The 273,805-nt window shown below is 34.4% G+C and overlaps 42 protein-coding genes, 3 long non-coding RNA genes and 1 other non-coding gene across 78 annotated transcripts; 24 read left to right on the top strand and 22 right to left on the bottom strand.

Moving 5' to 3' along the window:
• Nucleotides 1-6,363: 6,363 nt before the first annotated feature.
• On the bottom strand, nt 6,364-8,323 carry LOC111014931 (2,3-bisphosphoglycerate-independent phosphoglycerate mutase). Its single transcript, XM_022289802.2, has 2 exons — nt 8,013-8,323; nt 6,364-6,772 (listed from the first exon to the last, which is right to left on the bottom strand). Exons 1-2 carry the CDS (start codon nt 8,215-8,217, stop codon nt 6,501-6,503), a joined length of 477 nt encoding a protein of 158 aa, XP_022145494.1. The 5' UTR covers nt 8,218-8,323; the 3' UTR covers nt 6,364-6,500.
• A 5,144-nt stretch (nt 8,324-13,467) lies between these two features.
• LOC111015153 (protein REVEILLE 8) lies at nt 13,468-17,784 on the top strand. Of its 2 annotated transcripts, none has more exons than XM_088123823.1 (9): nt 13,468-13,791; nt 14,459-14,516; nt 14,605-14,728; nt 14,815-14,973; nt 15,092-15,181; nt 15,293-15,402; nt 15,656-15,715; nt 16,813-17,356; nt 17,469-17,784. In XM_088123823.1, the coding sequence occupies exons 1-8, from the start codon at nt 13,622-13,624 to the stop codon at nt 16,906-16,908; spliced, it is 867 nt and encodes a 288-aa protein (XP_087979949.1). In that variant the 5' UTR covers nt 13,468-13,621; the 3' UTR covers nt 16,909-17,356; nt 17,469-17,784. The 2 variants fall into 2 exon arrangements, with proteins under 2 accessions (XP_087979949.1, XP_087979948.1); XM_088123822.1 differs by having other exon boundaries at nt 13,469-13,791; nt 15,077-15,181.
• A 1,431-nt stretch (nt 17,785-19,215) lies between these two features.
• Nucleotides 19,216-21,574, top strand: LOC111015034 (large ribosomal subunit protein uL4). The gene is made up of 2 exons (XM_022289941.2): nt 19,216-20,386; nt 21,204-21,574. The coding sequence occupies exons 1-2, from the start codon at nt 19,280-19,282 to the stop codon at nt 21,315-21,317; spliced, it is 1,221 nt and encodes a 406-aa protein (XP_022145633.1). The 5' UTR covers nt 19,216-19,279; the 3' UTR covers nt 21,318-21,574.
• A 3,630-nt stretch (nt 21,575-25,204) lies between these two features.
• LOC111014967 (APETALA2-like protein 3) lies at nt 25,205-29,004 on the top strand. Its single transcript, XM_022289849.2, has 10 exons — nt 25,205-26,255; nt 26,357-26,382; nt 26,491-26,521; nt 26,602-26,689; nt 26,793-26,938; nt 27,090-27,134; nt 27,216-27,319; nt 27,461-27,600; nt 27,678-27,794; nt 28,515-29,004. Exons 1-10 carry the CDS (start codon nt 25,699-25,701, stop codon nt 28,776-28,778), a joined length of 1,518 nt encoding a protein of 505 aa, XP_022145541.1. The 5' UTR covers nt 25,205-25,698; the 3' UTR covers nt 28,779-29,004.
• Nucleotides 29,005-30,207: 1,203 nt separating this feature from the next.
• LOC111014968 (uncharacterized) lies at nt 30,208-32,475 on the top strand. Of its 2 annotated transcripts, none has more exons than XR_002601958.2 (2): nt 30,208-31,125; nt 32,142-32,475. It is a non-coding gene; the product is annotated as an uncharacterized LOC111014968 (long non-coding RNA). The 2 variants fall into 2 exon arrangements; XR_015790717.1 differs by having other exon boundaries at nt 32,112-32,475.
• A 2,933-nt stretch (nt 32,476-35,408) lies between these two features.
• Nucleotides 35,409-44,492, top strand: LOC111014981 (Leucine-rich repeat protein kinase family protein). 3 transcript variants are annotated; one of them, XM_022289866.2, is made up of 15 exons: nt 35,409-35,740; nt 36,413-36,944; nt 37,159-37,664; nt 37,797-37,926; nt 38,024-38,095; nt 38,216-38,284; nt 38,361-38,432; nt 38,607-38,675; nt 39,241-39,392; nt 39,478-39,719; nt 42,690-42,816; nt 42,893-42,961; nt 43,055-43,241; nt 43,485-43,620; nt 43,880-44,492. In XM_022289866.2, exons 1-15 carry the CDS (start codon nt 35,674-35,676, stop codon nt 44,210-44,212), a joined length of 2,763 nt encoding a protein of 920 aa, XP_022145558.1. In that variant the 5' UTR covers nt 35,409-35,673; the 3' UTR covers nt 44,213-44,492. The 3 variants fall into 3 exon arrangements, with proteins under 3 accessions (XP_022145558.1, XP_022145557.1, XP_022145560.1); XM_022289865.2 differs by having other exon boundaries at nt 39,475-39,719; XM_022289868.2 differs by lacking the exon at nt 38,607-38,675 and having other exon boundaries at nt 39,475-39,719.
• A 2,792-nt stretch (nt 44,493-47,284) lies between these two features.
• LOC111015011 (nuclear transcription factor Y subunit B-8) lies at nt 47,285-51,104 on the top strand. Of its 6 annotated transcripts, XR_015790944.1 has the most exons (8): nt 47,287-47,454; nt 47,648-47,875; nt 47,998-48,127; nt 48,496-48,573; nt 48,655-48,708; nt 50,169-50,429; nt 50,549-50,604; nt 50,886-51,104. XR_015790944.1 is itself a non-coding variant. In XM_088124337.1 (6 exons), exons 2-6 carry the CDS (start codon nt 47,661-47,663, stop codon nt 50,552-50,554), a joined length of 483 nt encoding a protein of 160 aa, XP_087980463.1. In that variant the 5' UTR covers nt 47,285-47,454; nt 47,648-47,660; the 3' UTR covers nt 50,555-50,839. The 6 variants fall into 6 exon arrangements, 3 of the variants coding, with proteins under 3 accessions (XP_087980463.1, XP_087980462.1, XP_087980461.1); XR_015790946.1 differs by lacking the exon at nt 50,169-50,429 and having other exon boundaries at nt 47,285-47,454; XR_015790943.1 differs by lacking the exon at nt 50,886-51,104 and having other exon boundaries at nt 50,549-50,839.
• Nucleotides 51,105-55,267: 4,163 nt separating this feature from the next.
• On the top strand, nt 55,268-64,105 carry UPL4 (ubiquitin-protein ligase 4). The gene is made up of 17 exons (XM_022289870.2): nt 55,268-55,514; nt 56,104-56,779; nt 56,917-57,027; nt 57,164-57,280; nt 57,371-57,529; nt 57,667-57,831; nt 58,356-58,502; nt 58,581-58,702; nt 58,787-59,927; nt 60,389-61,579; nt 61,659-61,889; nt 61,972-62,076; nt 63,061-63,141; nt 63,224-63,292; nt 63,379-63,507; nt 63,598-63,681; nt 63,795-64,105. The coding sequence occupies exons 2-17, from the start codon at nt 56,147-56,149 to the stop codon at nt 63,858-63,860; spliced, it is 4,551 nt and encodes a 1,516-aa protein (XP_022145562.1). The 5' UTR covers nt 55,268-55,514; nt 56,104-56,146; the 3' UTR covers nt 63,861-64,105.
• Nucleotides 64,106-65,327: 1,222 nt separating this feature from the next.
• Nucleotides 65,328-68,006, top strand: HCF152 (Tetratricopeptide repeat (TPR)-like superfamily protein). Its single transcript, XM_022289908.2, has one exon. It carries the CDS (start codon nt 65,486-65,488, stop codon nt 67,697-67,699), a length of 2,214 nt encoding a protein of 737 aa, XP_022145600.2. The 5' UTR covers nt 65,328-65,485; the 3' UTR covers nt 67,700-68,006.
• Nucleotides 68,007-68,036: 30 nt separating this feature from the next.
• On the bottom strand, nt 68,037-74,368 carry MCM8 (minichromosome maintenance 8). 2 transcript variants are annotated; one of them, XM_088124080.1, is made up of 17 exons: nt 74,138-74,368; nt 73,527-73,670; nt 73,321-73,438; nt 73,013-73,235; nt 72,685-72,848; nt 71,887-72,150; nt 71,706-71,801; nt 71,449-71,601; nt 70,844-70,914; nt 70,647-70,765; nt 70,169-70,298; nt 69,668-69,719; nt 69,401-69,587; nt 69,116-69,290; nt 68,576-68,746; nt 68,379-68,492; nt 68,037-68,298 (listed from the first exon to the last, which is right to left on the bottom strand). In XM_088124080.1, the coding sequence occupies exons 1-17, from the start codon at nt 74,291-74,293 to the stop codon at nt 68,251-68,253; spliced, it is 2,385 nt and encodes a 794-aa protein (XP_087980206.1). In that variant the 5' UTR covers nt 74,294-74,368; the 3' UTR covers nt 68,037-68,250. The 2 variants fall into 2 exon arrangements, with proteins under 2 accessions (XP_087980206.1, XP_022145599.1); XM_022289907.2 differs by having other exon boundaries at nt 73,321-73,435; nt 74,138-74,367.
• A 683-nt stretch (nt 74,369-75,051) lies between these two features.
• LOC111015004 (PWWP domain-containing protein 5) lies at nt 75,052-78,679 on the top strand. The gene is given in 3 exon segments (XM_022289901.2): nt 75,052-77,488; nt 77,663-78,295; nt 78,297-78,679. Coding segments are annotated over 3 exon segments (2,961 nt in total). The 5' UTR covers nt 75,052-75,289; the 3' UTR covers nt 78,426-78,679.
• Nucleotides 78,680-79,397: 718 nt separating this feature from the next.
• LOC111015105 (uncharacterized) lies at nt 79,398-84,532 on the bottom strand. 2 transcript variants are annotated; one of them, XM_022290026.2, is made up of 8 exons: nt 84,247-84,532; nt 83,711-83,920; nt 83,354-83,620; nt 82,799-82,857; nt 82,318-82,413; nt 81,388-81,505; nt 80,709-81,298; nt 79,398-80,598 (listed from the first exon to the last, which is right to left on the bottom strand). In XM_022290026.2, the coding sequence occupies exons 1-8, from the start codon at nt 84,368-84,370 to the stop codon at nt 80,191-80,193; spliced, it is 1,872 nt and encodes a 623-aa protein (XP_022145718.1). In that variant the 5' UTR covers nt 84,371-84,532; the 3' UTR covers nt 79,398-80,190. The 2 variants fall into 2 exon arrangements, with proteins under 2 accessions (XP_022145718.1, XP_022145720.1); XM_022290028.2 differs by having other exon boundaries at nt 82,823-82,857; nt 84,247-84,531.
• LOC148211565 (uncharacterized) lies at nt 81,115-81,985 on the top strand. Its single transcript, XR_015790827.1, has 2 exons — nt 81,115-81,252; nt 81,394-81,985. It is a non-coding gene; the product is annotated as an uncharacterized LOC148211565 (long non-coding RNA).
• Nucleotides 84,533-85,784: 1,252 nt separating the features above from the next.
• Nucleotides 85,785-89,344, top strand: LOC111015130 (Plastid-lipid associated protein PAP / fibrillin family protein). Of its 2 annotated transcripts, none has more exons than XM_022290059.2 (9): nt 85,785-85,945; nt 86,510-86,658; nt 86,750-86,859; nt 86,975-87,109; nt 87,433-87,528; nt 87,941-88,021; nt 88,637-88,723; nt 88,808-88,863; nt 88,963-89,344. In XM_022290059.2, the coding sequence occupies exons 2-9, from the start codon at nt 86,625-86,627 to the stop codon at nt 89,087-89,089; spliced, it is 726 nt and encodes a 241-aa protein (XP_022145751.1). In that variant the 5' UTR covers nt 85,785-85,945; nt 86,510-86,624; the 3' UTR covers nt 89,090-89,344. The 2 variants fall into 2 exon arrangements, with proteins under 2 accessions (XP_022145751.1, XP_022145750.1); XM_022290058.2 differs by having other exon boundaries at nt 86,746-86,859.
• Nucleotides 89,345-89,753: 409 nt separating this feature from the next.
• On the bottom strand, nt 89,754-91,587 carry LOC111015149 (Ribosomal protein S12/S23 family protein). The gene is made up of 4 exons (XM_022290082.2): nt 91,429-91,587; nt 90,769-90,924; nt 90,219-90,345; nt 89,754-90,105 (listed from the first exon to the last, which is right to left on the bottom strand). The coding sequence occupies exons 1-4, from the start codon at nt 91,431-91,433 to the stop codon at nt 89,965-89,967; spliced, it is 429 nt and encodes a 142-aa protein (XP_022145774.2). The 5' UTR covers nt 91,434-91,587; the 3' UTR covers nt 89,754-89,964.
• Nucleotides 91,588-92,254: 667 nt separating this feature from the next.
• On the bottom strand, nt 92,255-96,630 carry LOC111015104 (interactor of constitutive active ROPs 2, chloroplastic). Its single transcript, XM_022290025.2, has 4 exons — nt 96,420-96,630; nt 95,254-95,348; nt 94,219-94,402; nt 92,255-94,090 (listed from the first exon to the last, which is right to left on the bottom strand). The coding sequence occupies exons 2-4, from the start codon at nt 95,271-95,273 to the stop codon at nt 92,438-92,440; spliced, it is 1,857 nt and encodes a 618-aa protein (XP_022145717.1). The 5' UTR covers nt 95,274-95,348; nt 96,420-96,630; the 3' UTR covers nt 92,255-92,437.
• Nucleotides 96,631-101,774: 5,144 nt separating this feature from the next.
• On the bottom strand, nt 101,775-102,428 carry LOC111015073 (low temperature-induced protein lt101.2). Its single transcript, XM_022289989.2, has 2 exons — nt 102,208-102,428; nt 101,775-102,127 (listed from the first exon to the last, which is right to left on the bottom strand). Exons 1-2 carry the CDS (start codon nt 102,313-102,315, stop codon nt 102,038-102,040), a joined length of 198 nt encoding a protein of 65 aa, XP_022145681.1. The 5' UTR covers nt 102,316-102,428; the 3' UTR covers nt 101,775-102,037.
• A 1,264-nt stretch (nt 102,429-103,692) lies between these two features.
• Nucleotides 103,693-106,542, bottom strand: LOC111014938 (ribonuclease MRP protein subunit POP4). 4 transcript variants are annotated; one of them, XR_002601956.2, is made up of 9 exons: nt 106,241-106,375; nt 105,815-106,067; nt 105,640-105,716; nt 105,250-105,497; nt 104,864-104,932; nt 104,639-104,697; nt 104,217-104,321; nt 104,009-104,110; nt 103,843-103,879 (listed from the first exon to the last, which is right to left on the bottom strand). XR_002601956.2 is itself a non-coding variant. In XM_022289809.2 (8 exons), exons 2-8 carry the CDS (start codon nt 106,038-106,040, stop codon nt 103,776-103,778), a joined length of 885 nt encoding a protein of 294 aa, XP_022145501.2. In that variant the 5' UTR covers nt 106,041-106,067; nt 106,197-106,542; the 3' UTR covers nt 103,693-103,775. The 4 variants fall into 4 exon arrangements, 2 of the variants coding, with proteins under 2 accessions (XP_022145501.2, XP_022145500.2); XM_022289809.2 differs by lacking the exon at nt 104,217-104,321 and having other exon boundaries at nt 103,693-103,879; nt 106,197-106,542; XM_022289808.2 differs by lacking the exon at nt 104,217-104,321 and having other exon boundaries at nt 103,693-103,879.
• A 2,398-nt stretch (nt 106,543-108,940) lies between these two features.
• LOC111015071 (alpha/beta-Hydrolases superfamily protein) lies at nt 108,941-113,177 on the top strand. Of its 4 annotated transcripts, none has more exons than XM_088123973.1 (8): nt 108,941-109,125; nt 109,201-109,243; nt 109,429-109,902; nt 110,213-110,404; nt 110,559-110,798; nt 111,343-111,560; nt 111,792-112,046; nt 112,698-113,177. In XM_088123973.1, the coding sequence occupies exons 3-8, from the start codon at nt 109,482-109,484 to the stop codon at nt 112,953-112,955; spliced, it is 1,584 nt and encodes a 527-aa protein (XP_087980099.1). In that variant the 5' UTR covers nt 108,941-109,125; nt 109,201-109,243; nt 109,429-109,481; the 3' UTR covers nt 112,956-113,177. The 4 variants fall into 4 exon arrangements, with proteins under 4 accessions (XP_087980099.1, XP_087980100.1, XP_087980097.1 ...); XM_088123974.1 differs by having other exon boundaries at nt 109,201-109,248; XM_088123971.1 differs by lacking the exon at nt 109,201-109,243.
• Nucleotides 113,178-114,207: 1,030 nt separating this feature from the next.
• Nucleotides 114,208-117,626, bottom strand: LOC111015059 (protein IQ-DOMAIN 2). Its single transcript, XM_022289972.2, has 5 exons — nt 116,664-117,626; nt 116,302-116,580; nt 115,924-116,145; nt 115,610-115,729; nt 114,208-115,226 (listed from the first exon to the last, which is right to left on the bottom strand). The coding sequence occupies exons 1-5, from the start codon at nt 116,742-116,744 to the stop codon at nt 114,432-114,434; spliced, it is 1,497 nt and encodes a 498-aa protein (XP_022145664.1). The 5' UTR covers nt 116,745-117,626; the 3' UTR covers nt 114,208-114,431.
• LOC148211564 (uncharacterized) lies at nt 115,089-118,687 on the top strand. Its single transcript, XR_015790815.1, has 5 exons — nt 115,089-115,254; nt 115,357-115,466; nt 115,960-116,125; nt 116,364-116,479; nt 118,598-118,687. It is a non-coding gene; the product is annotated as an uncharacterized LOC148211564 (long non-coding RNA).
• On the bottom strand, nt 118,232-121,643 carry IRX9 (Nucleotide-diphospho-sugar transferases superfamily protein). Of its 2 annotated transcripts, none has more exons than XM_088123976.1 (3): nt 120,943-121,643; nt 119,765-119,993; nt 118,232-118,736 (listed from the first exon to the last, which is right to left on the bottom strand). In XM_088123976.1, exons 1-3 carry the CDS (start codon nt 121,569-121,571, stop codon nt 118,554-118,556), a joined length of 1,041 nt encoding a protein of 346 aa, XP_087980102.1. In that variant the 5' UTR covers nt 121,572-121,643; the 3' UTR covers nt 118,232-118,553. The 2 variants fall into 2 exon arrangements, with proteins under 2 accessions (XP_087980102.1, XP_087980101.1); XM_088123975.1 differs by having other exon boundaries at nt 118,232-118,739; nt 120,943-121,640.
• A 1,186-nt stretch (nt 121,644-122,829) lies between these two features.
• On the top strand, nt 122,830-126,247 carry LOC111015138 (Tetratricopeptide repeat (TPR)-like superfamily protein). Of its 4 annotated transcripts, none has more exons than XM_022290069.2 (3): nt 122,830-123,223; nt 123,357-124,915; nt 125,195-126,247. In XM_022290069.2, exons 2-3 carry the CDS (start codon nt 123,650-123,652, stop codon nt 126,035-126,037), a joined length of 2,109 nt encoding a protein of 702 aa, XP_022145761.1. In that variant the 5' UTR covers nt 122,830-123,223; nt 123,357-123,649; the 3' UTR covers nt 126,038-126,247. The 4 variants fall into 4 exon arrangements, with proteins under 4 accessions (XP_022145761.1, XP_087979747.1, XP_022145763.1 ...); XM_088123621.1 differs by having other exon boundaries at nt 123,357-125,107; XM_022290071.2 differs by having other exon boundaries at nt 123,357-125,438; nt 125,543-125,843.
• A 426-nt stretch (nt 126,248-126,673) lies between these two features.
• On the bottom strand, nt 126,674-130,463 carry LOC111015125 (P-loop containing nucleoside triphosphate hydrolases superfamily protein). The gene is made up of 12 exons (XM_022290051.2): nt 130,189-130,463; nt 129,969-130,092; nt 129,751-129,878; nt 129,545-129,636; nt 129,209-129,305; nt 128,953-129,033; nt 128,647-128,879; nt 128,363-128,557; nt 128,177-128,267; nt 127,759-127,881; nt 127,244-127,394; nt 126,674-127,111 (listed from the first exon to the last, which is right to left on the bottom strand). The coding sequence occupies exons 1-12, from the start codon at nt 130,267-130,269 to the stop codon at nt 126,900-126,902; spliced, it is 1,608 nt and encodes a 535-aa protein (XP_022145743.1). The 5' UTR covers nt 130,270-130,463; the 3' UTR covers nt 126,674-126,899.
• An 879-nt stretch (nt 130,464-131,342) lies between these two features.
• On the bottom strand, nt 131,343-137,759 carry LOC111015036 (importin subunit alpha-9). Its single transcript, XM_022289944.2, has 11 exons — nt 137,528-137,759; nt 136,929-137,142; nt 135,849-136,002; nt 135,407-135,509; nt 134,658-134,842; nt 134,432-134,511; nt 133,914-134,064; nt 132,972-133,053; nt 132,782-132,840; nt 132,379-132,690; nt 131,343-131,859 (listed from the first exon to the last, which is right to left on the bottom strand). Exons 1-11 carry the CDS (start codon nt 137,577-137,579, stop codon nt 131,695-131,697), a joined length of 1,557 nt encoding a protein of 518 aa, XP_022145636.1. The 5' UTR covers nt 137,580-137,759; the 3' UTR covers nt 131,343-131,694.
• Nucleotides 137,760-140,360: 2,601 nt separating this feature from the next.
• Nucleotides 140,361-143,674, top strand: LPPGAMMA (Phosphatidic acid phosphatase (PAP2) family protein). 5 transcript variants are annotated; one of them, XM_022289969.2, is made up of 3 exons: nt 140,361-140,498; nt 140,600-141,399; nt 143,324-143,674. In XM_022289969.2, exon 2 carries the CDS (start codon nt 140,705-140,707, stop codon nt 141,371-141,373), a length of 669 nt encoding a protein of 222 aa, XP_022145661.1. In that variant the 5' UTR covers nt 140,361-140,498; nt 140,600-140,704; the 3' UTR covers nt 141,374-141,399; nt 143,324-143,674. The 5 variants fall into 5 exon arrangements, 3 of the variants coding, with proteins under 3 accessions (XP_022145661.1, XP_087980756.1, XP_022145660.1); XR_002601975.2 differs by adding an exon at nt 142,566-142,827 and having other exon boundaries at nt 140,382-141,399; XR_015791080.1 differs by adding an exon at nt 142,413-142,517 and having other exon boundaries at nt 140,382-141,399.
• A 1,202-nt stretch (nt 143,675-144,876) lies between these two features.
• On the top strand, nt 144,877-147,998 carry LOC111015109 (POLAR LOCALIZATION DURING ASYMMETRIC DIVISION AND protein). Its single transcript, XM_022290031.2, has 4 exons — nt 144,877-145,545; nt 146,584-147,032; nt 147,277-147,553; nt 147,683-147,998. The coding sequence occupies exons 1-4, from the start codon at nt 145,044-145,046 to the stop codon at nt 147,802-147,804; spliced, it is 1,350 nt and encodes a 449-aa protein (XP_022145723.1). The 5' UTR covers nt 144,877-145,043; the 3' UTR covers nt 147,805-147,998.
• A 3,162-nt stretch (nt 147,999-151,160) lies between these two features.
• On the top strand, nt 151,161-153,052 carry LOC111014948 (uncharacterized). Its single transcript, XM_022289827.2, has one exon. It carries the CDS (start codon nt 151,769-151,771, stop codon nt 152,786-152,788), a length of 1,020 nt encoding a protein of 339 aa, XP_022145519.1. The 5' UTR covers nt 151,161-151,768; the 3' UTR covers nt 152,789-153,052.
• Nucleotides 153,053-154,797: 1,745 nt separating this feature from the next.
• On the bottom strand, nt 154,798-156,171 carry LOC111014929 (DNA-binding protein S1FA). The gene is made up of 2 exons (XM_022289798.2): nt 155,992-156,171; nt 154,798-155,205 (listed from the first exon to the last, which is right to left on the bottom strand). Exons 1-2 carry the CDS (start codon nt 156,010-156,012, stop codon nt 154,990-154,992), a joined length of 237 nt encoding a protein of 78 aa, XP_022145490.1. The 5' UTR covers nt 156,013-156,171; the 3' UTR covers nt 154,798-154,989.
• Nucleotides 156,172-157,885: 1,714 nt separating this feature from the next.
• Nucleotides 157,886-162,282, bottom strand: LOC148211563 (L-type lectin-domain containing receptor kinase VIII.1-like). Of its 2 annotated transcripts, none has more exons than XM_088123656.1 (2): nt 159,929-162,282; nt 157,886-158,310 (listed from the first exon to the last, which is right to left on the bottom strand). In XM_088123656.1, exon 1 carries the CDS (start codon nt 162,144-162,146, stop codon nt 159,948-159,950), a length of 2,199 nt encoding a protein of 732 aa, XP_087979782.1. In that variant the 5' UTR covers nt 162,147-162,282; the 3' UTR covers nt 157,886-158,310; nt 159,929-159,947. The 2 variants fall into 2 exon arrangements, with proteins under 2 accessions (XP_087979782.1, XP_087979783.1); XM_088123657.1 differs by having other exon boundaries at nt 157,886-158,252.
• A 3,641-nt stretch (nt 162,283-165,923) lies between these two features.
• On the bottom strand, nt 165,924-168,384 carry LOC111014955 (peroxidase 21). The gene is made up of 5 exons (XM_022289834.2): nt 168,253-168,384; nt 168,008-168,156; nt 167,469-167,657; nt 167,216-167,381; nt 165,924-166,516 (listed from the first exon to the last, which is right to left on the bottom strand). Exons 1-5 carry the CDS (start codon nt 168,317-168,319, stop codon nt 166,116-166,118), a joined length of 972 nt encoding a protein of 323 aa, XP_022145526.1. The 5' UTR covers nt 168,320-168,384; the 3' UTR covers nt 165,924-166,115.
• Nucleotides 168,385-175,919: 7,535 nt separating this feature from the next.
• LOC111015056 (uncharacterized) lies at nt 175,920-177,527 on the bottom strand. The gene is made up of 3 exons (XM_022289967.2): nt 177,113-177,527; nt 176,887-176,974; nt 175,920-176,636 (listed from the first exon to the last, which is right to left on the bottom strand). The coding sequence occupies exons 1-3, from the start codon at nt 177,356-177,358 to the stop codon at nt 176,248-176,250; spliced, it is 723 nt and encodes a 240-aa protein (XP_022145659.2). The 5' UTR covers nt 177,359-177,527; the 3' UTR covers nt 175,920-176,247.
• A 2,399-nt stretch (nt 177,528-179,926) lies between these two features.
• TRNAP-AGG (transfer RNA proline (anticodon AGG)) lies at nt 179,927-179,998 on the top strand. Its single transcript has one exon. It is a non-coding gene; the product is annotated as a tRNA-Pro (tRNA).
• Nucleotides 179,999-180,158: 160 nt separating this feature from the next.
• Nucleotides 180,159-183,316, top strand: SYP71 (syntaxin of plants 71). 2 transcript variants are annotated; one of them, XM_022290000.2, is made up of 9 exons: nt 180,160-180,470; nt 180,659-180,784; nt 181,022-181,181; nt 181,299-181,384; nt 181,489-181,557; nt 181,640-181,684; nt 181,807-181,869; nt 182,034-182,110; nt 183,102-183,316. In XM_022290000.2, exons 1-9 carry the CDS (start codon nt 180,315-180,317, stop codon nt 183,115-183,117), a joined length of 798 nt encoding a protein of 265 aa, XP_022145692.1. In that variant the 5' UTR covers nt 180,160-180,314; the 3' UTR covers nt 183,118-183,316. The 2 variants fall into 2 exon arrangements, with proteins under 2 accessions (XP_087980670.1, XP_022145692.1); XM_088124544.1 differs by lacking the exon at nt 183,102-183,316 and having other exon boundaries at nt 180,159-180,470; nt 182,034-182,114.
• Nucleotides 183,317-191,274: 7,958 nt separating this feature from the next.
• LOC111015140 (uncharacterized) lies at nt 191,275-194,310 on the top strand. Of its 2 annotated transcripts, none has more exons than XM_022290073.2 (5): nt 191,275-191,851; nt 191,949-192,348; nt 192,748-193,562; nt 193,799-193,998; nt 194,099-194,310. In XM_022290073.2, exons 1-4 carry the CDS (start codon nt 191,713-191,715, stop codon nt 193,954-193,956), a joined length of 1,512 nt encoding a protein of 503 aa, XP_022145765.1. In that variant the 5' UTR covers nt 191,275-191,712; the 3' UTR covers nt 193,957-193,998; nt 194,099-194,310. The 2 variants fall into 2 exon arrangements, with proteins under 2 accessions (XP_022145765.1, XP_022145766.1); XM_022290074.2 differs by having other exon boundaries at nt 194,088-194,310.
• Nucleotides 194,311-196,970: 2,660 nt separating this feature from the next.
• Nucleotides 196,971-200,561, bottom strand: LOC111015132 (RING/U-box superfamily protein). 3 transcript variants are annotated; one of them, XM_088123600.1, is made up of 8 exons: nt 200,170-200,561; nt 199,360-199,857; nt 198,745-198,910; nt 198,269-198,566; nt 198,016-198,088; nt 197,752-197,842; nt 197,570-197,649; nt 196,971-197,478 (listed from the first exon to the last, which is right to left on the bottom strand). In XM_088123600.1, exons 2-8 carry the CDS (start codon nt 199,561-199,563, stop codon nt 197,146-197,148), a joined length of 1,245 nt encoding a protein of 414 aa, XP_087979726.1. In that variant the 5' UTR covers nt 199,564-199,857; nt 200,170-200,561; the 3' UTR covers nt 196,971-197,145. The 3 variants fall into 3 exon arrangements, with proteins under 3 accessions (XP_087979726.1, XP_087979725.1, XP_087979727.1); XM_088123599.1 differs by having other exon boundaries at nt 199,360-199,825; XM_088123601.1 differs by lacking the exon at nt 200,170-200,561 and having other exon boundaries at nt 198,745-198,927; nt 199,360-199,500.
• Nucleotides 200,562-207,724: 7,163 nt separating this feature from the next.
• On the bottom strand, nt 207,725-209,974 carry LOC148211562 (uncharacterized). Its single transcript, XM_088123779.1, has 4 exons — nt 209,604-209,974; nt 208,977-209,526; nt 208,380-208,913; nt 207,725-208,294 (listed from the first exon to the last, which is right to left on the bottom strand). Exons 1-2 carry the CDS (start codon nt 209,850-209,852, stop codon nt 209,245-209,247), a joined length of 531 nt encoding a protein of 176 aa, XP_087979905.1. The 5' UTR covers nt 209,853-209,974; the 3' UTR covers nt 207,725-208,294; nt 208,380-208,913; nt 208,977-209,244.
• Nucleotides 209,975-211,267: 1,293 nt separating this feature from the next.
• LOC111015031 (uncharacterized) lies at nt 211,268-213,338 on the top strand. The gene has a single exon (XM_088124588.1). The coding sequence runs from the start codon at nt 211,689-211,691 to the stop codon at nt 213,117-213,119; it is 1,431 nt and encodes a 476-aa protein (XP_087980714.1). The 5' UTR covers nt 211,268-211,688; the 3' UTR covers nt 213,120-213,338.
• Nucleotides 213,339-215,121: 1,783 nt separating this feature from the next.
• LOG2 (RING/U-box superfamily protein) lies at nt 215,122-218,487 on the bottom strand. The gene is made up of 3 exons (XM_022290085.2): nt 217,666-218,487; nt 215,921-216,419; nt 215,122-215,523 (listed from the first exon to the last, which is right to left on the bottom strand). Exons 1-3 carry the CDS (start codon nt 218,154-218,156, stop codon nt 215,407-215,409), a joined length of 1,107 nt encoding a protein of 368 aa, XP_022145777.2. The 5' UTR covers nt 218,157-218,487; the 3' UTR covers nt 215,122-215,406.
• Nucleotides 218,488-222,452: 3,965 nt separating this feature from the next.
• LOC148211561 (V-type proton ATPase subunit G1-like) lies at nt 222,453-224,751 on the bottom strand. The gene is made up of 4 exons (XM_088123780.1): nt 224,592-224,751; nt 223,326-223,416; nt 222,953-223,053; nt 222,453-222,826 (listed from the first exon to the last, which is right to left on the bottom strand). Exons 2-4 carry the CDS (start codon nt 223,408-223,410, stop codon nt 222,683-222,685), a joined length of 330 nt encoding a protein of 109 aa, XP_087979906.1. The 5' UTR covers nt 223,411-223,416; nt 224,592-224,751; the 3' UTR covers nt 222,453-222,682.
• Nucleotides 224,752-226,596: 1,845 nt separating this feature from the next.
• Nucleotides 226,597-232,214, bottom strand: LOC111014982 (aquaporin PIP2-3-like). The gene is made up of 4 exons (XM_022289869.2): nt 228,624-232,214; nt 227,577-227,872; nt 226,861-227,001; nt 226,597-226,787 (listed from the first exon to the last, which is right to left on the bottom strand). The coding sequence occupies exons 1-4, from the start codon at nt 228,931-228,933 to the stop codon at nt 226,662-226,664; spliced, it is 873 nt and encodes a 290-aa protein (XP_022145561.1). The 5' UTR covers nt 228,934-232,214; the 3' UTR covers nt 226,597-226,661.
• Nucleotides 232,215-234,739: 2,525 nt separating this feature from the next.
• LOC111015139 (large ribosomal subunit protein uL11) lies at nt 234,740-235,526 on the bottom strand. Its single transcript, XM_022290072.2, has one exon. It carries the CDS (start codon nt 235,429-235,431, stop codon nt 234,931-234,933), a length of 501 nt encoding a protein of 166 aa, XP_022145764.1. The 5' UTR covers nt 235,432-235,526; the 3' UTR covers nt 234,740-234,930.
• A 7,710-nt stretch (nt 235,527-243,236) lies between these two features.
• Nucleotides 243,237-244,054, top strand: LOC148211560 (protein S40-4-like). Its single transcript, XM_088123637.1, has one exon. The coding sequence runs from the start codon at nt 243,392-243,394 to the stop codon at nt 243,902-243,904; it is 513 nt and encodes a 170-aa protein (XP_087979763.1). The 5' UTR covers nt 243,237-243,391; the 3' UTR covers nt 243,905-244,054.
• Nucleotides 244,055-250,688: 6,634 nt separating this feature from the next.
• On the top strand, nt 250,689-252,957 carry LOC111014949 (acyl-CoA-binding domain protein). Of its 2 annotated transcripts, XM_022289828.2 has the most exons (5): nt 250,689-250,924; nt 251,105-251,216; nt 251,875-251,943; nt 252,144-252,271; nt 252,375-252,957. In XM_022289828.2, exons 1-4 carry the CDS (start codon nt 250,800-250,802, stop codon nt 252,222-252,224), a joined length of 387 nt encoding a protein of 128 aa, XP_022145520.1. In that variant the 5' UTR covers nt 250,689-250,799; the 3' UTR covers nt 252,225-252,271; nt 252,375-252,957. The 2 variants fall into 2 exon arrangements, with proteins under 2 accessions (XP_022145520.1, XP_087979829.1); XM_088123703.1 differs by lacking the exon at nt 252,144-252,271.
• A 1,917-nt stretch (nt 252,958-254,874) lies between these two features.
• On the top strand, nt 254,875-257,657 carry LOC111015142 (Phototropic-responsive NPH3 family protein). Its single transcript, XM_022290075.2, has 4 exons — nt 254,875-255,170; nt 255,291-255,360; nt 255,485-256,705; nt 256,995-257,657. The coding sequence occupies exons 1-4, from the start codon at nt 255,112-255,114 to the stop codon at nt 257,508-257,510; spliced, it is 1,866 nt and encodes a 621-aa protein (XP_022145767.1). The 5' UTR covers nt 254,875-255,111; the 3' UTR covers nt 257,511-257,657.
• Nucleotides 257,658-257,974: 317 nt separating this feature from the next.
• On the bottom strand, nt 257,975-262,342 carry LOG3 (lysine decarboxylase family protein). The gene is made up of 7 exons (XM_022289953.2): nt 261,898-262,342; nt 261,325-261,422; nt 261,161-261,191; nt 260,529-260,628; nt 259,172-259,242; nt 258,907-259,050; nt 257,975-258,321 (listed from the first exon to the last, which is right to left on the bottom strand). Exons 1-7 carry the CDS (start codon nt 262,018-262,020, stop codon nt 258,229-258,231), a joined length of 660 nt encoding a protein of 219 aa, XP_022145645.1. The 5' UTR covers nt 262,021-262,342; the 3' UTR covers nt 257,975-258,228.
• Nucleotides 262,343-273,805: the final 11,463 nt, after the last annotated feature.

Below are 273,805 nucleotides of genomic sequence, written 5' to 3'. Positions count from 1 at the left end.
TAATTTATTTTATTACCATTTTAGTTAATTATTAATTTTGAGAACGATCTTGATGGTATCATTTCCATCTCAATTGACTTTAATTTTTCGTGAGAATGACTTTTCTACATTTTTCTTCTTTCAATAAATTATTTGTAATTTAATATGTAATATATTAAAAAAAATTAAAACATTGGCCTTAGACCTTATATTATCTCAAGTCATCCACCATAATTGAAATTTCAAAAATTATGAATTTAAATGAAAAAATCTAACAAAACTAAGGATGAAAAGAACTGACCAATAACTGGACAAAAAAAATCAATACCCAAAGATGTTCCTTATAGGTCCTCTTCTCTATTCGAATTGGTTTAATCTATTTATCTAATTATATCATATTGTATGTTGCGTTTGAAATTTAAACTTGATTTCAAATTTTAAAATGTCGTTCATAAATTTATATATTTAGACATATATATACTTTCAATTACATTTTCTTTATTCTTCATTCTTTCTAACAAGAATTTTGTTTGGTATTCTCTTTCAATTTTATTTCCAATTCTTAGTAGCGTAAGATTTTGAGAGAGTAAGCACTTGTTTTCTTTATCTTTTTTTCTTCCATTTTTACTTTCATTCTTTTGGCCTTCTTTTTCGTGCTTTTTCTTATTTGTCAACAACAAAATGAGTGAATTTTTTCCCCATCTCAGCAAGGAGAAAGAAGAGAAAAAAAAAATATATTGCATTTCTTTTATTTATTTTTTATTTTTATTTTTACCATTTTAGTCGATTATTAATTTTTTTTTTCAACAAAATTTTAATGGTATCATTCCATATGAATTGCCTTAATTTCTTAATAGTGGCCAGAATTTCTCTATAATATTTTTTTTTTCTCTCAACAAGTTAAATTTGTAGTTTAACTTATAATATATCAAGTTTCTAACCAAAAAACAATCTTTTTTTTTCCTTAGACCTTATAATATTTTAAGGTTTTGAAGTTTTTAAAAAATATGAATTTAAATTTAAAAAATAATGACAAAAATAATGATGAAAAAAAAAGAAAAATAAATAAATACTCGAATTAGATTCTTATCTATTAGCTATATATGTATAGATATATGTATAGATAATAGAAGTGTGAGTGACATTTTAATTTTTAAATGGGATTTCAATATTGAAAATGACACTCACACTTCTATTATATATATATATATATATATATATATATATATATATATATCATTATCTTTGCTTTATTTTTCATACTTCGGATCGTGAGCAACTTTTCTTTCATTTTAGTAGACGTCTAGAGAGTGAGAATTTCCTTTCTTTCATTTTTTTTCTTTCATTCTTCTAGCTTCTTTTGTTTTTTTTTTTTCTTTCTTCTTCTCTTTATCATTGTTAAGGAATCATGTTTCCGGTTTATAATTAAAAATAAAAAATTCAAAAAGTAAAATTTTTGAAAACCAAGAAAGATGATAGGGATCTTTGAAAATGAGTGAACAAAATTTCCTTAAATTTTTTACGTAGTACATCGAGATGAGGAGGCAGAAAATTATATTCCTTCCTTCTCCTTTTAAGGTAGAGATAAATTAGGGCAATCCTCTAGGGTTCTCAATTTTTTTTATAAATATTAAGATTTTAATATTTATTATAAATTTTCTCCTAAAAAAATGTCTAGTGTAAATATAAATACTCCCGAAGTCAATTATTAATTAACCTTTAAATTTTCAAAAACTTTCAAATTCTCTTTTTTTTATTATTATTATTATTTTACTTTTTAGTCCATTATTAATTTTTTAGAACAGATTTGATGGTATCATCCCATCTGATTGGCCTCAATTTTTTAATATTGACAATAATTTCTTTGTAAGTTTCTTATTTAAAAAATAAATTGGTCTTAGATCCCATAATATCTCGAGTTGTTTGTTAATGACCATATGAAGTTTTTTTTTTTAATATGAATTTAAACTTAAAAAATAATTTTGCAAAACTAATGATGAAAAAAGAAAAATAAATAAATACCCTAATGAGATTCTTAAATGCCACCTCACACTTCTATATATATACATACTTCTTATTATCATTGTTTTATTCTTCATACTTCCGATTGTGAGCAACAATTTTCTTTGGTAGTTTCTTTAATTTTAGTAGACTTCTAGAGAGTGAGAATTTCTTTTCTTTCATTTTTTTCTTCTATTTTTACTTTCATTCTTCTTGCTTTCTTTTCTGCTTCTCTGTATTATTGGTAAGCAAATCATATTTTCTATTTTAAAATTAAAAAGAAAAAATTTTGAGAAAAGGAAGTTTTCAAAAATCAAGAAAGAAGATCAATGTTTTTTATTTTAAAATTAAAAAGAAAAAAGATTCAGAAATTGAAATTTTCGAAAATCAAGAATGGTGTTTTCTATTTTAAAATTAAAAAGAAAGAAAAATATTCAGAAAGTGGAATTTTGGGAAATCAAGAAAAAAGAGATCGATGTTTTTTATTAAATTAAAAGGAAAAAAAAGATTCAGAAAAAGAAGTTTTCGAAAATCAAAAACCATGTTTTCTATTTTAAAATAAAAAAAAAAGATTCCGAAAGTGGAATTTTGGAAAATCAAGAAAAAGATCGATGTTTTTATTTTAAAATTAAAAAGAAAAAAAAATTCAGAAAGTGGAATTTTCGAAATTCAAGAAAAAAGATCTTAAATTTCCTTAAATTTTTTTCATAGATCGGTAAGAAAAAGAAAGAACAAAATTGTATTCCTCCCTTAATGTCTTAATTATGTATCTTTTTAAATTTCCTTCATCGTGAATCGTCATCGTTGTCCTGCATGCCTTTCATGGCTCCACTAAAACCCATTTATAATTGTTTTTCTTTTCTTTTTTTTTTTTATTCATTTGCTTTCTGCTTTTAAATATCTGGTTTATAAATTTTAAACAAAGATTGTAATTAAATATCTGCTTCCTAACCAAATTTTAAAGAAACAGATCTTAAATGAGGATTATAATTATAATTTTTAATCTTAATTTTGTTCCTTTTTTTTCAATTTAGTTTCATCAATCCTTAGCGTATAACCATGAAGCTCCCAAGTTGTTACAAGTTCAATCCCAAAAATCAAGAAATCTTGGACTACTATCTTTTTCACAAGATTGTTGGAGAGTTCAAGACTCCGCTTCAGTTGCCCGTGATCGATCTTTATAGTCAAGAACCTTCCGAGATATGGGAAAATTTGGGATGTACTGATGGAGAAGACCTCTATGTTTTCACTAAGTTGAAAAGGAAGCGTACTCGCGTGATTAGAAAAGTCAGTGACTCTAATGCTGGCACTTGGAGTGCTGAAACAGCACCTACTAAAATATTTACTACCACCACTCCCGAGATCCTACTGGGTACTATGAAACGTTTTCATTACGAAAACGGTCAAGATTGTGGTCCATTTTCATGGATCATGTACGAGTATTCTCTCGATCCCTCCATTTTACCGTCAACCACCACAATTGATATAAAAGATTCCTACGTACTCTGCAAGATTAGAAAAAAGATGAAAAATGTTGAGGATTCTCGAGAGGAAGTTCCCACGAAACGACAAATTGTGTATGATGGTCCAGATCCCAAACGCAGAAAATTAGTACAAGTAATGCACAATGAATTTCAATTTTCGAATGATAAAGGACTTGGTGGTGTTGTGTGGTAAGATTTCATTTTTTCTTTTTTCTTAATTATTATATTAAATTATTTTATATTTTTTTTAGTAGGGATCGAACTCACAACCTCATGGTTTATACTTATGACTAATAATGACGACCTCTAACGTTTCTTTTTTTTTAATTTAATATCGATTGTCTAAATATTTTTAATTATCCCTCGAGTTTTAAGGGAGTCAGATAGGTGGTAATTTTTTTTTCATAATAAATGATGCTAATATGTTATTTTATAATTATTTCTTCCCACATAATATTTTATTAATTTTTCCTTAATAAATTGTTACTCTAAGCGAGAGTTTAATTTGTTTATAGTCCGACGATACAAATGGAATCGTCTCATCTAAACCTCGAAGAGTTTCAAAGGGAACTTATATCGATGGAAACTGTCGATAGGTAAGATTCTAATTTTGATAACCAATGAGTATTAAGGTATTGATATAATTTCTTCGTAGACATATATCGCACTGGTAAATTTATTATTCTTTTATAATTATTCTAATTATGATAATGAATTGGTATTAAGGTATCACTTTTAATATTTTATTTTTGTTCATAGGCCAACAACACAAATGGGATCTTTTATTCCAGACTTTGAAAACATACAATTTCCGAGAGAAGGTGAATTGTACAAGAATGTGGACAACCTTAATACTTAGTAAGTTCTAATTTTGATAATATCAACAATATCGAAACGTCTAATTATATTTTTTAATACAATACTATAGATTTGAATTTTTTTATTTTAATATTAAATAGTTTAAAAGTTCAATATTCATTTAATTGTGGATAATATTTGATTAATTTTTCTTTAATAGTGACTATATAAACAAGACTATTAACAGTATTTTAACTCTACAGTCCAACTGCACAAATGCAATTTTGTGATCCAAATTCCAACGATATGCTATCTACTCATTCATGGTAGGAGTTTAATTTTAAATGATAATGCATGTTTCTTTATGTATGCTTTTTAAAAATAATTCTATAAACAATATTTTAATTTTGTAGCCCAACGCAAGTGGAGTTATGTCATAAAAAATTGGACAATATGGAAGGTTGGTCTGATGCATGGTAAGATTTTATTAGATAATGAATTGTTTACGTTAGTTCATTCATCTGAATTGTAGGTATTGATTTATTTTTCTTTAATAATAATCATAAACGAGATTTAAATTTTTGTTAAAGTACAAAAACACAATACATGATCAAGATCCTTATGACAAGATTATGAGGCAACTCAAAGAATGCCACAATAATATGGATCCTACCAATATCTAAAAACATTATAGTACTTTTTTTAAGCCGTCAATTTTTTTTTTTTAACTTTTATCGTTAATAATTGAAATATGTGAATTTATTTTTATCAATAATGATCATAAATAAGGGTTTCACTTTTTTTCCTTATAGTACAAAAATACAAATGAAGTCACGGGATGAAGATGAGTATGAAGAGCTCATTAGGATACTTGATGCAAGCAATAACGTGGAACCTACCAATATTGAGAAAGATAATGATTTTGATAAAGAATGGTATAGAAATAGTCCTCTTAACTTTCTTATAAATGATATTCCAATTTTATAATTTTTTTTAACCTTTTATGGTTAATATCGAATATGTTGATTTATTTATTCTTAATAAGGACCATAAAAAAAATTTTAATTTTACGTACAGCATAATAACGAGATCACATGATCAAGATGAGGATGAAAATGCAGAATTTGCTGAAGAGATACGGAGAGAACTCGATCAATGCAATGATGTGGAACATGCCAATATAGGAGAAGATTATAGTTTTCAAAATGAATGGTGGGGAAAATCCGTTCATAGATGATATTCTACTGTGCTTTTACTTGTTAATAACATTCTTGTTCACAATTTTTGTAGTTTTCCATATGATATATTCATAATTTTTTATGTTGATATACTTTCTTCCCCCATAATTTTGCAGTTAGATTTAAAGACTTTGGCATCGCGCATTCAACTTGGAGTAGATAGGAATTTTTAATTTTTTTTAGTTTAGACAACGAGTGTAGATGACTTATATGCATTGAAGATAACTTACCTACATTGAACTTTATCTTATTTAATGAATATTATTGAGATGAGGTAGATGATGAGGGTGCTAAAGCTATGCTAACTTTGTTGGGATATCTGGGTGCATCTCCTGATTCCTTATCACCAATAATTTATTTTTGTGAAAAATAAAGAGCATTTGATATATTCTCATTTCGATTTTATCTGGGTGCTTTCATGACACTTCTAAAACATTCCATTGTTAGCCTAATTGAAATAATGTAATAACAAAATTTTACAAACCAATTCTTTTAGGCCATTTGACACCCATTTCTTTTTTCTTTTTTTTCCTATTTTTAAAAATTACTCTTATTTGCTCGTCATTTCTTCAATATGTAATTTTCACATTCTAGAAAACAAATTTGAACTCTTAGTCAAATTTAAAAAACAAAAAACAAAAACGAGTATTTGAAAACTAGTTTTTTTTTAAGACTTAGATTTTGAAAATATTTAAAATATATATATATATATATGCAAAAAAAAAAAAATACAGAGGTGAAAATATGTGTGTATGAAAGTATATTTGAGTGGGGATCCACTAATGATCGTTAGACCAAACAAGACCAAAGACACTTCATTCAGGATTAGATATGGACCAAATTTTCCACTAGAAAGCTCAGTATGCATAACAGAAACCCAAGATTCCATTGAATTTTCACACAAATTTTCACACCTTCCTCAACTGAATCCGTTTTTACGATCATCAACATTATCAGAAGAAGCTAGTTAGGACCAGAAAGTTTAAGACTCCAGCAAAAATCACTTATTAATTGGTGCAAGAATGGTATAAACCAACAAGAATGTGACTATTACAATTGCACCTGCAAGAGTAAACCTTGGACTAGTCCACAGCATCAGGTTTGACCTCTCTGTTCTTTTGATGGGATCTACTTCCTCAGACAATGGGTATTCCGACCTCCGCGGGTTCCAGCTTACGTATTTGTCTGGAGAGAAATCGGAGAAGATGGTCTTTTTCCCGCGCTTTCTGAACTTGGACCAAGCCTTGTCCCAATCGGTTGAGAACTTATCCCCTGATAGACATAATGGGCAATCAATGATGTAGAGTGTAAATTAGATATTTGATATGATTCAGCAAATTAGAGTAATTTAACTTCATGCCTTGCAATATGCGTATCACCCCTGCTGAAAAACTTCACAGGCAGTGGACTCATTGGCCCAAAAAATGTCTGGGCAAATGAAACATTTACTTTATGTTGTTCAAACGGTTGACATCCATGTCGAACATCAGCTTGATCCCACGACATTACATTTGGTATTGGAAAACTCAGATATTTAGCTTACAAATTAAAAACATCCAAGTTACTCCCAAAGATGTCCAACTGTAGGGGCTAGGGATGTTTGAAGAAACTCTCCAAGTCTTAAGCTCAAGTCTCCAAATCGAAAACTTAAAATAATCTAAATCCCTTTTTACTCTCAAAACTTATTGAAACTGATCTTGGAGTGGGCAGGGCCTTAAAGATTAAAATTTACAATATATATAATCAAAATTGGCAGTTGGGTCATCTGATTTCCCTTCTGGATCTAGTGCTTCTATAAGCTAACTGATGACATTAAGAACAAATGACACTTGATTCTAGATGCTAGACATGTAACTCCTGGTCATTGAATAGAATCACTCGTTCAAAATCGAGGGACAACAGAAATACTGTTGGAAATGATGTTAAAACACATTCAGGAGATTAAGCAGCTTCTCTAGAATTAGAGCAGGGCAAATCAGAAGTTATATTCCTTTATCCGAGTGATCAAGAACATTATCAAGCTAAAGCATAGTACTGCTTTGAAAAGCACTTTGATCAAGAGCATCCTCATGCTTGGCTTGATTGAGCAATTCAGGGATGGAAAATTATTCATCTCGCTATGCACATTATCAAGACATTCTCCAACCAGTGATTGCTTTCATCGCTGAAACACTCATTAAAAGAACTTCATCGGCGAGTAGACAAAACTTGAACTAAACAAAATACTAAACCTAGTTTTAAAAGAAACGGAAATCCAGATTTCAAACTACAACTCCAATGACAACAACAAAAACGACGGAAAATGTGGAAAACATTTCTTAGCACTAATTCACTTCGGAAAAAGCCTCTACGCTAGTACGCCATTTCGATTAGTTTATTAAGCATGGTTTCCAGTTGATCCTTGGCATCTCTCAACTTAAAATCCAAAATAGCTAGAGAGTTCATCAACGAAGGAGAAGTTAAAATCAAACCTAAAATCAGTAAAAGAGAGAAAGGGATACCGATGCCGTACGTGTCTGATCATCGTTATCGTCGTCTTTTGGTGGATCTTTAGGCCTCCTCCCCAAGCACAGCGGTACCACCGGCGAGCAGTTGTAAACAGAAGAAGAAGAAGATGACGACGACGATGGCGACGAAGATGATTTCTGTTTGTTTCTCGAGAAAAAGCTATGAGGTGCGATTATGGTTCCGATTCGAGCCTGAATATCCATTAACATCGCGGCAGAGATTCCAATTCCAGCTTGAAACGCAGAATTCAGACCCTGGTCTGCATCCACCGATCCGCCTGACTGGCCCCCCTCCCTCGTTCCTTCTGTTATCCCGCTGGGAGAACTTCAAGCCTCTAAATCTTCCACGTCATCCGAATCGTCGCCTATGTGGGCCCCGTGGAACCCACGTCAGCCATTTTGGGCCTTTCCTGAACGCGAGGATGAGTTGGGCCTGGCCGTTCGATTTCTCCTACTCTTGGCCCAGTTATAAATTGATTATTTAAATGTAAAACCAAGTAGTGTCTTCTTTTATTTCTGAAGAAAATTGTGGACTCACATAATTTACAAGTCATAATGGTTGGGAAAAACACTCCTGCTACTATGCTCACAATAGAATAGTTAACCGTTATGGTTATAGTAACTTTTTTTTCCTTTTCCAGAGTTATTCAGCAAGTCACAGTAAACTACGCAATAAAAAATCAGAGAAAGCACATAAACGATACAAGAGATTTATATTGATTGACCCAACTATGACTATGTGTAGTCTTCTACGAGGTGTGGGTTCTATTATATTTGGGATAGTACAATGAGGATACAATTTTCTCAGCAATAATCACTCTCTAGAGGACTCCACAAAAACCACCTAGATTCTAGGTACTGCACCAATAGAAACCTAGAAATACAATAATGAAGAATCTCACCAATACTTATAAGAACTAGTTGCCGGCAATATTCTACAACTCGGGATCTCATCTGTCTCTATGCTGCCAACACACTGCCTCAGAGCCACCTCTCAAATTGTGCAACACTCTCAGCTGCCACTCAATTGTGCAACCACACAACATAAAAGGAAAAAAAAACCTAATCGAAGCGAAGTATATAAAGAATTACATCGTAACATTGAGACATTGTCCATATGATGTCTCAACGCTACGACTTTTGTAGCGTTACATCCCCGCCCGCGTGCCTGTGTAATTCGAATTTTCTTCGAATTTTGACAGCATTAAGAGTGCACTCTCTTCAACCAGCATGGTTTCTACAGCATCCTCATTCCATTTTCATTCTTTTCTTCCTATCCTCCATTGATTTGGCCCCACCAATCCCAACAATAATATATATTGATAAATTATCACGAGACTTTAGCAGAAATATGCAAACAAGAAAGACACACGTTATTTGGAACATAAACAAGAAAGACAACAAAACACAGCACATAAACATGAAAAAAAAGAAAGTAAATAACAACCCATCTAGAAAAAGAAATCTCATATCCTATCAGATAGGATTAGACTTCTATTCACACTTTTAGTACACTAATGTCAACAAAGTATATATTTTCTACAAATTAATTTTGGAGGTTGGAAATCCACCACTAATTAGTTGGCCGCTGTAACTTCAATACTTGAGAAGTTTAACTAAATGCTAATGTGATGTTTGTTAACATTTAGGTTAATTCGTTGATTGATAAAATTTGTATAGCTTATTAAAGAGTTTACACCTCAATGGTCCCCCATATTTATCTTTTGAGTATTACTTCTCAATGTTCTGGCACCAACAATTCCCTACTTCCAAAGCATGTGATCTAATGAGCATTTTGACACGTGCACTTTATATTCATGTTGGAAATTATTTCGCTAAATTTTGTCATTTCAAATTCACACTACTATTGAAAAATTGACACCTCATTATTTAAAAAAATATATTTTTTAACATTTCTCTCTTTTACTTATCAAATATTTAATTGTGAGAACAAAATCAGTATGAGTCAACTATTTGTCATTCATGTTTGTTAAAAGGTATTTTTTAAATAAATAATGTCACCCACGTGTCAACCCCCTATTGGGCTACATGTCTTGGCAGCATGCAATTGAAGATGTGGAAGTATTATTGCTTTATCTAAAAAGTCAAATTGAAACTGTGGAAGTATTATTGCTTTATCTAAAAAGTCAAATTTTTAGCATGAACTCGACTATATGATGGACATGAATTTTCAAATATTGCAATAGAAATAAATAAAGATCAAAAAGAAAGAAAAAGACTTGATTAGAATATGATATTTTTAATCCTATCGAAATTTTAAGGGATCATTCAGTTCAACAGAAGAGTGAGATAATTTAGATTTCTCATGTCTTTAAAAAATTATATCAGGTAAGTTATGTCTTATTATCGTATACATGTTTGTTTTAAATGTACTGGAAACTCAAATTTTTAGATATTTATCGTACTTGACCTTTGTTTGTGATAATTGTATAGAGAAGTTTAAGAATGTTGAATAAATATGTTTGTCTTTTTTCATGGCCGGCCCATCAAAATGCAGTAAAATATATCGGTACAAATCAAAATTTTATATATTAATGTAAAAAAAAATTGATAAAGTTAGAATTAATTAACATTGGTAGGAAAAAAACAGGAAAATAGAAAAATGCATAAAACAATATTTAATTTAATAGATGGATATTTTAAAAATATTAACTACGTTAAACAACTTATTATTAATAATATGATTGTTGGCTTTTTAAAAGACACGATGTAAATATTGATTAATCTTGTATGTGGATGTCAAATTATAAGAGAAATATTGAACATAGTAGATAGATATTATATTAATTTATTATAAATCAATTTAACACTAGTAAAATGAATATTCCATTTATATATAGCGTACTCTATTTATTTGTTTTTTCTTTTTTCTTTAAGAGAATATATAACTTACTTTACATTATTTTTTTTCTTTCTTTATTTTTATTTTTTAAATTTTATCAAGCACTAAAGGCGGATATGACATTAATGCCCCCACCGCATTGCCTTCTTTGGCAAAACACGAGCCACTCGTGTCTCATTCTCCCGTCTCTGTTTCCTTCGCTTCTGTGCCGCGGCCCGCACGTTAATTGTCGTTTTTCGAGGAAAAAAATAAATATATTTATTTATTATTTTATATTAATCACATGTGGGAGTTAACCTTGCCACGTGTCGACAAAAGAAAGAGTGTGGAAAAGTTTGAGCGTTGATGACCGGGGTAGTTGGGCCCACCCAGCCCAAATGTGCACCACTAAAAACAAGTGGGCAAGAAGATAAATCTCGGCCGTCGGATCTTGTGGACACTATAACGTCCAGCGTGTAAATCCAATCCTATTCCTAACAAAAAGAAAAAGAAAAAATAAATTCGGTGTTTTTTTATTTTTTTTTATTGGCCTAACGACAGAAGTACGAGAACGAGAGGGAGACAGAGACGAGGAGGTGGAGTAATCAGGGATTCGTGGTCCGCAATTACTCGCGCGTAGCTATCCAAAATCTGTTATGGGCCCACTTTGTGTCCCGATTCCCGATTATTAGGCCACCTAAATTGTTGAAGAACGCCAAAACATCGGCGACAGTGTCTCCTCCCGTGTAGCTTCAGTTCAAGTCTATTGAACTTTATTATTATTATTTCTTAAAAAGAAACTAAAACCATTTTTTTGAATAGAAAAGTTTTTATTTGTTTGGAATATCGTTTTCGAGGGCCTTTTTTATTATTATTATTACTAATTTCTAAAAGGCTAAGTTTCATAATAGCTCGTTAAATTTTAAATTTGTTGAATTTGGTATCTAAGAGATCTATGTTTTATCGCATGTTTTATAAAGTTAATTAATTTATTAGATATATATTTAATTTTTGTATCTAATAAAATTCTAAATTTTCAGTTTTGTATGTAATAAGTCAATTATCAACTTGAACATATATTTCGATTGTAGATTCGAATCATCATCACACCTGTTAATATACTAAGATAAAATCTATAATTTAAAAATAAATGTTGTCAGAGTGAACACGGCTATCTAACCAAAAGATTGTGAGTTTGATCCTTCATCCCACATTGTATTCAAAAAATACAAATCAAATAGTGAATTGGATAAGAGACTAATAAAAAAACGATGATGAAATATAAAAATAAACATTATAAACAAATTTGATAACTGTAATTTTTTGAAACCGTTTTTTATATAGTCTAAAATTTATGATTGAATGGCTTGCCTGTGTTAAGGTAATTTGACTATAAATTACCTCATAAACATGTAATTTTTGTAGAACAATAACTTAAGAAAAGGTGAAAAAATACGTTAAAAGATTAAAAATAACAATAATAACTAGTAAACTGAAGGAAGACAATTAATAAACAAAATCTCATATAGTATTTATTTTTTCGGTTTTTTAATGATATATAATATTTTGTTTATTGTGTTGATCTTAATATTATATAAAATAAAAATTCTAAAGCCAACATAATCTCAATTCATTTATACATTACTCACCTCAAATAAATATCAAGCATGGATCAACTACCCAACGACAACGTAAACAAATAAGTGAATACAATAATCGCCTTTATATTTATGTAATTTTAAAATATTATTCGATATGTAATGGATATTATTTATGAAGTCATTAATTACATTTAATCAATTGTAAATATGACATTAATATAGATTATAAAAGTCAAAATTATACACAAAAGTTAATATGAACAAATCTCTCGTAAACTAAGAAGAACACAAAACATAAAGAAGGGAAGATGAATAAATGAGAGTAAAGAAAAAATGTGAAATTTATCTATTGACTTACATTGAGATGTGTTTTACTAAAACTTCGTATAAACAACCACTATTTATAAGATTTTAAAAATATAAGTTATAAGAGTTGATATAAATCGAAGACACGAGAATTATGACGATTAATAAGACGAGTTAATAAAAATGTGTAATTTATAATAATCATGAACATCCAATCAAATCAAATATATTGAAGGTAGTTTACATGAATAATTTATCGACATCTATATATATCAAAGACTGGTCAATCCAAGAGTATAGATATGTATATATCATCCTTATTAACTTATTTTATATTTTATTATATCAATATTTTATGGTGTGTCATTTTTTTTAGTACTCTAAATAGTCAAGAGAGGGAGAGCGTCTTCGTGAAACACACGAACAATTCAAGAAATCATTTTTTTCAATTCAAATTTTAGAATACAAGTCTTCCGAGCATGAATTGTTAGGGTGTGGACAACTTATAGGTCTTCGAGTAAGAATGAAGCCGTCAATAATTTTCATTCGTAATTTCTTCTTAATTTCATCGACAAAAAGCTGAATTTGATCCTCATGAATCTATCGTCTTATATCAGAATCCATAGAACACAAGAGTCAATTCTTTAAAAAAATAATAATAATAAATAAATAAACATTTAAAATGGATTATATACAACGACGAGGAAGGCAATGTACGGTAGGCGATTAAATCGTTTTAATCGAACGCTTCGTAGTGGCCAACCAAACGAAAGGTGTCAAATTTCGCTCCACAAGTTTTCTCACCTTGCCCGCCACTGCCTACCTTCCTCCGTCTCTGCTCCGATTCAGCCTTATCACGCTCTGAATGATTATCGATCAGATGAACTCCAACGCTTCCAATCCACAATCTTCCATGGCGGCGTCCACTGCTGCAGATTCCTCCGGCAAGAAGGTCCGGAAGCCCTACACCATTACCAAGTCCAGAGAAAGCTGGACCGAAGAAGAGCACGACAAATTCCTCGAAGCTCTTCAGCTGTGAGTTTCTTTAGCGTTACTTGTAGTTATCTATGAGATTTCTTCAACTGATATTCATCTCAATCTCTAATTCTACCTTCTGAAAGCAAATAACTAAGTCCTTCTTTGGAGATGATTACTTTTGTTATGAATTGCTTTATAACTTCCGGAGAAAGTTTCGTCTCCCGCATATTTTGTAATCTTCACGACTTTTTTTCTGGCTATGATGTTGAGGCTGCGTGGTTTTAGGATTTAAACTTCGAGTTATCTCAACTGTGATGGTGTAATTTTAGTGTTCTCGCTCTTCGTCATTCCATATCGCTTGATTATGTTTCATCCAGAATTTAGTCGTGGCGTCGTTATGAGCTATGATTTTATTGCTCTGTAATCCGAGGATTTTGTAGGTTAGTTATTAACTGACGTGAAATCAGAGTGCTGGAGCTATGAAAAGAATCAATTGGAAAAGAAAGAATCGGAATTGAGCTCAATTCAATAGAATCCCAAAAAACGAATAGGGAGAGGTCATTTTTTGAGGAGAAACTATGCACTTAATTTATAATTTCACCTCTGGTGGCAATTTTACGATTTGAGATTAGAAATTCGCTCATTTTTATCCAGTAACTGAAGAGAATTGGAGGAGAAGAAATTTACGAATTCAGCAATTTTAGAATCTATGTTAAATTTTCAGGTTTGATCGTGACTGGAAGAAAATTGAAGATTTTGTAGGTTCAAAGACTGTTATTCAGGTGAAAGACGGTCGATTTGGTTTGTTGGAGCTTTTGCTCTATGATTTCTTCCGACAACATGATCTTTACTCTACAGTCCATGCTGCAGATTCGAAGTCACGCCCAAAAATACTTTTTGAAAGTCCAAAAAAATGGAACGATGGCACATGTACCTCCACCACGCCCAAAACGCAAGGCTTCACATCCTTATCCACAGAAGGCATCCAAAAATGGTACGGCAGTATGATTCATAAATAAGCAAAACATATATTTCAAATCTTCTAATTTCTGATGCACTTATCTAACTCCTATTTGACAGTTTTGGTACCGTTGCAAGCATCAATGGCTTATCCTTCTTCAGTTAATACCCTAGCACCTGGATATTCTCCTTGGGACGACACTTCAATAATGATCAACCCTTCATCTAGCAAAATCATGCAACCACAAGATGAATTTACAAATCTTCATAGATCTGACGGTAGGCATATTTATTTCAATGTAGTAGTATTTCAATGTAGTAGACTGGCATTGTAAATTGGACGTCTTCAGCTCTTACCTTATCACCTGATGATACAATTCAGCTGATATTGCATCAGAAGGGACAGCGATGATCATTAGTAGCAGCTTCAATGGTATTGGGAGCCCTGATATGGCTAACCAGGGAAAACAAGCTCCTATGCTTCACGGTAACCTTCTAGCTTGATTATATAACGTTAACTCCGTGTAAAACCACGTGTGAGGGTGGGTGCTTTTAGGTAAAACGATGATCTAACTTCTGTTTATTCGGTATCCTGCAGGTCTACCAGATTTTGCTGAAGTTTATGGCTTCATTGGAAGCGTTTTCGACCCAGACAGTAAAGAACATGTGAATAAACTCAAGGAGATGGATCCCATCAACTTCGAAACAGTAAGTTTGAAAATCTGTCGTTGTTCCTTTGACTTGTACTTCCAAGTATAGTTAGTGTCTGTAATTGTAGATGAATAATCAGCTAGTTTAGACCGTCGTGCACAATTAGTCGATTATAAATCATAGTCTGCTTGTTTATTATGCTCAGTTACAAACCATGATGATCATTAGAGACTCCACATTAATGAGTGTAAAACACCCTTCTGGAAATTACCTCAAGCACTCGCTCATAACTACAGTTGGTGACTTGCAGGTTTTGTTGTTGATGAGAAACCTCACTTTTAACTTGTCCAGCCCCGACTTTGAACCACTCGTAAGTCTGGCATACTTCCATTCTCCAAGTATATATATGTCTGCATCTGTCTGTTCTGCCATGTACTTTTTAGTATCAGTTGCACATGTTTTTATATCTTGTGCCAGAAGCCTCTCTCCCTTAGCATGGTTGGTTATGAAAAACCTTGTGCTTTTTATATTTGATTAGAACGAAGTAGGAGTGTTAATGGGTTGGATTGAAATACTTTTCAAATCCAACCAAATTGTTAAGAGTTGTAAATTTATTCAACCTAAACAACTTTTATTAAATAATGAATCCAAACAACGCAAACCTTAAATATTTCGGTTGAGTTGATTCAGGTTATTTGGGTCACTCATTCAAAATAAAAATGTAAATGTTAATATCTTAAACATTTATTTACATATTTTTCTAACACTAAATCAAGATGAATGTTTATTTTTGTGGTGAAAAATTACACCCAAAAAACTTTAAAAGTTATTTTTAAAAGTTGGAGAATGAATAATCCATAAAGAATTATTGAATGAAATAAAATTAAAAATAAATATATCCGTATATATTTTATGGTCAACGAGAGAAATGATTTAAAAAAGTAATAATGAGTTCAGGTTGGTTCGGTTTAATTCAAATTTGTTTTAGGTGAACTCTTGAACCAATCCAATCCATAAAGTTTTCATTTATTAACAGTATTGATTGGGTTGATTGATTTTTCAAGTCATCGGATTTTTTGAGCACCCCTAGAGTGAAGTTCTATGACTTGAAATGCAATTATACATTCCCATTTTATTGATAGAGTGGACTGTGAAACCAGATTACTAGTTGCCGCTAGTTACCTTTGAATTCTACAAAATCTATTTTCTTGAGGGTTTTGATCCAAGCATTAAACATTATTCTGCTTTTCTGAAAATGCGTACTGAGCTCTTTTGCGCGTTATATTATATCGAAAAGACGATTCTTAGAAACTGACATTGTGTAATTCCCACATTGAAGGATAACATTCTGGAGACTCTGGTTGATAGTCCTTTTGGAATTGAATAGTAATGTGTTCTCCGCACATTGTTAAGCATTCGAAAAATGTTCTGATCGGTTTCTATGTTGTCTTAACTGATTTGTTTCAGAGGACAGTGTTGTCAACCTATGATGTCAATACTAAAACAGTGGCAGTCACAGCAGGAATGCCTACAAAGACGCATACAGATGACATATCCTGTTGAATAACGTAGTACCTAAAACTAGCTCATTACTCTGTATCACCTCTTATTTCATCTGCCTATTAATTTTCGAAGTCGGAGTGTTTGAAAGCCGCCCATACAACGGTAGCCAGGGCAGTTAGATCAGAAGATTGGGTTAAAATTCTCCGACTGATTCTTTTGAGGCTCTTTGAATTGGATCCTCATCTTGGCACCTCACCAAGGCTCCCACTTCACTGGTTTGGCCTATAACCAAATGTATATTTTGTAAGATCTGTTTGATGAAATTTTGTCTTTTGCTAATAAAATACAGCCCGTCTCTACGAGGGCACATATCGCTCGGATCGTTGAACTGGAATGTGGCTCGTTTGCAGAGTGGTAATGGCTGGATGCGCATTTTCTCGTGCTTGTATTGTTTCACCACCTCTTTTGTAGGTTGTTTTTTGCCAAGCAACCCGGAGGAAGGAAATTGGTTAGTATATATAATAGAAATGTGTTTCTTAATAATAATCTTCCTTCCCTTCTAGTTATTGTCTATTCGACGTTATACATCTGTTTAATTTACATTCGTTTTCATAACTCAGTTGGTAAGATATCTCATTTCATGACTAAAATGGAGATCGGGGCAGATCAAGATCATCTAAGAAATATAGATCTATGTCATGCGAGATCACTTCTTGGTATAAAAATATAGCTAATGAAGTGCCTTTTATATTTTATACTTTTTGTTTTCAATTTTTGAGCAACATGGAATCCATGTGGTAATTGTTCATGTTTCTCGTTCCTCGTTCCTCATTTGTAAGTAGGTACAAATTTTGGAAACAACAAAATCAAGTTTTTTTATTTATTGTTCTCGTTTTCATTTCTGGTCAAAACATTAATAAAAATATTATTTTATCATTTTTACTTGTAAATATTTTGCTTAAAAGTGTTTCAGTTGAATCATGTTCAAGTTGGATATTAGTTGACTCACTAGTTAATCGACTTCTATTTGATTTGTTGTATCAGTTTACCATAATAGTCATAGGTGATATTGTCAATGAGATGAACTGACATTATCTTGATCAACATGGTGCAATGTATCATCCCATCGTCGAGATGACATTTTATGACCAAAAATTTATATGATCAATATATCAATTAATTCATCGTGGCTCCAAAATTTAAAATTTGAGTTAATTTAATCAAACTATATTTTTGGTCTATATATTATAGGGAGGGTATTTTCAAATTTTATTATTTTTTAGTACAATATGTGGGGGTGGAAAATCAAACTCACAATCTCTTGTTAGAGATATATGTCAATTACTGTTGAGATATATCATTTTGACTTTTATTATTTTTTAGTTGTCTATAAGTCATCGTCTAGTTTGATTAAACTAGCTTTCTCTAATACATTACTTGATTTCAAAAAATATAATAATAAATAAATAAGTTGTAATATCGTGCAAATATATCTCAAATTTAGTTTAAATCCCATTGTTAACTAATAAGGTTCGTCCCAACACGAGTGTCAGTGTTAATTAGATTTTCCTCCAAAGTTGTTGTACTATTGATGTAAGTTTCAAAAGAAAAAAAAAATGGTTGAAATACTTTCAAATGCTATATTGAAAAAGTGTTGTCAAACCATTTTTTTTTTCTTTTTTGCATTTGTAAAAGTAGCAAAAGACTAATAGAAATTTTCAAAAGCAACCATTACTTTTAAATTTTGAATCAAAAGGTAAAACTTTAAAGCTTATCCCAGGAAAATTGAAGTCTAATATACTTTCAATGAACACGCAACCCAAACAATGATATATGTGATATAACATCCACAAAATTTTGTATTAATGTATTGGTGGTGATATTTATCAAACTCACAACCATACCTAATATAAATTTACAAAAGTAAATTTTAGCATAGATTAACTATATATATCATCTACTAAAAGTTTGAAAGCTTTGAGTCCTCACCCAACGTATTGCTGAACTAAAAATAATAATAATGATAAGTTACAAAGTCTAAGGATTGAAAATGAAACCATTAAAAAGAGAAAAAAAGAATGAAAAGAAAAATGAAAAGCTTCGATGAACAAGTTGTGTAGGATCAAGCAGGAAAATCACATGCCAGATCAAGCAGGCAAATCTTCAGGTTAGTCTCTTAATGGGCTGGATTTGAAGAGCCCATGGGCTAGCCCAATTTCAGATTACCTTTTAAAATTGGACTGGGCTTATAAAATCGGACTTCAGAGACGAACCATCACATGGGCTCCGGATCCTTGGCCCAAATTAAAAAAACCCTAATTCTGTTCCCAACCTCAACACGCACATATAAATTCACTCGATGATCCCTTCTCATTGTTTACTAAGAAGAAACCCTAGTTTTATTGCTCCGGCTCGCACTCCCCCGCCCAAAATGGCCGCCGCAGCCGCTCGTCCGCTCGTCGCCGTTCAATCTCTCGAAGGCGACATGGCCACAGATTCTGCGCCGACGGTGCATTTACCTGATGTGATGAAAGCTTCCATTCGTCCCGATATCGTTAACTTTGTTCATGCGAATATCTCGAAGAACAGCCGCCAACCCTATGCTGTGAGCAAGCGCGCAGGGCATCAAACTTCCGCCGAGTCATGGGGTACTGGACGAGCTGTGTCTCGTATCCCCCGTGTTCCTGGTGGCGGTACTCATCGTGCCGGTCAGGGTGCCTTCGGAAACATGTGTCGTGGTGGGCGTATGTTTGCTCCGACTAAGATCTGGCGCCGATGGCACAGAAAGATCAACGTGAATCAAAAGAGGTACGCTGTTGTTTCTGCCATTGCTGCATCTGCTATTCCTTCTTTGGTTATGGCCCGTGGGCACCGGATCGAGTCTGTTCCGGAAATGCCTCTTGTGATTAGCGACTCGGCTGAAGGAATCGAGAAGACCTCTGCTGCTATTAAGGTTTTGAAGCAGATCGGCGCATTCCCTGATGCAGAGAAGGCCAAGGATAGCCACGCCATTCGTCCGGGTAAGGGTAAGATGAGGAACCGTCGCTACATTTCGCGCAAGGGTCCGCTGATTGTTTATGGCACTGAAGGGGCTAAGCTAGTTAAGGCCTTCCGCAACATTCCTGGCATCGAAGTGGTGAATGTGGAGAGGCTTAATCTTCTGAAGCTCGCTCCTGGAGGTCACCTTGGGAGATTTGTCATCTGGACTAAGACTGCTTTTGAGAAGCTTGACTCCATTTATGGATCTTTTGAGAAACCATCTGAGAAGAAAAAGGGCTACGTGCTTCCGAGGTCCAAGATGGTTAACGCTGATTTGGCTAGGATCATCAATTCCGATGAAGTACAATCTGTTGTTAAGCCCATCAAGAAGGATGTGAAGAGACCTTCATTGAAGAAGAACCCTCTCAAGAACCTTAACTCCATGTTGAGGCTTAACCCATATGCTAAGACTGCAAGGAGGATGTCTTTATTGGCTGAGGCACAGCGCGTGAAAGCTAAGAAGGAAAAGCTTGACAAGAAGAGGAACATTATCCCCAAGGTATCTCTTAAATTTTATTTTCCGGATATATAATTTTTTGTTACTCTTTGGTTGTTTATCAACGAAATATGTTAAAGGTTTTTTATCGCTTCATATGATTTGCGGTTCTTTTGTGGAATTTGGAAATAATGCTATTCAAATGTTATGATGACAGTTCAAAATACGATTCTATATTCTGTCTGCAGTGAGATGATTAGATCATAGTATTGCACTAGGAACCGTAAATATTTGCAGCCATGCATTCTGCTGTCATTTGATTAAGATGTGGTGGAACTTGGAACCATATTGTTTTCTATACAAGGTTCTAGAATTTTGTTAGACCGTTTGTAGTATTGTATTCGTGTGCCGCTTTCAACTTGGTGGATGAGAATTTTCTGCTTTGCAAGGTTTTTGTTGTCACTTTATTCATTTAGATTTATACTTCACATTTTCATAATTTCACCTTTTCCACCCATATAATTGAGAACTCCTATTTTTGAATGATAGATAGCATCTGTTTCATACGACATTGATGAAGTATCTGTGAAATTTTGATCCATTCATTTCTTGGAACCTTGAATGTTATTAGAGTTAACTAGTTTCCACAGTTTACTTCCTGGTGTCATGAATCGCATTTCTATTTAATAGTCTGTATTTTAATTAAATCGGTTTTATAGTGTATGCTCATGCTTTCTTTATAGTTGAATATTACTCGCCAGTTTTAGGGCGTGTTCGAATATGTCATTTATCTTAGATGAATGTAGGATGAGTTTCTTGCTTTTTTCATGGTTTGATATTGAGACCGTTACTGACCCTTTTGTTCCCGTGTTGTTTTCAGGAGGATGCCTCAGCAATTAAGGCAGCAGGCAAAGCATGGTACCAGACAATGATTTCGGACAGCGATTACACCGAGTTTGAGAACTTCTCCAAGTGGCTCGGTGTCTCCCAGTGAACTCGTTTATCTTTGACAATTTCATAGACCTTAGTTTGTTAATTAAATTTTGTACGCTGCTGTTGGTGCCTTTTCCGTTTTGCGTCATGGAGGGAAGTAGGTGGGTTAACGACCCCAACAAAGGTAATAGTCCATATTATAAAGGTTGGGTTCTAGAGCTCCTCCTACTTCCTTGCCTCCTTTCTTGTCTTGGTGGAAGAGTATTTATTTTTGGAAATGAAATTGAACATCTGAAGAGCTTAGGAGGTTGCAGTTCAGTTTTTTGTTTTACACTGTCAACTTATATTTTAATTTTGAATATTTTGTTTACTATTTGATGATGATGATGCTTATAGGTCCTCCATTTTTGCAATGAATGTTCATCTTCATGTGATTTTAGGTATTTTCTAAGTGGGTTGTAGCATTTGCACAACATAGATTATTTCTCATATAATTTTAATCTATATTCCTATCCTCTGTTTCCTGGTTGGTTTGTTGGGTCATCCTGAAACTAAGCTTTTTTTTTCCACTGAAATGGATCACTATAGTTTTGAGGTTATCATCATGTGTTGTTTTGGTATTTGATTATTTTTGTTGACTTATTTACTGTTATATTGTCTATGTGCTTCTTGGTATGCCAAGAATGATGCAGATAAGTTTTTTGTTGTTGTTTGAGAGCGAGCGTGGAACTGGGCCTTCCTTTTACGGCCCATATTTCCAGTCCAGCCCATTATTTGTAAACAGGTGGGCTATCTTACGGCCCAGTGTTATGTTTCATGTCGCAGTCCTCTCCTGAAGTAGAACTGGGCCTGTCTGGTACGGTGCTCTCTATGCCGTACCCTTCGGCCTTCACTTGCATCTGTTTTTTTCCAAGGATTAAAAATACAATACAAAATTTATAGATATTCCTTTTAGTAGGTGAAATGAAATGAAATTGAAATATAAAGTTGACCATGAAACTGATATAATAACAAATCTGATGGTGTCGTTTTCAAAATTTCTAGAATTTCGAAAAGAAAAATAATCGCGGGGAAGAAATTGTAATTGTATTTATAATAGACTTTGTAGCATTTGTATTCTTTTTGTGCTTTTTAGGAAGATTTTGGGGAAAATTTAGGTGGAATGGTGGTAACTGTAGTGGGCGACTTATTGAAAATTTATATAATTTGATATGGCAGGTGGGAATGATGCACTAAATTAGGACAAGAATTGGGGGTACCTTTTTTTTTTTTAATTTAAATGAGAGTAAATGGAAAAGGTGGGATTTTTATTTCAATTGGTGCTTGAAATAAATGCCTAGGTATATCAATTTTCTATTATTGTTATTTATCGTTAACAAATTTAATTTATTAATATATTTTTCTAAATTTTGCTAATTTAATATTCCTCTTTAGGCCAGAGGAATTTGTAACGACTATTATTGAGGCCCCATCTTTCGGAAATTAACCATCTTTTTTTTATGAAGTTTTTCTGTTTTCGTAACATAGAAAATGCAAAATCTCACTTTCCGCTTTCTTTTTGTTTTTTTAACACAAATATTAATTTATCCGAAATATTGATTTAATTATAATAAATATTTTTCTCTTGTTAAAAATATTATAAGTTTTTTTAACTTCAAGAGTTGACGTCCTAATCAATGACAAAGTTATAATTTTTGTACCGCAAAAGCTATTGACATTAAATTCCAATGCACCGTACCGTACATATTCTGTATGCCTGACCATAAAAAACACATGGTTTTTTCTTTTAATTTTGTTGTTGTTGTTATTATTATTATGTTTTAGCTTATAATTTTATATTTAATATCCATTCTTGTCTTGGCATCAATTGTTTGCCGTGCTTTAGCTTTTTTCCTTTTTTCTTTTTTGATAAATTAGTTAGACATAAAGTGTTTGTCTTCCAATCTGATTATTTTTTTCAGAGTGATATTTATGACGGTATAACGTTTGATCTGGCGCCCAATTCTTGTTGTCTTATTTGTAGGTTTCTTTGTTAGACTATAGGATCCATCTTTTTTCTGCCATATACCTAATTTTTTTCCAAAAGTAAGTTAGTCGATTTACGGTGACTATAAATTTTAGATGTTTCATTTTGTTATGAATTATGTAATTAGAGATAAAAACACTTATCTATAATTAAACAAAATTTAATTGCAATTATATTTAGAGATTGTGTGAGAGACTTGATGCCCTTTTGGGGAAGGGTTTATGCAATGCAGGGAGAAAGTTTTCAAGCGTCTCTAAAAAGTGGATCTCTTTTTTCCTTAGGGATTTGCATAAAAGCGATTAATGATCATTAGTTTTCCATATTTAAATATATTATTTTGCGTAGTGGTAGAAAATGTTTGTGAAATGTGTTTGTACAACAAAATATGATCTCAGACCAATCAAGTTGAGGTGGACCGATTGAGCGAACGAATGAATCGGAGCTAGCTGAAAGAATGACTTGTACAAGATACCAAACACTCCGACGCTGAAGTCGGTAAAGAGATCGACTGTGATATTAAGACCGAGATAGAATCATATACCTGACTGCAGAGTGGGACCCCCAATTATAAAGCTTGGGTGTCTGATAGTACGTTCGACCGGCAGTTGAGCATGTCGAATTTCTGCTATTCCTATCGAAGATGGTCGTGTTGGTTGTGCAGAGTTTGGGTATCTGCACCCTGTTTTTTGCTAAGTAAAGTTGGTTGTTCCTGGGGTGGAACAAGTATCTGAGATCGTGCTACCTATTGATCATTCTGTTCTTCTGACTCGATCGTCTCGAGCCGCGGTGTAACTATCCTCCCTGCATCCTCCACGAGACAAAATGGTTTTCCCCTCCAACAAAATGTTTATTAAAATTCAATAAAAAAAATTGAATGTCTGCATATTAAATACACATTACAAGTTTGATATCTAACTTTGAGAGTTGTATCTAACAAGTTCTGACTTTAAGAAAAAAAAAAAGTCTAAAATTTTAAACTTTCAATATTGCACAAATTCCTAAACCTATGAAGTTTCTAATATGGTATTGATCAATTTTATATTTAATAAGTTGCTCAACTTTTTAAAATCATCTCACAAATAAGAGATATATTATATTCAAAATCAAAAATTGAAGGACTTGTTGAACACTTTTTAAATGTTTAGAGGACCTATTTACACCCTTATTGTTCAATAAATAAAATTTAGGTGCTTAGAATGGGGTGGAGAATCTTCATTTAAATTACTCGCGGGGAGGAGGATAAAGACCGGGACGGTAGATACACTAAAAAATCTTATTATTCTTCCTATATACACATATACTAAAAAGAAAGTTAGATTCTTCCCCACCCACCTAAAGAGGAGGATTTAGAGCATGTGTAAGTGAAGTTTCATCGTTGATTGATTAGAAATTTATGTAGAAAAGATATTTTATTGATAAATAATTTTTAAATAAAAGAATAAACAGAAAAAAATTTGCGAGGAATCCCGCTCTGAATTCTGGAGAAATCCTCGCCCTTGAGAAATTTTACAGGAATGGGGAATTAAATGAGTCCGCCCCATTCGATCTTGTAAACATCTCTACTAATTACTAAATTGAAGACCAAACTTATAATTTAACCCATCAGTTTAAAGAAAACTTTTCCAAGGGTCCTTTTAAATTCCTCAAATTCAAACCACACCCTATTATACTCAACAAGCTTTCGATTTACTTCCCCACAAGCAATCATGTGCAAACTATTTTCTTTAGAAAAACGCAAGTCATTGTTTCACTTATTTGTTCATATTTTACATTTAATTGTACAAATTGCATCATTCTCATGTACAAACTTGTTCTTTCTTTTTCTCTTTTTCCCTTCTTGCACATTCCAAAAAATGTGCCATTATTTTGCTTAAAAAAGGATGTACTATATTAAAGCATATAATGTATATTTTAAACCCAATCTCAAAAAAGGGAAGAAGAAGAGTAGTCTAGAGAGAGAGAGAGAAGCAGAGAGTGGTCTCAGTCACAATCGGTGTCCATTGGTCTGATTGATTTAACCTCCACACAGTTTTCATTGTTTTCTTTCAAAAAAACAACAGAAAATTGAAGAACAAGTGTAGTTTTTAGTGACCCCCACCTCCCCTTTTCTCCTTCTTCATCCATCGCCATGGAAATGGAGCTCCACCTCCAATAAATAAACGACTTCTCCCACTTTCTCTCTCTCTCTCTGCCCGTCAAAATCACTCTGAAACAGTTATGAGTCTGTTTACTGGTGACCCACTTCCACTTTTTTGAAATATCTCCATTGTTTTCTTCTTCTCCTTCTTCTTCTTCTTCTTCTTTCCCATCCATTTTTTTATCAGTTTCTTCCACAATGGTTCTCTGATTGAGTGACGATTGAAGTGTTGTGATGATGGGTTGATTTCTTTGGTTTCGCAATTATGCTTTGATTTCCATGGTTTTTGCAGAAGGGGGAGCTTCAAACCCAATGCTGGATCTTAATCTCGAATTTGTTTCATCTGGGTCGGCCTTCGATTCTGTTGAGATGGTTACTGGGAAGATGCTGCAGTTTCCGGCGAACAGAATGGAAAGCACCGGAAGCTTCAATTCGTCCTCCGTCGTTAACGGCGATCCTTCCGCCAGCACCACCGGCGATGAGGACTCCTCCTCCAACGCCGATGAGGCTTTCCCCTATTCTTTCAACGCGGTTCAAGAAAGCTTAACGGCCAAATCGCTCAGTCTTTCCGATGACCGCCGCGACCAGACGATGCAGCTCTTCCCGTTGACGGGCGGATTCTCTTCTGGTTCGAGTTCTCAGAAGCGGTGGCCGGAGGTTTCTCGGCCGGAATATGGTTATCGCGGCGGCGTGCCGGAGCGGGGAGCAACGGTACAGCCGGCGCAGCAACAGCATCAGCCGATAAGGAAGAACCGGCGGGGTCCAAGGTCTCGAAGTTCGCAGTATCGTGGGGTTACCTTTTATCGAAGAACAGGAAGATGGGAATCGCATATTTGGTAAGGCTTTTATTCCCCGAAAATTCCTTCTCCTTAAAGGTTGCTTGAATTTGAATCCGCCATTCTATGCCATTCTTGAGGATATTTTCTGCTCGTTACAGGGACTGCGGGAAACAGGTTTATTTGGGTACAGACATTTCTGATTTCTTGATTTTCTTGTTTCGAATTTCGATTCCATTTCATCCTTCTGATCAAAATCTTGTCCATGGCTATGGCTGTTTCTTACTTACTTCAGGTGGTTTCGATACTGCTCATGCTGCTGCTAGGTAACAGAAACCACTTTTCTTCTTCGTTATTTGGCCATTTTCCGTTGGATTTCTCTCAGAATTTTGATTTTCCATCTCAGGGCATATGATCGGGCGGCGATCAAGTTCCGTGGGATCGACGCAGACATTAATTTCAATGTCAGTGATTATGATGAAGATATTAAGCAGGTGGGCTAGCCTAAGATAATACTTGTTCTTGTCAGAAATTCAAATTCTCTTTTAACGCCATTGATTAGGAGCTTTTCTTTGGCTGCCATTAACACCTCCCCAGATGAGTAATTTCACCAAGGAAGAGTTTGTTCATATTCTTCGTCGCCATAGCACCGGATTTTCGAGGGGGAGCTCGAAATACAGGGGAGTGACTCTGCATAAATGTGGGCGATGGGAAGCTCGGATGGGCCAGTTTCTGGGCAAGAAGTGAGTCAAAACTATTACATGGTCTTACATTTTGAAGAGAAACATCCTTAGACTTTGTTTTCTGCGTTTTTTGGCTAATGTTTCTGAGATTTTTGTCTTCACTTCAATTCAGCTGTTTTTTGTCTTCTTTTTGTTCTTTCTTTCTTTGTAGGTACATTTATCTTGGTCTCTTTGATAGTGAGATAGAGGCTGCAAGGTCTTCCCAAATTATTCAAGTTAATTAGCATTTCTAACTTAAACCCTTTCTTTTAAACTTGATATTTTGCTGTTTAATTAGAGCTTATGACAAGGCTGCCTTGAGATGCAATGGGAAGGAGGCTGTTACCAATTTTGAACCAAGTTCTTATGTGGCTGAGATGGCTTCTGAGACTGATGCAGGAGGTCTGGTCCTTCCCTGTTCATACAATTTTTTGCTGTTTGCTCTTTGTCATTCTGTACTTCTAGTTCTCAAGAAGCCCGTTAGCTTGATCGAGATATGAGTAATAATCGGTATCGAAAACCGTCTTCCTTTCACGCTTGCAGAAGACAACCAGATTCTTGACCTGAACTTGGGAATTGCTCCCCCAAACAATCTTTCTGACGCCCAAAGTGAGAGCATTGACATTTATGGCAATGGCTTTCATCACGGCTTGCACGACTTTCTCGTCGATAGAAGAGCGACGGTAAGTCTCGAAACTGACTTCTGGCATTCCTTCTATTTCCCCTTTCATGTCTGCCTAACATCTAGCTCTATTGGCAGCTTGAAAACTCTGTTTCAGCAGCAATTCGATCATCTCAGGCATATGGCTTTGCAGTGCCATCTGATTACCATTCTTCTTGGAATGTTTCAAACTCCAGTTTCTTTCCCATCGCGAGGGTAATGCACCATTTTCCAACAAAGTTTACCAAACCATGTGATCTCTGTTCTACATATTCAATAAATCAATATCCATGGATAGATATACTGTTTGAATTTCAAAAAGTATCCCTAGATTCTTGAATTTTTCAAATTTTATATATTCAACCCATCCTTAACTTATTAGACATTTTTTAGAATTGCCTATTAGACACAAAATTGAAAATTTGAGGACCATCATGCACTTTTTATAGTTAAGAGACTTATTATTAAGCACAATATTGAAATTTCGATACCTATTAGAAAACTCTGAAAGTTCATTTAGCAAACTTATAATTCAACCTACTATTTTATTGTGTGAGGTCCACGCCATTCATTTATTATAGTTGGGGGACTACAATAGTATATATTCAAAAGACGTAAACGGTGGATATATTATTTTATCACCTGTGATCCACACTATTCATTTATTTTAGTTGAAAGGACTAATTGTAGTACACAATCAGTAGATATATTGTTTTATTACGTGAGGTCCACACTCTTGTCTTATTTTAGTTGAAGCGTACGTACTTCGTCCATTCACATTCACCCACCAACGCGATCGTAGATATGGTTCACGCGCGATCTGCGATCATTTATTTTAATTGAATGGACTATGTATTGTCTTTTTTTTTTTTCCTTCCTTTGATCTTCTGACTGTTAGCTGTGAAATAGTAACTCCATTGAAAATTTTCAATGCAGGAAAGAGCAACAGAGATGAGGAATTTGGGGGTTGGGTCATGGGAGTGGCAAATCCATAGCCCACCCACAGCCTCTGTGCCACTCTTCTCTGCTGCAGCATCATCAGGATTCCCTTTTTCTTCTGCTTCTTCTTCATCTTCTTCTTCAACTGCCATTGTTTCACCATTTTCAGAGCTCCATTGTCCAGCAATCTTCCACCACCATGCTTCTGCACCACCCATCTCCAACGGCAGCAACTTCTCCAACTTCTACTGTAGGAGTTGATGAACAAAGATGAACACACTCACAGTTCAAACTTCAAAGGTATTCTTTGTTTCAGAGAGATTATTATAGGTAGCCTTGAAACTGACTGGCCTTTGTATGGGCTTTTATAGATTCTCACCATATGGAAATTACTAGAGGATTTAAACCAAGATGTTGGGAATTTTAATACTTTTTTCCTATGTTTATGTTCAGTGAAGTTATGCATTTTAAGCTTGGTTTGCTCTTATGTTGTTTTGGTTTTTTGTAGTTTTAAATGTTCTAGTTTGGTTGCTTTATGTTGTGTGAAAATTCCTTTTTGAATTCTTGTTATTGAACTTGTGATATATTGAATATAAATGGGATTCGAAACGTGGATCTAAATAAAACGGCAAATTGAGTTAAACTAGCATGTCTCAATGTTAAGAAGTGAAATTTATATTTATCCGGACGTAATACTTTTTTTTTTTCTTGATAATGTAACATGCCAAATGTGTGGTAGAGATTTGAGTCGAAAAATTACTAATATTTTAACCATTTAGTTATGTTCAAGTTAATCGATAATACTAGTTTTATGAGAATTTAGGTTTTATTTTATATACCAACTTTTTAAAATCTTAGACTAGAAATCAAACTTAATCCGTGCAAATTCATGCCTATAACTAATCTAAAAATACATCATACAAATTCATATTCTTCAATTTAATTGGTTAAAATTTCGGCCTCTTCTAGTGAAAAAAATTCAAATTTATGAAGTTTGAGTTAATTAAAAAACAATGAGACAAAAACATCCTTAAAGAAAAGATTGAAGAGAGAGGAAAATGGTATGAAAGTTAGAATTTGATTGGATGGAGGTAAAAAGTTAGTGGGTAGACTTAGCTGTCATTAGAAAGAAGGCAATACCTACAATACAATTACCAATTCCTTTTGAAGTTTGAATTACATGGTTAGACATGTAATTAAGTGAAAGTAAAACCAAGACAAGTAGTATTTAGAGTTTAGTTTGAATTAACGTGGGTATGAGGATTTGAATCTCCGATATTTTCGTTGAAGATATACACGTTTGACTTTTGAGCTTGTTATGTCTAATTCAATAAACTTTCAATTTGATCGATTTGGTCCTTATATTTTAGAAACTTTCTATATACTCCTAATTAAATTTCTCATTTTCTGTCTAATTAGTTAACATTTTATCACTTTAATATTTATATGATACTTATATTGTTTAAGAACTATGTCATCGATTAATTTCAGGCACAAATTAATAAGCCAACGACAATGATCCATTAAACATAAATATAAAATTTCAAAAACATATCACAAACTTTTAAAATATAGTGACTAAATATATTAGTGAGAAAATTCGAAGACGTATTAAATCCTTCTAAAATACATACACTATATATACAAACTAATACTATTAGAAAAATTAAATCATAGTATAACGTTGTTATTATTATTATTATATCTTTTGCTATTATTATTATAAAGGAATATAAACATAAACTTTATTATTTTTTACCAAAGCGGTGAGTTAAAATTCCTACGCTTGGTATTATTTGATTATTCTCCAAATTTTATCGATAAAAAAAACAATAATATTTTTTAATTTAGTTCTCTAATACGATCAAGTATTTATAGATTGCCTAAACTTTAGGTAAGAATATTCTTTTTCATTGCGTGAAAGTCACAATCACATCGTGATCTCCTCCGATCTCCGCCCTAGGGCGTACAGCCGAGGCCCACCCATCGGCTTCAAGCCGCCCCCCTCGCCGGCCTCCGCCGTCACCTCCGCCGTCACATCCGCCTGCACTCTACTGATTTGTCTCCTCCTTATCCAGCCAAGCTCCATTCGTGTTGTCAGTCGCGCCAGGCAGAAATTTGTGAAGATGAACAGTCAGATCAAACGAGAAATCGATCAATTATTAGAACTGTCAGTATTGATTCAACTATTCAATCTGCAAACCCTAAATTGAAGCTTCCGCAACTTTATTTCCTCCGATTTACCGCTCGATCGATCGATCGATCGATCGCTTCGTCTCGTCTCCTGGTTCGATCGCAGCAATCTCTTTCACCGATTTATTTCGGAGGCGACGCTGCTACCTCTGTGTTTTATCTGAAATATTTTCCTCAAATTCGAATGAATGATCGATCGGTCATTTCAGACTTTCCTTACAGAGGTACATTCGTTTTTCCCCTTTGCGGTGGTCCTTTTCGGAGGCAGACAACGGATTCAAAAGTTTTTGCCTCCCGATTACGCGAAAAATGTTGTTGCAGAGCAGGGAAGACGACGATCGGATCGAGATTTGAAGCTTTCGGCTATTTTCCAGTTGCGGCTGGCGAGGAAATGCTTGGTACCGTGGTTCCACAGGTTATTTCTCAAAATAGCTTCTTGTTTATTTCTCCTTTTCTTTTTCTTTTTCTTTTGAGCGAAAAGTCACAATTGCCCTCCAGATTAATTATCTATAGATATAAGAGATGGTAGCAAAGTAAATTAAATGAAGGATGCTTTTTGAAATTTTTGTTTTCAAGTGAGACAGGTTTTAAATGCTTCGTATTATTTTATTTGTTTTTAGACTTTCTCATTAAACTAGTTTTAGTGACCAAATTTTTTTAAAAAGTACTTCTAATTTGTTAAAATAAATCTTTAAAATTTTCATTGAAACTACCCATTTTAATTTTTTTAAAAAAAATAACTGCTAATAATATTATTAAGTTTTAACAGAAATGTTTTTATATGTCAATCCAGAAAAAAAAAAGGTAAAACAACATTAAGAAAATAAAATAAAATAAAAAACTTGTAACTATTTCAACCATAGAGATATACCAAGTTGGTATTGGTTATGGAAGCAGTGTCTCGAGATCTTTGTGAGTGTAATATAAAAAATGCAATGATAAATAACAGACAAAAATCATACACACTTTAAATAAATAAAGTATATGTATAAGATAAAGTAAAAGTTCATGCATTAATTAAATCTAAATCCTTTTAAAAAAAATCTAAATGCTCTTTAAAAAATTAAATCCAAATGTTATTTTACTTTAAAATATATGTAAAAATACAAGTGTATTCTTACTAATATGCCTAAAGATTGATGAAAAAATCTTATAAGTATTCTGTGTAAATTATTGGAAAATTGTTCTTCTATTAAAAAAGCTTTATATAAATTCCATAACTCTTCGAATATGATAATGCTTAGTTTAAAATTAGAAGTTTAGGCATATGATTTTTTTACTTGGAAGGATAAAGTTTTACGAGTACTATTTTCCTTAATTTTTACGATTAAAATTTGGGATGCAAATCATACTTTAGGTTGTTATTATGCTATTGGTGCTAAATAATAAATACTTTCACAGTCTCATAGTCTTTTGGGCTTTTGTTGGAAGGAAACTCGAAGCATGGACCTTATTTCTCTGTTTTGGCCCAACGGATGATGGGCTAAGGCCCAATGGGGTAAATTTGGGTCGGTTCAGTCTTCACAATATTGGGCTGCCCGGCCCTCTAATATGGCAAATAATGAAGAAATTAGCCTAACCCGAGAGTGATTAGTTTTGTCCAAGAGGAATTTGTACGGATGAGCTTAATTTTTAAAACCATTTACTAAAAACCAAAATTTTAAAATAATTATAAATATATCATTCTAATATCCCAGACTCTCTATAATTTACAATAGTATGTTCTACTTTAGTCTGAGCTTATATAATTTTACTTTTGGTTTCACCCCATATGTCTCGTATTTTTCTTAGCTATAGATAATGAATCGTTCCACTTTTAGCTGATATGGAACGAGTTTTGCATACGTAATGTTGCATTTCTATATCTACATACTTTCACATATTTTCCTTCTATTAGTTTATGCAAAACATGAAAAAAAAATGTTGCTTAAAAAAACTATAGATTCAGGCTAAATATAGAGAAAATTATATATATCAATAGTGATCTATCCTCACTTTATTTATGGTTTAAGTATAATCATAATCATCAAAGTTAGTAAGATAAATACTAAAATAAAACGGAACACTCAATTTGGTCCAAAAGTATACTTATATAGATATCGAGTTAAGCATGACTTGTTGAGCTCTTCACCTAAACATTTATTTTAAGTACATTCACATAAACCTCAACATAAACACTAAAACAGAATAAGTTTCGTATTTTTTACACATCTTTTTAATTTGTTATATTTTTTTTCAAGAGTGCACTTATCGAAACATCAAGGACTTTAAAGGTTTTCTAAAATTTTACGACCTACTTTCTTATTCATTAAAATTTGTACAAAATTGAAGTCAGCACTATTTAGTAAGGAGAAGCTATTTATTAAGACTTAATGAAAAGCATAAAAACTAAGGTTAAATTATTAAAATATATGAACAAATTTGATACAGTTTGATAAACACAAAATTACAAGTTTGTAATGAAAAATAATAAATAAATAAAAAAGATGGTGAAAGAAGCAAGAGAACAAGTACATATCATCATTCTGATTCAGATACTTGGCCACTAAGCAAATGTTAGAAAAAGGTGAAACAATTATGATAAAACGCACCATCTCTTTGTCGTTTTACTGCTTTAGTTTCGAAAATAAATAAATAACCCAAAAAAAACCAGCTAAAATGAAGCAATACATTAGCTGGTGGCAAATTGATTCCACTAAGTAAAGTGAAAAAAGAAAAAAAATGGGGCTTTAAAAGGATGAGAAATTAGGCATCTTTATAGCAAAGCTATGACAAAGCTTTTCACTTCTTTTTTATTTTGTATTTATTATTTATTTATTTTCTCCCATCCCTTGTCAAAAGGCAGTGGTAATGCAAAACTTTATTTCCCTTAAAAAAAGAAAAACAATAATAAAATTTGTAATGTGGGATTCTTTTCTTTTCCTTTTAAGCATACTTTTTAACACAAAAGTCTTTTAATTGTTTGGTCACTTCAACTTTATTGGCATTTCGGCCTATAGAGTTGAAACTACCAATTGGACCAAAAAGAAGATGAAGAAATTAAAGGGCTCAAAAAAACACGACAAACTAGTGGGGGAAAATGCATCTAATTTTAGTTGTGGGGTTAAAAATTAATCTCAAAATGAAACTAAAAGTAAACAAATAAAAAAAAATCATGGTAGTAGTGATATTTTATTGTCAAATAGTTTATGACAAAAATAGCGGGCATGAGTATGACTCGATTGATTAATGCATTAGTAACTTCTTTTGAGTTTTATTTATTTATTTATTATCAAATTAGGTATGGTAGGAGGTTTACAAGCTTGAGCAATGTGTTAGTATTCTCACTAATTTAATCCCGAACCGTATTAAACCATTTTTTTTATTGTTCATTTGACTTGTATTTTAACGAAAGGTTGTTAGTGCCTTAATTATCGGGTTGCATTCAAATCAACGCTCAACTTGAGATGTTTTATTAATGTATCTAATTTTATTTTCTTGTTCTTCTTTTACATTATTTTTCACGTGTAATCAAATATTTTTATTGTTGTTCACAAAGCTCTAAAGTCATCCTAAACAAATTAAAATTAAAATTGAATATAACTAAATGAAGAAGAATAATAAAAGAAAAAACAAAATTTCATATCAACTAATGCAATAAAAAGAACCATTTTTTATATATATGTGGGATGAAGATTCGATAATTTAATTTTTCTGTTGAGATGATAATGCTTTTACTATATTAAAAGCTTAAAGTTATTCATTAGCCAAATGCCTAATTTTGAAATTCAAACAACTAAAAAGATAAAAGATACTTTCCCTAAAAAAAAAATTATATATAAAGATACTTTTTTTAAGAGATAAATATACTTTTGAATTATAATTTATAATTAATTGATTTTTCCTAATCAAATTACCCACCGTCAATTTTCTGTCAACGAACCGGTAAACCCGGTTCATCAAATTTCAACTTTTTTTTCCGTACCCAAACCCAAAGCCGGCAGCACGTGCGCAGCACTCTCTTTCATAATTGATTTGGTTATCTTCATTCTTCTGACGTCTTACAAGTTACAATAACTGAAACCAAAGCATCCATTTTCTTTTATATAATTTTCAATTTAATCTCCAAATTTATATGCATAAAAAATTTTCTACCAAATTATTATACAAAAAAAATTAATATATCATTAAAGTATTATGTTATTAACATAAAAGACACACAAATTTCAATTAAAAAGCATATTCATAGTTTCAAATATGTCAACAAAAATTCTAAAAAAAAGTGTTAAGATAAAATTTAACGAGATATCAATTTTCTATTAAAAGTTTAAATACATTGGGGGATAAAATTAAAAATTTTAGAAAATTAAGGATCAGAAAAACGAGTCTGTCTGATAATTAATAATCATCATTTTAAACCCCAATTATCTTTTTAATTATATTTTGATTAATATTTTTACGCTCCCAGCTGGAGCTAGATACAGTGTGACTCGGATACAATGTAGTGGTGGATCCCTTTATGTCAGTTAATCTCGTCCGTCCACGTGTACGATCTCCATACCTTTACGGTATTACAACAATGGTCCAGTCCAGCTTTTGTATCCCACTTTGCGTTGGGTCCCACACATCCCTGTCCCATCAGAAAATGAAAATGAAAATAAATTAAATTAAAAAAGTGAAATAAATAAATAATTTTATAATTAATAACAGAATCAGCGGTGCTTGCAGGAGAGAGAGCGCTCACTCGACTCAGTCCAATCTCTCTCTCTCTCTCTTCCAGTTATTCCATTTCGCGATTGATTATTGAATACAAGAATTGATAATATTCATACTTCCTTTTTTGTTGCTTACTTTACTCTCTCTGCAGCAATTTCTCGCCATTCTGCTTTCTCATGCTCTCAAATGGTTTTAATGGCTTCCTTCAATCTCAGTGACTGAACTCTGAGTTTGCCTTTCCAATTATTGTTACTTCACGCTCGGAAAAATGGAGACTAAGCTTCTGCTTCTGATTCTTCTCTTTATTTTGGATGTCTCCTTTGCTCAGATGCCAGGTATCTTCTTCCCCTCTGTTATTCGAGTTTCTACAGTGATTATCCATTTTAGACTGTAGCTTTTATACGTCGAGGTTCATCGAGTTATGCTGCTGTTGGTTTCTGTGTTTTTACTAGTTTTATGTGGTTTTATCTCCGACTATTCAGTATACAGTCTGCTCAATAACTGTTGCAGTGTTTGTCAAATGCTGGCTTGTTGTCTTTGGAGAATGAATATATTAATGTTTTAGGTTCTATTTCTATTGTCACCATTGCACGAACTTTGGTTTTAGATGATGATTGTGACTGGCGTTTTCCGTCCTCGAACTTTGACTGAAAGTTTCCAAAAGAATGCAGCCAATTACAGAAAGAGTGTGATGTTATTTGCGCACAATATTTTTTTCCGTATGCGGATGGTGTTGGAGATATCCTGATATTTATATCTTGGACTCGGTGTATGACTAACTGGATAATTCGTACTGCATGGTTTATTGATATTTAATGGTGAAGTGATTTTTAATTGTTTCTGCTTCTCTTTGAACATTTCTGTGAGAATTTTATTTTATTTTATTTTTTGACGAATCTTGCCAGATAGCATTTCTTAGCATATTAATTAACAACAAGAAATATGAAGATCGTTAAGTCAAATGTTTCTTACCATGAAGCTAAATTATGCTGTATATTGTGGACTAGGTTTTGTAAGTTTGGACTGTGGGGGTCAAGAAAGTTTCACTGATGATATTGGTCTGGAGTGGGTTCCAGATACTCAAGTTCGTTTTGGAGAGGCAATTAACATTTCTGTTGCAAATGAGACGCGTAAGCAGTACATGACCGTAAGACACTTTCCTGCTGATTCCAGGAAGTACTGTTACACACTTAATGTTAGTAGTAGGACCCGTTACCTTCTCAGAGCAACATTTTTATACGGTAACTTTGACAATAACAACGTGTATCCGAAATTTGACATTTCCCTTGGGGCAACTCACTGGTCAACAATTGTCATATCTGATGCAAAAACTATAGAGGTTCGAGAGCTCATATTTCTGGCTTCAAGTCCTACTGTGAGCGTTTGTTTGTCAAATGCTACAACTGGGCAGCCATTCATATCCACACTCGAGCTTCGACAGTTCAATGGCTCAACCTACTATACAGATTATGAGGACCAGTTTTACCTCAGTATCTCTGCGAGGATAAATTTTGGAGCTGACTCTGAGGCTCCAGTAAGGTACATCAGCATTAAGAGTTTCATTGCCTTTTCATATACTTATATATATAACCACAGGAATAGTTCTATAAGCAGCCAGCAGCAAATCAATAAAGCAATTTGGGTAATTGTATGTTTTATCTATCTTTATAGGCCACCGGATATCTACTGGTTATGTTGCTTTTGATATTTAGATAAAGATTTTCTTATGCATAATATGATGCCATCATGGCAGGTATCCTGATGATCCATTTGATCGGATATGGGAGTCGGATTCTGTGAGAAAAGCAAATTACCTTGTTGATGTTGCTGCTGGTACTGAAAAAGTTTCCACTAAAATGCCAATAGATGTGGACAGAGATGAAAGGCCACCTGAAAAAGTTATGCAGACAGCTGTAGTTGGCAGAAATGGTTCGTTAACTTACCGGTTAAATTTGGATGGTTTTCCTGGCTTTGGCTGGGCAGTCACCTACTTTGCGGAAATTGAAGACTTGGGTCCAACTGATACGAGAAAATTCAGGCTAGTACTTCCCGGAATGCCTGAAATCAGCAAAGCTGTAGTCAACATTGAAGAAAACGCTCAAGGAAAATATCGGCTTTATGAGCCTGGTTTTACCAACTTAACCTTCCCTTTCGTATTATCTTTTCGGTTTGGGAAAACGTCAGATTCTTCCTTGGGACCTCTATTAAATGCAATGGAAATTAACAAGTATCTTGAAAAAAGTGATGGTTCTCTAGATGGTAATCCTAAATTCAAATTGATTTTAAGTTTTAAGTTTTAAATTATTGAATGTTATATAATTATGTTATGTCCTATAATATATTCATCGTTGTTGATCTATTGTGTTTGATATTGGAACATGTGAATTGCAGGAACGGTTGTTGCTACTGTAATTTCAAAATTCTCATCTTCAGATTGGGATGAAGGTGGTGATCCATGCATGCCAGTTCCTTGGTCATGGTTGCAATGTAACTCTGATCCACGGCCAAGAATTGTTAAAATGTAAAGGTTAATGCTATTTCAGCTATTTTTCAAGTCCATATTTGTTTACCTATATTTGGTCATTCTAATTACTCTATCTGCCTTTGGCGCTTGTTAGTTCGTTGTCCAAGAAGAATTTGACGGGTAACATCCCTACTGACCTTGCAAAGTTGAGCGGTTTGGTTGAATTGTAAGTTCCATCTCACACGAAAATTTTCCATGGTTGTCAAATTGTCTTTTTTCCCATTTTTATTCCACAAAGGATGGTGTCTCTTTTGGTTTCATCATTTTTTTTGTGGCTTGGATGCAGATGGCTTGATGGGAATATATTCGTTGGTCCTATACCTGACTTTACTGGATGTGTGGACTTGAAAATCCTGTAATCTCGAATGACTTCATTTCTATCTTGTATTTTATTGAAGGTTTTTAGCTGATCGAGATCTTTGCTTTTTTAGCCATCTTGAGAACAACCAGCTGACCGGAGAGCTGCCTTCCTCTTTAATTAATCTACCAAATTTACGAGAGCTGTAAGTATCATGGATAATGGTATATTATATTCTGTAATCCAGAGTCAATATTGATACATATGTCAATGATCTTTTGCTATATATTTGAATTGTCTTCTCTGTAGTATTTGACAGTGTTACATTTATAGTTTCAAAGTGAGGTATATAATATAATTCATGCTCTAATGGTTGTAGGTATGTGCAGAATAACATGTTATCTGGAACAGTGCCTTCGAGTCTTCTCAATAAAAACCTAGTTTTGGAGTGAGCTTCAATCTCAATATTTGGTCTACAAATTTATTTCTTCGTGTTAAATATTTGAAATCAATTGCTTGCTTGGAAACAGATTCTACCCACTTGTGAAAGGTTTTCTTTCTGATCATCCTAAATTATCCAGCTTCGACTTTTAAATCTTTTTGGAGGTGAATTCTTGTGGGTTATGTTAGAAGGTTTCTGATGGAAATACTAGAGGAACTAAGATGGGTTGCCATATTCATATGTGAAGTTTCATTGTTTCAGATAGTAGATCATTTCTAATCTGCTACATCTGATCGTAGTTGTTTATACAATGCTTAGATCTGTGGGTCAATGCTAGGTGGAATAATCATAAAGGTGATGTTTTAAAAAGAAAAAAAAGTTCAGGCCTACCTTAAAAGCCCTTGGATGACTGCTGCAAGCAAGCGTTTGTCCGAAATGGATTATCAGTCTCCTAATATTGTTGTTTTATCAAAATATTTGTTCTGCTTTGTGTAACTCTACGCATTTTAGTTTTTGTGCAGTTTTATTACTTATATTCTTGCGTTAACCATGTACTCTCGTTCATCTACAGCTACTCCAGGAACATTAATCTTCATGAAAGGGGAAAAAAGAACCACATTTCTATTATTGTGGGTTCAGTAATTGGTGCTGTTGTCCTGCTGTTGGCTACTGTAGTATCATGTTACTTTTTGCGCAGAGGAAGGGAAAAATATCGTGAACAAGGTACATAGAGATACTTGTTCGGTTGTTCCTTTCAAGAACATAAGTTGATTTGACACGGTTAATTGTTTTCTTTTTAATTTAGAAGATCTACTTGGAGAATCCTTGCCTGTACAAAGATTTGCATCTTCAAAGGGCGATGCTCCCAAGGAAACGGCACATTGTTTCAGTTCTGATGAAATTGAAGATGCTACAAGAAAGTTTGAAAGAAAAATTGGTTCCGGAGGTTTTGGTGTTGTCTACTACGGGAAATTAAATGATGGAAAAGAAATCGCGGTCAAAGTTTTGACTAGTAATTCCTTCCAGGGAAAACGAGAATTTGCAAATGAGGTAATACTTGTATGACTGATCCTCTATTCAATTCAGCAATATTCTTCTTCTTCTTCTTCTTCTTCTTCTTCTTTTTTTTTCTCTTTTTTTTTTTGGGCAAATGATCCCTCTCTTGTTTGCAGTTTGTTCATGCTTGAATTGTCCTTTCTGCGATCTCAGCCTATATGTTTTTTTTTTTTTTTTTTTGCAAAGGATCCCTCTCTTGTTTGCAGTTTGTTCATGCTTGAATTGTCCTTTTTGCGATCTCAGCCTATATGGGTTGTGTTGGCCAGTGCCGCAATTCTTAAATCATTTTGTTCTTTTTCTTTCATGTTGATTGTCAATAATGTGATAGAAATGTATACAAGGAGAGGAGCACGTGGGGCTTGCTAATCATGACTGATGAGTTATTAAGTGTGGGGAGAAGGATAAGCTAATTACGTTTAAAACCTGGGAGAGTATTTAGCAGGGTCCAAGTGCTGCTATAAAGAATGAGAGAGGGAGCCAAGGGAAGGTGGGTTGTTGTTGGGGAAAGCTAGAAGACTTTCAAGCGTGGGAGAATACCAAACCTCTTGAAATTTTTCTCACTTTCGTGTCATCTCCTAATGAATCAAAATATATAAAGTTGATTATTTTCTATCTGAAATTCTAATCAATTTAGAGCTCTATCTTGGGCTATTGGAAGATGGAGAAATGGACTGGTAACTGCATAATTGCAGAAGTTATCGAACTTGGAGAAAACCATTGCTGCATTAATAGAAGAAATGAGCCAGCTGCTGCAAAAGCAAGAAGACTCAGAGAACTCAAACAATACCTCTACACAGAGCAAATCCTAGGAAGGGTGAACAACAGTCGATCAGGTCTAGAGAAGAAATTTTGGTCAACAAATGAGTGGACTCATGAAAGAGGCAAGTATGGGGACTTGATTTTGAGAGAGGTGTAAGCTGCTATCTGACAGAATTGATTCAGACCAATTGGTTTCTCAGGTGGAGATTTCCTAATGGTTTATCACATGATCAAATAGGAGAAGATGGAATCGAAGATCCTAATCTTGACTGCAGCGCTTTGGCTTGGAATCAGTGGACTAAATTAATAGTCAATGGCCAATTCAAACGTGGTCAATATGCAAATTGGTGCTCACCACATGATCCCATACTTCACAAAAAGGGATGTTGTATGAAATGGTCTTAGCTCTTAAACAAGAAGGGTGTTAAAGAATCCTGGTATCTTAGATCTCTAATAGGGTATTCAAGGACCACCTTCGAACCAGCTCTTGTGTTTTGGAAGGAGAGGGTGGATGTAGAGCAAGTGTGGGCCATATTCTTCTCAACTCTGCTACGTTGAGACATGTTAACTGGCAGGAAAGAAGGATGAAATGAATAGGATTTGATCCAACGCCAATCTTAGAGGGGAGGGGACACACTACTCTGCATTTGACGGGTGCTTAACTCAAATGCAGACCATGAAAAGTATGTTCTAGGTGTGAGAAAAACTTCTTGGTAGGAGTAGGTCACGGCTTCAAAAATAAGAAACTATAAATGTTGTCAGTACACGTAGAAACAAAGGAAGGGGATTCAAAATATGACACAAGCAACATAGGGATGGGGAAGAAAATTCCCTGTAGGGTCTGGTTTTGTTGCCCCATCCCATTGTTCAAATAACGGGGTTGGGGTGAAGAAAATCTTTCTCCTGATTTTTTTATGGATATGGACAAAAATTCACCTTGATCCTTCCACCAACATTCAATATTTTTTTGGGAGACTATGGAAACTCATATATGCTGCTTCGCCTCTTTCAAGCCAAGGACATGCGCCAAATAGGTTTTTTTGGACAGAACCTGGTACAAGACGTCCTTTGGTGTGTCTACCAAGGCCATCCCTTTGCAGTGGCTGTGTGACCAACCACCCCCTATAGTATGATATGTGAAGTTCTCATTGAATTATACCATTGCTCAGCTTTTGCAAAATCAAGATGCAATCTTTGATCACTAGAACTTCCGGATAGCTTGAGCACAGTAGGCTATGAAGGCATCCTATGATAAGCACTAGGGGATATGCACCTCACTACCTCCTTTAACTGGTATTGACCTGGTCTTATATGCTTCACAACTTGGACAAGCAAGAAGGTTTGCTTTTCAGCCTAGTCTCTTACATCTGCAGCAGTGTCGTGAGTTGGAACTAAACCTCTGTAGAGGCTATGTTAGGGGTTCATCTTGCACCTGATGCTAATTCTTGAGATTTGGAGGTCCCTGTATGGTGTGAAAGGTTAGGCGCATCATGGGCGAACTTTGAATTGCTAAACTAACACTTCTCTATTTTCCATCTTGGACAGGCGGAAGTTTTGGCTGTGGTATAGATAGAAGCATATGCATGAAGCCACACGTTCAATTTACATACACAAGGAGAGGAGCACATGGGGCTGGCTAAGTCGTTAAGTGTAGGGAGAATATTTATTTGGTCCTCGGTCTCTATAAGGGACAAGCGGTGGAGCCAAGTGAGGGTAGGTTTTGTTATTATGAAGAGCTAGAAGACTTTATAGCATTGAGGAGCAGCAGACACCCTTAGATTGTTTGGCCATTTTGTACCTTCCCCACAGTAAATCAAATATAATCAGTTTCTTTTTCTTTCCAGTCTTTAGTTCTATCATAATGTAAGGCACTGACGTGTGACTTAAAATAATTTTTTTTAGACAGATTTAAGTGTTTTAAAATAAGAAGAGAGTTTTTCCGCCATGATTCTTCCTCTGACAACTGTAGAATATATTTCTCTTTGAATCTCATTTCTAATTTGTTACTCTTCCCGTGGACAAAATGCTTGCTGAAAAGGAGACTCTGAATGCTTTGTCTTCAATTAATTAGTGCTAGAACAAACAAAAATAGAATGCCTACTCCCTTTTCTTATCTTCTTGGATTGAGTGTATTGGTGTTAGTTAAAACCTAATGATATTAGAAACTGATATTTGTGGCTGATGGATGACCAATTGGTTATGAAGGTGACTCTTCTCTCAAGGATTCACCACAGAAATCTTGTCCAGTTTCTTGGATATTGTCAAGAAGAAGGCAGAAGTATGCTTGTCTATGAGTTCATGCATAATGGAACTCTCAAGGAACATCTTTATGGTAAGCCCACCTGTTATTTTTTTTTGCAGAGAATAACACAAGTTCGAAAGTCGCCTAACTTCTTGATCACGTACAGGCCCATTAACACGTGAAAAAAGTATCAATTGGATAAAGCGCCTTGAGATTGCAGAAGATTCTGCTAGAGGTCTGGATAAAAGCTACTTGCATTTCTTCCCTGAGCATGGAAGAACCTGCCTTCAATATTTTTCTCAACACTTTATTCTTCATGTGTTTTCAGGGATTGAATACCTTCACACGGGGTGTATACCAGCCATTATTCATAGGGACTTAAAAAGCAGCAACATTCTTCTTGACAAGCACATGAGAGCAAAGGTTTCAGATTTTGGTCTTTCAAAGCTTGCGGTGGACGGTGCCTCCCACGTGTCAAGCATAGTTCGGGGAACTGTAGGATATTTGGATCCAGAGTAAGCCTTTTCTCTTTCTTGTTAATTTATATATTTTTTCGGAAGTAAAGTTACATAGCTATATATATGCTGTTACCATTGCAAATTTATGGATTCTTCTACCCAGATGTGTATTTCCGATAATTATTATTATATTTTTTTTTTGGGTGCATTGTCACGCTTTCACCCGAATAAATATTGTTTCTAGATTGATTGCCAAAATCCCTGTAACGTGCTTTCCTTGTTGCATTATTTGGTCATCAGGTATTACATCTCTCAGCAGTTGACAGACAAGAGTGACGTTTATAGCTTTGGTGTTATTCTTCTCGAGTTGATATCTGGTCAAGAAGCTATATCTAACGTAAACTTCGGTGCTAATTGCCGCAACATTGTCCAGTGGGTGAGTTTGATTCCTTTAACGGAAGTACAAACTATCATACATATGATACTCAGCCAATACGTCAGGATTAATTCTCTACTTTCTGTTAACGAGAAGGAATCATATTGTGCACAACCCAAATGTAGCTTTTCTATTGAATGGGTTAACATCTGCGTAGAAAATCCCTTTCGTGCGTGGTTATATCTGAGATAATTATACCATATCTATGCAATATATTCATGAAATAGATTGTAAGTGGCGTATGTTGATTGTAATGCAGGCGAAATTACACATCGAGAGCGGGGACATTCAAGGGATCATTGATCCATCGTTACGCAATGAATATGACATTCAATCAATGTGGAAAATCGCAGAGAAAGCATTGATGTGTGTCCAGCCACATGGGCACTTGAGGCCATCAATATCAGAAGTGCTCAAGGAGATACAGGATTCAATTTTGATTGAAAGGGAAGCTGCTGCAACTAGAGAAGGTAACTCTGATGAAATGTCTAGAAATTCAGTCCATTCTATGAATATGGGATCTCTTGATTTGTGTGGAAACGAAAACTACGTGTCGTTTGACGAATCCACTGCTCGACCTACTCCAAGGTAGTTTAGTTGTTGTACAAACGCATCATTTTTTAGGAACAAATGTGCATTCTTTTTGCTTGCAGTTGGTTTGCCAATGTCCCCCATATTTTGCCACTCTTATTATAGTTCTGTCTAAGATAGATGAAATGGTTAGCTAGTTGTAAATTTTTGAACAATTTTTTTTTTTTTTTTGGATTGACTTCTCCATCTGTTCATTCTACAAAGTAGCCACATTCACATTTTTCTTTTCATGAGAACACAACATTGCAATTAGAAGATGCAATGAAGATTTATTACTGATACCTCAACTGTTTAGTGTTGAACCTATTACATATATTTGATTTAGTTTATTATTATTATTATTATTATATATATATTTTTTATTTATGGATGGGAGGAAAGAAAAAGCATCTCTTTGGCAACAAAATTAGGAACAATTAATGGAGGGACAAGACACATGGTTTGTCTTGGAGCTTGGGTGTATATTTCATACTTGATATTTAGTGAAAGTTTGATGCTTCTTAATATTGAAGGGTCCCACCAAAACTTTTCACAGTAGACAAGATGTGACCACCACACCTTTTTTTTTTTTTTTACCACACCTATATAATGGATGCCTTATGCTTTTACTCCTTCCAGATATTTTAGGGTGTGTTTGGATTAATTTTTTAAGTGATTTTAGAGGGTAAAAGAAAAATAGATATATATATTTTTAATAAAGTATTTGATAATAAATAAAATTGCTTTTACAATAATTAAATTGGATTATACTCACTTTTTGGAGAACCACTTTAAATTTGATTATTTCAAAAGTAGTAGTGGTTGATGTAAAATCACTTCAAAGGTTGATATTATTGAATCACTTTTAAATGTAGTACAATTAAATAAATTTGTGATTGAAATTACTTTTAATAAAATGTATTTGTTACATTAGTATTTTAAATTAAATTGTTTCATAAAAAGTGTTTTAAAAAACAATATATTTTTTAAGAAGCTATTAAATTAGAAAGTATGTTAAACTCACGTCTCAGTAAGGAATTATAATCATGTTTCACGAGTTCATATGCACAATATATTCATGGTTTGATTAATTGGACTTCACATGATCTTTTAAAATAAATTGGACGCTTTTAACAATGTGCTATCATACTTTATTATGGTTTAAATCATATTTTGATTTCTACTATATAATTTTGCGCATATATATATATATATATATTCCGGTACAATACTCATTTTCAATCTCGTGGTTAAAATGCATGCTCACATGATCATGTTAGCATATATATTAGAGCTTGTTATTTATTTGTTAAATATAGTAAAAAAATTAGGATTGAAATAGACATTTTGAAAGTTTGAAAGCTAAAATGAAACAACTCTAAAATTTGTATGGACCAAAATAGACATCTTAAAAATTCATAAAATAATTCCCAAATATTACAGACTAAAATATGATATAACTTTTTTTTTAGTTATGTAATTTTATCTTAATTTACCCCCTACTTTAAGGTATGTTGTGCGAGAACCAAATCTTCAATCTTAGAAGAGTGATGAACTTTTTTTTTAGTACAACGTGTGGGGGTGGGGAATCGAAGTCACAACCTTTTAGTTTGAGATATATGCCAATTAGTGCTGAGCTATGCTTGCTTTGACGTTGATATTTGTAATTTGAATTATGAGTGTGTATATATATATCGTTGATTTTTATTTAAATGTTTAACTAATAGGATAGTTTTAAAATTTCCAAAGATTTCACATCTTGCTCAATTGTTGAATCTAATCCATGTATGCAATTGAATAAAGAATGAGGGAGAACGATGATAAAACTCGTATCCTTATCTTTATCACTAATGTTATTATTATTATTTTTTAGTACAACAGATATGTAATATATAGATTTATACCTTCAACCTTGAAGAAAAAAATACATGTCATTTACTATTGATTCATATTGGCGGGCAAAATCATCTTTGATATGAAAATAGTGTAGTTTCTATTATTTAACATTAAATTCAAATTAGTTTAATTATTCTTTTGACAAAATTAGTTTCATTATCCAACACTAAATATAGCTTCTTTAAAGTAAAAATTATAAAATAAATAATATGACTAGATATTTATCTAAACTTTGAAAAACACCTACATTTAATTGGACAATCAAACAATTGGAAATACTAAAGGGACCCAACATTTAGGTTTTCGTGAAAAATAGTTGGAACACGCATAACTAAGAATGTAAATGTTCTTGACTAAAATAAATGGATCCAAACAAAATATATATATATATATCTACACCTACCCAATCTGAATCAATCCAAGAATTAAAAATAATAATAATAAAAAGGAGTAATATTTATTTCTATCCTCAATTAATTTAAGAATCATAGGAAGAGTCCATCTTAACTTTAAAAACATCAGCTTCACTTAAGTAAATCATAAATTTGAATAAGTGTAAAATTAATACACCCTCAAACTTATATGTAGCAATACTTACAAACCAACTTACAGATTATTCAAAATTAAACCAACAAATAATTAAAGTTCAACTTGAAAATATTTAATATGATCGGAAGAATTAGTAGCCACCAGAATAATATTTTCCAACCACACAAAAATTTGTAACTTCATAAATTAAAGTTATTAATTTATCCCCTCATTTAAGTTCCAAGATTTAATGAGATGAAATAGAGGATTGAGCAAAGGAGTAAAACTAAAAAATACTAACAAATTAAAAGGATAATAAAATAATTATCTCAAAATTATCCAAATTTAAATGAAGAATAAAGACGTGTCGCTTTTGTGTAACTCGGCCACTTGTTTACCAATGAGTCAGTGAGGAGAGAGAACAAATTCAGTCGGCAGAGGAGAAACGACGTCGTCTGATAAAATTGATCGACCGCTGAAACGAGTGGCGGAGAAACAACCGCGAGAAACAGCAACACGTGTTCCAATCAGATTCGAGGAACTCAATCGAGAGCAGAAACCGGCAAGCCGCAGAAAACCCTGAAATATGGAAACTGAATTATTTAATTTATTTTTATTTATTTAAAATTAAAGATAAAAAAAAGAGGAGAATAAAAAGCTTTGTTTTCCGCCTTGGGAATTCCCTGAAAAAGGAAAAACAAAAACCAACGGTGGTGATAAACTCGATTCTCTCATCTCAGTCGTCTCCTTTCTCTTATCTTCTCCAGCGTCCGATCCCTCCCACCACCTCCATTTCCACCCGATCTAAATCCTTCTCGCGCGCCCAAATTCTCCCACCAGGTAAAAACTTCCCTTTCTTTTCAATTTTTCAAATCTCTCGATTTTCTCTCTTCATAGCGGCAACACCCTTTTCAGTTTTCCATGTCTTTTCCCCTTTTCCGCCTCCAATTTCATCCTCCGCCTTCCATTTTTGCTTCTGGGTTGGGTTTTGATCGGTGGTCTGTGGGACTGACGATGTTTTTTCGTGAAGTAGGGTTTTGGCGAGGATGGCTGATGGTCCGGCGAGTCCCGGCGGTGGAAGCCATGAGAGCGGCGAGCAGAGTCCGCGGTCTAATGTTCGTGAACAGGATAGGTTTCTTCCGATTGCGAATATTAGCCGGATCATGAAGAAGGCTCTCCCTGCTAATGGGAAGATTGCCAAGGATGCTAAGGAGACCGTACAAGAATGCGTCTCTGAGTTCATCAGTTTTATTACCAGCGAGTACGAGCCTTATCCCTATAATCATTCCTTCGTGTCTGGTTGCGGTTATTTTGATTAGTTATTAGCCTTCTTCGTGTTCTGAATTTTGGGGGATTTTGATTTGACTGTTCGATTATATCTAGGGCTAGTGACAAATGCCAAAGAGAGAAACGGAAGACGATTAATGGAGATGATTTGCTTTGGGCCATGGCTACTCTTGGATTTGAGGATTATATCGATCCGCTTAAAACCTACTTGACGAAATACAGAGAGGTAGTCAATCGATTCGGCTTATGTTTTTGCTTATGTTCTTTCTATTACTCTAACGAAGACTTGAAAATAGTGTTTCCAGTTACATGATATCCACTTTTCACGATTCTTTTGATGCTTCCAACAGGGAGCTTTCGTCTAGTCTCAACTTTTTCTTGTTATTTTTTTTTTTACTACTGTTCGTTGTGTTCTTCAACTGATGGATGGATGCTTTCTTTTCTTTTTTGGTTTATTTTTGTTTTGCCTGCTGGTTGGTACTTGGGACGTTTTTAGACGGAGGTAAGTTAGAGATTTCCTTCAAGTCTCTGTAATTTGTCAACATCACCTATGAAATTAGGAGGTTTGTATATAATGTTTATGTTGTTTGACAGGGTGACACTAAGGGGTCTGCTAAAGGTGGCGATTCGTCAGCTAACAAAGAAGCTCATCATCCAAACCCTGGTGCTCAGGTCAATTTAGAGTTTGAATTTTCCCATTGAGCTGGATTTTTGGTGTTTTCTTCTAAGCTTCTTTCTTTCTGAATTCTATAGATTGCTCATCAAGGGTCGTCGTTTTCCCAAGGAGTTAATTATGCAAGTTCTCAAGTACTCTCTCTCCCTCTTTCTCTCTGCCCCTCTTTCTCACACACACAAATAAACATAAGCATGTACTTGCACAGTGTCCTTTGAAGAAGCAAAGAAACATTTATGCTAGTGTACTTAGGGAGACTTTGGCATGAATGTTGGAGAGTGAATTAAAAACGTTTTAAATATTTTACTACTTTTGGTTAAATTTTGAAAGAACTTAAAGAAATGTTTTTAGAGGAAGAATTTTTATGAGTGCTCCTTTGAAAACATTATTTTAAAAAGTTATCCCAGTCTCACTCTTAGTTAGTCACTTGATGCATATTCACATTTGTAGATTCCGATGCTGAGGACATTTAGTGGGATTCATTTGTTTGTATTTGTTTATCGTGTTAAAGTTGAGGACGTGTGTTAGAATTTAATATTCTAATGCTGCTGCTGATTTAGCTATTAGCAGTTGAAGTTGAAATCTTGTCTTTTAGAACTGCTTGTAAATCATTTCTACTTCTATTCCATAAAGTGGTAAAATTCCCTTGACAGTCTCCATCTGATTCTAAAGAAGAAATTTTTGGAACTTAATCTGTTTTCCAATTGTTAATTCTAGCCAGAGGACTCTAATTACATTTACTAGTTCATACTGTGACATCAAAATATTTAGTATATGGAGTTACAAGTAGGATTTGATTTATTGTCTGTTTTATTTGGATAATTTCTGTTATTTACACCACACCACACACTCTTCTATGTTGGATCAACTAGGACTGGATTTATTCGATTTTCTCTGAGATTCACATTTTACCCCTCATGGGGTCTAAGTTGTTTTATTTTTCTCCTTTTCTTCAAATAATTTCTTTGTTTAAGTAACTTAGTTTGGTTTCTAGTTCATACTTCAAATATTCATGATTCTTAAAGTTCTTTCCACAGGCAAGCATATGTTTCTGATTAGTTGGGGCTTAGTTTAGCACATATGCAAGTCTTGGTTGAAATAAATGGAGAATTAGTAAATAAATTTAAATGTCTCAGTGAGATGACTTATAGCTGTAATACTAATAGGCTATTGTCCTTCTAGCTTTGGTGAGGGCAATATTGGTATTTGCATCTTGAGTTACCTAGAAAACGAGCTTGTAACTCTTTTGAGATTCTTTCATTGGGACGCCCCTTTGAGTATAGATGCTCTGATAATGGATTTAAACGACGTAGTGACCTACCTAAAATTTAAATATCTAACAAGCTTTCTAATGCACAAAAATATTCCTAAAATATTAAATATCTAACAAGCTTTATAATGCAAGATAATATTGTAGTGTTAAATGGTTATTCTTTTAAGTTAGTCCAGGCATATGTAAACGAGCACGAATAATACAATTATAAGTATGAATATAACTTCATTGAAGTTTTGTTTTACCGTTCACGATGGTTGTGAGTCATGTACTAGAAGTGTTTTTTTTTTTAAGGTTTAATGCCATCTTTCATTTTTGCAGTCTTCCCAGCATCTGATGGTCCCTATGCAAGGCACTGACTAAAAATTTGTTCGATCATTTGAACTGTTGAATGTGAACTGTTCAGCGTAGCAGCAAAAAATTGAGTCTATTTATTTGAAGTTGGGTGGTTTTGATACCTCTATTTGTAGAAACAGTTGAAACTTTGTATACTACGAATGTTTATTGGATTGGAGTAGGACACAGTATTTGATAGGAGGTTCCAAGTCCTGGGGATCCCATTTATTTGTGACTTGTACCAAGGTTGTGAGGATCTTAAAAGAAAAAAACTAAGTAGCTAGCTGCAGCACACTTTACATCTTTTCTTTCTTATTCCTTTTTTTTTTGTCACTTTCCTAATCAAAACCAATAAATTGTGTCAGGAATGATTTGCTTCAAGAAGTTCTTAAAGCCCTCTCTGCTGTGGATGAAATTAATGGTATGCCTTCCGTAAACTCTTCTACTGTTGTGTTCATCTTTAGTTTCTCACATGTTTTTTATGGCTGCTTTTTCATTCCCTTTTGGGAACAAAAGGTTTAAAAAGTGGAGATGGAGAAAGTAGTTCCTTAACAAAAGTTTGCTTCTTTTTTACTTCTGTTTTGCGAACATAGACTATTGAGGGTTGTTTTATTTGACGTTGGATTCAACTTATTTAGATCAGAGTTTTGAAATGATTGGTTTGGGTTTGGTTGGTTTGTGATTCTGTTCAAACTATTTCAGGTTGATTGAATCGGTTCGGAGTTTTATTTTAGGATAGGAAGTGAATAGAGAGGTGTGCGATACTACATTTGGCTGCCAAATTAATTTATATGTCAGCTTTAAGGATTGGATTAAAGTAAAATTGAGTCTGAACTTTTTTTTAAGTGATGGTCTAAATGTAACTGCCACTAAATCTATTATGTCGTAGATAAATTAATTCAAATAAGTCATGTTTGATAACTATTTTGTTTTTTGTTTTTCACTTTAAAAAATTAAGCAGGTTTGGTAACATGTTCGATAGCCATGATTTGTTAAGTTAAATGTTTGTTTTTTCTACTTTCACCATTGTACTTTGGTTATCTATTTTCTTTAAATGTTTCAAATTTTTAAAATAGAATAGTAGTTTTTATCTTTGAAATTTGACTAATAAATCAAATATGTTTTAAATGTAATAATATAATTGTCAAGAAGCAAATATAATTTTTAAAAAATAAAGCCAAAATTTATTTTTAAGAATTAGACTTATTTATCAAGCACATTATTATTATTGTTAAAACATGATTTAGCCCTTCTAATCGAGACTAATGTTGCTGGGAACTCGAAAGTAATTTAAAAAAAAATGATTTCAGGATAATTGGGCTTTTAACATATAACATTTTAACTTTTAATTTTTAATTTTTAATATTGACACAAAAAAATAAAATTGGATCGTATGAGTCATGTATTACAGATCTGTAATCTTTCCATAAAGTTGCTAAAGATTGAAGTGACTTGGGTAATTCTTTTTACTAATTCGGAGCTTAATTTAAAAGCTATATTTCGATCTGGATGTGTTGAATTTTTATCAAATGGTCGGGTCGGGTCATATGTACATGATTTGAGTGATGATGGATGTCCTGTTCACAGCCTTACCTTAAAGTTACTAAAACAAGAATGACAAATTTGGCTTGTCATGTCATGCAATCCAACACATTTGCTTTATTTTACAAGGCTAAAAAATGATACCTTCTTTATAAGTCGTAAGTAGTTTGTTTGATTTGACCTTTTAATCATCAAGTTAGTGCAATTTAATATCTCACAAAAAAAAAGGAAGGCAAAACTAAATTAGGCTACACATGACCATTAACTAATAGAAATTATTTGTTTTATATATAAAACTATAAACACCACTCCAAGGTATATTTGTTATCCCTACGAATGTATAATCCATTTGGTGGTGTTATTAAGATAAAGTTCATATTTTACTTAGTACGAATATGGTTTAATAGATGGTGTATCTCCCACGTTTGTTGAATTCGGGAAAAAAAAAGAAAAATATTATATCGTGGAAAAAAAATATTCTGGAATATTAAAAAGGAACCGACATAAAATTAATCAAGAATAATGAAACAAATAGTGGAGGAATTTCTATAATAAATTGGTATCTAAACATATAATGAAAATCAAAATGAAGATATTTGTTAAATAAATATTTCACATATAATAATTCATTAATAAAGGTAATTTGCTTTGAATGATAATTTATTTATTAGGAAATAGTCCATTAAAAGCACATATTAAATGTAATTGGGGGAGTTTAATTGAGGTATTTTCAGGACAAAAAACAATATTTTAATACTGAAAATCTATTGGTGTAAATATTAATAGATATTTCTAAAAGAATCTCGGTAACTTTCCTTGTTCGTGGGAAGTGGAAGAAAAGGATACGGAATTGGCCTATTTTTAACATTTGAGTGGAAGAAAAATGAAGTAAATGAGCTTGACCCCTTCCTTAGTTTTAACTTTCCTAAGACGGCACGGCACATGGAGGAGAAGGAGAAAACCGGTGGTGGGCCAATCAAATTGGGCCAAACCAGGGCCCATTATAGATTGTCAAGAGGTGGGAACTGACACTTTTTTTTCTTCCTTTTTTGGGTGAAAAAATTGTTAGAAGGTAAAAGGTTAAATGTGAACCATATATTTCTTAGAACTAAAGTATACAAAATGCTTATGATTGGTTTCATTTTCACTTGCAACTTTCTATTTTGTAGATTGTAAATAATTTTAAACATATGTCTAGTTAATTAATGATCTACTTCAACATTTTCTCAACAAAAAAAGAAAAAAAAAATCTACCTCAATTCAACAATGTTGTTGAATGAGTTATTTCGTATTTTGGATGAACAATAGCTATTTGATCGAGTTCCAAATGATTAATCGATCATATTCAAATTTCACATGTTGAACTTATAAAAAAGTTGGCAAACGTTAAGATTCGCCTATTATGGGTAGTAGCAATAATTTGATCGAGAGTGTGTAGCTCAACCGTAAGTACTTCTATTTCGATGGTCATCCCAAATACCCTCATCAAAAGTTACAACAGTGGTTCCCTAGTCATCGAATTGGGGACTTTATCCCTTATCAGTTTGAATACCAAAAGTCTCGTATAGAAGCAGTAGGTATTCTCAAAGAGACCCTTATCGTTGTAACCAAAATCACAATCGATGCAATAATGGGCATTGCCTTGTTAGCCCCAATAACTATGCAAACACGAATTAAAGCTTGGATTAAACTCGAGCTAGCCAGTGGAATCATCGTGATATGCATAACGCTCGCTAGCACTGCAACATACTTTTATTATGAGCAACTATTAAAAAGGAGAAAATTGGTTTACCACTCCAATTCAAAGCCTCCATCCACATGGTCTTTATTCATAAGACTATCGATTGTTAATTGTTAGTTGTACTGGCTTGAGGAGCTAGGAGAGTGCAATGAGAATTACATGTAAAACAATGAGTGCTACTTTCCATATATATATATATATATATATATATATACACATGATTGAGGTTTTCATCATTACAAGTTATTTGCTCGTACATTTATTAGTGGTCGAATGAGGTGGCTATAGTTTAGTAGGTCATCACCTAATTCAATGATAATTATCATCTGTCTTTGACCTATAGGTTATGAGTTTGAATATCGTATACCCACTTATTGTAGTAAAAAAAGTCGTTGCTGCATAATAGCAACAAGCAAATTGGTCACCTTTCTTCATTAGACTACCTCAAAGCTTTGTGTCTGGTAAAAGCCTTCGAGCCACGTCGGGCTCACTTGGTGGGTTGCAACTCCATAATTCACTCCATTGTGCCATCTTAAACTCAGATTTTATTTTTAAGAAAAAAATCACATATAACAAATTGATGAGCATGTTGATCTATGAGCAAATTTTGAACTAAATCCTATCAACTAAAATTTCTTTAAGGATAATCCCATTTGATTAAGTATTATCTCATTTTACCCTATAATTTCCTTCTTAATAAACTTAAATTTCTGCCGAAATGATTTCTATCATACTTTGGGTTGCATTATTATTCTTTCACCACTATCTCTATCTAATGTCATTTATCTTGAAATTACTATAGATTATAGTTAAATCAAAATAAAGTTAACTTTGTGAAATTTTTAACATAGTATATATTGATATAACTTTATATTAGTCAAGTAAATATTTCAAAGTATTTTATTGAAAATTTAAAAGACCTTCCAAATTTGAAGGATCAAGGTAGATGTTATCCTATTATATTATTATCTAAAAAACGAAAGTACATTTTACTCATGTCCATCACTTTTTTTATTTAAAAAAAATTGTAAGACAAAATAAATTCTAATTTTGGAGAATCCATTCATTAGAATATTAAAAGAAATTGAAATACTTAATAATATTGTTTCCTCGTTTGAATATACGATTTTCCTTATTGAGCGTGGCCGAGTAGGAGATCCTTAATTTACTTGTAGTCCAAGCGACAATTACAGTTTAAGAAAGGAAAGTGTAGAACTCAAATAATAATAATAATAATAATAACGATCCTTAATGTAGAATTCAGATTCTGTTTATAATTTTTAAATTCAATATTTGTTTGATAGAATTATTTTCAAAAATTGTTTTTGGATCATAGGAAGTATAAATTATCAAAACAACTTTTTTTTTTTTTTTAACATTTTTAGTGTTTCCAAATTTTGAAATTGAAATTAATTTCATCACAATTATAAAAATGTTTACAGGTATAATATAGATTCAATTTTCAAATCTACTGTCAAAACGATCATAAAAGTAATTAACATATATCTCCGAAGAGGGTATGCGTTCGATCTCCACCACCACATGTTGTATTAAGAAAAGAATTTTCGAATCTGCTATCAAACACGTATTTGAAAACAGCAAGAACATCAATTATAACTCTAATTTTAATTGAATTTCATGTTTTCAAATCAAACACCCCAATAAAATCAAATAAAATAATATCTTATAGCTTAAAGAGCAACAATTTAAATCAAGAATAAAATGAAAATAATACAAATAAAAAGAAAGGTAAAACGAAAATATAAAAAATATATATATTGATCAAACATATTCACTCTCTCACAGTCATTCATATATATCTTTAAGCTCTGGCGTTCTCTCTCGGTCTGTTTTTTCATCATCATCAACGTCAAAGAGCTTCATAATTTCGATCACCGATTAAAGAGGAAACAAAAATCATCCGCCGTGGGAGTTGCTTTCCGGCGTAGACGGAGCAGTTTTTGCCCTCGAAAAATCTCGTGTGTATATACATACTTTTTTCCTTATCGTGCTTGGAAATTCGCGAGTCTTCGTCTTGCAACGCTAAGGTACTTGGAAATATGGGATAGTTTTTTCTGCTCTGATCGTAAATCCATGTTTACATTCGTGATTTTTTATCTCGTTTTTCATCGCATTCGCTTTGCTTTCGCCTTCTTTAGCTGTTGTAAGTCGACTGATTACGAGCTTACTGGAGAAACTTAGTTATGTATTTTGAGATTGTGAAGTATAGATGATATACAAATTTTAGTTGTCAATGGTGGTTAAATCCGTGAAGTCTTCGGGTTCTGTGTTAGTCTTGGAGCAGTAGTGGCCTGTTTATTTTTGTTCAAATTGATTGTATATAATTTATTTTCTGTTTAGCTCTCAATGTTTGAGACAGACAATTCTCGTCGAATGTTTCCGTACCTATTTGATTATTATATGAGTTCGAGGGTTTCATCTCCGGAAGTTTTTCGTATTGAAGTGGAATTGCTAGTGTTGAGCCAGAATACCTTTATTTATTTATTTATTTATTTGTCGTTTATTTAATTATTTTCTTGCTGTGTAGTTTTGGTTCTGATGATTAGCTGTATGAAAATTATTGAAGCATAAAAAGTTCGTCAATCTTATGCAAAGTTGGATCTCTTAATTGTATAGGAGGGTTTTGTGTTAAATCTCCATCAAAGCTGATAAATGATAAATGGGAAATCGTGGCCAAAAGCGTACTGAAATGGTGGATGGTTTACCGGCTGATAAACGGGCATGCAGTTCATTGGAATTCAGACCAAGTTCATCTAGTTCGTCTATGAAAATGCATGTGACATCCACAAATTCAAGTCCTGGCATCCATGACAATGATATGGACACTTCATCATCTGCTTCTGCTTCTAGCCGCTCAGAGGGAGAACATGAAAAGGATTCGGCCTATGGGTCTTGTGATTCTGATGATGCAGAGCAAAAACATAGTGATCTTCGGAATTATCACAGGCAAAGATCATCTAGCGATCATGGACGATTTAAAAGGATTTTGTCAAGCTTGGGTGAAGAATCTGAGCCATCTGCACAATTAGCATTGCTAACGGAGCTATGTGAGGTTTTATCATTCTGTACGGAGAATTCACTTTCGAGCATGACATCAGATTCGTTATCTATAATCCTTGTAAAGCTGGTGAAACTTGATAGTAACCCGGAGATAATGCTATTGGCTATAAGGGCGTTAACTTATTTATGTGACGTTTACCCTAGATCATCTAGTTTTCTAGTTCGCCATGATGGAGTTCCTGCCCTCTGTCAGAGGCTAGCAGCTATTGAGTACATGGACGTTGCTGAACAGGTGATATAATCATGCTCACTTGTGTTAATTTTAGTCAATTTATCAAATTAGTTTATTCTTGATATTATAGTTGATGGCTCATCTTTGGAGTGCGGATATCTTTGTTATATTTTGAAGACACCTCTGTTTCGATGCAGTGTTTGCAAGCATTGGAGAAAATATCACGGGAACAACCCGTTGCATGCTTAGAGGGTGGTGCGGTTATGGCTGTTTTAAATTATATTGAATTCTTTTCTACTAGCATACAAGTAAGTCGTTTACCTTTTTGGATGCTAATCTTAACGTGACAAATTGATTGAATTCATGTTCTTACTATCTTGTTCCCACCAAATTGTATGGTCAAAATATTGAAAAATTTTAATTTGTAAATGTGGTTCGAATCAGAGGATTGCTCTTCGCACTGTGGTGAATGTCTGCAAAAAACTTCCTTCTGAGTGTCCACCTACTTTGATCGATGCTGTTCCTATACTATGTAATCTCCTTCAGTATGAGGATCGGCAGGTTCGAATAACTAGAATTGAATGCTTTATATTGCCTTATTTTATTTTGTTTTTTTTAATAAATCTTCTCCTTATTATAATCACATTTCAGCTGGTGGAGAATGTGGCTCTATGCATGATTAAAATAGCTGAGTGTGTCAATCAATCCTGCGAGCTTCTGGATGAGCTCTGTCAGCATGGGCTGATTCAACAAGCCATTCACCTTATAAATTTGAATAGCCGAACTACTTTGTCCCAGACCATTTACAATGTTAGTAGGGAATCATACAAGTAACGGTTTAGTACAGTTTGTGTTTTATTTTAAGAAAATATGGATAAACATCTCCCTGTAGTCTCTATCAACATCTTGCAGGCATAATGGTGAATGACCATCAATTCTTTTTGCAGGATTTGCTTGGAGTACTTGTCAAATTATCTTCAGGATCAATTGTTGCTTTCAAAACCCTTTATGAGCTAAACATTAGCAACACTTTGAAGGACATATTATCTGCTTACAATCTCTCGCATGGAATTTCTTCTTCATGTGCAGTAGTTGATGGGCAGCGGAACCAGGTATCGTCTATCAGCATATACTATTTTTTATTCCACGGGAAGACTCTGACTGCATGGTGTAATAATCTTTTTGAAAAAAGAAAGTTCTAGGAAACTATTTTTGTTTCCTAGAAAAATATTGTGTAAAACACTTCAAATCATATAAGCCTTTGATATGAATCAATAACTTCAATTCTCTAATAACTTATCTTCCAAATCTCAAGTCATGGGTTCAAATTGAATTATTGAAGGCATGTGCAGTGCAATACAAAACTAAATTCAAGATGATCGGCTAAAGATTATTATATCATCTCCACCTTCAAACCTCCAGTTTGTCAGGCTTGTGCTTGGTAGCCTGAGCTAGGATAATTACTTAGTATTTTTGCATAAAGTGATAGTACAATAGCTTATAGTTGGCCTGAATCAGGTCTATAATTTCAAAGTCTTTCTGTAGTTGTTTCTTTACTCCAGGTTTGTTAGTCCGATTTTGTGATTTTTATTTTTATTTTTTTATGGGGGTTTATTGAGGTTGGTTTTTTCCCCAGGTGTGTGAAGTCCTGAAATTGCTTAACGAGCTTCTCCCTACGAGAGATGCAAATGCAGAACAACCGTCTGAAAAAGTATCTTATTTAGACAGTAATCCTAAGCAACTGCAGAAGTTTGGCTTGGATATACTTCCTTTGCTAGTTCAGGTGGTTATTATGATTAGCCAAAAAATAAATTTCCTGCCCTTCCCCATCCTCAATAACACCTCATTTGTCCTTCTGCAGGTGGTTAGTTCTGGTGCGAACTTGTATGTTTGTTGCAGCTGCCTAACTATTATCTACAAGTTTTCCTGTTTGAGTGAATCTGACATGCTTGTTGAGTTGCTTCAGAATGCCAACATTTCTAGGTAAATAATGCCTTATTTTCTTTTTGATGGTATTTTCTAATTGCCTTCAGAAAATGTCATGATCTTTTCTGTCAAATATGTCAGTTTCCTCGCTGGAGTGTTTACTCGAAAAGACCATCATGTGCTGATATTAGCTTTAAAGATCACTGAGATTATCCTGCAGAAGCTCTCTATTACATTTTTGAAATCATTCGTTAAGGAGGGTGTCTATTTTGCAATTGATGCACTAATAACTCCGGAAAAGTATAAACAGTTGATTTTCCCAGTGTATACTGGTGTCCAACCATCATTTGGTTCATGTCAGAAGTCTTCAAGAGATAATACGAGGTGCCTATGCTATGCATTTTCAAGTGGTTGTTTCTCCTCAGCTACAGAAACAGGCAGCTGCAAGCTTGACATGGATTCTGTATATAATCTTGCAAGGCACATAAGAACCAATTATTTTGCTGAAGAATTATGCGACACTGATAAAGGGTTGACTGATATTCTTCAGAATCTTCGAACTCTTTCTGGTTCCTTAGATGATCTACTGAACTTGTCCTTAATCAAGGACACTCCAGCTCAGAATGAAGACAAATTTTATGCTCTATTGGTTGAGATTATGTCAAAGCTTAAAAGTGGCGAGCCCATATCGACCTTTGAATTTATTGAAAGTGGAATTGTCAAGTCATTTATAAATTACTTAACTAATGGGCAGTATCTGAGGGAAAAGGGAGATCCGCAAACTATATCTAGACAATTCTCAATTATGGAAAGAAGATTTGAGGTTTTTGCAAGGCTACTCTTATCCAGTTCAGACCTTCCTTCTACAAACTTGCCACTTTTGGTATTGATAAGGAAATTACAAATCTCACTGTCATCTCTAGAAAACTTTCCTGTTATTTCTAGCCAGGGATTCAAACACAGGAACTATTTTGCTGTGGTCCCAAATGGACGGTGCATACCACATCCTTGTGTGAAAGTTCGGTTTGTGAGAGGAGACGGGGAAACAGACCTCTGTGACTATTCTGGGGATGTCCTGACTGTTGACCCCTTTTCTATGTTGAATGCCATTGAAGGGTTTCTATGGCCCAAAGTTAGCTCAAAAAGAGCTGAGCAGTCCTCTGAAGCAGATAGCCTGAGGGACCATCAAATCAAAATGCTATCAAATGTATGTTCTAGTTTGGGTGTTAACCCAAGACTAGTGGTGTCTGACAGCATGTCCACAGATTTACCTGAAATTCAGGTCTCTTCCTGTTTCCTTTTTGAAATATTGATAATGTTGGGAAAGTAATGAACTATTATAAATTGTATCATACATGAAGTAGGGTGATTATTAGTGTGATTTGCTATGCATCATGGAGGTTTGTTCTCTTTAACGATTTTATAATTCAGGCAAATAAGGGTAACATATCTCGGGATCTATTTGGTTTGAGTTCAGTAATTTTGAGTGAAAAAACACGATTAGATGAAACTTGTATTGTAAGTTTATCTTTTCAATAAGCACATATGTGAAATTGTGTTATAAAATGGATCAGTTCAGTAATAGTATGGTTTTGTGCATGATATTCTCGTATAATTGGTTACCTCACTTTTATTACATTGTTCTTTTGAGTGTCTGCTTAATCCCGGTTAAGAGCTTGATCCTATTATGGATTTTAATAATGTATGCATTTCTAAAATTTAGTCAACCTTGTTATGGTTCAGGGATTTGCAGAAGTCAGCACTGATGTGAAATCACAGTGTTCTTCATCCTGCAGCAAGAAAGACATGAAGCCCAAATTGTTACTTTTTCTTGAGGGGAAGCAGCTGGAGCCCACCTTTACACTTTATCAGGCAATTCTCCAACAACACATCAAAGAAGATGAAACCATTTCTGGTACAAGAGTATGGAGTCAAGTATATACAATAACATATAAAAGTGCTGGAGAAGTAGAGGACCACAGTTCAAATAAATGCTTTTCTGCATCAGACAAGGCTGCAACGTTGCAGTTTTCTTCATTTTTCTATGGCATTCTAAACTGTGTGCTGCCTTCTGACTTGGCAAAAGAAATTCCTGCTTATGATGTTTTATTTCTTCTAAGGAGCTTAGAGGGCATGAACAAAATGGCATTTCACATTATGTCACATGAAAGGATTCGTGCTTTTGCAGAAGGGCGAATTAAAACCTTGGACAATATAAAGCTATCAGTTCCTTCAGTGTCGCAGAATGAATTTGTAAACAGCAAACTGACTGAAAAACTTGAACAACAGATGAAGGACTTTTCTGCTGTATCCATCGGTGGTATGCCTTTATGGTGTAAGGAACTTATGGATTCATGCCCTTTCTTATTTAGTTTTGAGGCAAGACGCAAGTACTTTCGGATAGTAGCATTTGGCATGCAGCAACACCAGCCATATGTAAGATCATATAGTGACTTGGGGACCTCGAACGACTTACGATCAAGTTCTGGTGGCTTGCCTCGTAAGAAGATATTAGTTCACCGCAACCAAATTTTGGATTCTGCTGCCAAAATGATGGATCAGTATGCACATCAGAAGGTACTCCTTGAAGTGGAATACGATGAAGAAGTTGGCACTGGACTTGGTCCAACATTGGAATTCTATACTCTTGTCAGTCGTGAGTTTCAAAAGTATGGCCTTGGAATGTGGAGAGGGGATCATAATGCATTTGTGTCCAGAAAGAGCCTGAACATCGAGGATAGGGAAACTATTGAATCTCCATTTGGAATTTTCCCCCGCCCATGGCCATCAACTCTGGATACTGATGAGCAACATTATATCGAAGTAATTAAAAAATTTGTACTCATGGGACAAATTGTGGCAAAGGCCATTCAAGATGGAAGGGTTATGGATATCTACTTCTCCAAAGCCTTCTATAAACTTATACTTGGGCAGGTACCTACATGAAAATTTTTTCAAGTGCTTCCTCATCTTTTGTGCATTTCATTATTTGATTTCTTATTTATTCTTGTAGGAGGTCAGTATATATGATATCCAATCATTTGATCCAGAGCTTGGAACCACTCTGCTGGAGTTTCAAGCTCTAGTCAACAGAAGTAAACTATTGGAATCTTCCTATGGAGAAAACTCGCCGTCAAAACTTGAGTTTTGTTATCATAATACCAAAATTGAGGATCTTTGCCTTGATTTTACTCTTCCTGGTTATCCTGATTATCTCCTGATTTCTTCTCATGATCATTCAATGGTAATACCAATTTTCACTATGATTATGGTTTTGTAAGGATGCAATAAATTAAAATGCAAAATATGCCCAACTTTTTCCCCAGGTAAACACAAAAAATTTGGAGGATTATGTCTCTCTTGTTGTAGATGCTACATTAAGTTCTGGAATCTCAAGACAAATAGAGGCATTTAAATCTGGATTTAATCAGGTTAGCTTCACTATTGGCCCCTCTTACTAAAAATTGTACTTCCCATATTTACTTGGTTGTCCTAGTTATTCCTTGTAGAATGAAAACAATCCTTGGGAATTTAGTTTATGTTGCATGGGTAGAGAGTTGATGGAATTCCGTTTACATTTTGATACAGCTTCTCTAATTAAGTCCATCATTTTCAATTGGATGGTATACTGATGTTTTATGAATCATTATCGATATCTTTAGTAAATTAACTATCAAGTGATTTGGTGCCTAGTGTAACAATAGGGATATTGTATACTTTGGTTTACGTGCAGATATAGGTTCAATTATCTCATTCAAATTTTAAGGGTAGAACCGGGAAATCTCTGGTTCCAATCTCCTGGACATGTAAATATCAGTGCAACTTTGAGAGTTTATGAATTATGGTATAGACACGGTATAAAGAATGGATTAACTGTAATCTTAGAATGCAAGAAGACTTGGAACCAAAGTCATTGAAAAACTTTGTCGTCCTTACAAAGAGACACTCTACAATTTAGTTAGTTTAAAGAACAATTATAATTACCATATTTGTAGAGAAAGAAACAGTAGAGTTTTTGAAGGGATTTCTTCTAATATGGACTCTTTTACGGACGGTGTACAGCTTACGACATTTGTATGGTGCCTTAAACACGAACTTTTTTTTGTAATTATAGTTTATCTTCGATCTTTCAAAATTGAAAGGTGTTAACTTACTGGGAGGAGTCTTCTCATCTCTTTCCCTTGGGCTGTTTTGTTAGGCTGTTTTAATAGTATATTTGTCCCTTATTAAAAATATATATAATTACCATATAGAATTTATATTTTTCTGTTTTCCTCAACATCTACTCGTCTACTCACTTCTATTGGTTTCTAAATCCTAAGATGATTGTTTGTTTGTTTATTTTTCTCTCTTTCAGAGTTACCACATATTTTACATTCACGATCTTAAATTTTAAATCTCTTATGTAACCTCAGGTTTTCCCCATAGAACATCTTCAAGTTTTTACTGCAGAAGAATTAGAGCGTTTAATATGTGGAGAACAGGACTCTTGGGCTGTACGTATATCGGTTAATTAGTTTATTTACCTTTCAAGTTATTATCGATTCTAATTTCGTTCTTCGTAATCTTTTGGTGCAGTTGAATGAGCTCCTTGACAATATGAAGTTTGACCATGGCTATACGTCCAGTAGCCCCTCCATTATTGATGTTAGTTTCTAAAATGATCCCTATCTATTGTTTTGTTAAAAAAATGTAATAGATTAGCAAGATTCTCACCCATTTTTGAATTCTAGCTGCTTGGAATTATTGAAGAGTTCAACAATGAACAGCGACGAGCATTTCTACAGTTCGTGACCGGGGCACCAAGGCTTCCTCCCGGGGGCTTTGCATCTCTCAATCCGAAGTTGACCATAGTCCGAAAGGTTTTTACTTTTCATTATCAACAAATTCTCCTCAAGTATTTCATTCAATTTAACCTTATTCCTCATCCTTTCTGGATATTTTTTACACAGCACTCCAGCAATCTGGTTGATGCTGATTTACCAAGTGTGATGACCTGTGCAAACTATCTCAAGTTGCCACCTTACTCCTCAAAGGTGAAAAGACTTTTCTAACCTTTCTAGTAAACCATTGGTTTTAACTTTCATTTACATTGGATCAAAAGGGTCACTCCAAATTCACACACTCTCTCTCTCTTCCTCTTGTTCAGGAGATCATGAAAGAGAAGCTCGTATATGCCATAACAGAAGGGCAAGGCTCGTTTCATCTTTCATAGCCTCAAATTTGTGTCTATCTGTAAAAAGTGGAATTGGTAAATGGTAATTATAAGAGTAGTAATAGCTGGTGTGTAGATAAAAGGATGAAAATGGATGGAGAGGGAGCAGATTATGGTTCTTCTTCTAAATCTGGTGGGTAAGTTTTTAATGTACATAACTGGTGGTGTACATAGAATGGAAAAAGGTTGTACAGGAAATGGAGGGTTTTAGATTTATTGGCATGGACTCCCATTTTACTTTTAAACCCATGCTCACATTGTACATATTTTCATAGTAAATTAACTCGTCTGCTCTTTTTTTTTTTTGGGGGTACGTGTCGGGTGGAGTGGAAATTTATTCAATTCTCTGATCAAAACCATGCATGTTCAGAAAAAAGAATAGTAGGGGCATTAAAGGCATGTTTTTTTCTTTATTTTTTTAGTATGACAAATTTGGGAAGAGAGATAGAACTCCTAATCTTGTAGGAAATACTAAGGTGTTTTAATTGCTGAACTATGTTCATGTTTACATATGTTTAATTTTATGTTAAAGTTTTCAAATAAAAAGACTAAGGAAGCAAAATCCTTGTCTTTGGTGGACATAGAAAGATTTTTGTTTTTGAAATAAATAATAAAGAATTTAATTTGTACTTTTTGGATATAAATGGAGGAAGCTCTTTGAAGTGAGAAGAGAGTGGATAGTATAAACTATCTGATACTCGAGAGTGTGTTTTTAAACTTTGCAGGGTAAAAAAGTGCTTTTATTATTATTATTATTATTTTTTTTGAAAGTGTTTGGTAAAAAATAAAAAGTACGTTTGTAATGGCTTACAATCCTTTTTTAAATAATGATTTTGAAGTGCATTATTTAAAAGGTGATTTTAAATAATTAATTGAAAATCACTTTAAATTCACTTTGTGATTTGTAAATAATTTTTAAACTAGCATAACTAAACAAACCTATGAATGATTAGCATCACTTTTAAGAAAATGTAAAAAATACATAAATTTTAATTAAAACTAGTTTATAGAAAGTGCTTTAATAAAAAAAATATATTTTAGAAGTGATTATGAATTAAAAATTAATTCTATCAAAATATCTTATGAATGATTATTCTTGTACTATTTTTCTCGGTAACAATAAATACTATATTTTACCTTTGAAGACCATTTCTCTGTTAATACTAACAGATTTTTTTTTTTATGTGTGATTTTGAAAATTGAAGATAAATTGTAAAATTTCTCTCTTCATATGGATGCTGTCCTGATGATCAATTAGCTGTTAAAGTATCTCAATCTCTTTTGGCACATTGAATATTTGATTTTAGATAAAGTAATAATGAAAAAGCAACATAAAGGAAACAAAAATTAAAAAACAAGATCGAGGTTGTTTTCTTCAAATAGTTTTTTATTAGATATTTTATTCTAAAAGAAAAAAAAAACTTTGAAAATAATACATCAACAAAAAGAAAATTCTCAAACTACAGACATGAGGACAACACGCGCTCAACGTAGTGCGTCCAAATTCCACCCAACAAAAATCCACTCATCTCCGCTCCTCTCCTATTATCCCTTCTCCTCTATCCTCATGGACCAGCCATGAACTCCTCGCCGCCGCCGCCGCAACCACCACCACAACCGTTCCCATGCTCCTCTTCACCATCAGCTTTAACTCGCACCTCCCTTTAACCCACTCTGTCCCTCCTCTTGGTTCCTCTCCTCCTCCACTCTTCGCCACCGCCGCCGCCACCGCTGCCGCCGCCGTCCGGCCTGTCCTGGTGCAGAGCACTGCCCGCCAAACCAATTCCACCGACGTCTCTGTATTGGCCGATTCAGCGTCCAATTCCTTAGAACAGAGGTTGTTATCACTGCTACGCCAGAGGAAAACCGAGGAGGCGTGGATAACATACACACAGTGCCCTCATCTACCAAGCCCCACTTGCCTCAGCCGTTTAGTTTCTCAACTCTCTTACCAAAACACTCATTCCAGCCTCACTCGCGCTCAGTCCATCCTCACGCGCCTCCGCCATGGCAACCAGCTCCACCGCCTCGACGCCAATTCCCTTGGCCTCCTCGCCGTCGCCGCCGCCAAGGCTGGACACACGCCCTATGCCACTTCAGTCATTAAGTCCATGCTTCGCTCTGGTTACCTTCCCCACGTAAAGGCGTGGAGCGCCGTCGTGAGCCGCCTTGCCGCCTCCCCAGATGATGGCCCTGCCGATGCAATCAGGCTGTTCAGTTCAGTGACCCGGCATCTCCGGCGGTTCACAGACCCTGAAATAACGGCCGACTCGCGGCCGGACACGGCTGCCTATAATGGCGTGCTTAATGCCTGTGCTAACATGGGTGGCTATGACAAGTTTCTGCAGTTGTTTGAGGAAATGAGGGAATTTCGTGTTGAGCCTGATGTTTTGACTTACAATGTCATGATCAAGCTGTGTGCTAGAGCTAATAGGAAGGATCTAATTGTGTATGTCTTGGAGATGATTCTTGCAAAGGATATTCCTATGTGTATGACGACTTTGAACTCGGTCGTGGCGGCTTATGTCGGGTTTGGAGATTTGGAAACAGCTGAGAAGGTAGTTCAAGCAATGAGGGAAGGGAAAAGAGATCTTTGCAGGATCCTCAGGGATGGTAATTTGGATGAGATCGAGGATATGGAAGATTTGGAAGAAGATGAAGACGAGGTATTCAAGAAGTTGCTTCCTAATTTGAATGAAGAAAGTGATTCGGAGCCACCATTGTTACCAAAAGCCTATTCTCCTAACTCGAGAATTTACACAACTCTGATGAAAGGGTATATGAATGAGGGTCGAGTAGCTGACACGATGCGCATGCTCGAGGCGATGAGACACCAGGATGATAGATCCAGTCATCCTGACCATGTATCATACACGACTGTGGTTTCAGCTCTAGTAAAGACAGGGTCAATGGACCGAGCCCGCCAAGTGCTAGCTGAAATGACAAGAATTGGGTGTCCTGCAAATCGTATTACCTACAATATTCTCCTAAAGGGTTATTGCAGGTTGCTTCAGATGGACAAGGCCAAGGAGCTGCTTAAGGAGATGGTTGATGGGGCAGGTATTGAACCTGATGTGGTTTCTTATAACATATTGATTGATGGATGCATACTGGTCGACGATAGTGCAGGAGCTCTTGCCTTCTTTAATGAGATGCGGTCGAAAGGAATAGCACCCACCAAGGTTAGTTACACCACTCTGATGAAAGCTTTTGCTCAGTCAGGTCAGCCAAAGCTGGCGAGGAAAGTATTTGATGAAATGCTGAATGATCCTAGGGTGAAAGCTGATATAGTAGCCTGGAATATGTTGATTGAAGGGTATTGTAGACTAGGATTGATAGAAGAAGCAAAGCAATTAGTTCAGAAAATGAAAGAGAGTGGATTTTTCCCAGATGTTTCTACATATGGAAGTCTTGCCAATGGAATTTCTTTAGCTAGAAAACCAGGTGAAGCCCTTCTGCTATGGAATGAAGTAAAGGAGAGATGTGCAGTGAAGGGAGGAAACAAGCCTGATTCTTCGTCTCCCCCTCCCTTGAAACCAGATGAAGGACTGTTGGATACTCTGGCTGATATATGTGTCCGGGCTGCTTTTTTTAGGAAGGCTTTAGAAATTGTGGCTTGCATGGAAGAGAATGGGATACCACCCAATAAGACAAAGTACAGTAGAATTTATGTTGAAATGCATTCTAGGATGTTTACTAGTAAACATGCATCAAAGGCCAGACAGGACAGAAGGATTGAGAGGAAGAGAGCAGCAGAGGCTTTCAAGTTTTGGTTGGGTTTGCCCAATTCTTATTATGGGAGTGAGTGGAGATTGGATCCCTTAGATCGTGATGATTAAGGTTTCAGATCATTTCAACTGATGGTCGGTCATTCACTGTCTTCTACCTCAACTATTCAGTAGGTCACTACAATACATTGTCAAGGACTCCAATAGAAAATAATGGGAAAAAGTAAAGACGAAAAACTCAAAATTTTTATAGTGCATATGTGATTTTGTAGAAGTTTTCTGAGGGAAGATAATACATTGGGCTACATAGTGCCAAAAAAAAGTGCTTATATGTATATGTTACCTGTGCGTGTCTAAACTAGTTTGTTACACTTGGTGACCATCCTAATTTGGCTATATGACCTGAAAGTTATTTGAATTTACAATTTATCTCAAGGGAACAAAACAATGTCCGAACTGTAAAGCTATAATTAATTATCAAGCCAGACAGCATCCCTTTTGTACCATTTAAATATTTCGTTCATTGGAACGTACTATACAACTATTTCAGCATCAACCAAAAATACACGCTTTGTATAGTGGAAGAGCCACTTCTAGCCTAGAGATATTGCGAGAGGAAAATTAATGAGTTGAAAAAGATTGACCTCTCAATATCGCCAATTTTAACCCCTTGACCTTGATGATTGACTGGTGTAAGAGGAGGACAACACCTGTTTGGGAATGTATGGGTCAGTGCAAAGATTTGATAATGATTTGGTTATTTAACTGGTTTTACAGAATTATCCACTACCTGATATGTCTTTGGCCCCTTCTTAAGCAGATATCCAACACTGTTAAGATTTTCTATAAAGGTGTCAATATCAGGTACTCGTAGACCGATCCTATCAGCCAAGCTATATATTTCCTGCAGGACATCGAATATATGGATGGCTCAAAGCAGAAAGCAATTAGTTGTAACTGCGACAAAAATGTGTAGCTTTAGCTTACTGAGATTGAGAAAAAATCTTTCTGCTGCAACTCCGTTTGCTTGTTGAGTGCACTCAGAAATCGCTTGGCTTCTTTCTGTCGACTCATTCCCCCACTTCGACCAAAATCCAGGACCCCATGTTCATCTACGTACTTATCATAAAGGGATTCCTTCATTATTTCTACCACATCCTGCAAAGTAAATGACCCAGATATGAAATAAGCAGTTTAGCACTTAAAAACCAGTGCAAGGTAGTGAAACAGGGTTGTATTTCATAGGAATCGTATACAAATTTGTTTTTAAAAATTAAGCTACCTACCAACGATATTTATATTTTTAACTAATTAAATAAAAGAGGTTTTTGGATTTCTAACCTAACCACATGTTAGAAATTATAAAAAGTAGCACTTTTTTTCCACGGCCCTTTTCGTTTTTAAAAAATGTTCTTCAAAAGAGGAAAAACAAAAGAAAAGTTAGTAATAAACGAGCTTAATTTTTAAAAACAAAGCCATTTTCGAGTCGGAGAAATCAAAATTTGGGTACATAAGTCTATAACTAACCATGGCATCTTGTACTGTAATTTCTTCTCTAAGGTCTACCCGTGCTCGAGCTTCTGCCAGCCTCACCAGACTTTCCAGTTGCCTTGCTGTAATCGGTGTACCATCCCCTGATGTATTCTGGTCTCGTAGTCGCAAGTAAAATTTCTGCAAGATGTCTGCTGCTGGCTTTGACATTCTAATTCCAACAAGAGATGGGTTTGGATAGATTACGAGAAAAGAGGCTTGCACGGTTCGGAAGTAGAGATTTGCATCAAATAAAATGGTAGAGAGAGCATGAAAGTTTACCTGGGGAACACAAAGGTTCTTGCATAGGCTATATATTTTCGAAGAAGTTGGCCAGGTAATGGCACAAAATCGCCATCTTTCGCTCGGTCCAATCTCAGTCTTGAAACTAAAGACTCGCGTCTTGAACAAGCATCTCCGTTTCCAACATTCTCCATTGCTGCCTTCTTTGAAGCCAACGGGGATAGATCTGGTTCGAGAGAAACTCCTTCCTCAGTGGAAAATTGAGCGTAAAAAGAAAAAGGAATAGATATGAAATAAGACGGAAACCTTTACGTAGTCTTTTTGCTGCAGAGGCGCGTTCCCCATATCCAGCATGAAGCTGCAAAGAAATAGAATTCCATCAAATCCTACCAAGTTACAACATGTTACGAATTGGGCGAACTCGAACAATTTGTTGTTTGTTCAACAAATCTTATACATATTCACACTTGATATAGATGCCAAAATATGAGACATCCTTATTCCTTAATTTCTTCAAGTACATTGCTTCGTTTCCCTTGTATTCTTCTGTTCGAACGTCTTACTGGTATCAGAGCGGACGTATCATGAATTGTTTACTAACGTCTTTTCTTTCATGTCAAGCTAACAGTAAAGGTAACTTCATGATTGGAATGTTCTTTCACCCTCTCATGGAGCTGCCCAAGAGCACGTTCTCAGTAGTTCTAAGTTCCAACTAAATTAGACAGGGTAACAAGAGAGATTGCCGTAGCATAAAAAAAAAAAAAAAAAAAAAAAAAAAAAAAAAAAAGCAGCAGAAGTATAACTTACCGACATGATGTGCTCCGAGACTCTCTTATCCAGAAGTTCGTCCGGTTTATCCAGCAATATGAAAACTAAATCAAATCTCGAGAGAAGAGGGGCACTCATCTTCAAGTTCTCATTCACAGTTTTTGACCGGCTGCAAGTTTTATTTTTAGAATTAATAAATACCACCGGTATAAAAGAACAGTCACAATTTATAGTTAGATACCGTATTTTCCCTTTACCGTAATAGTTCCTATCATTACCATTCATTTGGACTGGACTAGAAGAACTGAATTATGGTTCCTTGGAAAAGGGGAACATAGAAATTTTCCTCTAGAAACAATACTCTATAAATAGAAAACGGGAAAATGTCGACTTCCTATTTTGAAGAAGGGCTATGAAAGAGACCCAATCATATAGATGTTTATTAGTCACGAAATCAAATAGCCAGTCACAAAAGCAAATGATTGAAACGAGTACATTTATGAACAACTAAATTTACTTGTAATGACCACCAACAGGGTTAGCTGCAGCTAAAACAGAAGTGCGTGCTGATAGACTTGCTACCAGTCCAGCTTTTGCAATAGATACACATTGTTGTTCCATGGCTTCCAGTAGGGCCTGCAATAATCTAACGTAAGAAAATATAGCCACGAAAAGTGAAGAGTTCAGGTGAAATGTAGGTATCAGTTCAAAAACCTGATGTTCTGCAGACATTTTATCAAACTCGTCTATACAGCATAATCCACCATCTGCAAGTACCATAGCCCCTGTGGAAAAAGTAAATTATCAATCAAGGGGAAACCAATATGTTTACTATCATGCGCTTGCAACGTAGAAGCATTTGAGCACCATTAAGTATCGGCTGAGATATAAGTTTTTAAGAATCGGATGAGTTTTCATAAAGAACGCACTCCAACCAGCGAAGTTCTATGTCATTATAGGCCATCGAAAATTTAGATCCAATGCCGTTCTACTGTAATCAACTTGTGAAATCTATACATGCAATCAACTTGTGAAATCTATACATGCAATAAGCCCTTGAAAGATTTGAGCTATGTTATAACTAGTATAGGAATAAGCATCTGCCAGTTCCCAAATGTAAGAACTTATTCAATACTGAGCAATCAAGAAATAAAAAAGGAACGCCTGAAATCTATGAAATACTTTCAAATTCATCAAAGCAGCCACTACAATTTGTTTCAAAGATAAAAACGAGAGGATCACGACAAGTATAATAAGTAATTCTTCAAATTTGAAAGATAGGAAATGTCGTGATAATTTTTGTAAAAGAAGACAGCTACCGGCCTCAAACGCATAGTCATTTGTCATGGAATCCTTCACAACAGCTACAGTTAGGCCCGCCTTGGTTGTTGCATTACCACAAACATAAATGCCACGTGGAGAAACAGCTGCAGCCGCTTGTAGTAACTGACTTTTGCCCAGTCCAGGATCACCTGAGAAATTGACAATGAAAAATCATCATTTATGTTTGTTCATTGATCACACCATTCTTTCCAAAACAACTGAGCATGGAAAGAGAACGAATATAGAAACATACCAACAACTATGACATGAATATCCCCTCTAACAGGAACTTTATTCTGATCTTTTGAATGCTTTCGTACACCACCAAATAGTGCTAGTGTTATTCCCGCTTTTCAGATATAAGTTGATTCACCAAATATAGTTAGTCAAAGAAATTGGTGGCAAGCAGCAATTCTGAATGTGTATAAAATTACCTTTAACAAGTTCATGTCCATAGATGGATGGACATATAGATTGAAGTATTTGACGGAAGACATCTGAACCATATTCCCCAGAGAATTTCACAATAAATTCCAAATCTCTTGGAGAGAATGAGAATAAATCAAGTAACTCGGTTGCTCTTGCATTAGAGTCAGAATCTTGAAACTCCTCAGGCGTAGATTGTGATTTAGAATTTTTTATTGAAACTGCCTCCAGATACAAATAGTAGAATCCTTGATTTTTGCTCTTCGATTTTCCTGAAAGTATATGAAAAGTTCGCACTTAGTAAATAATGATGGTTTAAAACCTACAACATAAACACCTGTTACATGTACCATAGAGTGCAATAAAACAAGTTAACAAATTTCATAATTCAGCAAAAAATTATACTATTTTTAGCCGTATAAATTCACATTATCAAAGGGCAGTAAGAGATATCGCACCACTTTCTGGTGTGTGATTTCAATCACTGAAAGTGATATGACGACAAATTATGGAATTGTAAAGAATTAATAGTTCCTGACTCCTTAAAGAGGAAAATTTGTTTCGAGAAAAACATCACCCAATACCCTGCAACTGTTGTACAAAAGGAAAAGTTGAAAACATACAAATCGAAAATTATTTTCTGCTTATACAACGAATCCCCAATGAATAAAATGTTGATTCGTGTACTTGCATTAGCAAGAGAAGTTTGTGACCTATGGACAAAAAAAGACACGACCTTCTATCAACTTGAACCATTCATGGGAAATATTGAAGTTAACTACACATAGCTTGGAAGAATCTTGTACCTCCTCCAATATCCATGTAATTATTAATTACTCTTATAATTCCAGTGACAGTGACAACATCTCCAGGTATGCATGCGTCAACAAGATCTTTACTGAGTTCACATTCTACAGTTCGAGGCACCCTGCCTTCTTCATGGTCATCAGATTTAGTAAGTTCTTGTAACCTTGAAAGATGTAAAAAGAACAGCTATTAATTCACAATAGTAGGAAAACTTATGCAGCCCAAGTGAAAAGAAAAAAAGGTCTAATTAAGAAAATGGAATTATTCCAAAGAGTAGGAAGCAAAACTAACAGTAAATTGAAGGTATATTTAGCGTTCAGAAGTTACCTTATTTTTTGAAAGTCGATTGCTTCAGCGGTAGATCGAACTGGATTGAACGTTTTGCTTTTACACCCATCCAACTCACAAAACGATGGGGGTGAAAACTTACCATCAGGAAAGATCCGTGTAATATTGCTTTTACACTTTGCACAATCGAAGCTCATTTGCACCACCAAAGGCTTGACAGTGCTAACTTTAACAACAGTACCACGCACTGATACAAGCTTGTCTGTGATGTCCCAAAATAGTATAGCCTACATCATTTCTTTAACAGTAAACTTCAGACTTGATAATAAATTTTTTGGTGAACTTACCAATATATGCTGCCTTTAAGTTCTTCAAAGCAAGCATAGATTCTGAATAGTTGTGCAACCGGATTAGAACTTTTGCGACATCTTCCAACTTGGGCGCCCAATTGGTCCTCATTACCTGCTTCAAAGACGAGTAAATCATCCTAACCTAGAAGTTATTTTATAGTAGACAAAAAGAGGATTTAATTCTTGTAATAATTAGTTTTTACCTGGTGAAGTGCCGCACTCATACATTTGAGAGCAACTTTAGGATTTTCCTCTAGCATTACATAAAATTCATGTTGATCGCAAATCTTCCGGAACTGTTGAAAGTCGATTGACAAAATAAAGATGCCGCGACCATCATCGATAGCCTGTTAAAATTTCGCATTATAAAAGCAAGATGGATATGTAACGAATCTAATCTACTTGTTACGATGTCTGCCATAACTTATCGGGTCCAGGTCTAAACTCAAACTTCGGTTCGTTTCAAGTATGGTTGCAGGAGATGCTGAGTGCCAGTAATTCCTAACTTGGAATTTCAAAAATCATTTCTTCCAACCTAGAAACGAGGAATTCCTAGACGCTATTATAATTTACGAGAAAAACTGATTGAGATATCCATGAAACAGATTTAAGAATCAGTAGGGGCAATCCATGTTGCAGAATCACCAACTACAAATCGCAGGCTAGAAGCGACCTAGCAGGAACAACCTACATCCAATTCTTCATACAAGATCAGACCTCGAACACGCAAAATCCCGCGCCACTGATTTCGTCAACTGAACTCACAGAAAATCAACAAACAATAAATGTGAACAAGAGATAGAATTACGATTACCTGAGAAGCGAGATGGCGGCCTGCCGGAGAAGAAAAGAAGAAAATGAGCTGAGAAATGAGCTTAAGCCATCCATTTTCGACAGTGAAGAGAGTTCGAGGGAAGTACAAATCCAAGGTATCTCCAGCTACATCGAAGTCCGAAAACGCCTGCTCCATGCCTATCTTATCTCCGTATGATCGCCTGACATTTTCATCTCAACAAAGTGTTCATCCAATTTTGGCGGGAAAGATAAACGACAGGAACGCGGCAGCGGTTTAGTTTAGAAGGTGGACCGAGCCGGCCCACCAGTCCAACCATGGGCTTATTAAGAGATCGAGCCGAAATGAGGCCCAGTTTCATGGACCACACATTAGGCCCATGATGGTTTTGTCAATAGGCTGGACCGGGCCGCACCACGTGTTAGGCCATATTGGAACTTAGTTGTGTCCCATGCCATGTTGATCCATGTTAAAAGCAAAAGGCCAAATTTCACAGGTTAGACGACTCCATTCCATTTATTATTTACCACGTCAGCAGTGTATGGATATATCTTTTTTATTTATTGTATAAATAAGATGAAGTGTGGTACTCCTGTAGTACTAGAAATTTTTTCGAATTTCACGGACTACGAGTTAGTTCCCAGTTCCTTTATGGTTCTATGTGGATCATGCTGGTCCATTTTAGGCCCAGTTTTACGTGGCACGTGTCAGGCCCATTTTTGGTTCATATTAAAATTGGCCCACGTTAGGCCATGTTGGTAAAGCAAAAGATACAGTTTCACGGGCCACATGTTGGGCCCATGTTTGTTTATCGATCTACCTGGCCCAGTAGGTCCTGTCAGGCCCAACGAAAGGCCCAGTTTTACGTGGCCGTGTGTTAGGCCCAGCCGGATTATCGTTCTACCTTGAACCAGGCCGGATTCGAGGTTTGGCATCTGAATTCGCACTCCATATTCATGGAGACGGCTGCTTCATTTCACGCTTTGGTCCGGTATCAGTGAGGAAGACGAAGACGACCCCTGAACCACGAAAATCAAAGTGCTATGCTAGAAGGCAGAAAAAGGGAAGAAATCTAGGTACCATTTCTTTGTTTGGTCTCGGCTGTCTGATTTCAATTCAACAAAGTTCTGTCATTTTTAGGGTTTAGAATTTTTTGTTTTTGGGTCTGTTTTGATGTCGGGGAACGGCGAACAAATCGACCTCAACTCTGACGTTGATCTCGGAGACCGAGAAATTGAAGCCGATGGGATTAGTCTTTCACATCCCGTTACCGACTCACTAATCGAGCAAAGAAATGTTGAGAGTTGTTCGAGGGAGCTTGGAAAGGACGAGGCCATTGATGTTCAAGAGAAAAACAGCTCTGGAGAAGGGCTGTGTAGGTCGGACGAGGATGAAGCTGATGTAAATGTGGGCTATGAAGCAGCAGATGGTGAATTTTTGGAGGGAAGATCTCCAGATAATGCTAAGGGAGTGGAAGTGGACGCTGGTGCGAGATCGGGTGAAGAGTCGTCTATAGCAATAAATGCTTTGTCAGAGGCGGAAATGGAATGTAGCGAGAGGAGACATATTTCAGAAAAAGTTGAAGATTTGTGCGGAGATGAGATCATTGCTGACGAAAAAGAGGTGGTGAATGCTGCTGGGACGTTAAAAACTTCACCAAGCGACGCTTTATTTTGTTGTGAAGCTAAAGGAGAGGCCGATTCTACAAGTGAGCATCATTCAATAATTTCCGTTGGTACTGAGCTTAATGTAGAGAGCCAGGAAGAGGGTGTTTTCAGGATCCAAGATGAGGAGGAGAAAGTTGCACAAAATGAAGAACTGGCTTTTGGTTCTGTTGATGTGAAATGCGATCAGATCGTGAAGGAGGACTGCGAATCTCACAGGTTACTTGACCATGGGGGTTGTGTTGATGTACTTATAAACATAAATCCTGAGGATCCATTTCTCCATATGGATATTGATGATTCAGGTTCTCGTCATGAGAATTTGGGATCCGATGATAGAATACAATTTACAGACAATCTCTCTCAAAAAGTCGAAATTTTGACGGAGAGCAAAGAATTATCACCTGAATTTGCTACAGATATTAGAACTACGCCATTACCAGACTGCTCAGAAAATCAGAGTGGAAAAGTTGGTGGTGGACAGACCATTGAAGATCCAGCCACTAGTTGTCATATTCTGAAGAAAGAGGCTTTAACAGATATAGATGAGGCAAATTTGTTTGATGTTTTTGTTGAAGTTGACCCACATGTTCTTATGGATGAAGAAGATGTATCTGATGACGTGAGTGCTGATTCAGCTGACTCAGTTGTGGATTTTAATGTGTATGATCTAGTATGGAGCAAAGTACCCAGCCATCCCTGGTGGCCCGGCCAGATATGTGATCCATCAGCTTCATCAAAAAAAGCCATGAAATATTTCAAATCAGGCAGATATCTTATAGCATTTTTTGGGGATCACACATTTGCATGGAAAGAAGCGTTAATGATAAAACCATTTTGGGAATATTTTCTGGAGTTACAGAAGCAGAGCAATTTGGAAAGCTTTCATCAGGCAATTGATTGTGCTCTGGAAGAGTTCTCCAGACGAGTTGAGTTCAGCCTTGCCTGCTCGTGTCTATCAGAAGAATTATATTCCGAACTCCGAACTCAAACACTTACTAATGCAGGAATCCGCAAGAAGTTCAGTAAAAGAGTTGGCGGGGACAGCTCTCTTACTGCGTCATCTTTTGATCCAATGAAGCTTGTTAACATTGTTAAAGAAGCAGCCTTATCACCTCATGGTGTGATCGACAAGTTAGAACTGGTTTGTGCACAGGCCCAGTTGTTGGCATTCAATAGGTGGAAGGGCTATTATGAACTGCCCAAGTTTGATAAATCCAATGTAGATTTCAACGATACAGAGCACGTTTTGGTTGGTGAAAATGATTATCGAAGTGAATTGATGGAAGATATAGCTATGGACACAAAGCATGATGAAGCTGCTGATGATGGGAAAGGAAATTTGAAAACTCAAGACAGCTCCAGTGGCAAGTGGAAGCACTATGGAGCTGCTGAAGATGGGAAAGGAAGTTTGTCGGGTTCGACGTCTAAGAAGCCCCACGGGATTTTAAACAAAAAACGTAGATCTGAAGATAATACTGGCAATGAATTGAATTTTCATGGTTCTTCCCACGACCCTGCCATTAACAATCCAATGGAGTCTGCTTATGAGTCTGGGAAGACTAAACAAACTTTCAGAATTGGAGATCGCATTCAAAAGGTTGCTTACAAACTGAACGAGTCTAGTCCGATATTGAAGCATGATGATGAAAGATCTCAAGAAACTGTAGCCAAGACGAAACGGAATAGAAAGCCGCCGCCCAATAAGGTACCAAATAGACCACTCTTGTGTACAGACCATCCTCTTAATGAGGTTTTATCACAGCTTTGTTTGGCTGCGATAAATCCCATGAAAGGATTTGGCTTCTTGAATATTATTGTTAATTTTTTCTCAGAATTTAGAAACTTTGTTTGCATGGACCTAACACATCCAGAGGCGCAGGAGACTTCGGAACTAGATTCCTGTGGTAAGGCCGGTAATAAATTGACGAAGACTAGGAAAAGAAGAAAGGTTTCGGCCGCCCCAACGGAAGCATCTGACTCTGAATTCATTAAAGACTCTTATTGGACTGATAGGTTAATTCAGGGCATTGCTGAAGATGAAGCATCTTTTGATAATCAAAATGAGACTGTAGAATGCCAAATTCAGATTCCAAGTGAAAGTGTAGTTCTTGTTGCTGTAGAGCATGATGCTGGGCTATTATGCCCTGGTGTGAATTCTACTAATCAAGAGCCTCCTGAACATGTTGAACTGGAATCAGAGAATTGTTTGGAGGATCCCTATCCCACAGCTCTGATTTTAACCTTTACAGACTTCGAATCCGTGCCTTCAGAAACAAATTTGAACAATATATGTAGAAAATATGGGCCTCTGTACGAGTCAAAAACCGAAGTATTGAAGAAAAGTAAACGCGCCAAGGTAGTTTTCAAACGTACTTCCGATGCCGAAACAGCTTTCAGCTGCACTGGGAAGTACAGCATTTTCGGACCCTCACTCGTTAGTTATCACCTCAAGTACTTGCCTCCGCCCAAGGTTTCTTCGCATTCGACAAAGAGGCGGCGCAGAAAAGAAGTGTAATCTTGAGAAGAAAACACTAATTGATGCCGAAAGATTCAGGTTTAGAAGTGCAGCTGCCCCCAACTCAAGGAAAAATGGTCTGTGCCACTTTAATTTGAGTGATATGTGTTTTCTCTTAATATTGTGATAGTTTGTTTAACTGGGTAGAATTAACTTGCAAATAAGTAGGACATGGCTTATACTTATTTTTGTAGTGTTAGTGGAGATAGTTGGAATTAGATTTTGTACATGGTAGTTTTTTCTGTTAGAAAGAGCATATTGGAGTGGGTGAAATTATGCCCGAAATTACTGCCTTTGCGGATTTTATCGGGCGTTAAATGTTGAACTACTGTACCGAATCTTGGATTGTTGGGCGTTAAATGTATTTTCTTGACCAAACAATTATTATTGTTTTTTTTCTTTTTTGGAATTCACAATGCATGTGAGGTAGAAATTTGATCTTTTTATTTTTTGGTCGAGCTTATAATGCAAGTTGAGCTATGGTTTAACTTTTTGTTCACCAGATTTCAAGTATGGTAATCAAAATATTTCCTCAAATAGATAAAAGGTAGATAAAGGTTTCACGGGTGGGTGAAGCGAAGGACAAAACGAGCAGAATCAATGTATGTGTTCAAGTTTTTGGGTACCATTCTTGTGGTCTGCACCGAAATAGTGCTTTACTAGTGAGTTCACCTTGATGCAATCATCTATCATTATAATTGGAATTACCTAATATTATAACCAACATTGACGAGAAGAGCCAAAGCTATGTGCCCTCCACCACCCAGTGGTCAGGCAGTTAGATGAAGGGGGAAATTTGATTTTTTTACCATCAAAGATGTTAATTTCTATCTTATATTTTCTATTTCATCAACTTGAAAACAGTCGGAAGTTTTTAGTAAATTTAATACAACTTGTCAAGTTTATTGAGAAGACTAATTTTTTTCCTCTTTAATTAAAAAGAATCAAATATACAGTGACTTGGGTCAAATAAATTTTCCTGAAATTCTTAAAACTCACTTTCGTCGATTGCTGTACCGAAAAGCTTTAATTTATATTGTTCTAACGCTTATAAACCTTCCATGATCTATAAGGTTAAAACATAATCTGATCTCTTAACTACTACAATAAAACGGTTACCTTCAATTACCCCTTTCTGTGAAAACGAGAAAAGTTAGGTTCAGCAACATGGCCAAAAAAAAAAGGAACCATCTATACTAGCTAATCATGAACCCAAAAAAGAAGAAAAAAAGAACATGCCAACCACTTTGGCACGAATTTAACAGTCTTGAAATACCTCTTTGATCTCTCAAAAGTCTTCTGTTCCAAAAAGCTCATGAGCTTCATGAACATGACGATACCAAACATTTGGTTAGCAATGCATCCCTATAAAATTGGGTTCAGATCCTAAGCTGCAGCACAACAGACTTTCATGTTCCTCCAGAAATTCAAGATTTGGGACATCATCGTACAACACTGGACCAGACCAGACACCTGAACAAGCCACCACATTAGAGTTTTCAGAATGGTCTGGTGAGATGGCAAGATGGGTCATTCGTGATGCTCGTCTGTGGCCGCAACCGAGACAGGAATCCTCAATTAGAGATGGTAGATCTGCTGTCAATAGTGATTGGCTATGTTAGATGAGCAGTGAGAAGAAACAGTGGAACTTTTGACAAGAAAGTGGGAGGTTTCCTTTGCACATTATCAGATATCCTTATGAACGGTCATGAGCTATTTTCGAGAATTGGAACCCAGCCAAATTTGTGATTCCAACTTACCTTCTGCAAGCATAAAGTTGGATTCGCATAATAATGAATTCTTTCCACTTGGTATTACATTGAACCCTCTTGAACAAATTCTCTCACCACATCCAACAGTTACTTCTCGTAGATGGAAGCATACCATCAACATTAGATCTGAACGTTTGGTGACCTATTAGGTTCTACATCAGTGCCAGCCGTTGTCGTTTCATTTACGTCACAGCCAACTTCAGTTTTCCTCAAAGCACCAGAATTCCTATTACTTTCTGCACATACATCTGAATCATGCAAATCGGTATTTGATCCTTCACGATCAGCCTCCTTGATTTTTCGGTCTCCATTCGTTTTGGACATCTTAGTTGCACTAGGTTTATTGGACTTAGAATTCGTACTAGGTGGGATATTAGCACGGGTAGTGTTCTTGGGCAACAGTCTGACAGGTTGAAGCTTTGAAGGCTTTGTCTTATTTTGGCCTCCACTTGTGCTGACATTTCCAGCTCCACTCTTAGTCACGCCACCAGGTACAGCCAGATTAGATTTCATGCTAGATGTTTTCCCCTGTGAAATACAGTCACAAAGACAGAGTTCTTTAAATGTTTCAATCCTAAAATTTTGAAAAATATAAACATTAAAAACACTGGATCATATAATGAAAACACAAATCTTACCCCATCAAAGAATCCGATTTTAGGTGATGGCAATCGAAGGCCTGAAGGCTTCATTGAAGCAGGAGGAAGTACAGAAGATTGTGAAGAAGTTTTCTTTACTGATTGAGACAGCAAACCAGTGGTTTGAGTATGGGGTCCAACAGAATGGTTTCTTCCCTCATGAGATGTATCACTGTCTATAGAGATCCTTTTGCTCGAAATTGAGTGAAGGCTGGCTCTTGAGCTATTAGATCGTTGTTCAAGAGTGGAATTTGATGATGACTCAGTCGACCACTCACTAATGGAGCTAGCAGGTGATATTCCTGAAGAATGCTTAGTTTGGGATATCAAGTAAGAAGCAACACAAGAATTCCCAGTTGGAGTCTCGTTGACCCTTGATGCGACTCGCGATGGTGTTTTTTTAATACAACCAGCGGATGGTGAAGCCTTACAATCTGTTTTTTTCTTCACATCTTTGGAGGAAGATTTAACAACCTTGTCAGATGAACTAACAGAACCTTCCGAGGAAGTCCTTTGCTCTCTCTTAGCTGCAGTTGAAATTCGGGTAAGCTTCTGTGTAGTATTTTTAAGAGCAACTGAATCACGCCTATCTGCAATTCACGAGAAAAAGTTTAGAACAGGTAGGATATATGCATCCCACTTCAAAGAATAAATTTAGCTAAATTAAAGTTATCATCACCTGCAGGTCCTGCACCACTTGAAGTACTATTATTTACAATGGCAGGACGACTGAGGCCAAGGGAAGGCCTCTTTGTCAACGCTGAGTTCGGTGGAAGCTTGCTCACTGCATTCAATTGCTTTAAGAAAAATTCTTATTTTCAGAAGCAGCCAAAAATGTTGGACAAATAATTAGAAAATGGTCGACAAAGAAATGAGATGGAACTTGACGGGCATATGTTAAATCCATAGCCAGAGATTCTAATGCTATACACTTAGCTTCCTTGGGCATTATTCACTACGAGCTAAACAACATAATCAACTTTAACACTAATTTCATACTAATGGAATAGAATGTAATCCAGTCAAAATAGTTAAATATAATATTGCTGGTGTTTCAGTTGATGCAGCTGCCCATGGTCTGGGTGTTAATAGCTAGCCACCTAAGTACAGAAATGAACTCAAGACACAAATAGAACACCTGAACACGACACAACACGACACAGACATGATGACACATCTTTTTCTAAAAATCTAGAACACATTTATAGCATACAATCCTTTTAAGTGTATAATATTTTTACACAAAGAAGGAATTTCAAAGTCAATAAGCTTTTGCACTTTTATGTTTATGTTTAAAAAAAATGATTTTGATGTATTTTACTCTCAAAATCTATTATTTTGTCCGATATTACTATTTATGTCTATTTCTTATGCTAAACAAGTGTTTGATGCGTGCAAGCGTTGAATCTATATTATGCAACTATTGTGTGATCCATATCCATTAAGCTAAGCTAACAAATATTCAATAAGTATCATAGTGTTGGAGTGTCCAATCGGACAGATTACACAAACTGAAGTGTTTGTGCTTCTTAGACAGCCACAAAAGCTAGGAGATATCATATTTTAATTCAATAAAATCAACTATTAGACATTTAGGCTTATAATTCACCTGTCTACTGCGTGGTTGAGAGGAATTTTCCTTTATAGTTCTCCCAGGTCCTTGCAACCCATCAGTTTGCTTACTCGATGTAGATCTGTCCTTTATCTGAAATGTTACAAAGCAACTTTATGAGTTCTAATATATGAAAAAGGTTTAGACATAATTTTGGTCTTTGCACTTCTACTCTTATTTTGTTTTTGATCTATATACTTTTCAAATGTTCTATTTTGATCTCTAAACTTCATTTAAAAATCTTTTTTTGAGCTCTCTTAACATTACATTTTTCAATGCTTGAATAGAAATTTCACATGACAGTGTTTTATCCACCACGTGAGAACAAGTTAAAATTTCAGTTAAATGCTAGAAACAAAATTAATGATAAGTACCATAAGAAACTTTTATGAAAGTTCAAGTATCAAAATAAAACATTTGAAAGTAGGAATGAAGCAAAATAGCTATGAAGCAAAGTAGCTGTAAACGTTCTACGGACCAAAAAGGAGATTCTTTGACTTGCCTTGGTTTGTGAAGTAAGATCAAGCCTTCCTGCAGCTGAAAATAATGTGTACTGTTAGATTCAATTCTGATGAAATGTAAAATATAAAATATAATATGACAGATGCATAAATCTTGCTAAACCCACAACGAAATGTCTCCAGCAGAACTAATAAATGATTACTCCAAACTTGAAGACGGACAGACTCGCATTGAGCAAAAAGAAAAGAAAAGGTCCCAACGGAGGAAAAAAGCACAAAAGGTGAATTGACATGGGAGAGAATAAAAGGTCGCAAAATGATCGGGGAAAGTATAAAGAAGAAATTTTTTTTATGTCTGTTCCACATGAATCTTTCCATCTGATAAATAGGTGGTGGCAATTTGGCATGCAAGTTGCTGCATGCTTTGAAAGTAAAAGGTGATTCTTAGAGAAGCAATCATACCAAAACTGCAGCACCGTTCCCGTTATGAAGCTGAGTTATTGAGAACGGGCCTCTAATTTAATCTAAATAACGTAAAAACTACCACTATGTAGAAAGTTGAAGTTGCTCACATGGAGGTTTGCGGGTTTCCTGTCGCCCGGATTCAGCTTTACTCCTTGAGTTAGCCTTCCCAATACTTCTACTAGACTTCTGAATTGAAGCCCTTACATCTTCGAATAAATTGCCCTCAATGCTTTCCAATGGCATAATTTCACTTTCCAACGTAGAAATTGAATCTGAAGATTTCTGAACGTCTTCTAAAATTATAGGTAATACATGTTTTTCATTCTTACCGACTTGTCCAATCATGCTAGTTAACTCCTCAGGATCCAAAAACCCTGAAATACAAAAAGTTGGAATTGTAAGAGGTAAATTTGGGACAGAGCTTAAGTAACTTATTCACATTTCAACTGCAAATAAAAAAATACCTGCACTGGTAAAGAAAGCGCTGTCCCAGGCTAAACTCTTACGCAAGTTATATTTCCCATTTTTTCTGGTCCTTTCCGGGTCCAAAGATGGGAGTAATTGAGGTTCATCCTCTTTCTGTTCCAAGGAATCTGTATTCCCCTCTATTCTGCTAGAATCCACGGTCTCTAATTGTCTAAGGTTGTTCTGTTCCTCATCCTCCTTTGTAATGACTACACATTATAACATGAATACAATCATTAAAACTTCAAGTCCCCCAAATTTTAAGTAAATCTTCTTGTTCTAAAGACCCAGAAACGCCATGCAAAACCAGCCAAAACATAACTTCATATACCACAGATGGACAACGCGTAGCGATGAATACTGGATTAGACATCAACATCAGAGTGAGTTGCAAAAAGAACATCAAAAGAACCATAGAACAGAAATCAAACTCAAGAAGCTCGATACACAAAACAAATCGTAAAAATTCTCAGTAAAATTAAGATTCGAAACACAATCAAGAGAAGGAGACTGGAATGAGTAGGCCGGAACAGACCTAAAGAATTGACGTCGTGGAGGTCGCAGGAAGGAGACGAGAGGAGGAAATCGTCCTCTGAAGCGAAATCGATGAGGCTGAGACGGCTGAAACGGCGATCGTTGTCAGTCTCTACGGTGTCCATGGAGACCGATCTGGAAGAATCGCGGAGGAGATTGTGATCTGTCGGGATCGGAACGATCGATTTCAAAAATCGAAGGCGGAGAGAGAGGAACGGGAGGTTTTGGAGAGGGAAAACGAGGGGTTCCGATATTTTTATTTGTTTGTTTGAATTTGATGGAAATGGCGGTTTAAATTTAGAAAACACGGCACTTGTTTTTTTTTTTTCTTTTCTCTTTTTATAAATAGAACTAATTGGTAATTCTTTAATAAAATTGAAAATTATATCATACCTGTGTGAGTGTGACGCCGTTTTCTTTTTCCCCTTCTGACGTAGTTAGTGCAGCACAAAAAAAAAAAAAAAAGTGGTGCACGAAACAGACGAATTTTTTTGTTTTTTTTTTTTTACTAAAATTAGAAATGTTCAACAATCAGTTGACGTCAAGTTTACGTCGATAGATCAACTGATCCATTTGATTGATCAGCTTCGACACAAAATTGTAAAGAGCAAGGAGAGTCGAGAGAGGAATAGAGAGGAATAGAGAGGAGAGAACCTAGAGTTTTTCTGATCCCTATTATTATTGGTACTTGCCACAATAACAACATTCATTTCTTCGTTATTTTCAAATTCTTGATATCTAATTACTTAAATGTCAGTCGGTCGATATTTCTACGTCAATATTAGAGGCAAATTAATATATTCATGATATTACAAAAAAATTGATAAAACATGAAAAAATGTTTACAATATTTAATTAATATATACATAGTATTAATATTAATCAAACAATATATAAACATAAATATTTCTTTATTATTTTCATTCAATATGCATTAAAAAAATCCCGCTATAGAGCGAGAAGGTTTTAACTTATTTAGATATAACAGGTGTTTGTTAATTTTAATATTTTTTTGCCATTTTTTTTATATAATTTGTAATAGAAATATCCATTTAAATAAACATTTTATAAATATTTATATTGTCATTGCAAAATTTTCTTTAATGTTTATAAGAAACCATAAATTTGATATCCAGACATTTCTACTTCAATATTTAAAACTTTGACAATAAGGTCACTAAATATAAAATGGAATAAATCCTAAAAAATTATGAACAATATTGAGTAACTTTTACTCATCAAGCCAAATTAGCATTCCATTAGTGTTACTAACGGATGTTTAACTCATAGACCTTTTAGAATTATTTTCGATCATGGACTAATTCAGGGATCGAATGGAAACCTATCACAAAATTCAGTGACTAAAAATGTATTTTACCATACAATATTCTATCAGTTGGTTGGTTTGGATTGAAATCGACCGCGGACTACTATAATTTTCAACCTCTAAAACTGATAGATCGATTTCGGTTCAGCTGATAAACCGAACCGATTCGAACCGGACCACGAACCTTTTCATATCTTATCTTCTCTCCTCTGTACCTCTGACAATCTTTCCATGAAAAGCCATTATCGTCGCCCTCCGTCAGTACCAACGAGGAATAATAAAATTAATTTTCTTTCTTAATAGAAAAATAGAAGAAGTAAATCGAAATCTTCATCGTTAGGCAGGAGCGGTGAAGTTTTATTAGGTCTTTCAGGTTTGATTATAAGTTTCCCCATTTTCTTTTGCCTTCAATGTGTGTATTTGTGGTTACGATTTATGAGATGTGATTTTCAACCACTGGCGTAACTCCTTGCTGAATTTTCTTTATTTGGAAGTCTGGTATTCTCTTTCGATGAACCATGTAATGTTTATTTGTTACTGGCAATCATTCCGGGAGGAATTGTATGCATTTGTGATTTTTGTTTAACGTTAAAAACTTCAATTTCCAATTTGGAAATCCTTCCAGGAAGAATTGTATACAACCACTAGTTCTGTAGGGATTGCACAGTTGCAATGATAATGAACGTTTCAATGAAATGTTAGGGCAGTGAAAAAATCCTGAAATTTGAACTCTGGCTCTTCAACTTTTGAACTATCTATTAACCCCCGAATCATGATGGTTCATAGATTGTTTAGGAAGGGGTTTTAGTTAAATTGCTTCATGAATTCAATAACGTCTTTCTCTGCTTCGATCACAAGAACTTTTATTTCTGAATTCTCGTGTGATCATTTGTCTTTGTAAATTTGAAAGACTTAAAATGAGTTCCCCAATTGTCAGAAATGGATTTGCCATTCGTCTCCCCAGTGTATCCTTCAACTAAAAAGGGAGCCTTAAATGGATATAACCGCTTTTGCACAGTGCGTAGAGAAGAGTCTTATCGGAAAGTATTTCGATGTTTAGCAACTGTTGTGAGCCAAACAACTCAGGTTTCTTCTGCTTGTTATTACAATAATTTCTCCCTTTCCTTTTAGCTTCCTATTGTTCACTTCACCCTGCTCATGGTATTTTACCAGACAGATAACAACGGGTTGGAAACCAAAAAGAACGATCTTCTGGTCGCCGTTCAAGAAACTCAACGGGGCCTTGTCTCATCACCCGATCAGCGTTCTGTCATAGAGGAGGCTCTGGTATGCTCTATTTATCTCTCTTTTATTCTGTTCATAATACTTCAGCCTAGTGAGTGCAATTTTTCTGAAGGTGACTTCAGTGTGATTTCACGTTGGTTTCAAGTAATGGATGTAGGTCAATGTAGAGGCATATAACATGGGTCTCCCTATTGACCTGGTGAAGTTGGATGGCACATGGCGACTACAGTATACTTCCGCTCCTGATGTTCTTATTCTTCTAGAAGCTGCATCCAGGCTTCCTTTCTTTCAGGTTCTAACGTCTTGAACTTCTAAATCTCTGAACAATACATTGTTTTTTTTAGACCTGAATCTACTTCCCTCAACTTCCATCCAATAATCATCTTAGTAGTCTGTGAGGGGAGGTTTACTAACATCCAGCTTGGTGAGTCTTGATCATCTGAGGATTTGTGTTTAGTGTAATCTTGTCTATTTTCTCTCTCTCTAAATTTGTTGCTTTCTTTTTGTTATGGTTTTCGTTTCCTACTGAAAGTGCAAAATAACATTGCTATACTTGTATTTTACATTGTCTATTTGTGTCATTTGGCTACACCTGACTCATGGCTTCACCAGTAGGTTGGGCAAATCTTCCAGAAATTTGAATGTTGTGACAGTTCTAATGAAGGAATTGTTCGAAATGTCGTTCGCTGGAGCATCCCATCACTGTTAGAGGTATACCATAAACAATGTATGGCAATCATGAATTGCATTGCAGTTATAAGCTTGACTGAGCTCTTCGGTGTCAGCTCATTTCCATTTGTTTCCAATTCAAGCCACTGTTGTTAAACAAACCTACTAATGATCGACCTAGTACATTTGTGAAATAGATTGATTATTGTGGCCACTGTCATTTTACTAACTTACAATGGACCTAGTACATTCATCAGATAGGTTTATTAATATGCTGTCTTACCCTCATAGATTTTTTTTTTTGTTTAATGAAAAACCTTTCATTGAGAGAGGGAAAATATATATATATATATATATATATGAAAGAATACCCTCATGGAACAAGAAAAAAAAGTGAGAATCTAATTAGTCTTTTGGTATTCTATAGAGTAACTCTTTATTTTTGGCTTTTCAGGAACAGGAAGGAGCAACTCTGATTGTTTCTGCAAAATTTTCTGTTGTTTCTATACGTAATATCTACCTTGAATTTGAGGAGGTCAGTTTTTGCATCTGGTGTTGCTTTGTTTTTCTTTTGGTTTGAACCACCATGTGAATATACACTATGTGACGAACACTCCAACACTTATTAGGCCATAGAACGTGTGTCTTTAAGTAAGAAGTGAATATGACACTATCTTAAGTAAGAAGTGAATATGACACTTGTTAAAGACGTATCAAACATTTGTTAATAACAATAAATAGATATAAATAGTAATATACAATAAAATAATAATTTTGATAGAAAAATATATGAAACTCATTTTTTTAAGCATACAAATGCCCAAGCTTTGAATTTCTTATGATATATAAAAATGATATGTATTTAAAAAATGGTATAATTTAATATACATGTCCTAGCCATGTCTATGTCCTAGATTTTTTAACAATGATATGTCACCGACATCCGTGTCCTGTGTACATATTCATGCTTCTTAGGTCGAGGATATATGTTTCAGCCAATTAAACTAAGTTCAAGTTGGCCGGTTGGCTGATTATTAGAGATATTTATTTGCATTTTAAACTCTAATATCTGCATCTTTAAACGCTTTGTGAACACTTTTGAAGTATTATAGTTGTGAGATATGTGGATGTTGCAAGCTGTTTTTGGCAGATCAGTGTCCAGAATTTAAAAATTAGCGAAGAGTTGCAGGCTTTAATTGCTCCAGCAATACTACCTCGCTCATTTATAAGTCTTCAGGTAAATGACAGCTGACAAGAACAATAGTGTTGGTTGAAGTTTATATATATTTGGTTGGAATAATACAAGTGTTTAATGCCTCAGATCTTGCAATTTCTTCGTGGTTTTCAAGCTGCGATTCCAGTGAGAGATTCAGGGAGGTATATTTGTGTAAATGGGAAGCTCAGCCCAGTAGAATGTTTAAATTTGGTGCATGCAATTAGATGATGATTCTAATGAAGTATGGTTTGGACTTGCAGAAGCAGAAGGCGTGGAGTTGGAGGACTGTATTACCTCTCATATTTGGACGGAAATATGCTTTTGGGTCGTTCAGTGGGTGGTGGCGGAGTTTTTGTGTTTACCAGAGCTCAGCCTCTCCAATGCTAACAGCTCCAACTCGGAAGGTGTGGAGGAAATGTAATATAAGTATAGTTCAACGATGATGTCTCTGACCAGTTCAAATCCCTCATCCCCACTTCTCGTACTCTAACAGAAAAAGAAAACTTTTATATATATATATATATATATATGAAATTGGAGTATAAGACAGAGAGTTGGAGGACCATATTTCCAAATCTCTAGTTTCATTTATTTGACACGAGCTTAACTTGTATAGTAATGAAATATACTTTGTCTGATAAACATGACTCAGGATAATCCTTTTCAAATTAATATCTTGATTATATTAGGGACAGAATTGAACATAGATTTCTCATCTAAAGTCATTCTAAGATCGTCAATCTCCATTTGGATATTATATAATTCTTCATTACGTAACCGAAACCTTTTTTCTCTACTGTTCAATGTATAAAAACTTCATCGTTATATGGAGTAAGTTGACTCATTGCATGTTATGACTACATTAATGCATGTTCTGACTGCAAAATAATACTCTTCCAAAAAAAAATAATAATAAAACTGAATATCAGGGAATTTCTAGTGAGATGGAGAATCTTAATTACAAACATGAACGCCAATCTCAATTTTGAAAATATTTTTCATGTATTTGAACAAGAAAAATATTCCATAAGCCATGCCAATTAATAGATGATTAAATCAAAGCTCAACATGGTTGTTTGATATTATAATAAACGGTCGAATAGTTTCTGAGAGCAAAATGGTAGGGAATTCTAAAATGTCAAAAACAGACTGCAAAAAGGTTGCAATAACTACATGATAGTCCAAAACAAGCAATCAAGATCTGAAAATACTCTAAAATTATCGATAGAAAACTGTAAGAAGATAATAAACTCTGCCCAAACTTAAGACCTTGGCTTCTCCTTCTTTTCCTTGAATAGTGCAAGGAGAGACACCCCGGAAACCTTCACAACCTTGAATCTAACACCAGGAATATCTCCGACGGCATGTCCTTTACGACCGAATCCGGCAATCAATACTTCATCCTGCAATCATAGTTTTCAGATCAGTTTTAAACCCTCTACTTTAATTTCTTTTGTTTGGGGGGGGGGGGGGGGGGGGGGGGGTGAGTTTTCTGCAAAGCATGAATAAGACTTACATTCTCCTCAATGTAGTTAAGACAACCATCATTAGGCACAAATGCGGCAATTTTCTTTCCATTTTTGATCAGTTGAACCCTAGCACATTTTCTGATGGCAGAATTTGGCTGCTTAGCCTCAATACCACTGAAATCAGATTAACATTGCTCGTTTAGACACCAAACGTTCAAACATGGCAAAAGAACGTTCAAATCTTTCATACAAATTTTAATGAGCAGTTCATTTAAACAATATGTATGAACAAACTGATCTACAATTAAGGTGATGATAATGAACAGGATAGTGTGCTATTTCGGACATGAGAATCTGCATACAATCATCAATTGGATGACTTTGGATCTCTATTTATCGAATTTAACAAAAATAAAATTAATCAGATAACTATTACTGAATCGAATCCACTATGTCAACGCTAAGGCTCTCAAAATAATCAAATGGGTGAATATAAGTTACAAAAAAAAATCATACATTGCAAACAAATGTAAGGAATGGGATGAAGAGGGTTAAAACAAATTATCTGAAGAAAAAAATGGTATGCTTACGACTTACATCTTTTCCAAAACAATTCCTTTTGCATGAGAAGAACCGGCAAATGGCTTCTTCCATTCATTACCAAGGTGAGACTTCTTATAAGCCTTGTCAGCCCACCTTTGCCTTCTACGGTGGGATTTGAGCTTGCGACCAGCTCCCATACCACGTGTCTTCCTGTCGGATTATGTCATCAAAACAGAAATCAATAAATCAAACCCATGTAGAATATCAAAATCTGATCTTCGTCTGAAGTTTTCCAACATGATAAAAATATAGCCAGAACACAACTCCTTACTCATTTTTGCTCATCCAAATTCTCAGGCATTAGAAAAATCTACTGGTAATTGCAAATCAGGTGACAAATTATAAGAAGCATTCATTTAAACTTAAAGGATAAAACCTCCTAAGAATCGCTTGCTCGTTCTAAAACCATTTACATTAAATGCTAGTTCAAACAATCCACAAAAGAATCAAACTCATTAGAACAAAAAATCATATCCAGTTTCCAACTCAATCCATTCATACTAAAAACGAATGTTCGCTTATAGTGAAGCAAGCGGATCCAGCGAGTAGAAATCGCATAACTCTATCACAAAGCAAATATCCCTTCACAATATCGCTTCCTCAGATTATTCTCACAAAATCCTTACAAAAACCGATCAAAGCGAGCTATCTTACCCCATGTTTGCAGAGAGAACGGGTTCTTCGACTTCGGCGGGGGCTTCGGAAGTTGGAAAAGGAGGAGCCGCTCAACAAAAACCCTAGGCTTGAAGGAGAAACCCGCTTCGCGAGTGAGCGCTAATATATAGAGGACATTATTTGGGTCGATAGTTGCATTGGCGGCCCATTAAACTCTTTGGGCCCTTTATTGAAAATTTGAGCCCAAATAATGGGAATTTTAAATTAACTTTTTACGCAGCTGCCCTCTATATGATCATATTTATACAAAGTTGCCCCTCGTTTATAGAAAATTGCTCAGCTGCCCTTAACTGTGACGTCACAAAAATTTCGAATCCAGAATTCCGTTGCGTGGGGACGGGATGGATTGGACTTGGAGGTAGATATTTTTATTATTTTTATTTAATTTTGATGACATCTCGCCTCAACCCTATCTTTGTGACTTTGTTCATATCCTCAATGATTTTTAATAGGTTGACCGACTGCATATTTATTTGATAGTTTTTAACTGAGCAGCAGACCCAATGACCCAATGCAACTAATAGATAAGCCTTGGAGATGTAATATGAGTTACATTTTTTCAACAGAACAATTAAAAAAGCAGAAAATTTCCTTTCAGTAATTCCCAAATCTACCCCGTTGCCTGATATCGTAGAATGAAAACCGAGGGTAAATATTTAGTCCAAGTACATTTGGTCAAGCCTTTTGTTGAGCTCCTGTTAATTGAAAATCAAAAGTGATTATTTTTTTCCCTTTTTTTTTTCTTTTTCCCTAAAGATAGAATAAAGATTTATCTTCCGTACAAATTTTATGAACAAAAAGGATATTGAAAAAAGTTATACACTGCATATATCAGATACAGATGATATCATTATCAAGATTGTCCAGAGCCGAGTCTTCAAACATAAAAACAAATCAAAAGGCATTGGAAACTAAATAGCAGATACCATAAAACATTCTACTAACAGACATTCGTACAATAATCTTCAGTAGTTCATTCAGTAGCCACTTATTTCTGGTTCTTCTTCCACAAAACTCCTATCTTCTTCAACATGTTTCCGTTCTTCTTCTTTGGCGATTCGTCGTCGAGATCTTCCGAGTATGGTGAGCCCAGAGGATAATTGTTCTCCAAAGAAACTATTCTATCAACAAACTTCCCATTGTTCCCAGTTGAGAGAATTGCAGCTGCAGCCTCGGCTGCTTTCCTCCACTGGTCTGCTTGCACCTTTAGCCTCCTCAACTCGGCCTCCATTTCAGAATTTGCAGCCTGTGCAGCATCCAACTGCTCGGCAACTCGGGCCGCTCTTCGGCTGCTTTTATCTGCCTCTTCTGTTGCATGCCCCAGTTTCATCAAAGCTTCCTCTTCTGCAGCCTTGGTTGTTTCTGCCAAAGCGACTGCGTCGTCGTTAATCTTACTGGTTTGCATTTCCATCTTTTCGATTTCCTTCTTAAGTGCTTCGTTTTCCTCAGCTGTACTCTGCAATTCTGTCTCCTTATCCAACAGTCTAGTCTTCAACTCCATCATATCAGCCTCCAACCTCTTTAGTTCTGTTGCAAGTTTCGACTCTCTGTCGACCGATGTGCTTTTGCTTGTCTCTGAGTTAAGTGCCTTGTTCTCCTCCACAACACTACACAATTGAGTTTCCTTTTCATTAAGGTCTACTCTCAATTGTTCGATATTCGCTCTGGCCTGCTTAAGTTCTGCATCCAATTCTGCCTCTTTACGACATGACTCTACTTTCATTTGTTCCACAAGCTCATGAGCAATTCTAATTTGCAATGCTGTACGAACATATTCCTCCTCGTACCTTGTCTCAGCTGCATCTAATGCAGATTTTGATTTATCTGCTTCCATTTTCATGGCGGTAAGCTCGGTTTTTAGCTGATTGATTTCATCACTTCCTTGGTTTTCCTCAGCAGGTTTTGCATTGACAGCGGGATCCAAATCATTGCCCATAGGATCAACCAGACCTTTCTGAATCATGCTGATCTGTCCCTCCAATGATTGAATCTGAGCTTTTGATTGCTCCAACTCCACCGATAAAGAGTTGTAAGACTCAATAGCTTTCATTCCATCTGATTGGAGCTTTTCCACAGCCGCCTTGGCTGTTTCAAATTGATTTTGGTTTTTCCTTGCAACTTCAAGGGCTTGAGCTTCAGATTCTTTGCAGTAACTCAGCTCATCTTTCAGTTTTTCGACTAGGAAGACAGTCTCCGAGAGTTGTGTTCTCAAATACTCAATCTCGCCTTGTGCAGACTCTGCAAGATTACTCCGGGTTGCCTCAGATTCAGATACCATCTCCAACTGGGCCTTGAGCCTCTGGACTTCATTCATGGCAGAGGCCAATGCAGCAGCATCCATCGTGTGCTGCTTCTGCACGGCCTCAAGCTCAGACTGCCAGGCTTGATCGCGGTCTTGAGAAATTTTATGCAGTTCTTGAACGCGATCTTCCTCGGAGGCAGAGAGCTCCAACACCTGCTGCTGGGATTCTTCAAGCTTTGCAGACATTTCTGATAGCTGTTTCTTTGCTTCTTCTGCCTCCTGTTGGGCTTCCCTCTTGTGTGATTCAGATGCGCTCAGTTGGTCACTTGCCTTCTTCAGTTCCTCCTGGAGTTTAGAAAGCTGCGATTCCAATTCAGCCACTTTGCTAGGTCCTTTACTCTGAATATTGAAGGAAAACAACCAATCTATTCAAACGAAGTGGGAAAAAGAACTCTATCCAACCAATCTATTGAAAAGGGGTAGAATATAGAACCTCATTCGTCAGTCATAAACTGTAAAACAAGTACCTCAGTGGCCAGACATCGCGGTGATTTACGGTCAGTCACCCTAGGACTTCTCTCTTTAGGTGTCTTGCTAGCAGCAAGAGGAGAAGTGGAAATGGACTCAGGATTCGAGCTTGGCACCTTAAGTTGACGAGCAGTTCGAGGTGTTCGAGGGGATTTCTTTTGAGGTACTTCAGAGGAGCCAGTTCTGCAATCCAATTAAAACAACTTCAAAGATCTGGCCATAGTATAATTTAACTACTGACCTGGAGCACTAGATGCCTTTGAACTTTAGATCTTTCATCAGAAAGGACAACAGTGAAACACAAATCATATGTGGGTAAACTACAGTAGATTAACAAATGATAACCGTCTGTGTATTCTGTGTTTATAGCTAGCTTGACTTGTAATTGAGAAAATACCAATCTCAGATCAATCTTCACCACTGAGTTGATTAAATTCCCAAGGAAAGAAAATTATTTCCTGTTTGATGCATATACATATAATGATGCACTATTATTAGATATATAAGCAAGATCATTCACAATCATAAGGTTCAACGATCTCTTTTCCTCCAAACTATGATGTATAAGGACTACCTTGCCAACTACATTCCATTTTCATTTCCAGTTTTCCACTATACTACTTTAATTTACCTATTTGCCAATAGTCGTCTTCTTCTTCTTCTTCTTCTTCTTCCTTTTTCATTTTCCCTCTTTTTTCAATTACCAACATCAAAAGTCAAAACTGAGAATTACCATCCAAGTACATTGGCAATTTGGTATTGCAAAATACATGTAGATGGCCTAGAGGCGAAAATGTCATAAGCTGCACCCTTAAGAGAGTCCAAGACTTGCATATTGGACAAATTTTTTTTTTTTTGAAAGAAACATTAATAATACAGATTACAGTAAAAACAAGCAGAATTCATGAATGAAAAGTGGGAACTTCTGCTCTGCTTTGGGGGAAGCCAAAAACAGCAACAAAAGAAAACCGTCCAATTAAGCTAACAGAGGAGGCAAAACAATAAGAAATTCAAAAACTAAACGCTAATCTTACTTCGCTTTCGGTGTCTGCATGCTTGTGTGTTTCCTTTAGAAAAAGAATCAAACAGGTAAAATAATTGAGTTCTAGAGTTCTCTGACCCACAGTACCTGAAACAGCCGAGAGAATCTTGACTGAGAAATAAACAGAAAAGGGAAGCCAATATATGTTTGTACAAAAACCATTCGCAAGAGATAGCAACCTCACTACCATAAATCAACATCACTACCAAACTTAACAAAAAAGACAACACAGAATACAATCACTTCAAAGAAACTCCAAAAAACTAACCCCACTACAACCAAACCAACAAAAGCCAAATCATAACATAATTTTAATTTTTGCTTAGGGAAAAAAAAGGGAAACTGTAAGAAATAGAAGGCTATATTTATCATTATGCAAAAACACACTTCAGACTTTTACCATTTCCTTTTTCCCTTTTGCCCCTCCTTTTTGCCCAACAATGACCCCTATTAGAACGCACTACTCTAGCCCAGATGGGCCCCTGAAATTCATTCAAAGTATTATCACATGAAATTCTGTGTTTAAGGTGTATTTTACACAGTTTTTCAGAGGAAGATTAGCATTTATTTGTGTAAGTTAATTCCAGTTTCACCCAAAATGGAAAAAAGACAAACATATATGCTCGTTTTTGGAAACGTATTTGATTAAAAGAAAAGCAGTATTTCTCTCTCTTAATGTCGCTTCCTTCCAATAAATACTATTTTGCATCAAATTAAGCAAACTAAAAAGCAATGCACTCAATGGTGGATCCTAAAAGGTTCAAAAAGTAAATTTAAAGAAAAACACACATCCTAGGAAGAAGCAAAACGTTAATGGAGAATGGTGAAAAGAGGCTTTCGGAGCTGGCGCAGTTGCAAACGAAAAGAGAGCTCTGAAGCTTCATTTCAAGCACATCAAACTCACAGATCTGAGAAGATAAAACACTCGCCGCACAAAGAAACAGTAAGCACAAAGCACAACACCAAACTCACCAGCGAAGAAGAAAACGCTTCCGGAAAGAGAGAGTTACAAGAAAAACAAGCAAAACTTCCAGGAAATCAAACACGGTGTTCACTTCCAAAACACATAACATTGCGCCAAGAGAAATCAGATCTTCCGCAACAGCGTTTAACGAAGCAGAATGTGGGAGTAAAAAGAAAACCGAGAACTGTTCTTACCAGAAAATGGAGATTTCTCAGCTGTAGTTATCCTAATTTGCTTCGAACATTTGGAAATGGAAACCCTAGTTCAGGAGGTGAAGTTAAAAATGGTGGGTGGTGGTGGTGGTGCTTCTTCTTGTTGTTCTTGAGATGGTTTGTGAGCTCAGTTCCCGAGTTTCTCTCTCTTCGGCTTCGTCTCTTCAAAAGTCTGTTATGTTATGGATTCGGGTCAGTGGGAGGGAGTAAGTAAAAAAAGCAAACGTAGCATCACTCATCTTTCATCACGCGCTCCACGTTTCACGCGCTTCCTGACGCTCCAGTCAGATGCTTTCTGCGCCTGTGTGATGGAAAATGACCCTGCCTCGGATTGAGAGGCCCGGGGTAACTTTTTATTGGTTGCGTTTTTTAAATAAATAAATAAATAAATTTTATTCTCGTGGATAAATTATCGAATGAAATCGTGCTTAAATCCTAATTGGCGTAGACCTATCCAAGATAGTTTAAAATTTGGTAATTAAAAGAGAGAAATGTAAAAACAAAATATTAAAAAACAATAATAACGAGATGTCAATTTTTCAATTGTGACGAGAATAAAAATAAGTCGGTACAGGACCTAAGTATTTTTCCAATAATTTTATGACGATATTTTGATGCTTACTTGTCAACATATGTCTTTGTAGAGAACACCATTAATTTTTTTTTACAAGTAGATTAAAGAAAGGTAGAAAATAGATTTTTTTTTCTCAAAAAAAAAATAAATTGGTGACATAGCAACTACATTCCTTGGTCTGGAGCCTTTGAACTAATATGAGTCTCTTGAGCTCTTTATGGCAGCTAGTAATATTGATTCCGAAGAGGATTGGAAAATATTTCTTTGTTGAGACGGATGATAAATTTTTAATTCTAGAAAAGCGACTTCTTTCTTCCTTTCTTCAAGTATCTATCATAGACAACAAATACACAAATTTGACTGTGTATTCCCGAGAGGAATTCGATCTTGGGATACCACATAAATAACAGTGGCAGGAGGGTCAAATAAGTCGAGGTGGGATGCCGTAAATTTAAGAGATATGGGCGGAGTCTAAATGTCAACTTTTTATGAGTTCTCTACGAAAATATAAATATTAATGATCAAACATCTAATTACTATCCATAATTTAGTGAATAAATCACTCCCCTGCTCATTTGTGGTGCTATGTATGTAAAGGATCCGTCCAAGTAAAAAAAAATAAAGATAAACGCTTATGAGATGCATTGGATAGATATATTTTTAGAGCAAAATATTTGGAACATTTACTTGTTAATATAATCGTTCTACCATATTAACTTTTAAGTAGAAATGTTAGTAGAAGAAAACTTGTTTATAATCAAAATTGAAACTTCCTTTTTAAGTTTGAAAACTAAATTCGTAATTTTACATCGGTTTGTCAAATATTTCATTTGTTTTTTGAAATTCTATATGTTTGCTCACTTTTTCCTTTTTTTTTTTTTTTGATTTTCACTTTTCCTAAAATATACTAAGTCAATTTTTAAAACAAAAATAACTTTTTGAAAACTTTTTTATTTATTTTGACGATCTAGTTTTTATATTGAAAATAGATTAAAAAGTAGATAACAACACAAAAAAAAACGGATAGATCAAAAGTAACAAAATAATTATCAATTGCAGGATAAATTATAAAACTAGCTAGTATGTTTTGAGTATAATGTTTATTGAGTAATTGAGTTATGACTAAACTTTAAATTATAATTTTATTTAGTCCATGTTAATAAATCCGATGAAGGGACATAAATACTGTATGTATATATAAATTTTAACCAATATAACTAATATTTTTATAGACAACTTTAATAATATAAAAACTAAAAACATTTACAAAAAGTTGAAAGTTTGTGTTTTCTTTTTTTCTTTGGTTAGGGTTCGAATCACATTTTAATTGATTTTTTTATATGAAATGAGAATTTTAACTTACAATTTTTTTAAGTTAGAAGTAGATAAAACAAAAAGTACATGCTTTAACAAACCAAAAATAGATAAAAATTATATTTTCTAAAATAATATTAATGATAATCAAGGGATTTTTTTTCCATATATTTCTCTCTCTTTTTCAATTATTATTATTATTATTATTTTGACAATAGGAATGAAGTATTGAGTGTTCCACTGCGACAAAAATGTAACATCCCTGGGAGGGTGAAACTATAATTGAAGCATAATAAAAGGCTGTGCTTTGGATTCATTATTGCTTCCAACATTGAACTTGATTCTAAGTCAAGCAACCATATATTAAAACAATTTTTTTTAATTCACAAATAAATAATCAAAAGGATCAAACTCATTAAATTCTAGAAAGGGGCAATAGGCTGATAGAAAATAATAATAATAATAATAATAATAACGACAACGAGAGAGGATAAGATGAGATGTGAGGAAGAGATAGAAAGTAAAACTTTGTTAGATTTAGACATTAAAATTTCTTTTTTTCCCCTTAATTTTCGTGTTGATTTTTTTAAAAATAACCTGATCCACCCGTCAACTACACCACCACCCGCGAGTGGTATGTGTTGAAATTTTGAATATTGTAATATAATTTATTCCACAATTTATAATAATTTATCATCGAAAATTTTTCTTTTTTACAACGTAAATATATCTCAATTAGTTAAGTATATATTGTTGGAATTGATGAAGCCAAACCGATGTCGGAATGAACTAGGGACGAATCGGGATCGAGTGGGAACACGTTGGGACGAAGAAGGAATGAAGAACAAGTGAAACAAAGTTACAGGCCAGAATAACCGAGGTAGCACCATGCAGCTAGGGGACGGTGCCGTAGTGTTGTTCCAATGGGACGCGCACAAACTTTTTCCATCCGTAATGCTATGGCGCTATATCGACTTTATAAATATGCAATTTCGGGTTTTAGGGTTTCTGAGCCAAAAATAAAGCCGATTTTGAGCCTTTTTTTTGGAGAAGTTTGTGGCGGTTTCAAGGCAGAGACATTGTGGCAGATCAAGATTGACATATTTAAGATGATTAAATATTGATTCTATTGTGAGTTTTTCACTCATGTACTGAAGTATAGTATGTTAACACAAGCTAGATGACTTTTGTTGAGATCTTTACATGATAAATATATGGGCGATATATTAGTCAATGAATTGTTGTAAACCAGTATAAATCTCGTGTCGTTCATTACTTTCCCTATATATATTTTTTTTTTGTGTTGTGTGATTGACTTAGATAACTAGAGATTACTGGAAAAATGATCGGAAGCACTTAATTTCCCAACAAACATATTATGAACCAACATGTGAGAGGTTCAAATTCCGACGAGGGTTCGAAATGAAAATAAAAAATGATCAGTAATTTTTTTTTTCCCCGAGGTAATTAGGTTGGATGTATAGAGTATAGCACGTGGGCATTAAGATGGTCACATGGGGGGCGACGGTTCCGGTTGGGGAACAGTGGAGAGACACGGTGGACCTGATGGCCGTACAAGTGAAAACCACCGCAACATGGCGGCCATTCCCATATTTCTTTTTTCCAAAGATTAAATGCCATTTGTGGTGGGTGTCGATTAATGTTTGTCCCCTCACCACTTCAGTCAACACCCCTCAAGTAAAAGTTCAAACTAACCCTCTATTGGCCCACTCCTCCACTTTCCCACTCCTTTTCAAACCATTTTAAATCTTACTTTTAATTTTGTTCATTTTAATTATCATCAAAAGTTCAAATTTTTTTTATTTAGGTTTCTGCTCCAAAATATATATATATATGTCTCACTTCATGTGTATTGTGTTTAATGATGAAACATAGAGTGCACAACTGATTTTGGATTCTTTGCAGCAGGTTCACGGCAATTTAGATGTTGACAATATAGAAAGGGTAGATTGGGTAATTTGTCCTCCATTATTCGGTGAGAGTTTTTCATTCATGTATCTAATAAAAGACTGGACGTAGTCTTTAGTGGTTAACCAGCATAATTTTCTTGTGTTTACAGTTTCTTCTCGTTTGCATATTGTGGTATGTGTTTGATATTTCTGGGAGGGAAAATTATTCACGACTATTAATTTTCCAACGATAATTAACACATGTCTTTGACAGTTCAAATTCTTCTATCTCCAATATAGAGATCAAAATAAACCAAATATTTAAACCTATATTTTTTCTCTCACTCTCTATGTTTGTTTGTTTCTTTTTTAGTATAAGGTCAAGTTTCCTTCCGAAGCACGATGATGAAAGAATCCAAACAAAGAACAATATTTGGATAAAAGACAAAAACAAATTATTCATATAATAAAAACTTGGTTCACCGAGGTGGCCACTTGAGAGGGAATTCCTAGCACCACAATATAATTGAGAAAAATATACGTGGAAGCTTCTATTAGCCGTATTCTTATTGGTATATTTTTATTACATTTTCTAGCCAATAAAATATCATTGGGTAGAAATTTATACTATTTCCTGCTCAATGTATATATCTAAAATAGAGCAGGTTTAATTCTCAATAAAGCTACCATGTACAATACACTTTCATCGTATAGCATTTACTCTACACATATATACATAATTTTTTTTTACAACAAAACTAATATTTGATAATAATTAATTATGAAAAAAAAAAGAAAGAACAATACTTCTCCTTATCGATGTTGACATCGATAGACATTTGACAATAAACTATATTAATCAAAACTTATTACAACTACATCAACAATTACGAAAAATTTACAAGTCCACCCTACTAATTCTAACAAGGTCGACATGAAGGATGTGTCGAGCACCCGCCCTATTCTACTTAACTAAGTTCGTGCTTCTCAAAATAACTTTTAATCCACACAAATAAAATAAACATTCTAAAATAATATAACTAAATACAATTTTTCATATGATGAAAATGTGAACGTTAAAGTTAGTTTACCTAACTCTCAACTAACCCAAACTAATCACATGAGTGACCTTATAATATATATTAAATTTTAATATAAAGTATAGGCGGTCACAATCAAATTTGAAAGGATCTTTGAAGTTGCCAATGCTTGAAAATATCAAACTATATCAAATTCAATCCCCCAACATAATTCACTATGCTCACAAAACAAATATTCGCCGTTTCCATATCACTTATTCTTGTTTGTTTAATTTCCACACTATTCTTAGCAAATTTTTTTTTTTTTAAATGAAACTTGTTTTGTTTTTAAAATTTGACTAAAAAGGAAAAACATACAAACAGGCTGATTTCAAACATCAAAACGTAATCAAATCCTATTTTAAAGCAAAAATCTAAACCAAAAAAAAAAGGTAAAAAATTGCAGCAGAATATCAGAATCAAATTGCTTTTATCCTAACCACAAGTAAACATTCAAACATAAAAAATCTCAATCTCAATCTCAATCATATTCATTTCAATCTTTTTACACTCGAAACTAAATAAATAAATAAAAATTGAAAAAGATAAAAAAATATGGCCTATCTCACAACTTCCAAACGGCCTAAGAGTCTAATCTAAGACCCCTAAAAAGGGACGCCATGGCAGCAGTTAGGGTTTGCAGGCTCGAGAAGATCGATTAATTGAACAGATTTCCTAAAACTAAAAGCAGCAAGAAAAAGAAAATTAGATGGAAGAATTAGGTCATCGCATTCCAACCAGTACATAAACGGCGTATACAATTCCAGGAAGATAGCCCAAAAATGTGAGCAACAAAGCAATCCAAAACTCAATCTGCAAAAGAATTAAACAGAAGCTGAGAGATTGAATGTTGGTAATAGAAGATTGAATCGAAGTGGAATCGGAGATAGTACCCCAATGCCGTAGCGGAGGAAGACGCCGAGGGGAGGGATGAAGACGGCGAGAAGAACTTCGAGGAAGGTGGCTGAGCCCATTCTCTTTGGGATTCGATCGCCTTGCATTTGCCCTTTGGACTTCCGACTCTGCCGCCGCGAGAATTTTCCATCGCCTTCTACTTTTAAATATGCAGTTCCTAATTTCTATTTTCTAGCGCGTCGTATTCGCCACCTGCTCTCCTCACACTGCCACGCGTCCCTCCATCATCGCAGATTTATCATTTTTATCCCTAACTTTTGTTTTCACGTTTTAAAAATTTTAAAATATATATATATTTTTCACGAAGGCCGTGGAGTTGAACTAACCATCTTTTGGTTAGTTAGAGATATACATATTTCCATTATTGAACCAAGTTCAAATTAACCAGGTCTTTTATTATAGGGAGATTTTTAGCGATCACATTTTACGTTTCTTTTTTTCAATATGGACCTTATCAAATTTATCCCTATTTTTTTAAAACTCTTTAAGATTTAATTTAATTAAAAAAAATGTTGTTACTAAGATTTTTTGGTGGGAGACAAGTACCTTCATCATTTTTGGTTTCAGCAAATAAACTTTAAACATATTAAACTATAATAAGTGTTGCATTGCTAAATAACATAGTCTTAAGTTAAATTATGAATTTAATATTTGTTAGAGGACAAATTATAAATTCATAAATATAAACTTTTATAGTCAAAGTGTTTCCAACCAAAAGGTTGAAATTTGATCCATTTGTACTAAAAAAAAAGTATAAACCTTTATATTTTAGCATACTTTTAAACTTTTAATGTTAGATTTAATAGTGTTTTAAATTTTAAAAAATGTTTAATGTCATTGAAATTTCAACTGTGTCTAAGATGTCTCTAAATTTATTTTATATTTTTTAATATTTAAACATTTATAAGAAGTAAAATTAAAATATTAGTGTGAAATTCAATATATTTAGAATTTTAAAGAATGTGGAAGAGATTATTTGACCAAATTTGTAATTTTAATTTTATTCTATAAGCTGAAAGTATTGATCTTTACCTCGCATTTTAAAATAACATATTCTAAAAAGAATTGTTCTAGACTTTTGTGAAATCACAAAATGAGAAATGCACGTATTTGAACTTTATGAATTAAGTAATACATTTTGAACCAAATCGAGCATAACTCATGTGGTTAAGACACCTATCTCCAATCAAGAGGTCATGAGTTCGAACCTCAATCCCAAATGTTGTATAGAAAAAAAATAATACATTTTGAGAAATTGAAAAAATAAATACATTTAAGAGGCTGAGGTGTATCTTAAACTTGTTATCCTCAATTTTGCCTTTAATTTTCTATTTTCGATTTGTTAACGGAAGAAAATTATTAATAAACACAACATTATAATTTTTTTTTTAATTTACTCGTTTACCTATTCTACCACCCGAGGGTTTCCCCGAAATCAAATTACAATTTCAACAATCTAAGCATAAAAAATTGCCTTTCAATGGCATAACTCTACAATATTATACATTATTGTAAAGCCTGTTTGCAGTGTAAATAATTCGCAACATCAAGATGGCAAACCCAGAATTCTTGAACTGAGATTATTTCCAAGCAATGTAATTTTCCAACAATCCCATAGGAAAAGAAACACAGAAGACTTCTTTGGCACAACTGCAAATCAAAACCAGCAAACAAAGAAATCCATGGTCATTTACTGGGAAAGACCAAGCCAAATTCATAAACAACTCGAGTTTGATTGCAGCAAATTCAAAAGCATGAGGGCTCAAATGAAAGAGTTACCTCGAAACTTATCATCTTTCGTCACGATCCCAAATGTTTCTGCAGTTTCTCGAATCATTATGCCGCTTATTCCAGTAAAAGCAGGTATTTTACACTCTACAACTACAGCAATATTAATTGATAAAATTCAGTAGCTAATATGAGAGAGTATAAAACCTTATAATCTTGTTTTAATACAATTTAAAACTAAGATTACAATGTTGATTACCTTAAAAGACAACTGCCACAACTCTAAGGATGTGTATGGGTCATTGTAAAAGCCATTCTCACAAATCAACCATGCCACTTGGATATATGTGCTTTATCAACCTAACTATGTTCGGATTGGTATGTAAAAACTTAACGTGAATAGAGAATGGATGTGGAATATACACAAATATGAACTGGAGGGGAAATCCTTCAACCCCAGGTCTATAATGTTATAGTTTTGACACCCATATTATAATTTTCATGGTGCTATTCGTCAACAAATTTTTTTTGCATCTTTCAGTAGCCTCTGTGCTGGTTGGGCCTTGTTGCAGCTTTCTTTTTGTGTTTCATTCATATTAATGAAAGCTAATTTATCTAAGAAAAATCTAGATGAATATGATACTAATGTAAAGAACTGATATAAGACAAGAATGGTTTTACCTAGGATAATGGAACCATGAAGATCTGCAATGAGAAGATTTCGAGCCAACGCATCCTCCCTGCAAGATTCGGACTTCGATCACACAACCAAACAGGCAACATATGACGAATAAGTACAAAAGCATTTACTTGACAAAAAAGGGGCCAAAATATGCGTGAAAAGCTAACAAAAATGAAATCTGAGAAATAAATTACAGAATATGAACAACTTGGTAAAAATCTAACCCAACATGGTGCAGCCGTTGTTTCATGTAGCTTTTCCACATATCGTGCATGGGCAAAAAGATCTCAATCCTGAAACAAAAATACACAATAAATTCATTCTCAAACACCAATGACAGTGACATTGCCAAAGAAAACTCATTCTAATGGATGTTTACCAAGAACAATCATAGAACTCTATAAAGTGCAATGAACATGTCTTTGATTAATAACCTTTCGATTTCCTTTTCTTATGGCTAAGGATAAACAACTAAATTCTAATTATAATTTCAGGAGAAACAGACAATTTCATCACCATTTTTCTATTCAATCCTATATGGGAAAAAATGTGGGGCGCTGGTGGACGAGGGCTCTCTTTAGTCTTCACCAATCAGATAAATGGAACTCACTTATGGAAATCAGATGGCAAATCAAATGTTCCACACTTTTTATGTTGCTTCATAGACAAATGCCTTTTGGATCGCTTTGAATTGCTCCGTAAAGCCCTTATTCGAGAGCCAATCATTCCAGCACGTTTTGGAGCAAAGTTATCAAGAAGAATCCATGCATCGACTTTCAGTTCTCTTGATCGTTTAACGTAACCCCCAGTTCTTAGTTCGTGACAAATCTTGTTAACCACTCCTCTGTTATTTGAAACCTGCAAAAGGTGAGGTTCAAATTAACCAAGAAGAACATATAGATTTCTGATCCAAAGCACTATTTTTCAGAGGCCTATCCATCATCAGTGCCAGCTCCATATATGATGATTATTTATTAGGTTTTCAGAGAGGACAACTTACATCCATATTTGTAGCCAGCAAATTTTCATTAACAGCAGCTGAAAGGGTGAAATATATTGGATCACTTTCTTCTACATCTGCATATGAAAAAATCAACTAACCATGAGAATCAACTAAAAAAATAATGACTTCGCCACCAACCGAAAGTATATCAATAGAGGTATAATGAAGGAACCTTTATTTAGGGGTTTTTCTTTAGAGGGCAAAGGAATTGAAGAATCAGATGGATTTCCTGGGACATCAATTGGAGAAGAATCGGTTAAATCAGATTTTCCTGTACTCGATTCCTCTTTAGAACTAATCTTCTTCTGTTGTTGAAGAAGCTCCGCTTTCGCAGCAGCGCACCTTCGCTCCAATGCCTCCAAAGCACGTTTCCTTTGATCAGAGGCGTTGTCCGCCATTGAAATACGATTGTCGGTTAACCCTTCCTGAAACAGTGTACCACTACTTTACACATCAAACTTGAAACAAAAGAAGGTATCCAGAGCAAACAAAAGCACGCGATTGAAGACATAAAAAAAGTGGTGAAAATTGAATCAAGTTCCAACGAATATTACTTTGAAAGAGAATTGTGAAGACAGATTGAGGGTTTTGTCGATACCTTCCAGAAAAAAAAAAGGTTCGTTGTGGAACAGAGAGCAGAGAGAAACTCCGGCCAGGGGCCGGTGCGTCTGAGACAGAACAGAGACGCCGGAGGAGGACTGAGAAAGAGAGAGAGTACCGCGAGAAGAGAAGAAAACCGATTTAAGGGAGCCGATCGGGTCGGTTTCTACGGTTCGGTGTGACCACGTGAGAGAGGGAGAGTCGGCGGAGGATGTCGTCGACGGGGCGAGGACCGGTGAAGAAGGTGGCGACGGCGCTGGAGAGAGGAATGGGGCGAGAGAGTTAAAAGCGGGAGAAGGTCGTCAACGGAGTCCGGGGTGGCGCAAGATGAAGAAGGGAAAGGCTGACCGTGAACTCAATAAACCCGGTCCGATTCGGTTGGTTCAATCGGTTTTTATCACCCTTGCTACGGGGGCAAAATATTTTCTTTTTCTTTTATGTAAAAGATGGGCTGAAGGTTACTGGGCTTCGTAAACAAAGAACGAGATGGGGCTTTTGATCAGGTGGTTCTCGGCTTAAACGGTACGGTTACTGGGCGATTTTTTTTGTGCGACCCAAGTTCGAAATGGGTTTTATTTGGATTTGTGCTTATTTGGTAAATTTTCCCCCAATACACATTTTAACTCTTTTTTTTTTTTAAAAAAAATAAATTAAACTTGTTTTTACTATAAAACATATAACAAGAGTTCAGCATAAAAGTGGACGGGACTATAGGGAAATTTAAAATCTTTTTAGGTGGAATTGAATCGTGTTGTTATTTCCTATTATTTTCTTATGACACCAAAATCTTATTCTTTGACATATCTTTACGATCTTTGATCACTAGACTAGACATGTACCCTTATGCTTGACGTTGATTTATCAACTTTTATCAAACTTTCATTATATTGCTGGAGGTGCTAAGGTATTGCAGAAACTAATTAGGGGTGCTACCGTTATAAGATCTCGAAGCTAGATTGACCAAGAAAAAATGATGGTTGTGAAACGATAGCACTATCCTATCTACTCTAAAACAAAAGAAATTCTTGATGATCTTGTTCAAATTCAAGCACGTATACATTGGGAGAAAGCAGAGAAATCGATTACACGAGAATATCCCCGTCTCCCTAATCCACTAATGTACCTTTTATGTATCCATGCATTATGTCATTTCATTACTCATTTTACTTCTTTGTTCTCCATCGCTGTTTACAGAGGCAATTTGAATAAGTAAAGGAAGAGTTGCTCTCGTTGATGGTGGTGTTGTAAGCAAAATTATCTAGAAGCTTTTATGATATACAAAGATATTATGTTAAGACGATTTTTGTTTTCTAATATGTTAAATTCGAAAAAAATTTTAGTACTACTGGAGTATCATACTCCCTCCCACTTATACAATAAATAAAAGAAATGAACCCCGTATCATTTTTAACCTATTGTTTCATTAGAAATTTCCTAGCTATAAAAATGAAACTGAATAATATACTCATTCGAGAAATCTCAACTCCCCTACTTAACATAGGATTAAAAATCTAATATCTAAAAAACTAACGAATTTTATAAAATAGAATCGTAATATATTCCTTTTAAAGAAATTTTAAACTATCCGCGTGGTAATATTATGAACGGAAAATATAAATAAATTGTATATAGAACAAAGCAATCAAAGAGACGTCATATAAAAATAATTTGTATCTCAGCAAATAAATAAGATCCTACATACATTTTAATGCAATGAAGATGGTAAAAAACAATTTATTGTCACTATACTTTTGCACCAACCATATTCCTTTTATTTTTAATCTAATTTATTAATTTAAATATGATACTATTTATAAACAAAATGTAACTATGACTTTATATTAAATGATTTTTTATATATAGAAATTTTCTTAAAATACTATGATGAAACGTTCATTTTGGTTCTAGTATTTTAAAAAAATGGTTAAATGATCAAGAGCCTAGAAGAAAGAAAAAAGGAGTGTTTTTTCAATTTTATTCTAAGGTTTAAAAAATTTAAATTTCGTCTCCCTTTAAATTTTTTCAAGTAAGTCCATATTATCCAAAAATATTAAAATTAATTAATAAAACAACGACGTGGTATAAAAATATTCTATATACTTCAAAGGGATGAAATAGATATACTATTTGGCAATAAAATTTAAAATTACTCATTTTATAGGACCATGTATGCATGAAATTGCCAGTTGTTAAAAAATACGTACACCATTGTTTTTTATAATATCTAGTTATTATAAGCACTTAATTAAAATAAATTGTCTATCAAAATTAAAATCAAAACTTTTAATTTTAGCTTAGTATATTAAAATACTTAAAAAAATAGCGGATAAATATCAAATAATAACACGTGAATTTAAGCCTAATTTCGAGTGAATAAGACGGTAAAAAAATACATTAGATACAATAAATAAATTGTTAAAAAAAAAAGGATACAATAAATAAATAAACAATAAATACAAGTTGTAAAGAAAGGCACATTCGTAGTCACGTCACGTGTCTTCCCGCACATCACGTGTCTTCCCGCACATCACTCCTTCATGTTTCAGTCCACAGCAACCGTCAACAGCAGGTGCACGCCTTTTCCAAAACCTACCCACGTACCGGCCGAACCGGTATTCGGCAGTTATCGACGTGGAAAGATCAGGTACGTCACTTTCATAGCCACCCAAAAGGGCGAGCGAACGGACGGCTTCTATTCATCGTCTACCAAGTGACGGCAAAAAGCAAAATAAACACTCAGTAATGACGAGATGGATTATTGGTTAACTTCCACACAAGTAAAAAAGCTTCTGTATTGAGATTGAACAGAGAGAGAATCAGCAATTTCAGTGTTGGAAAGTGAAAGCTAGAATGGAGCAGAGTTGCTTTTGGCTTTATCTCTGAGTAAGTATTTTCTTATTGCTTATTGTTTTTTCTGTGTTAGTTTGATTCCTTTTGAATGGTGGTCGGCTCGGCTAGGGTTTCTACGTGGTCGAACAATCAAGATTCCATCATCACGCTTGTAAAGTATCTGTTCTTGTTCTGTTATTTCATGGTTTGACATTATTACTCTGGAATTTTCTGCTCAAAGCAAATGCGCACTCTCTTTCTATATATATATATATATATATATATATATATATATATATATTCGTGTAAATGTGTGACTCTGACGCAGTTGAAATTCTGTCCGCATCTTCGTTGAAGTTGGCCGGAGCTGAATGTATGTGAAGTGTTGAGGAGTGTTTATTCGGTTGCTGATGGCGGAAGTCAGAGGATCGAGCTCGTGGAGCGAAGAACTTGCGAGTCTGGTGGAGGATTCCGGGATACGGTACGTCGCTGAGCCTATCGGGATCTCTTCGCCTTCGTTCGACAATACGAGATTGGATTTCCAGGTCGAGTCGCGGAACTATGAATCGGAGGAATCGGAGAGTTTGAAGGATCAGGTTAAGGGGTTTGCGGTCGCTTGGGGTGAAATTCTTCTTGAATTGGGGAGAGGTTGTAGGGACATTGTGCAGCAGAATTTGATTACAGAGGATTCGTACGTTGCCCGAAAGCTTAGAGGACCTTGCGCAAATGTTACTGCTAGATTGAGCTTTCTAAATGAGTTTTTGCCGGAGGATCGCGACCCTGTTTATGCTTGGCCAGTGATATTTTTTGTTTCCATTCTCGCATTCACGGGTATCTTCAGATTTTTAACTTTTTTTTTCTCTCTCCCATTTTCCTTTCTAATAATTTCAAATTCAGAAGATTACAGTACTCTATCTTTGTCAATTGCCTTCATTAGAACATTTCTCCTGTTGATTATTTTCATACCATATAGGGAGATCTTGTAATCTGTCCTCCTGATTTTAATCTCAGTGGTCCTGGCAAGTATGTCCTTCTTTATTGAACGTAATTTTGATGGTAAAATATGAGTGGTATTTGTAAAACCGTGGTATTACCTTGATTCGATTAAAGCTCTGATGAAATAATTAAATATTATTTGCAGTAATCTTTGTAAATAACAGACATGAGAGCTTCAGCCGACCGATAATGAAGGTGCGTGATCATCCTCCTAGTGCTACTCGCATTCTTCTTCCCGATGGCAGGCACATGGCCTATGATGTGCTTGGTGTTTCAGCTGATAGAGCTAGATTCTCGATAATTGCCCCACATTCTTTCCTATCATCTCGACTTGCAGGTAAAAATGAAAAAATATAATACCTAGAGACTCCTGAATTATTTGGATTGCAATTCACGAATCACAAAAGTTTAGCATTCTTAAATCTTGGGAAGATTGATGCAGATTTAACATTAGCAGGAGACAGAGATTAAATTTTCTCTTTCTATGGCAGGTATACCGGGAGTCAAAACATCCTTGCTTGAAGAATTTGGTGTTCGCCTCGTCTCATATGATCTTCCTGGTTTTGGGGAAAGCGATCCTCATCCCAACAGGAATCTGAATTCATCAGCATTTGATATGTTGCATCTAGCTGATGCCATTAGTATTAGCGGAAAGTTTTGGGTGCTTGGCCACTCGGAAGGGGCCATGCATGCGTGGGCTGCACTTAGATATATTCCAGACAGAATTGCAGGTGTGTAAGAATGTACGTATAAATTTTAATGGCTTGGAATTATTGTACTGTGATACTGCTTTTTTGGGACACCTTTTGGTACCCCATTGGATTTGCATATTTAATTGTTGAATAGTGAGATCTACTACCGTTTCTTTTCCTTATTATTGCCTGCAAAACCTTCTATTTAGGGGGGGGGGGGGGGGGGGGGGTAGCTATTCTGGTTAATTAATGTAGGTGCAAAAATGATGTTTACAAGCTTAGTATCTTCTCCAGTGATAAGAACGAGAAATATAAGAACATATGACTTTACGGGGGGTGCAGAAACAAGTTAGAAAGTTCTATAATTTTAACTCAGGAGGCTATCCCGTGGCCCAGAGAAAATCCATTCTGGTTTTGTTTAAATGGTGAATCCCAATTTTCAATTCAGTAATGCTGACTCCATGGAAGTTTGAATTGCTTGTATGCGCTGGTTATTACAATGAATTGTATTCTCTTATTATCTAAACATAAACTAACTGTGCGTTTGCTTTGGAAGTTCAATAAATATTTTCTGAATTTGCAGGTACTATCATGGTGGCTCCCATGATCAATCCATACGAAAAAATCATGACTAGGGAAGAGTTGAGAAGAACTTGGGAAAATTGGGGTCCACGAAAGAGACTACTATATTTCTTAGCTCGTAGATTTCCTAGATTTCTATCCTACTTCTACCGGCGAAGTTTTTTGTCGGGAAAGCATGAAGAAATAGATAGGCAGTTGTCCTTATCACTGGGAAAGAAGGTAAGTTCATGGAATATTGGAGATACATCCATAAGTCCAATGAAAATCATTTTTCTTTTTAGGTGACCAGAAATTTTGTGACCACCAATTTAACCATTTTATAGTTCTTACTTCAACTTTCATCTATGGAAAAGTTAGTCACTTGTTACATAATTTACATTCCTGCACCTACTATATGGTCAGCCTCAAGCCACACCTGATATTTACACAACACAATCTTCACATGTTCAGGATGAAGTTTTGATTGAAGATCCAAAGTTTAGGGAATTTTGGTACAGGAACGTGGAGGAATCAATCCGCCAGAAAAATGTCAAACCATTTATAGAAGAAACCGTGCTACAGGTGTCAAATTGGGGATTTAGCTTGGCAGATCTTCGGGTGCAAAGAAAGTGTCAAAGAGCAGGCATTCTTCCTTGGCTCAAATCTTTGTACAGCCAAGAAGAATGTGAACTGGCAGGATTTGTTGGTCCCATTCATATATGGCAGGTGAGGCCACTTCTCCTTTTGCTCACATGACCATTATATAGAATCTTTTGATGACTGTTTTGCTGACTGCTTAAAGTGGACATTTTTGTTATAACTGCCACTGGAAGAACATATGAACATATATGTTAGCATTGTTTCTTAGGAACTCTGTGTCCTGTTTCTTAGGACATCCACACCTACACACTTATCATATATATTGATTGAGCTCAGTCTATTAACGATTACAGCCAATGGAGAGTTCGAGAGCTCCCTCCCCTCCAAACCAAATTCACATATACAACCCAAAAGATGCTCTCCCCCTTGCTACACTCTAACATATACTCCCATTACTCCCTACGGCCAGCGTACTGCGAGCTTGCTAACAAATGTTCCCACCCTGACACATGCATACATATGCACACGTCCCTTTATACCCTCTCGTTCTCTTCCTTCGATACAAGTTACAACCGGGGGCCTATCATATACATAGACGCACATGTGCATATGCACGAATTCGTCATATGTTTCTGAATGGGTGGATGAGGTGTTGCATCTTGTAGCAGACTTTTTGTACAGCATACGGTTACATTAATTTGCAGTGTAGTTAAACAAAAAGAATCATAATCATTCCTGATTCTTTCTCTGATATTTAGTTTGGTTAATGTTGAACAGGGAATAGACGATCAGGTAGTTCCACCATCAATGACTGATTATATAGGCCGCATTTTACCAGCAGCCATATTGCATAAGCTCTCAAATGAAGGGCACTTCTCCTTTCTCTATTTTTGCGATGAATGTCATAGACAGATATTTTCCACCATTTTTGGAATCCCCAAGGGCCCAGTTGACAGGAGAGAAAGAATGGAGGCTTCTCCTTTTGAAGGAAATACTAGAGATGTAGCTACTACTACCGATCCTATCGTAGAATGATACGCCGTCTTGAATAATACCGTAGGCTCATTTCTTTCTCTTCTTCTGAGCCAATAATAGCACACTGATTTTACGTTCCAAATGTTGATGTAAATGCCATATTGATATTGATATCCCGCTGCCTCACTTGCCTTCACTCATTGGACAAGAGTTAGAAATTTTATTACACCATTACTATACTTCTATTTGCAACTGGGGCCAAGTTCTTTGGTTCTTTTACCCTTTCTTGGCTTACTTGTTTAAAGCTTCTGGTTCGGTTTTTATTTTCATTAGTTACTAAAGCTCATGAGGTTCTCTCTTGTTTTATTAGTATTGTTATTATTTTTAATGACTAGAGATCTCTGTAATGTTATTTCGATCCATATTTTTAAAATGTATATTTTTGTTTCTATATTTTTAACTTTGGTTTATTTTAATCGTTGTACCTTCAAAATGTTCGATTTGTCATGTATTTTTAAAAAGTGACTATTTTGGTTGCTATTTGAAATTAAATATTAATTTACTTGATTACGTCTGAAGAATTTAATGAGTTAAATGTCGTGTTAAGATTGTGATAAAAATGAAATTAAATAGACTAAAATTATTATTGTTTAATCGTATTGGGACTAAAATGGACGGTTAAAAAATAAAGGACCAAAATGTAACATGAGATTAAAATGAAATTACAGTCCAAAATGTAACATGAGATTAAAATGAAATTACACTCCGAAACTTTACTTTATCTAATTCAGCCTACAACATTTGTTTTCTTTTAGAAAAAAAAATTTGGCCAACTTTTATTTGGTTTTTCATATGGGGTTTTTAGGCTGAATAGCTTTTTTTACCAAGTTTACCCACTTTTTTTAAAACTATATTTTATAATATTTGATGATATATATTTGATACCAAATTACTTTCATATACCTTCACTTCACTTATGTTTAGATTTCTCTCTTGTTCTCTCCCCTCTTTTTACATACTTTCTTTTCTTCTCTCATTAGAAAACATAAATTTTGAAAAAAAGTGGATAAAAAATAATATTGCATTGGTAAAATGGCTGTTAAGCCCAAAAACCCTTTGAGATGCTTAATATTTTAAAATTTTAATTCTCCACATATATTTTTTAATTTTATTAGGTATTTTAACAAATTTTTTTTAATAAAGCAAAAAATTGTTATGGGGTGCTCTTTACAAAATAAAATTACTGAAATAGAATTAAAAAGAATTTCGAATGCCAAATGCAAAAATGGGAGCAGGAATCAGAATTAATTAGTTCGTGAGAACAAAGATCATTTATTTATTTATATGAGGAGAAAAAAAATATTAGCCGCACCGCACCAAACCCAGAGTGAAAAGTAACACTTTATTTGACCAACGGCGAAATATGGCTGCAAGAAGAAAATGGCGGATTTTACTGCAATCTTCCCGCCATTAACGTACCACTTTTTTCTTCACAATTCAAACGACTGACACCATTACTTCTGCTATTTTCTTCATTCAAGCCGCTATAAGGCGGAACGAATGCCGCCTCGACATGGCCGGAGATGGCGGATACAACAGCTGCTTCTTAGCAGAACTAAACGATGTTATTTCTGGAACTCCATTCTTCTCCGTCTGAACTGGACTCGGGAACCTGGATTTCGCTCTTGCCGATTCCGTGAACGTCATGTAACTCGGAAGAGTTGATTGACTTGTCTGGCTTTCGTCGTCCCTTAGGGATAGTCCATGTCCTCCACTGCTATGCCTAAGCGATCTGTTTGATCGAACACTCGCCTGGCTCTTGCAGTCATCGTCTGGAACCGAGCACTTTCTCGTGCTTGATAGCTTTGATTTCGCCGCCCCTGCGATCGACCTTCGTGTGGAAGGAGTTGAGAGGGACGCGAAGGTATATCTGTGGCTCTCGGATCGGCTTGCTGTTGGCGAGTTTGCCTCCGAGATCAGTTCGAATCGAGCATCAGCTTTGCTGCACTCATCATCTGGAACCGAGCTCTTTCTTGTGTTTGATGATTTCAATTGCTTCGCCTCTGCGACTGACCTTGCTCTGGAAGGAGTTGAGAGGGAGGGGAAGGTATATCTATGGCTTTCGGATCGGCTTGCTGTTGGCGAATTTGCCTCTGAGCTCAGTTCGAATCGAGCGTCAGCTTTGTTGATTTCTCCACAATCAAGGCCACAGGTTGCATCCCGCCATTGTTGAGCTGCCATCCATCTCTCCATCCAGCTCCAGCCCCAGGTGGGATTATTTGGATCTGTGAACAGTGGATTTATTGACCTTGAAGAATTTCTCCATATTCTCTGTTGAAGCAATTTCTCCATATTTAAGGTCCGAATACTATTTTTCAATCTATTAATACATAATTTTAAATGGAGGCATCAGTTGTCATTAACGTTTATGTAATCTTTTCTATGTTCATTGACCAAGCAGAATAGACAATTGCCCAAGAGGATTTTCAAAGCAAAACTATAATCAAATTAGCAATTGGTAAGAGAAACAAAGAACGCTATGGGAAGATGACCAAACGATAACCGAAACCGGTAGATGTTTATTCATTTGATATGTTATACCTCATCAGAACTCCTTACTACAACTTGCGTCAGATTTTTTGTATCACTTCTGTTCTGTCTCGTTCTTAGTGAATCAAATGCACAAATTCTATTAGAAACAGTAAATTAATCACCTGTTGAGAAAAGGCATAAGCCAATGCTCTCTCTCTTCTCCTAGCTGCTTCATGCTTGCTTAGTAGTTTAGCCTCTACCTTTTCCTTTGATTGTGTGCTATCATTCCACTCTTTTCCAACCTGTTTCAATTTCACTTTTTATATCACACTTTAAGAACGAAGATAATTAGGATAATTGGGATGGTAGCTAAAGCACGAGAAACTGCTTGTTATTTGTCATTGGTATTAAGGAAGAATGTTGAGAAAGATTAGATAAAAACCAATCTCAAATACGTCTCAACATAAAATGGTTAAGAAAAACTGATAATGAAGACCTGAAAAATCTCTAGTTTATTTGCATGTTGTTGCAGGAGATTTTTCTGGAGGGCCTGATTTTCCTCCAGCTTCCTCAACCTCCTTGATCGGATCTGGGAATGAACACGGACAAAAAGTTGCATACACCGGACGCTGTTTGTGGCTTGACGATCCGCAACAGAACTCTCCACCAATGATTTCAACCTCAATAGCCCTCTTAAGGTTCGCATTTCCAATCTCGCCTGTGACAAGTGGTAAATGAAAAACTAGCTTGTATTGGACTGATTATTCATTACCCCTTATTTATCCAAGATTGTCAATTGAAGTCTTCAAAAGTGAATTTATGAAATAACTAGAAAGGAAACTAATGAGATAAGATTATTTGAATGAATGCACACCAGATATCCACGAAAAACCGATTGAATCTTGATTGCTGCCATTTCCTCTTTGGATTTTCTAGTGGATTGAGTCACATTAATGGGGTGGAATAACGGAGCAGCAGTTGTAGAAGCCATGGCTGGGGAATTTGAAATTGGAAAAGGATGAGCGTGGTAGTGCTCTTCATTCTCCACACAGGTTCGTTTCACTTTTTCTAGCTGAGTTATCTGGTTTGCAATAGACACTGAATGAGTAGAACCTGAACTTGGGTGTTTTTGTTTCTCGGAGAATTTTTTCTTCTGCCCACCAAAAACCAAATCGAAATTTGAAACAATATTAGAAAATTCATAAGAAGATTAAAAAAAGTTGGAAAGTTACAGACCTGCTCTTTCTTCCTTTTGGAGATGGGGCTTAGACCGAGAGCTTTCTTCACAGTTCTAAACCAATTTCCTTTCCTTCCCATCTCTCTAGGACTATTCTTCTTTTGGGAATAATGACAATATGAAGAGAGAAATTCAATTTTCAAAACTTGTACCTACAATGGCATTGAAGAGATTGAACTTCACTTCCACCATCATATAAATATTTCAATTCAGAAGTTTAGTCTTAAAAAAAGTGTATGAAATCCCTCTAAACTAAAGCCGAGTGATAGAGCTTGGTGGGGAAGATGATTAGATTTCTGTTTTATATCCTTTTAGCTTTTTGGCATTTCCTTAAGCTGTCAGCAAAGTTACCTTGAAAATATGCAAAGTTAAGTCGAAATAGTTAACAATAAGAGGTTTTCAGTCAAAATATCACAACACCCAAATGTTAAAATTGCAAGTTAGTCAAGATAAAAGCAACTCATTAAAAAAAATATATATTAATCTATGATTAGAAATCTCATAGAACTTCTAGCCTCACAAATGGCCCTTTTCTTGCTTTTATTTTTCCCGGGAAACAAACAGTAATGTTGGAGCTTGTAGTTTAGCCCCGTTTTCCACTTCCACTTCTTGCTGACTCTGACTCTTTCCCTTCTTTCAAATGAAAGCATCAGATCCTGCAATATGAACCAAATGGTATCTGGGTTTGGACCCGTGTAAGAATCAGAATCAGATGCTTTCGGTTCCTGTCTGGTCTTCAAAATCTTGATTTAAATTTAGGTTATATTCGGTGATAACGGACCCTCTGCATTTTTATAATAGTATGAAATTGTTTACTTCAGGCATGAATCTTCATGAGTTTAGTAATGTTAGGGACAACGGATCCTCTATATTTTCGTAATAGTATGATATTGTTCACTTTAGGTATAAACCCTTGTGATTTTGGTAATGTTAGGGACAAATGACCCTCCTTATTTCACAAAATTGTTCACAAAATTGTTCACTTTTGACATAAACTCTTGACTTTTGTCTTTGCTTTCATCCAAAGTCTCGTACTAATGGAGATATTGTCGCTTAGTTATATATCCATGATCTTTTCTTATCTAGCTAACATGAAATTTTGATCACACACTCAATAGGTAAGTAAATACTAAGACAATAATTTTGTTGTCATCATCCTGAACATAATTTACAGTTGGAGGTGTCAATTTTCAGTTTGATCAAATTCCTTGTTTATGAAAGAGGTTGACAAACAACTTTCGATCAAACTTAACATTGCAATGATCGGTGGGAGATTAATGTCAAAGTCAAATAAGAGGAAAATAAGGCATCTATCTTAACTATTTGAGTTACGCTTAGTTGGTATGAGAGTTTGATCATTCGACTTCAAAGTAAGGAGTATGTGTCAATTATCGTTGAGATATGTTCACTAGCTAAAACCTTTTTTTAGTAGCTAAAAAATGGCTTTGTGTATAAAATATTCTTATTTAATCATTTCTCGAACTGCCCCTTTTTTCCAAAGTATCCTCCAAAATTCGAAATCATATTTCTTCAAAATTTAGAACTCAAGTTCAAAGACATTGGAAACTTCATCTTAAATCCATGGGCCAGTGTTATAGAGTCAGCCACCAGCCCACTGGGCCACAACAGATCAGCATATTTGTGCTCTACATGGGCCCACCTGCCCCGTTTCGAAACGGGTCTATACCGGAAGTTCTCTTTGTAGATAGAAACAGAGAGATTAACAGTTACAAATGAGAAGCATTTATGTATCAAACCTATTAAAAATTCTCAGAAAAAGAAAAGAATAAAAAATGGAAAATGTCGGAAAAATTAGCACCGTTGGATGGGCCAATGCTACCCTTCCAAAAATATAGTTTCTGCCGTCGGATTACTTTTGGGTTTGTTTATCATGTCCCTTGCTGTGACGGAGTCTGGGTGACTTCCTGTACAGGTGGCAACTGCTGATTGGTTGGGGGAGTTTTTCTGGAGGAACGGAGGTTCCACAACATGATTTTTGAGCAATCTCCCGATGGAATGCCGGTGAGTTTAGCTTCATCTTCGAGTACCACTTGTTTCACGAAATTGACCGACTTCTAATGAAAATTAATAAAAATAATTAGCAATAATTACTAAAAACAATAAATATAATAATTCCAGACAACTTGAATCGGGAGTTTTAATACAACCTTTCATTTCTATTTTTTAAATGAAAATTAGGAAAAATCTTGAAATTAAAATTTATTTGATTTATTAAAAATAATTATTTTGGTTCTATAAAATAGAAAATAAATAAATTGAATGGTAAACATTTTATATTAAAAATTGAAACGATATAGAAAATATATAATGCTTAATTTTCACATTCCTCATGATTATCTTACCTAATGATTAGATGAATATATTTGATCAAACATCGGGGGTTGAGCAAACTTTTCAACTAATCTTTGAGATAGATTTCATTTCAAATCAATCTATGAGTTGATGCAGTGGATCCTACCTAACATCTAGTTTTAATTTTATACTTTTAAATTTTAAAAAATAATAATTAATGTTTTCTTCTACCTCAACAAATAATAGGTTAAATACTCATTAGTTTTCATAAAGCAAGATAAATTGGATTTCTATGGTTTAGGATTGAGAAATCAAACATATATTTTGCGAAAATTATCTTTCTAAATAACCATAACAAATCACACACCTACAAGCCAAGCCAAACATTTGTTACTTAAGCTCAAGCTTTTGAAACTCATTCAAACTTTCAATATTGAAAATCCTAATTTTCCAACCAACAAAAAAAAAAAACTTAAATGTGTATTAGTCACTACCCTTCTTTTGTTGATCACCTTCAAACTTTGACAAATAGGAAAGAAAAACGAAGAATTTTTTTTTTTTTGAATTTTCTAAAAATTAAAAAAACTATTAGAATTTTTATGGGTGGTCAGTATAAATATAAGTGCCAACAGATAAACATGTTAAATATTGTTCCTTTATTACGTGGTAAATCAAACACTTCTCTAAATGATTTTGGATTCTCCGATCCCTCTATGTATATTTGAATATATACTTATTTTAATTTTATAATAGGAAAAAAAAAGAAGCAAACTAGGGTTTAATATACCTGAGAAGTGTCTTGGATAGAGGAAGTGCGACCCCATCTCTCAGGGTCCCAAAGAATGGAACTATTGAAGGCAAAACTGGAGATATGGATGTGTGGTTTTGGCTGTGTTTGGTTTGCCACTTTTTTCAAATGCCATCCAATTACTTGAGAAGAATCACACACAGGCCCTTCAATTATCACCTTCTTCTTGTTTGCTGTCACCACTGCCATTGGCCATGTCCCAAACACCCTATATTTCATTCCTCACCAATTATTATTTCCTTTCAATTTTGTTTACTCGATTATGTTATATTTGAATCTCTTTAGTCTTTTCTATGATGTAGTTCTTAAGGGCGGGGTAATTTAAATATTCAACAGAAGCAAGTTATATCTCGACTATATGAGAATGTAGTATATAGATTTCGAAATGGTCATTCAAAACTGTATTAATATCAATCATGTGTTTAGGATTTTATATAGTTATGGGGAATAAATGAAAAAAGAAAAAAAAAGTTTTAATTTTTTTTTTAAAAAATCTACCATGATACCTTGTTAGTTTATTTATTAAAAAAAATTAGGTAAGATATAAAAATTTATCTTCTTTTTAGTACAACTAGGAAGTGTAGAAATTTCACAATGTATTATTGGGTGGGTTTGTAATTCGGGTGGCGTTAAGTATTTTCTCTTAACATACTTCTTTCTTCCCTTTTGAGAGAAGCTTCTCTGATCATACGTAGATATTTAATATTTTTAAAAAACATAAATTATTATAATTTTGTTTTTAAAGAACTTATCTGTAGTACCCATTTTTTATACTGATCTTTGACAATTTTTTAATTTTGTGAAAAACAGAATATATATATTCATTTTCTGCATTTCCGTTTCTAATTAAAAAACGGTGCTGACGGTATGAAAAAATATTTTTCTTTAAAGCACAACCCAACTCTCTCTTATTCAATATCAACCTTTGTTTTTTAGTGTATATTTCATTTAAAATATTTAATTGAATTTGTAACTTTTAAAACGAAATCGTTGGAAAGGAAACTTCTAAAAAACCATTAGCCAGAATTTAAAAAACAGAGGGGGAAAATGAGAGAGAACGAAATGAAATTCCACGTTGAACAAAAAGGGAAGATGAGAAGAAAAATTTCATAAAAAAAAAAAAAAAAAAAGATGAGAAGAAAAGAAAGAAATCGTACTCAATTTCCCTGAGCTCATCGAAGAATCGGAGATCATAAAAGTTCGAAAGTCCGGCGAAATGAACGATGCCGCTAAGGCGGTGATGTTCAATGTGCTTGAGAGCAACGTTCCTCTGATGATTCATCTCCGCCTCTGCATCCGTAAAATTCTCCCGGAAAACCAAATGCCTGTACATAATCCCCGTCTTCCTCAGAATCTCCGCCGCCTTGCTCCGGTCTCTCTTCGCCTCCACCACAATCCACAGCAATGGCTGCCGCACCAGTTTCATCGTATTCCCCAGCCTCCTCAGCCCTACTTCCCTGAATCTGTCGCTGCTGCTCGTCGGAGTCACGATTATGATCTGCCTTCTCGGCGTAATCGCAATCGCATTCTTCGATTCCAATCTCCGCTTCTTCCGATCCTCTCTCTCCAGATGCCGGCTGAAATTCGCGGCTCTCTGCACGAATTGAATCGGCAGCGCCGGAGAAGAAAGCGACTCCGTTCTGTTCGACGGAGCGGCGGAGGAGGCGGAGAACTTGCCGGTGGGAGCGAAGCCGGTGAAGAAGCCCATGGCGAAGCAGAGGGAGAAGTGGACGATGGCTTTTTTACAGAGCTGAGCTCTTCTCTTTGGTCTCTCTGTGGATCCCATTCTTTGAGAGGACGAAAGTTTGGGGCGGAATTTGGTGATGGAAGAAGAATTGGAATTTATGATGAAATTTGATTGTGTTTTTGCATGGAGGAGGAGGAGGAAATGGTTTGATTTTGGCGGTTTCTTGAAGTAAAAGGAAGAAGTGAAAGAGGGGTTATGTTGTACCAAATTTTTGGTTGGGATGGAACCCATCAGCTAAAAAATATTATTGAGGTTAGGATTCAGGCCTTTTTCTTCATGTTGGAAAATTTTTGAAGATTCACTCTTCAATGGGAAACTAAGCATAATTTCTACTCAATTACATGAAATAGTTTGTCGTTATAGGTAGGCTCGGGATCTGCCACGTGTACCACTCAATACTCGTTTAGAAATATATAGTTGGACCTTAGCTCGGGATGAAGTAAGCTTGACAGAGTTACTTACTGTCGTCCCGAAGGTAGACTAACTAAATGTCGACGTGGAAATGAGATGATACCTTAGCGAGAATATCGTTGACATAGTACAATGGAAGGTGGCAGGTGATGGCGTAAAATACTAGATATATGTGTGATAAAAGGGGAATCCTACATTTTCATTGGCTCGCAAGCCATATATAACTTACTGAGCTCGACGAAGATTTTTTTTTAGTACAACATATTGAGATAGGGATCGAACTCACGATCTCTTGATTGAAAATATATGTCAATTATCGCTGAGCTATGCTTGTTTTGACTTTTTTCTTAGAATTGGTTTGAATATTTCTACGGTTGTTGTGTCCAATGTATTTTGTATCTAAAATATTAAATCTTCTACTAGGTCATAGACAAATTTTTATTTTAGTTACGAGGAACAATTCATTTTACAATTTATTCAAGAGCTGAAAGTTTAAAAATTAAAATCAACCCCTTCATTTAAAATATTATATCACAAATATGACAATAAAAATTCAATCTTATAATTAAAGACAAAAATAATTTTTTTTAGCAGATAGAAATTCTAACTTACGATTATCAATTGTGTTTTGTTGGAGAAAAATAAGATTTTTTTTTCTTTTGAGAATTTTCGAAAAATAAGATTCCTTAACTTAAGTAATTTTGATTTTTTGGTCTTCTCAAAATTTTGAGGATTTTAGAGGCATAACCTTGGAATACCCAAATTATACATTTTCGTTATTCAATAATAATAATAATATATTTCTAAAAGAATAATAATAATAATACATTTTCGTAAATTAGGTAAATTTTTGAATTATTTATAATAATTCTCCCTGCAACTACCCAGACCACTGTTAAAAAAACCACCATGCCGTCCCGTTTGAACCAAAGAGAAGGAAGATGAAGGAAGCTCGAACCTCCAATGGAGTCCCCCTCTTCCGCACAGTTTTAATTCCTTTACCTTTGCCTGAGCTCATTGCCTGTTCAAAACCGCAAGGATTTAGATATTCCCCAACTGAAGGCGCTGTTCTTTCTTCTTCTTCTTCTTCTTCTTCTTCTGCAGGACTTGTCTTTCGACAATGTCTTTTTTTCCTTTTTTCTAGATTCCGATTTCTTGCTCCTTGTTTTCCCCTTTTGATATCTATGTCGGCGATGCAATTTTTCGATTTTTGGGTTATGCGACTTGAAGTGTGCCTGTTATCGATGTGGCGATGGAAACTCCAAATGTTTCTCCTTGAGGTAAGGTTTTCTGGACTCTGAATGCTGTTCTTGATAGTTCGCTCCAAAATAGTTTTGGAATTTATTGAAGTATTTATGATGGTTCTGTATTTTTATGAATGTTGAAATGTTGGTGTACGCTTGGTGCTCGAAGAATGTCCGCTAAGAGAATTAGTGCGGAGAACTGGAGCTGTACACATTTGGCGCACAAGCTATTTTCTAATGTGAAACATGAACGTGAAATTTCTAGTTTCACTACACAGATTTGGATGCCTGGTTTAGGCACTGCCCCATTTACGATTTCATGTGGAAGTTTATTCTTGCAGTTTCAGGGGTTGGATAAACTGAAAAGCAGCTGAAGGTTTTTCTCTCTATATTTATGCACCATTCATTTATAAACCTCATGTACCTTAAATTCATTTATAAACCTCTGCAGTGTGTTTAAGAATGGCATTTATAAGAACCTTAAATTCTATATATTTTGTAACTTTATCATCAGAAGCCATTATTTTCTTTACCCCTCGTAGTTTAGCAAACCCCATAAATATCTTCAAACCTCGACTGCAATTTGCATTCTCTCATATTCGGCCTAATACCCAGATTGCTTTTTCCCCCTGCCCTGCTCCTGAACAATCATATGATGATTATATAATCTCTCTCTGCAAGAAAAATTTTCCCAGAGAAGCTCTTCAAGCTTTTGACATCTTTCGAAAGTGTACCAGTTTTCCATTGAAGTCTATTACTTATAGCCATTTGATCAATGCTTGCTCTTATCTGAGATCCCTAGAGCATGGCAGGAGAATTCATGGCCATATGTTGGCATTCAACTACCAGCCTGACTTGATACTTCAGAATCATATTCTTAATATGTATGGGAAGTGTGGGTCTTTGAAAGAAGCAAGAAATGTTTTTGATGCAATGCCCCAAAGGAATGTAGTATCTTGGACATCCCTGATATCTGGGTACTCACATTACGGTCAAGAGGACAATGCCATTACATTGTATGTTCAAATGCTACAATCAGGATATGTTCCCGACCACTTTACCTTTGGAAGTGTTATAAAATCTTGCTCAGGACTTGACGATTTTATGTTAGCAAGGCAACTACATGCCCATGTTCTGAAGTCTGAATTTGGCGGTCACCTAATTTCTCAGAATGCTCTTATCTCAATGTATACCAAGTTCTCTCAAATTTCTGATGCAATAAACGTCTTCACTCGTATTATGGCAAAGGATTTAATTTCGTGGGGGTCAATGATTGCAGGGTTTTCCCAGCTTGGTTATGAGCTTGAAGCTTTACACCATTTTAGGGAAATGCTTTCTGGACATGTCTATCAGCCAAATCAGTTTATCTTTGGTAGTGCCTTTAGTGCTTGTAGCAAGCTCTTAGAACCAAATTATGGACGCCAGATACATAGCTTATGTATGAAATTTGGGTTAGGAAGTGATCTTTTTGCTGGATGCTCCCTCTGTGACATGTATGCAAAGTGTGGTTTGTTAGAATCTGCAAGAACAGTGTTTTATCAGATAGAAAAACCTGATTTGGTATCTTGGAATGCTATAATTGCAGGATTTGCTAGTGCTGGTGATGCAAAGGAATCCATGTCATTATTTTCTCAGATGAGGCATACAGGACTTGCTGCTAATGATGTCACTGTCCTCTCTTTACTTTGTGCTTGTTCAGAACCTGTGATGCTTTGTCAGGGAATGCAGGTTCATTCCTACATTATCAAAATGGGCTTTTATTTAGAGATTCATGTGTGCAACTGTTTACTCAACATGTATTCAAAATGCTCAAATCTGAATGATGCACTTGGAGTATTTGAAGATATTGAAAACAAAGCTGATATAGTTTCTTGGAACACTGTGCTTACGGCGTGTCTCCAGCAGAACCAAGCTGGAGAGGTTCTAAGATTGACAAAGCAAATGCTTGTTTCTAGTATTAAGCCTGACCATGTTACTGTAACTAATGTATTGGTGTCATCTGGACAGGTAGCATCTTATGAGGTGGGAAGTCAAGTCCATTGCTTTATCATAAAATCAGGACTGAATCTCGATACTTCTGTTTCGAATGCGTTAATTAATATGTATACGAAGTGTGGATCCCTTGGAAGTGCTCAAAAGATGTTTGATTCAATAGACAATCCTGATATCATTTCGTGGAGTAGCTTGATTGTCGGATATGCTCAGGCTGGAAGCGGAGACAAAGCTTTCAAGCTTTTCAGAACCATGAGAGGTCTGGGCGTAAAGCCAAATGAAATTACATTTGTAGTAATCCTTACTGCTTGTAGTCATATTGGAATGGTAGAAGAAGGTTTGAAGTTATACAGGACAATGCAGGAGGAAGATGGCATTTCACCAACCAGAGAACACTGTTCGTGTATGGTAGACTTGCTCGCCCGTGCTGGATGCTTAGATGGGGCAGAGGAGTTCATCAAGCAAATGCCTTTCGATCCCGACATTGTGGTCTGGAAGACACTGTTAGCAGCATGTAAAATCCATGGTAATCTCGAGATTGGCAGAAGGGCTGCAGAGAATGTGCTAAAAATCGATCCATCCAACTCAGCCGCGCTCGTAATGCTCTGTAACATACATGCTTCTTCTGGCCATTGGAAAGACTTCGCGCTACTGAGGAGCTCGATGAGACAAATGGATGTCAGCAAAGTTCCAGGTCAGAGCTGGATTGAGATCAAGGATAGAGTTCATGTGTTTTTGGCAGAAGATAGCTTGCATCCTGAGACAGGTAGAATATACACAATGCTAGAGGAGTTGAGGTTGCAAATTTTAGATGATAGTTGTGATCCAATACAGATGGTGTCTTCATTTGGTTACTAAGTAGGAATAGTAATTATTCAAGTAGATTCTTAGATGTAAAATGCATCTTCTGAATTCTAAATTCAAATAATCAGAGTGATTTAAGAGACGAAAAATGGTTATTTATGCTTCAAAAGTATGCTTTGATTAAATTACCATTTTAGTGTTGAACAGTTTGGATTTAGTTTAAATTTTTATTCCGATACAAAATGGTTATTTTAAGTTTAAATACGGTCATTTTGGTAAAATATTTATTTTAGTCTTTGTAATTTTAATTTTTTTTTTGTTGATTTTAATCTCACTATTAAAATGCTATTTTATTTCATGTATTTTGGCAAAGTGATCATTTTGATTTTTATTTGTAAAATTTTAATATAAATGGTTAATATACAATAGTAATTCTTTAATACAAATTTATTGTTTCATTTTAAGAAATTTAGTGGGTAGAACATCATAATAAAATTTAAAAAAAAATGGAATTGAATCGACTGATCACTTTTAAAAAGTACATGAAATAAAAATATATTTACATGAACCAAAACGTGGACGTTTTGCTAAAATACAGAAACCAATAGTATTTAAACCGTACATTTAACAACTAAAAATTTTGGACTACAATGAAATTAAAATTTTAAAATTTCAGAAATTAAAATAAAGTAATCTCGAAATATTAAATCTTTTAATAATATCAATGAAATATTCAACTTGACCATGTACAAATGATCAAATTCTTTTCACACTGCTACATTGCACCTCACATTTTAGGAGACAAAATTTGATACAAATCAACACATTTTCACATTACTGGTCAAAAACTTCCTAAAGGAAACACTTTTTGTTCCAAGGTTTTGTATGAAACAGATTAGAAAGGTAGCAACTAAATTTAAGCTTCATCATCATCCTTCGGTTTGGTTGAGATCGAATCTCTTTTAGGCCTGTGTTTTTTCCACCTCTTTTTTCGCAACCTGCTGATCCAAGATGGAACCTCACAGCCCGACGCTGCCATCACATTGGCTATATTTCGCAGAAATGGGATGTCGTCCTCTGTATAAAAAGTAATGGCTTCTCCACTCCGCCCCGCTCTGCCAGAACGGCCTGTATGAGAAAATAGAACTCGGTATCAGCCGTCGTATCGAGCGTGAATCTTTCGATTTTATTAAGGATTAAACACAAAAGGCACTGTCGAGTTGTAGAACAAAGAACGCAGCATCGAGCTAAGGAACATACCAATCCGGTGAATGTAGGCAGCTGCAGAATCTGGAAAGTCATAATTGATCACACAATTAACCCCTTTGAAATCCATTCCGCGAGCAATTACGTCGGTGGCAATTAAAACCCAAGACTTCCCAGCTCTAAAGTCATCGACAGCATTTTCTCGCTGCATTCAAGTATGAAGATTAGTCAAAGAATGGAAAATATTGGTAGAACCTATATTTTCAGTAGTTAGTCACTAAACAAACACAGATCCAACAGAATGGAAGAGAAAACCGAAAAACCCATCATGTGTTTTATTTTTCAGTAGGAGCCTAGGACGGGAAGGCCCCAACTAGGAATACAACAGAATCACCATGTTCTTCGCTGTCCGGGTTTTATCTAGACCACTTAAAGCTATTCAGCATAGTCATTGTTCCAGCTTCCTATTTGGAATTACATTTTTTTGTATCTTTTGCATTTTCATCAACTTTTGACTGCAGCAACAGAATATTAATATCTATCTTATCGATTGATGACAAAAAGATTACCTCAATCTGTGACAAGTCAGAATGGATGACATTGACTCTGATATTCTCAAATGCCAGTTCACCATAAAGTTCTTTTGCACGCTCCTTGCTTTGCACAAAGATCAATACTGGTGGATTCAAACTCTGTTAAGTATGAACGCAACGAAAACAATGCATTGTTCAGTAGGATCAAAGCGAAAAATATTGTCAAAACAAAAGATGTCAGAATAAGTATTCTACTTGATACAGAGATGAGAGCAATAAATCATGTATCCAAGAAACAAGTTTATACTATCATCTAGATCAAACAAAGAAAATCCAGGCTGACATTTCATGCAATGAAAAATCACTTCAAAGGATTTCTATTTGTGATAAAAGATAGATTCTTCAATTTCTGCTCAAATAACAAGTTTTGTGTTATAATTTACATGTAACAAACCTCTGAAAAACTTTGACGAAGAGCAAGAAGTTTCCCTTCTTCACTTCCAGCAAAAACCAGTTTTTGCTTGACAGTTTCAGAGGCAGTGTTCCTGATGACATTAAAAAATATGGGAGTTATTTCTTCACTGGAAGAATATCATGTGAATCAATGATATTGGGTTGAGCATGATAGCGGCAGACTTACTTCCTACCAACAATAACCCGAACGGCATCATGCATTACTGAACGAGCAAGGTCCTCAACAAAATCAGGTAAAGTAGCACTAAACAATGAGCGAATTATTGAAGGATTTGAGCATGCTTTTACGATGGAGTCGATCTGTTTCAACAAGCCCAGCTCAAATAGCTTATCAGATTCATCCAAAACAAGGTACTCCACCCTGCAAAATGCCAACCCTGTGTGAGAACTCAGTTATAGCTAGGCTTGTCTTGTATTGACAAAGTGCCGGTACCTCTCATCAACACCTACCTACTGAGATCAACTTTCTTTTTCCGAATAGCAAGCCTTAACCTAAGTGGCGTGGATATGAGTACATCACATGAAAACTTTGAGAAATCAGCATGTCTTAGAACTTCTTTTGTCACCATCTTGATACGAAATTTTTTCCCTTTAGCCAATCTTTTGCACTCCCTCGTTGTCTGAGATGCTAATTCTTGAGTAGGACAAAGTATAGCAGCACGGATGGCTTCCTTTGATGGTTGCTGATAATAAACATGAGATTAGAACATAAACCCCATTCAAGAAATATTAAAAATGGCACTTAAAAGTTCATACCTTAAGTTTCATAAGCATAGGGCACACAAAAGCCAGGGTTTTTCCCGATCCAGTAGGAGCACAAGCAAAGCATTCACGGCCCTAGAAGAAAATATTGATCAGAAAAAACAATTAAAACCAAATAATATATCAAAATAGTCGACCTAAAATGAAAGCATCAGGTTACAACTATATGCTACTTATTCTCAATATATTGAAGCACAACTCCTGAAAGATGAAGTAACTCCACACGAAAGATAGTAATGGAAGATCATACAGATAAGAGGACTGGAATAGCCTGCCTTTGGATTGGTGTTGGCTCTTTAAATCCAAGTTCAACAAGATTGCGTATCAAGTATGAGTCACACTCAAATCTGCAAATAAACGATACTGGTCATCATTTTTCAGTCATAATAATCAGAAACAAGAAGGGGAGCAATAATTTATAAATGACAGAAAATTTTCGTCTGAGTTAAAGAATAAACATGATAACATTAAAAAAAATTGTAGTTTGTCATTAACTTGATTAAGATGATTCTGCTCAAGGTAGATCTTAATAGTCATTGAACGTGCGGATACTGAAAAACCATCCAGCTAGTACGGAATGAACTACCTTGTGCTCAACTCTGCAAAATTCTGAAGTGGAGACGGTACATTGTTCCCAGAAACATGGATATTATACTTCTTCCGAAAAAGTGCATCTCTCTAAGTTCGTCGTCAAAAAAATAAGGAATGAACGTTGAACAGAGACCGTGTGGTATAGAAGTTAAAACGATTATTCACAAAGGAAACAATGAAATACCAAAGAGCAATTAGTACCTCAAGTTTCCTATAAAATTCCTTCTTCTCTTCAGAAGGATCATTTTCAGGCGGATGATTTTCTTCATTCACTGAAGCAGCTGCTTTTGATTTTGAATCCTTAAAGACGCTGAATCCCTCCACTGATTCTAAATAGAGAAGACGAAAAACGACAGTTAGCTCGAAGATTTTCAATCACGCGATTAGCGACAAGCCATGAAAAGCAAACGGAAATGTACCCGTAGCTGCTGATTTTCTCTTCCTCTTCCTCTTCTCCGAAGGCGTTGAGCCCCCATTGACTTCGAAATCACCATTACCGATCGAACTCAGACCTTCCGCTACATTTTCACTTCCTCTTTTTCCCTGTTAGAACGGCACAATTGAATTTCCAATTGACATTTCGCAGAATCCTTCAAATTTCTCAGAAAACGCATTAACAGAGCAGCTAAAAGCGTTTACCTCGAACCTAGAGAAATCTGCGGCAAACCTCTTCTTATCGAAGTGAATGCCGGCGAACAAGAAAGAAGCCCCTTTCTCCATTACAATCTGGGTGTGTCGAATTTCACGCTTTCCGCCAAACTTCCAGAAACCCTAGTACCTGAATTTGGCTATCGATCGTAAATTATCTCCGTTTGATCGTCGGCTTCAAAAACCCTACAAAAACCCTAAAAATTAAAATTTTCCCTCCTTCTCTCTCAACCCCTCCTCTTTCATAGTTCAAACTCTCTCTTTCTTTCTTTCTTTCCTTCTTTTCCTTTTTAATCCTAGTGTGGTTCATGAATTTTCAAAACTTTCGTAAATTATCTAAATTTTTTTCAATGTTTTTAATGCAGGGAACTTCAAAATATTCATTTAATTTATGTACTTTTAAACAAACAAATTATTTGTTTTTAATTATATGATTTTATCCACCAAATTATATGTCAGTCAAAAGGATTAAAACGATCACTTTTTAAAATTTTAAGGACCAAAATAGTATTTGAATTTTTTTCTTTTCTTCCTTTATTTTGTTCTCTATCTTTGTATTTTTGGGTTGCAAGTTGCTCCTGTATCAAAATTAGGGTTCCTATACAAATTCATAAAAATATAATTTTAAATGCATTAACATGAAATCTGCTGTTTTTTTTTAAGCATGAAATGTACTCGTTGTAAAATAGATGTATACTAAATAAATTAATATCATTGTCATAATTTGAGATCTAATTTTACTTAATCAGAATATTATATAAACAAGTATATTTCACGTTTAAAATTTGGCTAGTTTTAAATTTGTTTAGTTAAATACTAGATAACATGATTATTATGAATGAAAGATATAGATTTTTAGAATTTTATATTAGTTTGTTCTCTTCTTTGAAACAAAATAAAATGAAATTTAAGATCTATTTTTCAAAATTTTACCAAAGTAACCATCTTCTCTTTCCAACTTATTTATTTCTCTCAAACATTTTGTTGGTCGTAATAAAATTATATATATGTATTAAAAAAGACAATATATCTGTGGATTTGATAAAATTAAAATCCTATATTTACGAAAACCTATGCATCCACAAATAAAATTCAAATTTTACAGTCTCCAAAAAAAATTCAAAGCTGTAAAAATAATAACAAAATTCCACGAACTTTCAGTTGTGTAACTTTTGTGAAAAAGAACAGTCCAATTGAGATGACAAGGGACTTCAAAATCCCATGTCATTTACACAAACTTTGCAAAGCATTTTCCTCCTAATAAATATTTGTCCCAAATTTTTACAGCTCAATTAAGACAGGTTCTGATCAAATTCGTTAGAAATGTTACAAACCAAAAAGGATGTTACAGAAAGCTCAATTCTATCTTACTCAATGGTGATGATGGGTTCTATGAAGCAGCTGATAGACTCGAGCGAAGAGCACCTGCTGTGGTCCGAGGCATGTAATTGTGGTTGCAAAAACGGTGACCCCAAAGTCTTTTGAATTCTGAACTGTCTACTCACTGAGACCGTAGTCCTCGCCAAAGTACTTATCGACCAGACGATTTGCCATGTTTCTCAAGTCTTCATTTTCGTGAAACTGAAATCTTTCCATCGCTTCGATGCCATCCTCTCGCTCGACCAGCTTCGGGCCCTCCCCATTTGGCATGCCTCTTAATACCTTAGGCCAAACAACAAGAAAATGCATGAACATTATGAATTAGAACAAAATTTCCAGGAAGTCCTCTTGAATATGAGACTATTAGAGGACGTCAATGCATTGGTACTTAAAAGAATAAATAAGAATTACATATAAAAGAGTAGAGCCAGAAACAGTTCTTCAATTCATATATAATCCATATATAATACATATATATGTATATAATCCATCAGTTCTTCAATTCTCAAAAGCTAAGAGGACATATTAGAGGATAAATTTCAAAATCTTAGCTTGTCTGTATAAATTTTTTAAACTAAGACAAACTAAGGCCCTCCTCCTTCCTTCCTCACTCCACCCCTAGTAGTCGGTAGACATTATTGAAGGGCATCGAGAAGGAAAATCAGTCAGGAGAACGAGGTGAATTATAAGATTCAATTAAGCGAAAGAAAGAAAAAATGCTCTCAAGCCCAGAAAAGCCTGCCCGAAACGTGACAAATAAACAAAAAAGGAACGCTGCATATGAAGAATCGATATACTCACCAGCTCTATGAATTGAAATCCTAGCCTTGCAGCCTCTGTATCGGCAGATCTTAGCAAGTCAATGAATCCTGGAAGGCATCCTCTACCAACAAGTGAAACCAAGTTCTCAACAAGCAGCCTCGGTTTTGGTTCTCCATCACTTCCATCGGGCCCAACACACAGATTTCCCAGTACATATGCTACTTCCTTACGCACATCAAATGGTGCCGATGAAAGAAGGTGTATCAACAATGGCACCGCATCACTAGAATATATCAATTGCTTGTGCTCAATGGAACCTGCAGCAATGTTAGACAGCACCCAAGATGCTTCCTACACATTATGATAGGGATTCAAATGATGAACTTAAGAACCCACAAATTATGCAGGGACGTTAAATCTTTTATCGAGTAGTAAAATCTACCTTCTTCAAAACTCTGTGTTCGCTCTTTAAGCATTTTATCAGGACTCCTAATACATTACCTGAAAGCAACAGAATTTTTTATTCCATTCAATTCTCACTAGTCGCTAGGATTATTTCCTCAATCCTCATTTGTGAAATCTGTCTGCCAACTATTATTACCTCTTAGCAAGAGGAAAAGTAAACCACTTGCCTGTAATTTCACGTCCAGGAATGAGAACAGCAGAAATTGTATGTGAATCGACAGCCACAAGGTTACCTAGGCTTCGCAGCACCTAAGTTTAAGATGTCATTTTTCCAATAATCAAAAACCCACAAAGTAATCGATCAAAAACATTTAATCACTACTTTATAGTATATCCAGGTATCAGACAATGTCAATGTGGACACTAGACAATGGATCTGAAAGCAATATCAATTCAACCACAGCTTCAAAATTATGTGCCTGACAGTCAAAATATTTGCAGAAGTGGAAATCGTGAGGAGGCATTTTCCTAGGAGCTGTACCATAAAACCATTTATAAAGCTCAGTCAGGCAGTTAACTTGATCTTGGAAAAGCACTTCATTTCTATGCTAAATAAAACCAAACGGAGAGAAAAATGGATGCAAATTTTTACGTGAAAAAATATAATCAATACAATTGATGACTAACTGGTAATGGTGCTTCACGACTACAAGCATAATTGATCAGGTAAAGAAAAGCTAGAAAAGGGGAGTCGTAGACAACTCAAGTCAAGGTCATTGAAGGAGAAAAAGACATAACATCTTCACTAAAGCACTGCTCGTTTGTATTTGGGACTTCTTGAATGTTCGATTTACCTCTTTTTTTCTTTTATTCGAGTGTAATGCGAGTTTACTCCTATTTTCTTTATTATTGATGGGAATTCTCTCGTTAAGACCTTTTGAATCAATTAAAACCTTAAATTCATATTAGAACCACGATGATTCATATTAAATTCATATTCTTGAATTCTTGTGAATCCATGAATTATCACTTATTCACTGCTTATTCGATGTCGGAAGAAAGGAGGAAAAAAAGGAGACAAAGAAATGCTGGCATCTCATAATAATTCACTGTACATTAGCCCGTACTCAAGACTGAATCTTAGAAATGCAGACATTGTTTGACATTACCGGTATAAGCAATTGCAAACTATTTGATGTTGATAGTCTCTCCACTAGTAGTTGGAGGACGTCACTCTTCACCAATATACTGGTAGCAACATTTGAGAGTGCTGAGAGATACACAATCACCCATGCAACTTCAGTTGCCAACTCATCATCCCTGCACTTTGTAATGTTAAATATAATTAAAACCCTGTCCACCGATACAGTCTTACAAAAATTCCTCTTCAAAATAGCCGCAGTTTTAACATTATAAAAGCAAAGTCTTGAGGACAGGATATTCTCTCGTGAGTTACACAATTATAATGATCACAAGGGAAATTTGCAATGTGCTTACTCTTTTTTCGACCTAGGTTTCTGATAACTATCCTCAAGAAAAGTTGAAGATATAGTATCATTTTGCACAGGAACAACTTAATGAGAAAGAGAGAAAACAAGTCGGGATATAAATGAGGGACATATGTATTATTGTATTGAACCCTTTATGACCAAAACTTATGAAGCCCAAAATAGATTACTACACTTACGCTTTTCTCAAGTGTCTACTAATCGCATCCAACACCCCGTCAACTCTAATGAGTTCTGTAGCAGCCTTGGAATCTGGTCCCTACATGAGAGAATTTAAGAGGTACTCTTTCGTGAATAAAATGTACAAGTCTATCAAATTTTGTGATTTGAGGTGTGTGCAGGATGAAATCATTTAGTTGTGAATAGAAGAAAGCTTGAAATGCTTGTGAGACAGAAAACTCAAACCTTAATTAAGTTGGATAGTGCCCAAGCAGCTGTTTTAACAGATGAACCTTTGTTTGGAAGCAGCATTCTTGCAAGAGGTAGTAAAGCTCCTTGAGATAGCAGAATATTTCTCAGCTCCTTTTCTTCACCAGCAACATTTCCCAATGCCCATGCACACTGCTCCGCAACAAGCAGAGAACTTTTTTCTGCACGTAAAAGTGCAATTAAAATCTGAAACAAAACTAATACAAATGAAGTAAGGACTTCATATGGAATTCTACTGATTAAATTTTGGTGACAACTTGCAGGAATGACATAGATAAGTACATTTGATGTCGCAAATACATCCCAATTTGTATCTTTCCCAAAGGTAATGAGCCAAATTTTTCATAACATCCTACATATTTAATTTTAAAGGAACTGCCTCCACCATTCAAAGTTACACATGCCAGTACAGTGTACAAATAGAATAGTCCATTTATACAGAATGGAAAAGGGGTCCCTCTATTGAATAGAGAGGGATATTTGCATCCTTACCAACTTGCTAAAGTCTACCCGTTGCAGTTAGTCCACTAGTGATCAGATGCATATCACAGTAGAGCTAATGGTCGTACATAATAATGACAACATTACTAGTAACATGTAATTGGAAGAGGAAGAATACAGTGGATCTAATAAAGAGCTTAATTTGAAACCCATAATTTGGATACGAGATATGAAAAAACCTTCATAAGAGGAAGAGAAAATAGAATTTAATAGGTAATATGAACCTCCAAGATGAGCAATAAGCAAGGGTAACGCTGGCAACAAAGATTTGGTTTCTTCAGGCTTCCCTGCTCCAATGTTCGTTAGGCACCAAGCTGCCTCGAGCAACTGCAGTGAATTAATAGACGTGAAGTCTTCAAAAACAATGATTTTTATATGTACAATCCGCTACTTTACAAGGCCCATAAAATATAGATCAGCCACATGTCTAATTATGCATGCAGAATTACCTATATAGATTCAACAGTCATTGATATCTATTCTGTAAGTCAACAATAAGCACCCACAAGCTACAAGAATAAATAACCACTTATTTTATTTCCTTATTTAGCTCGATCTGATTGGCCATAGCCTTGCAAGAAAGTTACACTCTGCATAATGCAGTTAGACTAAGACATTCATAACTTAAACCAATCAAAGTATAATTGCAGACAAGCTATTTTTTACCTGTTCGTCAGGGGAACCAAATGAAAGACACTGCACCAGTAGAGGTACTGCTCCTGCTTCAAGAGCAGCTTCAACTGGAGGGAATTCTGATCTAGACAACAAGCGCCTCAGTTCACGAAGGGCATGAATTCTCTTCTGCATTACACCTTTTCCCCTACAATTTATTAAAACAGCAAGACCTTAAACCACTCGTATCAACTGTTTAATTTACCAATCAAATAAATAACATAATAGTGGAGGATGTTCGTGTGAACACATGAAGTTATTTTGTCACTTACTGCAATATTGTTCACCATAGCGTCAAACCATCTCCCCTTCGCCTAAAACAAAGGGGAAGAAAATGACGTCCAAGGCTGTCCATTTTAAAACACATCAATCATATTTCAAAACCAGTATTTTGGTTATCCAAAATTTTGACAGCTTATGGGAGAATAAGAGGCTTTTGGTGGAGAAAAATCATTGAGAAATCGAGGCACTACTTCATTAAGACAAATGAACAGCATGTCACTGTAAAATATGGTCCAGATAGATTTTCTTGTGATTATAAATGCTCTCTTAAAAAAATTAATCATTTTTAGATGATCCATGCTATGCTTTTCACAATTTAGTTTATTATATGCTTCCGGCAATGATTATGATATCCCATCTTGGTGCCTATTCCAAGCCTGAGATTAAATCACACCCATCAGCTTCGGTGAATTGTATGAATACTTCAGATTTGCTTTTGAACACAAAAACTCTCAGACAAAGCTAGATAGTAACTGTACTTGATTTTCTTAAAATCACGAACTTACACAAGAAAAAATAGAACTTAGAGCAATAAACTAGTTAAGTAAGCACGCAGACTACATGGATAATTACGTGAATCCAACAGCACGTAGTGGGTATGCGGAGAAGTAACAATTTAATAGCACCTCATATCTCTCAAATTCTTCATGCTACTGTAACTCTCCCCAGTGGATAATTAAGGTAATCATGACATGACAAATGACCTAAGTATGATTTTCAGATATGAAAAACATGAGGAGAATAAGTTTTTCGCTTAACCTGGGGATAAAAGAAAAGAAAGGATCAACGTACTGGTATTGAACTGCAGACTTTAGCTCGTCCACTGCTGAAGAAGTTTGAGCTTCCAAAATTGACAGCTCTTCGTCCATTATCATCTCATTGTCGACAGCGACGTCGTCACCAATCCCTATTCTGCACAAGCGCTTCGCACGCACCAGTGATTCTCTTCTTTCCTTTCCCACTGTAACCGCATGCTGTCGTCTTCGACGAGCCGCAACATTCCCAACTGAAAACAGAATACAGATGCATTCTCTGCATCAGTTACGAACAAAGTTCATAAAAATCAACATGAAAATAAAACCAATATCCATCTCGCACAGCCCTACTGCAAATGATGATAAACCAAAATCCATCGCCCAAAATATCATTCAAATAAGTCGAACTATATTCTTCAGGAAATAGATACAGTTAAACTTCTAATCCCCTCTATCTTCACTGAGCATCCAGGGAGCAAGCTAACTTGTCATACGCAACTGCACCGAATTTAGTCATCGGCTTACAGCATCAACAATATTTCCTCATATTCGAACTCACAGCGGCAAGAAATCAATCTGAATTTAAATATTGCAACCAATCAAAGAAAATATATCCAAGAGAGTAAAAGAATGCACCCGAAGACTTGATTGGGTCTCTTCTTTGAGAAGCCAAGCTATCGTCAGCCATTGTAGGGATGAATTCAGAGCAGAGGAAGCTAATGGATTGGAACTTTATCGAACTGTGACGCAATCGGAGAAATCCGAATGGAATTTTCGCCGGCCAGGTATCAAATGTCTGCCGATTGCCGCCTCCATTTTCTTTGTTCCTGCAATTACCGAAATTATAAATGTCTCCCCATGAGATTTGGTATTTAGATTTGGTACTGAAAATTTGTGATTTTATCCATTTTTTCTTTTCTTTATTTTTTTTCCCTTTTTCTTTAGCAAATCGCAAAATATTTTCTCAAAGTAAATAAATAAGTAATAATAACAAAACTATAACTTTTAAATTTAGGGGGGAAATTGAGAAAATGACTCGAAAAAAGTTACTGCAATCACATTTTTTAACTTGTAAAATTTTGCAGATATAATTATGTTAGTTGCAAATACCAATATACTTGAATTTGAGAATAGTAGAAATTAAATCTTAAATCACTTATTTTTTTCTTTTTATGTTATCTGTTTTTGATATAACTAACTTGACGAGTGGAAAAATATGTCTTGATCAGTTATAGTTGTTACAAGTATACATTCAAATAAATTGACCATGATTAAAAGTTTTGAAATTATAAGGATCCACTCGAAAATGCTCTATATTATAAAAATTTAATCACCGTTACATCCTTCAAGGTTTCAACTCCATTTCAAGTTTGCCACTAAAAAATTAAATATGCTATTATGGTCCTTGAGGTATGAGTTTTATAGATCGATAATTATATTGGAAATTGAGTTGGGTAAAAGGTTTGGTTGAACGAAAATATTATTAAAAAAAAAAAGGTTAGTGCAAGCTGAAAAGTTCTACCTAAACTCATTCATTTTTTTCACAACTCTATTTCACTTTACTCGTAAATCGACCCTACTTTTATCTATTTTTAGCCCACTTTAAGTTCTGGTACAGATACCAACGTTACTATGTATTCATTTATAATATCTCTTTATCTTGCTTAAAGAATATATATGTTAGACAACAACACCAAAATACTTAAACTGCACTACAGTATGTTGAAATTTTTAAAATCGTCGATACTCTAACAATCTTTAAAGATCACAAGCATCAAATTATCCTCAATTAAACCATAAAGACTAAAATAGTAGGTTCTAAAACAAAATGATATGGATAATGAAAAAAACTAATTAATATCTATTCATTTGTTGTTAACTACTATAAAAAAGTAAATTGACCAAACAACACTAAATACTAAATTCAAATGCATCTTATATTCCAATCCCAATTTTACCTACATTTTAGTGTCGGGTTCAGTTTCGTTAATCGCGAAGGAAACTCTGGCGCGCATACGTTGGTTCGGATGGGCATGGTTTCCGAGTCCTTCCGCGTCTGGGTTGAGGAGTGGCCGCCGGATCTTTCTGAAGTTATTGCTACAGATCGTCAAGGTGTTTTAATTTAATTAGTTTCCTTGGTTTTAGTTTTTTGGTTGTTCTGTTTCTTCTTTCTTCGCTTTCTGTTGGTTTGTGTACTGTGTATCTCAAAAAAACAAAAACTCCCAAACTATTTTAAAAAATAATGTCTTTGGAAATTGTAGGTCGTTTAAGAGACGATCTATGCCACCTCACACTTCCCTAGTTGTATGAGGGCGTGTTATGTGGGTTTTTTTTCTTTTTAAATTCTGACATGTCATCAAGAGACATATGTAAAATAATAATAGTGTTTGATATTTTGCTACAATGTTTGTTTCCTTATTTTTTATTCTAGATGTTCTGGATTCAAGTCTCAATTATGTCACTTTTCATTTTTATATTGCAAATTATTTTCTCTTTTAAATAAATTTTACCTATTCAAATTTATCTTCTATTAAAATTTATTTTCTCTTCTAAAACAAAATAACAACGGATTCTAAAAATAAACAACAATAATTACAATTATAAAAAACTGTAATTAATTATTTCTACTTTTAAATTATAATTACTACATTAATATAATTCATTTCATTTACTTAATTCGTAAAATAAAATCTATCTTTTTTTAAACAATATATTTTTATTCATAATTTCTTTTTAGAATTAGCAGTTGTTTTGATAATATAATTTTAATAGTAATTAATTTGGTAAGGAAACAACCACTGTGGCAGAGTATCAATATTATTATTGTTTTGCATATGTTGTCTTTTGAAGAGACGACATGCCAGAATAAGAAAAATATATATATATATGGCGCCAGCAAGACGCTATGCAACTAGGGAAGCGTGAGGTGGCATAGGTCGTCTATTAGACGACATATAATTTTCAAAGCATTATTTTTTAAAATAGCTTGGGAGTTGATATATATTTGTAATAAGTTTCCAAGGAAGTAGTATTAAAAAAATAAAATATTGTTTTAATATATCAAAAATAATATTTAAGCCAACATAACTCAATGAGTTAAGGTACCTGTAAACAACCAAAATGTCGTGAGTTCGAATCCTGACCTCAACATTTTGTACTTAAAAAACAATATTTAAAATTGATTGACATGTCATTATATATATATACACAAATAAATTTTATTTTCAAATTAAAATATGAAATACAAAATAAAGTAAAGCAAATTGACTTTATATGAAAATAATATTTTTGTAATTGAAAAAATAAAATAAAAGTAAAATGAATAGACAAAAACCATCCCTTTTTAAAAATATAGTAAAAAATAAACGGATCAAAAAATATATTTTGAAAGTAGAAGTCTAAAAAGTATACGTCAAAAATAGTATTTTTATTAAATTTGTGAGCCACGTTTGTCAAAGATTTGTTTGTGTTGAACCCCTTCTAAATTATTGATATTAAATATCGTCTTCTTTTTGGCGGAGTCTCTCGTCTCTTCGGTGTTAAGATTTCTGAAGAAACCGCAAGCATTTCTTGCTCGTCCACGGCTTCAAATTTCCATCGCAAATTTGTACTTTGATTATCTTTGTCGCGAATAAAAATTATAGTTTCTCTTCACCAAATCAATCCGATTTCCCTTGATCTCACGCATCCAAATTCGTTTCGTCTCAGATCTGTTTGTTGTTGATCACTCCATCCAGTTCCCTCGGAGAATTTTATTGATTTGTGATCCGCTAAGCGCTGATTTCAACCGAAAATTCTCCCTCTTCCGTTTCCATGGCGGCGGCACCACTCAAGGCGGTGTCCTTAACCCATGTCCGATACCAGAGGGGAGATCAGCTCGGCCATTTCTTGGCCTGGGTTTCTTTGGTTCCCGTCTTCATTAGCCTCGGCGGATTTCTCTCTCACTTCATCTTCCGCCGCGAACTTCAGGGCATGTTCTTCGCGCTAGGGCTCGTAATCTCCCAATTCATAAACGAGTTCATCAAGACGTCTGTCCAGCAAGCGCGCCCCGAGACGTGTGTTCTGTTGGAAATGTGCGATTCGCATGGTTGGCCCTCTAGCCATTCTCAGTATATGTTCTTCTTCGCCGTATACTTCACTCTTTTGACGTATAAAGGGATTGGGCTATGGGGTCCAGAAGCCAAGTGGGTAATGGAGATCGTGGCTTGGTCTCTGGCTTTACTGACGATGTATTCGAGGGTGTATTTGGGATACCATACTGTTGCACAGGTTTTTGCTGGAGCTACACTCGGTATGTTTCTTGGAGCTTTATGGTTCTGGGTCGTCAATTATGTGCTTTTCTGCTACTTCCCGGCTATAGAAGAGAGTCGGTTTGGCAGGATGTTCTACATTAAGGACACTTCTCATATAAGCAATGTTTTGAAGTTTGAGTATGATAATGCAAGAGCTGCTAGAGAAAAGTTGGATTGTAAGTGCGATTGATCGACTGGGATCTGATACATGAGAAGGTATGTCTCTCTCTCAATCTTAAAACAGAAATTGGAAGTTGTGCTGTAATTTGATATTGCTTAATTGCGCATGCTTTGTTTAATTCAATGATAATCATATCTCATAGTTTCCTGAATACTCATTGGTTTTGATATGATATAAACCTTAATTTGATATGATATTGAATGTTTTATGCTAGCAATTCTTTTAGAGAAGTTTTGAAGGTGATACCAAAGGAGATAAAGTAGCAATTTGTAGTCATTAGACCCATTATGATGGACATAGTATTTTGTGAAACCTTGGCAAGCATGAAGGTTGCTTCACTCGCAGTTTCTGGAATCTTAAGTGGAATTTCTTTTCTGCGTGATCTTTGTGAAGTTCTAAAAATTAATGAAACAGTAAACTTTCTGAGGTCTGACTAATTATTCTTGAACAGTTGCTCCTGGGCATTTTGTTTCCACATAATGAATCAAATATGACTGAAACTTATCTTGCATAATGGATCTTCTTGATTTTGATGTATTTTTTGTGGGGGTTGATTTCTTAGGCCTTAGCCACGTGTTATTCTTTTGGATTGGAGCCCGTTTCTTTAGGAGGTTTCCTCTTGTAGGGCTATCTTGCCCTTGTATATTCTTTTTTTCATATCTCTCAATGAAAGCTTGGTTTCTTATTAGAAAAAAAATTTTCAAAGTATCCAATTAATCAGCCATTGTTTTCATTTAGCCAAATTTGTTTACATAATCGAACAACATTGAAGTTAGCTTTTTAAATACAGTCTTCCTACTACTTGGATCTCATTTATCCATTTCTTTACAGCCAGTGTATAAACTTGGAACTTCATTCATCCAAGCTAGATTTTTAACGTCATCTATATGTTTATATTATTTCTGCGAGTCTTCTTTTTCTACTATCTTCTGGAAGGCTAGAAGCATGCAAATAACAATACTGAAAAGACAATTTATAGTTCTCAATCCGTTCTTGTTTCTGGTTTTCTGATTGGCTGCTTGTGCATTATCTTTGTTTCTGTTTCAAGGGTTTGAGAGTACACCTCGATGCACGTCTTTTTAATGGTTCTTGAGCTTTGAGGAATGCTAATATTTCAGTTTAGACTATGTACCGATAGAAGGATCGTTTAGAGGTAAATTATGTTAATATGGATTTTGGTTGTTTCTGCACTCCATGGCAGCTATCTTCTGGAAGGATAAGAGATCGCATGCCCTTAATTTTTTTGTCATCCTGGAGTCAAGTGAGGACTTACAAATATTTGAAGCTTGAAATTGGGTAGAAATTGATGTCAATCCACCTGTGACTCAGTCTTACTACGTAGGAAGAAGAAAGATATTAGAAGAATAAATTTCTCAAGTATTGAGTTTTGGCGAAGTACACTTATTTCAAACCCATGTCTCATATTTGGTGGGAATGGAATACGTTGTCCACTGCTGTCAAAGGTTGTTCCGCAGTCGTTTGGTTGCTAATACATGTGCATGTCTGGGTTCTCTTTTAATTCGTGTTTTTGGAGATGGGATCTTCACATAAAATATGCAAAGGATCTAGAGTTGTATTTTTCCATTCCCTTGCGATTTATGATTTATCGATCTAGGAAGTTTGTGCTTTGATTTTTTTTTTTTTAACAGGGTATAAACTTTTCATTGATGTGAATTTGTGCTTTGATCTTAATCTTTTTGAAATCTGTTTTCCTCGTGCCATCCCAGATTGCCACCTATGTAGGATATAAATACCTAAGTTTTTCGATGTCAAACATGTAAGAAGGAGAAGAAATCTCAAGCTGTGATCTAAATACCTACTCTAATCAAAAAGAGAGATAAGAGAGACCAGAGACAGTTTCATGTTGAAGCGTTTTGATTATCAACAGCTGAAATTTCTGTCCTGCTATCTCATATTTCGGGTCAATTTATCGGGTTTATATCTCTGTTTTTGTTCCAGGAGAACCAAGCTGAATGCTGTTGAAAATGGCCTTGCCCACCTGGTTAGGGAAAAAACACTGCAAAGAAACCAGCTTGCAAAGGGATCAGTTCTCTATTGTAGATTTGCATACTGAAGAGAGCTTACTTGCTGCTGATATTCACTGCCCATATACAGCCTTAATAGGTAGAAACTTGATTATCAAATACTTTGATATATAAACCTAGTTTAAAATGGTCTCATTTGGATAGGGAACTCTCTCTACTTAAATAGATCTAATTTAATTTCTTCTTTGATTGGATTATATGGCATGTGAAATTGGAATTTACTAGCTGGATTGAATGTTCTACAAGTCTTTGTTTCTTAGTTTCATTCTTTTTGTTTCGTTATTATTTTCCTGGTACTTTCAGCTTTGGTTTATTTTGGTACCTGTTTTTTCAAAACGTTCATTTTGGTTCTTATACTTTCAATTTTTGTTCATTTTAGTCCATATACTTTTAAAAAGTTCGTTTTAATTATGCACTTTTAACAAGTGACTATTTTGATATTTTATTTGATTAAAATTTTAGCGTAATATTTCCCCTACTAAATTTCTTGAAAGGTAATCATAAATTTGTATAAAGAAGTTTCTATTGTATATAAATTTTACAAATAAAGATCCAAATAAAAATACACGGACCAAAATGAACGTTTTGAGAGTATGATGACTAAAATAAACAAAAATTTAAATTATAAGGCCAAAACGAAAAAGTAAACCAAATTAGTATTCAAACTTTTTAATTTTCTTGTGTAATTTTTCTAACTTTATTTTGCTTTAAACTTCCTCACATATTATATTTTGGTTATTGGAGTTGTTTAAGACATTAGGCAAATTTTGTATGAAAGTGTCAACAAATTTTTTTTTTTGTATGAAAAATAAATCCAGAAATATTTTACAAATGTGGACGAGAGGAGAAATTCAAAGTTTTTCACGTACCTCAATAAGTGACAATCTCTACAATGAGCTTAATTAGCGTTGAACAGGGACGACAAGTGTGTATAAAGGCCAAAGTTTTAAATCATCGATGAAAATATCGATATCGATGAATATTTTTTGAAAGATTTTAAAAATAAAAATTTAGTTAAAAATATTTAAATGAGCAAATAAGCATTTCACCATTTTTAAATAAGTTAAAAATTATTAATATTAATATCGTGGGAGCGACGAAAGTGAATATTAGTAGAGATTAATATTAATATTATGTCTATATTATTGATATTTTTTATATTTTGTTGATTTTTTTTACATTACTATAGGAATGTTGATGTCAAACCCATGAATATATGAAAATGTCTACAAGTTGACCGATGTTTAATATTTAATACTCTGGGGCTTAAATTTTTAAAAATTGAAAGATATATATCAAACTCTGGGCCTTATGGGCCGAAACTGTCAATTCGTTTGACTCAAGTAAGGCCCAACTTATATGGGCCGTAGGAAGTAACCCAGCCCATCACAACGGCCCATGAAATTCAAAAAAGGTCGATTTGCAGTTTCACGGTGTGGGGACGCAGCTTTAAAGCGGGAAGCATGTGACAGATTCCACCGGAACTTTTTCCAAATCAGTACGTTCGAGGTGTCACGGTGGCAGTGGCCATCGCACGGCGGAGCTCTACCGCACCGAAAACCCAGTTCTCCAATACCATCTTCTCTCTCTCTCTCTCTTCAGGCTCGCGGTTCTGTTTTTCTTTTTCGATTTCGATGTGGCAGGTTCTACTGGCGGCGGCGGCGGCCGGATCCACCGGACTAGTCGCAAAGCACATTTGGAGCTCCGGTGCTAACCCTAACGACACTTCAGTTACAGAAAAGTCGAAGGAGTGTGATGAGAGTTGCGGAGATCAAGAGGAACCTGATGACATTTTGAAGTTCGAGGCTCCGATCGATACTAAATTGGAGTCCCCGATGGTCTCGAATGGTCTGAATGCGACTGCAAATGAGGGGATTTTTAGGTTTTCGAGTTCGGGTTCTCGTGGGGCGACGAGCTCTCGACTTGGATCGAAGAATTTGCGGAAGAAAACAAGGAGTCGGTGGCGTGGGGCGGGAAAAGAAGCTGGGGGTAAAAATTTTGAAGCGGGGAATTGTGCCAGAGAATTGGTGATGGAGCAAAAAAGGAGTTCGGGGAGGTTTTCTATTTGTTTGAAGAAGAGGAGAACTAACAAGAATTTGGGTTCTGCCAAGAGCCAATCCTCCTGCTCTTCCAGTGGTAAGATCATGATGATCACGTGAATTTAAACTCATTTTATTTCTGTTTTGTTCCTCGGATAGAACAGTACCAATAGAGCCATTTTAACTGCTAATGATCCTCATGGCGAACCGTTTCTGTTTCAATACGCTGCTAGGATACAGAATGTGCAGTTTTCTGGACTGTACATCCTGATAATATTTCGCTCGAGATCATATGATATAGGACATTGATGGTGTACCGATTGATTACTTAGGTATGAAAACACGGTTAAATAAGAGGGTTATCTCCGTTTTGAGCGATCTTTTACTATGGAAATGTAGAATTATTCCAGATCGTTGGTTGTCTTGTATCACGAGTTCATGATTGTTTCTGATCTTCAACAGAACTTAGTGTTGTTTGTGGAGCTAATGTGTGGGAACTGCATACGTTGGAGTTCTAGTTGCATGTTGTGGGTTGGGATGATGGAAAATTGATGTTAAGTCATGCAACCTGTGTTCGTGCACTGTGTTCTTTTTCATTTTTTCATGGAGTGTGGAGCCCACTCTTCGCATTATGCTCGTGACCCACTTTCACTATTCCCGAGAGGTTTCGCCCACCCCGTGTCAGCTTTGCAAAGATAGTAAGAACTCTAAGTTATCGAGTCTTTAACCTTGGACTCTAAACATCACAATCCCAAGCCTGAGGCATGCCTTGGGTATGCTCTGCAATGAATTAAGGAAGGGAACTTGCAGCCTTTGTATTTTTTAGATTCTCTTACATTTTGGCACGTTGAGCATTTAAATTTAATATCTTGTACAAAAGTCGAACTTTACTGTGCCTAATTATGTTTAAATCTGTCATAAGGTACCTTTCTGTTGGTATTTACACGTGAAATAGTTACCAAATCTTATGCATGATAATTATGAACGGTGATCGTTAACCGAGGAACTTGTAGAACTAGCATGTTAACTGTTTCCAGTTTGTTAATTTAACAAGAGTTCCCTTTTAATTCGTCTTGCTTCTATGAATCGATCATCTTTGGCTACTATTCATGTGTGGCATTTATATGCCTTTCAGATGGCTCTTTATTTCATTGGGGACTTGGTGTTGGGATTATGTACATGATGTCAGCGGGAAAAGCAGAAATAAATAAGCTGAATGTAACTGTGGACGAGACTGCAAAAGTTGTTCAAGAATTAAAATCAGAACTTTACAAGAGAAAATATTCGCGTCATGTGCAGGATGGCAAAGCTAGAGAAAACTCTGACATAAGTGGCTGCAATAAAACTCAACTTGAAATTGACCGATCGAGTGCAGAGTTCAGGCGATCAAGCGAGGTTAGACATCACACACTTTCTATGTTTGATGATGGGGAATGTGAAAGCAGTGTCCTCACTGAAGAGCCAGACCTAGAGATGCATGAATTGGATCAACTCGAAGCAGAGCTCGCTACTGAATTGAAAAAAATACCATGGTGTACAGCAGAATATTCTTACCAAGCGGGAAGTGTAACAAACCTGGATAAGGTGGTAGTTTTTCCGGTTACACGCTCACATTTGTTTCAGATGCTTTTATTTTCAACTATCATACATTTACTTATTGCTAATATCATCTCCATACTAATGGTGGATGATTAATTTGAAACGCAGAAACTAGAAAAGTTTAGAACTCTCAAGCAGATCTTGACGAATAACTGATAGTGGAACTAGTTTCAACAATTGCTACGTAATGAATCCATCTATCTTACGCTAACTTGATTTAAATTTGTAGCTTCCCTGCCAAGCATCGCAGGCCAAGGTTTCATCTATTGAATTACATGGTCCAGAAAACTCGGAATCTCATAAGCATCTATCACATGGAGTAGTTCCGGCCGAACTAGATCAGAAACTGTGCCATTTGCTTATTGAACAGCAGGAGAATCAAATTGTGGAGTTGGAATCTGAACTGCAAGTTGCTCAATCCAAGCTTAATGAGAAAGAATCCGAACTTCAAGCCTTGAAGGACTGCGTCAGACGCCTTACCGAGTTCTCTCTTTCGACCGTCTCAGGCAAGATTACATTTAACCACCACTCCTTTTATTAGCATCGATTACAATCACATATTTTTTACTATATTTGCTTGCCTGAACTGCTTTTCCAATCGAAAATCTCTAACGTGCCGCAGTATTTGATCCCAGATGATGAAGCTGAAGAACATACTGAGAAGAAGCAGAACCAGATGGGCTGTGAGGCAATGAGATCAGTAGTAGTGGGGATGAAAAGACCCATTGAATCTGAATTCATGGGTTGTGGTGTATGATGATAGAATCATAGAAAAGCTGACATAAAATAAGTTAGAAAGCCTGCCAGATCTTTAACTTGCTTCCATAACTGGCTCAATCACGCATGAAAATGTAGAATCTCTCACAAAACTGCTTCTGTGAATCTGTGATTGAATATATTATGTAATATTATATTTAAACACACGAGATTTAGAGCTTGAAGTTCACTGAATGATTCCCTGTTGACTTTGTTAGCCCCACCAGAATGGAAGCCAGCAATGTAAGTTGACCTTCTGTCTTCTTGTCGGCAGGGTGAAATTACTACTTTGTCCAAATTCCATTTTCAAAAATTTCCCAATCATACTGAAGGATGATGGCTTAAAAGGCAACATCTTTTGGTGGGGTTTTGGAAAGGAAGTTGTAGATCTTTTCCAATACTTAAAAAAAAAAGTGGTTTCTTTGTTTTCTTTTTATTGTTTTTTCCCCTTTGAAGTGTTTTGCACTCTCTTTATATGATTTGACGATATTGGCATTTGGCTTTGTCGAGGTTGGAGATGGAGGAGACAGTGACATGCTGAGCTGGAATTTGTTTGACACGTGTGCTTGCTTACTCTCTAGAAGGGGGAATTTCATCTTCATGTATAAAAGGTATGTTGTTTTTGTGCTAAAAGTTGCTTATTGTCGACTTTATTATTTATTCCGGAAATTTGGTGATACTGTTGGTCTTGTCTTTTGAGTTTTATTTATTGTTTTGTCACATTATAGATTGATTAATTTTGTATTTTACTTTTAAATGATGGATAGTGAAACAAGATTCGTCGTTAGGTCCTTCAAATCTTTGATCAAAACATATTATCATGTTCAGTAAAGTTGAATTAGAACACTTGGAGTTCTGTAGAATCAATTCTTGTATGTTTTTCTTAGGGATAATTGCAAATCACAATGTGGTTTATTATTATGTTGCAAGTCCTGCCTTGTGTTTTTTTTAAATGCCCGTTTGGTGACATTAATGTTTCTCTTTTTAATTTTTCAATCAATAAAAAGCTGAATGCGTTTGATAATCGTTTTTCTTGCTCTTTCCTTTTTATGGAAAAAAAAGGAACCGAAACATATTTGGTAATCAAGAATGTTCTCTGAAATTGTAACTTGAAAAAAAAAAGTAAAATTTTTATATAAAGATTAAAATTTCAAATTAAATATACTAGTTTTTTTATGTTATATTTATTAGGCAATTTATAAGTCAAAATGATAAAATAATGTTTTTATCTATGTTTTGGAAAAAATTGAATCCACAAGAAGAAACAAGAAACATGATTTTATTGTTTCTAAAATTTCTATGTAATTTTGGAAACCTTTCTTGAAATTTAAAAATGAGGAAGGAGGACAATTACGAGATATTTATGTTTTTTAAAATTTTGAAATTGAGAAACAAAAATGAGTCCGAAATGATTTTTGTTACAAAAATTTTAGAAACATGCTATTTTGTTAAAATTTATCATTAATTTTAATGAATTCAATACATGTTACTTATTCTAATGGGTCAAATATAATACTTTTGGCCGAAATAACATAAAAGAGGGGTATAATGTTCCAATTTATAGACCATAGGGATGCTTGAAACCATTTTTAAAAAATAGGACATGATCATAAGAGTGTAATTTATAATTAATCTGGTTTTTAAAGTAAAAAATACGTAATTGAAAGGTTAAGAACTTTAAAGTCAAGAAAAGAAAGGGTGGTTTTCTAAGAAAAAAAAAGGTAAAGTTCTTACACTTCTAAAATTTTTTACCCCACCCAAAAGCTTCCTTCTGGCTGCCCAAAATCGTGCATTTTAAGCCTAATTTTTAGGTTAATAACTTATCATTATTGAGAGATACCAATTCAAACATAACTTAACTGAATTAAGACATCTATTACCATTATTAAAGTTAATAGTAGATGTCCTAGAAAATAAAAAACAAACAAACTTTTAGAGTAAGGTATATAGATTGAAATTAACCAAATAGAAAATAAAATATTGTTATTTAATATTTCTTGAAATAATTCAATCAATGGGGAGATCTAATGATTATAAAGTTTAGAAAGTGGGAAACCTTATCCCATATCAAAACAAAAAACAAAATCCTCTTAAAAAAAAAAGAGACACAAAACAAAACAAAACAAAACCAGCCAAAATCCAAAACAAAAACCCACTTCTCTATTTTATGGACTACACTGTGTTCTTTGTCACATCATCATCAATGCCTCGACCTAATTTATCATCATCCCATAACTAACTTTTTTTTTTCTCTAATTCCTATTATTCCTTCCCCTACCTAACTCCTTGATTTCATTTCGGTTTAACTACCATTTTGATAGTTATAATTTTGACTGTCTATTTTAGTTTATATTCTTTCGATTTTTATATTTTTAGTCCCTATACTTTTGAAATGTTCGTGTTAGGTCTATTTTTCTTTAAATTATTTTCATCTCTTTTATTTTGATCAAAATTTTAGTTTTAGCACGACACTTTCACTTACTATTTGAAACAAATCTATACTTTTGTATTAAAATATTTTTATTGTGTGTAAAACTTGTGTTGAAATTTTGCAAATAAGGACTCAAATGATCAATTTTTAAGAGTACAAGAACTAAAATTAACGTTGTTTCAAAAAAAAAAAAACTAAAACTAACATTTTAAAATTAATTTAGAAGTACGAGAACTAAAATGACAATTTTAAAGGTAAAGTGACCAAAACTAACGTTCTTTTTTTTTATTATTCTATTGGAAGTCACTAGTGTTTATAAAGGAAAATTTTCAAATTTTACTCCTGTATTTTGTTGGATGAGTTGGTACTTTTTATCTGTGAATACATGATGTGCTCATAGTCATGACCAACTTAAATTTGAATAAATTATGCCATAAAAAAATAAAGAGAGAATTAATTTTTAAAAAAGAATCGGCATAACAAAATATATAAAGTATTATTGACAAATGTCAAAACATCTCAGATGTATCTAAAAAAATAACACCCAAATACCATCATAAAAATAAAAACATTAAAAAAATGACAGTAAAAAGCAAACAGTAATAAATATACAAAGTTGACATCAAAATAGTTTCAGTAAAGTAAAAATAAAAAATGGGAATAATATCTAGCACTAACAATATAGACAAAATTAGTCTTGTCAAACACAAAAATGCTTATTTCTATAACTTTTCCTCCTTTTTATTTTAGAATATGACATCATAAATGTCTAATCAAACTATATTTATAGAAAATGTTACTAATATTTTAACAGTTGAGTTATACTCTAAAGTTAATATTATCACAATGTTATCTTGATTTTTCTCGAACATTTTAAATTACATTATTCTGCTTTTAAATAATTTTATGACAACTTTGCGTATCTGAGCAGTTTGAACTAAAGCAAAATTAGGACTAAGATGTTAATTAACTTAATGTTTTTCTTGTGCAATTAATTGATGTATCTATTTACTATTTTTTCAGCATTAAATCACTACACAGAAGTAGAATATTAAAGTTCATTTATTCAGCAAAAGGCAAAACAAATTATTAAATATTAACAAAGACCAAAACGGCTACATATGTTTACGTTTATTAAACATAAGAAAATATATTTAGTCAGATGTACAACAAATATAAAAATAAATAATAATAAAAATAAACCTTGTGAAATTACCCAAATAACCCCATACAGACACAAGCTTATAATCTTAAAATATATAAAAAAAAATATCTGCAGTCGATTCACCATCCGTGCACTCACACACGTATATATATATATACACAAAACAAATATTTTCCCGAAAAAATAAAAAAGGAACTCAGAAATTTCTATAGCGAACGAAAATCTTCGGCACTTACCAGTGGAGAAAACGGCCGGAAACCTCCGATCTCGACGGCGGCGGCAGAAGAATTGATCTAATTCCTACGGCGGAGCTTTAGCAGAATTGTTTTGAAGAGCGATTGAAGAAGAGGGACTACTAGGATTTGGAAAATGAAGCCGTCGGCGAAGCCGATATCGAGCCCTGGCCGGACGGAGAAATTTCCGCCGCCGTTGATGAGGTTTTTGAGGAGCAATGTGGGGAGCAAGAGCAGAGGGCGGTCGCGTTCGAGCCCGATGATGTTCATGAGAAAGAAGAACGCCGCCGCCGCCGCCGCCATTGAAACGCAGGAGCCCTCCTCCCCCAAGGTCACCTGCATCGGCCAAGTCCGAGTCCGCCGCTCATCCACGCGCCGTCGAAGCCGCCGTTCAGGAGTCCCCACGCGCCGCCGCTGCCGCTGGATCCGAGCTGCTCTGTTTTGCCCCTGTTTTCGGAGGAAATCCAAACCCAATTCTTCTCCGACGGTTTTTCAGAGATGGGTCTCGTTTTTCGGGTTCCGCCGAAAACCCAAAATCAGGAAGAATTCGCCACCGCGTGAAACCGACTTCCATGGCGGCGTTAAAAATTCCGACCAAAACTCAGACCCAGAAACCGAAGTCGCGGTCGCCGCCGTGGACGACGATGAAAAAACAGCGAAAGTGTTAATTTCTTCCGATTGTTCGCCGCCGAAAAACGCATTGTTACTAACGAGATGCAGATCCGCTCCATATCGATCGACATCATTAGCCAGTAGATTTTGGGGCTCTCCGATGAGAAACGAGGAAAATCAGGAGGAGGAAGAACAGAGCACGAAGCCCAACAATGGCGGAAAAACGGTGGGGATTGAGAAACCCACATCCCAAAGAGCCTCAGTTTCGGATCAAGATCCAAGTGGGGGCCTAGAATTCGAGGAGGACGAGGAATTCGTGAAGAACATTGAGGATTCAATCAGAGAAAGAATCATCAAATCGGCCAGTGTCGAACGGATAAAAACAGGGGAAGAGGAAGGGCCCGGTAGCTCATCGCGGCCGTTGATTCTCACACGGTGCAAATCTGAGCCGTCGAGAACGGCGGAGAAGATGAACCCAGAAGTCGGATTCTGGAAAAAGAGAAGGTTGGGGATTCCTGATTCATGCTTACCAAACAATTTATAAATTAAAAAAATAAAAGAGCACTCTTAAATTCAAATCTCAATCCCATTACTGTTCCAATTCTTTTTTCTTTTTTACCTTCACTATTGAAAGATTATTTCTTTTTCTTTTTGGGTTTTGTGTAAATTTTCTCGTCTTTGAAGCTGTGGGAGAGAATCTCCATGGCTTCATTCCCAACTGATGAAACTGTGAAATTTTGTTAATGGGTTTTGTTCATTTTCTCTGTGCTCCATAAATCCAAAGCTTCTGTAATTAATGTTTCTCTCTCTTCTGTGAGTACATGAACATGCATAGCCATGGCATTTATTTGCACTTTTCAGACAGACCCAACAACTTTTGGGGCTGTTTATCAAAAAGATGGGATTGGAAATTGAATTAAATGGTTTTTTCTTTTTTTTGGTTATTTTATTTCTTACAAGTTGTTGTAACTTCTAGGAGTGATGGAATGGGGGATTAAGTAAAAGCATCTTTGGATACTCTGACTGAATTTTATTTTATTATAAATATTATATATTTTTTGTAATATTTGAGTGGAAAATTTTTGTGTAGTGGTCAGAAGACCCACCCCGCCCTTTTATTACATTTTTCATTGGTTTCCTTCACATGTCCTGTCTGCTTTCTTCTTCTTCACTCAAACTCCATTTTTCACCTCTTCCGCTCTTTTGGACTTTGAATTTCAATTATCAATTCACTATCAAATCATATAATTTACTTTAAAACCGAATTCAATTTTGGTTAGATTTATGATTTTATCCCTCGGTAGGTCGATGTTTTCGATCAACTTGTTAAGTTATATATTTTTTACTAAAAAGCGAAAGGTTCGAACCTTCACCTCACATGTTAAAAAGAAAATTATTTTCAAAGTTTTTGATAAATATGTCCAACTTAACCTAAAGTACCTCGTACTCAATTACCAAAATGCATCCAATGATTTGATGTAAGAGCTAATTCATCAAAATGTTTAATAAGATAAAATGTAAATTCAATATTAAGAATGGAATTTAAAAGTAGCAGAAGCAAAGGGAAGAAAGGATACATTCAACCTATGATTTTGCTATATAATGTTCTAAACTTCACAATTTAGACACTATCTCACCCGATATTTGTTGTACTAAAAACAAACAGATACATAAGTTCATCTCATTACACTGGCTATTGGTTAAAAGTCGGAGGTTTAAATTTTAATCCCGGCTCTTGTTTAAACTCGTAAAGTAAACAAAAAAAAGTTCATCTCATTTCCACTTAGAAAAGACAATGACAATATATATACAAAACAAACAGGAGAATTTAGTCGCCCATCTAACATTCCAACAAAAACAAATGCATAGAACCTAAATTTAAAGACAGGCACTGTGACTTTACCACAAGTAATGTTAAAAGCAAGAAGGACTGCTTTTGGGCATATAAAAAGGCACTGAATTGCCTGTGGAAGTATGGCAATACAAGGAAGCAACTTAGCTACAAGCCAACATAATATTAATAACAATAGGAAAAAGTTGTAAAAGCTGAGTGTTTTATATCAGAATTGGCTGTTTGGACAGAATGCGCAATTATGTTGATCGAGACTTGAAAACAATGCATCCCACAAAAATGCACAAGGAGACAAGATAACTTACTTGGCTTCTGGAAAAGGGTAGCTTTTTTTCTTGGCTTCAATGTTCTCCAGTGTTCCACGTGATTCAAATAAGCAATGGCCCCCAGAAGAACATGTCTTTTCCCTAGTTGACTAAATGATTCTTGTGACAAATTTATGAGTGTCTCGCTTCTAAGTTCAAATCCAACACAGAGTTAGACACATCACTCAACTCAACCATGCAATCTCTTTCTCTCTCTAGAGTCTAGAATCTAACCCACCATTTATTGAGAGATTAAAGTGAAGTTCCATGAAAAGAAAAGAGATTCTACTAGTAAAAAGACTGAGTTAAGGCTGTTTAAAGATGGAGAAACAAAAATCTTCATGGTGTGGTGTGTAGCAAAAACAGGGGAATAAGTAGAAAAGAGTCAATGGCACCTTGAGAAGAGAGCCCATGTAATGAGTTAAATAAGAACTCATAAATCATAATCAAGTTCGATTTCTGAAGAGGTAATAAAGACAGCAGATAAAAAGAAATAACTGTGACAACTTTCTCTGGTCAGTCTATGTAGGAAAATTTTGAAAATGAAAACGTTCTACAGAGAAGGAAACCTTGGGAAGATAATTTTCTTTACTCTCCAGGTGCAGAGACTCCTTGCTTCAGTCTTTCCTTCCTCATCTTCTTTTTAGATACTGGCTTTTTCTTCTTGGGAGGGAGATTCTTCTGTGCATACAAGTAAAGTGCATAGTTCCCTACAAGGAAAATCAGCAGCAACCCACCAACAAGCAGCAGTACTATCAGCCCTGGATTGAATCCCTTTGCTTCAACATCATTGATCACATTTCCCTGTTCACTTGCAGGAGCCACAATTAATAAACCATCACGATGAGCTTCAAAAACCGAAGTTGGTGTTTTCAAGGAACACAACCCACCATGTCATATTTTTCATAGGTTCTAAATGATCTAAATCTAATTAGACGCTTTCAGAAATGGAGATCCACATTCAATAGGGAATTAACAAATCAAACATTACAGGCAGATTTGCTGAAATTTATCCTAGTTTGATACCAGGGCATAAAGTGAAATAGCTTATCTTTAACATAATTCTCAAACCACGCCCACATTCATCTGAAATTGGTCCACCACACGAAAAGGTTCGACTATTACCCAAACATCAATGATGAATGCAGATATTTAACAACAGTCTGATTACAAGTTCACAACCCATACGCTGGAAATTTCCCAATTTGAAACGACAATTCGCCTGCACGGATGTTACCCTAGGTTTTTCACCCAGAGACAAATTCAATCCCTAAAATTAAGATTCGCAGGCCCTATAATGCGTGCGCCAAACTATTTTAAGCTCAATTTTTCATTCCCCAGAATTTCAGCCAAAAGAACAAATTCCGATCCGAACCCAACACTCGCCAATTAAATCACCGCCCAACCAGAAAATCAAGCCTTCAGAAAACAACAAAAGAGGAATCTGGACGCAGAAAGATCGATACAAACAAGCAATTTGAAGAAAAAGCGTTGGAACACAGAATAAAAAACGGAATCCAAAAAGCACAGATCTCGTGAAATTGAACGCAGAAAGCAAGAAAACGAGGGGGATTCCTTCGATAATCGTACCTTGGCATTGGATGAAGCCATGATTGCGACTCAAAGCCGGATAGATCGGCCGGCAGGAGGGTCCTGAATATAGGTGATTTGTACGAATCGGAACGGCGGCGAAGCGTTGACGGAAAAAATGTCAGCAAATTGTTAAAGAAATGGGAGATTCATATAAATCAGCCACCTGGTCCACCGCCAGTCCTGCGCTTTCTATGGGCCGCTCTTTCATCGAAATGGGCTCAGATACGTTCATAGTTTTTTCTTTTTCTTTTTTAGATAAATACATATGTAGAATATTTAAAGATTTGTCATTTGTCAAAAATATAATTCTAATAAAAATGACCAAACTATCAATATCCATATATTTTTAATAAATAAATAAAATTCTCTACATTAAAAGTCTAAAATATAGAATTTAAAGTATAATAATAAAACTAATAGAATGATACTTATGGTGGGTAGTTTGAGAACAAACGATTCCTGAAAATTTAGATCCGTAAATATTCATAAGAAGTACATTTGAATCCACCAGAGATCATTTTTGTTTTTTTTTTAAATATTCAAAATCTTCTTAAGATACTCAAAATTTTAATAGGTTTACTTAGTAAACAAATAGAAACCAAAATGATAAGAATGATTTGTGAAATTTGACTAAATTAGAGACCAAGTTAAAATAAAAATTTTAAATTACGATAATAGCATTTGAAATTGAATTGAATCGTCAGAATTAAATTTGTGATTCAACCTTTTAATCTTTTTTAAAATAGCGACCATTTAAACCGTAATGTAAAAACGCATTTTATATTTATCTTTGTGACCACAACGAAGGAAGAAAATTCCAAAGAAAGCATAGATGTTCGCTCATTCCTCATATAATTATTTATTAATTACCTTTTAAATGTAACATTATAGTTCTATTCAAAAGAAATAAAATATATAACATTATAGTGGGATTATGAAATTTTGAAAAATTAATTGATTTTACATTTTTTTTACCGTTATTAACTTTTGAATTTTATTCTTTCACATGGATCAAATCACGATCCACATGTATTTATTTATTTATTTTATTATTATTGTTTTTTAGGAAAGTCCGCTTGTAATATTATTATATATGGAACCATGTTACTTTGTCTTTTTTGAAAAACTTTGGTACTAAATTAGGTTATCTCATATATATATATATATATATATATATATATAATTTTTGCAATGAATCATGTCAAGTACATAGTTTTGATATTATTTGTTGCATAGTGTATCATGTTAAGTATAATGTACATGGAATAGAGATGAAACATAATTTTTCATTTGCCAAATTTTCCTGTCCTTTGGGCCTTAGAGAAGAAGCTCATTGTGGTTTAAGGCCCATTCTGCTTGAAACCAATTTCAAGCCCAAATTAAATGAATATCTATATAGATATATATACATGATGTGTGATTCTAGATGAATTGATGTGTTGACCTAGAATTTTAGGCGGCTCATCGATCAAAACTAGCACCCGTATATGTGTTCAACATACTCCAATACTTAAATTAATATTCAAATTGAAGTAGTTTTTCAGGTGAGATGCTCTCTTGAAGAGAGCATTCTCATCCCAAGAGATTCTCTATTTATAAGAAATATTATGGATGTGATTTGTGGGTCTTAGAGGTCTGTACCCACCATCCGATCGAAGGTGGGATGTGAGCCGTCGAGAGTCGAGGTCCTCTCTTGAAGAGCAACATCTTCGTCCCCTAGCACGTCTTCTGTACGTTTTCTCCTTTGGCCTATGTGGGCTAGATAGCGGCCATGTGATAGGGTGTTCTCAACCCTCAACAATATTATATGTATACTGTTGGGAACGTTGGATTTTTTTTTTAATTCAACAATTGTGATGGTGGGAAATCCAACTATAGACCTTAAGGATGGTGAGAAAGAAAAATATGACATGCCGTGTGGAGAACTAAGAAATATTGAAATGTTAGATCTTTCCCAGAAATAAGCAATGGTGGACCTATGAAACTCGACCAACTATGACTCGATATGCCGAGATAAGAATCCCAATCATCCGATCCATAACCCTATTCTAACAAACTCGCAATGGCCTAATAGAACGGTTATGCAAGCTCCACCACGTGACACCCTATAAATAGAAACGTCACTCCGACGCCATGTATGCAATCTTATTCCTCAACTTGAGACTGGTCTCTTATCAACTTGAGCGTCAAAGTCTCTTTTTCTCTTGTGCATGTTTCTCCTCATCGAAGCTCGCTCCGATAGCTCGACTATACCCGATCTAGTCATCCTCAAATCAGGTCAGATTCTGGTATAAACAACTACTTGTATCCACTTACCTATCGAATTAAAAGGAAACAAAAAGAAAGTTGGATCTAACATTTGAAAAGATGTGTTAAAAAACTCGAAACAACCAACCAAATTCTGATCACCACCAACCCAGAATTGGACTACACATAAATCCAAAGTCCCCTAACAACTGAAACTTTAATTTTGTTCTCTTTTTTCATAGATGATAAAATATTTTAAATTTCCCTCTAATGGAGACAAGATTCCCACTTAAGCAAGCAAGCAAGTGGTTGCATCATTCAATCAAACAATGCCACGTGGCCAATATCCTCAACAGCCTCCACCAAGAGAAAAAAAAAAGTTGTTTCTATTATAATAATAATAATAATCACTGAATTATTAGATATTTGAACCAACCTTATATATAACCATGTTCATAATGCTTGTGTCATTTTTCAAATTTATCCCTAATTAAAAATAATAATTATTTCATCAATACATTTTTCAATCGAATTTATACCATCACTGTTGTAAAAAAAAAATGTTGTTTGAATTTATAATTGTTTATGGTGGTCCATCCAAATATTGTAGAAGGACAAACCAATGCAATAAATATATTCTAGTTAAAGTAACTGATATTGATTTTTTTAGTGCTCCATGAGTACTATTTTGAGATATTTGGAAGTTATGTATAAAATAATTTTTAATTTTTGTCGATAAAATAGACGTTTAGTTAGAATAATGGTTTTGGGGTGAAAAGAACTAGTAAAATATAATTATTAACCGTGCCTTAAAAAAGTTTTAACTATCTTTCCAGTAACATTTAAAAATCAGTGGGAAGCATTAAGAAAAACAAAATCCACTGTTCAAACCATGTTTATTATATTTATATCTGCACTTTTTGTTTTTAAAGAGGCATAAATGATAAATCCACGTAGACATTTATTCGAATGTAATATTAGCATAATTGTAATATTGTTTTAATATGTAATTAAATAACTCGAAAAAAAAAATTGAAACAACAACACAAAAGTTTCATGAAAATTCAAATCTTCTCTAATGACTGATTGATTAAAGTAGAAAGTTCTCATTTTTTTTTTCAACGAAAAAAAAAGATTCATTTTCAATATTCTAATCAATAATTCATCAAATTATATATAAAAAAAACGAAGTTAAATGTCAATAAGATAACTATCACAAACAGAACGTTAGTCATTTTCAATAATCAAGACAAAAGTTACAGAACATGAATTATTTTAATTAGATAGTGTAAAGAACTCATACTTGGATAAAGCTACTAAATTAATTAGTAAAATTGATTGAGATGGACTAATCAACGATGATTATTATTAATTATTAAAAATTAAAAAAAGTATCCATTTGATCCACCCAACCCAATAATCTAACTTACACTAGAATCTCCCCCCTCTAATAATAATAATAATAAATAAATAAACTAAAACCCTAATTAAAAAATAATAATAATAAAAGGAGGTTACTTCTGAAAGCAACCATCCACCACCAACCCCCTAAAAAGAAAATTAAAAGGAAAAAAAAAACAATTAGATAAAAATATGGATCCCACCATGCCTGGTTATTTGTGTCGTACATAAATAAATAAAATGGATAAATATCGAAAATATGTAATAATTAGGTAAATATATATACCGTATGAGTGGATAATGATTCACACGATGGATGGGGCTCCAGCCGTCCGATCATTGAGCGAGATTAAATCCTCGCCATTGAAGCTGTGCTCGGACGAGGAAGTGGAAATGGCGATCATGCCGTTGAGATCGGAGACGCTGTCTTGTAGTGTGAGCAAAAGATGGGCAGTGCTGAAGCTCGTGGAGGGCTTAGACCGGGGCACGATCGGAATTTCCGAATCGCCGATTAACATTTGGACTACGGCTCTCATCGTGGGTCGGGTCATCGGATCCGGGTGCGAACAAGCGAGCCCGACTAACAAAACTTTCCTCATCTCCGATTCCTCGAACTCTCCGCCGAGTCTAGCGTCGGCCGCCGTTAACAACCGTCCTTCCCGGTGTAAACTCCAGACCCAGTCCACCAAATTGCTGTTTACCCCAATTTTGCCGCCGCCGGCGGCAGCGGCGACGGTTTCTTTCTCGATCGGCCGTCTTCCGCTGGCGACTTCGAGAACGACGGCTCCGAAGCTGAACACGTCGGTTTTCTCCGTCGCCCGACCGGTGAGGAGATACTCCGGCGCGAGGTATCCCATTGTGCCGGCGGCGACGGTGGCGTCCGGCGATTTATCGTGCTCCACTTGCCGGGCCAACCCGAAATCCCCTAATCGGGCATTGAAGCCTTCATCCAACATTATATTACTGGTTTTAACATCTCTGTGAATGACCTGATTTTCACATTCTTGATGCAAATAGGCCAAAGCGGAGGCGACGCCGAGAAGGATTTTTCTCCGGTGAGGCCACGGCAGCGGCGTTCTTGCCTCGAAAAGGGCTTTATCCAAACTCCCATTTGGCATTAAATCGTAGACGAGTAAAATTTCCCCTTTCTCGTGGCACCACCCCTGAAGGCGGACCAAATTCCGGTGCCGGAGAGTTCCGATAATGGAAAGTTCAGACAGAAATTCGTTCTTCCCCTGAGTACTATGACTACACCGTTTCACCGCCACAATGTCGCCGGTCTCCGGCAGAATCCCTTTATAAACCGTCCCAAACGCGCCGTGGCCGATGATTCTATTCGCGTTGAAGCACTTGGTCCCGATTTTGAGCTCTTTGTAAGTGAATTCCTTCGGCATTTTTATAATCTCCGACGCGAGGGAGTCCGATTTTTTTACGCGCTTGATTTTTTTCGAATATACCCAAATTAACCCGCCGGCGAACAGCGCCAGAACAAACGCTCCCGCCGTCACCACTCCGACCACCGCACCGGCCCCTTGCTTGCAGAGCCCATTGTGGCAGGACGAGGACTTGGAGTCCTTCTGCGAGACGGAATCTGAACTCGAAGGCGGCAGAGACGGCGGCGGCGACCGGACAACATTAGCCGTTGGATTCATCAACGTCGTAGTTGGCGGCGGTGGAACCGCCCCGGGTGGGGAATTAGAGTCAATCGACGACGTAAAGCTCCACCAGTCCACACTGTGAACCTCTGTACTCCCCTGTGTCGACCCGGAAAATCCGACATACATAAAATCGTTGAAATACGGGTCGAGATCGAGATTGAACGACAATAAGGGCTCTTTGGGTTTCAAATTGGAGTACGAAACTAAAACATTGAAGATCCGAGCCGACCCGTCGTATTCGATCCAAGCATTTACAGTGTCCCCGCTTTTGAGATCGATTCCAATTGCGTCCAGATCGCTGACCTGCAGCGAAACCATGTCGTTCAGATCCAATCCGACATGGTTCCCGTTAATGTCCTTAAACTCGACATCCATTAGAGTGTCGAATTCCACCGCCACGAACCCCAGTCCCCTCTCGTCGGCCAGCCCGAGGAACCCTCCGGCGGCCCCCACCGTGTTGGCGTCGGGAGAGATGACGAAGGCGAGACCGCCGCCGATTGAGGAGGGGTTCAGATTGGTGACGGAGAAGGAGAAGAATGTGGAGAAACTGGCCAGGTAGTTAATTCCCGGCTGCCGGAATCTTATGGGTTTGGCGTAGAGGACCCTCCCGGCGCCGGAGTTGGGGACGGCAAGGTCACGCGTGAGCCTCACGCTCCCGTTGTTCAAGTGGGCATCTCCGAGAAGCTTCAAGCTGCTGAGTGCGACGGTGCCGAAGTCAAATTCAGTGACGGCGGCGGCGGCGGCGAAATTGGAGTTTAAACTGAAATTGAAAATGCTACTTCTTAAAAGGCAAAATAGAAGTGCTGTGAACGTAAATGGCGAGGAAATGGGAGAGAAATTCAACATTATTGATCTTAAGCACTGCTCTTCAGACCCATCTCTGAAATTTCAGTCCTTTTTTTTCCGGTGACGTTGAGGAAGACGATGACCAAATCACGGGTAGAGAGAGAAAGAGGAGGGAGAGAGGGAGGAGGAGAAGAAGAATGGTATTTTCTTTGCCTTAAAAACAGACCAAACCTCAGCAAACAAACAAGGAATACTAAAGAGAATCCAAAGAGGACAGGTGGACCGACGTCGCGACACGTGTCCCTCCACAACGGTAATTTTTCGATGATAAAGCAACTTTTTTTCCTTTTTTTTTCCTCCTTTCTTTCCTTTCACATCTTTTTACAGGGTGGACGTTTTTGTCGCACGTGGCTTGCAGCAGCGCGTACGGCACGCTTTTTTATCCGGGCCCACATGGCTGCTCTCTAGGCGCTGGGCCCCACGCGCTGCCCACGTCAGCTTTCCGATTTGGCAAAACCAGGCGTAGGCGGCCCTGGTTTTTCTGTGTCTGGCTAATCATAGCATTAAGTGAGTAATTAGTGTTAGATTGATATGTTCTGTAAAATATTTTCTGAAGATATTCTTTATCGTATTTAGTGCGTTGTCGGGTGAAAAATACTACTGTGAAATTATTGGGAAAAGGACATGATTACTGTAATTTTGGAAATTATAATTTAAGAGACTTCACGTGATGATTTTGAAAAGCTATGGCAGATTCTTTTTTTTTTTCAAAGAATAATTATTTAAGATATTTATTGGAGGTAATTTCTCGCTTACTCTCGCGAATGTAGATAAGTTAGTGACTTGTGGAAGGATTCTTACTTCGAATATCATTATAGAGGTTAAGCCGAGCTATATAATACCTTAATAGCTTAGTATACAAGTCGAGTCGAGAAATAATCTACTTCCACTTCGGTCACTTGAATGACTAGTCGTGCCGATCCAAGAACACTCTTTCAGGAACTCAACTTCGACATAATATTAGACAACACGTCGTGATTACCGAGCTGTCCAAAAATCATTGGAGGCTTGTTGAATCCCCTATCAAAAGTTCTACTTACAAATAGGAATCTTTCACCTCATTTTTAGATACGTGAAATTATATTATCTCTCAAGTGTAAATTGATCATCTATTGACTTGAACGCAGAATGTTTGCTCTCTTTTGTAGGTCTCCTACTTATGAACACGTCAACTCACCTTAAGGTCCGTCATCGTTCAAACTTGCTTAAAATCTTGGTCAAACAATATTCAAACTTTCACAGGGAGGCTTGGAGCTGTGATAATAAATGACAGATAAAATTTTAAGAGTTTGTATGATATTTTTACTGTGCATTCTTTTTAATTTATATTTTATTTATGCAATTTAAGTAGCTTTACTTTTATATAAATTCCTACATCTATTTTTCTTTTAAGTTTGTTGTACGTCGATTATTATTGTTATTTTTATTATTTTTCTGAGGAAATGCATCAATTAATTAGTTGACAAATAATTTACTAAAATATAAGTATTCGTTTGAAATTGTTGTGTCTAATTCAAACATTCACACTCTCTGCCCCTATTAAATTAGATTCACTCACATTTGCTAGTGTTATTAAAATATAATATTATATATATTATAAGTAAGAGTACATGTGGATTTGTTAAATGTTATCCCATTTCCTCTATTATTATTATTAACCCCATAATTATGTCAATTATAAGTATATTTTTTTTTCAAACTTGTTGAACGTTGACTAATAATTCAAGCTTGTAAGTGTGAGCTTAATCTTATTTTACATGAATACACAATTTTTTCAACGAACATTTATTTAATTATTTTAAATGTTGTTTAGTAAATAGTTAAATAATGAGAAAAGCGGAGCTCTGACTAAACTCAGTTTAATTATTTAAATTTTTAAAAATTAATTTAGTTATACCTGCGATCCATTTCTTTGTAGGTAAGTTAGAGATAGTTTGATTCATATTGTATTCTATTTGTCAAAAACCAAAATGAAAACATAATTCAACGGTGGAAGGTTAAGGGAAAAAAATTTATCCCTCTAGATCTAATAAAGTGCATACCATAAATTTCAAATTTCATCAAATTAGATCGGATTGACAAACAACAATGTAAAAACTTACTCATTTAATGAAATCAAATTTTACACGAAACGAAGTTTTACGAATGCACAAAATCTACTATTTAGTAACTATGTCATAATCATATATATTTCATTCGACCTACGCTCAACATTTCATTAGACTATACTAAAATATTATTTTCAACAATTTTTCAAACAAAAATATATAAAGATTTAAAAATTATGACAACGGTTTAAAGGTAGAGACTGCGACATTTTTTAAGGGGGAGATTATTACACTTGTCTGAAATTTAAAAAGCAATTTAATGAAATAAAAAACTTCCGAGTAAAAATGGATATTTTTCCAAACATTTTCAGTTAATGAAATTTACAATAAAAAGAGGAAAAAAAAACTGCCACAAAAGTCAAATCGAAGTGATCACACGTTTGTTTTGTTTTCCAAATTTCCTCAGCCAATGAACCAGCTGAAGCGCTGTCGTTTTAACCACGTCATAATTATCTTCCCTCGTGAGCACGTGGGCCACCGTCCGATTAACTCTCACTTGTTGGGTCCAGATCTGGTTGATGAGCGGCTGGATTTGATGATGAGTATGTCGATTGGTGGGACGGACCGTAGAGGATCAGGAGGAGATCTCGAGAAGAATGGAGGCGGAGGCGGATTTGCAATCGGTGCGGGTCCCACAGTTTGTTAAAAACGCACGGGACATCTAATTATGTGAATCTTGACTCGGCTTCATCGGACGGCCCACGTTCGTTGATTTTTGCCCACTATTTTTTTTTCCTACTGTGGAGTGCTTTTGAAGGCTTTCTTAAAGAATGGCCAATGTTTTTTTAACGTAAGAATTATTGTTTTGAGCATTAAGGATCAAGAATTATTTAATACTTTTCATTTTTTTTTCAAACCTTTTTTTGTCTCTTTTGTTTTAATTTTACCTCACCGTTATAAAAGTTTATTTCTTTCATTGTTGTTTCTTTTTTAATATTATAATTCAAATAAAAAAACCGAAATTTAAACTTAAAAGTTACTAAGATGTATCACTAGTTGAGTTATATTTAAGACATAAAATTTGAAGTATAAAGATTAAAGGTTGATGTTATTTATTATAAAATTTAAAGTTCTAAATTTTGTCAAAGAATTTTGAATACTTTTGCCCATTTAAACATAGCTTAATTAGTTATGATATATATCTCGAACAAAAGTTCGTGAGTTCGAATCTATATTCTACATTCTTTGTTATACTAGAATAAATTGAATATTTTGTTTATTTAGTTGTTGAATTTTCTTTCCGAAAAAAAAATAACATAAAAAACATATGATCAAAAGATAGTGAGTTGAGATCTCCACCTTCACATGCTGTTTTTTTTTAAAAAAAAAACATGTTTGATTACAAAAATTACGAACTCCGATCCACGAAGCTCGCCCTATGATTGTCAACGAATGCTCATAATCTAGACAGTGAGTGAAGGCTTCGACTTTCAAGTCAATCTAAATCTAAGTCTGATTTATTACTCCGAGAGATAATAGTCTCTTGTACCTAAGAAGTGATGCGGAACTTAGTCTAAATTATTAGTTGGTTTGGTTTTGTGCGACCCTAAAATGGGTCAAACATCTCAAATACTTTAGTTTGGTCTAAATTATTGGTTTGGTTTTTGATTTTGTCAAACCCTAAAATGGGCTTAAACATCTCATTTTGAGATTTGATATATGTACAGCGTTACATCACAATAGACTCATCAATGCTTGTTATTAAAGAGAATTACACACCATCATAGTAAAATAAGCAACCCAACCATCATATTTTTACAATTCCCCAAACATTATTCATCTTTTGATGAAGGGATTAGAACCCCTTAATGGTTATTTTAAACAAACTCAATCTTATTAACTGGGCCAAACAGGATTGCCATTAATTAATGTAACGACAATCTTTTCTAATCTCTCCTTCATCTCCGGTGAGCGGACTATTCTCCGACAATAAAAGAATACCCCTAGAGAATTGGGCATGGAAATAGTCGTTATCAGCCGCAAACTTCTTGACATATGGAAGAGTGAGAGGGTTAGAAACCAATTGCTGGTCCACCAAGAGCAAGCCCTTGTGTTTTAGTATATTACTATAGTACATGTTGTCAAGAATCATTGGAGTCTCCCGATCGTTTCTTGAATACAACACTGCATTCGGGTCAGGGGTTGGCGTTGGGCATCGACCTTTTAAGTATTTTGCGTATTCAGGATCAATGGTTGGATCAACGGTTGGATATAGCCTTTCAACCAAGTTCACACAATGAACTCTACCAACTGAGTGAGCCCCTAAAAGAATAAACAAAGAGTAATAGATAAATTAGAGTTTAAAATTACTTAATCACACTAAATTTATTTGTTTTTTCATGCTCTAAAAATAAGAGAATGGTTTGAGAAAATAAACTAAAATTTGAAGGTCCATTAGTACAGCCCATTTAGCTGAAGTGGAAGCCCAACTGGACAAGCCTTATAGCCTATTCATTTTGAACACAAATTTGCCCTCTTGGCCCAATTATTTGGTTCCATTCAGCTAATGGCCTATCCAATATTATAGATCTGAGTAATTAAATAATTAACAATATAGATCTAATAATAATCTTATTTTTAGTTTTAAAAGTTTCCTACTTTTTAAAAAAATACTTTCAAATTATTAGTCAAAAATTTAAAAGTAAAACTAGATTTTGAAGATTGTTTTTTTCCCCTAAAAAACAAACTAAAATCTACCAACAAATAAATACTTTTTGGGAAAAAAAATAAATATTGAACTTAGTATACATCTTATAGACTCCTGATTTTAACCACGTGCCTTTCAACTTACTTTCGGATTTTCATTTAGTAGATCAGTGAATTAGAAAAATGTGGTTAGAGAACTATAAAGCACAAAATTGAAAGATTTATTAGACATGCTTTAAAGTTTAATGACATATTGGCCATAATTCTGAAAGTCTAGGGAACAAAATTATAGCTTGAGCATTTATATTTGCAAACCTAATAGAGCGACAGTTGCTTCGGTATCAATGCCAATAGATTGAAAGCGCGAGAGAACGTTTATAATGGAATCGTTGTGCCTTGGGATCAACTCTTCGACAAGTTGTGAATAGCTCACTTTACTATCTCTTCTCCCAGTTTTCATCTCTATATGAGGTCCTTTCAACTGCATCATATATAGTTACCCAAACTTTATATAATGGCAAAAATAATAATAAATAAGAACACTTTTTTATTTTGGAGGGGAAAATACCATGACAATGCCGTCTCTAGCGGAGAGAGCGACGATATCGGCACAAGAAACAGTAAGAGCACATTCTTTTTCGACAGCTGCTTTGATCTTGTTTACGTATTTGAAATTTCTCATCCCAAAACTCCTTTCGGATTCCTTCTCCGATTCCACACCAACGACCGTCTCCAAAAGCAAAGACGCATCGCAAGCCTACACATACAAATCATATTTTAGTGTCTCGTTTTCACTTGCTTTATTTTTTGTCCTCGAATTTTACCTTATTTTAAACTTAAAATCTGATTTGATAGCTCAAAGTAAACTCATGCATCTATCCAGCGACTAATGTCAAATTTAAGAATGAGTTAGTTTGACTTTTACGTCAAATCAAATAGCAAAAATTCAAAATCTAAAACGTAATATTACAAAATAACATCAGAAATAAAAATAATAGCATTAAAACAAAACAGTTCACCACTCAAACTATTATTTTCCATCTCCATCCAAAAATTAATAGAGAAAATTAAAAACATTAATTGAAATAAATACAAAAAATTAATTACCTTGACAACGCAGTCGTGGAAGAGGTTTCTGAGCCATGAAACGGCGGTGTTTCCATGTTCGTAGTAGAGATCCATAACTTGCTGTTTTATAATTTCTTCAGCTTTTGGGCAGCTTTTTGCGTAATAATTTAATTGCAGATCGCTCCTTCCTATTTCCCAATTTTCAAAAATTATCCAAATCAAATTTTATTATCATTTTTCAGTACGAAAAAAATAGAGAAAATAAAAGAAAAAGAAAATGGGACCTGAATAGAAGAGCTGCAACTGCAAGAGGAGAAGAAAAAGAAAGCTGAAATGGTTCTTGGCCGCCATTTTTGAGCTTCGGAGCTTCTGGTTTGGTCTGAGTAGCCATTTTCATGGCCTTTTTATAGTGGAAGAAGAAGAAGAAGAAAAAATTATTTAAAAAAAAATTGTTTTTTTTTTTGGGTCACTGCCGACGAAAATTGACAATTATTGAAGATGGGATTTGATTTTGTAATTATCTTTTAAATTTTAGGATTTTTCTTTTTCAATGCGTAATTGTTTATAATTGGAATTTGATTTGAGATTTTGCATTACTTTCGGCAGCTAGACTGATTTTATTGTTTAATTAATTAATTATTGATAACGGGACTAAGTTTAATTCAGACAAATTAAGATATTGAAAAAAAATTATAGGTCTAAATATCTTCCTATTCTTTCCGACCTGAGCTTATCTCAATTATAATTGGTATCTGTCTTTGACAAAAAGCCATAAATTCGAATCTCACACGTCATTTTCTGTACCTACAAAAGAAAAAAAAAATCTCGCCTCTTATTTGAATTGTATTACTTTAGAAAATAATAGACATATGCAATTAGTGGCCATAGGTAACGTATGATCTGTTTGGTAACATTTATGTTTCTTGTTTATATTTATTTAAGTTTCTTATATACTTAGATTGATAAATCGATTAAAGACTAAATGTATTATAAATTATAAATATTAAACCATTTTATCTTATATGATAAAAATCGACAAAAGAGTAAATTGTTATATACTAAAATTCAAGGATAAAAATTTAAAAACTAACAACTAAAAATAATAAACAAAAAACGAGAACCTGACTTATTCAAAACATTATTTTTGCGTTAAAACAAACGTAGTTCAACGGTAATTGATATATGTCTCCAATCAAGAGGTTATGAGTTCGATCTCCTACCTTACATGTTCTACTTAAAAAAACATTATCTTCGTACCGGCGAAGATGATTTTTATGTATTGATTGAGCAATTTTATTAGTATTTATAAAAATAAAAACTGAACTAATTAATTATATTAAGGATTAATGAATACACCAAAAAACTCATATGCCTATTGATGGTTTCTTTTTCTTTTTCTTTTAATGAAATATGCCTATTGATGGTTGATACAATAATGAGTGATTTTAAAATATCTGCATTTTGATATATTTAAGGTAAATTGGAATTATTTGTTTTTTTAGCAAATAAATAAATTATTGTGATTAAATTGGCGGAATTTGATTTTGCCTCCCCATTTTTTAGTATAGTTTTTTTCTTTTTTTTGGCTTCGACTGGGCATTTTGTTTGTGACTGGTACTTTTGAAAATTTCAGTTTGGACATTAATTATTTATTTGATTTTTATCCAATTATTAATTGATTATGGAATTTAATATTTTTATTTTCATCAAATTCAACAAGGAAAAAAAAATCGGAGACAGATTTCAGTAACATGGGTTTAATTGACTTTTTTCGGCCTTACAATGTTTTAATATTGGTAAGTTGAACAGTATTTCAACCCAATTAATATGTATCGAATCATTTTTTTAATATAATAAATTTTTGGAGAAAATTTGTTTTTAACCCATAATTAGTAGTGCAAACAATTTTTTTTCTTTATATCTGTGAGACGAGTTGATCCCGAAAAACATGGATGGAGCACAATTTAATTAGTTAAAATATTAGTAAACATCTTTTGATTTTTTTTTTTACTTCAGATTTGCACTATTGATAATAGTATTTTTTTTTAAGGTTTGCTTTTTGTTTTTTGTTGTGTTTGATTTTTTTTAGTACAATATGTAGAGTGGGCATCGAACTCGCAATCTTTAGTTGGAGATATATGCATATGCTCACGGTTGTGTTGATATTTTTCTCAGCATGATTAACATTTTATTGACAAATATTTTTATAATTGGCTTTGAATATGTGGTTTATTAGTCAAACCCACTTGTTTAAATCTATGGTTCAACTAAAATTAAAATTATGATATGAATGAATGATCGAGGTTAAAAAGATTTAAAAGAAACTTTTCAATGCTAAACCATGCATAACTCAAGTGACACCTATCTCTGTTGTATTAAAAAAAAAATTCAATAAAGAGACTTCATATAATTAATTAAGATTATTTTTTTAAAATAATGAATGATTAGATGTGGAATAAATAGTTCAATAATACTTTTTAATTACTATGATTCAGACATTACAATACTATTAGATACCAATAAAATATATTATATTTGAAAGTAATAATTTTAATGCATGAATTTTTAAAATATCTATTTATATACTATTTTGTCACCTAGTATTTGCTTTAACTTATGTAGCTGGAAAATATTCACATGTTAATATATTAACGCATGTATTCATATTTGTAAAATAAAAATAAGGATACAAACAGCTATTTATTTTTTAAAAAAAGCAATAACTAAAATAGATATTTAAAAAATTTTTAAGACTAAAAATAATTTTAAAAGTTATAGGACAACAATGAAATTTTATTTTTACATTTTATTTTATTATTTACGAGTCACGAGTGTGTTAAATGGAAGTCCCCTTCCTTCCCACTACGCCACTTTCTTTGACCTCACGCTACCATTGTCCTCACGCGACCACCAGCGGTGGGCCCAGTTGGCCTAATCAAAACTTTTTAAATATTATAAGAAAATATAATAAAAATAAATAAAAATAATACTAGAAGATTGAAATTAGCGGAGATCATAAAACTATTTACGAGAGTATGATTAAAGTAAAAAATTGGAGAATAAAAAAATTATCTATGGATAGAGTTTATAATATGATTGGTTATGAATATTTGAAATATATGGAGACTGTTCTAGAAGTTCTACATGGATACACAAGTTTCAAATCTATTTTTGTGGAGTTCCAATGAAGATGGAGGAAGTTGATTTTGCATTCAATTTTCGTAAGTTTGTGGAGCATTTTTTGCATCCTATTTTTTTACGTTTCTGACAACTCATCTCTTGTCTAGTAGAATGACATGTTTCGGTCATCTTCTCTATTACTTAGAAAAAATGAATCGATCCACCGATTCAGTTACAAGATACTTTTATTATCGTCTGGATAATTAGACATCCGACACTTAATCACGATCCAATTGCAAGAGTTCTACTCTACCAATGTTGAGTTATATCCCGTGGCTAAGTGGGGCCATAAAATTTTATTTGTTACTAAAAATATATTTTGTAAGTTTGTTTATTTATATTATTTTAGCATAAATATTTTTTTGAGTAGATATTTTATTATGAATGACAACACTATGATACTTAAGATGACAATAATATTGAGTGACATAATGTCAAGTGACAAAATAATAATAATTATCAAAATATTTGTTTTTTAAATTTTAGAGATTAAATTTGATATTCCTATATTTTTAAGATTAAAATAGATATTTTGAAAATAATAAAAAGGTATCAAAATATTGAACTTAAAATTTGTAAAGTTCAAGACTAATAATTTTATAAGTTTTGAGACTAAATCAGACTCTTTAAAATTTTAGAGGCCAAACTTAAACTTCAACGAACTTTGTACAAAACAAAATTTAACCAAAAGTGTGATTAGAGATTTTGTAAACTATAAATGAATTTAAAAATATGTTTAAAGTATAAGATGTGCTTTATTTATTTATTATTATTATTTTCATAAGGAAGAGTATGGTTTATAAAAATTATACGCCATTGAGGTCCAACTTGAAATTATTTTATCGAGAAATAAATTGCAATTATAATTTAAAATCATTATCTTGTCGAGATGTGCCTTATCGGGTACATTTATTGAGCTCAATAAAGTCAATGGAAACTTGACAACGTTTAAAAAATTAATAGTACAAAGTTCGGTTGGCACATGCATTTCAAAGTTTTTGTTTTTATTTTTTGAGAGCTTTATTTAATTGTTATAAGTACTTTTCTTTTTTAAATATTCAGATTATAAAAATAAAAGGCATCCAATTTTTTAAGTTCTTTTCCTCGAAGAGTATAATATTTACACCATACTTAATGGCATTTAAAAATATTAGGGCTTTATAGTAATTGTAATTTTTAGCAATGTATACGTCGATAATTTCACATGTTTACATTTGTCTTTTTTGTCTTTTTTTTTTTTATTTTTGTTTTTTTGGTTTAAAACTATTGATCTCTGCAACTTTGGTTTATTTTAACTATATATCGTACCCTCTCACCCGTCCAATCCGCTCTAAAAACAGTGGGGAGCGGGATGGCCGGCAACCTACTCCCCTCCTCTCTTTTTCCTCTTTGTGAAAAATGTGCGTTTTCTCTCAGTCTTCTGATTGAGTTTTATCAAAAGGTGTTTTCTCTATGCTTTGTTCCGATTCTTCCGTGATGTTTTTTTCTAGAAGTAAGTAGTATGAATCTAAATATAATAGAGACCTCTTTTACTGTTGTGGAGGCGAATTTCAGGGATGATCTTTCTTCCTCGTTGGTTTGTAGACGATGCTCGGGTGTTGAGATCTCCTCGTTAGATGTTGATCATGTTGTTGTGGCTGACAAAATCAAAACCAACATTGCTATGTATAGTCTGTGGCTTAGTCATTTGGGCATTTTGAAGAGTTATCAAGCACAGAATTGGAGATGGCATCCACCTGCAATCTCTTAGAATGACTCTTCATCTCTGTTTCATCTTGCTTCATAGAACTTCCATGGTCCGAGGGCAAGGAAGACGGAGTTGCAGCGGCAATCGATTCAAACACCGTTTTGGAATCCAGAGAGACTATCAGTCTTAATTATATTAAGATTTGTGACCAACATGATTTAGGGAATTTGCCTAATCCTTCCTCACCTATCATGGTGGAGAATAATGCAACTTTGAAGGTAATTATTTCCCTTCCAATTGTGAATATGAGTGCTATAATTGACATGATATCTCAATTAATTGAGAATTCTCTCCCGATAACTTTTGAGAAGGTGTTTCGTGTGCTAAATTTTGTTAATATTTATAGTTCATTGAATAGGCAAACTGTTTTATTGAACAAATGTGTCATTTCTGATCGTTTCTATGTCATTTGGGACAATTGTTTTCCTTCATGAATTATGATGCTGATGTGTGGTCACCAATCTTCATATGTAACCCTTAGTAGTATTATTTCTATTTAATGCAATGTTTCTTTGTTTAAAAAAAAACTATATATCATACTTCCAAAATGTCTATTTTAATTCATGTACTTTTAACTTTTGTTAATTTTAATCCCTATATTTTAAAAATTTCTATTTTGGTCCTGACCCTTCATATTTTTTAGAACTGATCTTTTTTGATCCTTACTCAAAAATTTTATACACAATAGAAATTATTTTCTACAATCTTTTAAATACAATTTAAGAAATCATAGGAGTGAAATATCATGCTAAAATCGTAGTCGTAATAGAAAGAAATAGACAAAAATAAGAATAAAAAGATAAAAAAAAAGGGATAAAAATGAGATATATTGTAATAAAAAAATAGTATTTACACCTTTCCTACTATATAGAAAGTTGAATAAAATTAATGCTTTGATATTAATTTAATTAATAATTAATACGTAGCATATTTTCCAGCCTCAAGGGTCGAAATATTAAAATGTTATATTTTCATTATCCAATTATTTATATTTGGATATCATCACTACTCGAATATATTGATGGGGACGTGGAGGGTATCCGTTGGAAGCAATCCAACCTTCATCATTTTTTTCCTTATTTAATTGTAGTTGGAAATTTCAACACCTTTAAAATAAAAAATCGATATACATAAAAAAAAGATGATAATTGAACATTTTAATTAGATATATCATTGTTCCATTTGATAATAATTTCATTGATAAGACCTGTCTAATAATCTATATATTTATCCTTTTTCTTAATCTATATACATTTTTTAATTTATCAAATAAACACTAAACTTAAATAATAAGGAAATTGATCCTAAAATTATATTTCATTAGAAAGTTTATGATTATTACGTATTTTTGTGACTTAGAAAAATTATTTATGTATGTACTGTGGTTGTATTAGATATTTTGTTACTGAATTTAAACAACATTTTTTATTAGTCTTGAATATGAATAAATTATAAATTAATCAAAAAAGCTTAAGTGGAGGAATTATAGTAAATTTATTTCATAATCAGATTGATTCCATGACCAAATATTTATAGTATTCTCATAATTAGTTTGAGTATTACCATCACTTCATTTTTAGTATTTAGTTAAATTTTTATGAGATTTGTTGTTCAGTTCTTGAGAAATTTTAATTTTTCTAAAAAAGATATTAATTTTACAACGTTTTGAAGGTCGATTCGATTATTTATTTATTTTTGTAAAGAGGTTATTTACTATTATTTTTTTGCAATAAAGAGGTCGAATTTGACTTTTAGACTTATGTATAGAGTATAAATTTTATCCTTTTTATTATGGTTGTCTTATTCAATAAAGTAATTATTAATTATTTTTTCCTTATTAGTATCGGTTGCTTTATCGGGAAGAAAAATGTGCCGTACAAACTTCTCTCTCCGGATTTTCCCTCCATCTTCTGTATTTTCTAGTTTCTCCATTTTCGTGGATGAAAAAAAACTTTTTTATTTATTTTTTTATTTTATTTTTAAGTCTCTTGGATGAAAAGTTCTGAACAGAGGAAAGTTAAAAATATCAAATTTAAAAGGTGTATCAATTTTTATCATTAAATTTCTATATAATCTAATTGAGTCTCAAAATTGAATAAATGTTACGATGTTCGCATTAAACTTAAAAAATTGCTTCAATTTTAACTGTATGATAAGTTTTTGTTTGAAAGTTGTATGAAAAAATTCAGACAAATTTGAAATTATGTTTTTTTTTGTTAAAATTAATGGGTGAATTAGCATAAATTGAATCAAACATAAAATCACAACACTGATTTCAAAGTTTGTTGAAGGAGCACGATGTCTTAAGCTAAGATGATGTTGACGACAAATTCCATTATTGAAATGTTAAAAAAATTGAAAGTTATACTGATGTGTTAAATTTGAAAAAATATGAGATTTACAGTGTTTTTTTTATAGTACAACAAATGAGAGGTATGAGAATTTGAAAGAAGTAGATGTCATTTACCGCATGTTGACCCAGCCCGTTATTCGGGAACCTCGGGGCTACACAGCTAATCAGGCCTATTTTAAGAGATGCAACAATTGGGTCCATTTGAAAGGATGCACCATCAGGCCCATTCTAAGGGATGGCATGCAGCTGGTAGGCTCAGCCTCCTCCTCCAAATATTGCTATCTTAAATGAAAACATTTTTTTTTTCTAATAAGACAAGTAAAGATTGTTTTTTCAAAAATATTATATAAATTTCAAGAAATTAAAAAAACTTATGAACGTAAATTATGTTAAATTTGGATGAAGTAATAAATAGGTAATGTTTTGAGTATAATTGGCTCTAAAAGTAATAAATATGGTCTCATATATAATTTTCAATAAAAATAAGACTCTTTTTAAAGATTATTATTTAGTAGTTATCTATATACATAATTATATACTCCTTTTGGGGTAGGTTCCAAATTTGAATCATTATCTTGAAAAAAAAAACACATATAAAAATTAAAAAATTACAAGCAAGGAAAAATGAGCTTCCATTCCATCATGATGTGTGACACAAACTCAATCAAGAGTAAACTCAACTTGCTCCTTAGCCTTTTTTCCCATTAATTTATTATTCATTTGTCTTACAACAACTCTACACAAACTTTCTTCTTAAAATAAAAGTGAAAGAAAAAACTATACATAAAAGTACAATTTTTATTCCTTTACAATTGGAGGGTGAAAGAACAAAGTTGATGGAGGGTCAAAATTTTATTCAAAACGACTTAATTAGATAGTGTTATTATTACGTTGAAATACAACTGTTTTTCAAGACTAGTTATCCAAACATGTTTCTACTGAGTTTTTGTTTATCAAAAGTAAAAACTTCTATTTGAAAAGAGTCTTAAAATGAGCGTTTTAAGATTCTTGTTGAATTTCAGACGCAACGGTTTTAGCCCAAAATTTGAGGTGTTTCTTCATGTCCGAGGTCGAAGAAACCTTTGACATCCTTAGTTGTAAAAGAGGAGAATTTGGTCTTTTTATTGTCCATGCCTCTGAGAGATATGGCCTTGATTTATCTCTCTTATGATCTTCATCATCATTTTTTTCATCATTTTCTTCTTCAAGTTGTTTCCGTTTGTTTATGGGAATTCCAAGTCTTTGTAAACCAGGAAGTAATGTCACCATTTGAGGGTTCAAATTTTCTCTCTTGAATTCAAACCCCAAATCAATAAACCCTTTAACTTCTTCAAGTTCCAACTCTCCCAAACTTCTACAACTTTTTGATTTGTTCAATTTTATCCCCACTGCACACAACAATATTATTCTTATCAATATCATCAATAGGAACTTTCGTCACTTACTTAATTTATTTTAAAATATAATTCGATAAATAATATTTAGTGCTTATCGATCAACCTCCATTTTCGTGTTGACCTTCTGTAAAAAAAATTAACAATAAAATAGGAAAATAATATATAGCTTCTATCGTCAAGATGGAGGTTGATTGGTAAGTATTTTTCAAATTTAATTATGCATATATAAGTAACATTAAACCTGAAGATTTGAGATTGTTGGGCATTTTTTCAGTTGATTCTCTCTTTTCAACTTCTTTCTCTTTGTCATCATCATTACTACAACCTTCCTGTGCCAAAAACAAACACACACAAGAAAATAAAAATATTGGTCACTCCAAAAGACAAAGGATTGTCTATTCCTTCCTTCCTTGACTTGTTCTGCAAACGACTCTATTAAAAGTTAAGAGTGGGATTAGATGGATTACCTGTGAGTCGAGGGAGATATCATTGACAGAGGAAACCGAGAGAGTCGAGAAAGAGGAGGGGATAATTGTTTCATTTGTTAGAGGTGAAGAGGGAGATGGGCAAGAAGGAAACTTCGTGAAAGGCAAAGTTTGGTCAAAATTAGGAAGATGGGAAGAACTTAGAGGATCTGACCAAAGAATGATTTGGTGGTACCAAAGGCGATCCATGGCTGAAACCAAACATAAAGTACAAGTGTTCATAGCCATTGAAGAGAGAAAGAAATCAAGTTTGGGATATAAAAAACCATGGAAGAGGGAGAGAGTTTGTGGTTGAAATGAAAGAAAAATGGAATGAATGGGAAAGCAAATGAAAAAAAAGGGCAAATTGGAGTGGGAATGGCTTGCCTTTGGCTTTGGGGGAATATTGGAGGATGTGGTCACAAGTGAATATGAATCCATATCTCTTCCTTTAGTTTAGTTTCTTTCAAATGGTTAAATTACTCTTTTGCCCTATCTTTTAGGAACAGGGCATCTTTTTAAAAATAATTATTCTCCCACCTCGGTTATTTTCAAGAGTGATGTCGATTTTTCAGTGACTTACAAAATCTTCTAATTACGTTGTTTATTTTGTGTTTTTTTTTCAGGTCAAATAATCAGCTAATTTGTTAGCGTGGACGTAGTTAAGTATTTTTTGTGTACTTCAATTTGTTCTCTAACTTGATCTTTAATGGTGTGTACTAACTTTTGATCTTAGTCTGTTGCATCAGATTAATTCTTGCGAGGTATTTTTGGATAAAATTTTCAAAGTTATACCTTACAAAATATTAAAAAAAAAATCCTATAGTTCTTACTTCCATTTTACACAGGATATAAAACTAAGAGAAATATTGAAGGACGAGTCAAAAATGGTAGGAATGTTGAGGCGGCGACTCGGGTCACTCTCACCCATACAGATCAAAGGACGAGCCCTCACGGGCAGGAGTCCATAACTCACTCAGGATTGAGAATGAGTTGCCTGGTCATCCTAAGAAATAGCAATCTATTAGTTAACGGTGTTACACCTAAAGATTGCCTATTTCGCGGTCCGGTCTTATACAAACTCATTGTATAGGATACCCCCACTCGCATGTCTCCACACGAACGACCTGGATCGAGTCGTCTGTAACCTTTACAGAGTGGGCCGTATCCATAGTGTTGCCAGGATAAGGTACCCAGCCTATCCATATACTATAGACCCTTTAGGTTATTCACGAGACATTATCCATTCATATATCAGAGGTATATCAAATATATACCCCGTATATCAACTATATACCCAGTATATATACTGTCCCGATTACATCATAAATAACCTTGGATGTTTAGTTTATTGGATTTTGGAAAATGCAAAGCTATGATTCAACAACAAATTTATTGAACAAAACTTTATTAAATAGACATATGTTTTTACAAAATACAAACTACGAGTTTAGGGCAACACACCCAACAAACTCCCACTTGAACTAAACTCGAGTGGGATGTACATCATCATAAAGCAAAGGGAAAATACAATAAACTAGGGCATACACTATACCCAATTACATTTCTCCCACTTGCCCTAGACTAACTGTACAAAGTTCTTAAACCTAGACTTTCTAGATGGCCCTCAAACACTTTAGCCGTGAGTACCTTTGTAAGAGGATCGACAATATTGTGCTCTGTAGCGATCTTCGTGACAATCACATCTCCTCGCTGCACTATCTCCCGTATAAGGTGGTACTTCCTTTCGATGTGTTTGCCTCTCTTATGGCTTCGAGGTTCTTTAGAATTTGCCACAGCACCACTGTTATCACAATAAAGTTTGGAACGACTTCCAAATCTGTCAAGAACTTTCTAAGCCAAACCGCTTCTTTTGCTGCTTCACAAGCCGCAACATATTCAACTTCCATGGTGGAGTCTGCGATACATCCTTGTTTGATGCTTAGCCAAACTACCGCTCCTCCGTTAAGAGTGAATACTGACCCCGACGTGAATTTCCTTGAATCCTTGTCTGTTTGGAAGTCAGAATCAGTGTATCCTGTAAGAATCAAATCCTTAGCGCTATACACGAGCTTGTAGTCCCTCGTTCTCCTAAGATACTTGAGGATTCCCTTAACAGCAGTCTAGTGATCATATCCTGGGTTGGATTGGTACCTACTGGCTATCCCTACCGCATAGTAAATGTCAGGCCTAGTGCACAACATAGCGTAGATTAAGCTGCCCACTGCTGAAGCATAGGGTATACGTCTCATATCCTCAACTTCTTGAGGTGTCTTAGGACATTGTTCCTTAGACAGATGAGTTCCATGCCTGAAGTGTAATAAACCTTTCTTGGAATTCTGCATCGAATATCGAGCAGCATTTTGTCGATATAAGTTGCTTGAGACAGGGCTAACGTTCTGTTCTTGCGATCCCTTAGGATTTGGATGCCAAGAACATATTGAGCTTCTCCCAAATCCTTCATTTGGAACTCAGTCGCTAGCCCCTTCTTTATGTCAGTGAGGTATCCTACATCATTCCCAATGAGTAGGATATCATTCACGTACAATACTAAGAAGGCTACGATGTTGTTGACGATCTTCTTGTATACACAAGGCTCATCAACGTTTTGGTCAAAACCATAAGATTTGATCGCAGTATCGAACCTTAAGTTCCAAGATCAAGATACTTGTTTGAGTTCATATATGGTCCGTTTAAGCTTGCAAACCTTTTGCTCTTGATCTTGTTCTATGAACCCTTCGGGTTGAGACATATAAATACTTTCTTCATCTTACAATTAGATGATTTATAATATTATATTTGAAATTTTCACAAATTGGGCATTTGGTCTAGTGGTATGATTCTCGCTTAGGGTGCGAGAGGTCCCGAGTTCAATTCTCGGAATGCCCCTATATATTTCTTTTTTTAACTTCTTTTCCGGCCCAAAGAAGAAATGGGCCCAATAGCTGTGGGCTTCGGAAATTTGGGCCGCCCGTTTTGAGATTTGGCAGAAACTAATCTATCATCAATTAAATTTATTTAATTGATTAAGGGAATAATGCTGTACTGGTAGATATGTAAAATACAATTTTCTTATTTGTGAAGTTTCTTTTGAAGACAATCGGAGGAAATTTTGTTCTGACAGCGGTGGATGCTACTGGCACAGTTTCTGAAGAGACCGTAGGTCACCGGAAAACCGGCCGGAGCACGGAGGCGAAGAATCAAGATGAGCGTGATCGACCTTTTGACCAGAGTAGACGCGATCTGCCAGAAGTATGACAAGTACGATGTAGAGAAGCAGAGGGATCTCAATGTCTCCGGCGACGACGCCTTCGCTCGACTCTATGCAACCGTCGAAGCCGACATTGAAGCCGCTCTCCAGGTTTGATTCTGATCCCTTAGTTAATTTCTCAGTTTTGACTTGAGTAGGGTACTGAAGGTTATCATATTCCTCGATCTAGGTTTAATTCAGTGGATAACTCATGGTTTTGAGTAATCTGTGTATGATTTAGTATTTTAATTCCAGCAAGGAGGATTGGTTCTATTTTGGGAGTCTTTTTGGTTGTGCAGAAAGCGGAGGATGCTTCCAAAGAGAAGAATAGGGCATCGGTGGTGGCGTTGAATGCGGAGATTCGTCGTACTAAGGCTCGATTACTGGAGGAGGTCCCCAAGTTGCAGAGATTGGCCGTGAAGAGGGTTTGTATTCGCTGTCTTTACTGTTTTTGTTCTTATCATGGGTGAATTTATTTCGAACTTTCGCACTCGTTACTCAAATTCCATCTTAAAACCTAGGTATTTCATATGAATTGATTAAAAGATTGGTTCCATAAATTCATTACGCATTTAGGATGATTTTGGAATTTTTATACTCCACCGGATTTGAATTTTTTAACTTCTACCTATATATTGCATCTGATGGTCACATATTTATAGGTAAAAGGGCTATCAACGGAAGATCTTACTACTCGAAATGATTTGGTGCTTGCATTGCCGGATAGGATTCAAGCTATACCAGATGGGACTACCACTGCAACCAAGAAGACTGGGGGTTGGACATCCTCAGCTTCACGTACTGATATAAAATTTGACTCAGGTGATTCATCAATTCTTTTGAATATTTGTTCAACCATTTCTGTGATACTTGCTACATTTAGCTGTGGATTCCATAAATTGATAATATCTTTGATGTACATGTTTGAATTGATAAAAGATGGACGATTCGATGATGAATACTTCCAACACACCGAGGAGTCAAGTCAGTTCAGGCAAGAGTATGAAATGCGGAAAATGAAACAGGTAAGTTATATGTATCCTAGTGTAGTTCCCTCTATTTCAGAATGAAGATTTCATGCTTACTTGTCTATGGTTCTGGTTTAAACCCTTCAATTTGGCACATACAGGATCAAGGATTGGACATGATATCAGAAGGGTTGGATACTCTGAAGAACATGGCTCATGATATGAATGAGGTTATTTATCTTCTATGCTCCAGTTTTTCTTCCTTACTGATCATCCTAGTAGTTAACTGTGATTGCGGTGTGCGGTTTGTAGGAAATAGATAGGCAAGTTCCTTTGATGGACGAGATTGACACTAAGGTGAGGATATCTCCATATATTTAGATAGTTTTAGATATACATTGCATAAATGTATATATTTCCTTGCAGTTCAGTGTTCATATTTATAATCATCCTCAAATGTGCCGTTTGAATCTAATCAGGTGGACAAGGCTGCATCTGACCTTAAGAACACCAATGTTAGATTAAAGCACACAGTTAATCAGGTCTTGCTTATTTCTCTATTATTTAGTATTTATCATCAGTTTCTGAAGTGTATATTCCTGTGTGCATGTGTGTTTGCCCTCCTATATGCACACAGTGCCTACATCTATATGTATTTGTGTAAGACGTTTGTTAGTTAATCTAAAATGAGTTTTATTTGCTACAGCTAAGGTCCAGCAGAAATTTCTGTATTGATATTGTTTTGTTGTGTATAATCTTGGGTATTGCTGCCTATCTATACAAGTAAGTTCCTATATTCTACCTCACTGTTTCCTGAAGAAAAAGTATACTGAAAATCATTCAGCATTTCTGAATCATTTTTTAATTCTGTCATGTGTTGTGTTTGCTATTTCCATCACCAAATTAAATATGACATATTGATGCATCTATAGTTAGATTCATGTTGCCAGGAAAAAGAATTGCTCCACTTCCTTTCTTGTTTTTCTTCTTCTTCTCTCTCTCCCTCTCACATTTCCTTTTTTTTTTCCTGTCTTCCCATTATTTCGTTTTTTTCATCATCAATAAAGCGATGCTGTTCTTGGATTAAGTCACTCATAATATTGTCCAACAAGAAGGGATTAGGAAAGAAATGCTAAGTCTGGGGCTGGTTCTTTGGAGGGATTGGTTAATTGAAAAATTGATAGGCTTGGCTTCTTGTCAAATGTGCAATCAATGGGGCTTCCTCTTTTGGAGGTGATGGTGATTGGGAATTACAATATTATCCTGGGGAATGACCTTGAGATTGGTAATGCCCACACAATCCCATATCGGCTATGACAATTGACAAGGTCTTAACAGGTCTCCCATCCATATATCCCAATAAATTATATGTACCTCAAATTAGGCAGTGTTATAGGGCAGTGCAACTGAAATCTATTATGGAACGTGGAAGTAGTACTGTGTCTGGAATACCACCATTAGGATAAAGTTCAGAATGTTGTTAGGGACATATTAGTAATTAGCTAAGGAATTGGTTGTAAATAGAGGGAGTGAGAGGCGATGAAGGTAGGCAGTTGAGTACCTTGAATTACTTGGGAGTTATAGTTTCATTCTATATTTTATATTTCAATACTATTTTGGTTATTTGGTTTCTATCAGGTTCTGTTACAATCCACACCTTTACTCTAGATATTATAATATCATATCATGCAATTATTTATCGAAATTGTTGTTTCTTTTTGTTAACCATTGGAAAATCATTTTGAAGTTATAATTGAGTTTGCTTCCTCTGCAGTGTGTTGAAGAAGTGATCAGACAATGGGGAAAATCTTCTTGTTTTGTGGAATATCTGTATTTAGCAACATTATCTGGTTCTGCCCTTGGAGGAGAATGTATGTCATATTCATTTTACACTCAACTTATTCTGTGTTGTCATATCCTGGTTATGTTGCTTGATTTTTTTTAATGACATCCATGAGTGTCGAGGCCTGCTTGCACGAACCTTTTTCATGCGTTATGTTGCTTGATTCTTGAATGTTGCATTCGTGCATTGTTAAAATTTGAACACTGGATATTTTAGCTCCTATGTACGAGTTAGACTCTGATCAGATACGGATCGGATAGAATACTTTTTCCTTCTATTCATATATATAGAAAGATATAGAAAGACTAAGGTACATACTTTTAGGCATTTATTCATATATAGAACGTAGAGTGGTAATGAGGTTACTTATTCATATATAGAATGTAGTTGTTGCCTTCTGATCTTCCCAGACGAGTGTAGAGATACTGTCATTGGATCGGCTGGGATTGATCGAAATGTGAGATTTTTTATTTTATTTTTTTGGAGTTTAAAGTGTGAAGTGTAGATTCGAACTTTAGACTTTTTAGGAGGTTATGGGTATTATATTTATGTTTGATTCAATAATTATCGATTACGTCGGGCCAAATTGCAAAGTTTAGTTGACTACTTTTTAATTTAATTTAATTTTTTTTTTCCATTTTCTTGGTGGGGATAGCGCCTACTAGAATGAAGTGACAAAGATTAGACACCATGGGAGACCGAGCTTTTCAAACTAATTTCATGCCTTATCTTTCATGTTTCTCAAGATTTCTAATTAAAAAAAATTAGAAAAAATGACAAGATTTAATTAATTATATTTCTATTTATGAGTTTGATCCCTAAGTTCTAAATTTCAAAATATTTATTCCATGAAATTTGGTAAAAAAAATAATAAAAGCAATAATTTCTGAATGATGCTCAAATAAATCTTATTTTATCCAAAATTTGGTCCCTCCCAAATAATTTATAGGGTTTTACTCCTATTATACATAGGAGTCAATATCGCTCCTATTTGTAAATTAAGAATCACGACAATATATTAAATTAATTAAACTAGTTTTTATTTAAGAGAGCTTTCTTATTTTCATATGCATAGGTGTAATTCTCTTACTTGTATGAAAAGAAGAAAATTGTTCTATTGAATCCACGACTAGTAAGAAAATGTGTTTCTTTTATTCAACTTTCTTATGAACATAAATTAAAAAAAAAAAACCACCCCTCGTATGAACATTTGTAGAAACCTTTTCTGGACATCTCTAAATTTTTTTTAATAAAAATTACCACTAAATCTTTCAGTATATATATAGCATAAATAATATATATTTATTTATTTGTGATAAATAAATTTGATTTAGTTATAAAAAAGGCAGATCTGAACAAGATACTAAGTTAAGATATAATAATTAAACCCAACTTGGCCATTTGATTCCATTTTATGTCCTTTTCCTCTTGGATTTTTCATGTTCAATTTAGATGCATTATTCAATAATGTCCAATCTTCATAATTCTACGTCAAATAATAATAATAATAATAATAATAAGTAAATAAATAAAACAAAACAAAACAAAACAAAAGCATCTCTATCCAAACCATGTTCGATAGCACATCGGATCAAATATTGTGTTCATTTTCTCAATAACGTCACTTTCTCTCCCTTTCAAGATGAATATCGTATAGACTAATTTTTCATTAATCAGTAAATAACATGTCGATTGACGCAATTAATGTATCTTAATAAATTGTATATCAATCTTAACCTAACCTGCCTATCTTTTTGGACTAATAAAATTAATAAACCCGACCGAAAGTTAGTTATTTAAAAAAATAAAGAGATCATTTATTTAATAAGAGCACATGGAGGATTTGAAATAGACTTGTTGAAGTCTTTTGTAATAGCAAATGGAAGCATTTTTTTTAGCTGAGGACAAAACAACATTCTATATGGGTTTATGGTTGAAACCAAAGGGCTTGGATTATTTATCATTAATTCATGGCCGAAGTAACGTTAAACCCTATGTTTTAAGAATATAATCTTTGGAAAATGAAAGTAAATAATGTTTTTAATCCATATACTTCCTTTATATATACTTTCAAAACCCTAAGCCATCAACAATTCTTATATTTAATAATATAATTTGTCAACATGGTCAAGTTGACATGGTAGTTGGGAAAGACAATTTTGCCACTTTTTTGTCTTGGCTCATTTTGTTACATGTTTTCAAATATCCATTCTAATTAAACTTTGGTTCATTTCTTTTTTTTTTCTTTTTCTGTTTTTAACATTTTTCGAAATTGATGTTGTGTGGATCCCAATAATCGGGGCACCCTGTTTGGGCTGAGCAATACTGTGATTAGCGTAGAGCTTGAACTTGAGACCTCAAGGTAGGTGGTACCCCAAGGCTTCAAGCGCTAGACAATGCACCATCCTAGGGACCCAGCTTACGTGCACATCGACTAATCTTATGAGGCAGCCATCCGACTCTACAATATTTGAACTCGTTTCCTTTAAATTAATTACCCTAGCTCTTTTTGACCAATGAGCTACCCTGATGGTTAAAAATTTTGAATGACTTGAAATAGCGGAAACAGTACAAAGAAGATCGGCCATATCAAAATGAGACATGCCAACACGAGCTCAAAGGTAAATGACATCTATTTCTTCGTTTGAGGTTAGAAGTTCAAACCTCTGTACCCTCAATTTGTTGTACTAAAAGAATTTGAAATAACACATATTAATGACATCATCTTATAACATAAAATTTTGACATATTAATTGACGACGATGTGTGAAAAGTTTAATGTATCGACGATGTTTCCTTCACATTGGGCGTATTGTATAGCAACTTTTCGATGATATTACGACAATGGGTCCCTTTTTGAATCTCCATAATTTTATTATATGATATTGTCAATAGTTCGATTTCTCATCCTCCTGATTATTGAACTAAAAAAAAAGCTATTTTACGTTTTGTAATCCGCTGAAAAAAAAAAGTTTAATTTCAATGGAGATCTATTGTACAAATAACCTAAAATTTTTTGTCACTTCTAACCATGTGCACATTCCTAAATATATTTTAATTGAAGTTTTAAAAATGATGAAATGGTTAATTAGAAATTTATGAATCGATTGAAGGAAAAAACAGCATTGAAATTACAATATTCCTAATTCTAAAGTTCAATTAGTGTCAAAACTATCAATAATATTGTTGTAATTAGAATTAAGTGAAATCCTTAAGTACCAAAAGAAATAAAAAAAGAAAAAATATTAGGGTGTAATTGAAAATTAAAAACACCATTTTATTTTATTTTATTGGGAACACATATAAAAAAAAGAATATAATTAAAACCTACCATATATTTGAAAAGTTATTGAATGCGTGGCTAGTATACAACGTTGTTCTTCTATTAATATTAAATAAATAGCCCCTTTAAACAATTTTCTAAAAAATGTGTCAAGCATAATTTAGTAGCTACGACACTTATTATTATTTACAATTTTATAGGTTGATCGTTCGATCCCCACACAACTAGAGGCGGATTGGTTCTTTTGGCTTACGTGTGATGGAAAAACTCCAAACCAGACAAAAAACCACGGGCCCACAAGTAAAAATTCACTATCATGTGAAAAATTATTACAATCACACATATTTCTCTTCTCGACCCTAAGTACATAAAACACTCTTTCAAAGCAAATACCATTCAGTTAACTAGAGTCGGTATACTAGAGAGTATTTCAATTAGTATGATTAAAATTCAAGCCTATGAGTTCATTTTATAGTAGTTAGAACACACTTCCTCCTTGTAACTTTCTGATGAGATAACTTCTACTACTTGGTGAGCACACTCTTTCTTTGTGTCTTTCCAGCATGGGATAAACTTCAATTCCAATATTTTGCCAAACCCAACAACGTGCACCTTTCTAAGCTCCATTGCCTCCTCCGATCCACAAATCTCATTATTTACAAGACATTAATATGAATGTTTATAATAATTAGAAAAAACACCTTTTCCCTCTAAACTAGAAAAATTACATTAATTTTCAGCATAAACTTTCCATTTTGATTAAGGTACATAATTGATTCTGAAATAACTCTCGTGAAACTTATACCTAACAGAAAACAAAAAAACTAAAAAGCTAAATCTAATGTCGTTTTTGTTTGAATTATATCAATTTCACACTGAATATATATTTTATAATTGAGAATAGCTTTTTCAACAGATTTTCAAAAGAAAATCTATTTGAGAATAAAATTTGAACACTCTAAAATGTTTAAGATGAGGATTACCATCCTTATCGAAGTTTAATATGCAATTTGATAAAATTGAAGGTTTAATTAGGATAAAAGTTTCCAACTTTAAGGATATTTTTTTCGTGTAAATTTATACGATATTGTCCCCGACATATATAAAAACCCTGCATCCACTACTGCATACTACAATTATTAAACTCAAATAAATAATAACAATATCGGTTAATTAATGATCTTACATTGATAAGATAAGAGACCTAACAAGGTTTATTTATAATAGACCTCGACGCTAATTAGTTTTGAGATGAAACTACATGAATGTTAATATGGTATGAGAGTCCAAAATGCTCAAACGTACATCCGGTCAAAAAATAGAATCCGATCAAGATCGATGAGTTAAAGAAACCACGATATTGAAGCTTATAATGAACATGAGCTAGATTGCAAAGAATATAAATAGAAGGTTGGTTTTGCCATTTAAAAAATCTCAAAAACTCCGTCTTACATTTATATATATTTCATAATTTCAAAAGAACAAATAAACCAACGTGCGGTTAAGTTAAGAAAATGGCATAATCAAACTGTTCTCTCTCTAGAGGAGAAGGGCATAATGGGAATGTATGTGTTTTTTTCCTCTCTCTCTCTATTCATCTGATTTCTGTGTCTATCTCTCTCATCCATGCAACAATAATTTGTAGAAGAATTGTGTCCTTATCTGGTCGGACATATATATTTAGGGCTCATTCTCTTATTATGCAGAGAGAGAAACAGGAGAGAGAAACTAGAGAGAGAAACATGGGGTTTTGTGTCTTTCTAATACAGTACTACGTGCATTGCATGTGTTAGAGAGAGAAAGAGAGAGAGGAGAGAGAGAGCATTGGATACCAAAAATAGGGATGGGGAAAGCATAAGTTGTTTGAAGAAAAATCCGAGGGAAAACAGACAAAAAAATGCTTCATTTCTCTCTCTATTTTGTATAGAATTATTATTATTATTTTTTTTTTGTGAACGTTTAATTAAAATTTTAATCTTAAACTTTAGAATAATACATAATATTGTATCTATTCAGTTTATGAATTTCAAATAATTTTAGTCTGCATGATTCCCTGTCTGTTTATGTTGTTAACATCGTTAATAGAACATTAATGTTAACATAAATTTTGAGTTATTATTAGTGTTTTGTTCTTATTTTTGGGTCTGGTTCAAGAATTACATTGCAGGGTGAAATCGAATTATTGAACTTTGAATATTATAATAAATACTTTTATTCACTAAAATACTGAATGAGTCATGAATATGGATTTTTTTTTTAATTCTTTTTGTGTTTATTTGAGCATGTAGTTAAAATTTCAAAAATTTAGATCAAATAAGGATGATTTTCAAATTTTATATATTAAGAGCTATAATTTCACCATATTTAGTTCAGTGAACATTAGTTTTCATATTGCTTTGCTTTAAAGTTGCATCATATTAAGATATTTTGTTGTCAACGTGAACTTAGTTCAACGATAATTAACATCTTTCTTTAATCAAAAAATCATAAGTTCAAATCTTCCACCATTTCTTTAAGAAAATAACTAAAAAAACATTACTATCAAATAGTATGAGTAATGAATATCATCGTACATGCATTAAAAAAAAGTAATAATATTTCTCTAAATACATATTTATTTATGTTAATTTTTCAAAAATTATTCTAAACCGACAATTGGAGAAAATGTCAAATTTAACCCTCAACCCTTATGCCAATCGATACAAGGCTCAAGGTCAATAGTTCAATCTTCTACTCCATATAATTGATGAACTAAAAAAATGAATCAATCAAAACCCATAAAACGAAATGAATTTATTCAATCTCGTCCACTCGAAAAACAAACACGGTACACATCAATCTAATCTCATGATTATGATTCTCAACCCGACCCGAACCAAACCGGTTCAAATTCATCACAAATTCAACAACATAACCCCTCGAAAAACAAACACCGTACACATCAATCTAATCCCATAATTACGACGCTCAAATCGATCCGAACCGATTCAACTCCATCCAATTCAACAACAACACGAACCACACCCAAATGAAAGGTTGCATGAAAGAATTAAAAAAGAAAGAAAAGAAACAGAGAATTGCGAGTGATTACAAAATAGATAGAGACAAGTAAGGGTATCACGGACGGTTGTGTGAAAATTGGGAAACGTAAAACTTTTCAAAACTCTCTCTCTCCTCTGTCTGGTCTGGTTTTCTTTTGTTTCTCTCTCCTCTGTCTGATAATATTTTTTCTGTACTGAGACTGAGACCACAATGCCCAAAATTACCTTTAATTATGACTTAATCATTCCTTCCCAGATCCACCCCCATAAAAGCCAATTCACTTTTCAAATATTACCTTTTTTTCTTTTTCTTTTTACACAGAAAACTTTACAAAATTCTAAAAAAATAACTTACTTGGCTTTGGGTGAATCAATCCCATCGCACCACCTTTTTACAGTCACTACTGTAACTCTCTTACTTCTAGGTAGATTAGGTACTTCCACTTTTTTCAACTTTTTTTAGTATTTTAGATCAACTTATTATTTTGATTTCTGCCTTTTAAATTTAGTTTATTTTATTTTTCATGTTCTAAAAATGTCTGATTTTGATTTATATACTTTTAACCGTGATTATTTTGGGTGGTCTCTTCTCGTTTGTTTTCAGTATTCTCTTATTTATTTCTATCATGATTTTAGTATGAGTTTTTTGAAATGGATAACCATAAATTTATATATTAAAGGGTTTATCCTGTGTATAGACAAATATGGACTAAACTAGTTGATTTTTAAAAGTACAGAAGGATTAAAATAAGTTAAAATTGTTGAAAGTACCCGGATAAAAACAGATGTTATTTTAATATATATGGAGCAAAATGAAATTAAATCTCAAAGTTAAAAGGACTAGAATGAATAAAAGGGACGTTTTGGTCTTTTTTTTTGTTGTAAAAAAACAAACTTTTGGGTTTTAATGTGTATAAAGTCTTTTTGAGGGGAGTAAATATCTCTCTTTTATGTTGAGTTGTTTTCATAATTGTTGTGGGAAAAGACAAACCAAGTACTAGTTGTTGATGAGTGAATTAGAACATTTGTTGATGACAAGTGTGTGATATAATGAATTGGATTTGTGTATTAACACAAACATAATGAACACAATTAATTCCCAATTTTAAATTTTTATCACAATTAAACCCAAGCTACACAAATCCATGTTTTTCAAACCTAAACTTAATAAAAACAATAAGTCAAACAACAACTCCATATAGATACAAAAGTTGGTACAAGCATAAGAGTTGGTGTAGTCAGTAAGTTTGCATCTCTATTAAAGAAAATAATAAAAAAGAAGACACTGATGATACATACATAACATATATATAATATGATAAAAGTTTTGAATAAATCAAATGGAGAAAAGGGTCCATCTTCTCCATTGAAGAGTTGAATTATAGTCCATTGGGTCTTGAAATGGTGCGGTGGCAAGGTTCTTGGGTCTTGTGGTATCACCTATCTGAAATATCAAGTTCGAACCTTGTATGATCACTGTGTTGCTCAACGAAGGCAATAAATCTCAATTACAGAGATCCACAATGTCGGAAAAAAAAAAAGAATTATAGTCTATTGGGTCCCTGGAATGGCACAGTGGCAAGGTCTTGTCTTGTGGTACCATCTACCATAAGATATTGAGTTCGAGTCCTGTACTAGTCACAGTGTTGTTCAGTCCAAACAATAAGTCCCGATTACGGAGATACAAAACATGGGAAAAAAAAAGTATTATAGTCTTTGGAGTTTGAGCTTAAAAAGGTAGCAAAAAAGAGGAAGAACTGTATACATTCTGGTTACAAAACCACGTGTATAGACAAGAGAGAGAAGAGAGAGAGAGAGAAGAGGAAGAGATATTCTTGGAGGCAAAAGATGTTGGTTTTTGGTGTTTTCTTAAAAGCAAACAAAAGAGGGAAAAACCAGATCTCTCCATTAGAAACACTTCCATGATCTGGAAAGCTCTCATTTTTCATATATAAATTTTTTCTCCTTCAAGTTCAAGGTCTTTTGTTCAGATTCAAAGTCTTCGACTTTGGTTTTTACTGTCTTTTGGCAGAACCCTAGTCCCCCCCACCACCTTCTTCATCAAATTCTTACACATAACCAAAAAAACCAAGTTTTTTTTAGCTCTTTCCTCTGCAAGAAAAAAGTAAACTTTAAAAATCCCTTGGTCTTTACTTGTTTGTTCTTGTCCATACCATCTTCAATCACCTCCTAAATAAGAAAGAAAGAAAAAAAAACCATGTCAAGTAATCCCTTTTCTCTTCTCTCTTCGGCACCGACCGCGTTCGCTCCACAACAAGATGCAAACCCTGACCCTAACTCTAAACCGAAACCCTCCGCTGCGGCGAAGAAGAAGAGAAACCTCCCCGGAAACCCAGGTGAGAATCAGCTTCTTGATCTTGATCGATCTTCTGGTTTAATTGAAAAGGGTTTGGATTTATATAATTTTTGTTGTTTTTTCGGTTGTCGTTGCAGATCCGGATGCGGAGGTCATCGCTCTATCGCCTAAGTCTCTCATGGCGACGAACAGATTCATCTGCGAAATATGCAACAAGGGGTTTCAGAGAGATCAGAACCTGCAGCTTCACCGACGAGGGCACAACCTGCCGTGGAAGCTGCGGCAGCGGACAAACAAGGAGCCGATCAAGAAGAAGGTGTATATCTGCCCGGAGAAGACGTGCGTCCACCACGACCCGTCGCGGGCCCTTGGCGACCTCACCGGAATAAAGAAACACTTCAGCCGGAAACACGGCGAGAAGAAGTGGAAATGCGATAAGTGTTCCAAGAAATATGCTGTTCAATCTGATTGGAAAGCTCACTCCAAAACTTGTGGGACAAGAGAATATAAGTGCGATTGTGGAACACTTTTTTCCAGGTTAATTTTCTCTCTCATTTTTCTTTTGCCAGAATCATTTTCTCACCGTCCAAACAGTACCTCTTTTCACTGTTTGAGCTCGTACTATATTCAAATTAACGAATTCGTCGAACCAGTTTCACAAATAGTATAGTATTATAGATTAATCAATCAATATTTGAAATTAAATACGTTTCTGAATCATAATTATTTTTTTTCTCTTCCCACGAACTCAAAACTTTGAAAAACTACTCAAAACAAGAAAATTGATGATTTTTTCTACTTTTTAAGCTCTTATTATAAAGACAAAAGTAATTAATGGTGATTATTTCTCTGACCCAGAAATTAAAATGCAACAAAAATGTCAATGATTGGATACACAATTAAATGCTGGATTTTTTTTAAAATTTTCTTTTACAGGAAAGATAGCTTCATAACCCACAGAGCATTTTGCGATGCCTTAGCTGAAGAAAGTGCAAGAATCACAACAGTTTCTGCAACAAATATTCTCAATAATCTCAGAAACGATTCAATTCTTCTTCATCAACAAGATCCTCACCAATCTCTCGTTGATCCTCACTCCAATAATAATAACAATAATAATCATAATCATAATAATCTTCAATCTCTTGGAGACGTTTCAGGGCTTTCCCAATTCAGCCATTCAGATTTTCTGAGAGATTTAGAAGATCAGCAACACAAGAACAGATCCCCTTTGTCCCTCTGGTTGAACCAAGCTTCTGCTGAAACTGCGATCAACAACAACAACATTTCTAGCTTTTTCGGGTCGTCGTCTTCTTCTTCCAATCTTTTTGGATCGATCAACGAGAGCGGGATATCGGGGCTCTCAGTGCTCCCGGTGATTGACAAGGAAGATGTTGAGAACAAGGCGAGTTTGTCGAAAGCTACCGCGGCAGCGTTATTATCGGGTCAATCTTCTCAGTCCGTCGTTTCTTCTTCTTCTCCGATGTCGGCCACTGCCCTTCTGCAGAAAGCTGCCCTTATGGGCTCAACGAGGAGCAACAACAATAACTCATCGCTCTTCGGAGCAGGCGGTTTTGGAGTAATGAGCTCGTCGTCGTCGGCATCTTCTTCGTCGTCATCGTCATCTTCTAATGCGGTGAGCTTGAACTCTCTCAACAAAACTAGGAGCCTGACAATGGCCGACTCAATGCAGATGGTCGGGAGCTCCGACTTGAGTTCAAATTGCCTCAGCCAAGTTTTACTGTCCAACGGTAAATTTAATCTTTTATTCATATTGGTAGCATTTCCATCAATCCTAAATTAGAATATTAAGACCTTTTAAGAAGGTGATAGAAATATCTTAACTATTGAATTATTGATAGAATTAAGAAGATTTGTATACAATCTCTTAATTCTAAAAATTTAAGGGGGTAAACTTAAAAACTTTAAAATGATAGACTTTTGTGTAACCTTGTTTAATCTTTTATTCACATTCTTAACGGTACAGGTAATAACGGAATGAGAAGTAATGGTCAAACGCGAGACTTCCTCGGCGTGGGAGGATCAGGGGAAGCTCCCCGGCCACCGTTCCTCCCACCGGAGCTGGCAAAGTTCGCCGCCATAAACTCAACCATGGGGCTAAGCCAATTCGCCGCCAACCACTGAAACCCCATAATTTTCCGATCAAGTTTAAACCAAATATTGAAGGTCAGTGAAAAAAAGAAGATCATAAATAAAATGGTTTTTTTTTTTTTTTTAAGAAACTGTTTAATAATAATGATAACGAGGGGCAGCAGAATTTTAACAGGGCAGGGCGGCGGAAGAAGCGGTCAGAGGAGGGGCCGCCGGCGGGGCCACCGGTGAATGTTTAAAGTTTGACAGATTTAATTCAGAAAAAAAGTTAGAAAAAATGAGTGATGCATGTAACTCTTTTTCTTCCTGTTATTTTATATGTTGTCCTCTGAACCTTTTTTTTCCCTTTTTTTAAAATTTATTTATCGTAATTTCGCTTTCAAATTATTGCATCTGCCAGAAAAAAACTAATTTATTTATTTATACATACATACATATATATTTGACTACTGGTCAAATTAATCCGGCCGGCAGCCACCAGGATCAACTAAGAAAGATAATGAAAAATAATGATAATAATAATAATAATAATGCAATTTGAGCAATTTAATGCTAATTAATTACATGGCATGTATCTTATTATCCCACCTTTAATTTTAAAACAATTATTAAATAAAAATGTGAGAAGAAAAAAATTTGACCTCGAATCTAAATAATCCAACTTATTCTTTCATAAATAAAAGGAGGTTTTAGTTTGTTTGTGTTAAATTTAATAAATAAGTAGATTTTTTACCCAATATAAAAAGAAACTTCGTCAAATAATAAGAAAATTTTCTTGTTTTTTCAATGCCTTGAGAGCTAGTTTTTCTTTATTGAATAATAAATCCTATAACTTTAAGAAATTTTAGCAAATATCTTCTAACATATATTTCTTCCCCCTTTCAAAACCCTAACTATATATGTCAAAATAAATTTGATAATGGTTAAGTTATTACGGATTAGGTTAAAAATTTACTTTCACGTAATTACAGTTGAAATATATTGTTTCTTTTTTATTGAACAAAACACACTGGAGTGGAGATTCGAATTCACGAACTATAGATTCTTCAACCAGACAAACTAACCTCACGTTGAAAATTACCTTTAAATATATTAAGGATTAGAAAAATAATATATTACCTCTTCTCGTCATTTTCAAAGATAATTCCATCACATGAGAGAAGGTAATCAATGAGACAAATCTTGGAAGTTCAATTCGTTTCTTGTTCTTCAAGAAGAATATTTTTTACATAACACAGTTGAGAAAATCGACACTACCAAATACCAATAGAAAATAGTGTAAGAACAAAATAATAATAATAATAATAATCATCTTAATTATTAAAAACTAATCGTTTTAGCCCCATTTAATAATCATTTCATTTTTTTTTAGCGCTAACATTACTTCTTCCTACCATTTTTTTTAAGTACAACATATGGAGCTGGGAATTCGAACTCACAATCTATTACAGCTCGATATAAATGTCTTAACTAGTTAAACTATATACACTCGGTTTGTCATTTTATCTTATACTTTCTTTAGTTTGTTTTGTTATATAGTTTTTATAAACATTAATATGTTTTCAAATGGTATTATAAATAACAAACCTACTTTTAAAAAATATAAAACTAAAAATAAAATATGCTAACATGCTGATTCTTGAAAATTCAACCAAAAACAAATGAAAATAAAATATGTTCTTAGATTAGAGAGTTTCCCAATAATGTTTATAGATTGAGAATCTCAAGACCCAAATTGAAGAGAAAATAAATAGATTTTTATTCATTTTAAACCAATGTTGGAATTAATTAAAATGGACACAAGAATGTATAGGGTCGTAGGTATGATTGTAGGGCACTTTTGTTCCTAGGGAAGCAGTTGCTTAGGGCAGGCAGCCCCTACACATTTGACTTTGCCCAAAGTTTTTATTTTTACTTTATCCAAAGTAATTAATTAAAACAGCCCTATAGAAAAATGGTCAATGGTCTATAGGACAGCCCTAAATTCAAAAGGGTTTTTTGAGAAGCCCAACTTTTTTAAAGTCCCAAAAACAGAAAAGGCAGATCTATATATGAAAATGCACAAAAAGAGAAAAAGGGGACAAAGTTTCTTTTTTTTTTTTCTCTAAGAGAAAATATTATTAATTAATTTGTAGAAATTATAGTGTAATGATGTCTGCCTTTTTGTGTTAAATTACAAAAAGAAAATAGAACAAAGTTGACCTTTTAAAAAGTAGCCATGTCAAGTCAATCAGAATTCAGAACAACAATGCTATGAAAATCTTATTAAAAAAATGGTAAATTGGAAAAAAATAAATAAACTTGAAAATGTTACGATTGCTATATTCTATACTTCCTCAAAATAGAATATTTTTTTAGAAATAATTATTTTTTCCCATAAAAAAATATGTAATATTTTATATTATTTGATATATTTTTCTTTTGGACAAAATATTTTATTATTTGTCCCAGTCAAAATTAGGGATGTTCATTTTTCCAACGAGATGGAGCCCTTGAGATGGAGAATCTCTGTTTAAATTCCAGCACTCGAAGATGGGGAAATTTTTTCACTAAGAACTTGGTGTTAAAATATGATAAATTGTACTGATTTAACTTATATTAGTAAACTAGAATGACTTATATTTATTTTCTAGGTTAAAATATGATCTCTCTATATGGAGTAGAGATCATGTCATTTAATCCTTAGTTTATAAATCTTATACCTAATAATTTAGGTGCTTGTGAATTTACCGTGCAGTAAAAAATTAGCATCTCTCATTGATTTTCTACATACAGTACTTTCATTTATGTACACGTGAAATCGAAGTAGCCATCATGTAAAAACTCTGTAACAATTTAATGAGATTTTTCACTATTAAGATTAATACGTTACAATTGTCAAATAAGAGCATAAATCTACTAAAGTTTGTAGACTTAAATGATTACTTTTACACAAATACAACAACGAAATGTGTGTGTGTTTTTTTTTTAACATATTTTCTATTATTTATTTTAAGTGCCCAAAAATGATTTCTAATATCCCAAGTTGTTTATTTTCCCTAACTAAATTCAACATTCACAAATAAAATAACATTATAAATTCTGAAAAAGAATTTAAAAATATATACATTATTTTCTACTCACGAAGAAAAATCATATACAATATAATCTAAGGGAAAGAACTGCTGGTTGGCAAGCTATATAAAAGAGCTAAACTAAATGTCCATGGCACACTGGATGGGGTCAGCCCTGGTGCAAGGCTTCTGAAGCTCCCATTTCAACATCTTGCTCATTAGGAGGATCAGTTTGGCCCCGATGCAAGGTTGCGGGTACTGTTCGTGGCTGCCTCGGCTCCTCAGGTCCCTGTTGAGGATCAAGTGGAGCATCTACTTGGGCTCGATGCCTGATTGTTGATGATCCATCTGGTTGCTCTGTTGACAAAGTACGCTGAGTTGATTGATCGAGCCAGCTTCTTGTTTGTCGAAGAATTTTCTCGAGCATGGAACTTAAAGTCATTGTAACTCCGAAGCCCGAAAACGTGGCGATAAGAACAGCTAGAATGGCCTGCATGTGAAGCTGTTGATCCAGAGAAACTTGATCACTTGATTGCTAACAATAATGTCTCTCTTTTTCACAATGCCATCAGAATGCTACGGTTTTCGGTTACCTTCGTATAGAAAACATGAGAAAAAGCGATCACGAGAGCGAGCTGGATAGTGGCGTAAATCCATATATATTGCTTCCACACTGACAACAAACTTCAAGAGTATTAATATGAATCGATGACCAAGAACAAGAATCTGAAAATATCTAGCGAATGACAACTCCAAAAAACGAGTCTCGCCATACCCATTGTTGCTGCGGTCATGGATGCAAGAAGACCAAATATGCAAGAAAATGGAAGAGAAATAGCTAAAGCACCCGCTCCCATATCACTGGCCTGCACAGGCACCGGTATTAGCAACCCTAACGGCAGCAAACAGAAAAACGACAGTACACGCCCCATATGTTGATGTTATATTTATACTAGTTCAACCATCAGTCCGTCACCGACCCCGAAATATGAATGGACAGAAATAGGAAGAATAAGGGGGAGAGAAGTGCTAGAAATACCAGAAGTTGCTCTAGGAAACCAAAGTAAGCTAACATGTTGATGATAACAAGAAAAGGAACATCCTGCCAAACCCTGCAGAATGTTCACACAAAAGTTCAGTTTTCAACATAAACCGAAAAGTTTACGGAATTCATCTTCCGATAATTGGGAAAATCGAACAAAATTTGGCAGTTTTGTATGCATAATTTTAAGAGAACCGATATCATTATCTCGGATGCCTGCACATTCCAGTGGGGAAAAAGTTTTACTTGCCTGTATTGAGTAATATCAGCTGGCTGGATTCCCCTTCCTCGGAAGTTGTACGACTGCACGCTGTGCGCTCGTGGGAGTGTAGCCGGGAGATTTCGAACCTCTTGTCTGCACACATCGCATATTCTGTTACCTTTAGTGCTAAACCATTTGATAGCACATTCTTGGTGAGCTAGTGCAAGATCACCCCTACAGTTACATTCCATCTTGATCGTCTCAGGACCATTACCGAGCTCAATCAAGCATATTCGACAAACGGTTTCTTCTTCTGAAAAATGCTCACTACTGCCTACGGTTTTATCTGAACCATGAAAATCAAGCATATAATGATAATTGAAGTTTAAAGAAAAACAGAGGAGATATCTTCCCCTCCCAAAAACCAGGAGTGGAGATCACATGATCATCCATGGCGCTTAAAGAATGGAGAAGAATCTTGCTGATGTGACCAAACAAAACACGAAATGACATAATAAATTTACCGTTATCATACGCTGGTGATTTACATGGTGTCAAAACAATCTCTTGGCCCATTTGTGGAGAGGTCGGGATCAGATGATCAATATTACCGTGCAAGGATACAGTTCCATCTTCTCTGATCTCAGGCACGGAATAGGATCGATGCATTGACCTGTGGGCCAATTCTTTCTGTAATGTGAAGAATTCTGTAAGAATCAAATGGAACACAGTTGGAAAAACACTGTTTGAGCAAAAAAAAAAAAACGAAAGGATAAACCATTCATGTCATATCAACCAGAAAAACAAAGCCTTGTGCCATAAATATCGATCATAATGTTTTAATAACATGAACAATGAAGATTCAACTCAAAATGGGACGCCCTGCCATCACTAATTAATTTGATGCATCAGTACTCTTTTGGGAAGCATTTCAAATTCGCTAGCTTAGTAGAGAGCATATGAAGTAGTTCTCAACCGACCCGGGAGAACCGTTCTGCAGAGTCCTTGCGAAGTATAAGAATGAAAGATGAGTGGAAATGATGCTATGGATCATAAACAAAAGTATACTTCACCAAGTTGATTCAGTTAGCCAGTAAATAAAACGTTTTCAAGCTAAGAAGTGATTATTATATACTTACAGAGGAAATGGGAGGTTCAATTATGCACTTTCCATGAGAGGACCCTGAATCTGATGCTCTTTCCAATTTGGGGTTGAAAAATTTCGTGAGCGACATCGACCTCGATATTCTAGGCCTTTGAGACGCAACTGGACGAGAACCTTCGAACGGTACAATCGGGGACTTCTCAACATCTAGCCTTGAATTCTCATATTGGGAATTCATGTTTTTAGTAAGCCCTTTGAAGTTTGATTTACTTTCCGACGGTGAAGGGCGGCCCGGGGAGACTGCAGCAGCATTGGAAATACTTGGGGAGGATAGGGGGGAGAAAGCCAGTCTTTTGGGAGAATGGCTTGAAATTTGGGGAATTTTTGATGTTCTACAATGTTCACCATTGTCGAGCTACTAGAGATGGAACCTCCATAGCAAGATTCTGAAAATTCTGATTCAGATTAGGGAAGGTTTCTTCAGTAGAATCTCCTCCAGCCTTCAGAATGAAACAGAAAAAGCAAAATGAAACTGTTTTGACTTTAGGAATACACATAGAACCAAGAGCTCTTTGAGCTTAAACTTGAATAAAAATCAATTATCTCATGCAACACTCACACAGAAAACTCAGAATCGATCAATTTCATTCGTTTGATTCAACTTTTATTATTTTCTCTGAGTTTCTTCACGATAACTGACAACAAAATTCCAACAAACTTAACAGATGGAACAAAAGTTAAATGTAATGAAGAACAATTTCTACCCAAAAAAAACCCCAAAAATGGGATTCCTAAGAAAAACCCAGATGAAATTTGTAAGTATGAACTGAAATTTTGGTAATACCTTCAAATTTGAAGCATCAATTTTGCTCTTTAAAGGGTCTCCACCATCTTCATCAGTAAGGTTTTGCCCCCCAGTTGCCATTTTTCATTGAAGAACTTACCTTACGCCAATGGCAGCAAGTGAAACACAGATTTTAGAGGAAAAAAAAGTGATGGGTTTCAAGTTTTCTCTGAAACCCTCCAAACCGATTTCGAAAAACCCAGAAAAATGGAGAAAGGAGAGAGAGAGACAGAGGGGAGAGAGAGAAAATAGTGGTTTTTTTGGGCCAATTTTAATAGATAGGAGGTGGCTTCTTCTGGTATTCCACTGGAACTCTATGAAGGTTTGAGGGAGCTGAAATTGAGCTCTTCCAGAAGTATAATGTGGATTACTTTATCCATTTTCCGTTCTTGACCAGCAAAATTAAACTAATAAAAGAATGTGACAACAAAAACTAGTTGTTGTTTTGTATACAAATAGCTTTGTTTTTTAGTTAAGAAAAAAATTTAAAATAATAAAACTATTAAATCTATCTGAAACAATACGTTTAATCGGTTTAAATACTCTTTTTGTTTTTTAATTTTATTCGACTCTTAAAATTTAATCGGTGACAATTTAATCTCTGTCGTAAAAAATATTACTAAGATTTTTTATGTGTAGATGAAACTGAATGTGTTCAAACCATATCATTATGTAATAAAAATTCAAATTGATTTCTACATAATTTTTTATGATAGAATAAAGACTAAATTGTTACAAATTTCAAATTATAAAAGCTAGGAAAATTTAAGGACTAAATTGTTAAAATTTAAAATTTAAGGATTAAATTGTAATAGAAGTATAGGACTAAAATTATATTTAAATCTAAAATATTTGATTTGATAATTTATTGGTTTTGAATTTGATATGCATAGAGAATGAATCCTTGTCTACATTATCATTCTTATATGTTCAATTTTCAAACCATTAATTTTATTGTCAAAAGTTTGTGATAATTGATGACACATCTAAAAGCTGTGAAAAATTGAACTTCTATTTTATTTTATACTTTAATTTTATTTAGTTTAAACAAAATCTCATAATAATAAGTCCAAATAAGTGTTGAATAAAAACATATTAAAGAGAGATGAGTCAACTAAGATTTTTTTTATCTGGAGTGAAACTCAAATTAATGTAAAACATTTTTTTAAATCATGTCATGCTTGTAAAAAATGGACTTTTTTAAAAATAGATAATACATTTTTTTGTTAAAATACTTGTACTTCAGTCTTAGTTCATTTGAGTATCCGTACTTTGAAAATTTTCATGTTGGTCTATGTACTTTTAAATTATTCGTTTTAACCTTTGTAATTTTAAAAAGTAATCATTTTAGACTCTATTTACAACATTTTAACACAAATTTTACACATAACGAAAACTCTTTAACATAAAGTGATATTTACATTTCAAAAAAGATATTGATTTTAGTGTGGTATTAAAATTGTGAAAGAAAAAAATGAGATTAAAAATAAATTTAAATGATCAAAATAGTCACTTTTTAAAAGTACATAGACCGAAATGAACATTTTGAAAGTAATGAGACTAAAATGAACCAGTATTGAAAGTACAGGAACCAAAATAACAAAAACTGAAGGTACAGGGACCAAACTATCTATTTAAAATTACAGGGACCAAACTATCTATTTAAAATTAGTACCACTTCTAATATTAAGTCTGTCGATGATACACTTGAAGCTGATATATTAATAATAAACCTACAATATTACTTAAACTAATATCTTCCACTTGTAAAAAGATTTTTTTTGTGATATACCCAAAATGAAGTACACCAATCTAATATTAATATTTAGGGTGATTGATATACTTATATTAAGTATATCAATTATGTAAGTGATATACTTCGTATCAGGTATATCATTTAAACTTAGTATTTGTATATCAATTATATAATTGATATATCTCATATGAAGTCTATCATAAATATATTTATATTAGGTATTTGGACAAAATTGAAATTAAAAATTTGTTAAATTTGGATTTAAAATTCTTTGCTACATTAATAAAATTAAAAAAAAAACACCGTTGGTTTGTTTACAAATATGAATTTTTATTTTACTCATAAAAAATACCCTTAAATTTTATTTTATTTTATTTTTTTTTGGGTGAAAAGCAATTTAAAAGTGAGTGAAGGTCTCTTCACACTTAAAAATATTATCTTTAGAATATTATCTTTAGAAGGAAAATGAAATTTGTGGCACATTCTTTATTATCTGCTGTCTTTTCTAAGTTGAATTTTAGACAATTGACTTTTGTAATTGAAATAAATAAATGACCAATAAGGCAGACCCATTGTTGTTATTTGTTAATTGGATTATATCATGTGTTTCGATTTCTGATGTCTGATCAAGATTTTTTTCCTCTTCAAAATAACAAGCTGAGGGCTTGTCGCATAAATTTAATTTTATAGGATTCTGCCAGTGTTCGTATCAATCTTCTAGAATAAAGGGATCGGTGAGACTTCTAAAACAGAATAGTACTAAGATCGATATGGCTCTTACCACACGGACTCCGATGCTTAAGTTAGGATCAGAGCATACATCTAGAGTTTGACTTATCCTTCTATTTATAGAAGTCGAACCTTAATCTTTTTAGGAATTACCAAAGTTGAATCATGTCCAAGAGATCTGGACTTCTGGACCTGTGTGTTTCGTAATTGGCCCAATGTCGAATTTAGGATCGAGACAAAGTAAATTCGGATCGGGTTGCACGGGGTTGGGAGAGAACCATTGGGGTTCTCGCCGCCAAGAAGGTCTCAGCGTCGAGGCCTGGTCAGTTATGACCGACTCGGGCCGTCGGGTTTCAACTTCCTTACCTGATGAGCCCGCTCCTCCTCCAACCTAACTCCTATCTTCTACTCGTCCAATATGATCTCGTTTTATCTTCCTATAACAGCTTATTTGGTCAGCTAATTTTTTAACAAGTATTTATTACAGTATCAATCAATACTGCAATTTTTTTTAATTTAAATTTAAATTTGTTACCTTTTATTCATTTAAAATTTTGATACATGACCAACAACATATAAGTCAAATATTTATTAATGTAGATTCTTTTATAGTAAGACATGAAGTAAAGTTTCTAGCAAATGATTGGTTAAAAATTAGCAATAACAGCTAAAATGAAATTTTATGCTCATCTAAGAAAATTCATTAAATTTTATGCAAACTCTAGTATATTAAAGAAAAACTTCATTTCAGAAGTTAAATTTAAAATGTATTTTTTAAATATTTCAATTATTTCTATTTTTTTTCAAACATAGTATAAATATGATTTTGTTTATTGTGTTTTATATTACATTTCAATTTGAGTTTCATTTGAATTACGTTTTTTTATATAATTTTAAACACCTTACATATTTAAAAATGTACATTTATTTTATAAAAGTATTTAAAAATTGAGAGGCTAAAATAGAATAGGTATAAAAGTCTTAAATTATATACAATTTACATTTTTTTTAATGACAAAATTAAAGTTATGGAAAACAGCAGAATTTGATTGATTGTTTTAATTTATTTTCAAGTTTAATCGATTCAATTCACATCGACGCATCTTTTCAAAAGAATCGAAAAAATTTTGTTGGTTATCATTATTTAAGTTTAAAGAAAAGAAAAGTATAATAAAATAAGTTATCATTTTCAACAACAATAATTAATTGTTTAATCTGATAAAAGATGTTCCAGGGAAAAATGACTCATATGATCCTCTTAAGTTTCCAATGTGCTCAAATAACCCACCCCTCAAAAATTGTTTTGAATGACCCAAATATGCTTTTTCAGAATTGTCAGTGGAAGTAAATGTACCCAACTACCCCTCAATTATAGTGTCAATTCTCGGGCTTAAACGTGACTTTCCCGGCCGTAAGCGTGATAATGATAACTAATTCTCGGGCAGAATCGCATTTTTCCCGCCTGAGAATTGGCCAAAATGCTAATTTTGGGTTGTTTATGGGCGAGAATTGGCGAGAAGTTAGGTTGACTTACAATGAATTCCCGGCCGTTAACTGGTATTATTTCGCCCGAGAATTTAAGGTTTTCCAATTAATCAAACAACCACTTCTCATCTGTGCACTTCAGCAAACCAGTCTTCTTCATCTGTGCACTTCGTACTCAGCTTTGCAGATAACAAAAAGAATATTGTACATTGAAAGTAACTCTTCCATCTGACCACATAGTTTGTTTGTAGCTGAGTAAGATTTCTACACAAACGAGGTAGGTGAAATGTCATTTACAAAGAATGGGCTTTTTTTGTGTTTTTCGTCTCTGAAGTCTCACATTTATATGTCTACTCTTTTGTTTTTTGTTTATTTGGAAACGTTTGAGTGCATCTTTGTGGTTTTTATTCTTCCTTAGAGAACGACATGTTTGGGGCATGTACTCTGTATTTTTCCATGATTCTCGGGCGAAGTTAGGGTTATTCACGGTCGAAAATGACAATATAATATGAGTTTCTCGGGCGAGAATCATATTGTATACGGGCGTGAATTCTCGCCCGAACGACAATAACTTCCGCCCGAGAATGTCGAAAATTTCGAATTTCGAATTCTTCTTTTTCCACATGCAGGATGTCTCGCCTATTTGTTAGCTATGGTGGTAGTTGGAATGAGTCATAATTTCTATATGAAGGTGAAATTATGGGAGGTTTGGATGTGGACGATTCTATAACTTATGAGGAGCTCCTTAGTGCTATGTTCAGCATTACCCGAATAGATCCGGATCGGTTCAAAATCTTGATACACTGTGTATATAAGTTCAATCTGCAGTACCAGGTTCCGAAGTATTACATCTTTGATGACCATAGCCTTAGATTTTTTTTAAGAGGCCCTCCACATCCCTCTGAAGTCCCATTGTATGTATATGTCGTTCCGAAGGAAATACATGGCAGTGGAAGCAGTTCAATGAATCGTAACATTCCAGAAGCAGAAGCATTCCAATTATTTCCCCACCAGTTAGGGCAGACCGTTCCGTATTATGCTCCATCGTTTCCTTTTGATTCCACGCTCCCAGGCCCATCATGTTTTGTCCCATCAATGACGTCGTTGACGGACAATGTAATACCATGTAACTTGGGTGACGATGAAACAAACTATTGCGGTCAATGGGACGATAACGATGAGAACGACGTGGAGTACGAGTACGAGGCCGAGGATGATGACAACCACGATACTGAATTCGACGATGATGTTGATTTTGACAATGAGGATGAAGTAGACCCTATGGATGTAGCTGATCCATCATCGGACCCCTCGACCGAAGTGCACGTGGTCAGTACGAATGCACCGTGCGCAACCGGTCAAGCTTCTTGCTCAAGGGAAATTGTTAAGACAGGTGATGAAGTTTGTTCGTCAACGGAGGACATTGCGGTAGGGAATACTTTTCGACCGAAAGAAGATTTGCAGTTCAAACTCTCGGTGTACGCAATGAAGATGAATTTTGAATATCGCGTGAAGAAGTCGACAAAAAGTTTGTACACTGTCGGATGCACCGAGGATGGGTGCAAATGGAGCCTACGTTCAAGTAAAATTAAAGGTTCAGATACTTTTCTTATCTCTACATTCTATGAGGTTCACAGTTGCACTCGTGAAGTAATGAAACATGACCACCGGCAAGCTCGAAGTCGTGTGGTGGGTCAGATTATAAAGTCCACATTTGAGGATGTAAGTCGACGTTATAGACCGAAGGATATTGTTAATGACATGCGGAAAAATTACGGTGTTAACATTCGATATGAAAAGGCGTGGCGTGCGAGAGAGAGGGCTTTGGAACAGCTAATGAGATCACCGAAAAAGTCGTACACTCTTTTGCGTAAATACGGTGAGGCATTGAAATCGGTGAACCCGGGCACGGTATTTTCATTGAAGTTGGAGGACGATAAATATTTCCAATATGCATTCATGGCCCTAGGCTGCTCTATCCGGGGGTTTAGAAGTTGCATTCATGCCGTACTTGTCATCGACGGTGCACATCTGAAGGGAAAATATAAAGGTGTGATATTGATAGCCTCCTCTGTTGATGGTAATAATCAGATATATCCACTTGCATTTGGAATCGTAGACAGGGAAACAGACGAGTCTTGGACTTGGTTCTTGGAGCGAGTGAAGAGTTGTATTGGAGATGTTGAAGGATTGGTGTTCGTGTCTAACCGACACCGAACCATTAATAACTCTGTAACTTCTGTCTTCCCACTGCTGAACACGTCAGTTACATGCATCACGTGCAGATGAACTTGAATGATAAGTTCAAGATTCGAAGCGAAGGCGTGGAATGGCTATACCTCCTAGCAGCTAAGGCATTCAAGAAGTCTACCTTCAGGTATTATTGGAATCAGCTTGCGGGATTCCCAGAACTGCGCCAGTACTTGGAGGAACTCGGGTTCGATAAATGGTCACGCGCATATCAACCTGGATTGAGGTACAATCAGATGACAACTAACATTGCAGAGTCCATGAATGCAGTTTTAGTTCACGCACGATATTTGCCTGTCACTGCACTATTAGAACATTGTAGGGCTCTTCTGCAAAGATGGTATTACGAACAACGGATGTACGCATCGACCAGAGCATCCATTCTAACTGATTATGCTGAGGGGATTGTTAAGAGTGCAGTGGAGCAGGCCCGACGACATACGATTAGACCGATTGATAATTACGAATACGAGGTACACGATGGTAACAGGTGCGTGTCAACCTAAACAGTAAGAGTTGTACGTGCAAGCAGTTTGACTACTTCCAGATCCCGTGCTCCCACGCTGTCGCTGCCGCCATGCATCGTAATGTTAGTATATACACGCTGTGTTCGCCCAAGTATAAATTAGAAACGCTTCTTAACGCGTACGCCGAGCCAATCTACCCATTGGGTGATGAGGAGGACTGGCCTTTACCCGACGACTTTGTTGAGTACACCATCGAGCCTCCGAAGTTCGTTGCAAGAGTTAGTAGACGGTAAACAGTACGAATACCATCAGCAGGTGAGCCTCAACAGATACATAAATGCAGCAGGTATGGAATGCAAGGTCACAATAGGAAAACTTGCCGCCAACCATTACGGACAACTGAGTCTTAGTTCGATGTATGGTGTACTTATATCCATGTATTTTCTTTTTTGTGTATTGGAATCTGATCATCATATATTCGGGCGAAATGTTGATGAGATCTTGCCATGAATGCAGTTCTCGGGCGTGATAATGATATTCTCGCCCGTGAAATAGTGCAGAGACAAAAAAGACTTGTGGATGAAAACTTTTTCGGGCGAAATGACAATATTCTTGCCCGAGAAATATTTCAGTGACTTCATTTGCACTGACTGAAATATTTTTTGCCCGTGAATAGCCCGATTTCGCCCGTGAAATGTTTCAGTGATTTCCATAATTTGTTCTTTTGGGTGGAATATGAATGGTCAATGTTGTATTGATTCGTTTTATGTATCAAATTGCTTTTTTAACATATTTATCTTATACGAAGCAGGATAAGTAGTTCGTAAGAGCTAGGTAATAAAATAATGGCATAGTACTAATAAGCGGAATAGATTCAAAATATAGATCGGTTTGCTCACATTTCTATGGCCAATTTCTCCCTAAAAAAACTAATGTTGTCCTGAGTTAAGCTGGTCATATTTGACCCTGTTACATCATACTCGAAATATTTAACGCAAAACATTCCACAGTCACCAGACTCGCTTTGCTGGGGCGCGGACGTTACTTGACGAATGCGCCATGGCGTATTCGGTAGTGTCGGCCTCAGTATCTGAACACCGGCCCTGTGCATAAACGTTGGTAGGACAACAGTCATTGGCCTCAACTCGGACTCCAGAGCTGGAAAGGGTGTCATCGACCTTATAGAATCCCACACAATGATCTCACCCTCCTGCAGATCGATGTGTAGCATAATCCAATGGTTGCCACCGATGTTGTATGGCAGGTAAATAGCATCCAGATCAAGCCATCGTGTTTGATAGTCTGTGTGCGTCCCGTCCATATAGCTCAGGATGGTCTTACACTTCCCAGCCCAATCGTATTCCGTTGCAACTCTCGCAGGTACAGCGTTCGGGGCTGTCATGCGTTGATATAGTCCGTCTGTTCGTCGAAGAAAGTTCTGCAAGGAATAAAAAATTTCGGTTAGCACATGAATTTGTAAAAACGGTCAGCGTATGAGATATATATATATATATATTACATACCGCAAGGACAATGTCACCGGTGGTGAATCTTCGAGAACACAAGTCATGCCGTTGCTCGAGTTTGTTCCGCGTGAACATGAACAACGAATCGATCACCTATATAAGTCATTGTTGTTCGAAAAAAACTAAATACCAGTACAACACATATTTGGGGTTTCGAACCCGTACCTCACTCGTCATCCACTTGCCCGAGTTGATAAGGTCACGAAACCATGTCTTTCCTCGATCACCGTAGCATGATTTGCGAGTGGCGCGGTCGGTGTTAGGGTTCGCCAGCCAAGCATGAAACTTCTGGACTTGTTCAGAGGGGACGTGGACTAGTGGGTCATATCGCATTACCTTCTTCCGCTTCCCGTCCACCATGACATTGAACGACCCGCGAAGCTTTCATGGGAGCTTCCTCTTCCGAGACCCCCGCCGAGGGTTCTGACGTTCAACAGGCTGCGATACCGCACATACCTCATCCAGGTCTGGTTGCGACGTCGCTCCCGGCTCTTTCGCATCAGAGTCCGTGAAGTCCTCGGCGTATTCGTCCTGGATAAATTATGTTAGCAAATAAAATCTTGTGTTTAGAGTTGAAAAGTCAAAAATAAATACCTCGTCGTCCATAGATGACTCTAACGGATGCGAATCGATCGTAATATGGTCCACCTGTCTGCTCTGAACAGGAGTCTGCTCGAGAGGGGCAGCCTCACAACGCGCATGTAGACCAATATCTTCCTTGTGCACGTCCTCTGTACCCATGTCTTCCTTGTGCGTCAAGGCAGGTGAATGTTGTTGATACAGGGCAGAGTAACATTCGTTAGACCATGCTTATGATCGAATTTGAACTTATAGATTACGAACACATACCTCGCCCTCTGGTTCAACCTGGTTCCCGGTCGTTTGGCCGGACTGATGTTCCTTTGTCTCCTGCGCGATCACATGGGGGGGGATTGATGATCATGTCATCTGTGTCGTCCACGTCCCTAGGAGATGGTGTAGAACCATTGCCATCCTTGGGACCATCACCTCGATCACTAGGTCCCCCACTGGGTGCATCACTCGGACCATCTCCTGGCCCAGGACCATCACTCGGACCATCTCCTTGTCCAGTACCATCACGGTTGCTGCCTCTTCTCATGTCATTCGGGTCGACAGGCAAACCCTATACAATGGATAACAAGTTAGTTATCGCTATATGAAAATGACATCGTAGTTATTATAAGTGAAAACTGTTATTACCTTAGCGATTCTTCGCAAGAACTTCCGGATGTATTTTAATTCAGTCTTAATACCTTCGAACCCGTCGTCCATGCGCTTGTCCATGCGCTTGATCCGTTTCTCAACTTTCCTCAGACGCACACTAGACATGCGTACCTTCTTACCACGTCCATTCTCCTCTTTCTCCTCAGCCTCTTCATGGACGTCTTCTCTAACACCTTTGTCGACATTCCTCCTTGTCTCCCGTCGTCCTTCTCTGGTCCTGCACATGCACTTGATGGTTCAGTAGCATTGTTCTCGCGCGAGACTTCGTCCTCATCTTCGGGCTCCGGTGGTTCGAACGTCCTATCTAGGAAGGTCGTCTCAGCATCCGTTGCTTCTATTGATCGAGTTCTTCCCTACGCCAAAGGTAATGAATGTGTCCGCATAAATATGGAAATTAAAGAAACTTATAAGTATAAACAAGAATGAACTTACTGTGCTAGATCGAAAAATCTCTCTATCAAGCACATGCCATGCAGTTGAATGGCCGCACCTCCATCGAAGAATCCGTGGCACGACGTCCGAATTTACCTTATTGGCCACACGTCCAGATAAGGAAGATATAGTCTCGTAGGCCATACCTGTAAGTATATAAGTGCTCGACGTTATTGATTGGTTAAAAGGAACGAAAACTGTAAACAAGTATATAGGCTCATACCTGGAACGCCCAAGGGAAACCGTAGAGACTGTACGATTTCCTGAACCCGCCATCCTTCGACCTCTTCGTCGGGCCGCGCTTCAGACTATATATAGTCTTATCAAAGGACAACATCCCCCAGTCGTGGTTGCAGCACGTTTCCCAATCATCGACTATTCCCAGCAATGTATAGTCGTACTTCAGGGTCCTCTCCCTCCCCAACAGAACTAACTCTACTAAGTATACAATAGATACCTTGACCGCGTCGAAGTCATCCTCGAACCGTGCGGCTAAATAAATCTTCTCAAATTCACTCAACAGAACTTCGTTGCTATCATTAAAGTAAAGAGCCCTAAGTCTGTGGGGAGATGTGTCTTTTCTAACTAGACCCCTATCATACTTAAGCCCAGAAATAATGTCGAACTCCCTCCGCCCAAATGACACCTTACTCCCAAACAGGTTGAAGCTAATGGTGTCAGGTGTACTATCCTTGATCTCCCTAAGTAGGATGTTGTGTATCAGTGGCCCGTTAAATACGAGGTCTAAGTCAAGGAGATGGCCGAAGGAAACGGAGGGAATCGAAGAGGATAAGAAGAAGAAGACGAAGGAAAAACGAATGGGAAAAGAAAGAGGGGAAAGGCCAACGGTTGGTTTTTTTGACTTCAGGGGTACAAATGTAATTTTATTCTTTTTTAAATTAATTAAAATAATAAAGTAGGTCATTGAAAACAATTTTAGAGGGCAGGGTTATTTGAGCAAAATAGAAACCTGGAGGGTTATATGAGTCATTTTCCCATGTTCCCGATCGACCTTGTACTACTACCGTCCCCATACAATTACGAGAAAGCCCTTGCTCGCCAATAATTCTGGGCCCACAGTCTCCTTAATCTCAAATCCTGTCCATTCAGTACTCGACACGTGTAAAATCCAAGAATATCTCCTCGTGCCACGTAGTACCTAGAGTGGACACGATTTTACTGGAAGCTCACAGTATTAATGGAACCGCTCGTTTTAGATCTACTACCACCCTTCTTCTTCTTCTTCTTCGCTCGAAACCCTAGGCCTGAGTCTGAAATTCGATTTCGATCTTGAGTTTCAGTTAGTGTTTTCGAGGATTTTGTGCTGTGGGAGTCGGTTTTTGGAGAATGTGATGTAGGTTCTTGAAGCTCCATGGTTTGATTTGGTTTCTTCGACGATGGTGACTTGGGACGGGAGAATTCGGAGGATGAAGGTTCCGAAGAGGGTCTGGTTAATTTTCCAAAAGTCTATGGGGCTCCTCGTGGGTGGAAATCACACATCATCCAGGTTTTGTACTCGCTAGTCTTTTTTCCGTTTCTCAATCTGGCTTTGTTTCTCTGCGTAATTACTTTTTGAGGAATTGTTCTCGTAAACGAACTCTGAGCGCGTTGTGAGTGGTGATTGGGGAGATGAATTTGAAGGCTATGAAATGGCAGATCGTTCATGGATCACTCGCGAGGCGTGTGGTTGTTCGAATTTTCTTGCTCGCCTTGGCGATTTCGACCGTTCCTTTGCTGCATGTATTGACGGGTGCCGATTTCGGAGAAATCCCGTCGGCGATCTTTCGTGATTGTGTTGTGAGGTCGAATGATGCTAGTGCGAAAGTTTCCCGAGGATCTTACTTGTTTCAGGGTCACTTCCTGAATCCAATTTGGGTGCCGTTTGTAGCGCTGCACTGTGAGGAACATATGAATCTGACGATTAATGTCGTTACCGAGTTAATGGAGAAGCAGTTCTTGAATCACAGTGCAAAATCTTTATGTATTGGAGAGGGATCTGCCTCCGCCGTATTGGCACTGAGAGACATGGAATTTACCGATGTTATCGGTGTTGGTCAACACCGATTCTTCTCGCTAAGGAGAAAACAATTTGTTTACGAACTGGACTTTAAGGATCGATCATTTGATTTTGTTTTCTCTAGAGATGTAGACAAATATTCAGTGCCTGCACTTCTGGTGCTTGAGATCGAGCGTGTGCTTAGACCTGGCGGAATTGGGGCTGTCATTGTGGGAATGAGTGATTCAATGCCCAATAATTTGATTAGAGCTGCAACCCCAGTGTCATCTTTACTGAAAACTTCCACTGTGATGCACGTCGGCCATGTTAATAACTTAACTCTGGTTGTTTTCAAGAAGAAACTCGACGAGTTTGGGCATTTGGAGCCTCACTTGTCGTCTCAATGCCGCGCTCTCACAAGAAACAAACCTTTAATTCCAAAAATGGAGCCTCTTGTGAAGCAAAGATCTGTGGGATTTGACAGAAGGCTGGCTTATTTGCCAAAGCTTGTGGATGCTTCCAATGGGGAAAAGTTGGTCTATGTTAATATTGGTACAGGGAAGCGCCTGAATGACACCAACAAAGATTGGTTTCCATCTTCTTATCCCATAGATCGCAGAGATTTTAATGTTTATCTTGTTGATCATGACATGTCTGCTCTCGCCACCCACATACATAAGCCAGGAGTCACGTTTGTTTATCATCCTGGCCTGGCTGGAACTGATCAAACTACAGACAACGACGGCGATGACGAAGAAGGAGAAGAACCGTACATCGACGACGAGTTCGATTTTCTGTCTTGGTTCAAAGAAACCGTGCAGCATGCTGATTTCGTCGTCTTGAAGATGGATGCAGGGAAGGAGGAACTGAAGTTCCTATCAGATTTGTTCGAAAGCGGAGTAATTTGCTGGGTGGACGAGGTGTTTCTGAGCTGCAGAGATGATGGGGTTGATGAAGAGAGTGAGCTGAAGAGAGACTGTATGGATCTGTTCAAGGATTTGCGAGACAATGGTGTCTATGTCCATCAATGGTTTCTGGAAGCTCCTTCCTTCATCAAAATATGATCAAAATTGCTGAGTTTGCTTCGTGGTTGAGCACTCTATTAGACTTAAATAAGCAACCACTTCGTATGTTTCCTGTTTTTAAGTTATGAACTAATGAACTGCATTTTGCATGGTTCTTTTTCTGTTACAATAAAGAACTGTTGTGTGTTTGCTTTTTGGGTTCGTGATTTTGATGTTTCAGTTTCTTTTATATGAAAAAGTATGATGATTATGATGTTATTAGGCCCTACTTTTCTTATATTATAATGTTAATCATAGTGATAATGTGTTGCACCGACAGTGGAGAATTTCTAGGACTTTTAGTATATGATGTGACAACATGACCTAGGACTTGCATCATGAATATTAGTAGGCTGCAAATCCAAATAAAAATTTTAAGGCAAACTTTTAATCTCATTTTTGTTAGGAGCAATGATTTAGTTTCTAATTACTTCGAAATTGATAATAAGTTTAGATTCTAAACTTTAATAGGTAACAATTAAGTGTCAATTTTTCTAAAAATTTAGGCTTTTAATTTTTAAACAGGGTTGTTCCTTTGTCATTTTATCAATCTACATCAATAATATTTTTTTTATCAATTTACATAAATGAAAATTTTAAAATATTAGACTAAATTGTTAGGCATTGAAGTTTAGATATTAAACAATTAATTTAATGTGGACTAAAAGTAATTTTTAACCAAAAATAAATAATAAAAAAAGTTTGGGAATATAATAAGTGAAAAAGAAAAAACATAATAAGAGGGAACAAGTTTGCTTTCAAATAAAATTAGTCTTTTTTTTCTCTCTCTTTTTATAAATTTTAGAAGGGAAGAATATATCAATGTCTCCGTGAAAAATTAAAGGGGAAAAAATGGACTCAAATGATATGATTTTAGTGATAAAAAATGGCAGTCTGAAATTAGAGTTGACTTTTCTTTCAAATCATCTTTTATATATGCTTTGCTTTCACTGAAATTTGTGATTAAATTTTCAAAAGTGTTCGTTTCAAAAAGAAAAGAAAAATCAAAATAATAATAAAAGCGTCAATCATTAATAATAAAGCAATAAAACATTATGAATAAAATGTATTTAATTTTTTAAAAAAAAATTGTCAACTTTTTCTTTCTTGAGAAAAAAACAATCAACTAAGACATCGGAAAGGCATATATTTCTCTTTTTCTTTTTTTTTTTCTTTTTTTAATAAGGAGGTACTTATGCCACAATGGGCCAATTTGGTGTCTGTCGTGTCATATAATACCTATTATTCATAGATTTTTTAAAAAAAATAAAATTAAAAAAGATAAAAGATATACCCATAGGCATAAATAGGGTATTAAATTCCTTTGCAAAAAAAAAGTATTAAATTTCAGCCGCTTTTCTATTTTTAAAAGATATATCCATGTTTTGACATCGAATCAAACATTTTCATAATATTGTAAAAAAATCATCAAAATATAAAAAATAATATATAATATTATTAATATAGACATAATATTAATATCAATAAATAAATTTTAATGTGTAAATGTTTATTTACGAATTTGATAAGTTTTCAAAAATATTCATCATATTTTATCACCGACATTTAAAGCCTTCCATAAATTTTCTAATTATTATTTTTTGGAAGAAAAAAAGAATCTAATCCACGCTCAACTTTTCGAATAAGGTCAAGTTTGAATATCTATAAAATAAACAGATTCTGTTTTTTTTTTTTTAATTATTCGATAAATAAAGGGGAGCTGTGTGGGAGATAGCAAGGAATCTTCCCATAGCCTTCTTAGTTCTTAGCAAGAAAATAATCTGAATTTTAAGATAACAAAACTACTATGTTGAAACTTATCTTCAAATTAACCAATTAAATTAAATTATCATTATATATTAAATTATTTAAATTTAAAAAAAAAAAAGAAAAAAAAAAAGAGAGAACTACTCATCCCAGTTCCTACCATCTCATTGTTACCTCAAGAAAAGTACCTAATAATTTGAGAGATTAAGAAAACTACACACCAGGATCAAACAAATTAAAACAAAACATGCCTCTGCTCAAATACATAATATAGAGATAAATTCTAGCAACACTTGATCATGAGAAAACAAGCACATCTGTTTACAATTTCTTTCTTTTTTCGTCTTCTTTTTCCATGGCACAACGCGCTGGTTACGTAAGCTTAAAGCTTCCTTCAAGATTATTAGAACATCAGGAAGAGAATAAATTCAGAAGATGCAAAAAGAAATACAAGAAACATAGAACAGTGCTGTACACAGATTGCGACGGTTGCTGCTTATGGTAAAGATAGTGGCTTTCTTCATTCATCCGACCCATTGCTGACCCTTATCTCTAAGAGCCTATCGACCGGTTGCCTGCAAATCGGGCATCGGTTTGTCTGGAACCTCAACACCTTAGCACACCCGCTGCACATGCACTGCAACAAGAAAATAACAAGATTTATGGCTGCTCAAGACTTGTCTCTACTGTTCACAGATAAATACAGGAGAGAATAGTTTTGCAGGCATAAAAACATTTTTCAAACTCCAAAGAGCTATTAGACACAATCTTAGACTAAACTCGTAATATAACCCAAAAAAAAAGATTGAGGGTGGGGGATCAGCAGTCACATAGCGTACCCCCAAGAGGGAGATAAACAAATCTAAGAAGCATGTCTGGAATTATTTATCTTGATATTCTTTTCATTTTCCTAGAATAGTGTAAGTAAGGTAATTAAAGAGGACATTATCAACAGTACAAATTTTGCAGATAGGAGAGGCATAATACTTGATTAATGATCATCAACAATAAACTAGTAAAGAGAATGTAATTACCATGTGTCGGCAGGGAAGGACGGTTGTATCCCGTGGTTCTGACAAGCAAATGACACATTCCTTTCCAGGATCATTTCCATCCACGTCACTCTCGACTGAATTGCCAATTCCATATATTTCCTGTAGCTCATATCTCATACCATTTACCCACAGGATTTGTTTCAACACTCTCACCTGATATTCACCTTTATCTTTCTCAAACACTGCCTGGGTTATCTGAGAGTTCATGGTCTCGGGTACCGGGGTACCATCTGGCCCAGTTTGGCAGTCAGTGGAACCCTCAGCTTTTACAGCCAATGGATAGACATCTGTGTCGTTTACTTTCAGTAATTCTGACTCTTCGAACTTCGAGAAATCTATTCCTGTTCCAGAGGGCTGTCTGAACTTCTGTCCAAGGCCTTCTTCGAAATGGACAGTCACTGGTTCAATAGTGTTCTCTTCTTTCATGGGTGTCAAGTTGCAATGTTCACCTTCTTTCGCAAAGAAGAAGATGGTGATACTGTTTCAAGATAAAAGAAACCCAAATTTTCATGCTAGCAGAAATCCAGGACAAATCTCATGTAAAAGAAACAAAGACATTTAGATGTATAAACAAACATCATAAGAATCACAGGAAAAATTACCCCAAAATGAAGGATCAAGTAAATTAAAAAGAAATTATAAATTGAAAGGATCACTAAAACAACGACAGGTGCTAAAAAAAGTAAAATAGACCCTCTGAAGAATGTTTTTAATGGCTCTTGAGGCTTCCTAAGGCCCCCCATAAAAAATTTTCAAGTCAAATGACTTGTGATATCTTTTAATTCATATAAGACTCACACCTCTTACAAAAGAGACTATGCCTCTATGAGAATGCATCGAGGTTTGGAATATTTGTACACTATGGAAACAGATAGAAGAATAACATCAATTTATTGCGTTCTCTTCAAAATATAAAAGTCATTTTATGTACGTCATACTAATACATCATGGACTGGAGTAGTTCATTGTTACTTACACCTTTAAGACCTGAAAGGGCCCCTGAAGATGACAATTTAAGAAAAGCAGAAAAAGTCACTACTCGACCCATTAATATAGTGATATAGAGAATGAGTTAGAATATTTATTCAGAATGTGAAATCTTTTATTTGAACTGTTATATGACCATTATATTTAGTGAACACAGTTTTACATTACCATGATTCTGTCAAAAAACATCTATCAGCCAGCCCAAACATATCTAAAATAATCCGGCATCAATGCCTAATGTGATTTTCTTAAAAACCAGAAAACACCTGCAGTAGAGGTCATGATGTGTTCAAATTCAAGTCCAAACTTTAGCTTTTACGACAATGTACACCTGAAGTTGACTCAGTTTAGTTTTAAGGTCTCAACGATCTCATTGATCTTTCTGTCATCTCTAACCATTAAAAAAAAACTTCTCCTTTTCATCACCACCAGAGACAACAGCTATGTTACAAATTTAATCACTAAATACATTCGAAACCAGAGCACATAACTTGTTTTAATCATTATTAACAATCTTGGAGGGCTAATTAAAATCTACATAAGACACAGGCAGCAGAAAACTCTTTCATGAAAACAAAGTATAAACCGTGGCAACTTAGTCTAACCATCCTTGCTCCTCAGTATCAGAAAAACCAAATCAAATTATGACCCAACTATTCCACAAAATCATCATCAGATAAATTGAATTGACAATCACAGAAACAAAAGGGAAACAAAAGCTCCAAAAATTGAAGTACCTTCCGGCGACGGTGGCATCGAAGGTGAACGCAACGAGGAATTGGCCGGGATTTTCTTCATCAGGCTCGATCCTGAGAGTTTCCTTCTTCAAATTGACATCATTTCGTATGGTAACCGCCTTCTGGTGCTCGACATAGGGCGTTTGGGGAGGCATAGGAGGGCCATACGGGTACCTCCCACCGACCCAATGCGCGGGATCCATGTGAGGATGGGCTCCGCGATGGTGGTGGTCATAAGGCGCCGGCAAGGGCATCGGCATAGAGGGCGGCGGACCGGGGGGCGGCGGAAAATAACCGGGATACTGGTAATATGGGGGCGGGTGATTGGGATGGTTAGGGTATTGCGATGGGTAAGGCGTGGCGGCGGCGAATACGTAGCGATTAGTGGCTAGTTCGGGCTGCGGTGGCGCCGGCGGAGGGGGAGCCGGGTGGCTGCGACGGGTAGCGTGCCTCCTCCGGCCATTGGAACTGCTACTTCCAATGTTACCCATGAAAGAAAAGGGAAGAAACGCGAAACCCAATGAAGCCCAAAAGGTAGAAATACAAAGCGAGGTGGAATTGAAGACGAAGATGGTTTTAGATGGGATTTGAACGGCGAAATCAGGAACGGAATCCCTCAAATTGGAATTGCCAGATGAGGAATTGGGAAATTGGGGAATTGGGAATTGGGAATTGGGGAAAAGAAACAGAGAAGAGAGAGAGGAAATTGTGGCGTGGTGGTTTAGTGGGTGGCGCTGGCGATGGCGATGGCGGGTAATGAGTTAATGGGATTGCGTAAAGCTCCACCCAGAACCACAACACCCTTTGCCGATGCGATGAACAACCCAAATATGTGATTTCTTATCTCTCTCTCTTTTTTTTTCCTTTTTTTCTATTTTTTCAATTTTTATCCTTGTGTATTGATTTTACTATGAAAGTAAAAAACGAAAAAAAAAACGAGGATAAAATAGACACATATCCAAATCTTTTCGAACCAGTTCATTTTGAAACTTCAACTACTAAATTGACACCTACTTCCACCAAAAAGTGTATTTTTTTTCTATGGTTTATAATAAACTAATATATTATGTTCTAATTAAAAAAAAATGATTAAAGTTGTTGAATGCGTGTTTAGTAATATATTTGTAAATAGATGGTAGTTACTGACTAAATATTTTTGTTCAATTTAAAATATTGTTACTTGATATATTAACATATGTTTTGTATGCCACAACGAGTATAGCTCAACGGTAATTGACATATATCTTCAATCAATAAATTGCGAGTTCGAACGTTTTTGAATCTATTTAATTGAATGAGTTTGGAAATAAAAAGAAAATTTAAAATTTTGAAAAGTATGATACTAACAACAAAACTTTTATTTTAAATGTAACCGTTACTTGATTTTTTGCTAAATTAATGTTAATTGATTTATAAATTAAGGTCTTATTCAGCAATTGTTTTCGAGTTTGGCAATAGTGACCACGACAACTAGTGGCAGATAAGTGATTTTGCATTAAAAATTTATCCAACAATCTATCAATTGGTCATCATCGTCAATATGAACATTATAGTTTGATAGTGATGTTAAAGTAGTCCAATTTTTAGAATATTTTTTTCCCTTTTACTTTCATCTCTAATTTTTTTTTTCATATATATAAAGATATATTATAAATTAAACTAAAATTATATAAAAGTTATCAGTTGGCCTATAATAATGTGTGAATTTAAAAAGGATTTGAGACTATACAATCCTCTTCTTCTCATGAATGATGAAATCAAGAGAGGGCCTAAAAAAGTAAAGTGGGAGAAAAAAAGAGCGGTAAAGAGAAAAAGAAAATTATTCTTTTTTCCACTAATGAAATTATTAAAAACAAAAATATTATACCCTACCAAAACCATAACCATCATTTGAACAATTGTCTTTATTCACCACACCAACCCCATTTTGCTTCTACTTAATTCATACATCAAATCATTTCCTTCTACCTTTTTTTTTCCTTTTTCTAATAGACCCATTAATACCATCAAATGGTAGATTTACGTTTAACTGTAATACAATTTAGTCTATGAATTTTATTTGGTAACAGTTTTTTTTTTATTAAGTAATACATGTGGGATAGGAATCGAACTCACAACCTCTTAGTTGGAGATATATGTCAATTACCACTGAGTTATTCTCGCTTTGGTAACGATTTAATTTTACTTTTAAATCTATAATAATTTAGTTCCTAAATGCCAACATGAGTGTAACTGTGTAGTAATTGGCATATATCAATAATTAAGAAGTCACGAGTTTGAGTCTGCATTCCTACTTGTTGTAATAAAAAAATAAAAAAAATAGTTAAATTCAGTATAATGAGTTAGTAATTGATTGGCATATATGAAAAACCTAATTAAATGTTAACACATTTTTTACGATAGGAATTAATTGTCACAGGGAGCAGAAGACTGAATCGTTATTTTATTTGAAGTATATATGGACAAAAGTGATTTTTAACCTATTTGTAATTATATTTGACCTACTTTAGTGAATTAAGGAATGTGAAAAAAAATAATTTTTTTTAGTACATGGGAAAGAAAATAATTAAACATGTTAATAAATTGGACCCCATTAATATTTCTATATATAGGAATAGTACATATTACGATACATTGTACTTTTTCTTTGTGTGTGTCAATTTCATTCATCCAACACTCATTATCCATAAAATCCATTAGAACTAATAAACTTAATATAATTACCAAATGGAAACTGATTTTTTTTTAATGATATAAAATTAAACATAATTATTTAAATATAATTATGTCGAAACCGTTAACCCTGCTGTCCCTTTGCCCACCCACAACAAATCAATTTTAAAAAAAAAAAAACTAAATCTAATTTTGAAATTTTAAGAAGATTTGTTTCCATATTATATAGAAAATAAGGCAATTTGTGTCTCAATTCTAATTATTAAAATGAAAAGTTATCTAAACCAAATTTAGTTTCAAATGTTTTCTTTTTTTCAATGAACTACGTCTAATTAGGCTCACTAGTGATTGACATGTATCACCATCGGCCCCCCACTCCTACAAAAAAAAGATGTTTAATTATAAGAAAAAACCCAAATAAATTAAAATCGGATCAAAATAGTATTTAAAGCCTAAATTTACTAGTAAATATAGGGTTAAAAAACACTTTTGATCCTTGTACTCTGGCTAAACTAACAATTTAGTCATTGAACTTTAGTTTGTAACGATTTAATCTTTGTACTTTTAAAGTTCCTTATATATATAGATTGATAAACTAAAAAATGACCAAATATGTTTATAATTAAAAAGATTAAATTATTATATGATAAAATCTGACACTTAATTGTAATAAATTTTTTTTACAATAGGGACTAAATTGTTACAAATTTTAAACTATAGAGACTAAATCGTTACTAGTTAAAGTTTAGTGACTAAATTGTTAAATCGTTATAAGCTAAAGTCCATGGACGAAAATGTGTTTTTTTAACCTAAATATAGTAATGAAATGATAGAAAAGTGTAGGAATGGGCAATGGGTTTTTTTGCGCTTTGTTGGGCGAATCAAATGATTTCATGCAACGACCAATAAGTAGAGTCCAAGAAAGCTACTCCCAATCATCAATCTTTTTCTATAGACCCACTCTCTCTCTCTCAACAAGTTTGGTTGAGCTCATCTTACCCACTGAACAAATATTTTATTTTACAAAAGAAAAAAAAAAGAAAAGAAAAGGAAACAGAGCCACGGTTCCAGATTTATTTGAATATATTTTAATACGTAAGAACAAATTAAATTGAAATATCAACACTTGTAAGATAATTACATAGTGAATGGGGGAGAATATAGTGATTTTATGCCTGCTCCTCTAGTAGCTTGTGTTTTGTATAACAGTTTCGAAAAAAGGATTTATGAATATTGAAAATTTAGCTGAATATTGAAAAAGTACTTCTAAAACAAAGAATTCACGAGTATGCTTAATTTTAAAAACACAAATCAAATAAAACAATATTGTTATCATACATGATGTTTTCAGCCAAAAAAAAAAAAATCAAGAGTGTTTTTAAAAAGTGGGAAAGAAACAAATATACATATATTATAGCGAAAATTTCAAAAAGTAGTTTCCGGATATAGATTTTGGATTGATAAAGAAGAACCCTAGAATTTGATTGAAGAACCGCAGTTTCACGTAGGAATATTATAATGGGAGATCCTTGCTTTTGAAAAAGAATGAGAAGAGGAAAGAGGGAATAACAATCTTTTTCCCAGTTTTTTTTTGTTTTATTCCTAAAATAATAAGAGTTATATCCCTTGATTTCTCTTGGTTCTGCAAAAACCTTCCAACCCGATGACCCGATCCAGTCAAATTTATGGGTTGGGTTGGGTTGGGTGTTGCATTAGGTTCACTCAAGTTGGTGAGCCGATCAACTCGAATCTTCGAGTTGGTCTTGGTCCATAAAATATCTCTAAACGGGCCTAACCCAAACTGTGTACATCCTAAGTAAGAATTTCAAATTTCAGTGTTTTAAAAAGAATTGGGAAAAAAAATTACGAGTAAACAAGCTTTTTTTTTTTTTTTTTATCTAGGCAAATCAAACTCATTATCATTCAAAGAAAACATAACAGTTTACAGCATCTCCCTACCAAGTGTTGAATTATGGGATACCTCATTTCCATTCAAATCTTGATCCAAATTAGGTTGGACCCAACAATTCTCTTCCAATCTCTTGATTTTCTGATCTCCCTTTTTTCCTGAATTCATAAAAAATCATCAAGCAATCAATCAAGACAAGACAACAAGAGGAAATTGGCAGTTCATAAGCATCCAAGCTATTCAAACATAGCACCGAACATGGAATGAAATCAAAATCTTATTCAACAGAGCGCAGTCTGCAAAATACTGACTGATCCATACAAAAGGAAAGGATTCATCTCCACAATACACGTGCAGTTTAAGCTGCTTCCAGGCACCACCAAAAAGAATAACATAATTTAGAGGTTTTTACTGCCACCTTTATGATCAAGAAATTCAATATTTCACGGTCACCACATGCTTCAGGAGCATGTCCACAACCTCGTGTGAAATTCTTGCAGACTCTTCTTTCAGGTGATGAATCTTTTCATCTGTCTCGTGTTCGAGCCGCTTGACATTAGCACCTGAATCTCCGCTGCTCTAAATGACCAAAAATGATGGCAAGATGGGGAAGCAAGGTGAGCCGAGTTAGCAGACATATTAACATATTTGGAAGGCTTTTACACAGCAAGAGAAAATGCATAATCATAATAATTCTATCCTGACCTCATCGAGTTTCCTTTGGAACTCAGACTCCACTTGGGCACGATATGCAGCAATTTCCTTTTCAGCCTCTTCTTTAGCTTGTTTCAGTCTAGCCAATTTTGCTTTAAAAAACAGGAAAACCAAGTCATTGAGTTATAAAGTAATATTTGATTTCACCAGGTTCATAAAGCAACAAGAAAGAAGTATATCAATAGTGGAAAAAGTGGAGAGAATGATCCTTCTTGACGCTTCACAAACTCATGTCAAGAAAATTATGAACTGGAACCTACATCTATTAGAGGAAATTGATCTATTTGGACCAAATCACAAATTTATATGCATATGAATTTTAAAAAGGTATACCAAAACCCAAATAAAACAAGAGCAAGATTACCATTTCTGGCAGCATTGACAATGTGTTGAGCTTCTTGCTCTGCAGCAAGCAATTGTTGGATACCACCTTGACCCCTAGTTGCCATATTCTCCTACAAAAGAATATAATATTTTGTAAACAAAATATAAGTAAAAGAAGGGCCTGAATCTCAGCATAAAGACAACCTGATTAGAAACTATGTTGCTAAATGCGATCCAGACATCATCATTATTATCACTATTCACTAATTGGATTGAACCAAATTTTAAACCCAAATCTTAGTAGTTAAAGTAGTAACGGACTGACTTATCACAAGATCAGCTCATCCAGTATTAGGAATCAACAAATAAGTGGACTTGTACTTTAGATAATATGTCAATGTGACTCTTCCAGCATCCATAAAAGCCACGAGGCCTATGCCCTAGACTGATGGAACCTTCCTCCTCTAAGAAATCAAACAAGCCATAGATCTCGAGATTTATAATTGGAATTCAAAGGTTGGTGGCTCAAGAGTCTTTCCAAACATTGCTTGAGAATCGCCATTGTTTCTGTTGCAAATAAGTATTTGCAGCTGGCTTGTTTTTGTGGAGTTATTTGGTCTATCTCAAGTAATCCAAAACTACTCAATAAAATCTAAATTATAGATATCTCCTCCTCTAATATAGTCCGAACTCTCAACCTTCTGTATTTATATCGTTAATTGCCCAAGAGAAAAAGTACAAGAAAGTGAAAGTTCAAAACCAAATCAATCTCAAGTTTTAATAGCTTATATAGCAAATCGTAAATCAGTTGTATGCGTCAAAACTAAAAGCAAGACTGAGAACCTACTAGTCCTGCAAATCAAATCAAATCAATCTCAAGTTCCAAATTCTGAAACCTAACAGTTAATTCCAGTTGCAAGTAGCAGCAACGTTGGCCAGGCGGGACGGGGAGCGGAGCAGACCGATTAAGCGTATATAACAACGCTTTTCGATTCCTCCATGTCCAAATCTAAGAAAATAAAGAGATCACCCTAATAATAGAGTTCTGCTATCCATCCACAAACCAGAAACCAGAAACCACAAAACAAAAGGATCCGGCAACTCAGATCTCAGCGGTAACCACTGTCGGACACAAAAATCAGCAGCATAAAAAGAAAACAGAATCGCCAGTGTACAAAGAGAGATACTATAGAAAATCGATCACACAGAAAAGAAATATGAAGTATTGAACAAGAGTGAGCAACTGTAATTTAAATTCCGAAACAGCGGATGGAAATTAGAATTGGTTGGGAGATATGATCCGTACCTGTAAAGCGGAGATTCGCCGGAAAGTGGTAGATTCAGAGGAAATCGGGAGCGATGCGTTGAAGAAAAAACGAAGAAAGGGGCGAGTTTTGTGCTACCGAGGCTTTAGTTTTTATCTTTACAGACCAAAACGACGTGGTCGCGAGGAACACGATTCTTCTTTACTACACTATGAATTTACTTTTGTCAAAATAATAATAATAATAATAAAATTTTTTTTGCACCCGGGAGGTTGTGCCGTGCAAAAGACTTGGATCTTAATACTTAAAGATTCAGGTTCAGAAATAAAAAAAAATAATAATTATTTTTATATTACCATTCTAAATTTTAAATTAACAATTTAGTTATATTAGCAATTTAACACAATAATCAATTGAATAATTAATATTAAATATTATTTAACTAAAATCTGATATATACATATTTAGCAAAATTATATATTTGTATAAAGTTTTAAAATCAATCAAAATTAACTCCCCATAATTAATTTACATTAATTAATTTATCTTTATTAGGTTAAAATAATTATTATTTTAAGTAATTATATTTTAATTTAAGTTTCACTCTTTAATAAATATATTATAAATAATATATCTAAATTTATGTCGTTGATTTTATTTAGCAATCAATCCTAATAATTATCATTTTATATGTTTAACAACATTCATTTTCATCTTATTAATTGCATCAATTAATTACATTTTTTATATAAAAAATAAATATATGCTTTAACAAATTAATTTATTACGATAGAAAAATTAGTACATTATTGATAAAATTATTTAAATATTTTAACTAATTTGAATAAAATAAAGTAAATAATTACATTAAAAAATTATTTAAAAGAGAGATAAGAGTATGGCACAAAATCCATATGCACACCCATGTGAATTCTATTCTAGGAGGGAAAAGAAAACTCATGTCCATTGGAATAAGGGATGTTTGGGAATAGCTAAGAAGAGATTTCAAATATGTGTAACAAGGGCCTTACTTGCCATGTCCATTCCCACTTAGAAAACTCCCAACCAAATGGCTCCTAAAGGTACCAAACAAATCCCCGGAATAAAGTTTCTAATTTTTCTTGTAAATTTTTAAGAAATTGGTAGAAAATTTGATTTTTCATCTAACACTATAGGAACTAAAACGTATAATTAATCCGTGGTATGTATTTAGTTTTAACATTATACTCTGTAAAAATAGTTTTGATTTTGTTAAATCTTTCGAAATATTTATGTTGTCACGAGTACACAAGTCTTTTTTAGTACCGGTCCTACATAGTGAAATAACTTGAAAATATATATATATATATATATATATATATTTTACTTCTAAGTTTGGCAAAGTGAGTCATATAAGTAAAGTTAATTTCAATCCACATGAGATATCAAAAAGTCATGAGTTCACTTTCTATCCTACTCTTCTACCCTATCGGTTGAATTTAAAATAAAAAATAAAATAAAGAGAAAAAAAAAGTAAGTCAATTTCATCAAAATGATACTAAACTTGCACAAACTACTCAATTGTTACTTTCAATTCCCATACAAAAAATTCCATGAAGTGCACTTTCTCAATTCATGAAACCATCCTTTTATTTTTACAATACATGACATTACAAATGAGAAGCCACTAATGTCTACCCAATACTATTGTGGGCAATGGAACTATCTCTTCAAATAAATAAAAAATAAAAAATAATAATGATTTTGATCTGTTAAAAAAATCAGCTATCCTTTTAAACTCATTTTTAATTAAATTACAAGTTTGACCACTGAACTACTAAAGTTATGTCTAATAAATCTCCAAACTTTACTCGAATAAAAAGTATCTAACAGGTTCCTAAAATGACCCATTAACTGCAAAAAGAGTTATTAGATATCTTTTTAAATTTGAGAGATCCTACTAAACACGATGACTCTGAGTCTAATAATTTATGATCAAACTTGTAATTTAACCTCAAATTTTAATTACTCTTACTAGTGCTACCATAATTAACTACAAAACATATATTATTTATATAAATGCTTAATTAGAATTGTGGTTTATAATTGTTTGAAGTGTGTAGGTTTAATTTCTAGTAGCGAGACGGCGGCGAGCTTCTGAAAGAGCCGAGCCTTCTGACGGCGGAAGCTCTGAGAACATATTGGTAGTACATGGCGGCGATGGTTGCTCCGATCAGTGGTCCCACCCAAAAAAGCCACTGAAATTAAAACCCCAATTAAATTAAACTAAAGCTAAACAAAATTAATTAAGTGGATGATTTAATTACGTACTTGATCTTTCCATATTTTTTTGTCGTTGATGATGACGGCGGCGCCGAAGCTCCGGGCTGGGTTGATTCCGGTGCCGGTGATCGGAATTGTGGCGAGGTGGACCATGAACACCGCGAACCCAATTGGGAGTGGAGCCAACGCCTTCATTTTCATATTCAAAAAATTAAAATTATATATATATAATGATGAACGAGAGGAATATATATATATATATATATATATATATATATATATATATATAATCATTAATAATGGAAGAGAATTTGAATTATGTTTTTTTTTCTTTTTCAGATTCAATGAATTAAATAATTTTTGTTTGGTAGATTTGTTTTAAAAGTTAAAACTGTTTCACATTATGTCATCTAAACTAAATAGTGTAAATTTTGAAAACATTTTTAGTATTTTCAAATTTTAAAATAAAAATAAGAAATTTTTTTTATTTTTGTTCAAATTAAAAAAGTATAAAATATAAAATATTGTACAATTATAATTCTACAAAATTTATCATATATAATATTATTCTACATTAAACTAAATATTTAGTTCATAACTCGCATTAGTTTACAAATATATTATTAAACACATCTACTGAAAATAAATAATATAATTTTTTTTCATTGAATTCTATTTTCATTCTCCCATTGCTACTTTCACTTCCTTTATTTATATTCATTTCGAATTTGATTGTTATATTATAAGTAGATTAGGTTTCTTACCGGAACATGGGAATCTCTGGCATTCCGTTTGGGATCAGTGGCGGAGAAGACGGTGTAAAGGAGGATGAAGGTGCCGACGATCTCGACGGCCAAGCCGGTGCCTCTGCCGTAGCCGTGGGCGAGTCGGTTGGCGCCGCCGCCGTAGCGGTTGTATTGGTCCCTCTGCAAGGTCTTGACCAAGGCGCAGCCACAGATGGCGCCTACGCACTGGGCAATGATGTACAACAAGGCGCGCACCAATGAAATCTTTCTCGCCAAAAACATTCCAAATGTCACCGCCGGATTTATGTGCCCTCCTGCCCATTTTCCAATTATAATTCTAATTCTCAAAATACCTATTTTAATATATAAAATAACTCTTTTAATTTTTAAGATTTTTTTAGTCACAGACATGTGTCAATTATCATTGATTAGTTGTCATTCCTTCTTTTAAGAGTGTAAAATCGAACTATAAAATATTGAATTTTCAATTTAATAGGTAGGAATAATAACAATGCCTATAATAATTATTATTTTTAGAGTTGGTAGGTTATAATAAGGTTATAATAAACATGGTGTAAATTTAGTGATTAAAATTGTTCTCTTCTCTATTAAATTGTAAATTTAGTCTTTAAACTTTCAAAAAAAATTTTAAGAAAATAATGCGTTTATTTAATCTATACACAAAGTTAATTTTGGGTATAATAAATTTACGACATCAACTATGTTAGCTTAATATTTATATGGCAATTAAGTGTTGTATTTAGAGATTTTATTTAAAATTTTGTTTGCCACGTAATACTTAAATAAATTAATGACAATGACTTTTAAGATTCGAACTTTTGACCTAGATAAGAAGCTAAAAAGAAACCTATCCTATGAAACTAAATAATAACTATGACTCTGAAAACTTTGAAAGTATATTATAAAATTTTTAAACTATATTCACTAAATTGACAAGACTCCAATTTAACTTATTTTTAAAAATTTCAAAAACTAAAATATACATTTTATAAAACCTTTGGAAAATTTGGAAAAGTTGAAGAAGAAAGAGAGAGAGAATTTGACCAGAGATTCCGGCGATGCAGTAAACGAGGACGAAGATCATGCCGCCGAAGACCCACGAGACTCCGACGGGGCCGACGCCGCCGCAGACGCTGCCGCCGCGGAGCAGGTCCGTTTGGGTCTTGTAGCCGATCACCGTCAAAATGGTGACGTACAGGAACAACAGAGTCGCGACGAACTCCGCGATTATGGCTCTGTAAAAGGACCATTTGGTAAATTCCTCCATATCGATCACCGGCGCCGGCAGCGGCTCAAAATAGTCCTTCCGGGACGCCGCCCCCGGACCGCCGATTTCAATGTCGTTGGTCGCCATCGCCGGATTCAGCAAGATCAGTGAATTAGAGAGAAACAGAGATCGGAATTCTGAAGTTTCCCGGAAAGTTGAATTGATTAAGTAAGTGAAGGGGAATTGTGGGGAATTGGTTGTTCGAATTAATGTGAGTGATTATCCAAGTATTTTCCTTCACTTTCTCGGCATCCAAACACAAATTTTGTTCCGTCTGTTTTATCCGCATCTGTCTGTGAAGGGCTTTGTGGTTCAAAATGGATGCAAATTTGTGTACCACACCACAATTGTCTCCGAATTTAGCCGTGAGGTGAAGGAGAGCCATTTTGAACTAATGGTTTTTGGTTTAATGAATCTTTTGAATGATTTAAATTATTTGTCAAAGGCAATTACTTTATTTTCCTAAACACCAAGGTAATTAAATATTGATCTGACAAGTGGCTCACCTTCGTAACCGCCACGTAAGCATCTGTCTAGCAGGATTGTGGTACGCCTCCGCTACAAAAGTGAGATAAGAGCATAGCGATAACTCACGACGTGTACATTTTCTAAACGTAGTTATAACCCGCCGTTTGTTATTAAATACATAGACAATTTATGTATATATATATATGTATATGCATGTGGTGTGGACATACTTGCTATACCTACCAAGTCCACATGAGGACTTGCAATAAAATTAGCTGCCATGAGAATTAATTTAGAAGGTTGCTGATTTTGAGGTACATAATCAACCTTCATCCAATCCTATATTATCCTAGACCAATTTTGACTTAAGCATCAAAGAGTCTTTCACTAATACTACATCGGTGTCTAGCTTCTTATACTTAGATATTGAATTTTAAGCTCTTCTCTAGCTTAGAAGAGCAATGCTCACCCTCACCAAAAAGCGTCCATCCTTAGCTACTTGTGTGAAGCACTACGTGGCACTACAAGAATTAGTAGCTTTATCGACACATAACAAGTTGTCAGACATAGGTCTTTCTCCCGACGCTTTTTATGTCGTCGTGATAGGCAAGGAGCTCTTTTGAGGGAGAAGTTAACTTTTCCCGATATTTTTTAGAAAGGGTCGGAAAACGTCGAGAGAAAAGTTGGGCTCACATGTAAATAGGCCAATTTTTTTTCGACGTTTTTTAAAAAACGTTGGGAGAAGTTTACTTTACCTAATGGGAGAAATTTCTACCGATATTTTGATGCATCAGGAAAAGTCCGAATTCTTATAATGTGGCTTGTCATTGTAGCAAGATCAAGCTTAACTAGCGTCTTACCAGAACATTGTGTTTAATTTAAAATATCATTTTTTGTAATGTACTTTGGAAGAACATTGTGTTTAGTTTAAAATATCATTTTTTGTAATGTACTTTGGAAGTTATTTTATTAATTTAGTCTTGTTCTTTCAACTATTCAAATTTAGTTCCCGTACTTGCAATAAATCTTAAAATTAGTTCACGCTATTAATTTATTATTAACTTTTCTTAGGAATAATTCTAGTCTTTATCAATCTTTCCTCTAGAAATTTTGGAAACGTACCAACATTGGGTCTTTTCTTAGATTGAAATTATTATTAATTTTTGCTAGGTTAGATAAAAATTATCGTCAAAGTAGCATGAGGACTAATTGTAAGATTTGTTGAAAATATAGGGACTACTTTTCGACATTAGAAAGTACAGAAATTGAACAAAATATAATTGACAAATAATAGAAATAGCACACATACTACTATATTATTTCAAATTTTTCGACATCTCATCTATTCAAGTCGCCTGTCACTTAAACACTGTCAACTAATTAGTTACGAAGAACTAATGAGAGCTTGGACAAATTTAAAAACTTATTGTAACTTGAATGAAGAAGCAAAGATGACAACAAGAGAGGGCATGATGACCAACAAAGTGCATACATTGTTTCTAGCCCCTATGTTAAAAGGGAGAAATAAATTTCTCTTCTTCAATCCCATCCTATTAAATTAATCGTGGAATCCATACTCTATTTCCATACCAAAAGTACTCATCATTAAACAAAAGTGGTAAGATCGAGTTTAGGTTCGAATGAATGTGACTTAATTAAAATGTTGAACTCAGGTTTGTCTTGTGAATTTGTCAAGCTTAAAATTTGTCTACCAAAATTGGGTACTTCAAACCTACTTTATCATATAAATTTTCCAAATTTAAGTTTTCTAAACTTACACTTACTACTCCAAGTATAAATTTTCTAAACCCACCTAATTTCTAAGATTACAGACTATACCCAAATTACACCTAACCTTATCTTGAAGCACCCATTAAAAAACTGCAGCTCCTCCAACCAGATTCCTTGCCTCTGTGTTTCTACCACCATTTTGTAGGCTACACTATTTTTTAGTAAAATTGGTGAGACAATTGAAGAATTTCCAAGTCATGAGCCCTACCACTATATAATCAATATTTTACTAAATTGGTATTGCGTCAACTCTAGCAATACGTCGAACTCCATATGTGAGATAACCCGACTAGTTGGGAATTTTTTTTTTCTTCTTTTTTTGTGTTCATGGGACTCGAATCTCAAAGCTTTAGAGAGGTAAACCAATTCAATTATGCTTTGGATAGGTTGGGTCACAATCAACCGACACATTTAAGAGAAAATTTGCACGCAATTTCAAGAAGAAAAATCAAAATCATATTAGGTAAGGAAAATAAAACAGCCGGTTGAGTTGAATCATGGGCCTCACGGCCCATTTCGATTATTGCTTGGCCACGTCACTGTTAAAACGCACCAACTAAAATTTCCACACGTAAAGCTCACTGCACGACTCAAATCATTGCCACACCACGCCGGTAGCCGGTACGTTTCGTGAGAAATCGCTGCTTCTAACACGTGTACTTTTATAATTAATGGATAAAATCAACTTTAATATTGAAGTTTTAAATTAATTTTATCAAATAAAAAGTGTTAGTGTATCGTCCTTTCCTTCATCACGTTCAGGCTCATGATATGTAATCAATTGATAGTTAAAACTTTGAATCCATCTTCAATATCAATATACGAAATTCGTCGGAATTCGAATATCAAGCCAAAACGAAAATCAAAATCTAGAGCACCGAACAATTTCGCCTCCATTCAATTTATTCAAACTACTCTCCGGTAACAAAAATACTCCGGACCGACAATTACCGGCCAATCTCGGAATCAAGAATAAAACCAGATTGAAAGGAATACAAGAGCCAAGAAAATTCGAGATCTGTAATCCGCAGCACAAAACCTAATCGCAATCGCAACCTTGCGATTAGTCTCGAGCAGTAGAGTGTAATCGCGGAGAATCGAAGGTTACCTAATCGCAATCTTCGGAATCGTCCTCAGCAATCGTCTCTAAGCGCGGAGAATTGGAGGTTCTGGTGGGAGAAATAAGAGCCGGTGGAGCGACCTCGATCCAGGAGCTCAAATTTCTGACGGTCTTCGCCATGAAAGCGACGAAGCCCGATTGTGCAACCCAAAGAATGTGGAGAGAACGGAAGCGGGCGAGAGAGAGAGAGTTGTGAACTGTGAATTGTGAGTTGTGAGTTGTGAACGGAGAAGAGAGTATTTATAGGGGAAGGGGAGGACTGAGCAGAGGGAAAATGGGGTGGAAGGAGCGGAGTAGGACAAGAGAAAAAATTAGTTGAAGAAAAACGCGGAGAATTTTTTGGCCCTGAAATTGTGAAGACCACGACAAAAAAACAACGTGCTCCGCTCACGTGTCACCCACCAAATTTCAGATTTTTTTGTCACATTTTTCATCTTTCCAAATCTAAGGTTTAGATTCAAATCTCTATAGCACACAAAATTGATATTGATATATCGATATCTTAACTAATTGAATTAAGTTAATCAGCCCTTATATACAACACATGTTTGGCCTCTCAATATCGATATCATGTCGGCCCGTAATGCCTCCCTTCATTTGCTTGTCATACTCAAGTTGTCAAGTTTTCTTTTACTTGTATAGACAAGTAACTCCAACTATAGGAATCCGCTTACATAAGTCATATGGTATCAATCTCGGGAAGTAAAAAAATGCAAAATATATGTTCAAAACTTCTATAGGGACAAACGAAATGTGACATTTGAATCCTTCAAATAAAAAGACTCTTAATCTAGTAACACTCACACCCATCCCAAGACCCGAATCCAAGAGACATCAAAAAAAGATATTTTTATAATATGCCCATCATGAAGTTCGAACTTGAAACCTCTAAGTTAGTATAACCAAAAGCCCAAAAACCTTGAGGCCAATTATACAAGCAAAGATCCTTCTCCCTCTTTTTATCATTCATATTAAAAGATGTTGCAAGTTTGATGCCTATAGCCTAACTCCTAACCCAACATTGCTTCAGTTGAAGATGGACAGAATTATTGGCACTGTTGATCAAGATTGCCCAACTTCTAAATTTACCTATAAGCTCCCTGCTTTTGGGGAAAAGAAAAATGTATACGAATGAAATGCTTTCTTCTTTGTTTATGTCAAATAAGTAGTATTAACTAACTCTGAACAAGTATTTGATTATGGAATAGAATAGAGAATACCGTTTGTGAACCAGTTTCAACACCATTGGCCGACCAATTCAATTACTAGCTACAAAACATAGAATAATTTAGGGTACAGTACAATAAAATAAAAGAATTTGTCTGTAGAAAGCCACAATAGGAAATGGAGTGACTTAAAATTTGATGTAATTCTAAGCATCACAGCCCCGAGTCCTCTTTTGTACTCAACACTCAATGACATTTCCTTCAGTTTCAGGTTATGGCAAACGACAAAGCAAATCCTTCGAAATTGAAGGCTTCCAACAAATTCTCAATTTTCAGGACTTGTTCTATAAATCTACTGTTAATCTGAAAACAACTTCTTATCTCTAAGGATTTGAAAAAAAAAATAAGAAATTAAAATGAAAATACCTTTCATCAATAAAGTTTGGCTTCCCCCAAACTCTCAATTTTGAGGGATTTTTCTAGAAATCTAGTGTCCTTTTAGAAAACAACTTTCTATGTTAAAGAAAACAAACTACAACTTTAAACAAAGATTTTGAGCTCGTGATCTAAGTTGGTTCAGCAAAGATAGCAGGCAAACATCAGATGTCACTTGAAAATGCATGATTCTAGCATCAAATAGATGGTGAATAGAAATATCAGTAAGAAATTTCCCAAGCACGTTACACTAATCTTCATATTTGGTGAATTCAAGTGCATGGGGCTCGGGGCGACAAGAGGCCCTTTCCCTGCGAGTACATCACAGGCAGCAACCAACATGAAAAAGCCTAATAAAATTCCTTGGCCTAATTGTTTAGAAGACTATCAAACGAATCAATGGCTTGAAAGAAATCTATTTTCAAGGATCATGACTTGTCTGTCCTAGGGAAAAGGGCCATGTACAAAAAGAGCAAGCAATATGCAAAGATATATGATCAATGGAAATTTGAGAATCCTCTTCCACACCTTATCATATATCCTATACAAACTACACGATGGTAGAATCAAACAAAAAGTACCTTAAAATGACTACTGTCTCCACCTAAGAAAACATAATCAAATTCAAGTGAGTGGAAATGGCCCAAAACCAAGTTCTGAGCTATTGAATATCACATACTTTCAAGGCCACAGACAAGCAAGTGACCTTGTATATACCCAAATATACAAACTAATAAACAGAGAAAATAAAATTGAACACGGCTTATATTAAACTTTCTAACAAATCATAGAAATACCCCCATAAAGATAAATAGAAGCAATTTTAAGGCAGGACAAAACATACAAGGAAGCGTTGATAGTCAGATAAGAAATCTATCCAGATAATCTCCATTCACTCCTTGCAGCATAGATAGAACAGAAATAAAGCTTTGATATTCATTGCAATAATCCAATTCAAGCTTTTTAAAAAAACCAACAAAAAGCGCTGATAAACAAGAGAAGACCCACCCTAAAACTTACTTTAATTAGCAAAACTGATTAAACAAAGATGTAGTAAATTCAATATCCCTCATTCTAAAGGAGTGGCGGAAGAAACTTTTACTCTCATTCTAGGGGGACTTCAACGTCGCCGTCAGAAATCTCCTGTTGAAGATCCTTAGGGTCCTTCCCATCAACAGTACAACCAACAGAAACGCAGGTCCCAAGAATCTCCTTGATGGTGCCAGAGAGGTCCTTAGCCATCGATCTGGGCTGCATAACCCTAGCAATCTCAATCACGTCATCAAGAGAAATATTGCCATTGTGTTTGATATTCTTGGTCTTCTTCCGGTCACGCTCCGGCTCCTTCAATGCCTTAATTACCAAAGCCGCCGCGGAAGGCACGACGGAGACCTTCGCCTGACGATTTTGGACGGTGAGCTTTACAGTAACCCTGAGACCCTTCCATTCCTTGGCCGTCTCCTTGGCAATGTCTTCTCCGATCTTCTTAGGGGAGAGACCGAGTGGACCAATCTTCGGAGCGAGAGAACTGGCAGCTCCGACCTCGCCTCCGGTGACGCGGACGAAGACATCCACCACCTGAGAAGGATCGAACTTCGGAGGCATGATTCGGCGGCGGTGAAGACTGGTGGAATCGAGAGATCCAACGAAGGAAACACAGCCACTGGTGAACAAACAGAGCGGCGAAGAGAAAATGGCGAGGCTTTCAGTCGATTTATGCTAGGGTTTTTCACGAGCCAACGCCATTGACGATCCACGAGCTCCAATCCATGTGTCGGCCCATTAGAAAATTGAAGCCCTAATTCCTTACTTTTTGGTTAAGCCCAGCCCAATCTATTAATTTTTTTTTCAAATGAATACTATTAATTTACCATGTGTTTTTAAATTTCGTCACTTCGTTTGATAGTGCTTTTAAATTTTATTATTAAAAAGTATTTTGAAGTCTTAAACAACGGGTTTTTAAAACTTTTCTTTTAAATTTGATAACATATATCTTTTTTTAATTTTAATCCAAGTAATTAAATAAATGAAGTATAAGCTCTTTTTTAATACAGAATGTTAAACTCAACCTTCTTAGTTAGAGGTATACGTCAATTACCGTTGAGTTATGTTCGATTTGATAGTACAAACGATAAATTTTAACCAACTACAAATTGTCATGTTATTATTTGAATTAATGACAAAATCGGAAATTGATAAATTTGGGGCTAACTACAAATTATCACGTGCCTCTAAATTGAATTAAAAAATATAAAATTTGAAAATTAAATGACGTGATGCGTTTTTCTTATAGGCATCCAATGACATAGTCTAATCGAATTGGCCCATATAGTAACTGGACTGAAACTCATATGAGCCCAAGTCAACGTAAGAAGGAATGAGGCCCAAAAGTCATATAGTTCAAGCTCATTCAAAGAATTGAGTCAAGCCCAAATATGCTTCAATCTAAAAGTTTGGTTCCAAATCAACGGAAATCGAGCCCATTTAAGGTTCACGAAATTCTATGTAGATGATTTTTTTAGTACTATACATGCGGAGTGGAATTTCAAACTCATGACCTCTTGATCAAATATATATGTTGAGTTATGTTTGTTTTGGCAGCATAGGATTATTAACACGTATACATCAATACAAAATTGAGTTCATTACTTTGAATATAACTTCTTTGAAAATACTTTTAATATAGTATCCATTAAAGGTGAGTTCGGAATGTCACGTAGACATGCGAAAAATGTTTTTAGTTAATTAGAAGCACGTTTAAATTGTCCATAGTGTTTAACTAGGCAAATTCGATGTTTAAAATTTCAAAAATATTTTAAAGTACCCAGTCGTATAGAAAAAGTATTTCAGTTAAAAGATATTTTTTCCCAAATATCATTTCAAATTTACTATTAAATCAAATAAGTTGTTAATTTATATTATTATTATTATTTTTTATTGAATGTGTGAATATTTGAACCTTTCTATTTTAAAGAATAAATTATGTCTTTATCGTTAAACTATATTTAGGTGAGATTTTGCAACCTATCTTACAAATATGAAAAAAGGGGGTGGGCCCCATAATAAGAGTGAGCGCTCACTCTTTTGGGGAGAACCACATAGAGACAAAAGAAATATTTCGGTCTACAGAAGAGGCATCTTACTCTCCTACTGACCGAATCACTTGAATCAGTTGAAGGAGGTTTCTACAGGAAGAGTTGCGACTCCACGTCGGGGGGACGGGGGTTCACGATGAGTAGGCATGAACTGTAACAAAACAAACAAAAGTCAGCCAACCACGAATTCTTGAACCATAAAGGGAACCACACTGTAAAATAAAGAGTATCGCTTAAAGGACCAAATCCATAACTGAGAACAATATTGAAACCACATCTTCTCATTCGAAGCATGAAAGCGGTCAGGTCACAACAAGCCAAAAGAGAGAGAAGTGGCTTTCTCGAAGGTTGGGGGTTGCTCGAAATCGGTCAAATACGAGCCCTTCTTTCTATGTTCAATCTACGGCCTCGGAAAAGTTTTTAAACTTTTCAATATTTTGACAATACAATTATTGAAACATTGAAAAAGCTACCTCATGAATGATCAAATTTGAAATAAATAAATATCATGGGGGTAATATTGACAATTACATTGAAGAAATGGTGTATTTGATAAGTGATAACTTTTGGTTTGGTAGATGCATTTATAGCATTTTAAAAACAATAATTTTGTTTAGTTTATTATTTTATCAACTGATTAATTACTTTTAATGTGGAAAAAATATGAGCTAAGATTCGCAAATAGTTCTTCTAAATATTTATTTTAAATAGTTATTCTAAATATTTATTTTTTAAGAAAATGGGTATAATTTCTTATTAAGGATATCTGGGAAATTTAATTGATGTGTTGTGAAAACGAGGACAAAATGACAAGAAAGCCAACTTCATTAGTTGTCAAATTCCCTCTTTTACCCACTGGCGATGAGATGACGTAAGCAATATAATGCTTGGAAGAAATGGCAAAATTGAAAACGACAAATAAATTAAAATTCTCCAAACCACAAACTATTTATTTCTTTTGAAAAAAAAAATCAGTTTAAAGTATTGACAAAAGTAGACTAAAATACATACCAAAGTATGTTGTCCCATTCGAAAACGATTTTTAGGGGCAAATTTTCACAAGTTAAATGGGATGTGTAGCTTCACTACTTTAATTTTTGTTTCAACTTACTTGTGTAATTTTAAAAATTTCAATGCCGTTAAAGTTTTTATATTTAGTTTAATACGTAGAGGTCAGGAATTCAAATCTTCGACTAATGCAAATGCGTTAAGGATTCCACATTGAAAATAAAAAATGACCTTACAATGATTTATAATAGACCTGCGTTATTTCTCAGTTTAGGTTTTGAGATGAAACCCTATAAATATTAATATGTTATCAGAGCTCAAAACGCTCAAACGAACAATCGGTCAAAAAATGAGATCCGACCAAGATCGATGAGCCAAAAGAGCCACGAGGGGCATGTTAAGAATCTCACATTGAAAAGAAAATAGACTTTACAATAGTTTATAATAGATATGAGCTAATCATTTTATTGTTAATTGATTTTGAGATGGAACCTCATGAATATTAATAACAGGTTGATCGATAAATCATATATTTAAACCCAAATTTACTCTAGATTTGAAATGATTTTGAAACCCACGTTAAGTATGGGTCGAGGGAAACCTAATGGCAAGATAGAGATGCCATTGATGCAAAGATATATATCTAATGACTTATTGTCCAATCATTTCCATATATATTATTGAACTTTCATTTTCTTACATTCAAACCCAAAAAAGTTAATTTAATTAGACTTTTGTTGAATAAAATTTTCAATCCAATGGATAATCATCTTCTTCGTTTTTTTGTGTTCCTTTTCTTTTTTAAACATTTTAAAGTAAGTTTCCACCCGTTGAAAACATCGATTTTTATATGTTTTATATTGTTTATATGATTTTAAAAATGAAGTAAATATTATAAAAAAAGAAAATCATTTCTTTAGTTAAAAAAATGCTTAGACCTCAAGAGAATGAGTGAATACATGTTCATTTATCGTTGAATTATGTTAATTATATTGACATTATTATACAAACCTTAGATCCTAAGCTAAACTTCAAAAATATTAGTAACTTTCGAAAACGGTTGTCTTTCTCGATTTTAAATTTATTGGTATGATTTAAAAAATGGCATAACCGACATTTAAGCTAAACTTCAAAAACATTACCAAACTTTTTTTAAAATAAATTATATATTTTAAATTTTGGATATGCTTTTTGAAAACGACATAAAGTATTTTAATAATATGAAATATAGTTACGTAGTGAAAACAATAAAATCAATTTTGAAGTTTCGAAGAGATGAATTGAAGTAAAGATTAAAGCATTTTTTAAAGAATACTTAAAGAAGATTATATCCACTAAGTTGATTTGGCTTAAGGTTAGATATGAGTACAAGAAACAAACACTTCCCTTAACTTTAAACTAACACTTGTGTTTATCCAAAGTCTAAATGCAAAAATGTTTATCATTAAGAAAAATTGTCAATTTAGGGCAAACTAGGCTATAGCATGAGGGGGAAAAAAGTCCTGCCAAAACATAACCCAATAAAACAACTTCTTTGAAAAATTCATCATATTTTATCACAACATGTCGTGTTCTCGTATAATTGCAAACGTCCTTAATGTAGAAATGATGGCATTTTTGAAGATGTGGAAAAAGAGGCGGAGGGAACGAGAGAAATCTAAAAAATTAAGTGGCAGGGTAGTGAACGTAATTTGGAACCAAAGATGATGTCAGTAAAGATTAAAAAACATAGGTTTTGCAAAAAGTGGGTAAAAAAACAATATTGTTTCGGTGAAAAAGAGCTATTAAGCCCAAAAACCCAAGATAATATAGACATTAATAAATTTGTATTATAAAATCTTCATTTTGGTTGCACTAAAAGTGGCTAAGTGTCGCACTCTTCGCTAGTAGTTGTGTATAAGTTTTGTTCGTTATTAATTATCTCGAGGAAAAAAAATTGTTGGTGCTACGATTTTTTTGGGTGGTTGTGAGGTTTGTTTTTAATTAGTATTGATTTATATCTAAGATGATAGCTAGTTAGGCTGAGAATCGAAGTATTCAAAGACAATAAGTGATGATGGTTGATGGTTTGTAAAGAAAATGAGTTTTTTTTTTCAATTTTATTTTGGTTTGTAAATTTTCAGATCAAAATTTATTTTATTATACGAGTCAAAAATAAATAAATAAATAAATTTGGCTTCTTAGGTTATTTTATCACATTTGTTGATTAATATTTACCACGCCCAACTTATATGACTCAAATATGGTTCGATATTTTAACGACCAAAAATGCTAATTTTTTAAATATACAAACAAAAATAGTACAATTATTGTAAACTAAATTTCTCCTTTCTTATTTTTTTTCATATCTATTTAGCTGTTGTTTTAATTTATTAAAAATAAATAAATAGATATACGTTTAGTTTATTATCCTCTAAAATAATTAATTAAAAAAATACTATATACTTAAAAAACAAATTTAAAATATTATATATGTTTTTAAAAATATATTTAATTTAGCAAACGTATTATAGAAAATAATAGAATAACACTTCTCTACATATTCTAGACACCAAAATCAAGAAACAAAAGATTTTAAAATTGTTTTATACAATTATGATAACATTTTAAACAATAAAAATAATATATAAAATAGCTATCAAACACGTGTTTCTAAAAAAAATCTAAAAAAATCTAAAATAGAGAACATAACATCATCAAAATGTAATGGTCCATAGGATATGAATATTTGTGGGGGTGAAAATTTGGACCTTATCGAATAGTGGGAATGTGTGAAAAATATGCATTCACTTCTCTCTTTCCTTCTTTTTCCTTCTTTTTAATTAAGATGACGTAAATAAATTGACCAAATAAAAAATTTAAGCAAAAAAAAAACCACCGGATCAAAAGAAATACTAATATAAATACCGACCAACCATTTCAAAAATTTCAATATTGTCATTCACCTTCTTAAAACATTGAGAAAATATATGTAATATTTTAAAAGAAAAGTTGACATGATGAAAGGTCCATTACTGTTTCTACTTTTTATTGTTATTAAAATCAAATTTATTGGAGTGCCAAATCTTTAAATTTATTATCGTGTCGTTTAATTCAAAATATTAATATTGTTTACTTGAATGATATTTTTTTTAAATATTTTTAAATAGGGAAAGATAATATTGAAACATTTGGATGATGTAAATATTTTTGCAAGGTTGGGGAATTTTTTTTTTTTGGTAATAAAAAAAGGAAAAAAATCCACATTCATAAATCATAAGTTAGGCAAGAGGAAAATAGAAGTAAAGTACAGTACTATTCAATTCCTCCACGTATCCTACTTTTTGGTACACCCGTCCGGCGGTCAAATTAAATCTATGAAATTACAAAAATCACCTTCAATTTTTAACATTACAGTTCTATCCCTCAAACTTGAAAAACATGATAATAAATATATTATTCAGTTGTATTTGGATTCGTGAATTAGTGATATTTGGTAAATAAATTTAAATAATTGTTACAAATTTTCATTTTTATAATTTTCTAGAAATATTAATATTATTTTTTATTGGTGATGTTATGTTGATATTTTTATATATTTTTTTATAATATTATATAAATTTGATTTACTCTTCGTGTCAATGTCGAATTTGTAGATATATAAAAATAAAAAAAATTATGATTGTGTGTATGTGTTTTTTATTTTAATGAAATACTATTTTAGTTACTGTAGTTTTAGATTTGGTTCATTTTCGTTATTGTATTTTTAATTTTTGTTATTTTAATCATTCAATTTTCAAAATGTTCATTTAATTTTAAAAAGGGACTATTTTAATTTTAATTTTAATCTTGTTTTTTTAATACATTTTCAAGACACTACACACTCATATATTTTTTAAAATATAACCAGCACTTTATATTAAAGAGATTTTATTAGGTGTATAATTTGTGTTTACTAAAATAAATATTTTAAAAGTATACGAATAAAATTTAAAAGTAGATGTATCAAATAAAAGTTAAAAATAGTATTTAATTTTTTTTTCCTTTTATTTCGCAAATTTCCGATTAACTTAAAACCGTACATCATTTCAACGTACAAGATCAAAACACGTCATCCGTTGACACCAATAATTCGTACGACGGGGCCGCATCAAATCATCCCTCGACGGCCGCGAGCGCGATAAAAACTCGCACGTCGACGTGGTACAATTTTCGTATGCTACGTGTCGCACAATCAGCACCGTGGGACCCACCGGATGCAATGGTTACACGATGAACGCGTGCGTAGGTGACAACTACCCCACTTGAATGTTTTTTTTTTAATCCTGGAGATGATTGGTCCACGTTTCGGGACGTCGTTAATTTGTATTAAAAAATTCGTCGTTATCTTCTATTACGCCAATCATGCGATGCGGGAGGGGATGGGGACATTTAATTTTTCAAAAGTTATTTAAAATTTTCCGACGTGTCGTTTCGTGGGCTGTGGAAAAATAGACAGGATCATCGTTGTCGTGTTGTCTCGTACGTGTCGTCCGCTGTAAATGCGGGATTTTACTACCATTTATTTGTGACCATGGAAGCGGCCTCATGTGGATATGATGCACCATCTTTTATGATTGGAAGAAAAATAAATACCATTTTTTTCAACCATTTATTTATTTTCTTCCAATTTTATATTTCCCTAGTTGGTTCGAGTAGACTTATACTATTGCTTAAGCTGATGCCTAAAGTCTTAGTCCATGTTTCTTGACCTCATATCAAGTGATTCTAGTACAGTGATTTTATAAAAACATATATATGTTCAATATTTTTCAAGTCAAACTTACCCATTTATTGGATTGAATTTAGCTCTATATTTAAAGAATTGGTATGAAAACTAAGTAGTAACATGCACAACTTGACTTTTAATTTGAGTGATTATTTGTTCAAATTGTCTAATTAAATTGCTTAAGCGTAACTAACTATTGAATCCACATGACGTGCACATGTTTTTGTTTAAAAAAATTCACGAGTAACATGTTAGAAATGACAAAATAATTCTTGGTATTGATTTTTGTAACACAAATTAAAGCACAATTGAGTTTTATTTAAATTTTGGACGAACACAAAATATAATTTTATAGACTACGAAAGTAAAAGTTGTTAACTATAAGAAGAATTAGTTAGTAATAGGCGTGAGAATTGAGATGGTGTGTAAAATCCAACGGCGAGTGCACGATAAAACCATGAGGGCGTCCGTATTCCAGCATTATCCCGCGGCTTTTTATTTTATTTTATCTTATTTTTTTCCTAACTTTTACAATGATCGTACGCCGGGCGAGAGGCGAGTGGGGCGTGAACTTATCCATTAAAACCATTATAAAAATGGTGGGGCAAAACTCAGAATAATTACGCACTTTGGTTTTTCGGAGCAGTTCAAATTCAATTCAATTCAATCCAATCCAATCCAATCCAATCATCGGAGCAGCAGCGATCGATTTTCAATGGCGTCAAGGAGAGGCTTCGGATTCGGCTTCCACTCGAAGCCTAACTACATCTATCCGGCGACGGAGACAGCCACCGCCGCCGCCGCTGAAGCTAATTCCGTGGACAATATGTTCGAGTTCGACGAGGCCGATATCTGGACGTCCGGCCAAACTCCGCAGCTGGAGTCGAGGAAGATATTTCCGATCTCGAAGAAGCTGCCGAGGAGGAGCGTCGCGGCGGAGAAGCCGGTGAAGGCGTCGTCGTCATTGCCAGTCAACATTCCGGACTGGTCGAAGATTCTGCAGAGCGATCAGAGCAAGCACGGCCGGAGATCGGCGGGGGACGATTTCGACGAGAGCGATGACGGCGACGGCGACGAGGACATCCGGCGGGCGCCGCCGCACGAGTATTTGGCGAGACGGCGGGGCGATTCGTTTTCGGTTCACGAAGGGATCGGGCGGACGCTGAAGGGAAGAGATTTGAGAATGGTGAGAAATGCAATTTGGGAAAAAACAGGGTTTCAAGATTAATTTATTTTATTTTTTTAATTTTTAGCTACCAAAAAATTATCATACTTAGAATAATCGCCGAGGAGAATTTTGATAAAAAGTAAATTAATGTAATTTTCCATAATCTCCTCCCTTTTCTGTAACAGAAACAGCGAATTTTTGTGATTCTAATTCTCGAACCTTATATTAGATAATTATCTCTAAATTAAATTAAAAAAAAACCTTTATATAAACTAATATATTTACTTCTCAATCTAAATTCTATAGCATCCATCGTAGCTCACACCTACCACTAATAAATTGTAAGTTTGATCTTCATTCTCTTATATTATACTAAAATAAGTAAAAACTTTAAAGACATCGTGAGTCCATATCTACTTCTACATATTTTACTAAAAAAATAAATTAAATGGAGTAGTACATTTTGTTTTTTGTTTTTTTATGGGTATAAGTGAAGAAAATTAGACAATCTAATTTAAAAATTATTTGTGTAGTAATTAAAATGGGAGTAGGTGAGAAAGCTATGGACAAGCTAGAGCAAATCTTTGGCGAGAAGAATTCATACATTAACTTGCTTGCACAATCAAGTTATCTAATTTCTATATTATAAAAAACAAAACTCCTATTTTTTTAAAATAAATTAATTGGGTTTCATAGGAATATATGATTTTTTTTTTATGACTTATGTATACAGCCGATTGAGAGAGGGGAAATAATTTTCTTTTTTTAATTTAAATGACAATATAAATTTAAAATTCCACATGTCCAATTTTGATTGGTTGGTAGTAGGAAGGTTTTTTTTTTTTTTTTGAATTTGAGGGCAAGGAAGGAGTGTTTATTGGTTGAGTTCTTTTGCCATAATGCTCAACAATGATATGTACCTTTTACTCCTTGCATTGAAAGGGACATGGCAATAATTTTCTCTATTTGATTATTAATTGATAAAAATGAGTTGATTTAGATTCTAATTTTATGCTCTTATTTAAAATATAACATTTTACTATTATACTCTTAATATTTTACAGTAATATAATATTCTAACATCAAGTAGTAATTTCAATCATGAAAAAAAATAATTTAGTCAAATCAATTTTAAGAAATTAATTAAAACTGGCACATGTATCTTTGTTTTTAAAAAAATACATAAACACAGGAAGATCACTTTTTACCTCCCACGTTCATAGTTATTTTATGATATGCAAATACTAAAAAAGCACAATCAAAAGGATAAAAGAAGAAAAGAAGAAAAATCTAAAAATAAAATAAATGAATAAAAACACAAACGGATAAAAATCCAAACAATATTAAAATATAATGGAAATTAAATACACCCATAACAAAATAGAAAAACCAACATCGAATTTGCTTGAATGGTAATGCAAAAAATGTCTTACTTGTAAGGATAGTCATAATATAGTTATAAGAAAAAAAAAGAAAAAAAAAACACAAGGTAAATTTTGAAACTAACCCACGTAGTTTGCTTTATGATTTGCATAAAGTGAGAGGTTGTATCGGTGTAAAGGTTAGGTGGGGTGATAAGCGTAAAATTTAAAAGTTAAATATCTATTTTTCCTCGTTGAAAATAGGGTTACGTTTCAACTTATAATTCTCGCAAATCAAACCTATTTTTAATGGAAAATAATTGGACAAAAATGTGATTATGATTTTAAATTCTTTTATTTATTTGGTTATTGGAACAAAAGAAATGATTTCGAGAACTGTTAAAATTTTGAAATCTTCCAAATTAGAGGTTAAATATTTTTAAAGTTCCAACTGCAATCTTAGTTTGATATAAATTTATCATGAATTATTTGATGATGTTAAAAAAATGTTAAAACGTAAACTCTCCTATAATATATATTTTTATTTATTTTTAAACATTTAAAGTGAATTAACTTCAAAAATGATAGTACAACCTAGAACTAGTTTGAAATTTATTTTCCATAAAAAAATACATATCTTTTGTTATAGTTATTTATAGAAAATGTAAAACAGGTCAAAACAAAAAAAACAAAACAAAACAAAAAAAAAAAAGGAAAAAACAATTAGAGAAGCGGAATTATATTATCCAACGGCGCTGCTTGATTTCTTCCAACCTCCTCCCTGCTCCCCAACTAACTCAAACTAATAAATATTTTTTTAAAATAAATAATCAATAAACAAATTTAAATAAGTTCAATATTTAAATCCTACTTTAATATAGAAACTTTCATATTTGTTCATGTGAACAGAGTTTTAAATATTTTGTTTTCTTCTCTAAACTCTATATAAAAATCACTTTAATTTAATTATTACTTTTTTTTAGTACACTTTAATTGTTACTATTAATTTTTCTTATCAATTATTTAACAAGAATCTAAATCTCTTTAGACCATCACTAACCAAATATACATGTGATTTTTACATATTTATTCGTATAAATAAAATATTTATTTATTTAAAAAAGTTATAAAACATGTTTATGTCATTTTAATAACTTTATTACATGAATGGTGATGAGGATTAATAATTTTTCATCCTAACTAAAATAGAATATTAAAAATTCCAGGACAAAAATAAAGTAATTTAGGGAGCACTATAATATTTACAACTTATCGCAGTGTTTGCAATTAAGTTAGATGGAAATTGACTACCTTCCATCTTTAAATAAAAATTGATTGTCTGTTAAAATAATAATAATAATGAATGAGGGTATATAAGTCAAATATTATAGAGTTATTTTAATATTTAATGTAGACTTAGAAATTGAATATCGTAAATTTAAATAGTGCTTTAATATATTAGTCATCTTCCCTCCACAATTATTGAACCAATACATATATATACCCGAAACAAGTGTGTAAAAAAATAAATTAAGTGGTTTTTTAAAATATTGATGGTGGTAAAAATATTTTAGTTCATACTATAGATAAATTAAATTAACTCGGTTTTGTTTTGTCAATCATTATTGTTATTATTATGGAAGAATTTGAAAGTTCCAGTCTTTGAAATTTATGATATTTCAATGGTCAAACCATTTGTCAAATCTCCAATTAATATGTTCTCTCATTGAACTACATATTGTATTATTGTATTTTTCGTATATTTGTTAATTTTAAAATACAGCACAATCACATAAAAAATATTCGATTAAAAATTAATTCCACCGTCTCCTATTTTGTTTCATATTGTTTCTAAAAAAGAATGTAAACCTGGTATACGTGGATAAACGCTGTCAAGGATAACATGTTCAAATTATTAAAAATATCCAATTTTACCTCAAAATAAGAGAAAAAACCTACGACTTAAAGGTAAAAAGGTCGTTGTACCTCCATTTTATATCTCGGGTCCCAACACGAATTTGGACTAGATCGATAGTACTTTAATATTCAGTAGGTACAAATTAGATGTTGGCAAATCTCTGTTTATACATTTCACCTTTTTAACAGGTATCCTTAACACATACGTGAAAAAATGACGTTTTTTTTTTTTGCCATCTACCTTTGAGTTAACCTACGAACCAAAAAAAAAAACTAAATATTTTTAGTGGTCAAAAGACCAAATTTTGGTATATGAAGTTACGATGAAAGTAAATCATATCAAACATTATTGTTTGGCTGGCTCTTTTCAATCTAATTTTGGTCTGATGTAATATAATGAATATTTTATCTCTATAACCCACTTTTCTATGAAAATAAAAAATTTAGAGTTCAAAATTATGCCTTATTTCAAGTAAGTTTTATCGATAACATATTCCCATCTAGTCTAAACAAAAGTTATTACTCTGTTTTTACCAAATCAGATAAAAATTAATTTCAAACTAACAACGTATACTAATTTTAAAATTTATTGAAAATATATTAACTAAATTTAAATATTCGAAAGTAGTTGAACTATAAACATATTTTAACCTAAAAACAAAAATATCTTTTTAAATAAATAAATATATATATATATATATATAATTTTTTTTGTTATAATTTTCAAATATAATTTTTAAAGTTGTAACCCACGCGTACTCTTTATTCTCACATTTTTTTTTCTGTCTCGAGAGTGGAGCCTCAATTGTCCTTATTGTCGGTGAAATTTGAAATTTTGGCACCAAATTAATATAAAAAATATATATAAATAGAGGGGCCATGGAAAATGGTCCGCGATTGGAAGCAGCCAGAATATTATTCTACTAGTGGAATAAGATACTCCTGCCCCGAATAAGAATCCGTATACAGATTTGAGACACGGGAAAAGCAATCCAAGACAGTAAAAAGTGGGGAAAAAGTAAAAAAGAAGGATAACGAGAATAATTGGCAAATACATTTTTTTTCAAAAAAGTAAAAAATGGATTCAATGAATCTACATTATAAAACAAACCTTGAATATGTGGTTATTCGTTTATTTTATTTTTGAAAAATTTTTCTTTACAGGTAAAAAGTCTATTGTCAATAAAAGTAATTCAGAATTCGAAACATTATATTGTGTCGGTCGAAAATTTAGAGAAATAGACCAGTGTTTTACTATTACGTGAAGAAAGTATATGTTTGATAGAGGCGAAATCTTGTCTGAGGAACATGTCATTGACAGTTCGATCAACAAGTCACGTGTACGAACCTTGTAAGGTGAGAATTCGGAAACCAATTCGGTGCGATGAAATTACCGAACTCAACCGTTTATCTCTAAACCCAATTCGAGTTCGAACGGATAACTGTGCAATCGTACTCCCCCTCCTCCCCCCATGCGTACTTCACGCTTGAAATGTCGGAGATAACCGTGGATTTGAATTCTCTACACCAATGGTTATCTAAATTCCTTATAAATACCATTAAATAGAAAGGAAAAGGTACGCAAACTTGAATAGAGTTCTACTGGAGATTAACTCGCATTATGTACTGACAAAACCTTCAAAGTGTTAACTTTTTTTTTTTTTTTGCAAAATCCATATTTGAGTGTTAATGTGAGATCTTATTGTTTTTAATCGAACTTTTATGGTAAAAACAGTTATTTAATCAAAACACATACATTAATCTCAGGAATTAAGTTAAATATTCATTTTCAGCAATTAATTTGACTAAAGAGCATGAACATAATTGAATCGGGTCATAACCAGAGTAAGAATTAGTAAATAATTTGGTGGTAAGAATTAATAAATAATTTGGTGGTGCATGAATTGGCACGGTTGGTCAGTGATGCAACCGTGGAGACAATTGACTGTGAATTTGTATTAAAGGCGTCCCTCGAAACGTTTTTGAAATTGTTCAATTTAGATTGTTGTTCTTCTATTATGTGGTCGTGAATAATCGAGATTGTACATGCATATGCATTATAAGTCACATCATAGTATATATAAAAACTTTATGACTATGAGAAAAACGATAAAGTTGGTTGAAAATGCAATAGAGATTGGGCGTGGGGCATATTTGATAATGTTTGATAGTGATTCTTTTAATAATTTAATCACTACACGCAAATTTTCCAATATGTTGTTTGAAGAGAATATAATAGTTTTTAAAAATTTTTTGATTTGCCCACCTAATTATCTTTTATATTTTTCTTTTTAAATTGTCCCCTAAAAAAATTTAATTGATTAAGAAATTGGTAACTCTGTTGAAGATCGAAGATTTGAATCTTAACTATATATATATATTTTTTAAAATTTGAACGTTTGACATCAACCCAAGAAATTAATCTGTACCATTTATTTAAACCATAATATCATTTATTAAATATAGTAAAAAAGTTTGAAAAGAAAAAGAAAAAAAGGGAAAATAATAGCACAATCCAAATCAAAGGTAAAGGCAATTTTTTAAAGGAATCATATCTATCCCGTAGTTAAAGAAAAGAAAAAAGAAAAAAAAGTTGGTGAGAATTTGTAAAATTACTTAAAATAATAAAAAAAGGGTTGGAGTTGATTAGCTACCTAATAAATTGCTATATATATTTATATTTTTTAATCGATGTTGTGTAGCTTATACTATGGATTTCTATTATCGAGATTTAGATTGAGTAATACAATGATCAACACAGAGTTTGAATCTATTTTTATATTTCATATTAATAATTGATCGTAGATATTTTTAAATATTTCTATTGTGAATGTAATCAATGGTTGTGTTGACTAGAAAAAAATTAAAATTCATGGTATACGAATGAGAAACAATATCTTTATATGGTTTAGGCGAAACCAAAAGTAAAACTATGAAATTCAAGTAAAAAATAGACAATATCATATAGTGAAAATTGGGAGGTTTTGTTCCTAATAACTTTGATTGGAAAACTATTTTTTAAAATAATTATATTAACATATTAAATTTAAAAAATAACTAATGTTATAAGATACGTGAAAATACCATTTTGCCCCTATACTTCAAACTTTTTCAAATTTGGTTCATTTTAGTTATTATACTTAAAAAATGTTCATTTTGATGTCTGTATTTTTAAAAGTGGCTATTTTTGTCCCTTAATTTTATTTTTAATCACATTTTTATCCATCACAAACTTCAACACGACACTACACTATATATTTCTTGAAATGTAAGAATAATTTTATATTAAATGGTTTCCGTGATGTGTACAATTTGTATTAAAATTTAGAAAATAAAACAAAATAGTCACTTTTAAAAATTCAAACAGGTACAACAAAAAATTCTAAAACCAAAAGAATTGAAATGAACTATAGTTAAAATAGAAAACCAAAATGAACTAAAAAGCATCGAAATAGTATTTTAATGATGGAATAATATTGAAAACTGGGCCTTAATGGGCCGAGATCGTAACTTTGCTTGGTTCCCAGAGATAGTGGGCCTCATCATAATGGGCTAACCGCGCGATAATCTCCGTTTCCAGAGGGACTTTCCCGCCGGCATCCACCTCGAGTTTGTCGCCGTCCATTTCATCGGCCATTGGCAGCGGCGATACGCTCAGAAAGACGGAGAGAGGGCTCATGGGGAGAGATCGGAAGAGAATCTTGATTGGTCTGGCGGTGGCGATGTTCTTCGGGTTCGCGGTGTACATGAGGCTTTGGACCATCGACTACTCCATGTCCTCTGACGAATCCGAACTGCTTAGGTCTGGATTTTCCTTTTCCATCAGTTTTTAGGTCCTTATTACGGAAATTTGTGTGAAGTTATCCTAAATTGTTTCAAGTCACCTGAATCTGCCTACTCGGAACTTGAAATGTAAAATGCAGTGAGATTATCGGTTGGATTGGCAATGGCAACTGATATTTCTCCTTATGAAATTGTGTAGGAGGCAATTCGACCTCGCGAACAGGGAGGCGATGGACGAATCTGCAGAATGGCGTCGTTTGTACGACAATCAACTTGATATAGCAAATAAATGTAATAGTGAGCTCAAGAAGGTCAGTATCTCTAGGGTTAAGTTATCACGAAAATAGACGAATTCAAAGGAGTTTTTTCCTCATTGCATTGACATTGAGATTATATTTGTGCAATTGCTTGGGCGTATGCTTGAATTTTGTCTATCCTTTTTGCTGCCCTGCTCCTACGATTTACGGCTTACCAATCAAAAGATTCAAAACATCTTTCATTGCCACACGGCAAATAACTTGCTAAACGCAGAGTATGAGGAACGCTTTTTTATTGAACGAGGAACTGTCTGTTATTTTCTTGGCAGTATGAACGATGAATTCTTACCAATATTGTTGGTCTCTTATTTGGCGTGATACGATGTTGTTCTTTTGGGTTTGAAGTAAATCAAACATGATATTAGAACATGAAGTCTTGTGTTCAAACCTTGTAAAGGTGATTTCCTTCCCAATTTATATTGATAGTTACTTGTTGGATCTCATACTAATATCTGAATCTATGAGAGGAGAGGAGTGTTAAAAATATATGCAAAGGACTAAATATTATCTCAATCAACTAGAATAAACATTTGAATTTAGAGATGTACTGATGATTTAACAAACTCCATAAGTGGCATGCGTTCTCTCAGAAGAGTAGTAAGTCGTATGTCTTTCAATTTGACCACTGATCAAGTACAATTCTACTTGGCAGCTTAATGAATCTTTTGAGAAGGTGGGGGATGCTACTAGAATCAATCAGAAGTTGAAGAAGATGCAAGAGGTAACTTCCCCATATAACTTATGGTTTCTGAGTATGTAACTAAGTAATAAGCTCTCACTTTAATCTTTCCTTCGATAAACCAAGTAACGACTTGAGAAGATCTGCATTTTATCCATTCTAAGAAATTGTTTCACTTTGAGTCCAAAACTGAAATTTCGGCCTGGTATGTGCATGGTTTTCTCCCATATCAAAATTTTCAGGAAAATATTGTTCTCCGTGAACAAGTGGATGTCTTAAAACGAAAGCTAGAGACTGAGAAGTTGCAGTGTGGCTCTCAATAGAGCTAGTCAACAAACACCCCAAAGAATACTAACATCAAATTCGAATAGTAAGATGTCTTGAACTAAATTTGCTGGTTGTGGATTGTGATGGGAAGTACTAGTCTAAAACAGTCATTGCGGGTTTTTATTTTTTATTTTTTGCTTTTGTAGGTTTCTCTTTGTTGTCTGCAAACAATGAAAGGTTTGGTCTGGACTGGACTTTGGAGGAGAGGAGTTTCTGCAATCTCCATGAGAAATCGTTGACTCTCTCTTGCTTTTCCAACTGAACAAACCTCAGGGAAAGACAGTGATTCTGGTGTGAGTTCAAGGCTTTGGCTGGTTCTCATATTTCAATTCTGAGGAATGGATTGGTAGTCAGATTCTCATCAAGTTTCAACTGGCATGGGAATCTTTGGTAGAGGAAGCAAAAATATTGAGCTGCATTATCACTCCCCACTTTTAGGCGCAAGCAAAGCAATGAGAAAAAGGTAATGAACCTGTAACCCTGTTTTAATGAATTAAGTGCTGTGTAGAAGTTTAGCCCGTACAGCAGTGTTTACTGTTTTTACCTTTTTAGAAAAATGGAACTTGGGTATTACTCTTTTGTTCTGAGTTTAGAATCCAAATGATCCAAGAATTCATTTGAAATCTATGCAAATAGGGTGTGGGAATGATTTTGAACTTGTATTGTTGATTAGAATATATTAACAGTTAAGAGTTGATATTATATTTCAACGAAGGACAATTCTGGAAACTCCCATATCTTCATTTATTTCCATGATTTTATTCACTAGATTATTTTGTAATCATGAGTTTTGTTGGGTAAATCTAGTTTCAAGCCATTATAACTAATGGTTATAATTATAGTTTATAAATATTTCTTTTGTGATTATAATTTATAACCAATGTGGGTTGGAGAATTATATCTCCTGCTTCAAGAGGGGTAGACACTACTCATATTGACCATTTTTATTAATTTTTAAAATAATATATTGCCAAATTAACCTTCCAAGTGAAGGTGAGAAGGTTCGATTTAAGATGGATAGCAAGTATGTTCGATGTGATTACCACAATAGATTATTAAATGTATGAAAATGATATTATTCGTTTTAATCTATATGTGTAACCATCGTAAAAGTGGCAATAGTGAAACATAATCGTTCCATTGATTATTCAATATAGTTACTACTTTTTAGAATCGAAACACACAATAGACAATAAAGAAATGAGGATGTATGTGTGGTTAACTAGTCTGAGTCAGATTATGTCACATTAACATTTTTTTTTCAAAATATTTATTGTTTTTTAAATGTTAATGAAAAGTCGCCAACTTCTTTTTTTTTTTTTTTTCGCAATTTAGCCTAAAATTATTCAGGATTTAAAGCCGACATGTCGTAAATCTCGATGAAAGCCAGCTCCACCATGGTCACCGCAGGCGGACTTTTCGAAACAGTAGACCTTTTTAGAAAGAAAAAAAAATTAGAAAAAACAAGTTCTTTTAAAAGTATTTATGAAAACCAGGTAATAGATTTTTCTTTTAATTTTAATTTTTTAATTTGCCTCACTGCATTCGTTTTGTTTTCTTTTTTCTTTGTTTCGAGATAGGTTTTTATTCTTTCAACTGCATCTATGTTTAAAAAAGAAAATAATATAATTAATTAATTTTATTTTATGATCTATCTTTCAAATAATTTGTAGACCTTATTGAATCATTCTCCTCAAAATAATTAAAATTGTACAAAACTAAAATGTTATTGTAAACATTATCGTTAAAAAAATAATGTTACTTGAAACTTATCAAATATTTCAAACAAATATTAAAATATTAATGTGATTTTTATAATAATAACAAGAAAAATAGCAATCAAGAACAATTAAAGTCTTCTCAACTGTTAAAGTTAAATGTTTTTCTTATAATATGATAATATTTATTTTAAAATTTTAGTTTTTTTAAAAAATATTTTTAAAAATTTTGAGATTTACTTTGTGGGGGTGTACAACTTATCTGAAAAATACATGGTAAACTATATATATATATATATATATATATTTTGTAAAGGTAAACTATATTTTTAAAAACTGGTTTTATACAGTCTTATATTGTATTTTAAAAAAATTGATTGCATTAGCTGCAAAACTATTTTTAAGAGATGTATTTAGGTAAAGTTTAAAAAAAGATAATAAAAATAAAAATAAAATAAAACATAGATGCATCCCATTTAAAAGAAAAAAAAATCCTTAAAAAAGTAAAAAGAAAGAAAACAAAAACAAAATAAATTGGATAAAAAAATCAGGCAAATAATAAAACAGTGGAATATGTCTCTTAAACCTACATTGTATAATGGTAGATCATTTTTTAATTTTGGATAAGTTTCATGTCTTCTCAACCATTTTTCTTTTAAAATTTTAATTTTTTTTTTAAATATTTTATATAACTGGTTTGGAGAGATCGATTGGTAGAGTCTAGTGAATGATAGTTCATAAAATAAAATTTGGTATGTTTTATTTAAAGAAAAATTTAATATATTAAGTTTCATACGAAATACATTTAAGCAACGTTTAACAATAATAATAAACAAATAAAACATTCAAGTTAAAAGAATACAAAAAAACACAAAGAAAAAAAACAAATATTCTCAAAAAAAAAAAATCTATATATATTTTATTTATTTACAAAAATGGAGACGAGTCTGAAAAAGCGGAAATATGTAAGAAATCGGCATTGGAAGCGCTCTGCTCTCCATTTTCACTCTTTTAGTTCTTGCTTAAGAATCGCGACCTCCATTTTCACTTTACGCTTATCAAGGAATTGTCATGGCTATTCTCAATCTCTCCCATTTTCTTACAATCCCTCCTCTCCTTCTCTTTCTCTCCCATTTTCCCCATTTTTCTTCATCTTCTCACCATCATGGCAACTATGAAACTGGGCATCAAATCCGAAGCATTCCATCGCGAAGGCCAGACCTGGTACCCCCTTTTTTCTCATCTTCATTCAAATTTAGCATCTGGGTTACCCTTTTTCTATTGATTAGATTTGATTTGATTTGATTTGATTCGATTCGATTCGATTCTCTCTTTTTCCCTCAGGATTTGCTCCAGTGGGCTGCCCAGCGATGTGGCGGTGGAAATTGGAGATATGTCTTTCCATCTTCATAAGGTCCGTTTGTTTTGGTTTTGTTTCAGTTTTATGTCTCTCTTTCTATCTTTGGTTTGATCGGATTGCAAGTTTCATGGTGAAGGATTTATAGTTTCTTAATCTCCATTTATGGCATTTACTGCAGTTTCCTTTGCTTTCTAAAAGTGGGTTTCTAGAGAAGCTTATAGAGCAGCTTCCCAGTGAGGATGGATCCGGTTGTGTCCTGCAACTTCATGATATTCCTGGTGGAGCTAAAGCTTTTGAACTCATTGCTAAATTCTGCTATGGTGTGAAAATAGAGCTCACTTCTTTAAACATAGTCAGCCTTAGATGTGCAGCAGAGTACCTGCAAATGACTGAAGCCTATGGAGAAGGGAACTTAGTTACTCAAACAGAGATTTTCCTTAACGAAGTCTTTGGCAACTGGACGGATACCATAAAAGCTCTTGAGACTTGTGAAGAAGTAGGATCATATGCAGAGGAGGTTCATATCGTGTCGAGATGTATCGATTCCTTGGCTGTCAAAGCTTGTGCAGATCCACAGTTGTTCAACTGGCCGGTGAGGGGACAGGAGAACATCCAAAGCCCCAAAGGAACCGTTCTATGGAATGGGATATCTTCGACGACGAAGCCACAGCCTACCGGTGATGATTGGTGGTATGAAGATGTGTCATTTCTTAGATTTCCCCTATACAAGCTTTTGATTTTGTCTGTTGAAGCTAAAGGATTGAAGGCGGAGAGTATAGCTGCATCATTAATACATTATACTAAGAAGAACATCCCCTTGATAAACAATCAATTAAGCTTCAATGATTTGAACCATGTTGGCTCAGGAACGGCCGTTTCGACAAACTCCGAGGCAGATCAAAGGGTCCTACTCGAGGAGATTGTGGGCTTGCTCCCGAATGTGAAGGGTGTCACCACCACCAATTTCCTGCTTAGGCTTCTCAGAACTGCTATGATATTGCATGCTAGTCCATCATGTAGGGAAGTTTTAGAGAAAAAAATAGGCAGTCAATTGGACCAAGCTCTGCTTGGAGATCTCCTCATACCCAACATGGGATATACAGTGGAGACTCTTTATGACATAGACTGCATCCAGAGAATTCTTGACCATTTCATGTCCTCATACCATTCTGCAACTGCATCTTCTCCTTGCATAGTTGAAGAGGGACAGTTGGTCAGTGGAACGGATATGCTGACTCCGATGACAATGGTGGCAAGTCTGGTGGATGGATATCTTGCAGAGGTCGCTCCCGATGTTAACCTGAAGCTGCCGAAATTTCAGGCACTTGCTGCTGTGATCCCTGATTATGCCAGGCCATTGGATGATGGAATTTACCATGCCATCGATGTGTACCTAAAAGTAAGATTTTCTTTCTCCAATTGTATCAGGCATGTGATCTATTGCTTTTTCATCTAGTTGATCATCATGATTCTGATATGGAAATCCTGAGGTTTCAAGATTCATTTCCTTAACCTGTAATCTGGTTTAGCTGGTAGATACAGAACATAGAAAAAAAGTACTGATCAATGGTGATATTAGCAAATGAGAAATATGAGTGTAGAGCTTACTAAATTAGTTACTCATCCAATCACAGGTCATAGATTTATATACTGTGGTGTTTGGTTCTGAAACCTTGCAACTTGTGCAGGCCCATCCTTGGCTTTCAGATATAGAGAGGGAGCAACTGTGCAGATTGATGAATTGCCAGAAGCTCTCTTTAGAAGCCAGCACGCACGCAGCTCAGAACGAGAGGCTACCGCTTCGAGTAATCGTCCAAGTCCTTTTCTTCGAGCAGCTTCGCCTCCGCACATCAATCTCAGGTTGGTTCTTTGTTTCTGACAACCTCGAGAACTCGCAACATCCGAATGGAAATCTTGGACTCCCCAAGAACGATTGTTCTCGGCCAATGGACTCTGCCGAGCAAGACAAAGAAGGGGGCGACCATGATGTAAAAGATAGAGTTTTGGAGCTTGAACGGGAGTGTCTAGGCATGAAAATGGAGCTCGAAAAACTGGTTAAGACGAAGAAAAGTTGGAGCCTTCTTCCCAAAAAACTGGGTTTCAGAAGAAAATCACAGCCTTGCATCCCAAAGCCAGGTGATATAAAGGAACAGACTTCATCTGTGAGTGATCAAAATAATGAAAATGGTGATGTGGGTCAGTGAGTAGTTGAGAGTTAGTTCATAGAGGGAATATAATTGACCTGTCTGTAGTTTTGTAGAATGTGAGTGAATTTATTTATCCTAGACTATAAATTCATTGATTCACACAAATTTATATATATAAAGAAATACAAACTAAAGTTTCAATCATTTATTCCCTACCTAATCTAAACATACCATCAAAATAAAAAATTAAATATCTCTCAAGATTATCACTACAAACGTGCAAAGATCCCTTAATCGAAGGTCGAAAATTTCGAATTTTCCTGTTAAACTAAAAGTTACTTTTAAACAATGTGGGCCAGGGAGGTTTGGGATTGAACATTGTGATGGAGAATAATTTTGTAAAAATTAATATCATAGTTCACATTAAAATCACTGTTTAAAAATTCATAATTTTTAAAATCTCAGCCAAGTAATTACGTGTTTATATATTGAAATTATCTGTAAAGAGAAAATAAAAGAAATGAAAGCAGCCCAAAGGAACAAAATATATATATAAGTTGCCACACTGAAGATGGTAATTTCATCAGAGAATCCTATACTTACAGCTTTGAAAGATATAAAGTTTCAACAATTAAATGTAGAAACTTCATATATTGACATTGAAATGGAGTAAATTTACAAAAAAAAGAACAATTCCTCCACAAAACAGGAAATAGTAGATATACTTCATATTAGCCTCCTCCATTTGCAAAAATTCTTCACCATCTTCAAAAAATCATCTGGAAATATCACAATTTTGAGGGTAGCCAAGCTGCTCTATCTCCCAACTCAGCTTTGAAGCAACTCTTTCATGGCAGGGGACATACTCCTACACACAACAGCCAACAAAAAGGTGAACAAAGAAAGGAAGGATTGGATTAGGTTCTCTTACGACTAACTCTTTTCGTATACCATCAAGAACAAGATATTTGGTATCATATTTTCGGGCTAAATGTGTTTTAGTCCCTTGTGTCTGTGACTTCATGTTTTTTCCAGTGAGTTCTTACTGTTTGAAAATCTTAAGGTAGTTTTTTTTTTTTTTTTTTTTTTTAACATTTTTCAATTATACCATTTTTGTCTTGAACGTTAAAATTGAGTGATGATAAAGTTTACGTGACATGATACTTAATGTGTTAGACAAATATTTACACAAGTAAATTCCTGCCAATTCAGTGGTTATAAAATCATGTATGCTTTATTATCAGCTAATTTTAATATTCACCAATGAGAATGATATAATTGAAAAATGTTAAATATAAGGGACTAAATTGAAAGTTCTAAACAAGAAGAATGAAATTGAAAAACATACGAACATCCGAGACTAAAACATATATTTATTTCATATGTTTATCACGAAAATTTTAAAAAAATTGATTATTATGAACTTAATTATAAGATCGACATATTATGATACCTCCAACTTCTTCACTAGCTCCTTTGCCGATGGTGCAGATACGATAATTTGACGAGCACTTGGACTGACGAATCCCTCCTCCACAGCTTTATCAATAAATGAGAGTAATGAATTGTAGTATCCATCAACATTCAATAGCCCCACCTGCAGTTTAGCGTTCATTTGTTCAAATTCAGTCATTATCAGAGCTAATCAATCACACACAGGCAATAGTAAGGCTAAAAAGATGGAATGTCGCAACAAAACAGAAGAAGAAAACACAGACTGGCTTGTCATGGATTCCAAGCTGGGCCCAGGTTATAACTTCAAGCAGTTCTTCCAGAGTCCCATAGCCACCTAAATGCATTCAAGATTGAAAGAAACATTCAACAGATCATCAACTTCTTTCTATGTTCTAATTAACTGCCAATATTGCAGGTGCAAAATGATGTATAATTGTTAGGACAACTACTCTTAACATGATGTTTTTTTAGCCCTTTTCAATAAAACTATGAATTTAGTTCTTTAAATTCTATGTTTGTGTCCATTTCATCCTTAACTTTACAAAAATTTAATTGGATCTATGAACTTTGAAGTATGATTCTATATAATCCTTCGTCGATTAAATGATGACATGAGATGACAATACTCGTTGAACAAAAGTTGGCTGATTTGTGTGATTTTTCACATGAAGTAGGAGGGGTTTGTTTATTATTATTATTATTATTAATTTTTTTTTTTGGGATAAGAAACATTAGAAGGGGACTTGTTTGAAAATGCAGCTGTGAACGCTATAATAGTAAGGAGTCAAATGTTTTGAAATCTTCAAGAATCAATTGGGGGATAAAAGTTATCAAAGAGGGGACATTATTATTCCCCATAGTTAGCAAAAGCCGTTTGAGCAAAGTGAGTCAAAGTTGTCCTTTCCTCTATACATGACAGGGGCAGAGCTGTTGAAGCTATTGATTTTGGATAAAACATAGCTGCCCTAGAGATGATATTCTTCAAGAAACTCTCTTTTTCAGTGTGATATTGATGGGTCAATGATGCATTTTCATTAATCATATGTGTAAGAAGAAGATGGCTGCCCACAGCTGCTATAAATGCACAGCGCCATTAATGCAGAAGATGACAAAGTTTGGTTTAAAAAAGTTATCTGGAAGGCCGAGATATTTGGAGGCTAGACAGACAGGCACCGAAAGCAAAAACCATAGTGTGTTAATACAAGAAAAAAAGAGAATAAAATGACGATTGAATGAATTATTCTATTTTTATTTTTATTTTTTGTTTTAGTTTTTTTTTTACAGTAGGGAACAAAAGGAAGAAAAAGAGGAGGATGGCTTTTTGAAGCTTTGACCGACTGTCAGATAAGAGATAGCCCAATTGATTTTTTCTTTTTGTTTTTGAGATGCCATGATAGTAACTTAACAGTCAAGTAAGAAGAAAAAAAGAGGGAGGGGGAAAAGGGGGAAGTTTTGGAAGAGATATTATTGATGGGGGCTTTGGTCAATGTTGAATGCCAAAATGAGTAAAAGCAAAAGGAGGTGATGGGCACTTTGTTTGATGATTGAGATTATGGTTAAGAATTTGAAGTGCAAGTGGGAAATGTGATGTGCAAGTGCAGACTTTATATTCTCACTCACCTGGCAAGGCAATGAAAGCATCTGAATGCTTTGCCATCTCTGCCTTCCTTTGGTGCATATCTGCCACTGCCTTCACTTCCCCTACTGTTTCACCAGTTAGCTGTAAAAGGAAACCCATGGAATAAAAAGGTCAGAGAGAGAGAGAGCGAGAGAGTTTTGAAGCCTCCTCTAGAGAGAATAAATGATGGGTTTGCAGGAAAAGAAGGGCTTATTAAATCCAAAAACTTTTGATCTAGTTATAGTCTCCTAGTTTTTGTAGTTGTTTGTCATGATATGAATAAAAAATTAAGGGTTTGAAGTGAAGAACACAAGTTAAAATTTTAATGACAAGTTTCTAACTACAGTGGGGCAGGTGTTATCATGGGAACACAGAAGAATGTACCCAAGAAAAATAACTAATAAATGAGAGAGAGAGAGATGGAGAGAGAGGACAGAGGGAAAATGATGACAAAAAAGCTAATAAAAAAATAAGGATTAAAAAAACTATAAAGCAGAGCTAAGTCGGAAAAGTATCATAAAGAAGAAAAACAAAATGCAAAATCAGATAAAAGAAAAAACAGAACGGTCCTTTCTTTTAAAATAAGAAGAGAAAAGGTTGGAGACTTTATGACACTGTTAGGTTACAGACATACCTCTCGAGGCATGAGTGTCTTTGGTATGACCCTGCATAAGAACAGTAACATGACAAAGTCAGTTGAAAACAATTGTAATGGGGAAGAAACCAAAAAAAAAAAAAAAGAAAAACAGAAACAACCTTAAAGGTACCAAACAAAGAAAACTAAAAAATGGGGCATACCCAATGACATGCCGACCACCATCATGAACAGCTTGTGACACCAAACCCATCAGCCCTATGCTGCCCCCGCCGTATACCAGATCAATGTTCCTTGAAACCTTGAAAGAACAACACCCCAAAATCATCTCAGTGACACAAAGTTCTGCACGAAATGGGACAGTTCTAAAGGGAAACAATGAGAAACTCTCAACAGATTGTTTCTGAATGCTCGTTTGGTTTCAGAAACTGGAACCTACTGTGAGATCATTTTCTGTTTCTAGTGGGAAATGAAAGAGGGAAAAGTTCAAAGTTGGAGAAGTTTTCAGCTAAAAAAAGTAAGTGATCGAGCAATATAACAAACACGTTGTGAGCACAATCATAAGGCTTCACAACCGAGCATCATGGAATATAGAAAACGAAGAACAAACAAAATAATGGAGTTCATAAAGCACGTAGGAAGAAATGTTCAACAAAGCAGATAATACAACACACCCCCAACAATCATTTTCAGCCAAAGAAACAGAGAAATGGGCAATCCAGATAAATGGGAAATCGCTGATCAAGAAAAAGAAAAAGAAGAAGAAAAAAGAATACCAATTCCTTGCCAAGTTCAATGGCGGAATCTTGGTAGCTTCTCTTCTTGCCTTGGCTACTTCCACAGAACACACAAATCCGCCTGAACTTGGATTGCTTCATTTCATGGTTCACAATCTCCATTGGGTTCCTTTTTCCCGTTTTGCTCCCCTTTTTTTGGTGGGTGTTCTCTGTTTGGGTCCGTTGGATTACTTCAAAAGTTTTGCAGTGGAATAAAAAAGAAAACTGTGGTGAAACAGAGCATCTATTTGTTCTTGTTCCTAATACTGGGTGTTGGTGTGTGTGCGCTCCCCCATCACATACAAATGTCACTGAACCAAAACAAAAAGCGTAAAAAGAAAAAGAAAAAGGGAAAAAGAGAGAGAAGAAATCTGAGAGGCCGTTTCTCTCTCTAACGATTTTGTTTTCTCTGTGTGTATGTGGTGGTGCTGGTGCAGGCCTCTGTGGGGTTCTTATGACTTTATAGTATAATCTTCGCTGCCTCGTCGCAGGTGCGTAATTTGGCACGCTTTTGCGTCAACTTCACACAAACTCACACTCTTCGCACGCTTCATATTTTAATGTTTCAAAACTAAAAGAAAATACTCACCTCCTTGTTGGTTCGTGCTATCTTGTTAGGGACAGTTGTTAATATCACAAAGAAAAAAAAAGTAGAGATCCAATTTTAAATGGATAGTTTTACCCAAATTTATAATATATACGACTGTTTATATATATATTTGTGATATACATCTGATATACTACTGATATGAATATCTGATATGAGTGAAAATTTGTGTTATATTTAAAAATCTTAAAAACATGCAATATATTTTGAAATACGTAAAATATTTTTGCTACACACTCCAATTTTCCTATCTTTTATTGAATATCATTAAATTTTGACAGAGAAATATTAAAAGATTATATATTTTTTTATTTTCGAGAAAGTAAAAAACTATCAAATTATTATTCATGATCAACATGAACATGAGTATTAACTAATAAATATCTAAATATCGTTGGTAACTAAATTTATATACTCTATCGATAGATAAAATAGTCTAAATTTGTTATGATCCATATAATAATATGGGCTACTCTCTTATTATCAATTGGTTTTGATATGAAGCCTATGAATATTAATATGTATCCCGACTCAAAAATTCAAACCAGCATTCGGTCCAAAAAAAAATTGTGGTGATAGAGTCGGAAAGCATCTTGAAAAGGCCAAAAAAATAATAATAATAATTGCAAGAATCAAATAAAATAATAGCTAAATTGTCTCAAGCTGTTTGGATTCTTCTTATTCCATTAAAGGAAAAAAAAATAATCACGTTTTTTAGTTCCAAATTTTGTTTGTATTTGAGTGTTACAATTTTTAATTTACTTTTCATTAAGCTTTTATTTGGAAAATTATCAAATGTATTATATGGTGTATCCAATAGATCTGGAATGAGAATTTGAATGGAACGAATATTGGTCATATTGGTCGTCGAAAAGACGACACCGTTAAATTAAAAAATTGTTTGTCGAATATCTCATATATTGATTTACTAACTAATTTGAGTTGAAATTAAAGAATTTAGAGATATTTTTATGTTAAATAGTAGATGTGTGAATGTATCATACGCTAATAAAAAAATAAAAATTACAACAATTATTCAAGCATAAAGGTGGGATGAAATTGAAGTTTTAGGGTAAAATTAGCCAACTTCATGGTAATTAAATGTTGAACTTTTTTTCTATTATTACTTTTAATGATTTGTCATTAGTTATAGAATGAAATGAATTGTACAGTATGATTTCTAACTTTGGAATATGTGACAGTTTTAAAATTAATTAATGTTATTTTTAATTATTTGAAGGATTAAAAAAGGGGGTTTCGGTGGACATTAGGATATGGGTTTACTTATTGATGCTTGGGAGTTAGGCTTTGCTTTGACCAAATGTTTCTGACTTTGTCATTATTAACATTTATAATAATCTGACAAAAATATGGGTTTTATTCTAATTAATCAAACTTAATTAAACCTCTCATGCTTCAAACTTATTATTTAATCCATTATCCAATTTTATTATAATAGATGCTAAGTTTAAATACGAAGAGGTCGATCTCTCACCTCACACATTGTACTTAAAAAAAATTGCTAGATTTAAATACTATTTTGGTATCTATATTTTTAGATTTTATTCATTTTGATCACTTAATTTTTAATTGTTCATTTTGGTCAATGTACGTTTTGCTCTTCGAATCTACCTTTGTGACACAAATTTGAATATCTTGATCGAATTCTAGAGATTAAAATTCTAGGTTTGGTTTAATACCTATTTGTTTTTAAATTTTTTAGAAATAAATTCTTAAGGACTCGAGAAACAATTTATTCAAATTCATTTCCATGCATATAAAATTGTGCCGAAAGTAGATGAGTATTCCATGTTTATTATAAACCATTGTTAGGTCCCTGATCCCTTTTCTTTTCAATATAGGATCTTTAACAAAATTGATATTTATTTTATTTTAGTTAATGTCCTAAAAACGTCTATATTTATTCAACGTACCATCTATAAATTTGTGGTGAATATAATTATTAATACTTTAATTAATAATTTCCATTCAAGAAAAGACAGCTAAATTTTTTAAAACCATAAATTAATAATGAGAACTAACTTTAAATTTTATTAAAAAAAATATAGATATTTTATCCAAAAAGGTTTCAAAAAATGTTTACCAACCATTCAGGCAGTGGCAGGGCTGTGAATCGGCAGTGCTTATATCTGGTATTGATGGTCCCCTTTGCTAATATTTTAAAACTTACCAAATAAAAACTCATTCTCTATTATCTCATATAATTATGTTTCTGAATCCCTTCTGAAACCAAAGATTTGGGTATCAATAAAAATAAAAATAAAAATAAAAATAAAAATAAAAGATTTTTTACGACAAGGACTAAGTTGTTACAAAATTTAAACTACGGAGACTAAATCGTTACAAACTATAGTTTAAGGACTAAATCATTACTTTAATGAAAGTACAGGGATTAAATCGTTACAAACTAAAATTTAGGGACTAAATCATTACTTTAGTCAAAGTATAAGGACCAAATATGTTTTTTAACCTAAAAATGTTCAAGACTTGACTTTACAGAAAAAATGTCAAAGAAAATATTGATAAAATCGGTATATCAACCTATATACTTCAAAAAATATCATAGAGATTAAAGATTAGGTTAAAAAATATCATTTTGGTCTCTGTGCTTTTAATTTTGGTTCATGTACTTTCATCTTTAGTTCATTTTAATCCTTATACTTTAAAATTGTTCGTTCGAGTCTTTTTACTTTTAAAAAGTGATCATTTTGGTCATTATTTACAAAAATTTTAACACGAATTCTACACATGGTGGAAATCCTTTAATATAAAGTCTTTGAAGAAATATATTGAGTGTAACGTCATCATATTACGTTCAAACATTTTATATTTCGTGATTAATATTTTTACAATATAACGAAAATATCACTTAACCTCTTTTGCCCATTATTATTTTCCTTTTTCTGCATGCACAACTAATTATATGTTTGTGTTATTGCTGTGGGAAGGTTATAATTTTTATATTTAATTTTTCCATCGCAGAAGGGAAATTACTCAGAGAGTCAATTAAAGAATGTCTGAAAATCTCTTTAATTTTCTGATGTGTATTTTTAGGGCTTGCTGTTCTGAATTTCCTGCTTATAATATGGTGAAATAATACATTTTTTCCCTTTATTATAAGGTCACTGATTCAAATTTTTGTCTCTATGTGTGTAGGAGATTTAATAATATCAAACAAATCTCATAAAAACCAATTGTGGGGAGAGAATTTAATTATACATTTTTTGATAATTGAATCCAATAGAGTGGGTTAGAAATACAGCTCCATAATAAATGCATAACAAGTTTACTATATGCTGCCTAGGGGTGGACCATCGGTGTCATAAGTGTCCTCTTTTGTTTCGTCAGGAATTTTTGTCCTACGTTATTTCGCGTCGAATAGTTCGTTGAGAATGCGAATAATGTCTTGCCTTGTATTGATTAGAAAAGTCGAGTATTAGGATTATACAAGAAAAAAGACATATTTTTATTGGTACGAGACCTTTCAAGTAATAGGTTGTCACCAGAATGGTAGGCATGTGCCTTCCAAGGAGGCATAGTCCCACATTTCAAAAGGTATGCCGTTTTACTAATTAGTTAGGCTAGAAACCAGCTCAGACTAAAGTACTAACTAAAATTTTGGAGTGTATATGATGAAGCACCGCACCATGTGTAAGGTTATGTTTTCAGGTCCTCCGTGATGAGAAAAAACGTCCTATTGTTACTGCAGGAATAAGTAAAAAATATCTGAGAAAAATAAAAATAAAACAACAACAATAAAAATAAAACACAAGAATTTGTCGTGGGAAATTTCAAACCGAAAAAAGAAACTGACCCACAACAAAAATCTACTGTGTGAAAAATTATTACAAATATACAAAATTCTCTCTTCCGACCCCAATTACACGAAGACACTCTCAAAACAAATACTACTCAAATAACTAGAGCTAGTATACCAAGCTTAAAATAAAACTCAGAGTCTTAGATCCTTTTATAGCACTTCAAGCACGTCTCCTTCATTGTATCTTTTCTGACGTGTGACAACTTCCTTTCTAATATTTTGCCAAAAATCCTTCACACAGCTCATCACTTTTTGGATTGCCAACTAACATGATATATCTATCTCATCAAGAATATCCCACGTCAACACCAAAAGAAAAATAGATTTAAAGTAGACAATATTATATAATTATAAAAATGCAGAGAGAATAGAAATCCATGTTCGTGACAATTATGATTCAAAAATATGATAAAACTAAATGCATAAAAGTGAAACTAAGCATGAGGCACAAAATCATATACATGGCACCTACTATTTATATCCCTTCGTTCTTATATGTCCCAATTTTGAAACAAAATGTATTATTTGGATTTTCAATCGAGTGTATAAAAATAAAGACCCAATTAAAAAAGATTGATGTCGATTTTATTTTATTTTATTTTATTTCATTTTCATTCATATTAATTAAGTAATGAGCATAAGATTACATTTCATAAGGACTCAGGTACGGACACGAGACACGTGACTTGCATTATTTGATAAAAAGGATTTTAGAAGCATAATTAAAGTTTTTTAGGACCATTCAATTATCACCCTTCATATATGAAGAAAGATCATTGGATTATATAAGATTCTTCTGTATGTGGGCTCGAACATTAATTTAATTCCCAAGATATTATAGATCTAACATGCACTCATAGACTGATAATTATATATAAAACTGAGACCAAAGGAAACATTATTCGGTGAATGTCCCAAGCCTATTCTCCTATTACTTCAAGATCATCACTTCACCGAAAAATTTAAGCTATTGTACTAGAGTAGAGTTGGTTAAATGAATCAATTAATACGTTCCTAGAATTCCACGCAAGAAATGAGATATTTGTATGGATTTAAACTCAAAACTTTATTTAAATAATCACTACTTAATCAAAATTAAAAGATATGTTTAGCTCGTGTTATTGTTAATAAGATCAAGATTAATGAAAGTAAACCGGCAGTTGAGACGTAATTATCAACTTTTTTTTTCTTTTTTTTTTTTTGGAGAAAAAAAGGAAACTTTAGATGGCATGTGAGCTTCGTTTGGCTTTAGGAAAGAAGTTATAAGGCAAAGTCTTATCTAACTTTAAATTTTAGTTTCGATTTTGAGGCAGAAGTTAAAACTGAATTGTCGTATTAATTAATTTATTATCAATATTATTTTAATTACTTCACCAAAAAAAAAGATTAAAAAAATTTAATTAATTCAGACCGCCATGGCCGGCTTTTGGTCGGAGAAATTGGACAGGACCGCCGCTATCAGCTGCTCCAAACACGGCCGTCGGTCGGAATCAATGGAGGATTATTTTGTGGTCTATATTTTGATTAATTAGGGAAAAAACTAAATTTAAAACGATATTTAATTAGTTAAGTTGTCATGTCACATTTAACCCTTAATCACAAAATGATATGTGTTTACAATTTGATAATGATTAAGATTTTTTGAGTCCACGATTAGGCTTATATACTCAAACGGGACGAAATTTATTAATCTAAAAGCATAATTAGTTGATGGAACGATGAATTAATCGTTCATCGAGGAGGAATTGACATTACGAATACAAGACTTCTGGTTCTAATATCATGTTAAATTACTATACTGAATTTAAAAACTTAAGTCAATGGATGTTAAAGATCTCACGTTGATTAAAGAAGGGACTTTACATAGGTTTATAATAGACATGAGCTACTCCACTCCTTGCCAATTGGTTTTGAGATGAAACTCCATGAATATTAATATGGTATCAGAGCCCAAAAGCTCAAACGAGCAACCGGTCTAAAAATGGAATCCAGAAAGAAAGCAAAGGGAAATCGGAGGATAAGTCTTGCATGATTATGACTTTACTTTTAGTTTTACTAAAAAAAAAAAAAATCAAAGACCTTGTACAAACGGAGATAGTTGTTCTTGATATACTCATGATCATCTAATTTTTTTTATCTAACAAACATACCAACTTTGATTATATTTTCAATAAATATAGAATATAATAGATGATTATAGAGAAGACGATTATATATAAGAGAGTATCATAAATTTGCAAATAAGAATAATATATCCACGGGTGTAAATGCATTTTGAGTAAATTAAAATACAGAATATTAAGAACTCGTTGTCATGAACTCTAATATTTCTCAGCTGGAATCAGGCGTAGAGGGATATTTCTAAAAAAAGTTATAAAAAAAAAAATCATAAAAAATATTTAAATTAATTTATCATTTCTAAACAAGTTAAAAATTATTAATATTAATATTATGTCTATATTGGTAACATTTATGTTTGTAATATTATGAAAATATCGATTTACCCCTCATGTTGATATCGAAAATTCATTGATATATAAAAATGTTGACATGTCGATAGTTATTTAATATCATTGTATCATCAATTAAGAAAAAAAAAACAAACAAACATGTATAAGTTAAATAGAGATGCATCTCATAGAAATAAATCTAAATGATTTTTTTTTAAAAGACGATATCATACCAATGTAAATGTAATAAATAAATAAACTAATTGTACTAAACCCTAATTCTCACTTTCAATCATCAATTCCAAGAAACACACGTACCTTTGTACTATGTTGTTTTTTTTTAAATGTTCTAAAACTCTATAGTACACATGAAATTAACTTTGGTCTATGAAAATTTAGTACAATTATTGAATTAGTTCTGATTCCTTCTTTGTCGAACATGTCACTCAATTTGTTACCAAAAAAGGAAAAAAGAAAGAAAAAATTAAAACCATTTGTTTAAGACAGACACAGCTTGTCCTATGTAAGCAATACTTATTGTTTAATATTGATTTATGTCTGTGACCAAACATGCAAACCTTGTAGCAATTTAATGAGTAAATGCAAGTGATAAGTACATTAACGTTACAAAACCTTGATTAGGCAGTGTTTGGAACTTTAGAGCAGTAAAATTTTATTTTCAATAAAGAGAAAGAAAAGAGAGCGTTATAACGGTTGTATATCTTGCTTTCATTGTCCTATTTTTATTTTTATTTTTTTCAATTTTTAAGCTATCATCTTAATGTCATACGTGTATATATTAATCGATGATAAAAGTAGGCTATAGTATCACTTTGTTTAGTTAGTTCTTGACTCAAGTTTTGACAATGAGGATTGAATCTTGAACTTATTGATCGGAGGGATTTAGAGATGATTTGAAAAGCATTTGTTGGGTAGAATATAATTGGGAGGGGGAAATTGAGAGGATTTGGTGGGATTTATTTTGACTAATTTGTCCTTGAAGAAACATAAGGAAATGACTTGAGTCATTCACCCAATTGTGTTTGTCTTTTGGAATTTCATTTCCTTGTAATTTTTGTGCTTCCATGGTCTGGGAAAGGGAAGGCATTTACCAATTCATGCCATCTTCTTTGTCTGTCCATAATAAAAACCATTATACAATTTTTAGAGAAAAAAAACATTATTATTATTTTAGTTCTGTATTTTTAACTTTTGTTTATTTCTCAAAACGTCTATTTTAATCAAATGTGCTATTAGTTTTTGTCTACATTGTATTTTTTAAATGTCGGTTTTTGTTCTGTACTTTTAAAATGTAACCATTTTGATCCATTCGTTTTCTTCTTTATCGTATTTCTTATTACAATTTTAATATGATACTGAAATGTAGCCATAAATTTGTATTGTGTTTTCGTTGTGTATAAAGTTTATGTTAAAACTTTGAAAATGAATACCAAAAAAAGTTACGTTTTAAATATAAAATGACAAAAATAGATATTTTTGAAGTAAAATGAGCTCCAAGGAGGGGAGGAATATTATTTTTCAAATCTTAGAGTTTTGAAAAATGACTTTTTTTTGTCACTTTTTTGACTTGGGTTTGGACTTAATTTCATGCTCCACGTCAGCCTCCACTTGGGAAAAATCAAACAAAATTGCCAACCTCCAATGGCCTTCTTCTTACTTTGATGGGTTTGGATTTTTATGAGATGTGAAAATTAATATGTTTAGATTATGGTTTTTTATTGTCTATTTTAAAAAACCATTCTTATTAACTAACATTTTTCTTTATTCTGAAATCTATTTTAAAAACAAGACAACCACAAAAATATATATATATATATATATATATATATATATATATTATTTTGGAAATTTAGCCTAATCTTTTTTATGTTTAAGAAATTATAGTTTGATTTCTAAGAAAATGAGTGATTAATTTAATCTCTCGGAATCTCCCAACTTGTTGGCTTAATTAGGTACCAAATTATTTATTTGCTTGTTTAGATATATGTATGAGACCATTAGAAAAATTATAAGTAAATGAATTATTATAATTAATCGCCTCAATTTCATAGTTTTAAAATTTTCAGATCGAGTGCATTTGAAAATATTAAATTAGATTAATATTAATCGTAAACTTAAATTTTGAGACATAAATTTAATTTTATTTACGATGTAATATCCTAGAAAAAAATTATTAGTTTTTAAAAGGATAATTTGAAATATTTTGCACTTTTATTCAAAGCTATTTTTTAAAAATTAAGATAAGACTATTGTGATCTATGAACAATGCCTTTATTCAATTTTTTTATAAATTGAAAAGAAAAACATATTTTTAAACTCAACTCAACCTAACCAACCATATATTTACACATGTTTTGAACTAAAAGCTAATTTATGAAGAATAAAAATACATTAATTTCTTAATTTAAACTTTTAGGTAAAACAAGTTGGCTCATGAGGTAGTCGAGAAGCATTAATTTAACACTTTTGTTTTCTTTTATCACTATTATTATTTTTCTGTCTTTTTATGCCAAAAAATTTTAACATCATTGATGATTTAATATGATATTATGATAAAAGTAAAAGTTCTGTATTGAAACTCGACAATGGGTTGATGCTAAATTTTGTATAGATTGAGAAATCCATCAATTATAAGTGTCATTTCCAAACCGACCCTAAGACAATATTTCATAATTTTGTTGCCTAGAGAGAGAAAATCCATATTAAAATAGGAAAAAAAAATTAAAAAATGATCAAATTCTGACATTTATATAATTTTTTTTATGTCCTAATAAATTAAACCAACTTCTAGGAGAAGATTTTAGAAATTGGCTGTCACGTTTTGTCCCCTTAAAATAGGCTAATGAGGCTTCCCTAGGCTTCTCTTTTCCTTTTTCTTTCTTTTAATTTCTTTTTTATGTTTTTAATAATAAAACTAATAAAATAATTTATTTCTTCAATCTTATTAGATTTCCACTTACTTCCCCTTGCTTTTTTTTTTCCCTTTTCCAAACCATTCATTTAGACCCCATTTTTCTTCTCTTTTGTTTGTTTGTGTGAATTTTTCACAAAATTGTAAAAGTAAAACCTATTTATACTTATAAAAAAATGTCTAATTGGTCTTGAAGTATAAAACAAAAATTACAAAAATTACTCTTTAGGGTGTTTGGGTTTGAGTTTATTAAACTTGGATTATATATACTTTGTTTTCGGATTATTGTACAAAATAATAGAGGTAAAATTACAGGTTTATTCCAAAACTTTAAAATTGTATTTAATAGGTTTTCAAACTTTAAAAAATGTCTAATCTGTCCGTATGAACTATTAATACTTTGTTTAATAGGTCTGTTTGGGGAAGGGAATACCCTGGACACGTGGAGGACCCCCATTGATGCTCCAAGATGGCTCATGAGTCATGCCCAGCTCGGATAGCCGAGATGGCCGCCACCAACGGCGACAAATGCTAAGTATGAGGGCCGAGGTGAGCCTGGCTCAGGTCTGACCTACCGGAGAGCTCGGTAGGGACCGAGATGAGCAACTGTCTGCGGCGTGATTATCGGGCGTAACCGTCGGTCCCGAGATTACCGGATGTAACCGACGGTCCCGAGATTACCGAATGTAACAGTCGCTAGATTAACGGGACCGCCACCCATAAGTAGGGGACCTCACTCCCCGATCAGGTACGATGATTTCTGGCTCCGAACTAAACTTGGAATCCGACCTATACTGACTTGATCGTCGGAGTGCTCACCTTTTTGTGCAGGTCCGCCCAAGTGTTCAGGTCGGTCCGGAGGCCGAGTTTGAGCTACAATCAGGAACACACTGTTGTGCACATCTTTGCATAAACATTTGGCGCCGTCTGTGGGGAAAGACTGACAATCTAAGTCATCCCAATTCCTTTAAACCAACACGCGAGCGAACATGGTTCAACCAGCGAATTCGACTAATACGACGGATCGAAGGACTCTAGCTACCAGCGATGCCCACTAGAGGGAGGTCGGAGCAGCGGCGGTAGAGGGGCAAGGTCACGACGGCCTAGCAATGGAACCCCTCCGCAGGTCGGCACGGATCACCGCGCCTGCCCTACCGCCTGCGCACCCGAGGACATCCAAGGCCACCCGTGGCCGAGGTGGGACCTCTAAGAAGGGCGTCCGGGGTCCAGCCCCGGCTCCAACAAGCGAGAACTTTGATGCGCTCCAGAGAGAGATGGAGGCAATGCGCACACAAATGCGCTCCATGGAGGCAATGTATAACGAAATGGTGCTGGCTGCAGGCGCAGGGTCCCGATCTGAAAATCGAGTGACGCGCATGGACGTACGCGAGCAAAGGGGTTCCCACCTCGGCCCAGCCGAGGAAGAACGTCCCGAAGACAACGAGAGTGAGGGGTACACTCGCCAGAGGGGAGACCTCCGTGAGCATCTCAACAGAAAGAGAGGCTCGTCTCTCCGAAAAGGGCAGTCACCATCCCGCTCCCACAGGAGCTCCAACCAGCAGGCTGAATCCTCTCACAATCCCGCGGGGATAATCACAAGGGAGGAGTTCGACCAGCTGAGGGGGGAGCTCGATGCTCAGGTGGAGGCCTTAAAGGCCAAATGTGAGCAGAAAGACGATTCACTGAACGATGGCGACCTGGGAGAATCGTCTTTCACCTCGGACGTTTTGGAAGCACCAATCCCTTCGAAGTTCAAAGCTCCTACCGTGAAGCCTTATGACGGGACGAAGGACCCCAAGGACTATGTTGAAGTCTTTGAAGGCCTCATGGACTTCCAAGTGGCATCAGACGCAATCAAATGCCGCGCCTTTCAGATCGCGCTTACTGGCAGCGCACGATTGTGGTACCGGAGACTGCCAACCAGGTCGATCTCGACCTACTCTCAGCTGAGAAGGGAGTTCCTCGCCCAGTTCTCTTCTCGGCACTATGACAAAAAGACAGCGACCCATCTCGCCACCATTAGGCAGAAGGAGGGTGAGACGCTGCGGGAGTATGTCACCAGATTCCAGGAGGAGCAG

This window comes from Momordica charantia (genome assembly GCF_013281855.1).
Source record: "Momordica charantia cultivar OHB3-1 chromosome 5 unlocalized genomic scaffold, Mcharantia_2.0 BLBB01000005.1, whole genome shotgun sequence".
In the NCBI taxonomy this organism is placed as follows: Eukaryota; Viridiplantae; Streptophyta; class Magnoliopsida; order Cucurbitales; family Cucurbitaceae; genus Momordica; species Momordica charantia.
Note: the sequence above shows the minus strand (reverse complement) of the source record. Positions and strands in the feature narration are given on the sequence as shown.

Excerpts from the sequence above, each read along its gene's own strand:
- LOC111014931 (XM_022289802.2), bottom strand. The coding sequence starts at position 8,217 with ATGTTAATGGATATTCAGGCTCGAATCGGAACCATAATCGCACCTCAT. Across the intron at positions 6,773-8,012 it reads CGATAACGATGATCAGACAC|GGGATAAGTTCTCAACCGAT; the intron begins GTACGGCATCGG and ends TATGTCTATCAG.
- LOC111015153 (XM_088123822.1), top strand. The coding sequence starts at position 13,622 with ATGATTATCGATCAGATGAACTCCAACGCTTCCAATCCACAATCTTCC. Across the intron at positions 14,517-14,604 it reads GTTCAAAGACTGTTATTCAG|ATTCGAAGTCACGCCCAAAA; the intron begins GTGAAAGACGGT and ends TCCATGCTGCAG. Across the intron at positions 14,729-14,814 it reads ACAGAAGGCATCCAAAAATG|TTTTGGTACCGTTGCAAGCA; the intron begins GTACGGCAGTAT and ends CCTATTTGACAG.
- LOC111015034 (XM_022289941.2), top strand. The coding sequence starts at position 19,280 with ATGGCCGCCGCAGCCGCTCGTCCGCTCGTCGCCGTTCAATCTCTCGAA. Across the intron at positions 20,387-21,203 it reads AGAGGAACATTATCCCCAAG|GAGGATGCCTCAGCAATTAA; the intron begins GTATCTCTTAAA and ends TGTTGTTTTCAG.
- LOC111014967 (XM_022289849.2), top strand. The coding sequence starts at position 25,699 with ATGGTTTTTGCAGAAGGGGGAGCTTCAAACCCAATGCTGGATCTTAAT. Across the intron at positions 26,383-26,490 it reads CGGGAAACAGGTTTATTTGG|GTGGTTTCGATACTGCTCAT; the intron begins GTACAGACATTT and ends TACTTACTTCAG. Across the intron at positions 26,690-26,792 it reads ATGATGAAGATATTAAGCAG|ATGAGTAATTTCACCAAGGA; the intron begins GTGGGCTAGCCT and ends ACACCTCCCCAG.
- LOC111014981 (XM_022289865.2), top strand. The coding sequence starts at position 35,674 with ATGGAGACTAAGCTTCTGCTTCTGATTCTTCTCTTTATTTTGGATGTC. Across the intron at positions 39,393-39,474 it reads GGAAAAATATCGTGAACAAG|AAGATCTACTTGGAGAATCC; the intron begins GTACATAGAGAT and ends TTTTTAATTTAG. Across the intron at positions 43,242-43,484 it reads GTAGGATATTTGGATCCAGA|GTATTACATCTCTCAGCAGT; the intron begins GTAAGCCTTTTC and ends TTTGGTCATCAG.
- LOC111015011 (XM_088124336.1), top strand. The coding sequence starts at position 47,661 with ATGGCTGATGGTCCGGCGAGTCCCGGCGGTGGAAGCCATGAGAGCGGC. Across the intron at positions 47,876-47,997 it reads ATCAGTTTTATTACCAGCGA|GGCTAGTGACAAATGCCAAA; the intron begins GTACGAGCCTTA and ends GATTATATCTAG. Across the intron at positions 48,574-48,654 it reads ATCCAAACCCTGGTGCTCAG|ATTGCTCATCAAGGGTCGTC; the intron begins GTCAATTTAGAG and ends TGAATTCTATAG.
- UPL4 (XM_022289870.2), top strand. The coding sequence starts at position 56,147 with ATGGGAAATCGTGGCCAAAAGCGTACTGAAATGGTGGATGGTTTACCG. Across the intron at positions 63,293-63,378 it reads GTAGCCCCTCCATTATTGAT|CTGCTTGGAATTATTGAAGA; the intron begins GTTAGTTTCTAA and ends TTTGAATTCTAG. Across the intron at positions 63,682-63,794 it reads TGCCACCTTACTCCTCAAAG|GAGATCATGAAAGAGAAGCT; the intron begins GTGAAAAGACTT and ends CCTCTTGTTCAG.
- HCF152 (XM_022289908.2), top strand. The coding sequence starts at position 65,486 with ATGCTCCTCTTCACCATCAGCTTTAACTCGCACCTCCCTTTAACCCAC.
- MCM8 (XM_088124080.1), bottom strand. The coding sequence starts at position 74,293 with ATGGAGCAGGCGTTTTCGGACTTCGATGTAGCTGGAGATACCTTGGAT. Across the intron at positions 70,915-71,448 it reads TGACTATGCGTTTGAGGCCG|GGGCTATGGTACTTGCAGAT; the intron begins GTAGCTGTCTTC and ends CTTTTTCCACAG. Across the intron at positions 69,720-70,168 it reads TCTCGGAGCACATCATGTCG|CTTCATGCTGGATATGGGGA; the intron begins GTAAGTTATACT and ends ATTTCTTTGCAG.
- LOC111015105 (XM_022290026.2), bottom strand. The coding sequence starts at position 84,370 with ATGGACACCGTAGAGACTGACAACGATCGCCGTTTCAGCCGTCTCAGC. Across the intron at positions 82,414-82,798 it reads GTCAAAGAATCTCCTTTTTG|ATAAAGGACAGATCTACATC; the intron begins GTCCGTAGAACG and ends GTAACATTTCAG. Across the intron at positions 80,599-80,708 it reads AAATCGGATTCTTTGATGGG|GGGAAAACATCTAGCATGAA; the intron begins GTAAGATTTGTG and ends TGTATTTCACAG.
- LOC111015130 (XM_022290058.2), top strand. The coding sequence starts at position 86,512 with ATGGATTTGCCATTCGTCTCCCCAGTGTATCCTTCAACTAAAAAGGGA. Across the intron at positions 86,659-86,745 it reads TTGTGAGCCAAACAACTCAG|ACAGATAACAACGGGTTGGA; the intron begins GTTTCTTCTGCT and ends GTATTTTACCAG. Across the intron at positions 88,724-88,807 it reads GCTCATTTATAAGTCTTCAG|ATCTTGCAATTTCTTCGTGG; the intron begins GTAAATGACAGC and ends TTAATGCCTCAG.
- LOC111015149 (XM_022290082.2), bottom strand. Across the intron at positions 90,346-90,768 it reads GGAATTGTTTTGGAAAAGAT|TGGTATTGAGGCTAAGCAGC; the intron begins GTAAGTCGTAAG and ends ATCTGATTTCAG. Across the intron at positions 90,106-90,218 it reads TTAACTACATTGAGGAGAAT|GATGAAGTATTGATTGCCGG; the intron begins GTAAGTCTTATT and ends CTATGATTGCAG.
- LOC111015104 (XM_022290025.2), bottom strand. The coding sequence starts at position 95,273 with ATGCAGACACCGAAAGCGAA. Across the intron at positions 94,403-95,253 it reads ATGCAGACACCGAAAGCGAA|AACTGGCTCCTCTGAAGTAC; the intron begins GTAAGATTAGCG and ends ATTGGATTGCAG. Across the intron at positions 94,091-94,218 it reads CGCGATGTCTGGCCACTGAG|AGTAAAGGACCTAGCAAAGT; the intron begins GTACTTGTTTTA and ends TTCAATATTCAG.
- LOC111015073 (XM_022289989.2), bottom strand. The coding sequence starts at position 102,315 with ATGCAAGGCGATCGAATCCCAAAGAGAATGGGCTCAGCCACCTTCCTC. Across the intron at positions 102,128-102,207 it reads TCCTCCGCTACGGCATTGGG|ATTGAGTTTTGGATTGCTTT; the intron begins GTACTATCTCCG and ends ATTCTTTTGCAG.
- LOC111014938 (XM_022289809.2), bottom strand. The coding sequence starts at position 106,040 with ATGGCGGACAACGCCTCTGATCAAAGGAAACGTGCTTTGGAGGCATTG. Across the intron at positions 104,933-105,249 it reads TTGCCATCTGATTTCCATAA|GATTGAGATCTTTTTGCCCA; the intron begins GTGAGTTCCATT and ends TTTTTGTTTCAG. Across the intron at positions 104,111-104,638 it reads TCATGGTTCCATTATCCTAG|TTGTAGAGTGTAAAATACCT; the intron begins GTAAAACCATTC and ends ATATTGCTGTAG.
- LOC111015071 (XM_088123971.1), top strand. The coding sequence starts at position 109,482 with ATGGCGGAAGTCAGAGGATCGAGCTCGTGGAGCGAAGAACTTGCGAGT. Across the intron at positions 109,903-110,212 it reads TTCCATTCTCGCATTCACGG|TAATCTTTGTAAATAACAGA; the intron begins GTATCTTCAGAT and ends TATTATTTGCAG. Across the intron at positions 110,405-110,558 it reads CCTATCATCTCGACTTGCAG|GTATACCGGGAGTCAAAACA; the intron begins GTAAAAATGAAA and ends TTTCTATGGCAG.
- LOC111015059 (XM_022289972.2), bottom strand. The coding sequence starts at position 116,744 with ATGGGAAGGAAAGGAAATTGGTTTAGAACTGTGAAGAAAGCTCTCGGT. Across the intron at positions 116,146-116,301 it reads CGGTTTTTCGTGGATATCTG|GCGAGATTGGAAATGCGAAC; the intron begins GTGTGCATTCAT and ends CACTTGTCACAG. Across the intron at positions 115,730-115,923 it reads ATAAACTAGAGATTTTTCAG|GTTGGAAAAGAGTGGAATGA; the intron begins GTCTTCATTATC and ends AAATTGAAACAG.
- IRX9 (XM_088123975.1), bottom strand. The coding sequence starts at position 121,571 with ATGGGATCCACAGAGAGACCAAAGAGAAGAGCTCAGCTCTGTAAAAAA. Across the intron at positions 119,994-120,942 it reads GATGAGCTCAGGGAAATTGA|GGTGTTTGGGACATGGCCAA; the intron begins GTACGATTTCTT and ends AATGAAATATAG. Across the intron at positions 118,740-119,764 it reads CTATCCAAGACACTTCTCAG|AAGTCGGTCAATTTCGTGAA; the intron begins GTATATTAAACC and ends AATTTTCATTAG.
- LOC111015138 (XM_022290068.2), top strand. The coding sequence starts at position 123,650 with ATGGCATTTATAAGAACCTTAAATTCTATATATTTTGTAACTTTATCA.
- LOC111015125 (XM_022290051.2), bottom strand. The coding sequence starts at position 130,269 with ATGGAGAAAGGGGCTTCTTTCTTGTTCGCCGGCATTCACTTCGATAAG. Across the intron at positions 128,558-128,646 it reads AAGAAAGTTGATCTCAGTAG|GGTGGAGTACCTTGTTTTGG; the intron begins GTAGGTGTTGAT and ends GGCATTTTGCAG. Across the intron at positions 127,395-127,758 it reads CTGACTTGTCACAGATTGAG|CGAGAAAATGCTGTCGATGA; the intron begins GTAATCTTTTTG and ends ACTTGAATGCAG.
- LOC111015036 (XM_022289944.2), bottom strand. The coding sequence starts at position 137,579 with ATGGCTGACGATAGCTTGGCTTCTCAAAGAAGAGACCCAATCAAGTCT. Across the intron at positions 134,065-134,431 it reads AGTAGACACTTGAGAAAAGC|GGATGATGAGTTGGCAACTG; the intron begins GTAAGTGTAGTA and ends TACAAAGTGCAG. Across the intron at positions 132,841-132,971 it reads TCCTGGACGTGAAATTACAG|GTAATGTATTAGGAGTCCTG; the intron begins GCAAGTGGTTTA and ends TGTTGCTTTCAG.
- LPPGAMMA (XM_022289969.2), top strand. The coding sequence starts at position 140,705 with ATGGCGGCGGCACCACTCAAGGCGGTGTCCTTAACCCATGTCCGATAC.
- LOC111015109 (XM_022290031.2), top strand. The coding sequence starts at position 145,044 with ATGTGGCAGGTTCTACTGGCGGCGGCGGCGGCCGGATCCACCGGACTA. Across the intron at positions 147,033-147,276 it reads GTGTAACAAACCTGGATAAG|CTTCCCTGCCAAGCATCGCA; the intron begins GTGGTAGTTTTT and ends TTAAATTTGTAG. Across the intron at positions 147,554-147,682 it reads CTCTCTTTCGACCGTCTCAG|ATGATGAAGCTGAAGAACAT; the intron begins GCAAGATTACAT and ends ATTTGATCCCAG.
- LOC111014948 (XM_022289827.2), top strand. The coding sequence starts at position 151,769 with ATGAAGCCGTCGGCGAAGCCGATATCGAGCCCTGGCCGGACGGAGAAA.
- LOC111014929 (XM_022289798.2), bottom strand. The coding sequence starts at position 156,012 with ATGGCTTCATCCAATGCCAAG. Across the intron at positions 155,206-155,991 it reads TGGCTTCATCCAATGCCAAG|GGAAATGTGATCAATGATGT; the intron begins GTACGATTATCG and ends GCAAGTGAACAG.
- LOC148211563 (XM_088123656.1), bottom strand. The coding sequence starts at position 162,146 with ATGTTGAATTTCTCTCCCATTTCCTCGCCATTTACGTTCACAGCACTT.
- LOC111014955 (XM_022289834.2), bottom strand. The coding sequence starts at position 168,319 with ATGGCGGCCAAGAACCATTTCAGCTTTCTTTTTCTTCTCCTCTTGCAG. Across the intron at positions 168,157-168,252 it reads GTTGCAGCTCTTCTATTCAG|GAAGGAGCGATCTGCAATTA; the intron begins GTCCCATTTTCT and ends ATTGGGAAATAG. Across the intron at positions 167,658-168,007 it reads TCCACGACTGCGTTGTCAAG|GCTTGCGATGCGTCTTTGCT; the intron begins GTAATTAATTTT and ends TTGTATGTGTAG.
- LOC111015056 (XM_022289967.2), bottom strand. The coding sequence starts at position 177,358 with ATGGCTATGAACACTTGTACTTTATGTTTGGTTTCAGCCATGGATCGC. Across the intron at positions 176,975-177,112 it reads ATATCTCCCTCGACTCACAG|GAAGGTTGTAGTAATGATGA; the intron begins GTAATCCATCTA and ends TTTTTGGCACAG. Across the intron at positions 176,637-176,886 it reads CAACAATCTCAAATCTTCAG|TGGGGATAAAATTGAACAAA; the intron begins GTTTAATGTTAC and ends TGTTGTGTGCAG.
- SYP71 (XM_022290000.2), top strand. The coding sequence starts at position 180,315 with ATGAGCGTGATCGACCTTTTGACCAGAGTAGACGCGATCTGCCAGAAG. Across the intron at positions 181,558-181,639 it reads TGGCTCATGATATGAATGAG|GAAATAGATAGGCAAGTTCC; the intron begins GTTATTTATCTT and ends TGCGGTTTGTAG. Across the intron at positions 181,870-182,033 it reads TAAAGCACACAGTTAATCAG|CTAAGGTCCAGCAGAAATTT; the intron begins GTCTTGCTTATT and ends TATTTGCTACAG.
- LOC111015140 (XM_022290073.2), top strand. The coding sequence starts at position 191,713 with ATGTCAAGTAATCCCTTTTCTCTTCTCTCTTCGGCACCGACCGCGTTC. Across the intron at positions 191,852-191,948 it reads AAACCTCCCCGGAAACCCAG|ATCCGGATGCGGAGGTCATC; the intron begins GTGAGAATCAGC and ends TTGTCGTTGCAG. Across the intron at positions 192,349-192,747 it reads TGTGGAACACTTTTTTCCAG|GAAAGATAGCTTCATAACCC; the intron begins GTTAATTTTCTC and ends TTTCTTTTACAG.
- LOC111015132 (XM_088123600.1), bottom strand. The coding sequence starts at position 199,563 with ATGAATTCCCAATATGAGAATTCAAGGCTAGATGTTGAGAAGTCCCCG. Across the intron at positions 198,911-199,359 it reads TTGAACCTCCCATTTCCTCT|AAAGAATTGGCCCACAGGTC; the intron begins GTAAGTATATAA and ends TTCACATTACAG. Across the intron at positions 197,650-197,751 it reads CATGACCGCAGCAACAATGG|TGTGGAAGCAATATATATGG; the intron begins GTATGGCGAGAC and ends GTTTGTTGTCAG.
- LOC148211562 (XM_088123779.1), bottom strand. The coding sequence starts at position 209,852 with ATGTGCAGGACCAGAGAAGGACGACGGGAGACAAGGAGGAATGTCGAC. Across the intron at positions 209,527-209,603 it reads TCTTGCGAAGAATCGCTAAG|GGTTTGCCTGTCGACCCGAA; the intron begins GTAATAACAGTT and ends TCCATTGTATAG.
- LOC111015031 (XM_088124588.1), top strand. The coding sequence starts at position 211,689 with ATGAATTTGAAGGCTATGAAATGGCAGATCGTTCATGGATCACTCGCG.
- LOG2 (XM_022290085.2), bottom strand. The coding sequence starts at position 218,156 with ATGGGTAACATTGGAAGTAGCAGTTCCAATGGCCGGAGGAGGCACGCT. Across the intron at positions 216,420-217,665 it reads GATGCCACCGTCGCCGGAAG|TATCACCATCTTCTTCTTTG; the intron begins GTACTTCAATTT and ends ATCTTGAAACAG. Across the intron at positions 215,524-215,920 it reads TCCTTCCCTGCCGACACATG|TGCATGTGCAGCGGGTGTGC; the intron begins GTAATTACATTC and ends TTCTTGTTGCAG.
- LOC148211561 (XM_088123780.1), bottom strand. The coding sequence starts at position 223,410 with ATGGCAACTAGGGGTCAAGGTGGTATCCAACAATTGCTTGCTGCAGAG. Across the intron at positions 223,054-223,325 it reads TGTCAATGCTGCCAGAAATG|CAAAATTGGCTAGACTGAAA; the intron begins GTAATCTTGCTC and ends TGTTTTTTAAAG. Across the intron at positions 222,827-222,952 it reads TCCAAAGGAAACTCGATGAG|AGCAGCGGAGATTCAGGTGC; the intron begins GTCAGGATAGAA and ends TTGGTCATTTAG.
- LOC111014982 (XM_022289869.2), bottom strand. The coding sequence starts at position 228,933 with ATGGCGACCAACGACATTGAAATCGGCGGTCCGGGGGCGGCGTCCCGG. Across the intron at positions 227,873-228,623 it reads CTGCATCGCCGGAATCTCTG|GAGGGCACATAAATCCGGCG; the intron begins GTCAAATTCTCT and ends GAAAATGGGCAG. Across the intron at positions 227,002-227,576 it reads CCAGAGATTCCCATGTTCCG|GCGTTGGCTCCACTCCCAAT; the intron begins GTAAGAAACCTA and ends ATGAAAATGAAG.
- LOC111015139 (XM_022290072.2), bottom strand. The coding sequence starts at position 235,431 with ATGCCTCCGAAGTTCGATCCTTCTCAGGTGGTGGATGTCTTCGTCCGC.
- LOC148211560 (XM_088123637.1), top strand. The coding sequence starts at position 243,392 with ATGGCGTCAAGGAGAGGCTTCGGATTCGGCTTCCACTCGAAGCCTAAC.
- LOC111014949 (XM_088123703.1), top strand. The coding sequence starts at position 250,800 with ATGGGGAGAGATCGGAAGAGAATCTTGATTGGTCTGGCGGTGGCGATG. Across the intron at positions 251,217-251,874 it reads GTAATAGTGAGCTCAAGAAG|CTTAATGAATCTTTTGAGAA; the intron begins GTCAGTATCTCT and ends TCTACTTGGCAG. Across the intron at positions 251,944-252,374 it reads AGTTGAAGAAGATGCAAGAG|GTTTCTCTTTGTTGTCTGCA; the intron begins GTAACTTCCCCA and ends TTGCTTTTGTAG.
- LOC111015142 (XM_022290075.2), top strand. The coding sequence starts at position 255,112 with ATGGCAACTATGAAACTGGGCATCAAATCCGAAGCATTCCATCGCGAA. Across the intron at positions 255,171-255,290 it reads CATCGCGAAGGCCAGACCTG|GATTTGCTCCAGTGGGCTGC; the intron begins GTACCCCCTTTT and ends TTTTTCCCTCAG. Across the intron at positions 256,706-256,994 it reads CCATCGATGTGTACCTAAAA|GCCCATCCTTGGCTTTCAGA; the intron begins GTAAGATTTTCT and ends CAACTTGTGCAG.
- LOG3 (XM_022289953.2), bottom strand. The coding sequence starts at position 262,020 with ATGGAGATTGTGAACCATGAAATGAAGCAATCCAAGTTCAGGCGGATT. Across the intron at positions 259,243-260,528 it reads TGCTTTCATTGCCTTGCCAG|GTGGCTATGGGACTCTGGAA; the intron begins GTGAGTGAGAAT and ends GAATGCATTTAG. Across the intron at positions 258,322-258,906 it reads AGCTAGTGAAGAAGTTGGAG|GAGTATGTCCCCTGCCATGA; the intron begins GTATCATAATAT and ends TGTTGTGTGTAG.